The 273781-nt window shown below is 51.9% G+C and overlaps 14 protein-coding genes across 30 annotated transcripts; 6 read left to right on the forward strand and 8 right to left on the reverse strand.

Annotated features, from left to right (window-relative positions):
• Positions 1 to 456: 456 nt before the first annotated feature.
• On the reverse strand, positions 457 to 4110 carry CRYBB2 (crystallin beta B2). Of its 2 annotated transcripts, XM_066331088.1 has the most exons (6): positions 3960 to 4110; positions 3171 to 3246; positions 2365 to 2483; positions 1417 to 1591; positions 894 to 1036; positions 457 to 766 (listed from the first exon to the last, which is right to left on the reverse strand). In XM_066331088.1, the coding sequence occupies exons 2-6, from the start codon at positions 3225 to 3227 to the stop codon at positions 598 to 600; spliced, it is 663 nt and encodes a 220-aa protein (XP_066187185.1). In that variant the 5' UTR covers positions 3228 to 3246; positions 3960 to 4110; the 3' UTR covers positions 457 to 597. The 2 variants fall into 2 exon arrangements, with proteins under 2 accessions (XP_066187185.1, XP_066187184.1); XM_066331087.1 differs by lacking the exon at positions 3960 to 4110 and having other exon boundaries at positions 1459 to 1591; positions 3171 to 3726.
• A 2187-nt stretch (positions 4111 to 6297) lies between these two features.
• CRYBB3 (crystallin beta B3) lies at positions 6298 to 12556 on the reverse strand. Of its 3 annotated transcripts, XM_066331532.1 has the most exons (6): positions 10763 to 12549; positions 8841 to 8920; positions 7488 to 7606; positions 7276 to 7408; positions 7046 to 7188; positions 6298 to 6564 (listed from the first exon to the last, which is right to left on the reverse strand). In XM_066331532.1, the coding sequence occupies exons 2-6, from the start codon at positions 8913 to 8915 to the stop codon at positions 6399 to 6401; spliced, it is 636 nt and encodes a 211-aa protein (XP_066187629.1). In that variant the 5' UTR covers positions 8916 to 8920; positions 10763 to 12549; the 3' UTR covers positions 6298 to 6398. The 3 variants fall into 3 exon arrangements, with proteins under 3 accessions (XP_066187629.1, XP_066187628.1, XP_066187627.1); XM_066331531.1 differs by having other exon boundaries at positions 7046 to 7408; positions 12424 to 12556; XM_066331530.1 differs by having other exon boundaries at positions 7046 to 7408.
• Positions 12557 to 14754: 2198 nt separating this feature from the next.
• Positions 14755 to 56503, reverse strand: KIAA1671 (KIAA1671 ortholog). 4 transcript variants are annotated; one of them, XM_066331525.1, is made up of 11 exons: positions 54903 to 56503; positions 54306 to 54399; positions 49696 to 52896; positions 48807 to 48929; positions 22101 to 22219; positions 18089 to 18341; positions 16427 to 16601; positions 16094 to 16221; positions 15771 to 15904; positions 15534 to 15616; positions 14755 to 15156 (listed from the first exon to the last, which is right to left on the reverse strand). In XM_066331525.1, exons 1-10 carry the CDS (start codon positions 56486 to 56488, stop codon positions 15538 to 15540), a joined length of 5892 nt encoding a protein of 1963 aa, XP_066187622.1. In that variant the 5' UTR covers positions 56489 to 56503; the 3' UTR covers positions 14755 to 15156; positions 15534 to 15537. The 4 variants fall into 4 exon arrangements, with proteins under 4 accessions (XP_066187622.1, XP_066187623.1, XP_066187624.1 ...); XM_066331526.1 differs by lacking the exons at positions 48807 to 48929; positions 49696 to 52896; positions 54306 to 54399; positions 54903 to 56503 and adding an exon at positions 44333 to 44555; XM_066331527.1 differs by lacking the exons at positions 48807 to 48929; positions 49696 to 52896; positions 54306 to 54399; positions 54903 to 56503 and adding an exon at positions 26476 to 26655.
• A 32954-nt stretch (positions 56504 to 89457) lies between these two features.
• Positions 89458 to 121650, reverse strand: SGSM1 (small G protein signaling modulator 1). The gene is made up of 26 exons (XM_066331790.1): positions 121632 to 121650; positions 121477 to 121520; positions 111772 to 111847; positions 108204 to 108366; positions 107301 to 107453; positions 106733 to 106800; positions 106462 to 106607; positions 105900 to 106031; positions 105269 to 105393; positions 103812 to 103879; positions 103285 to 103448; positions 102794 to 102923; positions 101390 to 101560; positions 100407 to 100545; positions 100086 to 100150; positions 99102 to 99247; positions 98472 to 98600; positions 97848 to 98030; positions 96059 to 96130; positions 94983 to 95564; positions 94155 to 94279; positions 92939 to 93021; positions 92582 to 92691; positions 92254 to 92350; positions 91736 to 91903; positions 89458 to 91380 (listed from the first exon to the last, which is right to left on the reverse strand). Exons 1-26 carry the CDS (start codon positions 121648 to 121650, stop codon positions 91292 to 91294), a joined length of 3447 nt encoding a protein of 1148 aa, XP_066187887.1. The 3' UTR covers positions 89458 to 91291.
• Positions 121651 to 126630: 4980 nt separating this feature from the next.
• Positions 126631 to 133515, forward strand: LOC136368730 (sodium-dependent serotonin transporter-like). Its single transcript, XM_066331089.1, has 13 exons — positions 126631 to 126805; positions 128501 to 128635; positions 128721 to 128940; positions 129091 to 129229; positions 129420 to 129554; positions 130232 to 130335; positions 130580 to 130707; positions 130801 to 130913; positions 131091 to 131222; positions 131317 to 131416; positions 131604 to 131704; positions 133050 to 133217; positions 133435 to 133515. Exons 1-13 carry the CDS (start codon positions 126631 to 126633, stop codon positions 133513 to 133515), a joined length of 1731 nt encoding a protein of 576 aa, XP_066187186.1.
• A 1068-nt stretch (positions 133516 to 134583) lies between these two features.
• Positions 134584 to 136492, forward strand: C17H12orf76 (chromosome 17 C12orf76 homolog). Its single transcript, XM_066331534.1, has 2 exons — positions 134584 to 134701; positions 134798 to 136492. The coding sequence occupies exons 1-2, from the start codon at positions 134602 to 134604 to the stop codon at positions 134881 to 134883; spliced, it is 186 nt and encodes a 61-aa protein (XP_066187631.1). The 5' UTR covers positions 134584 to 134601; the 3' UTR covers positions 134884 to 136492.
• Positions 136493 to 137197: 705 nt separating this feature from the next.
• Positions 137198 to 149021, reverse strand: ANKRD13A (ankyrin repeat domain 13A). Of its 2 annotated transcripts, XM_066331547.1 has the most exons (16): positions 148815 to 149021; positions 148426 to 148533; positions 146156 to 146288; positions 145911 to 146035; positions 145416 to 145461; positions 144650 to 144793; positions 144054 to 144249; positions 143417 to 143483; positions 143189 to 143270; positions 142688 to 142746; positions 141942 to 142078; positions 141492 to 141649; positions 140991 to 141095; positions 140631 to 140782; positions 140373 to 140437; positions 137198 to 139580 (listed from the first exon to the last, which is right to left on the reverse strand). In XM_066331547.1, exons 2-16 carry the CDS (start codon positions 148519 to 148521, stop codon positions 139382 to 139384), a joined length of 1764 nt encoding a protein of 587 aa, XP_066187644.1. In that variant the 5' UTR covers positions 148522 to 148533; positions 148815 to 149021; the 3' UTR covers positions 137198 to 139381. The 2 variants fall into 2 exon arrangements, with proteins under 2 accessions (XP_066187644.1, XP_066187643.1); XM_066331546.1 differs by lacking the exon at positions 148815 to 149021 and having other exon boundaries at positions 148426 to 148544.
• A 263-nt stretch (positions 149022 to 149284) lies between these two features.
• GIT2 (GIT ArfGAP 2) lies at positions 149285 to 173703 on the forward strand. Of its 8 annotated transcripts, none has more exons than XM_066331537.1 (21): positions 149285 to 149435; positions 153646 to 153779; positions 154274 to 154386; positions 155060 to 155165; positions 155453 to 155539; positions 155685 to 155815; positions 156263 to 156357; positions 157004 to 157049; positions 157847 to 157895; positions 158395 to 158467; positions 158791 to 158888; positions 159191 to 159302; positions 159754 to 159896; positions 160624 to 160773; positions 162398 to 162646; positions 164012 to 164101; positions 166492 to 166574; positions 166662 to 166844; positions 168332 to 168448; positions 170622 to 170685; positions 171452 to 173703. In XM_066331537.1, exons 1-21 carry the CDS (start codon positions 149312 to 149314, stop codon positions 171662 to 171664), a joined length of 2460 nt encoding a protein of 819 aa, XP_066187634.1. In that variant the 5' UTR covers positions 149285 to 149311; the 3' UTR covers positions 171665 to 173703. The 8 variants fall into 8 exon arrangements, with proteins under 8 accessions (XP_066187634.1, XP_066187636.1, XP_066187639.1 ...); XM_066331544.1 differs by having other exon boundaries at positions 149286 to 149435; positions 157844 to 157895; XM_066331539.1 differs by lacking the exon at positions 164012 to 164101 and having other exon boundaries at positions 157844 to 157895.
• A 256-nt stretch (positions 173704 to 173959) lies between these two features.
• On the reverse strand, positions 173960 to 178723 carry TCHP (trichoplein keratin filament binding). The gene is given in 13 exon segments (XM_066331548.1): positions 173960 to 174552; positions 175025 to 175132; positions 175202 to 175387; positions 175562 to 175643; positions 175870 to 176042; positions 176305 to 176371; positions 176654 to 176766; positions 176981 to 177148; positions 177364 to 177432; positions 178030 to 178086; positions 178284 to 178406; positions 178408 to 178545; positions 178547 to 178723. Coding segments are annotated over 13 exon segments (1479 nt in total). The 5' UTR covers positions 178709 to 178723; the 3' UTR covers positions 173960 to 174519.
• Positions 178724 to 179821: 1098 nt separating this feature from the next.
• On the forward strand, positions 179822 to 182817 carry GLTP (glycolipid transfer protein). The gene is made up of 5 exons (XM_066331549.1): positions 179822 to 180059; positions 180751 to 180812; positions 181008 to 181141; positions 181746 to 181896; positions 182059 to 182817. Exons 1-5 carry the CDS (start codon positions 179957 to 179959, stop codon positions 182239 to 182241), a joined length of 633 nt encoding a protein of 210 aa, XP_066187646.1. The 5' UTR covers positions 179822 to 179956; the 3' UTR covers positions 182242 to 182817.
• A 2767-nt stretch (positions 182818 to 185584) lies between these two features.
• On the forward strand, positions 185585 to 191496 carry TRPV4 (transient receptor potential cation channel subfamily V member 4). 2 transcript variants are annotated; one of them, XM_066331535.1, is made up of 15 exons: positions 185585 to 186169; positions 187099 to 187271; positions 187428 to 187580; positions 187720 to 187860; positions 187952 to 188250; positions 188696 to 188875; positions 188961 to 189119; positions 189233 to 189325; positions 189488 to 189561; positions 189645 to 189810; positions 190010 to 190076; positions 190307 to 190620; positions 190755 to 190882; positions 191090 to 191211; positions 191344 to 191496. In XM_066331535.1, the coding sequence occupies exons 1-15, from the start codon at positions 185700 to 185702 to the stop codon at positions 191484 to 191486; spliced, it is 2682 nt and encodes an 893-aa protein (XP_066187632.1). In that variant the 5' UTR covers positions 185585 to 185699; the 3' UTR covers positions 191487 to 191496. The 2 variants fall into 2 exon arrangements, with proteins under 2 accessions (XP_066187632.1, XP_066187633.1); XM_066331536.1 differs by lacking the exon at positions 191344 to 191496 and having other exon boundaries at positions 190755 to 190888; positions 191090 to 191171.
• A 4394-nt stretch (positions 191497 to 195890) lies between these two features.
• Positions 195891 to 224059, reverse strand: FAM222A (family with sequence similarity 222 member A). Its single transcript, XM_066331550.1, has 3 exons — positions 223998 to 224059; positions 208416 to 208534; positions 195891 to 198054 (listed from the first exon to the last, which is right to left on the reverse strand). The coding sequence occupies exons 2-3, from the start codon at positions 208495 to 208497 to the stop codon at positions 196844 to 196846; spliced, it is 1293 nt and encodes a 430-aa protein (XP_066187647.1). The 5' UTR covers positions 208498 to 208534; positions 223998 to 224059; the 3' UTR covers positions 195891 to 196843.
• A 32849-nt stretch (positions 224060 to 256908) lies between these two features.
• MVK (mevalonate kinase) lies at positions 256909 to 268167 on the reverse strand. Its single transcript, XM_066331552.1, has 10 exons — positions 268066 to 268167; positions 267844 to 267991; positions 266872 to 267019; positions 265737 to 265892; positions 263810 to 263913; positions 262934 to 262979; positions 262024 to 262114; positions 261506 to 261622; positions 258672 to 258825; positions 256909 to 258370 (listed from the first exon to the last, which is right to left on the reverse strand). The coding sequence occupies exons 1-10, from the start codon at positions 268141 to 268143 to the stop codon at positions 258219 to 258221; spliced, it is 1194 nt and encodes a 397-aa protein (XP_066187649.1). The 5' UTR covers positions 268144 to 268167; the 3' UTR covers positions 256909 to 258218.
• Positions 268168 to 268345: 178 nt separating this feature from the next.
• MMAB (metabolism of cobalamin associated B) lies at positions 268346 to 271548 on the forward strand. Of its 2 annotated transcripts, XM_066331553.1 has the most exons (9): positions 268346 to 268460; positions 268579 to 268637; positions 268714 to 268807; positions 268919 to 268976; positions 269428 to 269500; positions 269681 to 269778; positions 270059 to 270123; positions 270758 to 270817; positions 270958 to 271548. In XM_066331553.1, the coding sequence occupies exons 1-9, from the start codon at positions 268375 to 268377 to the stop codon at positions 271043 to 271045; spliced, it is 681 nt and encodes a 226-aa protein (XP_066187650.1). In that variant the 5' UTR covers positions 268346 to 268374; the 3' UTR covers positions 271046 to 271548. The 2 variants fall into 2 exon arrangements, with proteins under 2 accessions (XP_066187650.1, XP_066187651.1); XM_066331554.1 differs by lacking the exon at positions 270758 to 270817.
• Positions 271549 to 273781: the final 2233 nt, after the last annotated feature.

Here is a 273781-nt window from a genome sequence, read left to right on the forward strand (position 1 = left end):
CGGAGGGCACCGAGCCCAGCCGCCCCTGCCACCACCTCTGTCACCGCCACCACCTCTGTCACCGCCACCCCTTTGCCACCACACGGAGCCCCCGGCCAAGCAGGTGCGGCTGCGTTCCTCCACTTCCTTTGCCCGATTTATGACACGATCATAAAAGCACCCTCCAGCACCGTGACTGCTAAATTAAAGCATTATTACTAATTAAAGCTTTCAGAGCCTAATAGCTAATGCCATTATTCAGCTTGGAGGTGGCCTGACCGAGAGGGCAATCCCCTCCTCCCCCGCCCTCCTCCCAGCATTTGTAGCATCCTCCCCGGTGCTCTGGGGACATCTTTTGTCCCCGCAGCAGGGTGTGACCCACCTGTGCACCCCAAGACAGGACTGAGCTCCCAGCCAGGAGCACGGAGGGCGCAGGGTTGGCATCCCGACAAGGGAATGAAAAGGCAGAGCTGGGACTTTGAAACTCCAAGCTTTATTGAGTAGCTTCGGCAGCGCGTGCATCACACGGGGGGAGGCGGGAGGCGAGGCCGCGGGGGCTCAGCGGCGGCCGGGGGAACGCTTGCTCCGCTCCCCGCGCCCCGGCACGGGCCGGGGGCTTTAGTTGGTGGGGTGGTAGGCACCGCGCTGGTGCCACTGCATGTCCCGGATGCGCCTGACCGACTGGATCTGGGGGTGCTGAGCGCCGAAGTCTGAGCTGTCCTTGTAGTCCCCCTTTTCAAACAGGTACTGGTAGCCCCGGTAGCCAGGGTACTGGTATCCCACCCACCTGCCAAGGCAAGCCGGGGGTGGGGTGGGTCATCACGCAACGCACATCACCCGGCAGAGCGCAGCCCGGCCCCGCGGGGACGCTCCGGCAGCGCCCGGGACCCTCCCGGCCGCCCCCCGGGACTCACGTGCCGCTCTGCACCCGCACGGATGAGACCTTCTCCTGGTAGCCGTGTGCGTGGAAGCTGGGCACATCGTCGTCTATGATTTCGATCTTCTTGCCGGTGAAGCTGGGGTTTTCGTACAGCACGATCTTGTGCTCCTGGCTGTCCTGCAGCCGGGAGAGCAGAGACGGGCGTCGGCGGCTGCCGGCCCCGCGGGGCTGGGCAGGGGGGGCAGAGCCCAGGGCTATGGGGAAACCGAGGCCAGGGCCGGCACTTTGTGCCGCCGCTCCCACCGATGCCGGGGCTGCTCCGCATCCCTCCATCCGGCTCCGAGAGCCGCTGCCTGCGCGGGCACTGCCAGACTTACCAGCAGACGTCCTCCGCTCTGGGGTCACCTGCCACTGTCCCCGTCCCCGCGCCCCCTCCGACCCCCCCACGGCTCCCCGGGCCCCGAGGGCTGGGGCGAGGGTGCGCAGGAGGGGCTGCCCCTCCGCCCGCGGGGCTGGGGAGGGCGGGGGAAGGCTGGGGAAGACTTCTGGCTGCAGACCTTGGTCTGGCGGGTGGGTAGTGGCTGTCTGGGTGCTCTCACCACTTTGATGGGTCTCAGGGAAGTGATGCTGTCGCTTCTCCGGCTGTTGGTCCAGGAGTCCCAGCGGGGGTACTCCCCCTTCTCAAACACAAACTGCTCCCCTTTGCAGCTTGCCTGCTCGTAGCCCACCCAGCTGGAAGAGAGCAGGGGACGCGCTTCAGAGGGGGCAGCGGAGCGGGGATCGGCCCCTGGCACCGCCCCCGGCGAGCGCCCGGGCTGAGCCCCAGCCGTGTCCCCTGCTCCCTGCCGGGGACAGAGAGGTGCCAGGGAGGTGCCAGCGAGGAGCTGCGGAGCCTCCGGCCAGCGGTGACACCGCAGGGCTTCCCACTGGGGATGCTCCGACGTGGTGGCCACAAATCCTTAGTCCCTGGGGACTCACAGGATCCCTCAAAAGTCCCAGCTGGGGTTGTGCTCCGACCAGGGCGCTCTGCAGCTGCCCCGTTGTTCCGGGAGCAGCACTGCTGGGAACATTCCTGGAGCTGTTCAGAGGCTCTCCCTTCCCCAGAGCCTGTGGCTTGGAGAGCACACACAGGGCCAGCAGGTCGGGGGGTGGGCACCAAGAGGGTCCCAGCCTTACCTGTCCCTGCGCCCAAAGGGAAAGAAACCGAACTGGGGGTACCGCTGTGATCTGTGCCCGTGCCCACACTCCTCCACTCTCCCTGCCACTGAGCGGGGCTATCAGCCTGTCCGGGTGACAATGCCACCCTCTGCTCACACACTGTGTCCCCCTGCTCACCTGCTGGCAACCCTTGGCACCGGGCACTCACTGGGGCGAGGTGGGCGAGCAGCTCAGCGGTGTTGGCCACACGAAATCCGGGCTGCGGTGCGGGTGTGGCAGCGGGGGGAGCCCTCCTCCCCAGCCCTCTCCCTCCCAGCCCCGCCCGGCCCCCAGCCCCTCGCACGTACGGTCCGGAGTGCACCAGGATGGAGCCCACTTTGTCCACGCCGGCTTCCTTCAGGTTGGGGCAGGCCCCGCTGAGCTCATGGCAGCGGCCCTGGAAGTTCTCCTGCTCGAAGATGGCAATCTGCAAGAGAGCAGGAGCTCAGCGAGGGCATCACCCCACCCCTGCAGCCACTTCGGGGGCCACACGCTGTCCCCGGCCACTGGGGCAGCACATCTGCAGCAGCGAGACCTCTCGCTCTCCCAAAACTGCGCTCCAGAGGCTTTTAAGGAGCCTGCAAGTGCAAGCTGACATCCCTCTGAGGATGCAGGTGTCCCTCACGGGTGCCCTGCCAGCACTGCCCCAGTGCCCCTGGCAGAGGGATGCTCACAGCGGACATCAAACAGCTGAGGGGCTCGCGTTGTGGCTGGAGCACCGCAGCCACCAGAGGGACACGGCCACCCAGACACCCGGGCACAGCTCGGGGACAGCCCCGGGGCCGCCAGCTCAGCACGGATCTCAGGACTCAGCGGGTGGTGGGGACAGATCTGCTGTGTCTGCAGCGGAGGTGGGAGATCAGCTCTTGATCTGCTCCCAAACGCTCCATCTGAGGCTGCGGGATGCCGAAACATCCCCATTCCCCATCCCTTCCCCATCCCTTCGTCCTGCTGCAAACAGCTCAGCAGCACAGCCAGCCGTGCTTGGCACCAGCCGGGAGTGCTGGGGGTGCTGGCAAGGGGAGCTCAGCCACTCCCAGCATATCTCCGGGTATGATTTGGGCACCCAGAGAGGCCGAGGGTGCCCTGCAGGGCTGGGCAGCGTCCCACTGACCTTGGAGCTGGCTTGCTGCTGCTTGGAGGCTGGCATTTGGTGCTCGGAAGCCATCATCAGCTGGGTTGTCTGCTGCCTTGGGAGGGAAACTGAGCACGTTAAAATCTGCCACTGAGGACACACAGGGGACCGTGCTCACAGCCCCGTGCCCTGTGTCCATGTCCCCATCTGTACCCTGCAGTTTGCACGGGGAAGAGGCTGTTGGGACCAGGGTGGGCTCAGGCTGGGCTTGCCAGGGACAAACTCTGCTGAGGGCTGCTCAGCACCCCAAACCTGCCCAGGCTCAGAGCACAGGCAATAGTCCTTGGGACCTGCCCGGGGTCTCCAGTGAGCCCAGGGAATTCCTAAATCATTCCCAGCGGAGCCCAGGCCCTGTGCTCGAGGATTTCCTGCTGTCCCTATTCAGCAAGGAACATCTGAGCATCCCAGTCCCACGCGGTGCTTGAAGAGGTGATGGAGAGAAGCACCGGGGCTGCCCCCGCCTGCCCCAGCCCCGAGGAGCCCTCCCGGCCCGGCCTGGCACCGCCACTCCTTGGCAGGAGCCGCATCCTCAAGCCCAGAGGGACCCTCAGTATCTGAGCAGCTCCAAAAACAGGTGAAAACTCATTCCTGACAAAACAGGAAGGGAGCCGTGGCCGGGTGGCGATACCCTGCTTTGGGCTGCGGGGACGGGGCTGTCCCCGGCTCGGCCGCTGAGTGCCCACACCCCGCTGGCACCGAGGGACCCCGGCCCCGGGGCTCGGGAGGAGGCTACGGCAAAAGACAGGACAATAAATAGCAAAGTCTTACCAGTTATACCAGTACCCGCTTGAGCCAGTGACGGGCTGGGGCCGGGAGGTGGAATTTATACCGAGCTGCAGCAGAGAGGTGCCAAAACTATTTACAAAATAGTTAAAGCCCGATTCAAAGCGAGAATGCTGGATTAAACCCCAATGAAAACCAGGGTCAGCTGATCCGCCGCAGCCTTTGTCTGCCCGAGCACCAAGCCCGAGTTATTTCATTACCTGTCACATTCGAGTCACCCGCTTTGTCGGGTTGGTGGCGAGGAGATTTGGAGTTTGCAAGCATCAGCCGAACGCGTGCCAAGAGCCGGGGCGGCCCTGGCCAACAAAGCCCCGCCAGCCCCGCTTCAGGCGTTTCGGGGCCAGAGACTTGATCCCCCCGGCAGCCGCCGCCGGAGCTGCTGAGCTCGGCTCTTTCCATGCGCGATAAAACGCCTCCGAGCGCTGGTGAACCGTCTGGCTTTGCCCGTCTGCAGCCCGGCCGTGCCAGCGCCGGGGGGAACCGCGGGAGCCCCTTCCCGACAGCGGCTTCGGGCAGGGCCCGGGGCTGCCTGCGGCTGCAGCACCCTGGCTCTCAGCATGGGGCACTCAGGTGGTGGGTGTGGGGGCTCCTCCCGGGGTATTCCCACCCTTTTGGGGTCCCTGAGAGGCACCCCAGCCCCGCGGGGCAGTAGGAGCAGCAGCACAGGGTGACACTTGTGACGCCAGGACAAAGCTGAGGTCACAAGGGGCTCAGCCTGGGACGTGTCCCGTGGTGGGGATGTGCCTGGATGGGCAGCACAGCCCGGGCTGAGCTGGGGGTCCTGGGCAGCAGCAGAGGGGACCCTTTGCTGGCATTGTCCCACCAGCTGAGCCAGGAGGCTGCATAGAGCTGGGGGCTGCTGATGGCTGCAGTAAAAGAGGTTTCACAGAGGGGAGGAACACTGTCAGGCTCCCTGTGCAGCACCCACAGCCCCATTCACCCCACAGAGCAGCTGGAGTCCCCCTGCCACCCCAGCAAGTGTCACCCAGCATGAGCAGACCCCAGACCTGCTCCTTCCTGCATACAGCACCTCCCGAGGGTCCCACAGCTGGTGATGGGCTGCAGCCCCCCTCCAGGGTCACCTCTGCCCCATCCCCTGCCCCAGGGTGGCTGCAGACAGGGTGTTGTCACCAGAGCCTACCCTGGTAGGGACATGTGGGGGTGTGAGGTCAATCCCTGGGGTCTGCAGCTGCCCCAGCTCCAGGTGATGGGGTTTCCAGGGCCAGAGGGGCCAAAGTGACCGTACAGCTCTGCAAGGAGCCCATCATGCCATGGACAGGCCAGGGTGTGATCAAGAGTTTCCAGCATTCCCAGCTCTGGAGTCCTCCTTTCTTGCCTGTGCCTCCCGTTGTAGCCCCAGAGACAGACCCAGTATTGCCCTTCCCATCTCCTGGGTTAATCCATTCGGATCCTGAGCTCTGGACCCTCATGGACCTGTCCCAGTGCAGGGTCCTGCAGCCACATCCCACCCCCTCAGCACTTCAGCAAGGGGCTCAGCATGGCTCCTGTGATTCCCTGCCTTGGCTCTGCAGGATTTAGCTCATCCCAGCCCCGGGCAGTGATGGTGCTGCAGCCTCCCGGCTGTGGCAGCCCCATGGATTGTTCTGGAAGCAGCTTTTGACGCTTGGGGCTGAGCACTCCTGAGCTTTTCACAGCCACCAGCCTCTCCCGAAAGGGAAAAGCTCTGGAGGGGTTGCTCAAAGACCTGCACAAAGCCCTCAGGTGGACTCAAGCCCATCGCCCATCTCCCATCTCTGTCCCAGCCCAGTGTGTCCCCAAGCGTGGCCCCTGAGGAAGGGCAGTGCCAGGGCAGCTCAGTGTCCCACCAGCACTCTGTGACACTCCTCAATCCCCACCTGCACCCCCAGAACAGCCCCTTCCCCCATGTCAGAGCTCATCCCCCAGGCCAAACCACCCCAGGACTGTGGGAAACTTCCCTGGGGACATGCTGGGGACCCTGCAGGAGGCTGGGGTTGGGCACAGCCATCCCGCCACGGGATGAGCCCTGCTGAGAGCGCACAGGACCTGGCACAACCCAGGGCTGGCCGCTGTGCACATCCCCCCGGCCCCCTCCCTGCCCTGGGCCTGGCACCGGCCCTGGGAGCGGGCAGGAGATGCTGCGGAAAGGGACAGAGGCACTGGAAAAACCTTGACTCGGCAGCACCGAGGGGGGTTATTTTTTTGGGAAGCCGCAGCCTTTATGTAACACCGCTAACCCAGGCACTCGCCCCTCTGCCCTGTGCGCTGGGCACGGCCCCTTCCCCATCCCCTGTGCCCCCTGCCCGCCCTCCCCCAGCCCAGGACCAGGCAGGCCCCGGCAGCCTCCAGCTCAGAGCTTTATTGAGGTTTTTGCACAAAAAACACCACGGTCACGGCAGCAGCGGGGGGACCCCGCGGGCGGCCCCGGCGGGGGCGGGGGGTCCCTCAGCTGTTCTCGAAGCAGCCCCGCTGGTGCCACTGCTGGTCCCGCACTCGGCGCACCGACTGGATCAGGGGCTGGTTGGCGTCCCACTCGTTCCAGTGCCGGTACTCGCCCTTCTCGAAGACGTGCTGGCGGCCCCGGTAGCCGGGGTACTCGTAGCCCACCCACCTGCGGGGAGTGAGGCAGCGCTCAGCAGTGCCCACAGCACACCCTCACATCCCCTGGGGCAGTGTCCCCATCCCCATCCTCATCTCCATCCCAGTGCCCGTGTCTCTGCGTGCCACAGCCAGGCGATGCTGCCCAGGGCCACTCCCGTGTCACCAGGCTGCAGCCACGGCGCCCAGGTGGGAAAATCCGTGTGGCAGGAGGGGATGGAGAGTCCGTGGAGAAGAGGCCACAGCTCCACTGCTGGGGTGGTGGGTTAGGGCAAGCAGCCATCATCCAGCCCCAGGGACACTGCCACGGTCCCAATTACTCCCTGTGGGCCAGGGGAAAAGGTGACAGCAGGGAGGGAACAAAGGACACGATGGGCATGAGCAGCACCACGCAGCGGCTGCGCCAGGTGTCCCTGCCACCACCCTGGGGGGGACAAAACCACAGTGCCACGGACAGGAGCCTGGTGGGGTGTCCCCTGTGTGCCCATCCTTACGTTCCGTTCAGGGCCTTGACGCTGGCCACGCGGTCCTGGAAGCCGTGGGCCCACAGGCTGGGGACATCATCGTCCACGATCTCCATCTTCCGCCCGGCGTACCCCGCGTTCTCAAACAGGTGGATCTTGTGGTCGGCGCTGTCCTGGGGGAAAGGGCGGCTCAGGGGCTGTCCCCAAACCCCTGTGGTTCCTCCCCGGCGCTGTGGCCACCCCAGCACAGCCCTACTCACAATCTGGAGGGGCCGGATGGACATCAGGCTGTCGCTGCTGTGGCTGTTGGACCAGGAGTCCCAGCGGGGGTAGTCGCCCTTCTCCAGCACAAACTGCTCCCCGGCATAGGCCTGGCGTTCAAAGCCCAGCCACCTGCAGGAGCCCAGTGTCAGGGGGATGCTCTCCCTGCCACCCCCTGGGGCTGCTCCATCTCCCCCCACCCCGGACTTACGGGCCAGACTCCACCTGGATGGAGCCCACCTTCTCCATCTCCTTCTCGGTGATGTTGGGGAGCTCCTCTGTCAGCTCACACCTTTTCCCTTGGAAATTCTCCAGCTCATAGATCGTGATCTAAGGTGGGGAGGGAGAGATGCTGTCAGCCAGCACAGCAGGGGAACACCGCAGGGAATGGGGGCAGCAGTGGATCAAAGGGCTCTGGCCGTGTCCCTCCATCCCGTGTCGATGTCACTCCTCACCCTGACAGAGCTCTGGGCCGAGCTCCGGCCAAGGCGGTTGGTTTGGTAAAGCACAAGCTGGAATTTTGTCCGTGACAGGCTGAAAACCAGCTCAAACACAGCACTGCAAACACAGAAGGTTCGGGCTAAGAGAATTCCTGAACTCTGGGCTGCCTCTCCTACCCCAGCGTGGTCATTGCCCATCCTTTCCTTCTTATCACTGCCTCCCCCAGATCCAACCATTCACTTGTCCTGGCCCGGCACAAGCTCTTTATTCAGTGTTTCCTTCTAAGCCCTGCCAGGTGCCGAGACCCCAGAGACCCCGGCAGGCTGCTCTGCTCTCAGCAGAGCCTTGGGGCTGAGCTGCAGGGTAGGCTGGAGCCAGCTGGAGTGTGGCACAGAGCAGGGCCCAGGGTGTCCAGCACCATTCAGGGACCAGGAGGGTCAGTGGGGTGACCAGACACCCCCTGGCACTGTCCCCAAGGGGTCCCAGCTGCAACACCTGAGCCTGGGACAAGGGCAGAGCTTCCTGCATACACCATAATCGGGGGCTCAAGGGACAGAGGCTACACCCAAGTTGCTCAGGAGCCTCTGTGCATCCCACAGCAATAAACAGCCCCAGCTCCTGGCATCCCCTTCTCCCACTGGCAGGATCTGCTCCCACCTCCAGCCTTCCCTGTCCAGGAGCAGCTTTGTGGGAAGCTCTACACCTACCACATCCTCTCCAGCTGATTCACCTTCAACCAACCTACGAGCTGAATCCAACCTACAAACACACTCAGGGAGGTCTCAGTGCCTGGGCCCACAGCTGATCCCGCTGTGCTGGGATGCTTCATCTCCTGGATTAAATCCTTGGGCAGCTGCACACCAGCCTGGCCAGCCAATGTCCCTGGCAGCCAAGGGAGCAGTGTCCCTCCTGCCAGGCTGCAGCAGCAGATCCCCAGCCCCAGCTGCTTCCCAACCTGCAGCACCCCAGGGCCACCACCCACTGCTGCTGTGGGGGAGCTGGAGGCCACTCCTGTCCCCAGCATCACCTGCAGTGCTGGCACTGGCTCCAGCCTGGTGCCACATCCCACGGCTCCACCCAGCATCCAGCTGTCCCCAGTACAGCCCAGTATAGCCCAGTATACCTTGTAGTTGCCACCTCGCTCGCCAGCACCCTCCCCAGTCGCCATCTGCTCGGGGGGACTTTGCTGCTCGGTCATTGTGCCTGGAAAACCCAAATGGCAGGAGGTTAAGGCGGGAGGCACCGGGATCTACAGCCGGTGGTGAAAACACAAAGGATGAAGCTGGCACGGGAAGAGGCAGCACGGGTTAGCACAGACCCCGATGCAGCAGCTGGAAATCCCCGGGGATGTCGAGGCTAGGAGCAAGCTCCTTTATCCATGCTCCTCTCCCTCCTGCACACGGGCCCCAAATCCTCACCCCAGGCACCCGCAGGACTGAACCGAACCACGTCCCAAGTGGCACGGAGCCCTCTGCCCCGGGGCAGCTCGCCCAGTTGTCACTAAACTCCCATCTCACAGCCCGGCCTTTGTTCCCAGCAGGAATTTGTCAGCTTCCAGCTGCTGACATCCTTCCCCAGAACATAAACCCGACACCTCTCCCTCGCTCCAGCAGCATCCCGGGGGACACCAAACCCGGCAGCTGGAGCTGCTGCCGCCTCCTTGGCCAGAGGAGGAGGAGGACGGTGGTGAGATCCTCCTCCTCGCTCTCCAGGAACATCCACGAAACTCAACCATTGGAACACGCCACGCCGACCAGGGGGCTTTAAGAGACCGAAAAAGGAGTTGGATCAACATCCTCGACTCAAACCCCGCGGTTTCACTCCTCGCCAAACCCTTCGCGGGGGGGGGAACACCTCCACTCGGGCACACCAAAATTCACTGTGAGAAGAAGCCCCTTGCGCTGCGGTGCCGCCGCTACCTCTGCGTGTGGTTCCGCTGTGCCGGGGCGCCGCGGGCGGCCCCGCTATTTATGGGGCTCTTCTGAACAGAGCAGCAGAATTCCCCGAGCGCTGATACAGCAGCTGCGTCCACGGAATTCCAGCCATGAGATTTCATCTCAATAGCGCGGGCGCGCTGCGAGCTATTGGAAACGTCATGCACATTGCTCCCGGCCGGCCCTCGGCCACGGGCCACTCGATTTACAGAAGATTAACGTCGAAATTCACATCAGCACGTTCACGCTGCTTCTTGCCAGGTTCTCTGGAAAACTCTGCCATCAGCAGTTCGCGGCAGGGTTGAGCCTGGAAACGGAGCGCAGCGCGAAGCAAAAAACCGGGCAAAATGTCCCCGTTTGTTCGCGCTCCCGAGCGAGGTGAGACGCGGCGCCGGGGTCGGCTCCGGGAGCTCGGCGGGATGCTGGAGCAGCTCAGGAGTTTCAGACTGGCCTCTTTGCTTGAATTCTGGCCCCAAGCAGGTTCTCTCCATCGAGTGGCTTTTGTTTCTCTGCTCCCAGTGTGGCTCCCTCCCCGGAATTTCCCAGGAACATGCTGGGAACACATCCTGGGGCGTGTCACGAGGGGTTTCTGGAGCTTGGCACGAAGGTTTGTGCATCTTCACAGGCACAGGATGATGTCGGGGGGAGAGCAGCCCTTCCACACCAGGCACCAAACTGGGGGCATTGCACTCTGCTGGTGGCAGGCCTGACTCCCTCTTGACCTCTGAGAGTCCCTCCAGACCCAAACCACCCTGATTCTTCAGGGAACATTTTATTCATGCACAAATCTCCATTCACTACGGCCCTTAAAAGTTTTTCTACCAGCTCTGAGTGCGGCTCATCTTCAAACCAAGAACTACCCATGAAACCTTTACTGAAATTGCTGGAGAAGTGAATCCCCTGGGCCAGGCTGGACAAACTGAATGGGAGAGGGATGGAAACCGTGTTGGAATGAGGCCCTTCACCCCATCTCATCCCTGGCCCAGTGTGACAGGGATGACCCAGGAGGTGTCTCCACCTGACTCTTCCTCACTGCCCATCCATCCTGTGGTTCCTGATGAAGATTTGCTGTCCTACAGGCTGAGGAGGAATGGATTCATTTCTATCTTACCAAACACAACATCATCTGTCCTCAACAAATTAGAAACACAGAATTCCTCGTGCCAGTCCTTTCCTTCCCAGCATTTTCACACTGAGCTCTGCCACGGCTGCAGGGCCTGGATCTGCCTGTCCCAGCTCTCCACACTGACAAGGCAATTCCAACAACATGACAGAAGGGGTACTGGATGTCCTGGCTGCCTCTCCCAAACAGACCTCAATTTCCTCTTGCTGTCAGCCTCTTAAATCCCTTTGAAAAATGACCGTTAGAAAATAGGTATTTTTTGTTAATACCTGGCAAAGCTGAACTGGAACTGTAATGGTACAGAACAAAATACAGCAGCCAGAATATCCTTATTCCCTAGGAAACTGTGTAATACAAAATGCAGGATTTCTATCACACAATGTATTTATTGTGACCCAGACTGACAGACTCTAAGGCTATGTGGAGCAATATAAAAGCTTAATCTCCACAAGAGCTCCTTCAAAACCAGATTTGATCCCATTTTGTTTAATATGGAATGAGAAAAACGCATAAAACCGCCAGACCCTGGCTCTCCTCCTCTTCCAATCCCACCAGAAGCAGCAGAAGTTATGTATTTTTGCAATACATTTATACTTGCATGAACAGGAGAGCCACGGAACAGAGCCCACCACCAGCTCAGGAAGGATTCCCACCCTCTCCACCCCCAGGGTGAGCAGAACTAGGCCTGGACTCAGCAGCCCCTGCTACAACACTCCAAATCCCACTAAAGCTCCATGGAGGAGGTCTCATAGAATCACAAGATGGTTTGGGTGGAAGGGATTTTAAAGCTCATCTCATTCTGGCCCCCTGCTCCCCCAGCCTTCCACTAGAGCAGGTCGCTCCAAGCCCTGTCCAGCCTGGCCCCAAAAGCATTCACCTCCTAAAGTCCATCTTCCAAAGGAATTAAAGCAAATGCCTGTTTTTCCTTCCCAGCACTGGGCTGAAGGGATGGATCCAACACATCCCTCACTCTTGCAGCAGTGTCCGTCAGGGAGGAGCAGACAGTGACCTCGGTGTGACAGGGAGCACAGTTATGGTGACAGCTCTGCATTTCACTGCAATAGTTTGTTTTACCCCCAGAGCTGGCTCGGGGACAGCAGTGACAGCACTGGGAACTCACCCCAGAGGTTCTGTACCTGGATACACCTTGTGAGGCAGAGCTCCAGAACTGCCCATCTTCCCTGAAACACACAATCCCTGCAAGAAATCAGGGATTTGTGTTCCAAACCTTTTACAGGTCACACTTTGTATTCCCAAATCTGCCCCGCCTGCATTTCAGTTTGCAAATAATTTGTTTGCAAACAAGGAATAGGGTGAAACAAACTTCTGTGGGAGCGAAAAGGGGATGGTGTGTGGGGGTGAGTCCTATGGAAAGTCTTGGAATGTCAAAGGTTGGAGAACCAAACACTGCTTCTTTCTCTGCAGGAAGTGAAAGGCTCTGGCGGATGAGGACCAAACCAAAGATTCACAGATGTGAAAAAGGTGAAGTTGCTGACAGAAAAATAAAAAGGAAGAAATCCACCATTGGGAATTCCAATAAAAAGCAAGGGAACAGCCGTGCAAGTCCCTGACACGGCACCTGGAGCAGGGATCATGAGAGGAGGGCAGTCAGAAAGTGCTCCTGAATTCCACAAAACACAACATCCCACCTTTAAACCCCAATATTGATGTGGTTTTTTAAGCAAGGAGAAACAGCTGAGGAGCTGCGAGGGGAGAGACAAAGGAACTCCATCGCCTTCAGCATCACTTTTTGGACAAGGGCTGAACCTGACTCCAGGGCAGGATCCAGGAGTGAAGGAAGCAGCACATCTGAAGGAATCTTAAAGCTCACTTCCATCTCCAATAAACAGCAGGAAAAAGCACATGGCAACGAAAGTGAAAGCATAAAAAAAATTCCAAGAAGCATCATTTGGAATTAAAATAGAATTATATAAAGTGTATTACAGTCTGTTCTATCATTTCAGAAGTAATAACATATTTATATATCTTTTATTACAGAGTGGTAACCCGAAGAGAAGGAAGTCGATATTTAATCCATGTACAATATAAAGAAATAACAGAGCAGAAAAAAACACTTTCCCATTCAACAACATTCTAAAGATGCTCTTTAATTAGACATTTAAGCATTAAACATTTCTCAGTAGTAGGTTAAACTACTCAATACAGTAATTTCAGTGCATTGTCCAAGCAGACGTGGAAATGCAAACACATTCAAGGGCTTTGTGGAAACCTCGTGTCAATCCCCTCAGTTTCCTCAACACAAACAGTTATGGAATTTCTGGCCTAGACCGAGAACCAGTAAATCCTCCAACTGTTGGGAACGCAGCGCTGTCACCTGTGGAAGTGGAAAACCCAGCCTGTGTGAATGTTCCTGTGAGCAGGGACTTGCCTGATTGCCACTTGATGTGAGTGGGAACAGCCACCGTCGTCCTCCTCACCTGCACGTGCTGCTCAGGCTGGCCCAGGTGAGGACACACCCATGGAACCCTCGGGTGCTGCCACAGGAATAGACCCCAAAAAACAAGCCAAGAGTCACCTTTTCCACCATCATCTAAAGGAGAGGGAAGGGAATCTGTGCAAGGTTTTACAAGGAGCTGGTCAATGGCGGCGGCTGCGCTGACACGGCCCATCCCCAAATTCCATCGGAATCCTGGGGATCTCTGCTCCACGGGGAGCAGAGGGGCTGCCAAAATAACAGTGGCAACAGCTCCCCTGAGAAACAGGGCAAAGCAACAGGGAACAGACTTTTACATCAGACAGACGTCTCCATCTCATCTCCAGGGAGCACTGGGAGCTGCCACGGGAATAAAATCCGGGAGCGAGAGATGTGCAGATGGGACTTGTCTCCCTCCTGCCATCCTGCTGCTATTTCCTGCAGACTGGGGCTGCAAATCTCCTCCCACTGTGACTCCTCCAGGAGGTGAATTGGCACATGGTTTTGGCAGCTCCAAGCCTGACAGACAGCGGCGGGCAGGCCCCACGGGAGCCGCGCTCCCGAAACGCCGATTGGGAAAAAAAGACAAAAGGAAAAGGAGCTGAAGTGCTGGTGCTTTATGGTTTGTATCCAGAGGAGCCCCTCAGCAGGACGTGGGGAGTGCAGCCCAAGGAGCTGTGCCAGGTGAGGAGAGCTCTCCACTCTCCTTTTCCCTCTTCCTGGTGGAACACCTGGGATCACCTCGCTCCCTGGGCTACACAATCAAAGGTTACTGAAAGAGCACTTATCTGGGGCAAGAATTGAGTTTGTCTTCCATGGCCATGGTGGTTGGGGTTTCAGAATGAGTGTCCAGAGACAGGGAATATCTGAGAATTAGGGATACCCAAACACCCGTGTGGTCCAGGAGATCTGTACTCCGCTATCAGCACACCTCGCCAAAGGAAAGACAGGAAATCATCTGAGAAACTGAAGATCACATTTAGGTTATCCCACAAAAATCAGCATAAAAATAAAAACTTAAACCTGGTATTTACAGATTAACAAATAAAAATATGAAGTGGGACTATCTGAACTGCTATTAAAGTGACATTCAACAATTAACTGGAACCCTGATATGAGTGTAACATCCTCCCTCTTCCCTTCCTTTTTTTGTTATAAAAACAGTATTTACATATTTTTACTTTTTTTCTTTAAAGAGAACTGATTGACATTATTGCTTGATCCTTTTTAGGAAAGACATTCCAATGAAGCAATTATTCCACATGCTGACAAAACACAGAATATACCACTTCAAGAGTGACAAAAGTTAACATTTTGTTCATCTAAAAATTATCGCCATCTGCCAGGTCAGCAGATCACATGTAAATACAAGCCAATCAAAAATACATTTTACAAAAAATAATCAAGTTTCCTTTTTCAATATGGCAGTAAACATGATTTGTTCTTCCACTCTCACCTTCCACAAATTTCATTCTAAATAGGAGCTTACTATTTGTTCACAAAAAAAAAAAAAAAAGAAAAGAAAAAAAAAAGAAAAAAACCCAGATAAATTTGATTAAAATTATTATTTTCATAAACAAACACAAAGCCCAGCCAGACACATCTCCCAGAGGTGAACACCTACAGAGTCTGTTCCACAGAGACGGGAGTTCCCTGGATCACAGCACTCCCAAATCTGTTTTCCAAGACTTTCTGAAGTGCTAATGGTGACCCAGGGGGGTTCTCCTGGCAGGCAGGTCTGAAGTGCCACTGTCCCCCACAGCCTGACAGACACAGCTTTGTATTTGACTATGAATTGAAGCAGCTTTTCTCCACAAAACAGGAAGGCACCATGCACAGAGCAGTTGAGGCAGGAAGCAAACAGCAGCAACATGACATGGGGGTTTAGGTTCAGATGAGTTAAGGCTTCTGTTAAACTTCTTTATCTTCTCCTTGTTAGAATCACTGTCTGGAAAGGAAAACAGAAGGAAGGGTGTGATAAGGTCAGGCAGCTGGAAGAGGAACCCCTGAAAATGTGTTTTCTGTTGTAGTGCCACCTGGGTCTCTGCTGTTTAATGCAATAAATGTTTAAGAGCCACCCATAATTGTGGTGAAATCACACAAAGTTTTCAAACTTGGGGAAATCCCAGCCCAAACAGAGTGAGGGTTACAAAAAGCAAATTATGTGCAGAGAATCAGTGGAACTGTGACTGGGAGTGGAGGGGCACTGACACCCCTGGTGCACAGGGCAGGGTAAGGGCAGTGGTGACACCAACACATCGAAGGAAAGGAGAGTTTGTCACTGCACACCTGCACCCAGCAAACCCCCCCTTCCTACCCAAGTACCTTTTCAAACCTGATTCTCATAATGGCTCTGTCTCTTCTTTGATTTCAGCTCTTTCAGCCACTGAGGAGACTTTTCTTCTGACCTAAAATATATTAAAAAAATTACTCTTTATTCCTTTAATAGGAAAACTCCTGACAGAAACAAAAAAAAAAAAAAGGAAGGTACAGCTTGTGGCATTATTTTTTCCTGCCACCAAGAAGAGCATTAGCCTTTTCCTGACGCCGGGATTCTCTCACCTGTCCTCCTTTTCCACACTGGAGGGCAGCACTCTGCTGCCGGGAGTGCCGAGCTGTGCCTTGGGGGATTTGAAGAGCGGAGCAGAGCCGATGTCACCAGTGCTCTCAGACTCCTGTCTTTTCCGCAGTTGGGCCTAAATATAAAAATAAAGGGGTCCTTTTAAGCCAGCATCCAGGCTTTTTTTTTTTTTTAATGCAGAATGGATCACTCCAGATTTATAAAAACAAAAAAATTCCCTGAAATGACTGAGGAATTCCTTATAAAGCACCTGCAGCTACTGAACTGGTTTATCTCTCACTTACTGGGCTCTGCCTAAGCTCACCTTGAGAACAGAGTGATCCATCCCTGGGAACACAGGCAGTCTCTGGGCTTGCACAGAAGATGACCTCGGAGTGTGTTGGATCTTGTCTTCCTCCTCAGAATCTTCCTGTTGCATAGTTTTCTTCTCTTCTAATTAATTGTTTAAAGAAAAAAAAAAAAGAAAAAGCAGAGGGGGAAACCATGAGCCAGCTTTTCAATCTCTGCCTTGTTCGAGATCTCCTCCTGCACTCAAGCAGCAACGAAGGGCAGTATTTCAAAAACGCCTTTTTACAAACACCGGCCCTTCCACCCAGCCTGATCACAACCAACTCTCCCAGGCAGCTGAGGGGTTTACCTGTGGAATCTTTGAACATCCAGCCATTATCTTGCTCTTCTGTCAAGGAAAACCTGTTCTCCAGGTCTGGCCCTCTGCTCCTGCGCAGCGAGTGCGAGGCGGGCGCCCGGCACCGGCGCTTCTTGCTCAGCTGCACCCGAGTCTTGAGAGCACTGGAGTCCAGGACAGCAGTGTGCTGGAGAAACACACACCTGGCAATGAGCCCCACCTCCTCCACAGTGAAAGCCCAGCCCACTTGATTGCATCCACCAATTAAAAGATGTATTTGGATGATTATTATTATTATTGTAGTCACTTAAAATTATACTGAAGAGGGTGTATGATGAGGACGTGGTACTTCGTGGCTAACTGGGTGTAAGCCTTTGATTTCTCTAGGCTGTGGATACCCGAGTTGCATGAATAATTTGCATTAAATAAATATAAAAAATAACTGCAGTAACCAGGAGTTTGGTTCTTAAGAGTGTTTATGAATATAGGCTTGTCTAGCCAGTGGCAGCTGAAGGCAAATCTCGAGACTGGGATCTAAAAGAGCAACTACACAAAATTGCCTTGGAGTGCCGAGCTGCAACTTTCCTGTCAGCCACAAACACTTGAAGCCACTCACCAGGAACAAGGATGCTCCAAGTTTAGTGTCACAGCATTCAGAAAACTTCTGTGATCAGTCATTTCCAACACATCCCATAAGCAGTAACGTTTACAGAGCAAATCAAGGAGCTGTAATTTATTTACTTGCTTAAAGCAATTTGCTGTTACAGATTTGCCTGTAACCACCAAATATCCCTGAGTCTCCCCTTCTCCAGAAGATGTGGGTTTGCTCTTTTTTCCAAAAGATTTCAGGTCAGGAATAAACTACTAATCCCACAGTGTTTTCCAGCTGCACTTGGAACTAATAATGTTTTACAGAGACATCTTTAGTGGCCCAGGGACAAAACAGAACCTTCTGGAAGCATTCAAACACTGTGTGCATGTGGCACTTGGGGACATGTTAGTGGTGGCCTTGGCAGTGCTGGGGGAACAGTTGGACTCAATATCTTAAAGGGCTTTTCCAAACTAAACAAAGTTCTTGCAGCACTAGACCTCATTAACTGTCTGTGGCCTGAAACTCCTGGTCTTACACCGAGAGCAAGATTCTTCACTATTAAAAAATTCCTTTAAAATGTAACTGTGAGTTACTACAGGAAGAAACCAACTGTAAATAAGAAAAGCATTAGTGAAGGTCTTTACAGCCTTAAATCTGCACGGCTGACAGCACAGCAGTCACTGGCTGTTTGTTTGTGTTGTTTAATTATGCTTCCAATATTCATCCCTGGAAGTGTCCAAGGCCAGGCTGGATGGGGCTTGGAGAAATCTGGTCGAGTGGAAAGTGTCCCTGCCCCATGGCAGGGGGTGGAACTGAATGAGCTTTAAGATCCCTTCCAACCCAAACCAATCTGGGATTCCATGATTAATTATCCAAGGCCAGCAGCTTTATGGAATCTCTCAGAATCTGAACACTATAGACACTTAGAAGAACTCTGCAGTTTTGATCTTAAACTTCCCAGGCAGAAAAGCAGCTGAGAAAATTCAGTGTGGGAAAGGATGGGCAAAACTGGCTGTAAAGTTTCCAGAAGGAACTGCTTTGCAGGGATTAATTAACTCAGGGAACACACGATGGCAACTCACATCGATGAAGGAGAAATAACCCTTGTCCTCAGAGAGTGTGTCCCCTGGAGGAGGCAAATCAACCCCATCAGTGGAGTCCATGTCCGTGCTGGACCGGTCCAGGCTGGTGCTCCTTTGGTCTTTGGAGAAGTCATGGTGCTCAGCCAGGGAGGGTGGCTCTGTCTGAGAGGACAGTGAGGATGGGTGGCTGCCCGCGGGCTGCTTCCGTCCTGACACAACCTCATTGTCCAGGGAAGGAGATTCTCCCACAAAGCTGCAAAAGGAGCAGATGGAATCTGTGAGGCTTGGAGGCAAACGAAGACCTGCAAGGCCAGGCCGGGTCACACGTGGTCAGCAGGAGTTAAACAGAAGTGGCACAGAAAGTTTGAGTACCAGCAGCAGGGTGTGGATCCCTTCCACTGGCACAGCCTTCACCCCTTGGATTCAGTGTGTTGGGGATTGGGGTGTATTCCAGCCAGTCAGAGGATTTTTTTTCTTCAGGAATGCTGGAGCTGAAGAGATTTGGGCACCAGGTGGCACCCTAAGGCAGGGCTCCATGGGCAGAGCTCCTCCTGCCTCAGGAAGGAGGGCAGCAGCATCTGCTCCCCACTGCTGGGATGCTCCCAGTGTATTCCTACACTCCTCCCGTGGCCTGGACTGACAGGAATGAGCTACAGGGTCAGGAGAGAAAACTGGACACAATCGTGTCTGTCACAAAGGCTGGAGGATTCCTTGAAACAGGAAGACTCTATCATCAATAAAAACTGGGGTGTCTTGCTTCTAATTCCCATTTTGGAAAAAAACCAAACCTAAAGGCTTTAGTTCTGATTTTTTTTTTCCCTCTTCATATTAGTCTTTTGTCACTGAGCGCTATTTCTTGGGCACATATCTAGGAAAACTGTTCTAAATCTAAAAAACCCATGTATATATCAATATATGCACATATTTTAAGCAATAAACCTTAGTATTTGGCACAGCAATCCCAGGAGAACACCACTCACGAGTTTACTGCTGGATAACAGCATTCCATCAGCACCAGCACATGGTACAATGTCCAGTCTGGCAGAGAACACTGCCCAGAGAGTTTCTAGCACACGAGCAGAGGGAATGCTGCTTCCCTCCTTCACCAGTGGGCCCCAGGATAATTAAGAATGGCACTAATGAGCTCTGGGGGAAAGTCTTTGTCTAGGATTTTTGCTTCAAATGACATTTGGTATTGCAGCATTAGGCTTTAGAGGCACTGCAATATGGAAGAAATGAGAGAGGAGGGGAAAAAAAACTGCAGGACCTTTCATGGAAATTAAAGCCTGTGTTGAAAGGATCCTGTTGGATTTGCACGTCTCCAAAAAGTCTCTTCCCTGCTACATCCCAGGACTGCAGCTGATACAATGCACTGAGGTTTTAAAAAACTGAAATATCTGAAAGCAAGATGTGACAGAAATCCAGCTGACCTAGCACTGGTTGGTGGTTCCTCATTGCCAAACCTTCCCAATGGATTTTCCTTTGGAGTTCTTGCACAATTACAGCCCCAAACACCAATCCCTGTGGCACAGCTCGTCCCCAAACACGAGAAGGATGCCTAGAGTCCAAACCCTGTTATGTGCAGTGGATTCTTTCAGTGAACAGCAAATTAGGGGGAAAATTCCCTTCAGGAAAATGAAACTGAAAATGTATTTTCAGTTCTCATTACTGAGATAAATCATGCACCTCTTTCTATTACTTCATTAAGGTTTCAGGGTTTGTGAGCACATCCAGGAGCTGCCCCCAGTGTTCCACAGGTGCATTTATAGACAGTTCTCTGAGAAATCATCCCTCACGTGGAGCACACAAACCAGCAGGATGGTTATCACAATGGGCAATAAACTGACAGCAATCCTCACTTTCAGCTGCAATTAAATTTAATTAGTTTTAGCAAGACAGTGTATAGAGGGCATAAAGAAGGTGTTGCTTCAGCCTGTGAAATGAGGAGTCGGAGCTGTATGGATCCACCACCTAAAACCAATTCCTTTCCTGTAAAAAACAATTATTTTCCTTATGAAGACTGTTCTAACCTAGAAGGGTTTTCTACAGTGCCAACTTGGAAACGCTTATTAAAGCACTTGAGAAAACATTTACATAAAATCTTTTAAATAAACTAAGAAAAATCCAATTAACACCTCCAAATTGGAGGAAATGGTTTCAACTCTGTCCATCCCAAGGAGTTACTGGCCAAAGCCTCCTGGAACCTCCCAGAGGAGCTCCTTATACTAACTCAGCAGTTACTCAGTTCTAGAGATAATTACTCCTTCCTCCACCTTCCAAAAGCTCATCTAGAAAAAGAACCATGTTCATCCTGTTGCCATGAAGTTAGAGCTTTTGATTTCAAAACTCCCTTCCTCTCCCAGAGCAGCAGTGGAGTCCCCATCCCTGGAAGTGCTCGAATGCCAAGCAGAGGTGGCACTGCTTGCTTTAATGGCCACAGTGAGATTCAGGTGAAGGCTGGACTCTGATCTCAGAGGGATTTTCCAACCTTAAGGACTCTGTGGTTCCATGCAGATGAGGTCATTCACAGAAGCACTAATGGAACACTCCTAAAATAATCCCTCAGTGGCTCCAATACTGGGAAATGCCCCAGCCTGGAGGTTCCCCCAGCACAGCAGGAGCTGTGACACCGTTTGGTCCCTGCGGGGATGTGACACCGTGGGGCTGGCAGAGGAAATGCTCCGAGGGAAGCCAGCCAGGCCAAACAGGAAAAGTGAACCATCGACATCTCCTGTGAGTTCCTGCCTCCAGCTGAGGTGAGGAGGAGGCACCAAAGGCAGAGCCCTGCTCACAGCACCCACAGCAACATGAGGAGAACGTCTGCACTGCTCCCGGCAGGGACTTCATCCAAAATAAACTGCAGACAAAATGCACGTTCAATATATTCCAGGAAGACTTTCATTATTTAAAAGTACATTAATCTCATTTCTCTTCAAGTGCCTGAATTAATACAGCAGTAATTCCTCTGCCATGAGCGGTAAGTCAAAATAAAGCAGAGCAATGGGGTGGCAAAATGCTGGAGTCTCTACACTGTCACCATTATACTGTAAAAAAGGCAAAACCTAAACACTTCTTGCAGTGCAAACAAAATTCCAGCACATGGGATTGAGTTCAACCCTTCAGTGAACCGGAATGTTTAGGTGGAGCTGTTCTAATCAGGATGGATGGATTGAAATAACTCTCCAGTGCTGTCTGCTCTGAAGCTGAGACAAGCACCTTTGTTAAGAAACTGATCTCAGAAATGTCTGTACCATCCTGTAACCCAAGTTAATTTTACAGCAGCCTGGCTGTCACTGTTGGCAGTCACTCGGCTGCTGAACCTCAGAGCTGGTCGTTACCCTGATTTCATAAGCAATAAAATATTTATAACACACAGTTCTCAAGTGCAGAACAAACCAAACGTAATTGACATTAATGTCTGCTGTAAGATCCCAACAAGTATAGCATTAAAAACTAGATAAAATGCTATTTTCATACCACACCGAGCAGACGGGACACGAGTTCAGGGTAGATCAAGCTGTAATTTACACAACAGGTGTGAACTATAAAAAACCCTCACACTTTGCTGCTCAAGGTTTATTTCACTAAATCATTCTAAGAACAGAAAAAGCATCAGCAATACTCAGTGATATTCCATTTCATCCTCCACTTCACCACCAATAAAACACTTGTGAGTCTGAGATGTGGGCGTGGAGAGATGTACCCTGTGTCACCCCACCTGAGGCCCAGGATCCCTGTTCCAGAGGCATTTTGCCACTCTGCTATTCCAGAGAGATTTTTACCATTCAGCCCACCTGGTAGTACTGCTAAAGGAATGGCAATGACAGAAAAATCAGATTTAAAAGCAAAGACAACAAATAGAACTAAGAACAGGGCTTGGAGCACCCTGCCCTAGCGGAAGGTGTCCCACGGCCGAGGGCTGGAATGAGATTATCTTTCAGGGCCCTTCCAGCACGAAACCATTGTGGAATTCCAGCATTTCCCCTCTCCTTGGGCTGAGGAAAGGCCTCACCTGTCACCACTGTGCCTCTGCTCGTTCCAGGTGCCATACTGGCTGTCGGGCTCCTGCACCAGCGTGTCCGTGTCCTTCGCCCCCGGCGGCTGCCTGGAGAAGCATTGCCTCAGCTGGTCCTGCAACAAAACCTTCAGTCAGTGCTCCAGCCCCTGGCTGAGGGATTAACAGGTTTTATTGGCAATAAAAGGGTTGGAATCTGGCAATTAAACTTGGCCGACTGGGAAGGAACTGAAACACGAAGAACTGCTGTGAAGTCGGAGCGAACATTCTCTGTACAATAATTGCAATAATTGTTTTCCTGGGCAAATAATGGATTCCAGAGGTTGGAGCTGACTCCCTGGTTTCAGGAACTCCATGCTGCTTTAATATTGCTCATATCTCAGGTTGCACAGAACTTCTCAAAGCACCTATGCAAGCAGAAGGAATTCTGCTGGGAATGACATTTCATCTCCTCAAGCACAGCAGGCAAACATTGACTTCACTGCTCTTTTCCTGGGTTTAATAAAATGGTCCCTTTTTTTTTCCCTAAGCTTTCTTTGGAAGACATTCAAAATAAAATGCATAAATAAATAAATAAGCACAAGGCTAGACACAAAAAGCCTTCCACAAACTGATGTAATATCCAAACTCAATGCAGCACAGACCACGGCGATTTTGCTTTGTTTTACTCTGACCTCTCCTTTCCTGTTTTTATTCCATGGATCTGCTGCTTTCCTAAGAAAGACTGAGTGGATCCCAGGCCCCCACCTTTCCAGGGAGAGAAGTGGGTCAGTGCTGGCACCCCAGATTTGCAGCACACCAATGTCAACCCAGCCCTGCAGTTGTGCTCAGTTATTCAGGGAGCTTCAAGAGTTCCTGAAATCCTACACTGAGAGCAGACAATTAACTGTTGGTGCCTTTCACCTTCATTACCCTGAACAAATACAAACATGGCTTTCAGCTCCAGATCAGTTTTGCTTATCAAGATTTTATCTGACAGCAAATTACATGGTTTTCCACCTGCCCTTGGAAAAATCCAAGGATTTTTCTCTCTCTGTAAGTACCCCTTGCCTCTGACCCACTGAGCAGAACATATTGCTGGGACTAGAACACATCTCTCTCTCTTCAGGCAGCACACACAAAGTAGCAATAATTAAGAAATCCCGTATTTAATATGTAGAATTCCTTCATATTACTGGGGGGAGAAAAGAGAAGATCACATGTTTACTTGTTACATTAATTTTGTACAGCTAAAAAATGCTGCCTTAAGACTTCAAAACCATTAAGGATAATTCAGCAGTGCTGACACCTGGCTACTGAAGAAGTCCCACAACACTTCCAGCTCTCATAACCAGTTCTTATTTCCCAGTGGCCACAGCCACTCTCCAGCCCTGTCATGCTCTTTGCTGCTGACAAAGTGTGTTTTAATATAAAGAAAATACAAAAGGCTCCACTATTGACTCCAACTATCACCATGTACCTCAAAGCTAAAGACCAAGTTAAATTCTGTTTGCAACAGTCAAGTAAAAGGGGCTCAGTTTGTGAGTTACACGGAACAGACGTTTCCTGCTTTTCACACTCCAGATGTTCCTGCAGCCCCAGAATTCACTGGTTCTTACCATTTATACAATCATAGGATCTTTAAGGCTGGAAAAAAGCCTCAAAAAGATGGAGTCCAACCTATCCCACACAGATATCTAAAGAGAGATATGTACATGAATGCCTGGAGGCAAGTTAAGCTCTTACATTTCCCATGCCAGGTACAAGATTCCAAATGCAAGCCAGGCACACGCTGCTTCCAACACAGGAGATAGTCTGGTATTTCCTAGAAACCACAGGGCATCTCCTCCTGCTTGGCTTGGCTGTATGTTTTGCCTTCCACAAATTCCCTTTGCAGCTTCCCAATCCCGTTATTTGCTCCAGGGACTCCTGGGCTCAGCTCTCACCCAGTGGCTGCCCTTCTAGGAAAGGCACTAAGAAATACCAGTGGCTCTTCTCATTTTCCTCCCAACTGTCCACGCTTATTCACAGCTGGTTTTTTACTTTTTCCCACCTTAATGGTTATTATGAATTTTTTCAATGCCAATCCCACTCTTATAATCAATTTGTACAGTATTGTCCACTGGTTACGACTAAAGCCCATTGGCTCTACACGTGGCACCATTTTATTTGCAATCACTCACGCTGTTTTTACCCGGAATTAGACTAAAAAGCTTGGAAACAGGAGCAGGAGGAGGAGCAGCTTTTGTCGTGTTGCAGTGGGGAGCCCTTGTTGACACAGCACTGAGTTATCAGGGCTGTGGGGGCTGGACAGGAGGGGTGTGGACAGCCCAGATAAAAACGCCTCAGCAGCCACAGGGGTCAAGTTTAAGATGTAAAGACATCACTCCTGTGAAGGCTCAGTAATACCTAACAACATTTTGCAATGCTGGCCACAGAATGACACCATTAGGAGAGTTATTTCTCTGTGCTAAACCCAAAACAAGCCTGGAAAAGAAATAAAATTACTGCTTCTGAAGACACTGTGAAGTTCAGTTCAATACAACAAACCAAGTCTAAATGTCAGGAATCAAACGCTCCAAACTCTAGGAAATCTAGAGTTCTCTGCATTCTAAAGGTTTTGTTATATTCAGAATCACTATTTCATTTTGCTCCTGGAGGAAGCTGCTTATTTCAGGATGACTGTGTCCTTCCCCGACAGGCCCTTTCAACACGTACGTTTTAAGGTGCCAAATGATTAATTGGGAAAAAAAAAAAAAAAACAAAAAACAAAAAACAAAAAACAAAAAACCAAACCATTCTCTAAGTATCAAGCACAAAAATAAGGAGTGGGAAGAGGAGCTGATCCTCTCCTTGGCTGGTGGAGGAGGTGTTGGCTGGGGGCACTGAAGGTGGTGCAGAAAAGCAATTTATAGCCTGTGCAGCAGCTCGGAGGAGAGGGGTGCTGAGGAAGGAAATGACAACAAGCCAGGAAGATTTTCCTTGCCAGAAGGATTATTAGCAAGAATGAAGAGTTTTAGTTTTTATTTTTAAGATCTCTTTTCTATCATTGTCACCACACTCCTGAAAGACTCAAAGCAGTCAACAAAAGAAGGCAGGCAAGGTACAGACATTTCCTCCATAAACAGAACATTCAGGAAACTGGAAAACCAATCATTCCAAAGGAAAAAGCAGTAATGAGGGGTCTGGTGTGTTTTTAGCACACAAGATAAACCCAAATTAGAACTTTTCTCATTTATGATGACAGAAAAATCTCCCAAGTCAAATAAACGCCTGATCCAGGTTTCAAGTGCTGTAATTCTCCAATTCTTTGATCTTTAACTTCCCAATTCTCACACCAGCAGCCGGGGGAAAAAAAAATCTACTTAATTTTTCTATAAAATAAAGCAGCTGAGCTGTGTCCTGCTTTGCCTCTGGTTCTTCTTCTAAAATGAGCCATGATGATTATGCCTCTTTCAGTCCTCCCTTGGAATTAAGTTGGGCTTGGCTACAGTCCAGGGCTGATTACTCCTGCAATTTCCCGTTCCTGAAAACGATGCACACACAACATTGGTCCCAGCAGCCCCAGAATTACCCCTAACTCTGGGTCAATGCAGACATTTATGTGCAAAACCTTCCTGCACTGACGGGAAATGAAGACCTGGCACAGGAGGAGCACCAGCTCCGAGAGATCTCCTGAGTCAGAAGCTGCACAGACAGTTTCAAAAATATCTTTGTTTGTCAAGGAGCCCGAGACATCAGCCAGCCAAAGTGACAGCCCACAGCTTGAGTGTGAATGTTCAGAGCTAAATTCCACTGGCATGGATTGGGTATGAAGAGGAACTGCACAATGGAAGGAAGTTTTGACCATCTGCCTTGTTAATATACAAGTCAGAGAAAAAATGGTGCTGATTTCTTGAAAAGGGCTTCTTTTTCTTTTTTATTTTTCATTTTCCCCTCTCCTTATTTTAATTAAAGAAGTGAAAAATGTCATCAAATTGCCCTTTAAGTGTGACCTGCATTTCAGCAGAGCTCACAACTCCTTACAAATCCCAAAAAGTATTCCAGCTGCTTCCCTACAGCATCACAGGAAGACAGCCATAGACCCCCACCTATTCATATTTTAGGACATTATTTTGTAGTTGACTCTGCTTTGAATGGGATACTGAGTTCCAGAGGTCCTTTATAACCTAAATTATTTTACAATTATTCTAAGGACTAAGACGTGAACTATACGTTTTGGAGCACTAACAGAATTATCAGAACATAGCATCAGATTAAAACCAATCGAAACTGAAAACCCCAACACAATAACAGGGTCTATGGGTCACGGCCCCTGGATTTTAATTTGAAAGTACCCAAATGCCAAGACATCAAGTGGGAAGAGGATCCCAGGATTTCCATCTGTACTTACTATCCATCCAATGAATGCTGCCCATACGGAGTAAGTCATGGCTCCAGCTCCTCTTAATTCCCAGCAATCAGGTGGATTCAGACTGGTGAGATCTGCCAACTTGGTGCTTTTATTAATTGCTGAATGGAGTCAGTGCCTGGGGGAACGTTCCAGGCTGAGGCAGCACCTTCTGCCCCCACCCTCCCTGCTGCAGCCCCAGATAAAGAGTTCCAGGAACTGCCCAGCTGAGCTCAGGGATGATTTGCAGACCTCCAGCATGAGGGAGGGCTCCCCAGCCCTCCCCAACACCCCAGCCAGCACAACAGCCTCAAACAGGACAGCACTGCCCCATCCCTGCAGAGCTGCCCCAAGAGCAGGGACAGAATTAATGCAATTACCATCTCCAGGTACTCTACACCCCGACACAGTCACCTCCAGGGTGGTCAGCAGGTAAGGAGATGGCAGTGAGTGGCCAATGCTCAAGTGGAGCATTCCTCTGTGGCGTGTCCAGCTCTGGGGTCTCAGCACAGGGAGGACATGGAGATGTTGGAGTGAGTCCAGAGGAGGCCATGAAGATGACCAGAGGGATGGAGCAGCTCTCCCATAAGGAAAGGCTGAGAATTGGGGTTGTTCAGCCTGGAGAAGAGAAAGCTCCAGGGAGATCTTATTATGGCCTTTCGGTATCCAAAGAGCGCTGGGGAGGAACTTTGGACAAGGGGGAATGGCTTCCCACTGACAGACAGAAGGTTCAGAATGATGTCAGGAAAAAATGTTTCCCTGTGAACGTGGTGAGGCCTTGGCAGAGGTTGTCCAGAGCAGCCGTGGCTGCCCCATCCCTGGAAGTGTCCAAGGCCAGGTTGGATGGGGCTTGGAGCAACCTGGGATAGTAGAAAGTGTTCCTGCCCATGGCAGGGGCTGGAATAGGATGAGCTTTAAGGTCCCTCCCAACCCAGACCATTCCATGATCCCGCTGGCCCTGGTGCATCCTGGGCTGGGCAGGACAAGCTGGTTTTATGTGAAAAACTGGAGCTGCTGCTGCTGCTGAATGCACAAGCAACGCCTGGAGAAACACACGTGTGCCCCATGTGACTGCAAGCACTCACACACCACATTTAGCTCTCTTAGATCCTAAGGAGCTCCACTGCTCTGCTCAAAAATCCTTTAAATAATGGATGCTTCTCTCTCCCATGGGCAGTGGAGTACGTTCCAGTCCCACAGTACCGAGCATCTCATAAATGCCATCAGCCCTGACAGCCTCCCTGTTGCTATGCAACCCTGGGCTGCCTCTCCATATGAGTTTTCCCTGCCTCTTCCACAGGGATACGATACCCAACCACCAATTACATCCCTGATGCCAAAGCCTCACAGCGCTTCCCTTACGAAACAGGAGTTGTTTTTAGAGGGTGACTGGTCTAATTCTCCACCTTTCCACTGCTTCCCCATTGATGCACTGGACTGAATTCTAACCCTTTCTCCCCAAAAAGGCACAGAAAAAATTGCAGCAAGGCAGATGTACTAAAGGAGCTCCAAGAGAGCTAGAGAGGGACTTTGGACAAGGATGTGGAGGGGAATGGTTTTAAACTGGCATAGGGCAGGTTTAGATCAGATATTAGGATGAAATTCTTGCCTGTGAGGGTGGTAAAGCCCTGGCACAGGCTGCAGCACCAAAGAGAGACCCCAAGTCTACCCTGCATCGATTCTGGCCACAACAGAGAATGTGGTCAAATTAATGCAGATGAAGTTGGTTTTGCCAGGGATCTGGTTACGATCTTGCAGTGACATCAGCTCCCTGCTCCTGCAGTGACTCCTGGTGCTGTTAGCGTCCTCATTCCACAGAGGATTTTAAAGACATTTGAGAGTTTTTCATTTTTTTCTACCCTGCAAACTGAGCTGCTCTGCCCCGCTGTGAACACTCACCACACACACGTCAGGTGGTTCAGGGCAAGGCTGAAGGTGGAGCAGAGGTTGACTCAATGTGCAAAAAGCAGACGAAAATCTAATTCTAAATATAAGCCCTGCTAGGGCTGAGTGAGCCACAACAGCACTTCCTCTGAGAGGTGGGAATATACAACACAGCAGAGCAGAGGAACTAGTCTTTAAAACCTCTCCTATATCATCAGATTAAATTTCCTCTTCAGCCTCAGGCAGCCAGGCTGATAAGGAATGAACCCCTAAGAAAGCCAAGGCAGCAGGAAGGAGCCAGAGGCTCCACCAGGAAAATCCTGAGCAGTGACAGGGAATCCAGGCTCTCCCCAGGGCACGTGTAACTCCCATCAGCGTTAATAAAACCTGGCACCGAGCGTGGAACAGGATCCCTCGACTTCAACACTGCAGGAGGCAGAAGCCAGAACAAGGCAACTTCATACTGGGATGCCAAGGAGGGAATAGATTTGATTTTTTTTTTTTTTTGAAAAGCTGCATAGTTGAAATCAACACCTCCTACTTGAAAGGCTGCATTTCACAGCTCTTCTGCACAGTTATCGTCTCTCCACATGAGACACAAGCTAAACTTCAAACAAACATTCCTGGGGAAAAAAAAAAGCGCTCGTTAGCTTAAAGCCTGGAATTAAAGATGTACAGAAAGTGATAGAATTTCCTGACAACAAGTGAATAACTAACATGCTCGTTTCAACACACAGCTCAGATGTTTTAGGAGACAGCAGACAAAACACGCACACAGTCACCCCCCCAGTGAACGCCAGGAGTGTTTCCCAAAACTTTCACAATATTACCAATTTCAGTAAAAATGGATTGCTGGGATAGGGAGGCTGTGAGGCTGGGCACAAGTTGGCCAGAGAAGCTGTGGCTGCCTCTGGATCCCTGCAAGTTTCCAAAGCCAGGTTAGAGCAACCTGCAATCAAAATACCAGCTCTAAATTTATTTATGCTATTTTCTTCTTGTTTAAGAGCACGGTAAAAATCAACTCCTTGCAGTCAGCCTAAGTGAAATCACTGAGTAAAATCGTTTAAATAATTATTCCTGTCAAAATAACGAGAGAACAACAAAGGCAGCTACCAAATGCCCATCACTATGGGTTTCTGGCCCAGATTTATCTGCCAGCTACGTTCATGGCCTGTTAAACCAAAGAGAAGTTATTAAGAATGAAAAAGCAGGAACTCTTTCAGCACTGGCCCTTGTATCTTCATTAATTAAACTGAACAGCTTCACTCCTCCCCCCAGCTCCAAACAAGACAAACAACTCATTTTTAAAGCCTGCTTGCTGCAAACTTGCTTCCCCCTACCTTAAGAGCTCCCTGGGAAGTTAAAAGATGAAATTTCAAGATTAAAATTCCATTTACTGATAGTACCAAAGTATTATTTTTTGAGAACAATGCATTGTGTTCTCGGTGAATATTAGGGCAGCACAATTCAGCAACTATTCACCATAGGGCCTGTACCTATTCCAAGTTCAGAATCAAAGTGCCAACTTGTAGTAATTCCTCTTTACAAATCGTTTGTTGAAGGATGTTCACCACAAAGGACAAACATTTTGCAGACAGACTTGGGTACAACATAACAGGCACTGCAGATCAAAGCTCTTTTATAAGCAGGGACACAGTCCCAGGTGAATGCAGGTGTGGAACTCAAACCAGGACCCTCACCTGCTCCAGAAAAGGATCCTGTTCGATGGGAAAAGGCAGAGTCCACCAGTTTTCCCCAGCAACAAACTGTACAAGCGTAGAACAAAACACTTGGGAAGATTAATAAAAACTAGGGTGAGAATTTCAGCCTCTAGCAGGGAAAGGGCTGTAGGATGCAACAAAAACCCTAAAAGGATTAAGTGCCCTCCCAGCACACCTGGGACACATGCATCAAACAAATCACTCCACTTCCACCTTTATTTTGGAATTAAAAACTGAATCCAAACTAACGGTGATGATGCCAGCTGAATTTTGAATGAAAACACCATTTACTCTGACTGCCCAGCAGACCAAAAGCAAACCACTACTAAATGCATTGTGGTGTAATTTTTAGCATGTATGGGAGCAATTTAGGTAAAACACATCGACCACTCTCAGCCCCAGAATTCATCTTTCCTGTCCTGTGTGAAACACCTCTGAGGTTTTTCCATGACTTTTTTTAGCAGTGTAAGTGGAGCCAAGGGACTCAAACAGCCTGCCCTGGTTTTATTGTATGGCAACAAACCTCGAGACCTAGAACAGTGCTGGCTGTGAAACCAGATCTCACACCTATAATAGAACCATGACCGATAGACCCTGATTAAATCAGAGGCCATGTTTAATGCATGTATCTCTGCTCCTCTTACAAAGACACCAAGCTGATGACATGAGATGAAAACAGACAATTAACTCCATCAAAATACCTGAAAGAAAAAATCAGCTTCTATTTAAAAGGTCCCACTGCAAAGTAAAAAACTTCTGCAAGCTCAGCTATGGAGTCGCAGATGTGAGGCTGAAGAAGTTTACTCATACTGCCTTAAATTGTGCTGCCCGAGTTGAATTTGGACAGCTTTCTGTGCTTTGTATGTGCCAAGTTCTCCATCAGTAGCCACCAGTAGCAGCAGGGAAGGGAGCTGGAAGCCCCTGGCTGTGTCAGGCTGGAGTTCATGAGCATGGCTGCTCCTTGTTTAAAAACTCATCAGCCCCAAGTGATTGCTCTACACTACAGCCCTAAGGCAGCACAGAAGTCAAGTTTACATGAATAACACACTTTTTACTCATTCCATGATTTTTTGTAGCACAACGTCAGTAGTTCCAAGGACTAAGACAGGACCCCTGTTGCAATCAGGTAAAAAAGTACCAGCTTTGGGTCTGTATTCACCAGTCATTTGCCACAGACACAATGGCACCAACCACAAACTTCTTGGAGCGCTCAGACCTTAAGTTTGAGCCCAAGTGAAACCAAATTCACACATAAAGCCAAGCACAAGCAAAATTCCTGCTGAAACAGAGGAACAGCAGCTCCAGCACTGTCACCAGTGACTTAAGTGAAAAGGTCACCCCGTGTCTCCCAATTTCTGCTCTGTAAGCAGTGCTGTGTAGGACAGCAGAACACTTATCCTCTGCAGGTTTCACATTCCCATTTTTCAACCTTCTTCTACACAAGTCGTTCATTCAGATGATCCCAATAAATCTAAACCAGCAGCTTAAAAAAGAAGCCAAGAGAACTTCACCATGCTAACACTGTAACAGTGGTTACCAAATATTTTCTTCTTCATTCTTTTGTGCTTACTTGACGCTATTTTCTTTCCCAGTCTGTCCAAACAGGACATGGATAGCAAGCTGGGACAGAAATGCTCTCCCCAGTGCTGATAGAGAGCCCTGGAAAGGGCTGTATTCAAACACCACACCTGCCCAAGGAATGCAGCGTCACCTGCACTCATTCCCTGAGCAAACCCAGCCAGGCCACAGCAGAGCTGCTTGTGTTTACACTTCACAGTGAGTAACTGTTTTGTTTAATAATAAATAAAAAAAAAAAAAAAAAAAAGAAACCAAAACATTTTAGCCACTTCAGAGAGTTTGGATTTACCCACATGCTGGCACCAAGGTTTGGGGCCCCTTTCTTAACTCAGCTCAACCACAGTCACTGGTCAAACACTGAGCTTTAAATCACCAGTTTCAGGTACAACTCAAACCACTGGTTTCAGCTCCTCTCCATAAAATAAAACAGAATAAACCAGATTTGCTTCCCTTTCACTCCCTATCACCCCAGACCTTTGCTGCTTTGCAGGATGTGCTAAAACTAGAATTGGGGGTGTCAGTAATGTACAGGAGGATCGTGGCAGCAGCAGCCCTCAGGAAACCAGCCTTTCCTCCACCTCTCTGCCATGCCATGGCACACAGACACCTTCCTGAAAACAACCTGGAGACTAATGGAAAAGGGAGGGGAAAGGGCTCTGTCTGGAACAGAGCAACGGAGAACCAAGAGCTCTTCACCTTTCCTTTGCTGCCAAGAATTGCACCTTGGCTCTGCCACACCACAGCTTCCACAAGTCACACTGACCCTACTGCTGCTGTGGCATGACAAAGTAGGAAGCATTCTGAGAAAAAAACCACCTATTTTCCAATAAAAGAAGGAAATAATGATCATTTACGTTGCCTGCACAGTGACAGCACTTCGCTCTTATTCTCACAAATTTAGTTCCAGGCATTTTTTACTGGAAAAACACAAATACTGAAGCACACCCAAAGCCATGCTGGCCTGTGCAGGGGAACTGATCAATACCAGCCCAGTTTCAATTTAACTTTCTAATTTCAGACCCATACATGCCCTACCCTACTGCTTTACTTCAAAATCAACCACATTTTTCCCATTCCCCAAACCTTGATTCCCTGGCAAATGAAAACATCCACCTGCGCTGCAGGAAGAAAGCAGCTGGGAGCAGACAGACAGACAGCACTATCTGGAGGTGTTTTGGGGGCTGTTTTTAGACAGAAAAGCAGACAGCAGGGAGGTTTGGTTAGGAGATAAAAACGCTGCAACAAACCCGAGGGTTTGCACTGAATTCTCTCCCTTGAGGGTCTCAAAAAGGTGCATCGCTTACGAGCTCGGGTGGCTCTGAGCTGGGCTGCCTCTTCCTCAAAGAGGAAAACCTCTGCTGACTCCGCACTGAAAACCTTCGGAAGGACTCTCTGCTCCGGGATGCAAAGTGCCTGAAGGAAGAGGTTCTCTTGAAGGGAGTCCTGGTGCCACCTTCCCCTCCACTCCGCTCATGAGCCACCGCAGTAGTGACTAAATTTAGTGCTTCCTGCAAGGATCTCCGCACTGTGCCCATCCACTGGGTCATGTGAGTTTGTGCCACTGTCAGTTTGTCTCCAAGGTAATCCATTTTTTTTTTTTTCCTCCAGCAGAGATGAAATATCAATATTCAGTAGCAATTAAAATATATTCTCCTTAACAACCCTGATTTATTTTGTGGAAAGTGATTCCGTGTATAAAATATTTCCAGCTAAGGTAAACAGCATTGCACTATCAATCTCAGCATATTCCTAGAATTAAATAACCAAAGATGTGAGGTGGGAGATTGGTATTTGTCAAGTAGGAAAAAATAAAAGACTTTTCCTACTTACAATCGGCTTTGCAGAGTTCCATCAAATTATGTTTAATTCAGCCATGTTAAAGAGATAAATCAATGCTTAAATCCTGACACAGTCACTTGAAACGAGTCCATTTGCAAGCAGAGAATTAGGCTCTTACTCTCTCATTTCAGAGCAGGAAAAGCAACTCCGGTTTTAAGCCAAGTTTTTGTTTTGCTGTAAATATCAGAAGGATAAAACAAATCTTATTCTCCTGGCTCGGCCACTCGTCAGGTGAGAGTACATTGACCAAAGTTCTGGCGCTCCTATACAATCCATTTAGCAGCAAATCGATTAGATCTTCCAAACAATAAATCCAGATTCTCCTCAAAAAAAAAACAAACCCTCAGCAGAAGGGTGTCAGCAGCAGATTGCCCTCCTCAGCAGCCTCGCTGCCTTCAGGAACCATCCTGGAGCTCTCCCGTGGCAGAACTGCGGAGCGAAGCCGGGGAAGGGAAAAGCGTGTCCAGCCTTCCCCGCGGGACTCTGCCTGCTCACAGCCTGCCAAAAGAGCTGCTGGATGACATCAGCTCCTCCGCTTCCAGGGGGGCTCCCAGCCCAGGGACAACCGCAGGGACTGTCCCCACGCCTCCTCTCGTCCTCGCAGGGCCCCGGAGCAGCTGGGGATGCACAGCTGTCTGTAACCCAGGCGGGCTCTGCCGCGCTCCCGGCTAAGGCACCACGAGGTTACCAGCAGGAGAACGCTGCTGCTGCCTCTGGAATGCCGATCCCTCCTCTCCTTGCCTGCCTCGCCTGTGCTCCGGGGAGGAAACAATGAGGAGGTGACCAGCCGCAGAGGTCTGCCCAAGGAAGGATCTGGGCTGGGCTTTATTATAGTACAGGCAGGGTTCCCATGGCAACGCAGGGAACAGCATCTGCTGGCTCCGGAGCAGGCAGGAGTTGCACAGATCTATTGGAATGATTCATAGTTTGCACATGTCACGTGGACTCAGTGATTTTAACCCTTCCTGCGGAACGCGGCTTTGCCAGGGAACGTCTCACACCCACACCGGGAGATTCCCACCGGGATGGGGCCACAGCTACACCTCTGGACAACCCCCCTCGTGCTGCTGGATGGCACCTGAGCAGTGCCAGCACCCCCACCTGGATCACTGTGCCATTCGTGGCCTCAAACACGACACGTCCCAATCAGTGACTGCGCTATCAGCACAGGATAATGATTAAACCAGAGGCTCAAACCAAAGCTGAACAGGTCTGACCATCGGAAAGCCGTTTTTTATCACTTTTCTACACCGCTCCCTGTTGTGAGGAAGGGCTCCATGTGCTTCCCCAGCTCTGCTCTCTCTCTCTCTGGCTGCTGGGAGAACACGGGGTTGGTACCAGAAACCCAAAATGATTGAGGGGAATGAGAGGACCCCAGGTGTCACCAGCCATGGTCTGGGAACAGCCCACTTGGGAGGACAGCAGGAGTAAAAGCTATGGGTTTAATCAATAAATCTAAAATCATGACGTAAGTTTGGACTTAGAAGTCCAAAGTCAAGCTGTGACTAGTTCAGGACCAAGGGAAAAGAGGCAAGATAGGCAAGTTGGAAGTTGCTTGCTCTTTTGTTTGTTCAAGGGGATTTGTAGATGTTGCTTAATTTGCCATACAAAGTACCATGAACTTGCATCACCCTCTGCTCCTCTGAACTATCCAGGAAGAGATTCGATAGAACAAAGAATTTCTAGATAACATTTGATGCAACGGTTCTTGCGCAAGGTTTATCCTATCAGAAATGTGCCCTGCAGACACGCAGGAACCCAAGGTGCCCTGAGGAAACGGGGTGTCTTCCCTTTTAATCCCTGTTTTTAAGAGCTTAGCTCCACCAACCTGTAACTTATCTCCAGGAAAAACTTCAGTGATAACTATGTAGCATTTCCTAAACTTATTCTCATTTCTGAATGTTTTGAACATTCGCAAATTAGCAGCGTTATAAAAACCCCTCAGTAATCAAAGAAAATGCAGCCAACAGAGAAAATCCTTTTTCTTCCCCCCCTCACACAGCTCTTCTCCTAAAGAGCTGCAGGGTTATTTTTGTACAAAAATGGAAAGAGATAGTTTTGACCAGATTCCCCAAGAACAGAGTGTTTCTTAGATTTGTAAAGAAATAGGGAAAAAAATTAAATTTATCTACCAGAGTTATGGATAGCGCTTCACAAACGATGGAGGTCTTGCACCCAAAGCCTGGATTTTAAGACTTACTGCACATTTTTAGGCTGTTAAATTTAAGTGTGATATTTCAAACATCTGTGCCTTTGCAAGTGCAGCTCTGTGCCTGCTGCAGTGTGGGGACTCTGCACGGGGGCACTCTGCCATTCCAGAGGGTTTCAGGCTCCATCTGATGCAGGAGCCCTTGAAATAGCAGCCCAAGAGCTCTGCCTGGAGCTGCCATGTGAGTTAGTCAGCAGTTCCTTCACCTCACCAGGACAGGCAAAGCAGAACCCAAATTTAACTCCCCTTCTGGAATATCACCTGGGGCAAACAGGGGGAGAGGCACAGCCAGATGTCACCCAGGATGCACAGAGCGAGGCCTTCCTACAGCTCGCTGCAAGGACTCCTCACATGTGCATGGAACTTGAAGGATCTGAAAATGCTCTACAGAATATATTCACTTTTTTTTGGACCTCCCCTTAAAAAAATGTTATACCAAATATACCATTTTTGTCCTCAGAAGATTGGAAAACTGCTGATTTCAATCTTTCTGCAATACTAAATTTAGGATCTTCTGGCACCACGTGAACATACTGCTGGGTATTGAAGCATCTAAATTACTGCTTAGATTTACACCTCAATTAACATCAGGGCAAAACACTTTAGAGAACAATCCAGATCCACCTTCACCATCAAATTCAAATAGTTGGAGATTTTTCCAGCACTTCAGCTGAACTTCCAAGGGAGTGGAACAAGATAAGCTTTAAGCCCCTTCACTTGGAGGTCATGGGCACCTTCCACTAGACCAGCTCCAAGCCTCATCCAACCTGGCCTTGGACACTTCCAGGGATACAGGGGCAGCCACAGCTTCTCTGGACAACCTTTGCCAGGGCCTCACCACCCTCAAACTGGCCCCCAGCCCAGCAGTCCTGGCAGAGTGAGGGTTTGTTCCTGAACAAGAACAGCACAAGATGATCTTCTGCCCTCAACAAATCCGAGTGATTATCTCACCCTGGGTCTGTCAGGATCTGCGGCTCCAGAAAACAGAGCAAACACACACACAGCTACCCAAACTGCATGACTAATTACCTCGGTATAAATGGGACCTCGTTATTTAAACATCGCTGGATACTTCCATTATTAACATCTATTCCACCTACAGCTCAAAAACACAACCCTGCACAAAGACCTAACAACCCTTGTTTCTCCCCTTATTCAGTAGAAAACAAAATTCCATGGTTACATTATATTTTCCAAAAGCCTCTTCCAGCTCATTTGGAGCTCCACCTGCTCTCAAATACATGTAATTATGTTATAATGACTCTGTGGGATTGCAAGGTCAATTTAAAGAAGGCCTGCAAGCAGCAGAGCACAGAACACACAGCCCAGGAGGGGCAGATGGGACTTGCAGCCTCTCTATGGGGGTGAGTCCTTCCAGCCCATGGGGTTCCCCTGCCATCAGCTCCATCCCAGCACCATGGAACTGGGAAGGAAATCCAGCCGAAGACCCACCAAGACATCTGGGATTAGTTTTCACCTCAAGTGGGTCTCCTGAAGGATCCTTTGCCAGCAAGGACAATGGGACAGAAGGATGGGCAACCCTAGTCTGGACTAACTGTGACATTTTCTGATCTTCCCTTTTGGGAACCTCCATCAGGAATTCACTCTCTGATGGGTTCATCCTATCACCCCCTCTTTCCAATCACTCCACTCCAATTAGCAATTAGCATTAATTCAAGCATTTCCAAAGGGTTTCCTGTGAGGCATCATCCCATCTACAAGCAGCAGGACCCAGAACTTGTGAGGACCACGGGCAGCTCCACTCTGTGACACCCCCAGGAGCAGAGCCTGCCCTTGTAAGGCTGTCCTGGCCCTGCATTCCACACCAACTACCCTTCTGCTTCATTAGTAAGAGGACTTAATTTAACCTCTTGTGTTTGACATGATGGACTATTTAAAGATGCAGCACTGGGCTGGGCTCAGTTGCTCTTGGGCTTCTCAGACACGACAAACAACTCTCTGTTTTATGGTCTCCTTATTTTTGCCTCTGCATTCTCTGTTTTGCCAACTGAATTGTCACATTCCAAGTAGGAGCAGCGAACATTCCGAGCCTGAATTTCTCAAGTGCAACAACTCATCATGATTTTACCATGGGACCTTCAAATTCTCATTTAAAGTAAAAAAGAAATGTTTGGCTGCACCTCTGGCAGAGAGAGACCAAAGCTCAACAGCTGGAGCAGAGGATCTGCTCCATGGCAGATACCCAACTTGCCCACCATTCCAGTCCAGGAATTCCCATGACACTTAACACAGCCAAAGACAAAAGGCCTTGGTGGTTTTATCTGTTCTGTTTTGTGGGGTTTTGAAAATTTTCAAGGTGATGTAATAATGCAATTCACTGAGATGCCCAAACGGCCTCACCTGTAGACAGGCACTCTACAGTCAAAAGAAAAAAGGGAAAAAACCAAGAGAGAGAGAAAAGAGTGGAATGGATGAAAAGTAGTAACACAAGGACTTTGGACAGAGTCCATACTTAGAAATCTCTTTTGCAACCTGAAAGTCCAGGTATCTCAATATTTACACCAAATATTTGGTTTTGATTCCTACTTTCATTTTCTACTGAAAAGAAGCAAGTTACACTCACAGCCACAGCTCTAATTAGTGGTTATTCACGATCTTGGACACTTTGCAGAGACACCTTGGCATTAAAGGTGTTCCCCTTGCACACACCATCTACAAAAGGCTGAAATTCCATTTCCATACTTTTTTGTCCTATTAGGTAATTTTGAAAGCCCCCAGAGGCCTCACAAACCAGTGAACAAGGAGGGAAGCTGCAGAAGCAACAGGCTCTGTATCAATATTGGTGAAGTTTACACAAACACACGATGATACGAGAGGCTTTTAAAGAAAGGTGCAAAAGCATTTCAGAAAAGATCCCTTCAATGTAGAAGTAGTAGTACATGACTTCTTTAAAAAATCTTTATTTTAAACAGAACTGGTAAAAAGTCATAAAAACTATATAAATCTGCATTCCTTGTTTTCCTAATAGAAGCACCCTTGTGATCAAAAAAGCACATTAATAGTTTTCATGACTGAATGAATGCTCTACATACTTGTTTCTATCTGCCAGAGTAATTTTTCCATTCTACTGCCATGGTGATCCTTGATGGGATCAGTGAAAAACTGTATTTTCCCATTTTATTAATAATCAAAAGGTCAGCCATCTTTTCTCTGATTCTGGGCACTTCTGCAGTAGCACATCATTAAATCAAGATTAATAAAAATTGGTAAATAAAGGTAACTGTGAAATATAATTTTTACTCTAAGTTTTTAAACAATTTAAATACAACTACCAGTAATAATTGCAACAACTAAAGCACAAGAGTATTTCAGAAAATGCCAATTCTTTTGGTCCCCAAACTTCATTTCTCCTGAACCCAAGCAAGGCCCAGTTAAACATCCTGAACATACACAGCTTTTGTGCCTTGAATTGTTTCTGCCTAAAACAAAGCTATCAATGTTGAAGCTGAGGAAACCAGCTAAAAATATACGAGGTTGTTTGCATGCCCATGTCCATAATCCTGCAGCACTTCCCCTCCAGCTCAATGGAGGAGGAAAAACTGAAAAAACAGAAACAGGAAATTCCTACAACCCAAATACGCTGGAAAGGACTAAAACAATTTTCTTTACATTTGTTTACGTCTAAGAGATCAAGCCAAGCAGAAGATGGATGTTGTTACAGGTTGTTTTTAATTTGTACAAACAAAAGCCCAGGATGAAGATCTCTGCAATGGATCTCCCTGTACCAGATGGGAAAATAAAGTAATGCCACAGCCAGAACTCTCCTGGGAAGTCCAACACAGAACAGTGGCTGCTCCCTCACTTGACCCAATGGACATGTTAAGCACAGATAACCACAAAACATCTTCAAAAGAAACTTGTCGAGCGCAGAATACGGCCTAAAATACCTTCACCTGCTGAACTTTTCTCCCAGGGCACACAGGGTGAGTGGAGTGCACAGAAACAGGCAGGAGAACATGCTGATCCTGCTCCACACCACCTGCCTGAGATGTCAGAGCATTTGTTCTCCTCACTGAGGGTGCTCAGATCTGACTCACAAAATTCAGAGAACACTGAAGGAAGAGCTTTTTTTTTCATGCAAGGGATTTCCTTCTTCAAAGATCAGTAAAAAGGAGCTGCCTCTGAACCCATTCCAGGTGTTCCCAGTGTGATCACACACTGCCCAAGGCCTGTCTGAACACTGCTCTTCCACCTTCTCCCTAAAAAACACCATGCCACGTGTCTTCCACTCACATCAGGCACTGCTTGATGGCTCTAAATTGACCAAACAGCAGCTGTGAGTTAATACAGTAATTCCTTCACCCATTTTAAGTTTTACTGGATTTATTTGCAATGGCTGTATAACCTAAGTGCACTCACTTTCCTTTATTTCCAGGTCTCTCTGCTCTTACTGCCTTCTCCTCCTCCTGCCAGACGCAGCACAACAGCCCCATGCTCCCACATTCCCCAGGACATGGACAGCACAGAGTCCATCCCACCTTCCCTTAGGTGCCAGGGATTTATTAGTGTCCATCATGAGTCACTAAACCAAACACTACATTTTTCCAAGCTTCCAGCTATACCTGAAGTTACATTTTAAGAGCACCGGTGCCCTGCAGTATGAGTGCTGTGGTATCCTGAGGAAAGTCCTCTACAAAGAGCTACTTTCCCCAGGCTCAAGTCGCTCCCTAAAAATGCTGTTTCCTTTCAGCACAGTAAACACTGGCTGCATGTACAACTCACCACCGCTGAAAGGACAGGAACAATAGTGGGAACTTGGCTGTCTCCCAGCATCAGCAACACTGACAACAGCTTGGGAAAGCAGGAACTGAGTCAAAACAACTTTAGATCAAAATATTAGAAGGGAGGCAGTGAAGTTACCTCTGCTTTGCGTGTAAAAATGAAGTTTAACAATCCTCTTTAGTCTCATGTCACAGAATGGTTTGGGTTGGAAAGGACATTAAAGATCATCCAGTTCCAACCCTGTCATGGGCAGGGACACCTTCCACTATCCCAGGTTGCTCCAAGACCCCTCCAGCCTGCCCTTGGACACTTCCAGGGATGGGGAAGCCACAGCTTCTCTGGGCAACCTGTGGCAGGCTTCACCACCCTCACAGGCAAGAACTTTTTCAGAAGCATATTTACAATTCCAGACTTCAAATAAGGGGAAGGAGGGCAGGCACAGAGAGCCCCTACTTCCAGCTGCTCTGAGCCTGGAACAACACAGTCACTACAAAAAAATTACCAGGTCTATAAACGATTACATCTTACTCAATGAAACCCTTATTGCGACAAGTTAACCTAGAATGTGCCATTCCATGTGAGCATTTTATGGTAAATTAAACTTAATACCACACCTCATTAGAACAAAGTGCCTTGCACTGAGCACGTGTCCTTGGGCTGGGAGCTGGGATGTGGCTGTGGGCCAGCAGCACTGCGTGGTGGAACAGCACTCCCTCGTGTTCCCGCTGGGAATGGGGCTCCTCAGCCAGGCTGACCCTGCTTTCAGCAATGCCACAGACACCACAGTTCCTCTTCTACAGCAGCACCTGGGAACTGGGGAAATGCCTTTCCAGATTTTCCTGTGCAAGGGCGTCATTTACCCAGGTTATCCGAGAGGTAACCCAGGTTATCTGCTCCTGCTGACACCAGGAGAGCAGACAACCTGAGTGGGGAAGGGTTTTTAACTCTTTGGAAGAAACACCCCCACCACCAAAAATAAATCCCACAAGGGAAGAGCAGCACAGTCCAGAGGGACTTTCCAGATGTGCAGAGAGAGGGAAGGCACAGCACACCTGCACAGAGCCCCTTCCCTCCCTCAGAGCAGAGATAACCCCCTCAGAGCAGGATGACCATCACCCGTGGCTCCTGACTGATGATTTCAGTTTCCTTCCATCACCAGCCCCCTTCCTCTGGCAGTGACACGTCAGGACAGTGGTTATTAACCAGCTGCCGCTTCCTTCAGTCTCCTGACAAAACATATCAAAACTACTCTTTAAAGGTAGCAATCAAAATCTTGTCAAAACAAACTCTAAGTCTTACTCCTTCCTTAAACACCCCAATTTTCTTTTGATTTTGCAATTATTCAACTCATGACTATCAATAAAGAATAAGGTCTTTTTAAACCATCACAATGCTGCAGAGGAACGTTTTATTTCAAACAAGCCATTTGCTTTGAGTGCTTTCAGGATGTAGCATGCCTTTGCTGTTTGAAAAATTAAAAGTGCCAGACTGGGAAAAAACAACTCATCAGGACTGGTACCAGCATGGGCAGGAGACTCACCACTACATCCATTCCAGAAAGCCAAAGCTGAGCAGTGACCCAGAGCAAGAATTGCTGACAGCTGAGAAGGCCAAGGGCAGGAACAGAACTGCCAGAGCAGTCTAGTAGAGCCTGTGTCCACCAGAAAGCAAAAAAATCTAGTTCTTGGACAAAGGGCATTGAAACAGGAAATCCCAGTGCTGTGGCTGCACACCTGGTATGACCAGTCTGACCCTGTGACTGGTGAAAGACCATGGAGCTGCACCTACAGGACTTCCTGTGCCAGCCAGACCTGCAGATGTCTTGTACCAACTGCAGCAGAGCTCCTCACCAGCTGGAAAAGGTGATGGATACCCCATGCACAGCGGAAAATACTCAAATATATAGAAGCTGTAGAAAAAAAAAAACATTTCACTGGACACAAAGACACTTCTCAGAAACCCAGAGCTGTCACCTACCCACAGGACGTGTGGTGGTCACACTGTGGCATGTGGACTGGGGCAGACCACAGACCCAGCAGAGTCAGAAAATGCTGTTTGTCACAGTCAGATACATCCTGCCCAGAGATCAAGAGAGCAATCAGCAAGGAAATAGCTGAGAGCTGGCACTGAGTGGGTCCAGTGATATCTCACAACTGCATCACTGTAGGAGTAAAGCAAATACACAGCAGAGAAGATGCAACTCAACACTAACTTCACAGAGTAGCTTTAAAAGCAGATTTTAGTCCTAATATTTTTTAATTAAGAGTTGTAGCTTCTTCAGATATGTCTGCCTAATGAATAAAGCATCCTAGCTCCCCAAGACAGATTAAATAGCACTTGACAGTCAACCCAAACATCTCTGGTTACTCCTGACTGTAAGTAGAGAGAACAGATAAGTATCTCTTTAGTAGCCTCCAGCTGCAACAGCAGCACAGAAAGTGACAGAAGGCACAATTGTATATGTCCCTTAAATCTCTTTCCTTAAAAACATGAATATCAGAACTGTCATTCTGATATTTTCTTGCAGTAAATCAGGAAGTGTGCATGAATGAAAGTGCCTAAGGAATGCTCCAGGGCCTCTAAAAGGGAATGTACACCCAGGAAAGACAACATTCTGTTCTGTTATACCCTAGAACTACACAATACTGGAGCCCATCACTCAGGCACCTTCTGGACTGAACCAAAGTTTGGGTTGATTTGGGATTTTTCCCCATGCCTTATGGAAAATCCCATGTCAAAGCAAGAGCAGGGAGAGAGCTCTTTCTCACTTCTCACTCTGACAAACCATGAAGAACAACCACCCCCTTGTCACACTAATGACTAATTTTTTTAGTTTGCAATTTAAAGGAAGTTTGTCTCTTAAAAATACAGCTGGTCAAATAAAAAAAACTTAATTAATGTCCAAACACTTCCATGTTTTACACTACTACAGTCTCCAGCAGGAAAAGTTTTTTAATAAAATACCCAGTTCTTCAAGTACAGTTTTCTCGTCCAGCAGCAAGAAATTTGCAGGGACATTCTCACCTCACAACTGATCAAAGGAAATGATTGCAAAATTAAACTCAAAATGAGGGAAGGAAACTCTTTGCTACAGTTTTAAAACATAGTAGCAAACAGCTAACATGAAAAAGCTTGGTGTCAGTGCTGATTAATTACTGAATTGATAGCTGAAAAAATGAAGATCAATGCAAACTACAACAAGCAAATGAAAACTGAACTTTGATGAGTACAGGAGAAATTAAAACATTAAGTGATTAGATCAAAGCAACACAGTATTTATTTATAAATGCTTTTCAGCTCAAATACGTATTTTATAAATGCGAAAGTTCCAGACACACAGGAATCCCTGTGCAAAGCTGGCAGGGCAGCACAGCCAGAGACTGCTAAAAAGAGCTTTTCATGACAGACAGCCCTGAGGAGTGCTGGAAGAGGAAGTGCTCACCGAGACATCGAAACCCATGAAGAGTCAAATTAAAAAACAAGTGAGGAACTGTCAAATGACACACTCCTAAAGCCAGGAGCACGGCTGTTTTCCTGGAATAGCAGGCAGTGGCTGTAGGGTTCTGGGGCAGCAGCTCCAGAGCCAGGGAGAGCTTTTACACAAAGAGGGAAGAATATTCCTAACACACACTAAACTAAACCACAACTCCCATGGTTCTGCATAAACACAGAAGAAATGTTGATTCCTAAAGGAGTTTTCCAAGCCACATGCCGATAATCTACAGTTTTAAGTATTAGAGATAAAGCAGCTTTTCTCACCCAAAATAAATCCCAAGTTTAACGTTACTACTCAAAAAGGAACTGCTGAGGAAAGCCTCCAGCACATATGAACACTCCCAGGATTCCTGAAAAGAGCGGAAACAGCCAGCTCTGGGAGCACACTTACCCACAGATACTGCAGGAACTTCAGCAGACGTGGACAGTAATAATACTCCATTTTCCACAGCTCCGAGTTAACGCCAACCCATCTCCCTGTTCCAGGCAGCTCCCGGCTCTCCCCGCCTCCAGCACCAGTTAAAAGCAGAGTGGAGCAATTAAAAGCACCATGAATAATGTACTGAGTGTGCCTGGTCCCACGTCACCGAGCCGGGTGCCTTCACCACGGGCTCCTCAGGAGCAGTCGCTGAGCTACCGGCAGCACGTGACATAACCACTTGTTATTGAGCAGCCCACTGCTCCCAGCTCTGTAATCTGGAGTGGGTCAGGCTGGAATTAATGACAGTTTTAATACTGTTTGGCAGTAAAGGCCCTCCAGAAGGAAAGGGAAGCTCTAAACCCCCTCAGTTATGAAATGTTCTGAACACCGGCGGGGTCGCTCGCTGACCTTGTTTTGGGTGATGTACAGGAAAAGACAAAAAAACGCACACATGGAACAAGAGGAGCTGCTGTTTTTTATGTTCTTTGAATATAAAAATGTCTTTTGTGAAAGAAAAGAAATAGACATAACCGAGTGGCTTTTTATACACTCCTGGAATGTTCCCAGGGAATGAAAACTGCCAAAAAAGGAAGAAAGCCCAGGCAGAGTTTTACCCACCCCCGGGTCGTCCTCCTCGGGCTGGGTCTAAAATAGAGAGTGGTGGAGCTGCTGGACATCAGCAGTGGGTGGTTTGTGAAGAGCAAAAATGGGAATTGTAACACTGTTTTTTTGGTTGTTTTTTTTTTGACTTACGTCCTTTTTTTGATAGGAAAAGGAAAGATAAGTGGCAGAAGCCCATCCAAAGAGGGTCCCTGCAGCCTGTCCCCTCCCAGCATTGCTCTCACCCTTCCCAGGGAGGGACAAGGTTGAGGTGACACAAAACAACTTCCAGGATGCTGCAGCCTCTTTGCCTTGAAATTTTGGTACTTCAAGGGAACTACCCCTCACTTTTCTAATCATCACCTATGAATTCCTGTAGAGTTGACAAAGTATTTTGATTTTCTTCCAGGTTGAGTCAGTATTTGGGGTAACAGAATAACTCAAGATGGGTTTCAGAAGGAACAAAGCTCCAGTATTAGAGGCTTTACACAATCTAGAAAAAGAGAAGGTGTGGTTTTTAGTGGGTAGGAGACAGACCTGTCATGGGCAGAACTGAATACAACTGGTGAACTGTGACAAGCCAAACCATAAATTCATCTGCACATGTTTATAAAATATTTATCTTCTCTCCCTTGCACTTCATTTCCAAGATATTTTAGGAGTCAGCTCATGATTTTCTTCAATAAACCCTTCTCCACCCACACATCGCAGTCTCATATAAATGCATCTTTCTGTGGAGACCACTAGAGAGAGTTTCCTCCCTAAATGACAAAAAACCCCCAGAGTTTAATATAAAATAAATAAATAAATATGTTGAGAGGCTTCAAAATAATTCCTGCTTACACCAATTCTAGTAGCAGTGCTCTGCTCTAACTCCCCAAAGCAGCAGTTTGGGTTATAACCCACAGCTGCACTAAAGCTGCTCCATTTCCAACCAAAGCTGCAAATCCTCCAGCCCCACAGCACAACCACAGCTCCTTTTTTTGGAGGATGAGTCCCAGCACACATTCCTCAGGTTTTAATTCCTAACACTCTTATCAGGCTGGATGACTCAATCAGGAATCCAGGCTTGTGACCCAACGTCAGCTCTGATGGCATCACACAATTTATGGAAACACCTCCCGAGCTCCGTGGTTGCCCCTGGATGTGCAGGTGCAGCCCCACATCCAACCACAGCTACCAGCCCAGAGAGGGTTTGATTGCTCACTGCTCACACCTCTCCCTCCACCTGCATTCCAGGGCTAAAGGAAAAAATCCCTGCAAGAGCCCAAGGCCCTGAGCCTGCTGCAGGCTCTGAGATTTGCAGCTGAGTTGGTTAGGGAAACCCCTTCAAAGCACAAAACTTTGTTTTTATACCTACTTTTGTGCTGCAGCAGGGCTAAAAGAGAGGGAAGTACCAGCCATGGTAAAACCACAGATGATGACAGTCCAGCAGTGATGCTGGAATCTTCATAAAAGCCTTACTGCTTTTTAATCAATACAAACTCAAAATAGCTGAACACTGTGACCTAGATGAGCCTTAAATCTCCAAAGTATCATCCTTTGCAATTTCAAGCACCAATCCCATATTGCCACTTGTATTTTGCAACAGTTAATTTCAAAGCCATCCTATGTAATGTTCTAAAAGCCTAATTACAAGCAGATTCTCTGGAATATAATCACAAAGAAATGACTTCTCCAGAGGTAAAATGATAATACTGCACCTTGTTTCTACTTGGAATTGTGTTTACCCGTAAGAAACTAGCTCATCAGCTAGGAAACTATCCATAAGAACCTAGCTCATCATGGAAATGCCTTTCAAGCAGTTGGTTAGTATCACAGAAAGATGTGGAATAATTCAACAAATGGATATTCTTGTAAACTCGTTTGGCAAATATTTAACAGGGTATCAATATCAGTTCTTCACTACTCTAGTGGTGAATGTAAATCAAAAGAAACTGTTTCTTCTACAACAAGACTTGTCACTTGTCACTTGAGCACTCAGTCTCACTAGAATGATACCAATACCCTCACTGACCAGCAATATGGACTGGAGAATACATTTTGCCACTAAGCCACAAGGAAAAATAAGTAATTCCCAACTACACAGACCAGAAACTGCTCCAAGCAAACAGCAGCATGATGCTACTTTTCTATCTAATTCCCTGTCACAGCTGCACCATGGGAAATACAGACTGCACTTGGATTCCAGGGAAATAGGGGATTTAACTGTGACTCCCGTGGCTCTTTCCTGACCCCTCGTGTCTGTCCACCTCACACAGCTCACAAGTGTCTCCAGCAGAGGGGAGTGTTGGAACATGCTGATGGAGCTGCGACTCCGCACCCAAAATCTGTGTTTTCTCCAAAGAAAACAAAGGCATAACCTTGGTGCAGAAAAGAAATGGTTTGGTTTTACATCATCTTCTGCAGTACTTCTGTGGGGCTTTGGAAAACATCAGTGTGGTGAGTTTTCCAGCTCCCAAAAGCAAGTCAAAGCCCCTTTCCATGCACTCCCTTGCTCTTTACACCAGGAGGACCAGGCTGCCCTTTGGCTCTCATGGCACTGCACAACAAACACCCTGAGGAGCCTTTCCAAAGCAACACAAAGGAGCAAAGAACTCAGATCCTGCTGAATTCCAGAGGTGAGTTTCCCCTTTTCATGGAGCTGAGTCTCTCTTTCTCACTTTCCCTTCCTGTCTCAGGCTCCACTTGGTAAAGCTGAAGTATTCTGAGTAACCTCCCAATCAACAATGAAGCTGGAGAACAACTGTTTTATTTACCCGAGTACAGCACCTGAACAGTTCAGATATCCCAGCACTACTTCCACCAGCCCTTCTGTCCCACATGCTAAGAATGGGGGAAAAAAAGCGTTTAAGCTAAAGGCTAAAACATTAGCCATTGGATACCTTGCATGAAGCTTAAAGACTAGAACTGAAGAACAATCTGAGCCTATTTCCAAAAGTCCAATTAGGAAACTTGTTTATAAAATCCTTACAGGTTTAGGTGTTCTCTTATTCCTTGCTAGAAGGAAAGAAACCACTGAGTTTCTTCTCTTTTTTATATTTTTGTGTGCTCTCTGCTAAAGAGCTGCAAACAGCAGAGTAAGCCATGACAGAACAGATCAGTGCGGCACCTCACTGCAGTGTGCTGGCAGAGACATGGCAGGGGAGGTGTGACCATGGGACAACATCCTTCAGTCTCCACTTTCCAAATCCTTTACATTCCTCAGAAAAACGTTGATATTTCATTTACTGTACATCTTTTGGAATATCCAGACCTTTGTTTCATATTTCAGAACAACAGCTGGATGTAGGATGCTATTTCACAATGTAACATTTCTCTCAGGGCTAAAGTCAGGACATCCTTTCGAAACTGAGGAGAACAGCACTCAACAACATCAAGCAGGAATTCCCTCCAAGTTTGTGTGTTAGAGACAAATCAAACTGTTAGAGACAAACCACCCAAAATATCAGCCTTGATCCTTCACAGAAACACTTCCCTGTGTGTTGCCAACAGAAAGAAAATTAAACCATTATTTCTCAGGCTGGGACACGGTTCTATTTGTCTGCACAAGCTGAGAAAACAACAAAAACCATAATGCTCTAGAGCCATCTTGAGTTCAGGAGGAGAATTCTTCACACAGAAAACAAACTGAACAAGCTGCAAGGCTGAGGCTTCGTGCTGGAAGCTTTGGCAGGGAGCCGTGGGGTGGGATCCCAGGGAGGGGCAGCCTCACCAGTTCAACTCCTCCAGCAAATGCTTCCCTGCTTGGCAGCACATTCTTCTACCACAGTCCTTTGAAAAAAGGAAAACAGAGCTGCAGCTCCCTGATCCCACCCTAAACCCGTCCTCCAGGGTCACCTACCATCCCAAAATCTGCTCTTCTCTCCTTGTAGAAACTGTGGTGGCTCCTCTGTGCAGACACTGAGCAGAAGTCTGTTCCCTCTGTTTTCTCTGAGCTCTGTTTGCTCCACTCTTTCCTGGGAGCCTGTAAAATACAGTTATGAATGTAAATAAATATACATGCATATGCACATACATATATATACACGTTTTATATATATAAAAAAATGCCTTTTGGAAAAGAAAAAACCAAAACAGAGGAAACTCAAAGCTGAAAATGCAAAATGGAAAAACATGATAGCCATAAACACTCTACACTTTAATCACAGAATTATAGGACCATGAAGGTGTTTTCCATCCAAATCCAATCTCTGGATTTCATTCACATGTCACTGTGTGAAGAGAATCTCTTGCCTCTCACCAAAGTCAGGAAAGCAGTGGAATTTCACAGACAAATGAAGGCCATCCACCCAGCAAAAACAAAAATAAATTTTGCTTCCTTCAGATAAAGACAAAAAACAATGAGAGGTCCAAAAAGATCACTGCTGACAACTTGTAAAATAAACCCAAATTACTTCTTTTCAAGTAAATACAAAATTGCAGAGTTAACAATTTAACCTCCCAGGTTCACAGCATTACAAAAATAACAAGCACACGTTTAAAGCTTTTTCAAGCTCTCCACAGAAACATCAATAAGTATTTCTATACTTGAAGCAAAAAATGAGGTCATCTAGTGCAACAGCCGTTGCTTAAGAGAAGACAACCCAAAAAGAAATGGACTCCAGTGAAAAGTATGGATCTGCTACCTTGCTGCAGAGCGCTGAAAAGTGCTACAAGGACACAATAAAACCCTTAATAAAGAAAAGCTCAGTTACAGTTACATCAAACACTTGGCTACTATTTGAAAATACCTTTTTATCCTCATGGAAGAATGGTTCTGACTGAGCTGACACCTTGTGTTTCCAGGAGTTATCCACACTTTCCAAGGGGAAGCTTGGCCTGGATCGATGCAGGTCCTTCCTTGCCCTCATCTCCTGCATGAGGGGCAGGCTGTCCCTTCCCTGGCGGCATTTTTCCGAGTAGGATCGTCTGAGATCTGCAGGGACAGTCCCAAACCCAGACATGCAGCTCTTCCAGTCACCCTTACTTTTGAAAGAGTCACCCTCACACGTTTTATTTGTGCTGTCTTTGCTTCTCAGTGTAGAGCTCCTCACTACGTTTTTGCTCCAACTGGCCTCTGGAGACACCTCCAAGAACTGTTCTTTTGTCACCAACTTCTTCTGTGAGAGCCCATCATCAGCCTTTACAGACAACTTGGAGGCCAGATTGACTTCCAGCCTCTGCTCTGTGCTCACTACATTTATGGGCTGTACCTTCTCAATTACAAATTTTGCACCCTGATTTCTGGAGGTCAAGTTCACTTCCTCATCCTCATCAACAATGAAAGTTTTCTTCCTAGCAAACTCCACAGGTGAATTTACAAAGTTCTCTGGAAAAATGCTGCTGGGGTTTCCCCAGTAAGGAGGGCTGACCTTTCTGTCTTTGGACTTTTGCTTATCGAATTCAGGGCTCCGTAATTCCAGCTTCTCTTTGCTCTTTTCATTTATGATTAGTTTCTCTGGCCTGTGCTGCTCTTCTGCACGTTCACCTGGTTTGTTATTAACTGAATGGTGGTCTGATCCACTCTTCCACTCATTCCAACTGTAGGTAAAAGTCATTCTATCTGACACATTCCTTTTGTTCTTTGATTTCTCCCTACTCAGCGAGCCAAGATCTTCAGAGAGCTTCTCTTGAATTTTACTGGCCTTTGCTGATTCCTCTTTATATTCTGCCATAAGCGCATCAATATCCAGAATTTGGGATCTGTACCCATCCTCAGCCTTCCTTCCAGGAAAATCAGAATTATTGTCATTCCTTTTCTGGGGCCCCAGTTCACTGTCCTTACGCACCTGTGCGGAACGCGGCGGGGACCAGGGCTCATGGTAAGAGGACACTTTCCTCCTGCCACTCTTGAGATCAGCTTGAGCTGTATTTTCCTGATCTTGTTTTAACAGGAAAGCATCAACATCTATAATTTTCTCTTTAGAATGATCCAGACCTTTTTTGTGATGCTGTTGGTTATCTTTCCTAGACATATGAAAATTACCAAATGCAACATTTTTGGAGAAAACCGCATCTTTTTCATCTTCTTTGACCCAATCCTTGCTAATATTCGCTTCCCAGGAGTCTTCTCTACAAGTTGAACTTGTCACATTTTTATTTGGTTGCTGCAACAAAGGTTTGGACCTTCCAGGAAAAACAGGGTCCAGATTAATTGCTGCTCCCTCACTTGAACCAGAAACCGTATTAATTTCACTTGCACTGGGAGCACCAACAAAGCTTTTCTCTTTTTTCATACCAGGAATCTGATAAGTCACTGCAAAGTAAGTTGCCTTTGGCTCAAAGACAGAACTCTGATGTTTCATGTAATCATCAGGACTGCCAAGAACAGCTTGGTTTGCCTCACTCCCTTCCACCCCATCTTTGATTTTTTTGCTTCTCTTTTTAAGTGAACTTTCATTCAATTGCAATGAATCTGTCCGGCTCAGCTTCTTGATATTTTCGGGAGTGAGCCACACAACTTCTTCCACCTTGAGTGACTCCTGAGGCAATGTCCTCCTCCTCCACCTTTCAGAAAGCTTCAAGTCAGAAACGCTACTTTTGCTTCTCCTGACTTTCTCTTCTGGATCTGCTCCTCGGAGTTTCTCACTGTTTTCAGGAGCTGTAGAAGCCAAGTTAAAGTCTTGCTCTTTGCAACTGAAGTCCAGATTTTTTCTCAACCCAAAGGTCCCAGAGTCCTCTTTAGTGACGTTCAGTCCCTTTGTATCAGGGGGGTGGCTACTGGAAGATTTAAAATATTGCCCACCTGCAAGCACTGAAGCCTGAGCCCCGTGTTTACTGACACTTGTGGAAATCACTTCACGATCCAAGTTGGTTCGGAATTCCTGGATGTCTGTCCCACCTGCCCTGAAACTCCTTTTCTCAGAAGAGCATTTCACAACATGAATCCTCTCTGATTTCTCTACAGAAGGGACTTCACTCTTATCACCTTCAATTTCAGCATGTAGCTTGTTGACTTTTTCACTCATTCCCAAACCTTTATTTTTGTTTGTGGAATAAGGTATTTTCTCAGTTATGAACAGTGGCTCAGGATCAGTTTTATCAGAGTCTCTTTTCTGTTCAGGTAAAGTGCCTTCACTGGAGAGAAAACCAGCAGGTTCTCTCAACACAGCCTTGCTTGTGAGAACCTTTGTCTCTCTGGCTTCTGAAGTAACATTTTCTTCTTTCAAGTAAAGAGTATGACTACTTGCCTTAACTAACTGCCCTGTGGGTACAACGTCCTCATCAGTTTTATTCTCTTTCACAGATGATTTTCTAGCTCTGAGTGTCATGGCCTTTTTCTCAGGAGCCATTGTGATGGCTTCACTAAGAGCCCTTTCACCACACGTCTGAAAGATTTCATACCTGGGCTCTATTCTTTGGTAAATTTGAGAATCTTCTGTGCTTTTGGGAGCAGGTTTTTCACTTCTCTCAACCAAAGATTTTTCTAAGACAATTCCTGGACTCATTTTCTTGTCTTCACTTGAACAAGCTGGTTTTGGACTTTTCTCTACATGTGCTGGATGTTTTGATGGATCAGGCTGCTTGTGATGCTCCTTTGCAGTAGCGGCTTCCTCCCCTTCTCCCATCCACGAGCGTCTCCTGTGTCCCAAAACCACCAGATCCTGCTTTGCCTCAGGCTCCTGGTTCCTTTTTGGTGCAGGATCAGCCCCAGAATGCTCAGCAACAACGCTGTGTTTCTGGACATTGTGCTCAAACAGCGTGGCCCGGACAGTTTTAATGAAGGGCTTTTCCAGAAGTGCTGGGTTTAATTTCTTCTCAATGTTGCTTGTGAATGAGACAGAACTCTCAGTCTGCTGTGAGAAATGCTGACCATCTCCCAGGAAGCTTGCTTTCCTCTCCAGCTGATCAGGTTTGTTGGTTATCTTTAAAACCTGCCGGGATTTCCAAGGCTTCCCAGGAGCAAATGCCTCGGTGAAATCTGTGCCATGGGTGAGCTTCAGCTCCTTGCTCTGGAACAACAAAATCCAACAGTTATCTGAGTTTATTTTAAAAATGTGTAATAAAATTTGTTTTAAAACTTACTTGCATCTACTTTGTGCAACAGAGCCCGTACAAGTCAAACACATCCACGTTCCCTGAACACAAACTCCACTGAGACCAAGGTAACCTAAGGGAATGTGCAGTGCCAGCTCCTGAACCTTTATTTTAACAGAATTATCTCACTAATAACCATTTACATGGTCAAACTGCAAAAAACAGGAAGATCTGAGTAAATATCACAGCTGGAGCTGCTCAGCTACGTGAAACATTAAGCTGAGCAGAAGTAAAAAAGGAAAGATGGAAATTAATATTTATTACCAATGCTTCACTGTTATCTACTCACAGGAAATACAAACAGCATCCTAAAGAGGGTATTTTTAATAGCACTTGCTGAAAAAGCACAGCATGCAAATAATAAAAGGGAGTCAAAGAATACTAGAGGTCTTACAGGAATTCAATCTTTTATTCAAGTTTCAAAATTTAAAACTCAGAATTGACTTAAGATTGTCTTTAAAAAAAGCTAAAGAACATCAGAAAATTAACACTTAAGGCATTCATAAATAAATATTTTTAAGTCTGAGCTATATTCTTCAAGGAATTTCTTTACTTCTATTTTATTGTCAGATTCTGCAAACAGCACTTCCATTAATGAAAGATTTTCTTCTTAAAACAAATTGCTCTCCTTGAGAATAACACTGCACTACAGAAACTTTGCACCTGTAGCTTTTCCTTACCACATATTCCTATCTTGGACAGGAAAAAAAGCCATGAGAACTCACTACAAACATCCTTAAACTCCATTAAATCTCCTCTAGTAAGAACTGTCACCAGAGAAGTTCTGTTTTGCAACACTAAAGTGTTGCTTAGAAACAGAGCCTAAAGCTTCTACAGCAAATCCCCATTTTCCCTGGAACACTTTGTTGTCTAAACTGCTCAGGTAAATGTTCTTGAGGAGCCTGACAAAGGTCCAGGCTGGGATTTATCAGGAGCTGGGATGCAGGAAAGCACAATCCTAATGCTCTGCTTGGAGAAAAGAAAGAATAATCACTGCACAAACCCACCACAGCCCCAAGCGATTCACTGGGGTTTCATGCATTAGAAATCCCTTAAAAACAGTACATAAAATATTCTTCCCTCTCTACCACTCCTACACTGAACAGTGTGCACACCAAGCTTGACAAACTCAGCAGACACAACACTCCTGAACTCTTCCCTGCACATCCTAAAGACAAACTCACACCAGCAAATCCACTGGGACTGTGCCAGCCCTAATACTCCCCATACCCATTAAAAAGTCAATGATTGATAAAGCCACACACAGCAGCACCTTCTCCTTGCAAAGCCAGCTAGAGCCCACCAGCTGCTGCCAGTTCCTTACTTTTGGATTTTCCTGCAGGTCATGGATCGAGTCAGCTCCAGCCTCTCCAGGTTTCTCAGGCTTTGCCTCACCACCTGATGTTGGACTTGAAAACCTAAAAAAAAAGGACTGGAGTTAATTCTTTAGTCCAGCTGGTCAGTGAGCAGGGTTGCTTCCTACCAAAGTAGCCTGGGAGAAGTTATCCATCAAATTACACTTCCTAAAGGAGAAATATCATTATTTCATAGTAAATTACTGTATTTGGTGGTTAAATTGTATCTAGACCAAAGGAATTCCCAAAGAATTGTTAATTATGCATCTTATTTGATAATAGAGGATTTAGAGATGCATAACAAACTATAATAAACTCATTGACAGTTACATGCATAGGTCACAATATTGACAGCTTTATAATTTTTTTTAGCTGTTGTCAGACTATATTTAATTTTCTCTTTTTTGGATTAAAAAAAGGCAGGAAAGGAGCTTAAGGATAACAGTAAAAAAACCCCACATTAAGTGGAAGCAAAATGATCAAGCTTTTTTTACTGGACTGAGAGAACAAGTTTTACTGAACAACATGAAGCCAAGAGGATTAAGCAGAATTTCTCTGTAACCTACATCTTGGTTAAGTCTGCAGAGAGCGGCCGTGACTGCAGTGACCGGCGCAGATTTCCTCCCTTAACGTCAGGATTCTCTGTTGTCAGCTCCTTGATCCTCTGCTGGATGGTCACACACCTGTTCTCCTTCTCAGCAGCTGCTGGGAGAAGATCTGGATCCACTGTGGCACTGGGATTTTCTGAAGTAAACAAACTAATGTGTTTTTTAACACTACCTCTTAATATATTACTCTCTTTTTCCGAGGAAGCTGCAGGACTTTCACAGCCCAGGAACGGGTACGTATCCTTCTGATCTGGTCTTTTCCCCCCCTTATTAGTTCTGCTTTCACTGGTTGTTTCAGGGCTTCTTTCAGGACCATGCAAGTTAATTATTATCTCTGGTTTTGTCTCAGTTTGTTCACTTTTAGATTTAAGTTTTGTTTCCCAGGTGTATTTCCCATTATTCAGGACGCCGATGTCCTGACTACTGCATTTCAGATTTGTTTTAGAAGAACTGCTTTTATTAAATTCAGTTTCTTCATGTTTTGGCCCCGTTTCAGACTGATCACGAGTACCCACATCAGTATAAGCAATTATGGATACATTCTCCTTGCTTTCATGGGATGAACCAGCCTTCTTGCAAGAAGAAAGATCTTTATGTTCAAACTTAGCCGTCAGATCCATGGACAAAGGCCTTGGTTTTCTAACCCCGGATTTCTCTGTAGGAGATTTTTCCTCAGAAGCTTCCACATTGTGATGCTTTTGATCCCGCAATGATTCCAGAAAAATAGCAGACACTGGTCTATGTTTTGCCCTTTGCTGGACATCTACAGAGAAATCAATTTTATTGTTGAGATTATTTGCATCATCGTTGTTTTTCTCCCCCAGATGAACTTCACGAGCATCTTTCTTTTCACCGGTTTTGAGGGAGTTCCAAGAGTCTGGCCTGAGGCTGGAGGAAAACGACATCTGCCTATGGAGAGAGCCATCAGGATTCCTGGGGGTGTCTGCAGGTTTCACAGAGCCCTGGAGGTCCTTGGTTTGCAGAGCAGTAAATCCCCTGCGCTCCTGAGCCCTTTTCTCCTGGGCCAGGCTGACCTTGGTCTGCTCGGAGCCCGCTGGCTCGAACAGAATGACCGTGTTGGCACTGGGCCCCGTGTAGAAAGTCACGTTTGTCACCATGTCACTGTCAGCCTGGTTTTCAGCATCAATGGCTTTCTGATCCACTAAGGGAGGGACACTGCCACTCAACACCTTCACAGAGGACGTCTCCTCAGTGGTCTTTCTCACCATGCTGCTGGATCTGAGCGCTGGGATGGGCGGTTTGACATTTGCAAAAGTATCCGAGGGTTTCTCTTTACAAAAAGGCTTTGGGAAAAGCCTCGGCCTCGATCCCAGCGAAGGCATCGTTGCAGATCTCAAGGAATTCCCAAATTTCTTGTTCTCTTCGAGAGTCAGAGATGCTGAGGCCTCCTTTGCCTTGTTGCTGGCTTCTGAAAGCACACTGACATACACACGCTGTGCCTTCTCCTCAGCCCTGAGCTCAGCTAGGTCAGGGACTGTCGTCAAAGACGCCAAAGTAGAATTTATTTCTACTCTTGTTGCCATAGTTGGAATTACACACTCAACAGAACTGAAAAACTCCAGCGAGGAAAAAGAATCTGGAAAAAAAAAAAAAAAAAGAAGAGAAAAATGCAAGTATTGATGTAGAGTCAGCACGAACATCAAATAACATCATTCTCACATAAATTCACAAGGAAGCAAACTCAGATTAAGGTGCCTTTCAGATATGCTGATCCCAGAGTTTATCCCACTGAAAGACATAGTGTTCCTTTTCTAAAACACACCATTATTTACTGACTTGGCCCAACAACCAAATACAATGGAAATAAATATATCCTACAAACTTCCACACTCCTACTTACCATAATTTGCTGCTGCAACCAATCCATAGGGTCTGAATCTTTTCTCATAGCGACAAGAGCTTGGTCACCAAGGGCACATTAAGGACAGGGAATGTGATCACTACAGAGACACTGCCCAGACCTCACCTGCAAATAAACAAAATATTTCGATTCAGGTGTGGCACATACCCAGACTTACACCAGCAATGCCATGTGAGACAAAAATCCAGAGCATTCTAAAGAGAAGAAGCTGGTTTCCAAGCAAAAGGGACTTCACATAACTGTAAAAAGCAGAAGAATGTTTATTTTTCAAACAGCCATTAAAGAATCAACAAGAAATTACCACTTAAAGGTGCAACTGAAAGGTGACCAGGGAAGAACTCGGGACTGCAGGGACACACCAAATCTGAACAGTTAAAACCACATTTAGGTAAGACTGTTGACATACTCAAGTGCTGTCAATCACTGGGTTAAACACAGAGCTCTGCATTACTGTAATCTCAATTACTGTAATTTACTTTCTATTGTAAAGCTCTTTTCTGGGGCAGCAGTCTGTGAAGTGCTACCTGAGCAGCTGACCTGCAAAAGGCTGATTTTCCATCAAAACAGGACTTTTACCATGACAAAGCAGTTTTGTATTTCGCTAGCAAAGGCAGGAGAAGAGCTTTGGCTTTAATTATATTCTTACTGCAGAGAAGTGGGAAAACCAGCAGTAATTAGAATTTCAGCTACAAGAAGTAACCTGAATTTTCTCCTAACAGAAGTATATTTAAACTCGTAGCAGATGCAGGCAGCTATGTAAGGTTAGATGATTTTTTCTTTCAAAAGCTGTCATATTCTTCATTTTTAGAAAACTCAGATTGTACTTCATAACCAGGGGCCAAATTTGTGTTGCCACCCTCTTGTCTCTTTTGGGCAGCCTTTGAAGGGACAGTTTTGAACTCCTCTCCTATACTGGTGTGAATTTATCGTGCAAATAAACTTATTTGTAGATTCGGTGGAATATGGAGCTTCTTGTTCGTGATTATTAAAAAAATCCAACCAGGATCTTGCCTTCCTGAGTCTGCAGTCTGGAGAAGTGGTTATTTCTTTCACCTTCAGCTTCCCTTGACCAGACTTAGCCCACACTGGCACTGAAATTGCAGGGATTTATTTTTGTCCCTGCTTGAGCTCCCTCTCTCAGGCAGGAGAATGAACTCCACTCACCTTGTCAGTTCCCTTTCATCTTCCAATCCACTTGGAGTTCTGTCTCAACCACTTATCCCTGACGCCATTCCGTCCCTCCCAAGTCCGTGACCTCGTCTTTCCAAAATAGCCACTAACCCAATCAGCTTATCCACATCAATCTGCCCCTTCCACCATCTCACAGATCTCCATGAAATCTTCCTCCCTCTCCCACTGCTGGTTCTAAGAAACACCATCAAAATCCGATTAAAATGCTCTCACATTCCAAGGATGCAAAGGTTTGGGAGGTGCTCTAAAAGGAAACTTGCAGGAATGAGGCTGATGCTCACAGGCAACATTGCAAAGGGAAAAATTCAGCTGTGAAAACAGCACTAGTCTTGCAGTAGCTGAGAATAAATTCTCTCCTATCATTCTGTACTCTCGGTTTCTCTGGAAAAGAAGAAGGGGGCACAGAGCTTCTTAAACGGACTAAAACTTGATCCTCAATGGAACGCAGCGCAGTGAATTTACAGTGTGGGACCTAATCCCTGGTAACAGAGTACAACTGGCTTCTCCAGCCAATATTCCTAACACAAAATTTATGCCCTCTTTAGTTTGACTGCACTCTCCCTTTACATGACCCCATTTTCTCCTACATTAACTTTCAAAGTCAGTTTTTGTGTTCTAAATTCAGCTGCCCTACAACAAATATGTGGCCCCAAACAGACAAGTATTTAAAAAAGAGCAAAATATTTAGGAGAAAAAATAATCACTCAACTTTAAAAATGATAAAGCTCCTTGATACAAGTACACTTGATAAAGAGGAATCATGTAATCAATGCCAAGTGTAACATACACTAGACACTGTGTCTCAAGTTTTGAAACACATATCTTGGTTTAGATAAACCTGTTTCTTTCTTAATAAAATATTTCTAGTCCAGTTGGCAACGTACAAAATTTGGGGCAATTTATAAAGATCACTGTAAATTAAACTGCGGGAGGATTTCAGATGCTATTAATATTTAATAATACTACTGTAATCGTACTACTACAGTTGTAAATCCCTCACCATCAGCTACATCATGTTATTCCCTCCCTGACCTCCACTGCCCAGGGACAGTCAGCTGAGCTGCCCGTGCTGCCCCTGGATGTCCCCATCCTGTGTGGCAGAGTCTCAAAGCCACCTTGTCCCCATTTCTGGGCATTTTTGTCCCTAGTTCTGGGCACTGTACCTCTCTGTGCCTCCCAAGCAGTGCCCACACTCCCCTCGGCTGTGGCGGGTGCGTTCCGCACACAAATAAAATCATAAACGGCACTGAAGTGTCTCTTGAAATCCCTCCTGCTTTTATCAGAAAGGCTGGCACATGCTGCTCCTCTTCCTCAGCTTCCAAACACCTGCCACTGGGATTTTTATTTTTCCTGGGCCAAGCTGAGCCACCGCAGGGTGTCACAGAGATGCGCATGCCAACACCGCTCCAAGGTTCCTTCAAATCTTAATGCCCTCAGGTATTGCTTGCAATTTTAATTAAAGATCTATCATTACAAACACTGCTTATAAGAAATCAAAATGGGTTATTCACCTCACAGGGTTACTTTTGCAGAAAATCATTTGGGAAGGGCTTCACCCCAAACACGCCCTCGCTTTGGCACTTGCCCACCCACCACACACACAACTATTATTTACACCACTGCTAATTCCTTTAAGCCTATTAAGGCAACAGCCTGCAGATAATTTTTCCACCATGAATCACGTGACTATCGCCAACTTCCTTGCTCAGAAACAAGAATGTTTTAAAATGACACAAAGCAAAATCATCTATAATCTGGCCCTGAACCTCGCAGCAGATAAACAAGTCCATCTGTCTTCTCTAAGGGTGGAAAGCATAAAAATTCCACTAAGAAAAATCTCTCTGCTATTAAAAAAAAAAACCAAACAAAAAAAAAAAAAAAACCAAGCATGTTTATGACATGGAGATCAAGCAAAAAAGCCTGGCCCCAGCAGTGAACACCCACAAAAAATACACCATAGAAAATCATCTAATAAACATGAAGTTTTTCTTCTTTATATACAACTTTATCAGCAAATCTGCTTCCAGTATAAAAAAATAACTTCCTTATTGTGTAGATACAGGAAGAAGTTTGTATAACAACATATATTAGCAGCTTCTGAAAACATGGCTTTGTTTATCATTGTGGTTGGGAGGTTGGGACTGGATGATCTCTAAGAACTCTTCCAACCCAAACCAGTCTGGGATTCCATGATTCTGTACATTCCCCTGGCCTGCAGCTTTTCCCTGGTCCAACAAGCCACAGGAGCTACTGGGAACAGATGACCATAAACCAAGATTTATGTCATCCCTCCTAGAAAACATTGTCCCACTGTCTAAAATGATTCAGTCTTTACAAACATTTTTCTTCTCTCCTTTCTTCTTCCTGTCCTCACTGACCGAACACTGGGGTCAGTCTGCAGCAATCCCTGTCCCTTCTCCCCAGAAATCCTGTTTCTGCTGCTTCCTGCACTTGGAGAGGTGCTGATGAGATTAAATAAGAATTAACAGAGCAGATCCTATCACTTACTATGCACGTACCAGTGTGAGTGCTAACGAGAACACGACTTACTACAGCACAACAAAAATAACACAAAGAAGGAAAAAAAAAATCCCTATTCTGAAACTTTCATAACCAAGTAGATCACAAAACTAATTCAGTAAAAAGCAAGCTTTTTCTATTTTTGGGTTTAAGCCTGATTCGTGTTACTATTCACTGCAGTGGGATCCATCAGTTGTATTTAAGAGGACATTCAGGGCCTCTTAAAGGGAAAGGTTATCAAAAATACTTTCATAATGGCTCTAATTTTTAATTTGCCAGGACACGTTTATGCAGAAAGTAGAGACAGCTAATAAAATGCATTTAAATTATCTTTTCCCAGATTCACAGTTAATAAAAACTAGAAGGCTGAGAATTGAAACGACATATTTCAAATCTCACAAGCCAAATCATTAATATTAAAATTCCAAAGTATTGCAAATTTCAAAATATCCTTCCTCCATTTCTCATGTCCAAGTCTCTTGGAAACCTCTAGTTCTTTTCTTTTACAAAAAGAACTATGTGCTGTTCTTTTGGACACTAACTAGTCCAGGCCCAACCAAAGATGAAACACTTCACTCTGACCTTTCTTCCCGCTGCAGAAAAGATTAGCATTTTGTTAAATAAAGTGTCCATTCTATAAATAGCAGCATTTACAAGCACTTGTAAATCTCTAATTACTCCTGCCAGTACAATTGCATAACAATCATCACCTGCCAGAGCTTCACCCCCATGCAGCTGCACTAAAGAACTGCAATATTTTCAACCACCCTTTCCATTAAGTGCTGCCATCTCAGCACCATGGTGAGAACTTTACACCTTGTATTTTGATCTCCGTGCTGCAAAGATTGGGTAGTTAAAATGGTAACAAGTCATAGAGCAGCAGCTTCAGTAATTCAAGCTGGAGGCCATAACATTTATTTATTAAAGCAAAAATTCAGTGCTAAATACACTGGCATGATCAGCATGAATTTAAGATCACACCCCTGATGTAGCAGGACAATCAGCTGAGAGAGGGATTCAGGAAAACACCAAGAAGATGGTGAGGCCTTGGCACAGGGTGCCCAGAGAAGTTGTGGCTGCCCCTGGATCCCTGGAAGTGTCCAAGGCCAGGTTGGACAGGGCTTGGAGCAAACCTGGGACAGTGGAAGGTGCTCCCTGCCCACGGCAAGGGTGGCACTGGATGAGCTTTAAGGGCCCTCCCAACACAAACCAGTCTGAGATTCTATGATTAATCTATGGTAGAGTAGGATTCGACAGAAAAATTTTACTGTGTGTAACCAGGGAAGAATGCACTGCGATGGCTGTGGGGCACAGGGAGTCATCCCCTAAACCTCCTTGAATTTATGAGACAGAGATATGCCTGGAGAGAATGATTTGGGTAAAAAATTACATGTACTAATCTGCTTCCACAGCTGTCGATCCTAGTTGTCAGACCACTGCTATATTCATAACAATGTCTGTGTCACATATAAAACATAACCCAATAGGATTAATGTACAAAAGGGGCAGATTACCCCAGTTATTTCTAGAAAACAGCTTCAGAATATCACCCTTTAGAAAGGTCCAGTTTGTGACCATAGATTTACTATCAAGTACCCATTTTTTGAGTATTAAGCTCCAAAAAAATTCTGCACTGGGTTTTGGGGGTAATGACCACTGTTCCACAAACAATTCAGGCCAATTCTTTCACTGTCAAGATCCACTGTGGCCAAGCCAGGTCTTGGTTGGAAATTTTCCTCTTTGAACATCATGTTCTACTCAAGAGATCCCTCAAGAGCACAGGGACTGAGAGAGCATGCTTGGCATTTCCTCTGACCTGTACAACAGCCTCATTACACCCCAACCTTCCACAATTTCCTTCTCCCCAACCCTCTCATTGACAGTTTCAGAGGAAACTCTCTTCCCTTCCCAGTTTCACAGAAGGTGATTTGTTTTGGAACTCTCTTGAGTCTCAGGTAGAAAAAAAAAACGCAACCGCAGGAAAATTACATTAAATGTTGGTGAATCACCGTTTTTTGGTACCAGAAGTTGCATATCCTCACCCTCCTGGGTGAATCATCTTTTACTTCCAGCATTCCACATGAGAGATTCCACCCAGCTCATCAGTGGGTGGGTATTTTCAGAAAGTCCAATTCTTTTGGCAGTTTAGATAGGGAATGAAAGCAAAATCCTGATTTCTGCCAACTGAGGATGACATTCTGCAGAACAACATTAATTATGGGATAAGGCTAAAGTGAGGCTAAAAGTGTGTTTGTGCAGAAGGTGGGTATTCCCAGCAGGCCTCAGAGTGCTCTTCTGTTTGCTTCTCTCATCAAACCTTTGCTTTTGTGGTCAGCTTCAACTCCTGCTAATGTTCTTTCAGGTTTCATCCTTGCAAATGCTTTTAAACCACAAACAAGACCTGCAAATAACCTCCCCATGCAGTTTAGCAGCGAAAAAAGACATTCCAGAAACAACTGCATTGCGTGCCAGATGAAATATTAATGATCAGGTTTGGCTACAAGCAAGAAAAACGGACTGTGGAAATGAAAAAAGAAAAAAGAAGTCAAATTAAGGCTCTTCCAGGGTGATGTTTGGTTGTTTCAGGGAGGACTTTATTCATATCTGCTCCCAAAGGTCAACAGGGTCACGTCCTGGCCACAGCAGAGTATTTGAGTACTTGGGTACTTGAATTTGCAGCTTGGCAAATCTCTCCTCAAACCTTCTCAGAATTATCATGAAACTTCCTGCTGGTTAATTTTAACACAGTCTTTTTGCTGAAGGAAGCTTAACTTCACTTCTAACTATATTTAAAATACATTTTGGCTAGAGTTAAGTTTTTCTGCTCAGATTCTGAAGGAACGGGTTACATCTATGACCATCTTTTTCGTATCTTATGCTCCACGTCCTGAATATGATGGAATTAATCAAAAGCTAATTTATTTGTGTGTCCTTTGAGTGTATAATCTCCATGACCTTGCTTTAAAAAGGTGAAATTCGGCTCATTATAGTTTCAGAAATACATCAAGCAGCTACTGATCCCTCTGACCTCGAGCAGGCAGTGCTTTCCAAAACCCCCAGAACCGAGGCAGGGCTGTGTTTCTCCAGAGGCTCCAGCTTTGGGTGGGAATGCTCTCATTTGGCAGGCAAACCATGGACACAGCTGAAGGAGTGTAAGGAGATGGATGAGCCAGCTGCAGCATAGACAGAAATATGGGATTGAAAAACAACTTTGGCATTCTTCCATTTGATACTCCCCTACACGACACCACGCTCGGTACCATGTTTCAGCAGCAAAAGAGACCACCCACACCTGGAAATATTTACTGTAACTGTGCATATTTCTTGTCCTCCTGGCAGCAAGGGAAGACAAAGGACAATTGTCTGATCTCAGAGCTGACAGGACCTAGATACCACCACTGGATTTTGTTTTATTTGCTGCCTTCAGAGCCACCAGCTGCTCTGAATGCTTTAAAAGCATCAATGCTATAATTGGGACAGTTTCCTCCCAAAACAATGGTGGAAGCCACTTGGACACTGACATTGGAACATTCTTGATGGGCAAGGTACAATTAAAATAAGCCTGGCCACCAGTGTGGGGACACCAAAGCTCATGTGAAGCCCAGGAGATGCAGCACTCCCGTGGGAGATGGAGCTTGGCTGACCTGCTGAAGAATTCAAGTCAAAGGATTGAGAGAAGCAGATCCGTGGGCTTTGGTTTATTGAAAAAATCCACCTACTTGTTACAAAAATAGGCAAGTGCCTCCACAACACTTTGAAGCCTTCAGAAATAAAGCTGACCCATGGCCCTGTGCCCCCAGGCAGGAATCGGGGGACGGATCTTTTCACACAAACCCAGCCTCTGAAGGTCACTGTAACACAGAAATAGCACGAGGTGAGAAGACATTTCCTGCTTGCCTTCATGCACAGCAGGTGCTTTTGTGTCAGAAGGACAAAGCCCCTAATCCTCTGATCTGCCTCCTCAAATTCTAACAGGATTTCCAGCGCTGGAAAAGGCATTTGTGGCCTGGCACAGTAAACCACCTTCAGAAAGTACAACCAGCTCGAGCTGTCCTGTGATTGACATGGGGTCACCAGGACGAGTTTATAAATACTGAGCCTTTATACATTTATCAGAGTGCTGAAAAATTAATTAAGGTATTGCCATATGGAGAGAAAAAAAAAGTGGTTTCATCCAGACTTTCAGAAAACTTGAGGCTACTGGCGTTGGAGCACGACCTTGAACACGCTGAGAGATCACTTCAACAGTTTAACCATCTGCAGAAAAACTGAACCCACAAAACTGAAGGACAAGGGAAAAAGAGACGGGAGAGAAGACCAAAATCATGACATTAAAAATTATATATGTGTATACATAGCTATGGTGACTAATGTGTACCCGAGGGCTAAGAATTAACATTCCCTCGCTTCCGCAAAAACAAGAAAGCAGGTTTACAGCGCATTATTTTTATACCTGTACTTTTCCTGACAGACACATTTGGAAGCTGCAAAGACTCATTCACAAAGAGCACGTGGCAGATACTGATAAAACACCCAGAGAAGAGATGCTGCAATAGATTACTCTGCTCCTAAGCTTTCACCTGGACAAAAAAAGAAATCACACGATCACAGACTGGCTCAGGCTGGAAGGGACCACAGAGGGTCATCTGGCCCCATCTTCCTGCTCAAGCAGGGTCATCCCAGAGCACATGGCACAATTCTGGAATAACTCCACTGAGGGAGACACCACAACCTCTCTGGGTGATCTGGGGAAAACTGTCATTGCACATTTTTGATACCAATATTTATGTACTGCTTCAGCTCTCACAGCTCTGCCATCTGAAGTCTCTCTCACATGGCTGGTTTGCCACTTGTGATCTTAAAAAATCATATACAAAAAGCTCTGTGTTCAACAGCTTTTGATTTGGCTGCTAATGACACATTTTCTGTCAAAACAGAGAGACAATACTGTGTTGCAGCAATTTCTCCATTCACTCCATCATTTCACCTTTCAGATATTTGATTAGTCAGAGCATAAGCATGTAATCGAGTTCAGTCAACAAGCAAATACACTCGAGCCCAAAATACTCGTACCAGGCACTTCTCTAGAAATGAACTGCAGCTTCATGGGAGAAAGGCACTGATAAACTGGGGCTGGACCAGGTGGCTCCCAGGAACAAATGATTCTGTTCCATGTACAGAAATGAACAATTTCAAAGCCTGCTCCTCTGAGTCATAGCAACCTCTGCCCTGGAGATGAAGCCTGCAAAGCCACAGCATGGTGGTACCGAGCTGGAGATAAGATGTCCCTGGTACTGCTGCAAGAGTGACAAAACTGTGACAAAAGACTGGCAGAGCTGGCATCAAGAAACAACATAACTCCATCTCCCAGGCAGCACCTCCATCCCAAGCTCTACTGCACCAATTCAGGCACTTCACAGAAAGGATGATCCAACTTCGAACAGAAAATTATTAACGCTATTAAGCTGGATTAATTTTACTCCAGTTATGCCTTTCAGTATACAGATGGAGCCATTAAAACTCATTCAGATCAAATGGACATGACCCTGACTTCCAATCCCATCTCATAAATAGTGAAAAAAGCATTGGACTAAGGGGAGATGAGTGGATCTATTCTGAGTCAAATAAAATACTGTTATAAAAGTCAAATACTTGGTGGCATTTATCATTCCCTGGGCCAAAATCTCTTATGTCACCTTCTGCTCTACAACACACTGACATACTGAAACATGAATCTTTTTGCCTCTCCGGCTGTTCCCAGTGTTCCAACAGCTCTTTGATCTCTTCCTTGTGTACTAGCATTAAGTCAGTTAGGACACGGTGCTGCAGCAGGGTGCTGCCTCCTGCCAGCCATCAATAAACTGCTCTGAGCTGCACACCCAGAACAAACCTGCTCTGTCAACAACGTCTGACGTTGTGCCAGAGGAGCTGCTGCTGCTGCCTTGATGATAAGGCTCCTCTTTTTCCTTCGGTGGGCACATCTGGCTTCTCACATATGCAGGAAATGAGTTTTCTCCCCCCATTAATGCAAATGCCCACCTCAGCACCACTGGCTGGGTATTGCCAGCTTGTACAAGTGTTCCTTTGGTTGCCCTGTGAGCAGGGCATTGTTACCATAATCCACAAAGGAGCTTCCTCTTCCCCCAAAGCCCCACGAATGGAACAGAGCACAGAGGGGTTGTGTGTGACTGTGAGGAGCCAGAGCAGTGACACTGCATTTCTCCCCACTCCTGAACAAAAGGATGTTTAAGCCAAGAACTCTGACAGCAACAAGCCTGCACATGCATTGTACACTGCCTTGTTCTTCAGAAACACAACATTATTCAGCAAAATCAAGGCCTGTAATGAATTATTGATAACACGTACACTATCTAGAAGCTTTGTGAGTACAAAATCTCCTTCACCTCTCTACATGCTTGAGAAAGCACAGAAAGGGAAAAAATGCCTATTAATTGAAAGACAACAGTTCAGCCACAAAAAACATTAACATATTTATTGAGAGGGGTAAAAAAAAAAAAAAAAAAGGAAATAGCTGAAGTGGGAAAAACCAGCTCTGAAATCCCAAGGGTGGCAGTGGGGACCTGGCAGTGCCTGGATGTGCACAAGCACTTTTGTGTAACATCCCCACATCCAGCACATGGACAGAAAGGCACAGGGAACCCCAGGGGCTGCTCAAACCACATTTACAGCTTTGGCACAGAAGAGAGTTTTAACCATAAGTGAACCCCGGGGGCTTTTTAACTGTTTGGGAAGCTTTAAGCACAGAGAGCAGAGAGGCATTTTAACACATCAAAATAGAAGAGTAACATGAAAGCACTTGAAACTCATGGTCCAATGTAGAGATCACCTACATTTTAAGGCAGAGTAATAATAAATAGATGACACAGGCATATATTTTGCAGCTCACACAAAATCAGGAGGAGTGAAAGATCACAGGTTTGTTCTCACCAGACCTGAGCACCTCAGCACGAGCACTCACTTGCCCATGAGCAGCCAGACCATGAAGCTTCCCTCAAATCACCCCCAGCCAGCCATACTCACACCACAATTACAGCAGCCCTGGCACCCGATCCCAGTTTCTCAGGGCATTTCCAAGGGGTTTAGTAACCTGAGAATGATCTCACAGTGAAATTAGAAACACCTTTCCAAAGTTATTACAAAGAAGGATGCTTGGACTGAACTCTGACTCAAAACCAGCATACGCAGCGTTCTCCCAGCTCCCCACCTCTGTTCATGCCTGTTCCCCACAGTGAAACACAACCCACTGATCCCACTGTGATCACTGTTAGCCCCACTGGAGGCCTCTGGAAGGCATGAGACATTCATCAGCCTCAAGAGGCACAGCAAGTCCTGCAGCTACTGAGGAATCTGCTGAGCCAACTCCCTCGCTGGACTTTTGGTTACAGATCTGCGAGTTCAAAGGGTGGCAGAAAGTTGCCATAAAAACAGATAGCTGGCACTGCATCCAGAATTTCTGCAGGAGGAATCCCACCTGAGCCAAATCAGTTACAGAACAGGAGCAACGCCAAGCCAAGCAACTGAATGTGAAGTGGCAAAATGGGAAAGGAAATTAAAGATCCACATGTCCAAACATCTTTCATGAATCAGCAGCTGGTGCAGGATGCTTCAGAAGTGACTTAGGCACAAAATCTAATTTCTTTTCATTTTCTAGTAATCTGCACCTTTGAGATCTGATGAACCAACAGGAGACACCTGCCCAGTGAAGAAGATTGGGCAACTTTTTAATTTTGTTTCACCACATATGAATCAACGGGCAAACCACGGATAAAAGGTGGTTTGGACAGAGACACAAACTCTGCCCAGGAACTGCTCCGGTCAGCCTGATGAGTTCTCCTCCCCAAAATCATCAGATTTAAGGGCCAAAGTGATCAAAAATCAGGATTATCAAAAAGCAGACAGGCAGGATGGAAGAGCTGTGCCTGACCAAACCTGCCCAGTGCTCAGGCAACGTGTGGCCTCTTTGCTCTGTAGCAAAGTGATAAACGCCACAGATTCTGAAGTCTAATAAAAGCCAGTCCAACCTACTACAAACACTGTCTTGCACATTGGTTAAACAGTTATAAACAACCTTCTGTTAATTATATATTTTAAAATACACACTCATGCCTTAACAAGTTTTTCACTCCAGCCTTCTGTCCAGATGTGAGTGGGAGCAGAAGCATTGGATCAGCCAGAGGCACTGTCTGCAGACGAGCTGTGGTGCTGACTCTGTGAGCAGCTCCAACCCCAGGCTCTGGGATTTCACTTTTCCAGGATTATTAGACAAGACATGACAGAGAAGAGAGCACAACCACTTCTAGAGTCAAGGTGAACAAAGACGGAAAAAGCTTTAACCTTCAAGTAACCATTTTCAGCATTTTTGAAGTGTGCAAATCTGGCATAAAAGCTGTTAAATCAAAATTAAAATTAACTCAATGGAACTGAAACAAGAATTTTGGAGACCATTTGAAAAATACATGAACCTGCTCCCTACAGAGCCAAGCTTGTGAAAATACCATCTTAGCCAGCCAAAAATCTACAGTACAAAAAACCTGGATTTCAGATTAATTGCTTTCTACACTCTGTGCAACAGTCCAATATCAACAAAGACAATGCTCTGTGTGATCATAACTTTATATCACACACAGCACAAATAATCTCTGAAGATTCTACACGTGCTGGTGTGGGAGCAATACTAAAATACATTCCCAGAATTTAAGAACAAGTAAGAGAGAAAAAGCTCAATATTATTCATCAAACATGTCAGTACTGGAGCCTAAGTTATACAGGTGCTTCAGTAAAGTACCTTTGGGAGAGGAAAATACGTATTTCATCTTAAGGCTTCAGCCTCTCCATCATCCTCTTTGATTTCCTCCTCATGCATGAGCACCAACACAACAGTGACACCATTCAAGGAAATATGTCACACGAAGAACACACTGACACGGAGATCTACAGACACATTTCCTGTGTGTGACTACAACAACACAGGCTACAAGAAAACCCCTCCCTGCCCAAAACTAACCCTCTGCACTCCCAGCTCAGGGAAAAGGCTCCCATGGAATCTGCATGCGCTGCAGAAGCAAAAGGAAGCACAATTCCAATATGTTTAACGACTGAATTAGCATAATGCTCACGAGGCAAAAAGCAGCCTCCCTGACCTTCTTGAAATGCTGACCTGGAACTATTGATGAGCGTTTCCGATGGGCGCAGTGATTCACCCACTTGAGGAAGGAGGCAAGGAAACATCACTGCCCTGTCAACTGAGAGCAGGTCACACACGTGGAGACCTCTCCAGCAGCCTCACACATCTTCACAGGAACAGTGACTAAAACTGTACTTAGGAGAGAAATAAAGACCTGAAGTTGTACTGGAAACTCTGCTGTAATCAGAGTGATTCATTTAATTCATTCGCAGACAGCAGCCACAGAGCTGCAGCGATTTAATTATTTTTTTAAAATATTCCTTTTGTGAAGAAGATTAACTGAACATTTTGATGACTTGTAAGAATTACAATACATCCATAGGTTTTAGAAATACTTAATACTACTTGGATAAATGAATATATCTATTATAGAAGAACAGAAGTGTTAGAAGGGACCTTAAAACTCATCTCATTCCACCCCTTGCCACGGGCAGGGGCACAAGCCAAGGCTGCTCCAAGCCCTGTCCAACCTGGCCCTGAACACTTCCAAGGATGCGGCAGCCACAGCTTCTCTTGGACATAACTGTTACTGCTGCTCAAATGTGCAAAAACCTGCATCGTGTTTCCAGCAGGAACAGGATGGTATTTAGATAACTCTGCAGCCATCATGTTGCTGAAAACATTCTAATGACAGATTACACTAATATTTGACATTCAATAGTGCCAATACAGTAAGACACTGTTTGACAACAATAACAACAGTGACATTTCTGTAAGGTCCCTCAGTTAGGGAGCGAGCCAACCTTGCTGCTCAGCTTCAGCAGAAAGGCCTGTTGTGCTCGTTTGGGTCAATTTAGAATTCCCAGTGTTCTCATGAAATATCAAACAGCGACAGTGGCCAGGAATTCCAACTCTGTTTAAAACACATCCTGGCTTTGCTGGGCTCGTTACGGACGAGGCAGCTTTGTCCATGGAAAGCCTTGTATGGTTGAACATACTCCCAGCAGATAAACATCCCTCCTAAATGTTGGCACAACTCCCTCCCTGCGAGGAGCCGCCGGTGCTAGGGCTGCACTGAGACAGCCAAGCCTAGCATGGGCTGAAGGCTGAGCTCATTAAAGGAGTAAAATAAAGACAAACTTAAAATTCTGCTCCTGTTCATGCCTTTCAAGGTCTCACCAACACTGTAAAATAATGATGGTCCTCATTTTATGACACCAGGAATAACCTGCTTTAGAAGTTGACATTTATTAACATCACTTGTTGAAAGGCACTGAAAGCACATATTTAACCAATATTGTGATCACAAAAACAGTCACTACGAAAATATAAACAGAAGAGGCTGCTGTGTACGGCAACAATGTTGCAGCACTAAAAGCTCACACAAATCCTCCTGATTTCATGCATTTCACTAAAACACTGGCAGCTTCCTATCCATGGAAACTACAAAGGATAAAATATAACTACCAGAATCAAAGAAAAACTAAGAAGTACAGGTCAAGCATCATCTCTTCTTCACCTCCTCTTCAATGCACGTAGTTTAGATTCAAACAGAATGCAGTTAACTTTTTTCTCTCCTGTCTTTGCCATCCATCTCCTCGGTATCCGAGCTGGAATTGCCCCTTTGGAGCACAGGCGCTTCCCGGAGCTCTGCGCAGGAACTGGGTCAAGCCCGGAGCTGGAGCTCACAGCCCACTCGGCTCCTGGCAATTCCCAGCCCCCAGCCAAATGAAAGGGGTGTTCTGACCTGGAAACAAGGCTCAGATCTCCTCTCTCCCCACATTAAAACCCATTTAACCGCGTACTCCAAAGCTGCCCGTGCTGCGGCATCGCTGTTTGGAGGAGCTGCTGGAGCACACACGCCTCTTCTCTCCAAGGGAAAACTGGGGAGATACCAAACCTCCTGCAATGAATTGTTATCTTTTCCTGCTCATTACACCAGCCTAATGACCATCCTGGCTCGTGATTATTACAATAGTAAGAAGCTTTCAGTTCTCACACTGCTCCAAGACCAACACTATCTCCTTTCAGGCAAGCAGAGGCTTTACTCTAGCACGAAACTGGAAGGTTTGGCACTTAATTCTGATAAGAACTTTTAATGAACAGCTCTGTAAATCGCTTAAGAGGAGCCCAGATACCCCCACCCCCAGCGTTTAAGTATGTGCTCATTGGACATGACTCAACCACAAACAAGCAGTGTTTTGGATAATAACCCTCTGTGCCCTGCACTGCTCAAACTGCATCACCACAATCACACAACCCCCAGAAAACATTCATTTCCTCTCTTCAAGTGTGTTTTGTAGAGATGAACAGCATAAAAAGAAAACTCAACTCCCATTGTCTCAATGTAAGGCATTCAGGAACTGCAAAAATATGTATTAGTGATCTCTTATCTACACAGATGCACAGAAAAATATCCCCGAGCTGTTTAAAAGCTTCTTTGTTTGCAGAAGTTCCAGCATTACATATTCCCAGAACAAACCAAAGACAACAGGAACCAAGAAAATAAATCTCCTTGATTTGAGAAAAGAACCTAAAGATAAAGTATGCTCCCATAAACAGCTTAATTTTAAGAGTCTGAATTCTTTAAGCCTAGGCCTGAGGAAAATCATCACCCAGTAGACTTAAATATCCTTTTGTCATCAGATGTTCAGGTCATACCAATCACAAGAATAAAAGTGAAATATTACGGAGGGTGTTTTTTAAGCAATAGCTGCACATAGATAAAAGAGTCACCACACTAAATTTAGTGTGTTTTGGCAACGCTCAATATCCAGGTTTTCGTAAGAATTTGTTTTTCCTGCAAGTTAACAGAACCCAAGACATGGAAAGTCCACCTCACCCACAAAAGTCCTTTCAAGGCAAAGAGCAATTGACTTGCTCTGGCTTCGTTAGATGTTAATTTTTTAATTATTCCTGGAACACAGCTTGAAAAGAATGGCCTGAGAGGTCAGAAGTTCACATATGTCCTTCAATCTCACTTAGAGTCAATGGAGGGCAAGAGAACAGAGAACCAACTTCACTTCTTCTAACCCAGCAAGAAGAGCATCTCCTCAGAATCAGCAGTCACATCTCACTGGAAGCACATATCCAGGCAACCCAATAGCCAAGTCCTGGACATTTTTAGGAAAAGCCTGCACATCCAGCTGCCCAGGGCAGGTGCATCTCAAGTCTGTCAAGCACGAAGTGTTCCAGTTAAGCTGTTAAACCTACCAAGCCTGTGGTCACTCTGAGGACGGTGATTAGGATTCAAGGCTGGTTGCTGTGGAGAGAATTCCACAGCTCTCCTGATTATTCCAGTCTCTTTGGCTGCGAGCTCAAGACAACCACGCAGTGGTTTACACTGCAAAGCCTACTACCACAACCAGGGACTCTTCATTAAAAGAGATTTCTGAAGCAAAAGCAAAAAATCCGTGGCTTTTGCCCTACAATGCCTTTGGGCAATTCCTACACACAAAACTGAAAACACACCTAAAAAACATTGCAACATTCTCGGGTTCCAGTCACCCCTGTGCACCAAACACAGTGATACAGACTGGGCTCACAGCATCACCACAAGCCTCATGCCTGGGCTTGCAGGATTGAACATTTATTTCAGTCTCGCTTTTCCAAGCAGCCGACGGCACACAGCAGGATCTCCTGCTCCATAAACGATTCACTGGAACGGTCCTTTCCTCTCCAAATGCTGCCTGCTACTTGAGAATTGAGCAAGCTGCTTCTAGCCTAAGAAATGAATTTATAAAAATCAACGAGTAGAAAGGCTGCAGCACTGCTCACCTCCCTATGATCAACAGCATCATGGACATTCACCCAGCTCGGGAAGTGAAAGACTTCAAACCTCATGCAAGAAAATATCTCATTAAAAGAAACAGCTTGAGACTAAGGAAAGAACAGCAACATTGCACATAAATGCATGCAGAACACTCCAACCTGCATTTAGACACACCCTTCTACTAGGCAGATTTTTCACTAAGTACCCGGCACACAAGTCAGCATGACCAATGCACTGCCAAAGGACACTTCCCCTGGAGAGGGAACAGTGCCAAGTTATCAACTTCTGTGGAGTATCAATTTGAGAAAACACACCATGGCTTAGAGAAATATCTTGATCCGTGAAAGTCCCTGATAAGAAACCAGCACAATTTTTAAACACACGAGCAGCCAGCAGAGGAAGTCACAACTGTAAGGTGTCCCTAACTGACACACTCAGGGAAATCCTCTTTGACATGATCCCAAGTCCTTCCCTGATCTGCACAGCACTCCCCACAAGCAACAATACACTGGAATTTTCTCTCAGGACTATGGGAAGTTTCCTTATCTCTGTTTACAAACTCAAGGATAGACAAATCATATCAATTTGATTCTCGTGTTACTTGGAAAACCTGCCAGAAGGGAGGAAGCTCCACGAGCAACAATCAAACACGGAGTAACTCCAGGGCAAGGAGCAGGGAGTAAAGAACAACACATTCCTCACCACGGAGACTGAGCTCCTTTCTTACGCTGCAGTAACCAAACACGTGCCAAAGAGAGGGCAGGTGACAGGACTGGTTTCAAAATTATCTAATAGCCAGAGAAACATGAGTGCTGAATGGAGCAGAGTCCAGGGCAACACCCAAGCAAAATCACAGAGCTGTGCAAAGAATCCCAGGAGAGGGAATAGCTGAGCTCTCCATCCACCTGGGACCTGCTGGTCAGGACTTGCTTCTTTCCTATGTGGTCTGAATGTCACCTTGAGCACATGGGGCAGGAAGGGCTGGTAAACTTATGAAACACAAAGTCTGAAATTCCTGCTTTCAGCAAAGCCTATTTTCAAGTTGTAACTGTTGTTTTTTTTTCCCCTTTGGTAAAAACCAAGCATTTGGGAAGCCTCTTGCCACCGCCAGAGGAGTTCTGCACACACGAGGGGCTCAATTAACACCCAAAGTGATGGTGCTGCGCATGGCTGAAAATGGAATTAAAATAAAAAAAAAAAAAAAGAAAAACCATAAAACACCAAACCCAAAAAAAAAAATCCTGCAGCTACACAAAGCCTCAGTATGGCAGAGGGGAAAAAACTGCTTCATCATCAGCCATGGAAATTTTCCGAATCCCTGGTTATCTTTCAGGCCAGAGCCGCGTGAGGAGGAGCACAGATGGGTACTGTGCCCTTTCTCCTGCCATAAGAGCAGCAGCTCCAGAACTGCAGCGTGAGCACAACCCTGGGGCTGGGGCCGTGCACGTCCTTTACTGCCACATATAAAATGAGACAGCAAAAAAAAAAATGACAAACCAAAGTATTCCAGTTGGAAACAGTCCTAGACTTTGCCTCCTTTTAGGGACTTTCCATACTGTGGCACTCCAGAGTGACTTGGTTCTGTGTCTTCTATACGTTGGGAAGGAAACATTTAGCTTAGAATTAGCCCAGGGCATTGTCTGAAACAGAGGAAAAGTTTACACACCCATTTTCAATAAACTCTACACCTATCAAAAGGGAATTACAGGCTACAACATCTATTTAAATAGGATTCCAGCCTCCTTAACTACTCTGAAGCACAAAGGCTTTATAGCTTTACTTACTAACAAAAATGCCTGATAATTTTTACAGGAAAAGGCAGAGCACACTGTGAAGAAATTCCTAAAAAAAAAAAAAAAAAAAAAAAAAAACAACAACAAAAAAAAAACCAAGAGGGGGAAAGTTTATAAATTCTTAAAAGATTTTTTATTTTTCTCGAGAAAGTCTTTACCTGGATTAAGCTGCCAGGCAACTTTATTAGCATTTCTGCCACAGAACTGTCTGCTTCCCTACCACACCCTGCAAACGTCACAGGAAAACAAAGAAAACTCCCATTTTCATGTGGTCGTTAGAAAGATGCAAATCCTTCTGGTTTGTGGAGGAGAGACAAGGAAAAGAAAATGCCAACAACCTTCAGCTCTGGCAAAAAAAGTACCTCAGAAGCAGCTGAACAACTTCCCAGTTACCCTGGAAACAGAGTTTACCCCTCAGCAGACAGGGAAAATTGCCTGCAATTATCACCCTGGAGCAAAGCACCAGTTTGGACAAAACATCAATTTCTGTTTGCTGCAGCTCCTTTAATGCGATCCCGGTAATTTAACATGAGCAATATTTGATCTTGAATGGAATTCTTTTACCAAAACCTCGAAGAGCCTGAGCTCTATTAGCAGAGCTGCAGGTATAATCAAAGGTTACACTATCTCCTAATGGCACAGAGGAGCTCCGCCATCTGCCAAGTGTGATTTCCCTTAATCCCATTCCCCGCGCACAAATCACAATCACCCGGATTACGGCACAGAAATAGAAGTCAAGTCAATACCTGAATCCAGGGGATTAATCTCCCACCTCCAGACGGGAGAAAGGCAAGAACAGCAACAATGCTGCAGGAAGGAGAAGCTTTCCACCCGGCTCCGCGCAGCACCACACAGGAAATTCTGGGATTTCACTGATTAGCTTCACCCCGTCCAGAATCCCAGCGCTGCTCCCTCCCAAAGCCGAGCGCGGAACTCCGTGCACATTCAGGGAACTGATCTCCACGTGATTTTTGGGAGCAGCTATTTCCACCCAGAAGCAGCGCTCCGCGTCTCTCCGTGCGCGTATAAACCGCTTGGGTTTGGAGTTAGGAGGAAAAATTAAACGAATGAGCTGCGTTATCACCAGAGCAACACAAATCTGTCCACCCAAGTGGTTCCAAAACAAAAATATATATATACCCCTAGCAGGTGGGCTGGAATGAGATGAGCTTTAAGATGCTTTCCAGCCCAAACTATCCTGAGATTCTACGTACACACGATGCCAACAAACAAAGCGATGTGCACCTCCAATTAAAATGAAGCAGCATGATGACTTTAAACTGGCACTTCAAAGTAATTTGAACGAGCAGATAATATATTTCCTGAAAGCCAAGGCATTAAGGAGTCACATACCACCCTTGGGAATGCCTGAGTCCCTCCTGCTCTGCCCAAGGAGCCATCGCCCGGCTGTAAACCAGGGCGAGAAAGGGGGAGCATCTTTATTTGTCCATTTAAGACCTCCAAGCACATTACCATCCCTAATCCAGCGAGGAACAGATAATTGCAGCCCTCGTGGATTACAAAATTACGCTCTAATCCTCAGAACCACCAGCAAACAACACCATCCATCAAAAACCACCTACAAGCCCTCCCCACCTCCAGCAGCCGAACGAGAACCACGGCACGGGGTGGGTTTTTTGGAGAGGGGCTTTTCCCCTCTATCCAACACACGAGGACACGACCCCTCGGCTCTGACGCAGCGAGAACGAAGCAGCGAGCAGGTCCGGCAGCACGGCGAGGGAGCGCCGAGCACACCCTCGGTTCCCCCGGAGCCGGCCAGGAGGGCGAGGCAGCCCCGGGGAACCGGGGAAAGGGCTCTCCGTGCCGGCCCTAAGGGTGAGCGAGCACCGACCGCTTTTGTCCCCCTGCCTCGCCCCTCACCGTGGCCTCGCCGGCGGCACTCACCCAGCCAAACCACCGGCCGCTCTCTCCGCAAAAACGGGCGCCGGCTCCGCCGCAACCGGGGAAGTTGCTTGAAGTGAAGTTGGGCGCGCAGCGGCCTTTCCCTCGAGGCGGCGGCGAGCGGCGGCCGGGCACGGCCGGAGGCGGGGCGGGCAGGGGGCCGTCCCTCGGCGCTTCCCCGGAGCGAGGGGCTGCGGGAAGGCGGCGGGAGGGCGGCGGGAGGGCGGCGAGAGGCGGGAATGTCCCGCCCCGGTGCCGGTCCGGCCCCTTCGCCCCGGCGGCCGCGGGGCCCCGCGGGAAGCGCCGCTGTTGCCATGGTGACGGCGCGGTGCGGCCCGTGGGCGGGGCTTCCCCCGCGCAGCGCGGCCGCCATTGGCTCCGCCCCGCTCCACCTGCTCCTCCGGGGCCGCGGGTTCGAGTCCCGGCCCCTCCCGCGGGACAGCGGTTGGGTGCGGGTAGTGTTGGAAAATGTGGGATGTGTCAAGGTTATCTGATTGTGTCCAGTTGTGGATAAGGACAAGTAAAAAAGGGAGCTACCGAGCAGGGTCCAGTAGAAGCCCCAGGGATAATGAGGGGTCTGGAGCGTCTCTGTGATGAGGAGAGACTGCGGGAGCTGGGCCTGGTCAGTCTGGAGGGAATCTCATCAATCCATACAAACATCTCAAACCGTGTGCCAAGAGGATGGTGCCAGGCTCTGTTCAGTGGTGCCCGGTGACAAGGAGCACTAAACACGAGTTCCACCTTGATATGAGGAAGAAGCTCTTTCCATGGAGGCTGGCCGAGCACTGGGACAGCTGCCCAGGGAAGGAGTTTCCCTTTCCCGACACATTCCAAAGCCACCTGGATGCAATCCTGTGTCACCTGCTCCAGGTGACCCGCCTTGACGGAGGGGTTGGACTGGATCATCTCCAGAGGGCCCTTCCCACCACAACTGCTCTGGGATTCCATGATTCTTATCAGTGGAACAGCAACAACTGCATCCCTTAGTCAAGGACACCCTAAAACTAACAGGCTTTAAGGACCTGAATTCAGATGTTAATGTATGTTGGTGTAAATATTGGTAACTTTCAAAGCCGGTACATTCTATAGCTGAACTATGTTTGTTTTAACAATAAAAATCACACCGAAGTTAGAAAAACCCTGCCCAGGTAAAGACCCTTCCCTGGGCATGTGGAGAAGCATCCTGTATGGAAATTACTGACAAATCCTGATAAAGGGTAGTGCTTGGAAAGTTACTCACTCTGACTTTCTGTGTATAAATAATAGCAGGAAAATCCGGTGGGGTGGGCTGGATTTGTGGAATACACTGAGCACCCAGGCTGCACAACCCCCAAAGAAATAATGTCTCTCTCAAGTGTGTCATTATTGGCTTGTCGCACACCAGGTAAATATCCAATTTTGAGACGGCCAGTGGCAGCCCCTTGGCCACCACTGTCCTTCTGTCACCCTCAGGGCAGCCCAGTGCAGGGAACATTGCCTCAGAGCAGAGAGAATCAGAAAGGGAACATTGCTCTTCAGACCAGGGAGTGTTCCTCCTCAGTGCCCTCCCCAGGAATGGCACCGGAGTCATGGGATCTGCCCACTGGCACCCTCTCCATGCCACAGCTGTCACAGTTCAAAAGCTCCAAATGCTGCTTTTTGTCATTACCAAAGGTGTGGTTCCTGCCGAGGAGGCCAAAGTCGGCTCCTAGACGAGGCCATGACTCACGGCAGGAGGAAGGAGACTGTGAATGATGATGGGCTGGCCACGGGCCAGGGTGATGCCATGGCACAAGGAAAATGCATCTCCATGTCCTCATACCAGCTCTTGGCAGGAGAAGGGAAGACCAGGCAGCACAGGAAAGTCCTGTGTCCCTGCCCTCCATGGGGAACTCATGAATATCTGCTTTTAACCAGCCCAAATCTCCTCCTGTGGCAGGCACAGGGGTCCCAAGGATCTCTCCGTGATCCATTCCAAGAGAGCCATACAGAGTCACTGTAACCGCCTCCTGGCAGGTGGATGGATGGGAGCAAGAGGAAAAGTTTCAGCAGCAAAACCATCCAGCCCTGTAACAGCAGCAGGAATATGGAGCTTGCCTCGCCTCCTCTGTTCCCACCCACATCCCATTTAAATTAAGATCGCTTTCCCACAGCTTCCCCCCTTGCTCCCAAACCAGGATAATATAGGTGTTTTCCCCACCTTAGCAACCCTTTTATCTTCACCACACAAAGGGATCCCAATTCCATGACTCATTTGCCTTTTCCCTTTTCCAGAAGCCAAGCCATAACCCATCCCCTCAGCCACCTTTCCCTGCCAGCATCCTCCCTGCAGCTCCGTCGTGGATGAAGGCCATCCATGGTTTGGATCAGTGCCTCTGCAAGGAGGGTGTTCCTGCCTCTCACACCTCTTTGAAGCAGTTCTTGTCCCACCCATGGCTGAGAACCCCTGCTGCAGCACACGGGGCTCTCAGCAAGTCATGGGGAACGAGGAAAGCTCCTGATAGTTATTCAGGAGCCGCTTAATGGCAGCTCCCTCCACAAAAACACCTTCACAGCACAGAGCCAGAGAGAACTGGGCACGCCAGGAGGCTCCATAGCCCTGGGAGCTGCATTCAAATGGAGACACTTCAAGAGAGCAGAGCCCTGTTCCCAAGGAGCTGCTGCCTTGTTTCCCACTGTGCAAGGAGGAGCCTCAGCCCGGTGCCTTTGTGAATGCCTGGGGAGATGAGACCTGGGAGCTTCAAAGTGGCCACAGAAACTCGGGCTGGTTCAAGCTGCAGCAGGCCTGGGGCAGGAGCTGATCCGGAGGGATGGCAGCACTGCAGTGCCAGGCATGGAGCAGGCCTGGGACCAACCTGTGTGGGGTTACAGGGGCCAGATCCTCACCCTCTCCCAGCCCTTCTTACCCCAAACCTGTGGGAAAGGGAATGGCTGTAGTGTGCGCAGGGCAGGGAACTGTGGAACCAGCAGTGGAACCCCCTGGGCCATCACAGCCAGCCCTGGTACCCCAGCTCTGGCACCTCACTGCCACCCCAGTGACACCCCACAGCTGCCCTCTAAAACCATCGAGTCCAACCCCAGCACTGCCCAAGCCACCCATGTCCCCAGGCTCCACACTGACACATCCATTAAATCCCTTCAGGGATGGAACTCCAAACCTCCCTGGGCAGTCTGTTCCAATCCTTTCTATGAAGAAATTTCCACAATATCCAACCCTGGCACAGCCTGAAGCCATTTCCTCTGGTTTTGTCCCTTGTTCTCTGGGAGCAGAGCTACTGACCCCCACCTGGCTGCACCCTCCTGTCAGGGAGTGGTGCAGAGCCAGAAGGTTCCCTCTGAGCCTCCTTTTCTCCAGGCTGAGCCCCTTTCCCAGCTCCCTCAGCCTCTCCTGGGGCTCCAGACCCTTTCCCAGCTCTGTTCCCTTCCCTGGACATGCTCCAACACCACAGTCCTGCAGCGTGTCCTGCAGTGAGCAGAGGACAAGGGCAGGACCTGGCATGTGGCACAGCCCTGGCTGCTGGAAAGGTTCTTTGCCTGTGCTCTGTCCCCACCTGAAACCCTGAGTGAATCTTTCTCCCACAGCGTTTATCAGCCCTCAGCAGAGCAGAGGTGACTCCAATAGGGGCAGAGTTAAATGCAGAGCCCTGGCCTCTCACCCCATGTATATGAATTAGGGCTGTAATTCCACCCTGTGGTGTGGATGGCAATAGTGAACAGACACTGCCAGACCCACCTCGCAGACATCTGAGCTTTGACCCTCTGTTTTATGACTTCACTGGAGCCGTCAGAGGGGTGACAAGCAGCAATACACACTGGAGGAGTGCCTGCACTCAGAAAAGAATGACAGGTCCCTTTATCTATGAAGTTTCCATTCTTCAGACACAGTTTTCAAACAAAGGGTTCCACTCCTCAGATGAGTAATGCCACTGTTTCTCCTCTCCACCGTACAATTAACTTCCAGGCTGCGATCTCTTCAGAACTGAGCTAAGAATGGCATAAACCAGGGAATACCAGTGAATGTTCCCTGCACCAGCCGGGCTGCTCGGGTGATTTAGCTCCTCTCACACAGTCTGTCAGTGCCCTGCAGTGGAGAAATGGGTTAATTGCAAATGGCACATGGACACTGCCCATGACACAGCCGCACACCTGAGGGCAGGGATAAACACCGGAGGGGCCCAGACAGCCCCCAGCTCCTGCCCTGTCCCACTCCTGCCTCACTCCTGCTTGGCTTCGGCGAGTGCGACAAAATCCCCTCCTTTGTTCCAGCCAGGAACAGTCTCCATCTCTCTTCCTGCTGAGCCAGTTGCTCCTGTTATGTGAAGAGGTGGAGGTGTATGCAAAAACAGCCCGTCTGGGTCAGGGGAACACTGATCTTCCAGAATTCCCTTGCCACCTTTCCCAGGCCCATGTGGCATTGAAATGCTCTGGCCTTCAGCAGGGAAGCTCTTCAGTGTCCTGCCGTGCAACCTTCCACCAGGTAACTGCTCCCACAAAAGCCAGAAGTATTGGTGACAGCTCAGGAAAGAGGCAGGAGGAGCTCCCCACACTCCTCAGGCACTGAGCCCTGCAGGAAGGTGCTCCACTGCCCACTACATAGAATCTGCGTAAAGGAAAGCAGGAAATCCTCCCACTCGCCATCACCACCACGGCAGCTGTCCTTAAAAGCTCCTTTCCCACCTCTTCTTGCTCATCCACCATGGAAATCAGTGCAGAGCTCCACAGAGAGCAAGTGCCTGGCTCAGAGCACAGGGAGGGCACAGCCCTGCCACTGCCTTCCCAATCCCACTGGCCATGGAGCCCTGTTGTTGCCTCTCCCATCCTCAAGTTTGACTTGAGAACAGGTCTGGGAGAAGGAAGGCAGGAGTCAGAGTCCTGTTTTAAACGGAATAGTTGGTTAAACACACAATCCAATGTTCTTGTGAAGGCTGAGCTCTGCCAGGCCCTAGAAAGGACATCACCCGTCCAAGGGGACGTGGGGACCTGTGGGATTACACTGTGGGGTCCACACAATATTTCTTCCTCCAGAAAGGAGAGGTTTTGGGAAGACAGAAACTGTCAAACCTCAGCTGCTGAAAGCAGCCATAGCCAAGAAATCCTTGACTAAAAAACAAGGATAATTGAGCGTCAAATCTGTATGTATAATGCTCTCCAGTAGGAAGGAGTTGTTAGATTGCACCGTCACGGAGGTTTCAGTGCAACAGAGGGAAGAACCGGTGGGTGTGGGATTGTTGCCAGTTACATAATCCCTGGTGGTTTTGCCTGCACTGGTTTGGGTGAGGACATGGCCCCATCCTGATCCCTGGTGCTATCAGCCAACAGCACATGGCCAGACTTGAGGGGCTGTGGGGAGAACAAAGGGATGCAGATTTCCTGGGAGTCTGCTTTTGTTTTCCCAAGCAGAGGAGTGACTCAGATTTCAGCGCACTCCTGTAACTCAGCCAACAACAACACGTCCTTAGTCACGGCGATAAAGCCGAGGATCTGTGTTCCATTTGTTGAACTAAAAAAAGCTCAAACTCATCCACCCAAGGGCCAGGTCAGTCACTAAACCAGAGAGTGAACCCCGAGGTGTGCACAGTGACAGCAGCATCTTCCTCCCCAACAACCTCTCTGAACTCCTGGAAACCACTCAGAAAATCCACTGGACCAGCACAGACAATCTTGGTGCTGTGCTATCACCGAGCTCTCTGATAACTCCTAAGCACTCACATGCCATTCCAACACGGCTGCCAAAGCCCTGCAGAAACGCTTTCACTTCCTGAGAAATGCTCCAGGAAAAAGCACCATACTTCCTTTTGCTTAAGGACTGGCTTAACACATCCCTGTGCTGTTGTCTGCTGGATCTGAGCTGGTTTTTCATGGCTGTGAGGTACATCCACAACTCATTGGAAATGCCAGAGCATGGATTGCTCCACCTCAGTCCTTGCACTCAAAGCAAGCAAAAGGAGAACTTGAACTGACAAAGGGGAGGTTTAGATTTGAGTTTAGAAAGAAATCCTTCCCTGTGAGGGTGCTGAGGCCCTGGCACAGGTTGCCCAGAGAAGCTGTGGCTGCCCCCGGATCCCTGGAAGTGTCCAAGGACAAGTTGGCTACGGCTTCGAGCAACCTGGGCTAGTGGAAGGTGTCCCTGTGAACGAGATGGGCTTTAAGGTTCCTTCCATCCCAACCCCCTCTGTGTTCCCCTGAGACTCCCAATCCCAGAAAAATCCCTGTTGTACCATCCTCCAGCCCCCAGTGCTGCTGGGCTGGGACCCAAGGCTGTCATCCCTTACCCTGCATCAGTCAGGTGATGGTACCTGTACAAACTGTGCCTCACTCCAGGATTTGCCCAGGGACTGCTACAGCTGTGGATCAGCCTTTGGATTTTCAGCTTCGTTTTCCTTTGGAAAAGGCCTCTCTGAAACAGGTGCTGGAGCACCTTAAGGCAGCAGAGGGAGCCAGGACAGGGCCCACCTGGGCAGATGTTTGTGCCAGGACTCAGCGTGTCCATTCATGCATGTTAACGAGGGCTATAAATACTCCAGGTCCTTCCTGGCTTCAGTGCCACGTGTCTGAGGTGGCAGGAGAGTGTGTGAGGACGAGCAGTCATAGCTGGGCTCACCAGCACAGCCCCCAGTGTCCCCATCACACCCAGCCCTGTGCCACAGCCGAACTGGTTCATCTGCCACGGCCACCCAAAGGACTGGGCTTGTGCAGCAGAGGATGAAAAGATGGCATGGAAAGTCCTGGGGCTGCCACCACCCCTCAGAGGAGCTCCAAGCCCAGGTGATGGTGAGCATCTCCTGAAGAGCCTCTGTTGGCAAGGGGTTGGAATGGTTTCTCTTCCTGCACAGGACAGAGCTGCCACCTCTCCGGAGCTGCTGCACCAGCTGCTGTCTCCTGCACTGCGCAGAGGTGGCAACTGACGGAATTTTCCATGCACTTCAAAGCACAACCTCAGGATAGCTGCTTTTGTGAGAAACTATCCCAAGTTAAAAATTAATGACATTCACTTTTAGGATCATTTACTTTTCTCCATCCGAACGGTAGGATTTTTGCCAGCCTCTTTGCACCAGAACACAGAGCATTCCTGCCTTGGCACCTTGGGAATGTGGCCTCTGGTGGTTAGGTTGCCAATTAATATCAGGTAATTAACACATTTGCAAGGGCTGGTTGAATCCCACCCTGACATTTTGCAAACTCTGTGTGTTCGGGGAGTGTCTTCAGCAGCTTTTGAAGTTCTGAGCTGTGAGCTCCCTGCAAACCTCAGCCTGCACTGGAAACTGGGGCTGCGCCATTAGAGCAAACATGCCTCAAGAAGCAAACATATTAAGGATTAATTAAATACCAGGATTTATTTAATTAAGCCTCTTCTCATAAGTAGGTAGAGGCAGGAATCTGGAGTGAGCATCCAGCCTTCCGTGCATTCCCATTTTTAGAAATGCAGTTAAATTCTGTGCTGCTTAAAACACGACTTTGGGGTGATGTGGACCCTGCTCCTGCCTCCAACAGCAGTGCAGGACCTGACACCCCAAAAAGGAGCTTGGGGCACCTTTTCCCTGTTCCCACACACGGCATCCCCCCATGGAACAGCTGGAAGACCCACAGGCACATAAGGATTTGTGGAGTCCAGAGGGGTGACAAGTGCCAGCTCTTGGCAGGGAACACAGGCAGCTTGTCCTCCTCACGTTTTTGACAAAAATCCTGCCCCTCCTTCTCCCTGCAAGAAAGGCACCGCAGCCCATCCCATCACTGGGGGTTTAAAGGTCTGGAGACTGATCCAGGAAATATGGAGGCGAGCAAACGAGATCAAGTCCAAGGTCGTTTTGAGCAGCGCTGCAGAATGCACTCCCTCACCTCCCGCACAGCTCAGCTGGCGGCACAGGATCACACACAGGTACAAACCATCAGCACACTGCCCAGCTCTGGGCTGCCACCACGCCAGGGCCCTGTGTCACCTCCCCATCTGCTCCGACTGGGGCAGCTCACTCCAAGCAGCACCAAGGACTTGGCCCAGCCCTTCCCTGGTGCTTTCCCTCCTCTTCAACTTCACCATCAGTTTAAATCCTCCACTTTACAGGGGAGGGTCCAGCAAGAGAAAGGACAGAGGTGACAGTGCCACACATCTGCCCAGAGGGACAGGGTCAGCAAAGCCGGATTGAGCAGGCAAAGGGATGGGGATGGGGAAATCGAGGACTATGAGGGCAAGGGGGTGCAAAAAGGAGCCCAGGTGACAGCAGGGCCCCCAGCACAGGGGACACTCACCATGAGCAACAGGAGGGCTCTGGAATCTGGGAGCAGTGTGGAAATACAGAACATTTGGGGCACTCCCAGCTCAGGGTATCCCCCCACTCGCTGCCTCCCCACGCAGCCAGAAAGAACCACCAGGATCTGATTGATTTGAAAATACATTAACCATAGAGAATAGAGCTTTAATTTTTCTTTCTCAACAACAATAAGAGGAACGGTTTACATTTAAAAAAAAAAACCAACCAAAAGCATGAATAAAATAATATAAAACAGATTATTATACCACAGTGTGGAATTCAGATAATCGAAGAACATTAGCAGCACTTCTACAAATAGATTAAAAGCTGTTAAGTGCTCGTTAAGCTCGAGCAACTCCCAGAGACCAAAATGGCATCCAACAGAGAAAAGCAGCAATTCTGTGTAGGGCAACAGAAAAGTCTAACGCCAGGACACCAGATACATTCAAATCCCTGTGCTGAGGGGTAATTCCCTGTCCCACAGAGCCCCCACGATGGCTGTCACATCCTGTCACCCTGCCCGGCTCTCCAGAACACTCCTGGAAACAAGGGAAGTGACAATCGTGGGTCTGAGGTTACATCCACGTTGCATTTTCAAAGCTTTTCATTTAATTCTGTTTGGGAAAACAATTTCTTCCCTGGCTTCTGGGAATGACTCTCCAGAGAGAATGAATTTCTGAGAATTTAAGTCAATCTTACATAGTCAAAACAATGACATTTTTAGGCTCTCGGTATCCAGGATCAGGATTTTCAGTTTTTTATGGTCCTTAGCAGCAAAACCATACTCGTTCCTAAAACTTCCACGTATTTAAGATCTTGTGCATAGTTTAATCTTTAGCATTATTTTGTAAAAAAAAAAAAAAAAAAAAAAAAAAAAAAAAGGAAGTTTTAAAAAAAGGATAAATGCTGTTTTTTCCTCCTCATCCAAGCACTGATGCAAAGTGCCCTTGCTCCTGGTCATGTCCCACTGCCAGTGGCTCAGGAGCCACCGTGGAGAAGGGACTGTCCCCTGCAGCCCCATCCATGGGCCCTGCTCAGCCCCCACGTGCAAAATCCATCTACAAAAGGAAGCTATTAAACTACTGAACAGGAATTTGAGGTGGAATATGCTTATCACCAATCTAAAATTAAATTAGAATTCAGATTAGATTAGACACATTAAAAGGCTTCCACAGCTATTCCGACTGTGGGAAGTTCTCCAGGAAGTTCAGGATTTGGGCAAAATTGGGAAGGAATCCACACAATGAGCTGTGTGAATGTGTGACTGTGGCACCAAATGGCCCCAGCCGTGGCTCACGTGGCCACCAGAGGACAGAAATGTGGTCCCACTGAGGACCACAATTGTTTAGATGCCTTAATCAATGAAACATTGCTTATCTGGGGCAATGAGGATGCTGAGCTTGAGTGGAAAAGCAGGACACAATCAGTGGCATTTGATCTACTTGAGGGTAGAAAAAACATTTATAGGAATTTCTGACACAAGTTCTGGTGAGTTCCAACCTTTCCATAGTGCTTGGCAGGGTTGGAACTCCATCTCTACATTGTGCTCTATCAATTTGTGCTCACACAAGAGTAAAATGGTGAAGACAAGCCCAGAACTGCTCAGGACTCGGGGAAATTCTCAAATGGGATGAGAAATAAGACAGAAGTTTTGATGACGTGACCATCACTTTGGTCCTACTGATCAAAGGCTCAGAGGCTCCCACTGTGCCTCTAGAGAAAAGTGGTTTAGATGTTGTAAGATATTTCAAAAGCAAACTTAGGGGATGAGAATCCCAAAACTGGTCCCATCCCTGGTCAGAGGTCCAGTGGCTCCCAGTGCAGGGGACCAACCTCAGGATAATCCAGGAAAGAGATGGGAGAATAGTCAGGCAAAGTAAGTAATAAATAAATAAAGAACAAAGAATAAGAAGAACTTCATCCCATAAACTGCTCTTGGCCACAAGACTTGTGTGTCCAGGGATTTTGGGACCCCAACCCACCTCTTCAATAGCTCCTCAGCCTTTTTTTCACCTGTCAGTGACAAGGGCTGACACCTGCAGTCCCATTGCTGGCTCACCTCGCACTTGGATGAGTTCAGGGATGTTCCCCATGCCAGGGGTTGGATGAGAGCAGGACAGGGAGGCAGCAGGAAGTTCCCACACAAAAAAAAAAACCCTCTCAGTCTTCATAAAAAATGTTCACAGCAAAGCGATTCAGGGATTCAACACGGCAAGAGGAAAAACTCCTAGAAAAATCACACATTTAGGAACAAACACAACTTCTAAAGGGTCTGCACACCGAAAGAGATGAGTACCAGGAGCTCGTTGGAAGGTTGCATGAGCAGAAAGCTCAATTGCAAGGAAAGAGAATCCATTTGTCACTCCCTCAGGGGAACACAGGACACAAACACTCAGTGGATTTACAGACGCCGAGATTATCTGAGCTCAGCAGCTCGAGAATAAGACAAACCCCACAGCAATGTGGGTGCTCAGGGAGGGTGTGATGGGAGCTGAACTCAGCCCACGGAGCCCATCCCTCCTCAGGCTCAGCTCTGGAGTGCCTGGAGCAGAGAACACGGGCTGGCAGCTCATGCAGCCCTTGCTGCACCCAGGGGAGAAGGCAGCAGTCTCTCAGAAAGTGTGGAGTCATGGAATGATTGGGGCTGGAAGGAAACTTAGAGATCACCTCACTCCAACCCCTGCCATGGGCAGGGACACCTTCAACTATCCCAGGTTGCTCCAAGCCCCATCCAAACTGGCCTTGGACACTTCCAGGGATGGGGTAGCCACAGCTCCTCTGGGCAACCTGTGCTGGGGCCTTATAGTGAGGAATTTCTCCCTAAAATCCAATCTGACCCTGCCCACTGTCAGCTTAAGGCACAGAGCTCCAGTCCCTGTTCCCACAGAGCAAACAACAGGCTAAAATAATCCTGGGCTGGCAGTGCCATTGTGGGGGGGATTTCAGCTGCACAGAGCAGCTGGGATGAGACATTCCTCTTCCCCAAGGGGCCAGACAAGATTACTGTATATGGACAAGGCTGGTGACAGGCCTCTCCTGCGTGGCAAACAGGCCATCCTTGGCTGCACAGCTGGGAGAGATCCCTGCTGGCCTCCAGGGCCACGATTTCCCCCGTCAGAATTCCAGAAAAAGGCTTTATCTCATGGGGATGCAGCAGGGGGGACAGAGCCAGGCAGGAGTGGCTGAGGCCAGAGAAGACCTACAAACAGCTGCACAGCAAAACTTTTTCTTTTCAGCTTCTCAGCAGCTTTTCACCATCAGAGAGAGCCCCAGGGCCCTGGTGAGGTCTCACTGTGGGTCCTCACAAGCACAAGACCTTGCCTAGCAACACAGCTGAAACAAAGCTTTTTAACATTATTTTTCCCTCCTTTATTTTTTTTTTCCTCTTGCCCAGTCTTAAAGTCAGACCCAAGATGAAGCCAAACTGAGGTTGTGATGGTGGCTGTGCTCAGAGCTTCCTGTTGCCCCACCAGAACAACTCTCCCAGCACAGGGACAGTGACAGATTGGCACATCATGGAATAGGTGCTATAGAAACCACACAGTTCTTAGAAGCAAAAAGATTTCTCACCCCCCCCACAACCCTTTCAAAAAATAACCCACTTAGTTCACATATTTTCTCTCTATACTGTATATATATTATATATAGACACAATTCTCTGGTAAACATTTACAAGATATGGTAAATAACATTGAAAATTTCTATCTCCATTTGCACAACAGCGCGCACTCACGCCAGCACACAAGGACACACAGTCAGGTAAAATCAATAAATAAATACTTTTTTTTTCCCTTTCCCCAGAAATTATTCAAAAAAACACTGCTATTGAGCGGCCCAAAGACACTCTCAGTTAATACAGACAGCAAATATTGTGCAGAATTTCTTGGCTGTTTTTGTTTAAAAACCAAGGAAAGCTTGAAAAGTTTAGTGTCAGCAACGTTGCTTGGTCAGGTGACATTTCAGGTGACCTGTGGGTCCCTGTCCCTCAGGAAGGGGAAAACAGAGCACATCCCTTTCCCTCCAGACAGGTGACAGATCTGTCCTAGAATCAGATCAACAGGACAAATCTGTCCTGTTCCTTGAGGGAACAGGAGCAGCCTGGGAAGGAGGGAGGAGGACACATCTTTCCATTTGCCTGGTGGAAAGATGAAAGGTTCTCACAGGAACTGGCAGATCTCAAGCTCTTTCTTTCCTGTGTTACTGCAGCCCGGGATTCTTTGGGATTTTACTGCTCCAGGGGATTTCCCAGATTGTTGTACACTGCTGGGATTGTGAGGAGTGAAGGGATGGCCACTTCTCTCCCCACTGCCCCTTCCCCAAAAGAGTTCAGGATGTGTCACTGCCTTTCCCAGCTGCGACCTCCACCTCCCAGAATACAGAAATTGCTGATTTGCTCAGAAACAGCAAACCACTCTATCAGGCTCCTCACTCCTTCCCTGAAGCAGCAGATTTCTCTGGTGCAGACTGACAACCACCTTTTTTTTCTGCCAGCCACATCTGACACACGCCACAAGCCAAACACAAACCAGCACAGACAGATGTTCCATGGGAGGAGGAAGGGCCCCTTTCCCTCCCGTGGGAGCACTCCAGCAGCAAGGCAGGAGCAGGGCCAGAGGAGAGCACACACACAACACACTTTGCACCAGGGGAGAAACACAAATTTTTGCAGCAAAACTTGAGAGAAAGTACCCTCAGAGAGAGCTCCAGCCCAGCAGCCCCAGCACTGCCCTCTCCAGCTGGGCTGGACCCTCCAGCCACCCACCCCTCTCCTTTTCCTGTATTGTTTTTTTACCTGAGTTGAAAAATGACTCCCAAGCCTCTGCAGGGCAGCCTGTGTGGGACACAGCAGCTGGAGAGGCACTTCATGCACTGGGCTCCAGGCTGTGCAGGAAAAGTGGCCACACAAGTGCATCTTCCCAAAGAAAAGACCACTCAGGGACCCTGGGCTGTTTTCCTCTCACAGGCCTGTGGGAGAAGCCCACCAAGACCTAACTGGAGATGCTCAGTGGGTTTAGGGGACTCGACAGCCAGCCCTGAAGCTGTCAGAGGAAAAGTCAGGATAATCAGGAGCTCTGACTTGCCTTCTGAGGAGCCCTTCCCTCACAAGAGCTCAGAGGAACAACAAGGAGACCAGAGTCCTACCACAAGCAGCTAAAGTAAGGCAGGTAAGAAAACCTCCAGCCTGGAGCTCCCAGAGGAGGCCAGGACCAGATTTCCCAGCGTTCAGAGAACATTACAGAGGCTGGATTTTGAAAAATAACCCCAATGCTGAATTTGGAGCTGTTCTGAAAATCCATCCAGACACGAACCTCTACGTGTGCTCAGATATTGTAGGAACAATGTAAAATCCCAGGGAGAAAACAGAGCCCTGAAAAAAGAAAATACTGAAGGGAAAGCAATGCATTGAGAGACAGGATCAAAGGAAGAATTTCTGCGATCAAAGTCCCCCCCATTACTGGCAGAACCTCATTGTGTTGGTGAGGAGCTGAGGACTGGCAGCATCCCTGTGCTGCCTGGGCTCGCAGGGCTGGCTGCTTTCCCACAGCACAGGGAAGGGCTGCCCAAGGAAGCAGCTTTCCCTCTGTGCCACCAAGCTCTGCTCCCCCAGCCCCTGAGCTCCACCCTGGGATGAGGCAATGCCTGGGCAGTTTTGGTGGCCACGGGCAGCTGCTGCCCCTCCAAGGCTCTGCCTGGTCCTGCTCCCGGCACAGGAACACACCTGGAGGGATCTTTGGTTGAGTCACTGCAGAAGGTCTGAGCCAGGGCCCGTGCTGAGCCCAAGGGACTCCCAGCTCACATGGCAGCACGTGTCCCACCACCTGAGTCCCACAGGTGTGGCACTTGGAGAGACAGGAGAAGGGAGGAAGCATCCGAGGGGAGTCCTGGCTCTTTGGGTGCCTGGTCTGCCCCGGGTCCTTCATTTGTTCTCGATCAGAGTCTGCACTTTATAGACCAGGTCCCGAGCCAGCTTCAGGATCTGTTTGGTGTTGTGGCGCTCGGCCATTTCTGCAAAGAGACAGAGGGACAGGTCAGGCCTGAGCAGTCCCACCCCACAGCTCTGCTGCCCACATCCCCACCCTCCCCTCACAGGGACTCCTGGCTCTGCAGAGCCATCCTTAACCACCCCCTCGGGATGGGGAAAGCAGCAGGCAGCACAGCCCAAACCTCCACTCCCTTCAACACGTCCATTTGGGCACTGCTGAGGAGAGCAGGTGGATTCCAGTCCCACCAGACCCCTCAGAGCTCCGGGTGTGTTAAACACATCCAGCATTCCCCAGATGTGACTGTCCAGAGCCAGCCACGTGCTGCCCACACCTGAGCAGCTGCCCCAAACTCAGCCCAACACGAGCACGGGCTGTACCATTGAAAAACTTGATGATGTCTGTAAAATCCATGTTGTTCTCCAGGATGATGTCCCGGTACATCTCCACCAGGGCCAGGGCTATGAAGAGCACGTAGTGAGCAGAGGAGACGTGAGCAGCAGCCCAGATGGTCTCCCAGACAGCGAAGACGTCGTCGTACACCAGCTCTGTGAGCAGAGAACAACAGTCACCACCCCACACTCAGCCCACCCTGGCTCACAGCAGCTCTGGGGAGATGCTCTGGGTGCTTCTTTCCCACAGCAACCTGCTCCAGCTGGGAGCAGTAAGTCAGTCATCTGTAGGGAGAAACATTCTGCCCAGCAGCAGGTGACAGGCCCCAGGACACGCTTGTGGAGAGGCTCAGCAGCAGCTCTGGAACAACAGGTTCTGTATCTAGACAGAGCAATCAGCCAGACATAAACCAGGGAAAAGTGCAAAGGAATTAAAAGTAAGTTTAAGCCTGCTGGGAAGCCTGGAGGCAGACCCTGCCCCACCCTTGGGTGGTCTCAGCACACACCTCTCTTGAAGTCCAGGAGAAACCATCGGTAGCAGAAGTAGAAATGAGTGTAATCCCCATTCTGGTGCATCAGCTCAAAGAGCTCAGAGTCCAGAATCTGCCAAGAGAAGCAAAAGGAAGCTCAGGAATGAACACACAAGGCACCAGCCATCCCTCTGCCTATTCCCTCCATCCCACTGCTCTCCTGCTGCACCAGCTCCCACCAGCTCCTCCCTCCCTTTCCTGCTCCAGGTTGTCCTTAGAGCCCCTGCTGTCCCTCCTGCTTCCTCAGGACCAGCTTTCCCCCTTGGAAGTGAGGAGCTGCCATCCCTGTGCCAGGAACTCTCACCTGGATCAGCGACCTCATGTTGGCAAAGTGGGTGTCCATGGCTCCTCCGTGGGGGAAGTTCTGGTTCATCCTCTTCATCAGCTCGGTGAAGCAGCTGAAAGCCAGAGCCTCTGTGCAGGGAGGAGAGACATCACTGCTGCTGCAAGGGCTTCAAGTGCTGCTCCTGCAGCAGCAACCTCCCTCCAGAAAGGTCACCCTGGTCCCAGGGTGGGCTCCTGGGAGCCAGGCAGCATCAAATGGGACAAATGGGATCCTGCTCCACACCTCCAGGCACTCCACTGCAAAGGGCCACCACCCACTTGGCACTTCCCCCACAGATCCCCACACAGGGAAAGCAGAGCAAAGCCACCCACTCACCATCATCCAGGATGACAAGGAGAGGGGCCAGCAGGTCACACATCCCCTGCACGTAGCCAATCTCAATGTGCTGCCAGATGTAGCTGTGTGAGAGAGCAGGAGAGGTGACCCGGGGCTTGAATGCCACCACCTGCCACCTCCCTTGCCCATGCCCTGTCTCCCTTCCAAGGATGCTGGGGTGAATCACACCTGTTCATTCTGTTATCCCTGTGCTGCAAATGATCAAATTCTTGTGGTGTCTCCCAGATAAGGCACGTATGGCACAGTCCTGGATCAACACCCTGCCATGGCCACATCCAGGGTCAATCCAGGGCTGTGCCATGGCCACTGCAGGGAAAATCAGCGCAGGGAAAAGCAAAATGGGAGAGCACAACACAGAGGGGTTACTGATTACAGGGCAGAGGCTGATAGAATTTGTTCATCTCTCATTCTCAGCCTCCTCCCTCCATCCATCCCGTTGGCTCTCTCTGCAGACACTGCCTGCCTCGCCTGCCCATTCCCAGTGTCCCGGGAAGTACCCAGCCCTGCAGGGATATCTTCCCTTTTTTGGTAGCAAAAGGCAAAATGTGCTCGGAGAGGACTCAGATCTGCTGCTGGCACAAGGGAAGGATCTTTTCCATCCTGCCCACTGGTTTTCCAAAATGAAGGTCTAATCTGAGCAGAGATCTCCAGCTCTGGCTGTCGGGTGAAGTGACAGCACCGATGGAACTGCAGCTTCTCCTCATGTTTGCAAGATGAGTAATAATATTTTATCCTTCACTGCCTGTGAAGCAGCAGCTGAGCTGGAGCTGGTCTGAGTCTGTGAGTGTCACTAGGCAAGCTCTGAGTCACAGGGACTCAGAAATGCAACCAGCTTTGGCTCTCTCCTGGGATTTTGGGCAGGCACAAACCATTCCGGTGCTTCAGGCACTTTCTCATTAAGCACTACGGCTCTGTGGGCTGATCCTCATTAAAACATTTCCCAGGCATGCTCCAGGAAGCAGGTGGGCTTCACAAGGCCCAGGGAACCTCTGCCTTGGCCCAAACCCCAGGACACAGCAGTGATGAGGAGGGACAGCCGGACACCTCAATCTGGGAACCGCCACATACTTGGAGCTGTGACCCCAGTGCCGGGATGATGTGGGGAGCAAGGCAAGGAGCAAAACTCCATAACCACAGCAAAGATTGAGCCTCCAGCCTGCAGGTGAATCCCAGGAAGCCCTCCCACAGCCCCCACCTGCACATGACGTTGCGGAGCTTCTCCAGGTTGGCGGGGGTGAAGTACCAGTAGTTGCGGTCGCAGCGCTGCACGTCCTTCTCGATGCGATGCAGGTTCACCGTGTACATGTCCAGCAGCTCTGGCTGCCCAAAACAAGAGCAGAGTTTGATTTTTTTTTTCCAGTAGAAAAATCAGGAAGAGAGTTGTAAAGCCAGTGGGGAGACAGGGCAGAGTTTGGGGGGAAGGTGGGAGCTCCTCTCTGCCCAACTGCGGGATCAACACTGGGCAAATACAGGTAAATCCCCAGTGAGGCACATCTGGAGTGTGTGCTTCAATTCTGGGCTCCACAGCTCAAGAAAGACAAGGAGCTGCCAGAGAGGGTCAAGCAGAGGCCAGAGAGATTATTTGGGGTCTGAAGCATCTCTCTGATGAGGAGAGACTGCAGGAGCTGGGCCTGGTCAGTCTGGAGAAGAAAAGACTGAGAGGAAATCTCATCAATCCATACAAACATCTCAAATCATGTGCCAAAAGGAGAGTCCCAGACTCTTTTCAGTGGTGCTGAGGGACAGGACAAGGAGCCATGGCCATAAACTGAAACACAAGTTCCACCTCAACATGAGGAAAAACTTCTTGCCATGCAGGGCGGCAGAGCCCTGGAACAGCTGCCCAAGGGAGAGCATGGAATCCCCGTCTCTGGAGACATCCCAAACCCACCTGGACATGTCCCACCTACCCCAGGTGAGCCTCCCTTGGCAGGAGGGCCCTTCCCATCCCAGCTGTTCTGGGATTCTGTGGTCCTGTGAGGCAGCCAGGAAGGAAGCCCACCTGGGCCAGGTGTGTACTTACAGAGTAGGTGACACCCGTGGAGGAGAGAGCAGCTGGTTCACTGCTGGTCAGATCGGTCACAGTCAGAGAGGCCAGCTGTGGGTACAGACTCTCCATCTCTGGCTCCTCAGAGAGGTTGTCCTCACTCTCCACCAGGCTCTGCTTCTCAGCCTCGCTGTCTGCCCAGCTCTCCACCACAGTCAGGGCCACAGTGTCACTGTCACGAAGGAGCCTCGCCGAGCCCTCACCCATGGGGACAAAGTCCACGCTCCCACCAGTGGGAAATTCACTTTCCAGGCTGTCTTGGCCTTCCAGCTTCTCCTGCTGAGCACCTTCTGTGTCCGGTGGGGCTGGCACATCCCCAGGGGCAGCCTTTCCCTGGGAGCTGGATGAGGATTTGGTGGTTTCCAGGGCACTGTCCTCGTTGCTGAAGCTGCGCTCCGAGAACCCCGAGGTGATGGAGAAGTTTTGGGAAGAGGGGTGCCCAGAATCAGGGGAACACGTGCCGTTGGGGACTGTCCCATTGGGGATCTTGCTTTGTTTGCCATCTTCCAACTGAGAATCGACCTCAGTCTGTTCCACCTCATCCACAGATTCAAACACCTGCAAAGTGGGAAGACATCCCAGGCATTCAGCCAGTGTTGGGAACAGACACTACGTCCCCAAGAGGTGTGTACTCATAGTGCCCATGTTCCCAGCAGTGGAGAGGGAGGAAAATCCCCCCTTTAGCTTCTTCTCCCTGGATTTGAGTCAGCACTCGGTCGTTTGCACAACTCCAAGCCCACAAATCCCTTCTCCAAAGGATTGTGCTTTGCTTGGCATTATATACTGGGCAGAAATTTCAACAGGTGTTAAAAACCTGGCCATGAACAGAGGGAGCAGCCATGGGCCCTTCAGGTGTGAGTCCACAGGGCAGAGCTGGGAGTGGAACATTGAACACCACAAGCAGAGCACAGTTCTGACATCCAAAGCAGGTTTGGGGGCTCATTTACCTCTTCCAACCCTGGTTCTGTTTGCCAGAAATCATTGTGGTTGTGGTGAAGGGTCGGCCCAAGCCAAGGCAGAGGGGACAGGGGCTGGAGGGACAAGGTGCTCACCTGGGTGCTGGAGCTGGAGTCACTCTGCAGCCGGGCGTGGTTCTGCCGGCCGGAGCTGCAGCTCTGCGAGGACTGCAGGGGACAGGGAAAAGGGCAGTGAGAAGGAAAAGAAAAAAGGGTCAGGGTGAGGGAGTCCAAGCAGAGGTGACACTTCTGCAGGTGAAGAACAAGCAGAAAGTGCATCCAGTAAATATCTGACCCGCAGAGGACGCTCCTGTCACATCAATGCTGCCGTGTCACCCAGCACAGTGCCCTGCCTCAGCCCCTGGCACTGCTGGGAAGGTGACAAAGCCACAGCCCCGGGTCAGTGCACTTGTTCAAGTGCTGTGTGTTGGGTCTGAAGGAGCTGCTCCCCTCTGGCCTGCACGGAGGTCACGCTGCCTCCCTGGAGTGCAAATTTCTACAAATCTCTGTCCTAATTTGGCAGCAGTGCAGCTCAGCCCAGCTCAGTTTACATAAACGATGAAGTCAGGCTATAAAACAGTCCCTCCAAGCATATTCATGCCTTTTTTCCTTTTCTTCAAGGACAAATATTGATGTTTTAAGCCAGACTCAGTGGAAGCAGCTCCCCTCAAAGTCACGAGCACTCTGTTCTGGCTTCCAGCTGAAGCACAGAGGGAAGGGCTGGGCTTTGGAGACACCAGCTCCATGCTCAGCTCTGTGGAGTCCCTCTGAGCAACCAGCCCTCAATGAGAGCAAGCCCTCCCCATCAGCTGAGCAGAGGTGCAGAGCATGGCCATGACATCACACACAAACAATAGGATTTTAAGAAAATACAGCACATTCAGAACAGCACTTGTCCCCACCCTGGTATTGTGGGTGTTTGCTGGGCAGGGCTCTGGTGGGGAGAGGAAGGGCGACAGTTTTCCTCCATCACCATGGGAGCACTTAAAACAGGAAGTTTCAGGTTGAGATGGGAAAATTGGGAAACTTTGCGTGTGTTCACTCTGTCAGGTCCCTTCGCAGTGCCTGTTCCCAGAACAGAGACACGTGGCCACAGAGGAAGAGCCACGGTGGAGATGCTGAGGGGATGGGAATGATTCCCAGGGCTTCAGCCAATGGAGCAGCACCTCTGCTCCCCCTGAGAGCTGGATCATTCAGTCCCACCCTGCCCCTGGCTCAGACCTGCCTCTCTCCCTCTCTGGGCACACACGTAGTCTGCAGGACTGGGGCTGAGCTCATCTCCTTCCCAAAGCACCCACACAAACTTCCCGGAGGAAAGCAGATCAAGTCTCCAGCACTCACCTCCCCTTGCCTCTGGGCCAGCAGCCTGAGGTCAGGGAAGGCTCTGCCATGCTGGGCTCTTCTCTTTCAAGGACAAAACCCTCATGGAAACACTCCCTGGACTCTGTTCCCAGGGCTGCCTTTCCTGTCACAGGCTTTTCCCTCCACACCCTTTGATTTGGGCAGTGGATCTCATTCCTCACTGCACTGCTAAAAGCCAGTCCCAAGGTTCTGGGTACCCCCTCGGATGACACAGTTTACTGAGGGTGTGCTGAGGCTTCTTCTCCCACGTTGGAAAAGGGAGCCATGAAACCCAGTGCCCTGCTTCACAGCCCCTTAGTGCCAGGAGCATGCTCTTCCTCCTCACCCCCACTTCAAACCATCTTCCATGGAGCTAATCCTGATGTGTCCCAGGAGTGCATCAGGCAATGAGTATTTCACTTCCACAGAATACAGCAAGACACACAAGTGGGCACAGGTCAGGGGAGGAGGGTGGGCAGGACCTGTGTCCTCACTCCACGGGACTCTGGGTGGGCACTGCCCAAGCCCTGTACACGCCCCTCACCTCATTGCTGATGGTGGAGTCCCTGTGCATCATCCTCTGGATGTGTGAGTCCAGGCTGGCCCCCGAGGAGCACTTGGCCAGGGCTGCGGCGTGGGACTCCTTCTCGCGCTGCCGGACGATGGCCTCGCAGCCCAGCCACTCTGCCATGGTGTGCTCGTAGCACGCCCTGGTCTGCTCATCAGCCTGGGACACAGGGGGACACAGGGGCTGGGAAGGGCTGTGCCTGGAGAGCCCCAAACCAGCCCCTCCTGAGCCCCACACAGGGGGCTGCGCATTGGTGTCAAGTGTGGCTCACGGGACACGGCCACCCTCACCCTGCACGGTGCCTGAGCCACAAAACGTGGCCAAAATTTGGCTGGAAAAATGCCCACCCATCTCCTCCCTGCCCTCCCAAGGTGCACAAGGCACTGAACAGGAGGAGCTGCACGGGCCAGTGGCAAGCTTGGCCCTGCCAATTCCTGCTGATCCAAGTGTTTGTCCCAGTCCCACATCCCAGCCCAGACTGGGCACGAGGCCCAGTGGGCACACAGGGTGGGCTCTGCTGACAGACCCTCCCACTGGGCAGGACCAGGGCACAGCAGTGAGCACAGCAGGCTGCTGAGCTGGCAGCACACCCTCACCGACCTCCTTCCTCTCTGCTTCTGTCATCCCAAACTGGTAATGGCCCAGCAGGAAGGGCCACACAGCCTTCCTGATCTCGTGCTGGATCCCGCCGTAGTAGATCAGCCGCAGCAGCTCCTGGTCCTCGTAGCTCTGTGGGAAGAGCCTGGGTCAGGGCACAGCCACAGCCAGGACATCGGCTGTGTGGGTGTCCCCAGCCTGGCTGTGCCACCCTTCAGCACCCAGAGCACTCCCAGAGCCCGACCCCAGCCCCGCTGCCATCTGCTGCAGATGATCCCTCAGAACCCTGCTGAGGCTGCTGTGGCTGGAGACATTTTGGCTCTCCACACCAACGAGTGGCCCACCGAAGTCACCAAGGGCCACTGCTGTGCCTCTGACCTGCCAGCACATCAGGACCCCAGTCAGGACAGCAGTGACAGACACTGCTGCAGGCAGGCTCTGAGCAGAAGCACTTTAAGAAGAGCACTGTTCACTCCCCAACTCCAACACAGTGGTTAGGAGCCTCAGGTTCTGTCCAGCTTGGTTGACTTCCCTCCTTGAGGAACTCCTTGATGCTTTTCACCACCTTCCCCAGGCTACACCCACCGCCCTGGGCTTCAGCAGAGCTGGCTGTGTCCCCAGGCGTGGCCCTACCGAGCTGTCCTGCAGGTATCTGTGCCAGATGTCCACGGTGAGCCCCGCGGTGGCGCTGCAGGGGACATCGGGGGACACGATGCTGTGGTTCACCAGCGCTGACAGGTGGGTCCTCACCGTGGACAGGTGTCTGCAGTAGGCCAGCCCTGCAGCAGGAATGCGAGGAATGGCATTGGTAGAGAATCCTTACGGGTTTCGAATGATGACCTCGCAAATAGACTAGATACTTTAGAGAAATAGAATTACAGAAGAATGTGTTGTGGTAGAAGCCATGAGGGGTTATTTTGAGGTGATTGGCTTAAAAACTGGCTTGCAAATAGACTAGGTATTTTAGTGAAATAGAACTACGAAAAATAGACTTGTGAAAAATGTATTATAGTAGGATTCACGAGGCGTATTTTTAGATGATTGTCTTAAAGGCATTAGCAGCATTGTGTAGCAAAAGCTGACAGGGCAAAAAAAAAAGCTTATAATGTACTGTAATTAAGAAATAGTTTAGCTTCTGATTTTGGTGGTGTGAATTGTAACACCTGTACCATCTCACCCTTCACATGAGACTGAAAATGGAATAAAAATCCTTAAAACGCCTCTCAAGAGCTCCGTCTCTAGGTCAAAAAAAAAAAAGGATAATCTGACACAGGAACACCACACCTCAGCTGGGGAACTCTGGGAAACACGAGGATGAAGAGCAGGAGAAGGCTCTGGTCAGGCTGGGCCCTGGGGCAGACCCTCTGCAGGTACACCCAGCCCTCAGAGCAGGGATTCTGCTGGGACAGGTCCCTTATACCCCTTGTCCCTTGTCATCTTGTACCCCAGTGCTGCTGCTCAGGGGCTCCAGGCTGAGAGGCAGAGTCCAGCTGTTTGTTCCCCTCCCTGAGCACATGCAGCAGGCTGATCCCAGCTCCTGCAGCCACTGGCAGCTGCCCCAGCCCAGAGCCCAGGATCACCCCTCACACATCCCAAGGCAGCCTGATGAGTACTCACATCCATAGAAAGCCCGGGACAGGATCTGGTACTTCATGTTGTCACACAGCAGCTTCAGAGGAGCTCTGCCAACAAAACCACACGGGATGTGAGGGGAGAAAACGCTCCTGTTTATCCCCCTTCAGCCTGGCTTTGATCTCACTGATCCAGCTTGGTCAGGGATGCTGCCCGGGCTCAGAGCAGCAATTCCTGCTGCCAGGCTGTGGAGCAGCTGAGACGTGCCAGATGCAGGGACGAGGCTGAACTCAACCACATCCCATGAGCCTGCCATGGCTCCTGGGCACTGAGCCCTGGCCCTGCTGTCCCCCCGTGTCCCTGTACCTCTCGTGGCTGCAGCCATTGGCCGGGCCCCCGTCGGAGGAGCCGCTCTGGGAGCAGGAGGAGCAGGAGGATTTTCGGGTGCTGGGCTGCCACATGGGGGGCAGGACGGCCCCTGGAGCATCCATCAGGTCCTGGGGCACTGCAGGAGGGCAGAGAGGAGCATCAGCTACAGCCTGGCACTGCCCTGGGGTCAGGGAGCTACAGGGGCCCAACAGAGAGAGAGAGAGAGCTTTCATTGGCAAATGCAGCATCCCACTCTTCCCAAGCAGGACCCACCACAGGGAATCACTGGTGAGCTCAGGAGAAAGGAAAGAGCACTGATGAGAGAGAACCATCACTAATTAACCAGTTAATTCAGAAAGCTGATCTTAAACTGCTCCGTGCTGACCAAGGCAGAAACCCAACACCCAGAGAAGGGGCTGCAGAGAGAAAACTGAAATCAGCTGCTGTCCCAGCAAGAGTGGATTACTGGAAAAGAAAAGGCCCATCCCTCAAAAGATCCCATCCAAAGTTCAGGGAAAGAAGGGAGCACCCAAATCACAAGAGAGGAGGTGAAGACTTGGATGAAGAGGTGGAGAGGGACAGCAGGAGCTCTGCATGCTGTCACTTGTTAATCCCTGCTTAAACTCAAAGTGCTACTGCAAAGGCCTCGGGTCCTGCTCAGGTACCACCCACACACAGCCCAGGCCACGGGAATAATCATTTTTACTCCTCCTTGGGCATTTAATTGTGGTAGAAATTTCATCTTCTGGCTGGGCAAAGGTGTCCTCGCTCTCCCTTGGTCTTACTGACTTCTCCCTGCTTGTGATAAGGAATAAATGACATTGGCAGGAAAAATACTGAATTATTCCCACAAAAGTCCCTTCCCCTCCCACTGAACTGATGGGGCAGTGACAGTCAGTGGTGACAGGGACAGCTCTGCAGGGCCTCTCAAGTGACAACACAGGCGAGCTGAGCACCAGACCCAACCAAGAGCTCATTACACTGATGCCAAGAGGTGCCCAGAGCAGCATGGAGAGCTCGGGATGTGCCAGGGAGACTCAGACACCATTTAGGGATCACCACCATCCTGCTTCCAGCTGGAATCTTCATCATCTTCCCTCTCCCAGCAGTCACAGGTGCAAGGAATGGGTGAAAAGCACCATTAATGGCAACTGGAGACACAGAGAGAGGACAAAGGCACCAGTGAAAGGGGAGAAAGGAAGAATCTGTGGAGAAGAGAGAATGATGAGGTTCCACCCCTGGCTGGGGAGGTGCAGAGGAACAGCACAGGCTCTGATGATGCCAGCTGAGGAGATGGCAGCAATTCACTTCCCAGAAAATGTGGCCCCCAGCATGGAATTTTAAAGGGGTAGATCAAAAGGCAGCCACAGAAAGGCACATCTCTATCTGCTGGTTTAGCTTCAATCAGGTTTTTATCTGACTCACTGAATGATGTTAGTCAGCTGAAGGCAGGGAGGACCAGGTACAATCTCAACTGACGTTATGGAGGAGTCACAGCAGATGTAATTTCTCCCTCACAGCCTCCAAAATGCAGGAAAAAGGTTTCCATCAGATTTCAGAGCTTTTTTTTTTTTAAAAAAAAACACTCCACAAGCCTTCTACCTAAAACTGATGCTTTTCCCCTTATGAAATCAGCTCTGATGCCCCCAGAGGTCAGAAAACAGCTCTTGGCATCTCACAGAAGAGCGAGGACAAATGTACAGACATTTCAGCCAGACATTAAGAGGCATTTCTGGTTTGGAAAATCCAGCAGCATCCCGTCCCTCGAGTCAGGGACTGAAGACAGGTGGGTGCAGCCTGGCAGCACCCAGAGCAGGGTGCTGTGACCTTTGTGCTGCAGGAGCCACACTGAAGGAACATCACTGGATTTAGTGCAGCCTGGGGGCAGCAAAGGAACAATCAGCCCTGGAGGCTTGTGATGACAGAAGGTGGCCCCCAAGACACCAAAGTGAATCTTTTCACTGAAATTATGTGTAAGAGGGTTTTTTTATGACCATTAACACTGTTGTGCAGCTGCAGAAACAAAAGATTCAGTAGCAAGTGGAAGGTTAAAACAAAACAAAACACCAAACCATGGAATCATGGAAAGATTTGGGTTGGAAGTGAATTTAGAGACCATTTAATTCTGCCCCCTGCCATGAGCAGAGGCACATTCCATGATCCCAGATTGCTCCAAACCCCATCCAGCTTGGCCTTGGACCCTTTCAGGGATGGGGCAGCCACCATTTCTCTGTGCCAGCACCTCCCACCCTCCCAGGGAGGAATGATGACATTTAAGAGCAGACAGCACTGGCACAACCAGAGCTCCTGCCCTGGAGCCACCTCCTGGTTTGCCCCGTGCCCATCAGCTCCTACAACCCTCCCAAAGCCTGCCCTGCACTCACCAAACTCTGCCTGTGTCCCGGGGTAGATGATCCTGAAGACATAATCCGTGGCTTCATCATCTTCCTTGTCGGAGGCGGACTCGGAGGAGCCCTGGGGGCTTCTTTTCCTCAGTTTGGGAAACACCTTTCCCTGGGGGAGCAGAACATACACCTCATGAGCCACCCACTCCCTTCCCGAGCTCGTGCCCCACATGCTTTGCCATGTCTGCACATTCCCTGGGCTGCAGCAGCCCCTGGATGGAGTTTCCAGCTGCAGTTCAATCCATAACCCTGCTGGGCACAGGGTAAGCACAGCCCAGAGAACCAAACCCTCATGGGCAGCCCTCCCACTGCCACCACCCCAGAGCTTTCCAGAAGGGTCTGTCCAGCATGAGCTAAACCCAACCACCACATTTTAAGCCCCACCTTCCTTATAAATGTTGGGAGGGGATCGTTTAAAACACAGCAGCCACTAATGGCAGGCAGAGGGTCCAGCAGGAGCAGACACCCACCTTTCCCCGCTGTGACCAGAGGGGTGGATCCAGCTGCCCGTGGGGCAGGAGGCCGTTCTCCAGGCAGGACAGGAACTGCAGCAAGTGTCCCCCACGGGGGAAGCGCAGAGGTGGCCTCTGGATGCCATCCTGGCTCACCAGGACAACCGTGCCACCGCTGTCCACTGTTGGTGACAGACACGGCCATCAGGGAGGGAAACGGCACAGGCAGAAAGGCAGAGGGCAGGAAAGCTCAGGGGATGGAAAATAAGGACTTTCTCCCTTGTGTGGATTCTTCTCTAAGTCCATGATGAGACTCAGAAGGTCCTGGAAAAGGCTTGCTGGGATGGCCCCCTTGGAAATCAGAGCCCTGCTCTGCAGGGAGCACTCCCAGCCAAGCACCACAGCCAGGAGCTGGGGAAAGACTTTCCCAAAGTACTGAAATCACAGTGACCACCCAGAGCTCTGGAGCCAAAGCAGAACCACATCCCAGAGGCAGGATCAAGTGCAGGGTGACACAGCCCCCGGCAGCCAAGCTCTGGCCTTACCTTGCTGGTGACAGTGCAGATACACGATCTCCTCCAGGCGAATGGTCATGGCATAGTCCCAGTACACGCTGGAACAGAGGGACAAGGGAAGCTGTGAGCCTCAAGGGTGTGAGAGGCTCCCAATCCTGCTCCAGATCCCCTGGCACCAGGCAAAGCCACAGAAAGGATGAGATCCCAGAGCAGTGATGCCAGCCTGATGAGTGACAACATCCCTCCAGGACCAGGAACTGTCCCTGCCACCTCAGCTCAGCCTCAGTCCTGACCCTCCTGCCCTGTGTGGTTTCTCTGCCCTCACTGATCCCAGACACAGGAAATGTGTCCATGGATCCTGGCAACTGCAGGGAGGGACTGGAGCCCTGCAGAGCTGAGCACTCTCCTGTGAGCACCCCAAGAATCTCTCAGGAGCAGCCCTGGAGCCCCAAGACAATGTGCAGTGAGGTCCAAGCCTGGGCTGCTGCTCTACCCCAGGGAGGGGAAAAAAACCCTCACAATTGGTGGGGTTTTCTCAGAGCTCACAACAGATTTGGTCTCAGCTGCTCCTGTTCAAGAACAGTCTCAGCACAGGCACCTCGAGGTGTCTGAGCAGATCTAGAACACACTGGAGAGCTGGTGGCCAGCAGACAGAGAAGAGAGGCAGGGTTTCATTCCAGTGGAGAGTCCAGCACTGCTGTCCAAGGGTGTCAGCACTCAATCACATCCCACTTCTATGCAACAAATTGAATTTCCAGATTCTGAGCAGCAGCAGCATCTGCCACTTCACAAAAATAGTGCTTAAATAACATTAAAAACAGCTCGTGAAGGACAGGAAGGTGTGCAAGAGTCACTCCTTGTACAGTCATACTTACTGTGCCATCTGCCTCCACTCTTCCTTGGTCACGTCTTGACACTGGGAATTTTTAGAGCTTAGGCTGATGCCCAAGGCAAGAACTCAGAAAAGGGGTGTAGAGATGAAAACAGATTTTAGGGGAGGGTACCAGGCACAACTGAACAGCCCAGGGGCCAAGAAGAAAGGGGAGATGAAAAGAACACAAGTAAACAAAACCCAAAATACTACATCTGACAATGAATGAAACTGAGATCAAGTTTTGCTGAAGAAGATCCCTACTCCAGGTCATCAGCGTCCTAAAAACACTCCCACTTTCCTGGAGCCAGGAGAAACCCAGGAGCACAGTGCTCCTGGAGGGAGAGGAGGGCATTCCCGTCAGAAAATCCCCCAGGGCAACAAATGAAACCACTTTGTTTTGGAACAAGCCCCGTTCCTTCACTGAGCCCCTCCCAGCAGAGACACACCTCACCCCACCTCCTGCCACCCTCTCCCTGCCTCCTTCCCATGACGGGCTCAAGGACGATGGTTCTGCTCTGGGAAAACAGTGATGCCTTTTTGCATCCCAGATCCAAACTCTGACCCAGGGGAACATTTCCCCCCACCCTGTTTTGGCACACTCAGAGCCAGTCACCTCTTCTCATAGTCCAGGTCCCCCACGGAGCCATTCATCAGTTGGTTGGGGGTCCACTTCAGGGCCATGATGTCAGCAGTCTGGTGAAGGGACAGATATCCTGGGATTGCCTCCATGTCATCTCGCTTGGGAAGAGAAACACAGCGACACAGTGAGCTGGAAGATGTCAGAAGCACACAGCCCTGGAGCCCCAGTTGTGGCCCCTCACACGGCCCTGCCAGTCACAAACAGGGAGAAACTCTCTGTGTCCATGGAAAACCTCCCAGCAGAGACTCCAGGACACCTCGAGGCCTTGGAAAAGGGCTGAGAGCAACTGCCCAGCAAGGAAAACTTAATAGCTCCACCTAAAAGCAGTTTGCACTTCATTTATTTGACTGCAAGAAGCAGGAGAAGGAGTTTTGTGGTCAAGAATGGGCAGGGAGAGGAGCCTGTGTTTCTGCCCAGACTGGAGCAGAGCTCTTCCATCCCACTGGCAGGATCCCTATCACCAAGACCTCCACAGTCACATTCCATTCACTGTCTTCCCAGACAAAAAATGTGGTTTTCTCCACCCAAGAGCAATTTGAGATAGAAGAAGGTGCTGAGGAGCAGGGCAGTGTTTCAAAGCCCAGCTTTCCCAGCAGGAACTCACCGGCTGCACCAGGACGTTGTTCTTGCCATACAGGAGTGTGGCTCGGGAATTCTGGTGCAGGGACTCCACATAGTCCCTGGCAGACAGGGATGGCCTGTCATCCATGCTGCCACTGGAATGTCTTTTCTGGATCTGCAAGAGACATGCCCACAAACGTCAGGTGAGCACAGACACCCTCTGGCTTCCCAAAAGTTTATCTTGAACCTCATTCCCTCATCACTTATACGCTTATGAGAGTCGCTACTAGAAATCTTTCCCTCAGGGTCCTCTAAGGGGATTCCTGACTCTGTCCAAGCTCAGAGAAGCGCCAGGAGTGAGCTTTGTTTGCAATGCACAGAGCACATTCAGCTTTCTGCTCATCCATGATGGTCCCAAGGGACACAGACCCCGGGACGCATTGCCAGGAGGAGCTGGCATGCCAATGCCCTCCATGAGCCAAGTCCCCAGCACCTCTGCCTCAAAGACTTCCCTCATCAGAGGGCTCCACAGGCCTTTCCAAGCAAAAGGGAGCCCAGACCCTGTGGATGTGGGAGGAGCAGAGAGAGGCTTATCCCCCACTCACGCAGAGCGCCGGGCGCTTGGTGGGCGAGTCCTGGCGGCAGTGGGAGCTGTGGATCCTGTGCCTCTGCACCAGCTCATCTGCTGAGGGGTCTGTCCAGAAGTGGTCAGCAGTCTTCATCTTGGTGTATTCCAGCGCACAGGGCCCCACTGTGGAGAGAACATCCCAAATGTAAGGCAGCCAACCTTGATCCCACCGCCACAGTTCACCGCCTGGATCTGCAGATCGCAGCTTTGGGATCATGGGTTTGGAAAGCAAGGAGAGAAAGTGTTACCCAATAAAGATGCAAGAATTGGCCCATCCACAGGATCCATCAGGAGAGCTTCCTTCTCATAGTACTTACTAGAAGAAATAAAGGACAGCAGAATGCTGGAGCACTGCAAAGTTACAGACAGTGGTTTAAATCCCTGCCATGCCCTTCTCTTTCTGTATCTCCCCTTGATGGGAAGAGGGCAAGAAGCCCTCAACAGGCTGTTTCTGCCAGCTGAGAAATTCCTGGGGAACAACAACCCTCCTGCAGCACACTGCAAGCACCACCATCTCCTAACTAACCTGTCCCAGGACAGGACACCTCAGCCCGCAGATCCCAGAAGACAAGGACAGTGCAGCCCTAACAATCCAGCCATCACCAGGACCAGTGTGGCCTGTCAGTATCTTAGGGAGTGCACAGGGGTCACCAGCAGCAGGCCATCCATCCGAATCCCCAGGATGGGCACTCAGTGACACACCTGGCCTGTGCCATGCAGGGATTTTCCCTGGCCCGTGTGGACACTAGTGTGTTCTCAGCCAGCAACACCCCAGTGCCATGGACAGGGACATGGGTGGCCTGTGCCAGGGCTCACCTGCTGTTCTCCACCAGGTAGTGCACGATTTTATCCAGGACCTTTTCGAAGAGGGCTGTGCGGATCCAGAGGTGCCTGATGGCCTGAGGGGACAGGTTGGGCAGCTTCGGCACCTTGCGCACGTTCTCCGGGACCCCCTGGGCTTGGTTTCGCCTTCAGAGGTACAAGACAAGAGACAACAACAGCACAGGCTCATCCCTGAACTCTGAGGGAGCCCAGGGTGCTCCTGCCACCAGGAGTTTGGGGGTGTTGGCTGGGGGATCCCAGGGAATTGCATGGAACACAGCTCTGGAGGTGTTCCCTGTCCCCATCCCATCCCCTGCTGCAGAGGGGCCACACCTGCATTTGAAACCAGAGGTCACTAAATCAGTTCCCCACTGCAAAGACACCCCAGAACTCTCCTCTCCCTCAGCAGAATCCTCCAGCCCACACATCTTCCCACGGCTGAGCTCACAAGCAAAGCAGCTCATCTTAGGACAGCTTAAAATTCCTGCCCCCAGGTAACTGCTCCATCCATCTCCCTCCTAATTGTCCAAGGATGAGTAATCCTCTCCCAGACAGCAGCTGAATTACTGCAGGTTCAAGCCCTGCACACTGAGACACGCCAAACGTGGTTCCAGCTGGCTTGGTGAACTGGTCCATAAAGTGTGACAGCTCAGGAGCAACGTGCTCAGCTGTCCCTGAAGCACCCAGAGCAGGGGCAGAGAGAGCTAGAACTTGTCCACCCCTGCTTAAACCACAACCACAACTCAGTCTCCTAGAACCAAGTTTGGTCAAGAGATAAAAAACCCTGGAGAAGACCGAGCAATTCCTCCTGTCGAGGCTCAAGCTGGACCCAAACCCCACTTCCCACCCCAAAACCCGAGTGAGCAGAGAGGACTGGCAGCCAGGCCGGTGCCTTACGCGTTCTCAATGAGCTGCTCCAGGTCCTGCACCTTCCTGCAGAGCTCCTCTGCCAGGGGGAAGCTCTTGCCCACCTTCATGAAGAGCGCTGCGATCTTGTTGCTGCGCAGGAAGCCGGCCGCCCTCCGCTTCAGCCCGAACAGCACACAGCATTCCACGGCGGCTGCAGAGAGCACAGGCCTCAGGGTCAGGATATTCCCAGCTGGAAGGACCCACAGGGATCAATCCAACCCTTCCAGTGGCTCCATCACTGGAGCACACAGTTGTTAGCACCAGGCAATCTTGGCTTTATCAGCACCGTGCTCCATCCAGTCGAGCCGACCCCAGAGCTGCTGGAGCACCTTCCCCATGGAGTCAGGCTGAGAGAGCTGGGAATGTTCAGCCTGGGGAAGAGGAGGTTGTGTGAAGACCTCACAGCACCTCCCAGGATCTGAGGGGACTACAAGGAATCCAGAAAGGGACTGTTCATCAGGACCCCTCTTACTAGACCAGGTTGCTCTAAGCCCCATCCAACCTATCCGTGAACACTTCCATGGATGGAAGCTCCTAAAACTCCTCAGACAGTAAATCTGAAGGCAGAGACATCCCCACCTTGGCTTCAGGAAATTGTAATCCCATCCCACGTGGGAATTAACAACAAGCACCAGAGCTTCTCCAAGTAGGGCAATTAGGCTGACATTTTCCCTGTGGGTTTCTTGTGGATTGTAGAGAAACCAGCATCTCCCTGATGTTTTCCCTTCGGCCCAGTCTGAAGGGATAGGCACAGCTGGAACAGGAAGTTTCACTCCCTGTGCTGGGATGGTGTGAGTCAGGAGGAGAAAGCTCAGGAGCAAGGACAGGCACACTGAGGGTTTCTAAAGCAGCACAGGAAATGGGGCAATTTTCCTCCAAAAATCTCAGTGTTCATACAAACATTTTTCTGAAAAGCTGAAAGGAACAAAGAACCTGGGGATGAACCACAGGCAATGCCAGCAGCTCAGTGTGGCTTTGGGGACTCTGTTGGCACTCAGGGATACAAGCACTCATTAAGCCACTGTGGAAGGCTGTGCCTGACTCCATGTGCTGGACACTGCCCAGAGGCACTCACCAAACCCCAGTGAGTGCCCACACAGCCCCAGACACCTTCCCTGTCCCACCGTGGTGAGCAGGGATCTCGGGAGCCAGCGATGACTCCACAGAAAGACGTGCACAGGCACAGGCTCCGCCAGCAGCACGTTCCCAAAGTCCCCTGGGAGGGCTCAGGATGGATCTCTAGTGCCAATCCCAGACTGATTAAACAGCCTGATCAAAGCACTGGAAAATCACAAGGACCCACAGTCCTCAGGCCCTTGATCCAGGGGTGACAAGGAGTTCTGCTCCCTCCTCCCCGGGAAGCTGCTGAGCCGAACCCACTGGATGCTGCTTCACCTCGTGCCTGGAAAGGCACACTTCCCTCCAGCTGAACAACTCCATGGAGACAGGAAAAAGGCATTCCATGGAGCCCCATCAGCAGCTCCCAGGCTGGGAGAGGCTCATTATCCTGCCCTGCTCTGTGCTCTGCCTGAGCTCAGTGCTGAGCAGCAGCATCCGAGACACAGCCTGTGCTGGCAGAACAACAACAGGTTTGGGCCAGCCCAGCCCTGCTGACCCCCAGCAGCCAGGCAGAGGCACTGCATGGACGTGTGGCTTTGAAATCAGGCTCTGCACAAGCCCTCTCAAAGCCCAGAGGGCTTTGCCTGCCCCAGGATTATTTTTATAAATAAAATAAAACCCGTACTGCTCCACGGCTTTGCCAGAAAAGTCAACATCTCCCTCATTTGTCCTATGCTTCAAAGCTAAAATAGAAGTGACAAACAGCCCCACCTGCCTGGGACTGCACCCAGAGGTGCCCATTTGGAGTGCCCAGCCCAGGCCAGTGCTGAAAGCTCAGGTGCCCACAGTGGGTGAGCAGCCAGGGCTGCTCCTGCCCAGCTGCACTCCCAGGAGACTGAACTCCCAGTGCCACCAGTTGTGTTCCAAATTCCCAGCAGATAAATGGGACCAGTGGTGCTCCTGCTGTGCTCAGGTCATGGGCAGCACATCCCAGCTCCTGTGAGGAAGGGAGAAATCTCAGCTCCTGAAAGGCCTCTGGCACAGAGCATCAAGACAGAGCTGTCAGCAGCATCTGTTCCCAATGCCACATCTCAACCTGTGCACAGCACCACTCCTGCTGGCAAAACTACAGGGAAATGTGCAGCTTCCACAGGAAAAAACTCTCCTTGTGCTCTACTAAATCCAGGGGCCATGGCAGGATTTTTAAATCAGATGACTTTTGGAGCTCAGTTGTGTCACCACTGCAAAGAGATTCTCCTCATCCCTCAGGATATAACTTAGAGCAGAGCCAGGATATACAGGAAACGATCTACAGCAGACACACATGGTGCAGGGACCCTGCTCAGCTACACCCAGGTGAGGGGGGAGCCTAAAGACTGAAGCTATTGCTGAGCTGCCCAGAGCTCTGATCCAAACCCCTGGGGCTGAGCATCCTTGGCTGACGTGGCCACCAAAGCCTGGGCTCCCAGGGCCCCGCCGCCGGCTCCCCATCATCCTCCCAGGGCAGCCTGGACGTGACACATGCCAGCTCCTGTTTGTCTGCTCCAAATCCCCCCTCACAGCACCACGAGGGGGGCCAAGGGCTGCTGCCCTCCCCTGGCAGACCCCTGGCTCCATCCCGAGGGGTTTGTGCTACGCTGGCTGAGTGGAGGGCGTGAGCAGGGCTCTGCTGGGAAGGCAGCTCCTCTCTCTCTCTCTCTCTCTCTCTCTCTCCAGGGAAAAGGGCAGCTCTGGCAGCCAGATCCAGGCTTGCAGCACGCTCTGCTTGGCAGGGAAAGAGGTTATTTATGAGCTCGCCCAGCTCCTGGAGAGACACAACACCGGGGATGGTGAAGGAACCATTCCGGTGAGGGGAACAGCAGACGGAGCAGGAGGGGGACACCAGGAACCACGGAAAGGGCAGCAGCATCTTAAGAGGCCAGAAGGAGCCAAGGAGCCCTTCCAGCCTGGATGCTTCAGCTCCTTGTCTGAGGAGCCTATAAATAATCCCAGGCTGAGAAGCCTCGTGCTGCACAGAAAAGCAGGGAATGAGTCACACCTGGAAGTCTGCTCTGCTTTTTCGATGCCACTCAGGGGCCACGGGCTGGGAACAGGCTCCTGAGTGCCTCTGATGTGAGGGCCCAGCAGGTAAGGAGAAAGCCCAGCCCCCTTCCCTTCAACTCCTATTCTGCAACAGCAAAGGAAAGATTTGGACTCGACAGACTTGCAGCTGAATCGATTCTCAAGGGAATTTAAAAATAAAATATTATTTCTAGTCCTTCCTCAATGGCTGCACACACTGCCAGCACCCCTCCCTCTTTTGACACGTCCCTGTGTATTTTAAACACAAAGACCTCAGGGAACTCCAGCCTCTGCCAGAACAATCCATGCTCTGGCACTCTTCACTTCCCCATCCTGAGGTCCTGGAGCTGGAATTCCTGTTCCCAGGAATGGCACAGCCCAGGCAGGGAATGCACAGCACCAAAAGCCCCAGTCCAGGGCAGCATGGGAGACTCACCACAAAAGGAGATGATGTGGCTGCTGTCCTCATGCACAAATTTCCTTGTCACAGCCTCCTCCATGATCTGCTTCACCTGCAGGACAGAGGCAGTTAGGGAAAACATGGAATTTCAGCCATGGACCAGAGCCCTGCAGTGTGGTGGGTGCACAGGAATCTCCTCTGCTCCAAGGTTTTCCCAGTGGCACAGGAGATCTCACGGAGGATTGGTGCAGCTCTGCCTGCTGAGCATCACCAGCTACTTCCAAAAGTCAGGTATAAAAAGGGGATTGTTTCATTTCTGAGAAACTTCACAGGAGGAAAACAATGGGCCGAGAATTAACTGAGGGAACTGAGCATCACTTAGATAAAAGTCATCTAATAAAGGTACCCAAACCTCATATTTAAGGTTTTTACAGCATTGTTCTGCTCTCTCATTTTGCTTGACAAATTTCCTGTGACAGAGCTGTCCCAAATGACTGCAACTCTCCATCAGTGCCCAATTCAGTGATCACCTGGCACCAGCTGTGCCCAGGAATTCCATTTGCACAGCAGCGCCAGCAGCTCTGCCCTCTCTGACTCACAACTGGCACTCAGCTGATGCAGAGGAAGCTGTCACTTAGTGCTCATCAGGGGCACCATTAGGGGACAAAAACAGATAGGACCCCACACAAATTATGAGGGTAATTTTTGCAGGGAGCAGACAGGAGGTCAGCCCCACCAGGTCAGGTCTGGCAGCAGAGTGGTGACTTCCATCCCCAGCTGTCACTCTCCCTAATCCTGCTGCAACCAGCCCGAGCTCAGCTGAATCTTTATTCAGTTCCCAACCCCTTTTCCTTTCAAACACAGCTGCCAGCATGCCTGGTTCTCATCTTCCAGTGCCTCCATAACATCTTGGGTTTGGAAAACACAGGAGAAAGTGTTCCCAGCACAGAGCTGAGGGTGTGAAGGAAGCTCTGCTTAGCAAGGTGTTCTCCCTTAGGGCACAGGGAGGAGGGAAATACAGCAGGGCAAGGCTTGGCCAAGCAACCCTTGCATGAATGAGAGACCTTAAATAGCATCATTTGGGGAATTAACCTCCTCTGAAAGGTGTAATCAAGGTCAGTTATTCACCGCTGACAGCTCCATAAAGGAAATTCTGAGTATGGATTAAGAGCAGAGCCCTCTCTGGGCCAAGAGCTGCTCCTGTCAGGTGAGATCCCTGATCCCTGCTCGGTGACTAACAGAGCCCTGAGACTTCCCTGGGTGCCAGCAGCTTGGATGAGCTGGTACTGAGTCAGGAAGTCACAGCAAGGAATGTCACCAAGATGTGGAGCTCGGGACTGGAGGTGGCTCAGGGCGCTGGGAAATTCCTCTTGGCACAGCAGGGTCCAGCTCCTGCGCCTCCCACATCTCCCACATCCCAGAGCAGAGCACTCAGAGCAGGGACCCCACCTGCAGGAACACCCCAGGGACCAGGATAAAGCTCCATCTTCCACCTCAGTGCTTTATTGTGTCCTAAAACTGCAGCTGCATTCCTGATCTCCCACCTACAGTTTTCCCCTTGTCCCAGTGCCCCAGGGAAGGGGCAGCTGCAATCCTCACTGAGGGCTCTTTGCTCCAGCAAGGTTTTGTTTGACACTTCAGCAACAGAAATGGGGACAGAGCAAGTCCCAGCAAGAGGAGAGGAGCCTCTGTCTCCCACACATCCCCTGGCCTTGGCTGCAGGAGGGGATCAGGGAGGGGAAGCAGGACACACCTCGTGTCCACCAGTGCCCAGGTGCCTGCCCTTTTCCTCCACCTGGAATTCCACGTGTCTTCTGGCAGCCTGTCCCAGCCCAGGAGCCATCCCTGAGCACCCCTGCTAGGGACCTTCACATCCTCAGGGATTCCCTGAAATCTGGCTCTCCCAGCTGGCTGAGCCACCCTTGTCCAGATGGCTCCTGACCCTCACCCAGGCAGGCTGAGCTTCCTCTGTCAGCAGGACACAGCTCTTCTCTCTCACACACCCAACTGATCTCCCAGAAAATGATGGCACACATACTAAATGTACACTCGTGGCAGCACTGGTGGTATCAGGATTTTAACCATCCCTCACCCCCCAAAAATACACCTGAAAATGAATGTGTAGAGGTCTGTGTAAGCAATATATTGAGATATTTGTCATAAATTTCAATACACTGACACGATGCCTGCAGTGCCTCAGGCCACGGGGCCTTCCCCAGGGCAGTGACCATCTGTCTGTCCATCCAGGACAGCAGGACACGGCTCTGACTGGGCATTTCAGTGCCAACACTGCACAAACCACCTGCACGCTCGAGGCACAAACAAAACACCTTCCAAGAGACACGGTTTAGTGGAAAATTACTCATTAAAAGTAAAAAAAAAAAATTTTTTTTGCATTGCGTCGGCTGAGGTTGTAAGGCTAAAAATAAGTCGAGGAAGTCTAAAGGACTGGAAGTGGGAAGGGCACTGCAACAAGGGAACTCATCCTGGGGTGTGAAAAACACAAACAGCCCCAGAAGGTTGAGGCCAGACAGACAGACAGACAGACATGGTAACACAAAACAAAAGATATCTTGGAATCCTGGAATGGTTTGGGTGGGAAAGGACCTTAAAGATCATCCAGTTCCACCCCCTGCCATGGGCAGGGACATTTTCCATTATCTCAGGTTTCTCCAAGCTCCATCCAACCTGGTATTGGACACTTCCAGGGAACAGAATCAACACTTCCAGGGAATAGAACCAAGAGATTCCCAACTCTCTCTATGTACCAAGAAAATTTTCCAACAAAACTGCCTCACATTTGCCCAAACAAACAGACACAGCTGGCATCTGTAGGACAGCTCAGAGCCAGAGAACCCCAAAACTCCTGACAAATCTCCCATGCTGTTGTCTGCAGACCCCAAAGGACTGTCCCTCTCTGAGCAGCTCCCCACAGCCAGCTGGGATCACCACCACCACAGCTGGGACCTGCCACGTGCTCCCGGATCCACCAGGAATTTGTGACATCCCAGGGAGGGGAGGGAACATCAGGAGGGAACATGGGCTCAGCCACACTTGGCTCCCTCCACAGGGAAGACTTGAACAGCCTCTGAATGTGCTGCACTCCAGCATTTTAATGCTAATTCTCAGATTGTGGCCAGAACAATCCCAACAGATGAAGCTGCCCACTCCGGATCTCATGCCAGCCTTGGAAAATGAGATGTTTGCTCTTCTTTTGTTAGAAAGGAAATTAAAACAGCAACTAATAATTTAGCTGTAGGTAAACTCCAGAGGAATATCATCCAGTGTTCCACAACAGCACAAACAAACCCCCTGGCTCCAGCTGAGAGCACAGGACAAGTCCCCCCAGAAAGTGAAATCAAACCCTCATGTGTCCAACATCCCCAGGCTGGGATAGAGGCTTAGACCTCTCTGCTACAAAATTCCCAGGGATATGCACCATTCAACGCCCAGCTTTGCTGTCACTCAGCCCTGTTGTCATTTGCACTGCTGGAACAAGACAAATGTTATCACAGCCACAGCCACCACCGAGGTGCAGGGACCAGGAGCAAGCCAAGAACTCCACATTTAGATAGTCCAAGGCAATATTGACTCACAACTGTTCTGCCTGGTCAGACTTTTCCCTATAGAACCTGTACTCTGGATCATTCAGGGATGCTTGCAGTCTATTTTCCTGCCTCTTCACTGGTTATTATGGCGTTTCTGTGGAAGCACAGCACCTCCTGTCCATTTGGCCATGCTCATAACTCTGTGAAATCGTTTACAGCAAGCCAGATGCAAACAGAGTCCCCAGGGAGATCCTTTTCCCAGTCCTGTTCCAGGGCCAAGCTTGCTCACATTGCCACAGCCTGAGAGCAGCTGTGGGGATACTCCTGGTCTCCAGATCCAGGAATGGGCCTGGCTGCCATATCCAGCACCAAAAAAAAAAATGCCTGGATGAGCAAAAAATGAGCCACACACTGGAGCCAAAGCAGTGGGAGAGCATCTTATCCCAAACCCAAAGGATTTCGAGCCAAAAATGGAGAGAGAGATGGGAGTGATGATAATGGGGATAGATGATGGAGATGTCTCCTGCTCCCAGTGAACACCCACCTCAACACAGGGTGTCTGATGAGGTGGATGAGATGCTGCAAGACCAGGGCCAGGAAGCTGCACTGCCTGTACCCCCTCAGAGTCACAGAATTCACCACAGAATCACGGAATTGTTTAGGTTGGATCAGACCTCCACTGAGCCCAACCATTTACCCAGCACTTCCAGGTTCATTGCTCCTGTTCTATCCACCTGGCCCAGGAGAACCATCAAGCCCTCAAAAGACATCAAAGAGCAAAATAATTAAAAAGAAAACGAACCCCAAACCCCCCAAACAAATTATGAAAGAGGCTTTAAACGTGATTTGCTTTTGTACATTTGCTTTTCAAATTCTTTTCTAAGCTGGAGCTTTCTCGTTCTCATCACTGCTTTGATTATGTGTTTGAAGTGAATTCTTACAATTCTTTTAAAAAAATTCCCATTTTCCATATCAGTTTTGGTGCAATGAGGCATTCATTTGCTGTAGTCTGAGCTCTCCTGTAGCTGCTTCTCCCAACCAAGGTCTCTTTCCACGAAAAAGCTCCCCAGGAAGCAGCTCCCCCTGCTCCAGAGCTGTGTCCCAGGCAGGGCTGTATCTGCAAGGACAGATCCCCTGCACTGCAGGGGAATATTTCTCAGCAGGAATGTAAACCTGGTTTTGCTGCATGTACCAAAGGTGTCCAGGGCAAAGCAGGTGCAGGATCTCTGCTCAGCTCCAGGACACAAGGACATTATTCCAAACCCCAAGTCCTTCTGGTGCCCACAGGAGTGTCTGTGTGCAGGGAATGCTGGAAGGAAATCCTGGGATGTTTCATCACACTGCCCATGCTGGAGCTAAAGCCACTTTTTTCAGCTAAAGCAGAACTTCTCAGACTGAAACCTCTCAATAACCAGATTTATCTTTTCATTTGGAAATGAAATGTCTGCCTGTTGCCTGCCTTGTTGCTACAACACCCTTTTTTAGCAGCCTTGTGGATGAAATTCCCATTTTCAAACTGGGTGCTGCAGGATTCCCTGTTTCTCCTGTACTACCACGTTCCTCATCTCTCCAGCACCAAACACCCTGATTATCCCAAAAACAGGTCCAAACAGACTGTCCAGCACCACCACGAGCTGCAGCCACACTCTGACACTTCCCTAAGAGACCACTAAAAAAAAAAAGAAAAATCCCAATGAATTGTGCTCAGATCAGTTAAAACACTCCCAGCTGCAGGGCACAGGCACCATTTATACCCAGAGACATTCTGGTGGCCCCTGGCACGAGGGGACAGCACAGGGACAGCTCTGATGGCACCAGGCACTTGCCTTGAGAGCCATTTGGCAGCTCCCCTGTTCTGGCTGCCTCAGAAACATCGATCACCCTCCAGCCCACGGAGACCTTTCGGCTTTTCTAAAAGTCTTATTTAATTATTGATGGCCTCTTGCTGAATAAAACATGGCACCTCCTGCAGCTGAGGGATCCTCCATGTGACACACAGGAGGGAATTCCAGGCCAGCCCTTTCCCAGGAACCAGGGGTGTTTCCCAGCTGAGGAATGGGATGTGGCTCCTTGGGGGATCAGGGAGGAGAAAAACTCCGAATATTTGTGTGCAGTTTGCTGGAAAATGAATTTAAGACCTGTTAATGGAAGGAGCCGTAATGCAACATTGCACCCTGGGGGACACAGGGGTGATCCCAGCCACGTGGACTTGCTGATGGTGTTTCCCACCAGGATTTCTTCAGAGAGCACCAACTCTTGGCCAAAAATCCGTGCTTACAACACTAATTTAGGCTGCCTGAGACCACGTTATAGCTGGTTCTATTCCCGTGGTGCTTGTCAAACGCACATTTCCACGCCATCTGTGGGCACCGCTCGCTGTAAATGCTCAATACAGACATTTAAGGAAACATTTAAGGCAAACTTTAGTCATTTCTGTGTTTCCAGCACACTCAGCCTCGAAGCTGGGTGCTGTTCTCACCACGTCCCAAAGCTCCTGTTTTTCCACCCTGACGAGGCGGATCCACTGAAACGTGGCAAAGGGTGATGCTGAAACCAAGGGCAACTTCCAAAGCTCCAAACTGCCCTGAGTATGTGCAAAGCCAGGTATTTCCATGGCAACAGCCAGGATGCTGGGAGGGAGGAGGGCAGGATATTTTGGCAGCAGAGGACAGAGGGTGGTCCCCTGGCCCAGGGGAGGTGTGAGGAAGGGGAAAAGCATCACAAAACCTGCTCTGGGGATGAAGGCTCAAGCCAGGGGTTTCTGGAGCTCGAGAGCCCTGGTGCAAAGCCCTGCTTTTATCTTGAAAAGGGGAGGAAATGGTCCCCAGTGATCAGTGCTGCTCTTCAGAGCAGATCGATGCAGGCAATCGAGAAATGCTGCATTAAGGGCCCTCTGTTCTCTCTTGGTACAGAAACATCTGAGAAAAGGATGCTCTGGGTGCTTGAGAGACATCAGAGGGTCCCCCTGCCAACAGCAGCTTTCATTACCAACCTGCAGCTCATCATCCTCATCCTTATCTTGCCTGAACACTTCTGACAGCTACACAAAGGCCTTTTGCCTTTTTTTTTTTTTTTAATAAACTGGCCTTGAGAACACTTAAAGCTCTCAACATTAATTTTTCAAATCCTAGTAACATTAAATTAATTTACAATTTTCCACCCATCCAGAATGAAATAGCTGGCACTGACGCCTGCAATCTGATATTTAGGGATGGCAGGCACACAGAAAAACAAACCCAAGCTGCAAAAACATTGCTCTTACCAGTCATTTGTGTTATTTAGCCACAAAGCAGGCAACATGGCTGGGGCTTCTCTGAAAGGGTGGGAGGAAGAGACTGACTGTTGTTCCCATGACACATGATGGAAGAATTAGTCAACATCTACCCAGTGACAACCACTCCAGCTACTGAAAAATAAACAATATTTCTGGTAGAAGACAAGCAGGCTGTGGTCAGCTCCCATTTTTTTGGAAAGAATTCTAAGAACAGGCAGCAAAATGTTCGATGCAGGTTCAACAGCTCCTGAGGAGTAAAGACTCAGAGCTGCTTCCCGAGTGGCAAGTTAAACATAAACTAAGTTTTTGCAGAAGAACAACCAAGATGACTGTTTGCTTTCATACAGCTTTTCACTCAGCTCACATTCCAGGGACACGTGTGCAGGTGGATTGCACCTGCTTCTCTTCCTCTCAAAAACACACCTCAGGACTCTCCTCTATTCAAAACACTTGTAAAAGAAGGGGAAGCAGAGGGTGCAAAGGGGAATACTTTTAGTTGAAAACTCACACCCCTCCAAACCTGGGTATTTCAGGCTCGTTCCACCTGAAAAACGCTCTAAAAAATAAATCAGAGAATGTTGGTCATGCTGCTTATCCTGCACAACAGGGCACGGGATGCCTCACAAAGTCAGATTTCACTCCTTCCCTTGCAGCCTGCTGACAAACAGTCAATTCTGCAGCTTCCAGGGCTGGTTTGATTTATTATGACCATATGGGGATGGGTGGGGGGGAGGGAGGAAGAAGATGGTGACAGATAACAGAGCTCATCTCAACATCCACTGCAGCACAGGACTTCTCCAGAATCCTTAACCATGGCAACAGCCAAATACTGAGGGCTGTTCAGTGCCCTGGGTGATTCCAGTTTATTGTTTCTGTCCCTGCTTGGATCAGACCTTCTTCCCAGTGTTTGCCTCACTCAGTCATGGCCCTGGGGTGACAGATGTGGCACAGCTCCCCAAGGACAGCCCTGCCTGCCCCTGTTCTCAGCTGGGCTCACCTGCACTGAGAGCCCTGGCCCGAGCAAAACCAGGCGTGGCCTCGTGAAATGAGAATAACACAGGTTTGAGAAAGGTTAAAATTCTGAAAGTGGGGGAAAAAAAAACACCCAAATTTCTGCAACTGGCCCTTCCTCCTGCTCCTTGGAGTCTGCACAAGCTCCTGACTTAACCTGAGGCCAGCCTAGAAGAGGGAGGAAAACCAAAAGCATGAGCAAGGAGCAACAGGCACAAGAATGCCCCACCTGCTCCCGGATTCAGAGATGGTGCTGAATAATTAACTCCATGAGCTACAGGATCGTGTTTCCCCAGGTTTGTAAATCCTAGCAGAGCAAAGCCCAGGTGGAGAGCACAGGTCTTCCATGGACTTCCCCCCCCTGTGTGGCTGTGCACCCACAGCCCCCACTGCTGGACCCAGCCCCTGGCCAAGCGCAGCACTTCCAGCAGCAGTGGAAGGCAAATCCCAAGGGAATGGCAACAACCTGCACAGGCAGGGAGGCCACATCCACATCAACACCCTGGACAACGGGATCACCAGGAAAAAGCCTCTGCTCCATGTCAGCACGAAGGGGCTGCTGGAGAGAGCCCAGAGCATGCCAAAACCCCAGGTCACGGCACCACGGTGGCACTTCACAGGGCAGGAGGGTTTTCCCTTTCCCTCCCTCAGGATTTACCGGCATTCACCAAACCCACGTTATCTCCTCAAAAGCCAGCAGGAGGGCACGGGCCAAGCCCAGCTCTGCTCCCTGAGGTACCAGCTCCACTTTCCCCCAGCACAGGGCGCTGGGAAGGGGCAAAGCTGGGCTCTGCAGGCCACCACTGGAGAGGCTCTGGGGGAAGGCAGGAGCAGCCACCCTGCAGCAGCTGTCTCTGCACTCAGGAGCTGCCACAGACAGTAAAGTAATGAGATGGCAGCTCTATCCACAACGCTAAATAAATGTCATACCCTTTTTCCTGGTTTAATAGCCGTTGCTGAGGCAACCGGTAGTATTCCTTTAGCACCACACCCGGCACAGGATTAAAGGTGGGAAGAGGTCTGGATGGGCAGCTGCCACCCTCCCCAGACCCACCACCCACGGGGCTGCTTCTCCCGACTCCAAGCAGCGCCTTCCACTCCCCGGGAGCCTGAAAACCGGAGAACGAGATGCTCGTAACACCAGAAACAAAACACCACACACATATTCCCTCCAACTCCGGCATCCCGGGAGGTGACCTGCAGGGACAGAACGTGGGCAGGACATGACAGCAGCTCCCGGTGACCCAGCACCGGGCAGGACTCGGCTCCGTGGCTCGATGGACCGTGGGCTCAGGTGTAACACACGGGATAAACACGGGGCTCGAGGCAGCTGAGCACGAAACAACGCGCAAACTAACAGAGTTAAAGATGCCTGAGAAGAGGGAGCACGGCGAGATGAGAAACGCCATCACCCTGCACTGGGCACACATTTTTGGGCAACCCCCTCCCTTTTCCTGGCCGGGGTCCCCAGCACCCGCTGCCCCCCGCCCTGCCAAGGAGCGCCGTGCCGCGGGAGGGCTCGTCCCATCCCCGCTCCCAAGGGAAGGATGCAGCAGCGGGAGTCGCCTTTTTTCCCTGCGGAAAAATCCCAAGTTGTGGCGTTCTCTGCCCCCGGCTAGAGGCGATTTCCCAAGGATGCGGGGCTCTGGGATGCGGGGCACTGACGCTGCAGGGATGCTCCTCAACCCCCCCGGGACCCGCAACCACTCCCGGGTGGGCTCTCGGCCGGGTGGGCTCTGGCCCTGGCTCCCGGCTGGTTTTTTGGGGGGCTCTCAAACCCGCGGTAGCAGCAGCCGGAGCCGGCGGATGCCGCGGGCGGGCACGGAGCTGCCCCCGGGCAGGAGCCGCCGCAGCCGCCGCTCCCCGCGGGCACCGGGCCGGGGCTGCTCCCGGGAGTCCCGCACCCACCTCCTTCTTGACGGTGCGCAGCAGCCGCTGCCGGGTCTCCGCCTCTGCGGGGAGAAATGAGGAGAAGACACCCATTAGTGCGGCCCTGCCCTGCCCTGCCCCGCCACCCCCGGTCCCGGTGCCGGTGCCCGGTGCGCGGTCCCCGCCCGCCGTACCCGCCGGGGCCGCCGCCATGGCCGCGCTCGCTCCGCAGCGCCCGCAGACTGCCGGGCACCGGGCCGGGCCCGCCGGGCCGCACCGCCCCCCGCCCCGCCGGGGAGGGGCCGCGGCCGCCGCCAATCCGCGACTGGCACCGGCACCCCGGTACCCCCGGCACCGGTACCCCCGGCACCGGCACCCCAGTACCCCCGGCACCGGCACCTCGGTACCCCCGGGCACCGGTATCCCGGTAGTCCCGGCACCCGCAGCCCCCCGGCACTCCCAGAACCCCCCGCACCCCCGGCACCCCCGGCAGCGGCAGCCCGAGGGGCGACCGGGTCCGGGCCGGTTCTGTCGCGGGTGTCTCAACCGGGAGCGGTCCCATGGTGCGATCACAGCCGTCCCCCGGCTCCCGGGGTCGCCACCAGCTGACCCCCGTCACCGCAGGCAGGTCCCCGCAGCCCCGAGGTGTCCGGGGATGGCGGAGCTGGGTGACACGGGACGGGGACAGCCCTGGGGGTGTCCCCACACATGGGGATTGCTGGGGCTGTGTCTGGGAACCTCGGGCAGTGGGGTTCGGGGCTCTGGGGGTCTCTGGCAGGGGCGAAACAACCACGTTCTTTTCAGTCATGAGCCATGCAGGTGAGCTCCAGCACAGAGGGAAGGTGACAATGACCAGAGACCTCCAATGCCTCCTCTCAAAATCACACCACCACAGCCCCTCGGAGAGTGTGCCCTGCCTGCAGCTCCATTAACATCTCTTCTTGTTTTCCACTTCCCTCGTTTACTGTTCCAGGACATTTCCATAGAAACGGCATCCTGGCTCCTCCGCAGTCCAGTTTCCAATAACTACAGACCGCGTTCGTGCGAGGGCAGCGGCGGCCGGCCCTGCTGCACGGCGGCCACCGGCACGGCCCGCTGCCACCGCCACTCAACCCCGGCACGGACGGCAGGGACACGGTGTCACCCCCGCCAGCCCCCCCAGAATGACCCCAGAGCTGCCTCGGAGCTTTTCCTCCCGTGTTCCTCCTGGTAATGACAGCAGGGACCACAATCCCGATGTTCCCTCCACTGCCCAGGCTGTCGGGAGAACAGGAGCGAGCTCTGACCTCGGGATTAATCCGAATTCGGTCCCTTCTGTACCTCCCAGGGGCCAGGAGGAAGCCCGCCCCGTATCCGTGTTTCCGTGAACTCTGTTTGCTTTTCGCTGTTTATTTGCTTGTTAAATACCCGTTAGCAGAGGTGGTGGCAGCACAAATGTTACCGAGCTGCAGCTCGAGGGAATGTGATCGCTGCACCAGACAGGTCCCAGAATCTTCGGGAGAAAATCGTTTGAAAAAAGGAAAGGGACAAACTCCCCCCAAACCTTGCTGGTTCCTTTTCCTTGAAAAATTCTTCTTTAATCCCCGTATTAAAGACAGGTGGGAGTCTATCGGCCCCTGTTTTCTGGAGCTTGGAGAGCTTAAATGTGAGCACGTTGATCTATACTTAATGTGATTAAGTTATATCTCTGAGTATCATGCTAATTAAATTAAACTTCCCACTGCTGCCTCTGAGGCTTAAGCAGGATAGTTGTTTTAAGATCACAATTCACTCCCCTGCATTTCCCTGCACGGATGAGCAGATGGGACAAAAGCATTCTGCTGATCAAGCCGTCGTGGTGTTTAGAAACAATTTCTAAAGCAATGGATAGTCATATTTAAATCTGATTGGAGTAGGATTTAAACTCTGCATTTTCAATCTGAAGCGATTTGTGCTCTGAATAAGGAAAATAACAGGGGAAAAGCAGAAAGTAAGCGGATGAGGCAGCGCACAGACTGCCTGACCGCGATGTCTCAGGTGTACAAACAGGGTATTGGGAAGGAATTCTTCCCTCTGAGGGTGCTGAGGCCTTGGCACAGGGTGCCCAGAGAAGCTGTGGCTGCCCCCGGATCCCTGGAAGAGTCCAAGGCCAGGCTGGACAGGGCTTGGAGCAGCCTGGGACAGTGGAAAATGTCCCTGCCCATGGCACGGGGTGGCCTTGGATGATCTTTAAAGTCCCTTCCAACCCAAACCATGACCTCCAAGGTTCCATGACCTCCCCAAGACACCTCTCCCCATGCCCTCCTCCCATCTCCAGCAGCTCTTTCCACCTTGCAGCTTCCAAAACCCCGCGGGGATTTCAAAGCTCTGCCCTGATCGATGTGACAGCGCGGCCCTGCCCCGCTGCCGGAGGAGCCGCAGCCGCATGAGCGGAGGGGCAGCGGCGAGAGGAGGCGGCGGGACCGGAGCACCGGCAGCGTTCACGGCTCATTCATTCTCCAGAGACCCCCCGGGGGGATCTGTCAGGGATGGAGGGACTGAACCGACGGCTCGGCTGGAGCAGTGCCCGGGAAACGGAGCCCCGTCCGTGCCGGAGCACAGGGAGCTCGCAGACAGCAACGTGAGCATCTCTGCGCCGCAAAAGCTGCACGGCTCCGGCTGGGAGCGGCTGTGGGGATTGCTCCGGCCATGGACGTTCCTGCAGACCCAGCTCTGCCCGCCCCGGCTGTGATTTCATCCCTCGGTGTGAGGGAAACGAGGGATTCTTCAGGAGAGAAAGGAGCTTAGGTTTAAACAGACGCCGGAGTTTGAACAGCCGCTACTTCACACTAGGAAAAGGGTCTCTGTCCAGTGCTCGAGGGATGCTGGGGGCTGTCCCTGCTTCCTGCAGACCCCTGAGACCCCTGGCAGTGCCTGGGCCCATCTGCTGAGCCCTCCATGGGTACAGGGGGGTCTCCCGATTGTCACACCGAGCCATTCCATGAAAACTACCCGGAGAAAAGCACTGTCAGCAGCAGAGAAAGAACCATTACTTATTATCTATTATTATCTATTCTTTTTCAAAGTTGCTACGGCACCAGCCGCCTCAGTTCTGTTATTTATGCCTCGCGATGGTCTTTGGTCGGGGGTTAAGGCACGCTCTGCAGGCAGGGGACATTTCTCCCCTTCACCCCAAAGCCCGGGACAAGGACGGCCCCTCTGGCAGCCCCCACAGCCTCGGCTTTCATCTCCACTCCCGCGGTGAAGGATTGGGACCCACGGCTCTGGAAAGTCCCAGGAGGGACACAAATCCCACATAAGCCGCAGCAGATGAGCTGTCCCTAACCTGTGTGCTGGCGCTGGGCTCGGGGGGAGCCACACCAGGCTCAGGAGCTGATGGAAGGGTTGTGCCGAGACCCCCCCAATCTCTGCTCCCTCTCCTCCAGCCCAGGGATCACCCTGAGCCCCCCAACCCAACCCCTTCACTCGGGGAAAATCCTCATTGCTCCACGTAACCCCACCAGTGGAAAACTGCTGCATTTCACAGGAGAGGTGTTCAAAGAACAATGACTTCGTCTTTAAACAACACTAATCTCAGGTTCCACAGTGGAGAGGGAGAAGCCCGTGGAGTGCAGCCCACCCTGTGTAGGGAATGACAGGACTGGACCCACTTTTAGGCTTTTCCAACCTACACAATTCCACGATTCTGTGATTCCGTCCTATGACAGCCCGAGCAGCCAGGGCCAGACACACACACACACATACACAAAAAAAAAATTATAAATGTGCTTTTAACTGGAGGTTTCTAACGGGTCTCCGTGCATGTGCCTGAGGGATTAACAGTGTCCAGAGGCTTCCCGTGCCGGGCAGCTGCGTCACGTCGTCACAGCAACCCACTCACCATGGCCCTGGAGCCGCAGCTCCCACTCCATCTCTCCTGTAGTTTCTTTTCATTACAGACGGGAAAGGCTGTGAAAGCCGGGGCTGGAGGCCCCCAGAGCCCCGGGAGAACCCAGTGACCCCGGGTCTGTGGAAGCCCTGCACAGACATGTTTCATTGCAATGAATGTTGCTGTGAAACTGTCACGGGGCAGAGCGGTGGCTTTGAGGACGCTGCCATGCCCTCCTGGTCACAGCTCAGCTGCCAAAGTTATCTGGCTTTTGTGTGGCTTTTTCCCAGCAACTCACACCCCAGAGAGGCCCGTCGAGCCCAGATGAATGACATGACCTTTAAAGGTCCCTTCCAACCCAAACCGCTCCACGATTCCCGAATTTCCCCTGCAAGAATCAGTGTCACCTCCTTAGCAAAACACACCACGGAGAGAGAAATGGGGATTTCTCAGGAGGGAGGAGGAAACACTGTCCCATTTTACCACCTCAGCCCCAAAACTGAGCTGGAATCCCCTCCCCTGGGTGGGACCCACGGGGTGATGTTTATTCACACAAAGTGAGGCTGGTCCCTGTGGGATGATGCCGGTCCCTGCAGGGTCAGGCTGGTCCCTGTGGGATGATGCTGGTCCCTGCAGGGTCAGGCTTGTCCCTGTGGGATGATGCTGGTCCCTGCAGGGTCAGGCTGCTCTCTCCGGGATAATGCCGGTCCCTGTAGGATCAGGCTGGTCCCTGTGGGATGATACCGGTCCCTGTAGGATCAGGCTGGTCCCTGTGGGATGATGCTGGTCCCTGTAGGATCAGGCTGGTCCCTGTGGGATGATGCCGGTCCCTGCAGGATCAGGCTGCTCTCTCCGGGATAATGCCGGTCCCTGCAGGGTCAGGCTGGTCCCTGTGGGATAATGCCGGTCCCTGCAGGGTCAGGCTGCTCTCTCCGGGATAATGCCGGTCCCTGCAGGGTCAGGCTGGTCCCTGCGGGATAATGCCGGTCCCTGTAGGATCAGGCTGGTCCCTGTGGGATGATGCCGGTCCCTGCAGGATCAGGCTGGTCCCTGTGGGATGATACCGGTCCCTGTAGGATCAGGCTGGTCCCTGCGGGATAATGCCGGTCCCTGTAGGATCAGGCTGGTCCCCACGCTCCGGGGCTGCTCTCCCCTGCTGCCTTTGATCAGAGCGTGGCTCTGGTTTCCCTGCCGGCTGCTCTCCGTGCCGTGGGTTTCCAGCGGGAGGTGGGGAAGCGCAGTCAGCCTGACCCTCCCCTCCTCGGATCTGTCATCAGCAACACAGAAATCCTTCCCGGCCCCAAGTTACTCAGCCTGAATCCTGCAGGATTTGCCGGGCTGGCAGGATGGCAGAGCAGCCCTGCCTGGGTCCCCCTGCCAGTCCCACACCCCCAAACCCCCACAGCCACCCCAGGGACAAGTGGAGCAAAAAGATGGATTTCCTCCTCTCCGTCGTCGGATTCGCCGTCGATCTGGGCAACGTCTGGAGGTTCCCTTACATCTGCTACCAGAACGGAGGGGGTAAGGACACCACCGGCTAATTTAAGTCTTCTTTTGGAGAAAAGGTGCCTTTTCCCTCATTTTACATCTTTCCCACCCTGAAAAATCCACTCTTTCCTTTCCTTCTTTGTTTCCAGCTGCTCCACTTCAGACAGGGTGGTTTAGAGACCGACCCAACTTCTCCTGACATCTGTCTCTTTTCTGTTTGTGTCTTTCTTCATTCAGAATCCTCCTCCACTCCCTCCATCCTCCTTCCCTGGGGTCCTTTCCTCCTTTCCTGGTCTTTCCCTCCTTTCCCAGTGGGATTAGAGGTGCGTTAGCAGCTCTAGGATCACAAAAGGGAAAATTAGCACGGTCCAAACGGCAAAAAAGGATTAAGATCCGTAAATTTGGGCTGGGAGGTTCACACACTTCGTGATCTCGGGACTCTGGGAAGCTGCCCTTTGGGATGGCTCCTGGTTTGAAATCATCCTCCTGAGCATCCCACCCTCCTGCTGTGGACCTCACGAGCAGCCCCAGCTTTGAGGGATCAACGGGAAGCGAAGACACAGAAACACCACAAAGGGGAAAACCTTCAGTAAATGACGACAAAATAAATTGCTTGGAATGGAGCAGGGTAGAAACCCCCCTCACATGGAAATGCAAAAAGAGGGATAAGAATTTCTGTGCTGTTTGGGAAAGCGCAGTGAATTTAATTGCCAAAGTCGGCTTTCGGGGAACATCCTCTACTGCTTGGGAAAATTAGAAAGAGGTAATTAGTTCCATACTCAAGGCAAAACTGTGGATCCCAGGTGCCCACGTTGAAACAGAGTTATTTGCAAGCTGCTCCTGCGGGATTGGGAGCAGAGCTGAGCCCCTCTGCGTGCCTGTGGTTCAGGTGGGTGGTTTCCACCTGCCCCACACACGGGAGGGTGAGGAGTTCAGGGAGCAGCTCTGGGGGAGCACAGCCCCATGGAGGGGGGACAATGGGATGGGCAGCACTGGACTCACCCAAAACCCGGGCTCTGCCTGGAAGGAAAACACTGAAAACACTTGGTCCTGCCCAGGCAGACAGCAAGGCTGCAGGAGGGTGCTGGGGATTTTTGGGATATTGGAGGTGATAGGGATATTTGGGATACTGGGACTGCTGGGCAGGATACCCCCTTGCTGGGATTTTTGGGGATACTGGGAATGTTGGGGTGATGGGGATGCCTCACCACACACACATCTGTCAGAGGGAGGAGCCGTGGGGGTTAAATTAACTAATCCCAGCAGAACTCAGAGAGCAGTTCCACTTCCAAAAGCTCCATGGGGTACAAGTGTAGCCCCAGTAAAAACGAGGATGTTATGAATAATGCAGATTACAGCGTTAATTATGTGTCTTGGGGTGGCTGTGCATATTCAAGTCAGATTTTCCTCCGAAACTTTTCCAGACCTGAGGGGTGCTGGGTGTCCCCTCCCCTGCACCTCCAGTGGTTTGTGTGGTTCTTTGTTCCATCCTGGCCAAATGGTTCCTCCTCAACAAAGGCTGGGACTCCAGCAGCGCTGTCCTGGGAGCCCAGGAAGCTGGAACACAAAGCAGGCTCTCACATCTCTGAGCTCCTCAGACCAGATCACTTCCAAATCTTCTCACAACACATCCAAACCTGCTGGGGCAGCGCTGGGAGGGAGGGAGGTGACAATGCTGTGGTCCCCCAGCAGCCTGGTGGTCATCCTACTGTGCTCCCCACCCTGCAGGAGCTTTCCTCATCCCCTACACGCTGATGGCTGTTTTCGGGGGGGTGCCCCTCTTCTACATGGAGCTGGCCCTGGGGCAGTTCCACAGGACAGGTGCCATCCCCATCTGGAAGCGCATCTGCCCCATCTTTAAAGGTGAGAGACGCCCAGGTGACTCTGTGACCCCCAGCTGGTCCCCAAAGCCGTGTCCCAGGGCTGAGCCCCATCCTGCTTTTCCCAGGCATCGGCTTTGCCATCTGCATCATCGGCCTCTACGTCTCCTTCTACTACAACACCATCATTGCCTGGACTCTCTACTACTTCTACTCGTCCTTCTCGGGCACCCTGCCCTGGGCCAGCTGTGACAACCCCTGGAACACCCCTGACTGCACCAACTACTTTGGGAAGAGCAACGTGACCTGGACCAACTTCTCCAGGTCCCCCGCCGAGGAGTTTTACACGTAAGGGCACAGGATGTGGATGCTGTGATCTGGGCACGCCCCTGAGAGGGCTCGGGGAGCAGGCTCTGAGGTGGGAATGCTCCTGAGGAGCTCACAGACTGCGTGCCTCGGGCTGAGCCTGCTCCCAGCCCTGGGGATGCCTGCCTGCAGGAGGAAGGTCCTGGAGATTCAGGAATCCGGGGGTCTGCATGACATCGGGGGGATCCGCTGGCAGCTGCTCCTCTGCCTCTTCCTCATCTTCACCATCGTCTACTTCAGCCTGTGGAAAGGGGTGAAAACCTCTGGGAAGGTGAGCAGAGCTCCAGCACTGCCCTGCCAGGGCAGGAGGGACCCATCATGGGTCTTGCCACCCACCTGACTGTGGAAGAGGGAATGTCACCTCCTCCTCAGCCCCCTGCCCCTAAAGCCACCTGGAGTGAGCCCAGCACAGGGGTTTGGGTGCTCTGTGGTGCCATGGGGTGACAGCTGCCTCCCCCCAGGTGGTGTGGGTGACAGCCACGCTGCCCTACGTTGTCCTGTTCATCCTGCTCATCCGAGGGGCCACCCTGCCTGGAGCCTGGAGAGGGGTTGTCTTCTACCTGCGCCCAGACTGGGGCAAGCTCCTGAGCACCGCGGTGAGTGCATGGTGGGACACCCTGCCCGGGGTATGGCAGCATCCAGAGCCCCCCAGAGAACATCCACCCACCCACCTGGACATGGCAGCACCCAGAACCCCTCCCCAGGACACCCACCCAGGGGTCTGGCCCCACCACAGGGCAATGGGGCCCTTGTTCCCACAGAAACGAGGTGCCCTGGACAGGCTCTTGGAAATGTAAATCCATAATTGAATCACCCATCTCATTCTGGCTGGTTTTGTTTGTGCTGTGCTCCCCCTTGGGCTGACAATGGGCTTCCTGTGGGTAATTACCAGGCAGCACTTGAGAATTCTCATTAAAGGTAATGAGGGCCGTGCTGCCAGCACTGAACGTGCCGGGCAGGAGTGGGCACGGCCGGCTCGGGGCTCCCCTGCATCCATCCCTGCTCCGAGCATGGCTGGGCACAGGTGACACTGCTGAGCTCTGCTGCTGCATGACCCCGGGGTGGAAACGAGCTCACTCCATGCCACAGCAGCTCCTCAGCTCCCAGCACATCTCCTGGGGGCACAGGGCAGGCAGGAGAGGAGCTCTGGGCACACATGCCAGCACAGCCCCACCCCTGTGCCATGGGGTGTCCATGCCATCGGTACTGTGGGGCACCTCCCAGCCCCAAGGAACCCCTGCCCTGCCCATCCTCCTGTTGTTTCTCCCTCCAGGTTTGGGTGGATGCTGCTGCACAGATCTTCTTCTCCTTGGGCCCTGGATTTGGAGTCCTCCTTGCTCTGGCCAGTTACAACCATTTCCACAACAACTGCTACCGGTGAGGGTCCATCCCAGTGGGCACAGCTGCAGTGGAGGCACGTTCTGGCAGCTCCAGGTCCCCACTGTCACATCCCAACAGCTCCTGGTCCCCGTGGCTGCAGGCTGGGCATCTTTCCCCATTTCACTGATGGTTTTGGTGTGAGGGGTCAGGAGAGGGAACTGCAGTGGGTGAGGGCCAGGGCAGCTGGAGCGAGCTGAGGGCTGACCTGGAGTGGGGTCTCTCCCTCTTTTCTGCCTTCCAGGGATGCACTTGTCACCAGTGCTGTGAACTGCCTCACCAGCTTCCTCTCAGGCTTTGTCATCTTCACCGTGCTGGGCTACATGGCTGAAATGAGGGACGTGGAGGTGGAGGACGTCGCCAGAGATAAAGGTTCTCTGCCCTCCAGCAGCCTCTTCCCCAAGAGAATCCCCACCTCCAAGGCTGTGCCAAGGAACAGCCAACCAAGCCAGTGTCCCCTCCTAGGGCCCAGCCTCCTCTTCATCACCTACCCTGAAGCAATTGCCAACATGGTGGGATCCACCTTCTTCGCCATCATTTTCTTCCTGATGATGATCACCCTGGGGCTGGACAGCACGGTAGGAGTGGGACAGCCCAGTGTCCCACGGCTGGGAGTGGGGTGGCAAGGGGAGTTATGGCCTTAGGAAGGGATGGGATGGGACATCCACGCTCTGCCATGCAGATTTTCTTGGAGAACAGGACCGTTCTGTCCCCACATCCCATCTCCCCACCCCATGCCAGCCTTTCCTTTGCAGTTTGGAGGCTTGGAGGCCGTGATCACGGCCGTGCTGGATGAGTACCCCCAGGTCCTGGCAGGGCGACGGGAGCTCTTCGTCCTCGGCCTCATCACAGTCTGTTTCCTGGGCTCCCTCAGCACCCTCACCTACGTGAGTTCCATTGGCACCACCCTGCCCTGGCCCCCCACATCCCCTCCTTCACCCCTGTGGGGTCTGCAGCCTCCCCCTCCTGATGCTGCTCCAGGGGGGTGCCTACGTGGTGAAGCTGCTGGAGGAGTTTGGTGCTGGCTGCTCCATCCTGGCAGTGGTGCTCCTGGAAACCATTGCTGTCTCCTGGTTTTACGGTAAGAAACTGCCTCTGTCATGGAAAACACCCCGTGGGCACCTACACGGGTGTGTGACCCCGCACAGGTGAGTAAATCCCAGGCACTGGATCCCGTGTGTGGCTCCTGGTGTTATGTCCACGTGGATATCCCTGACCCCACGTCCCCAGCAGGATCCTGGGGCTGTGAGGGCTCTTTCCTCTGGCAGGGATCCAGAGGTTCTCCCACGATGTCAAAGCCATGCTGGGCTTCACCCCGGGGCTTTTCTGGAAGCTGTGCTGGGTCGCCATCAGCCCGGCCTTGCTGGCAGTGAGTATCCATGGACAAGGAATTATGGACAAGGTCATTGCTGTCCCTCTGGACACCCTGCAAGACAGCCACTCCCCTCTGCTGCCCAGCTCCCCATGCCATGGATAACTCCCCTCTCACTCACACGAGGTGACCAAGCTGCCAGGAGAGTGGAGAGGGCTTTGGTTCATCATCTCACCCCTCCCTGTGCTGCTGCCACAGTGCCCACAGCCCCAGGACCTCACCGAGAAAGGGAGCTGAAAGTTCATTTTCCAGCCTTTTCCACAGCTCCAGGGCAAAGCTGGGTGCCCACATGGGTGCAAGCTCAGCTTTGTCTCATCCTCCCAGCACGCAGCATCCCTGGCAGGGCTGGCCACAGGTCCATCTCCCACGTGCTGGGCTGGATCCATCCCTTTGAAATGCCAGCTCCCACGGCACTTCAAAGGCTGCTGTCGGCAGAGGGGTCTAATCTCGCCGGATCTGCAGGAGAAGAGGCCTTGTGAGGATTAATTACGCCTCTAAGCGCTTTGCCCTGGTTATTAAGAGAGGAGTGTTACCATCAAAGCACACAGCAAAATGGTTTTGTTTCAGCACGGGGCTGAGCAGCCCTTGCAGGGCACTGCCTCACGGGGCTTGTTAGACAGAGGCACCAGCCCTCACCCAGCCAGGGGTGGCAGCCTGGGACATGTCCCTGTGGCACCCATGCTGGATTTGGGAACCACAGGGGGAGCAGCAGGATGTGGATGGTGTTCACAGAATCGTGGAATCACACAATGGTTTGGGTTGGAAGGGACCTTAAGGGTCATCTTGTTCCATGTACCCTGATAACCTATGGGGTGAGCTGGCACCAGTGCCAGGGCTGGGGAGATCAGGGGATTATTTAGTTTGGAAAAGTCCTCTAAGATCAAAGAGTTCAAGCATTACCCAGCACTGCCAAGGCCACCACCCATGTCCCAAGGCTCACATCTACACATCTGTTAAATCCCTCCAGGGATGGGGACTCCTCCACTGCCCTGGGCAGCTATGCCAGGGCCAGACAGCCTTTTTGGTGAGGAAATTTTCTCTGATGTCTAACGTAATCTGGCACAACTTGAGGCCATTTCCTCTGGTTCTGTCTCTTGTTCCCTGGGAGCAGAGTCCAACCCCGACCTGGCTGCACCCTCCTGTCAGGGAATTGTGGGGGGATAGAAGATCCCCCCTGAGCCTCCTCTGCTCCAGGCTGAGCCCCTCCAGCTCCCTCAGCTGCTCCTGGTGCTCCAGCCCCTTCCCCAGCTCTGTTCCCTTCCCGGGACACGCTCCAACCCCTCAATGCCTGATGTGAAGTGCCCAAACTGCTCACAGGCCCCTGTGGCTCTACTCATTACAGTTCATAGTCATCAGCTCCCTCCTGGACCAGCCACCCCTGACCCTCTTTGACTACCAGTACCCCGAGTGGAGCATCTCAGTGGGATTCCTCATCGGAGCATCCTCCTTCATCTGCATCCCCCTCTACATGGTGTACAAGCTGGTCTGGACACCGGGGTCCCTCAAGCAGGTCAGGAGCAGCTCGGACAATCTCACGGCTCCTGGGTGGGCTGGGGTGGGCAAGTGGGCAACCCACTCGGGGTTATCAACCAGGCGGGTGGTTGATGCCGTCCTCAACATCTCTGTAAATTAAATCCCACCGGGAGAGCTGCCTGGGAAGGGCCGGGAGGAGCGTGGCTCCAAGGCAGGGAGGAAACTCTCTCCCTGTGTTTTGGTGTCTCGTTCAGCGCCTCGCCGTCTGCGTTCGGCCCGAGAAGATCACGAGAGCCCCCCAGGCAGAGGGGGTGGGCATGGCCCCCATCCTGTAGCCGGGGGACACGGGGACTGCTCTGGCTCCTTCCTTGGCACAGCCACGGATGGGGCAGCTGCCATCGCCTTCCTCATCCTCACCACGGACCGGATCCGGCATCTCCGCGAGGTGGAAGCGGCACCGGCGGCACGTCCTGGCGGAGCAGAGCCCGTTCTCGCTGCTGGCAGGAAAACCTGCGATCCAGAGCAGGGAGAACGGGACCCATCGCTGCGGCCCGTGCGGCCGAACACCCCGGGGGAGGTGGAGAAGCCCAACTCCCGGCTCAGAGGGAGGAATCACCTCGCTCGGAGGTGCCCCTGTGCATGTCTGTAGTGTTTGGAAAATAAAGTCGATGCCGATGCTCGGAGATGAGGGAAAGGAGCTGGAGCTGGCCGTGCTGTGTTCCTGGAGCGCCGTGCGTGGCTCAGAGCTCGGGTCGGGCTGCGGGACACGGCGGGGCTGTCGCTGGCCAGACACGCCTTGTCCTGCTCCAAAGATCCAAAGTCCGGCGGAGGAACCCCGAGCCCGAGGCTGGGTCCCAGGTGCTGCTGAAGCCGGGCAGGTCTGTGCCTCCTGCCGCCCCATCCCGGGGGATCAAGGGAATACGCATTTGAAGAGGGAAAGACCGTAACAGATCTCATTTTAAACCCAAATCCTGGCTCGGGGTGATGCATCCCTGGCCCGGTGTGAATCTGCCGTGGCTTCCCAGTCCAGTGCAGCATCACCACTGAAAGTTCCTCGGTGATAAAACACCTGAAAGAACCCACGTTGATGACAGCCTGGGGGAACACACAGGGCTTGAGGGGACACCCCGGGGCTGGGGAGGGGAGGAGATGCCCACGGGGGCGCAGGGACGCGCGGGGTGGACGCGGGGCTGTCCCCGGCCGGGCTCGGGCTGGGGCCGCTCCCGGTGCCGCTCCGTGGCCCCGCTCCCGATGCCGCTCCCGGGGCCGCTCCCGGTGCCGCTCCCGGGGCCGCTCCCGGTGCCGCTCCGTGGCCCCGCTCCCCCGGAAGGCCGCTCCCGGGGCGGGGCGGAGGCAGGAAGGGGCAGGCCCGGGCCCGGCGCACAAAGCCCGGAGGCCGGCGGCGTTTGTGCCGTGTCGCCATGGGGCTGGCGGCGGCGCGGGGCTGGGCGCTGTCCCCGCTGTCCCCGGGCCCGGCGGAGCGCAGCCGGCCCTACGCTGTGCTGCAGCACCAGAATCTGGGTGAGGAGCTTGGGACGACCCCGCCACAAGCCGGCTGGGAGCTCGGGAGTTAAGTCAGGGAGTGTTTAATGAATGTTCTTTCTCTTCCCGCCGCAGTGCTGCTGGGCAGCATCCTCAGCGCTCTGCTGCTCACCATCATCCTCATGGCCATCTGTGTCTACCGGCCCGTCCGCCGGCGGTAGCGGAGCGGGACCCGCCGGGGCACCGAGAGAATGCTGCGTTCCGCCTGGTTCTTCCACCTGCAGTCCACCATCCCAGCACCGCTTCAGTGCTGCCGGTTCTCCCGTCCGGCACACGGCATCCCGGCACTGCTCCGGACCCGCCAGGTTCTCCCTCCGCTCCCTGCTGGTTGTCCCCTCCTGTCCCCGCCGTCCCGTCAGCTGCTGGGGATGCCCTGAGGATGCGAGTGTGGCTTTTCACCCCTCTCTGCCCGTGCTGTATCACATGGCTCCATCGTGATGTGGCTTCCAACAGCGGTGCTGGAAATCATCTCCTCCCTCAGCAAACAGACTGTGTGCAGCAGCAAACCCGTCTGCCTCGGAGCAGGGGCTGGAGCAACGTGCCTGCCTCCCAAATCCCAGCGTTTTGGCGAGGCTGATCCGACACCGAGTGCTCGGGAGCATCCCCGAGGCGTGCAGGTTGTCACAAGAACAGGGCGAGACTGGGGACATTGTCCGAGGAGCAGCCCCACGTGCTCAGTCACACCACGTCTACTTTTTGCCGTCTGATTAATTCAGGTCCTTGTTTGAACGCTGAGTGCTGGTGGTTGGACCGGGCTTGGAGCAACCTGGGGCAGTGGGAGGTGTCCCTGTCAGGGCAGGATGAGCTTTAAGGTCCTATTCGAAAATATTCCAAAGGCAAAAGCTCAGTGACCCACCCAGCAGTGGGTGAGGGGGGGGTCTGGTCCGTTCTGGTCCGTTCTTGCCTCTGAGCAGAAACACTGATGCATGACCCGATCCTGGTGTAGTTTTCCCGAGCCAGGCTTCTCATTCCCAATGTTATTTGCTTTAACTCCTGGCTAAAAAGCCCCTAATAGCCTCCCATCAAACCAGCCCTGCTGAACCTATTGGGAACTGGGGTGCAAGTGGGGGTTTCCAGCATGTGCTGGTCACTGTTCTCCTGGAAAAAGGAGCAGCCAAAGGTCTGCAAGCCAGGCAGATGCTCTGGGAGTGTTTGAGCTCCAGCCAGATCCATTTTATGCAGTTTCAGTAACAAGTGTTTACACTGAATCCCACTTCCATACGAATGCTGCTATTTTGTTTTGCACTGCTACAAGTAGTAACTGGATTTTACTAATTATTACTTTGATATTTAACATAGGGATGTTTTGCTTAGTAATTTATTTAGAGTTTTAAAATGTAACTCCCAGAACAATTGTTGTTGGCCTGTTCTTGAGCCCTTGTGCTGCGTCTGAGGTGTTTTCCTTTCTGTTTGAAGGACACCAAGTGCTGGCATTGAACAGAGATTTTCTTCCTGTTTTGTGAAATGACAGTGAGCCTGGCCTCGAACAGATGGAGCTGTTAATCCAAGAGTGAGGCAGCAAGGCAGCACTGTTCCATTGCTTTCTGCTCTTCCTTTTGCTTGCTGATTCTCCCGTGTTGCTGATTTTTCTCGGTCTTTCATCGCTGTGAAGCCTGGCCTGAAGCCTGTGCTGCTCGTGGGGGTGGATGGTGAAGCTCCCAGCCTCAGCTCTGCATTCCCAGGAGCAGAATTCCTGTTTGCTCTCATTCCTCACTCCCTGCTATGCCTCTTTGTACAAATAAAATGCTCAGTAAACAATCCAGGCTCTTATTTATTCACGGCTGTGCTGTTTGTAATGAACTGGGCTGGAGCTCCACAAAGGGGTGAGGCTGTCCTGATTCCCACCTCTGGTCCCCTCCTGGCTCCTACCTTGTTTTCAGTGGGATGGCAGTGCTGGGGGAACGTTTCCATGGATGTTTTGTCAGCAAGGAGCCATTTAACAGCACAGTGGAAGCACATCCTACAATGGCTGTGCAGTTTCCAGCAGTTCAGCTATGAATCAAAACTCAGCCAAAGCAGTGTAAGAAGGGCTTCCAAATAAAGAAAATCATGGGTTGCTGCTGTAAAAAGCCTTGAAATTGGGTAAAGAGGACTAAAAAAGCACATAGACTTGCTTTCAGGAACTTACAGCATCAACTTAAAGGACTTTTGAAGCTGGTTATAGTTTTAAAGAAGATACAGGTGTTTGGAATTCTGAGCTTCTTTCCTACATCAGCCTCAAGCTGCCTCAGAGAGAGGTTGGACTTTGTTGTTACACAACAGTCTTGGTCCTAATATTAAACATAATCACAACCCTCTGCTCCTCTCTTACAAGAAGGTGCAGAGAGAAATTAATAGGGTTTCCTTCCTTTCACTGTCTTAATGTCTGTGTTGTACTGATTCCCTCTTTTCAAGACAGGGAGACTCAAAACGTGACTGAAAATGTCCAAAAAGTGGTTTTGGGGATTATGTGTCTGATTCACGCTAAGCCAGAAGTACCTTGGAGAATTTAATAGATGATAATGTCACTTTAATGTACAAAAAGACAACAAAAAGATAATTAGTAAAAAACCCACTCCAAATACAATGTTAGGAAAAATACCTGTGTGTGGTGTAATGTGCAGTACCTTTGGTTTTTCCTCCAGCACACAGAGCATGTCCATCTTACACTGAAAGGGTTAAGTCAGGCTTTAAGAGAAGTAGCACCTGGCTGAGGGAAGCAGGGCCTTTAGTTTTAGCTGGAATTATACAAATGTCAAAGAAGGAAAAAAAAAAACCAAACCCAAAAGCAAATCCAATTTATTTTACAGTCCCAGACTAAGAAGCAGGAGCGTAACAAAACTTCAGCTGAAAGTGCTCAATGTTCTTTAGTTTAAATATAAAACCAGAACGAGTCAGCTTGAAAAATGCTATTTTTACCCCTCTTGTAACCTTTGAAATGCTTAGCAGAAGACAGGCAATGCCAGGCAGACGGGTTTGTAAAGGCAACAGCACTCTTTATTCCCTCTGGAGGAATGCCCACGGCTCCATCTCTTACCTCCCACCCTGTCAGGAGCTCACCACGAGTCCTGTTCCCTTCTCCCAACTGTGACAGTCACAGGAATCCCCTTTGCAAAGAAAGAAATTCCAACCCAGCCCACTGTCCCTGTGCAGGACAGTTTTCCCATTCCTGCAGCACTCAGGAAGGTGTTTTTAGAGATGGAAGTTGTCCCAGGGAACACCAGCAGCGTGGAGAGGACAGTCCTAGTGTACACTGAAGGGACTTGTAATAATTTCCTATGTAAAACAATGGATTATTTGTTTAAAACAGGGTTCCAAGTTGCCAACTGCCCCACTGGTTATGATCAAGTCCATTTTATAGTGATTTTACATTGGTTAATTAATAGTTGGTCACCCAGAATCACCCAGTTTAGCCTGAGGAACAGGAGCAGTGTTAGGAGCAAGCTCAGAGCAGCTGTACCAAAGGTTCCTCCAGCCCTGCCAGCCAGAGCAGAGGGATATTGCTCACATTTAACAACTGTAAGGCTTTCCTGTGGCTATTCATCGTGTACCTGTGGAGTGCACTTGAGAGTCACAGTGTGAGTACTGTAAACACCGAGAGAAGTGCAGATAAAAGAGCTACAAAGATCCTGTGTGGCCAAAAACCTGAGGAAAGCTGGTTAAAACAGACCTAGGAATCGTTACAAGACCAGTTCTGATGTGTGTAGGTCTAGTGGCTTGGTTTAAAATCAATAAAAATATTCAGGTAAAAAAATAGATGTATTCACATGAAGGACAAGCGCTGGGGTTTTAAAAAGCAACACACGTTTCCCTTGCAGAATTACAACTTCTCTTCCAATAAGGACACACAAAAATCTCACCTGAATTCTTTTCCTGGCTTCGTTTAGCACCCACACTCAGCCATGCACACTAAGAGTTCCCAAAGAAGCACCTGTATCTATCCCTTAATTTCTTGCTGCCCTCTGAGCAGGGGAACGAGCTGGTTTGGAATCACTGCAGAAACTGCTGCTGTATTGGACAGATGGTCCCATTTCAGCATCTAAAATTTCACTGGCTACTTGTTTTGTCCTTTTTCAGAAAGCACTGGTTTAATCTGGAGCTTGGATGAGCTGTTCAAGTATAAAATTATCCCTCTTGAGCCAAAAATCTCAGTAACTAGAGGAGAGATAACCACATCTAAACAAAACTAACAGAAAACATCTGTCAGCATGAAAAACTACCGTGTGTGTTGTACAGGCAGGGAGATGCTCTTCCATGAAACAGCTGGAAAAACAGGCAATGGCTTTGAATTATTGAGAAATAATGAAGCAGATGAGTATTTCTTTGGTAAGTAATGAAGTTTCCCTCCTGAACTCCCCATCAATCAGGCTTTCAAGCTTTACTGCAATCCTACATCCTGATGCAAAGCAAAATTTCCATCTGCTCTTCAATAAATAAGTTTAGATAAAAACGTTTCCTTCAAAGCTAAGACTGCATGGTTGGGGATCCAAATGTGGAGTTCTGGGATCTAGAACTCCCTTCAAACAAAAATAAATCAGGTTTTTGCAGCTGATGCCAACTTAGAAGGCAGGTGAAATGTTTCCTTAATCAATCCAGGAAATGGTCTTCAGACTGACAGCTCTGAAAACCTCCAGTTTTACACAGATTTGGTCATCCCTGCTTCAGGAGGTCACTTAGGAGCTATTTTTCCACAAGAGAGAGCTGTAGAACTTGCTGAAGCTCTGCATCTTCCTTTTCCTTACGTTGCTTCTCCTGTTCCTCCTGCTCCCTCACAGACAACTCCATGGCAAGCTGCAAGTCTCTCTCAAAGCTGGAAGTTTCACTGGAACTGCTGCTGTGGGAGTTCCCTGTTCTTGTCAGAAAGCTCTCCTGCAGTGCCCTGATGGAAAAGAACAACTCTGAGAAGTAAAAGAGACAGAGCCTGTCTCATATTCGTAGCAATAATCCTTCCTGGCAATTGTTTTAGACAAACATGAAAATCTCTCCCAGAGGGGAGAGAACAGTTTGAGGATATGAGGGCAAGCTGTTCCAACACCTGTAAAATTCCCAATGTCAAACCTGGATTCCTTTGAATCTTTCATAGATACCAACAGTTATATTTTCAACGGGCCTCTAAAAGCATCCTTGCCTGGTTTAAAGGACTTTCCATCTACAGAAGAACCCAGAAGATTCAGTTCTTGGTTTCTTTGCACTTAACAGCAGAAAGACTCCACAGACACCAGAGCCCATTTTTTAAGTGTTCATTAAACCTATGTTTTTAAGGATTACATAAGGATTTTTGAAAAGAAAGAGCTGCCTTGAAGTGTGCACCCTCTAATAACCAAACACACAATGCAGAGGGATCAAATTCAGAGTTTTAAGAGCAAAAGAGAAAGACTGGGTTTGTACATTGGGTAAAGAATCTGTTGTGTGCACAGATGAGCCCAACATCTGGAAAGAACTACACAACATAAACCAGGGAGGCCTAGTTTGGAGTTCTTGTTCCTTGGAAAAGTTGGAAGAAGCACAAGAAGAAATCTCAAGTTTTGTGCATTTGCTACTCGTATACACCAAAAAAAAAAAAAAAAAAAAAAAAGAGCCTAATTGCTTCATGCTACTGCTGGGGGTATTTTTGCTCCTGTGGGGGTATTTTGCTTTTTCACAGGGTTTGATGTTAAAAAAAGGTACTTACCTCTGATACTGCATATTGAAGTCTGAGGAATATGCAACTTCTCCATTGGAATGCACCCCCAATTCCTAGAGATGGGGAGAGAGAATTTATCAGATCTGCAGAGTAACTCACTTAAAGCAACCCACCTTTATTTCTTCTTTGAAATCCAATATTTTTATCTTCTAAAGGTCTTAGAAATACTGATCCTACATAGGTTTCCTTCAGCTCTTGCTGCACAGTCCTTGCCCAAGCTGCCACTGCACAGAGCCCAGCACTCACTTTATTTGCCCCAGTCTCCAACAAGCTCTGCTGGATGGCAAACTGCATGATCTCATTATCCTCATCCTGCACATGGATGTTCCTGCCATCATCCTGGATGTTGTAGGATTTGGGGATCTCAAACACCGACTGGTCAACCTCGAAATTAGCACCTACAGAAGCCAAGTAAAAGTTAAAAAAAAAAAAAAATACACTGTGGCCTGTTTGTAACAAGTTGTAACTGAAAAGATTCTGATGAATGTTTTTGCAATGACGCATGGCAGCTCCCACTGTTCCAATCCCTGCAGTTCAGCTTCTCTCTCCTCATTCCAGGGACAGAGATGTAAAAAGGTGGGATCCCTTCACCTTCCCACCCCTTACCTGCATCACTCTGTGCACCTCCAGGAGAGGCTCCCTCAGCTGTCCTGCAGCTGTTCACATTTTCAAAAGTAATTCGGGCATTCAGCACGTGAAACAGGGGAACTTCTGCAAGGGTACAAGATTTTTGTCAAAATGAAACCTCTGCTCACTTCCACACCCACATCAAACCCTTACATGTTTATGGGATATATTCCACAACAGCTTCCTATAATGAGACAGCACAGAGGAACTCACTTCACCAAGAAGGTGGCTTTAGTTATTCTCAATCTCTCTCAAAGTTTTGCCAAATTTAAGGCACTGAAGCTAAGAGGAAAGGGGCCCACAGAAATGACATTGTCTTTAAAATGGTATTTCTGGATTGACTCCAGATGTACAAAACAACGTTCAGGTAGCAGTGAGACAAGTAAAAAGCCAATGTGAGGGTTTTTTCGTAAATAATATATTGCAAAAACAAAGAAAAAAAATGGACAAGACGCTACAACAAAAAATGCTAAATATTACCGATTTTGACAGGAAATCCTGGTGGAAATTCCAGAGTGATGAAATCCCTAAGTCTGGCAAAATGAGCACTGGTTCTGGCCATCAGGTCAATGATTGGAGTGACTTGTTCCATAAGAGACAAGGGGAACTCTTCACTCATCCACAGGGTTGCTTTAAATCTTAAAGACAAAGTAGGATAAAACCATCCTAAATTCACAGTTTAGGAACAGATGCAAAGCAAAACAGGCAGTTGGGCAGTGACAGGAGGTTACTAACAAGTAACAGCACCAGCCCAAATATTTGCTTTGACTCAGTGGAATTAAAAATAGATTATAGCTGAACACTTCAAGATCTCTCTTCTGATTAATTGAGAAAACCAGGGAGGAAAACCACACTGGATATTTGCAAATATGGTTTCCAGAGATAGCTGGAAAGAGACAAACTAGAAACAGATGAAATGGTATTTCTCACTTCTGTGTCCTAACAGTGACTTCCTTTGGTCTTCCTATGTCTCTGCCATTCAAATCAAATTCTGGGTTGAAGTATTCCTCCAGAGTGATATCAGTGGGATTGTTGATTGCAGCATACTCTGTTGTCCTGGACGTACTCTAGAAAGAGAGAGAGGAAAAAAATAACCTGAAAAGTACTGAACAGACAGTGGCTACCACAAGGAACTCTTCATTTATCCTTTGAGAAGTAACTCCTTCCCTATTTCAGACACAGTGACAGAGCCATAAACACCAGCTGTTATTTGACTGGTTTTACTGAGGTTAGAAATCTCCAAGCTTGTTAGAGACAGGAAAAATCTACTCAAGATACTTAGAGCTGGAAACCAACCAAAAATACACACGAGCCACACCATGTCCAGGCTCCAAATTCTTTAGTAAAAGTCAAAGCTTTGATGGAGAATTTGAACCCAAAATCTCTAAATCCCTGTAAATGTGCAATGCCATCCTGACAGAGAACCAGCAAATCCATTATTCACTGTTCTTTTGCAGCTTAGAAGCAAGGGAGCTTCTAAAGCCATGTGGAATCATGGAATGGTTTGGGTTGGAAGGGATCTTAAAGTTCACCTCTTTCCAACCAAATAAAAACATCCTCAGGGGAAATAATAACTTCATAATCAAAACTGCTGCCAAACTAAGGGAACAAGAGGTGACTCCACACACCAGGAATTCCAACTGGCACAGTGACCTGTGCTGACATCAGGCACCCACCTGAGCACCACATTCATGCTCCACTGTCCCCAGGAATGATTCCAGAGGGTTCCTGTCAGCTTCAGGTAACAGGAAGGAAAACAAAAACAGCCATTAGTATTAATTAGCAGTAAAACTGGCACTCAGGCCAGACTTCCAACCCAAAGGGAAGTTGTTCAGATCTCCTGTTAGTGTTACCAGGCAGGTCCAGGACCTACAGCTGATGGTATAAAATAGGTACAACACACAGAATAGAGCAAAGCTTTTCAGTGATTTCTATGATTAGTAGACCACAACAAAAATTCCAAGCAAACAAAGCCTCTGTGAATCTTGTATCCATGGCCAAAGTGAAGTAAGGGCAGGAACAAATTCCAGAGCAGAAAGTGCAGCCTTTTGAAACTGTCAGTAAACTTTCAGTAGAAGAGAATTTCTTTGTTTGTCTGCCCAGTTCTTCAGACACAGAGGAGGTGTCAGAGAGCCAAAGGGTTCTGTTTATTCCAGATTTTCCTATGGGGAAGATACCTTTATATCTCCTCTTCTCCTCTTCTGTTAAATGTTCTGTTCTGATCCGTGTGATCACGTTCACGTTGTTTGCCATGTAGACCTTAAAAAAAATACAGGGACAAAAACCAAGCAGCATCACAGGTTAAAAAAAAGAGTTCCCCAGTAAAACATCATGTACACAACACTAACTGAATCAACCTCAACACCAGACAGATATTCCCAAGAGATTTTAAGAACAGGCTTTACCTTGGCTTCATAACCATTGACACCTTCTGATTTTTCTGTCCTCCATACCCAGAATCCAGACGTGGTTCTGACAAAAAGGGAACACCACAAGTGTCTACACAGCTGCATTTCTACACAATCCCCCAGTTGGTTCTTCTAAGCCTCATTTTATATCACATCTGACAGATTATTAATGTCAGATACCTGGATAAATAGGTGGAGTCATGAAGAATGTCAAATGTGTCTGTTAAGACATACTGTGCACATTTACTCTAAGTATTCATGTGAGAATTCACTTATTTGTTACCAAATCTGAGTTCTTGTCCATCAGTTCCAGCATGTGGATTTGGGTGAAATGCAAACTAGCAGTGAGCAATTGACTAAATCTTAGAGGCTTTTTCCAACCTTAATGATTCTAACCTGCTAATATGATAAACTCTAACTTCTCTGTCAATGATTTCTTTCAACTGGGAACTTTTTGCCAAGCAACAGTGGCAATTTGACCAACCCATATGTCCTTATCTAGCAATTTGTGAAGCTCAAAAGTATTTTCAGACCTAGCCCTGAAAGTTTTAATTACCAAACCTTTCGCGAGTTTGTCGTTAAAACAAACATAACATCAAAATGTTTACTTGCTAAGAGAAACTCTCAGTCTCACCTTTCAAAAGCAATGTTTTTGGTATCAAGGCACGTGCTGATGATTGGAGATGTGAGGCGCCTCTCCACATCTTTCCTCTTGGGCGTCATCGATCCCAGCGTCAAACGCTTCATGTGCTGGGAGATCTCAAACCTCTCTGTCGTGACAAACTTCTCATCGTGGTTGATCTCGATGAGCTCTGCCCAGCCACCAGTGTCTGGTGGAGAAAAAGGTAACATATCAGGTTAAAAAAAACTCAGCAAGTGTTTCAGGGTGAAAAGCTGGGGGTGTATTGTGTATCAAACCCAGGTCTTTCCGCACTCAGCTGGGATCAAATTTGGAGATGGAACTAAAATTATTTTTTATATGTAGGGCAGCAGGAATGGAGGAGGGAAACAGAAAAATACTGGAATTTTAGCCCTATCACCAAATTTTTACCTCAGATTTACTCAAAGCAAAGAAGTCAAGCCATCATAAAACACTATCTCTACGGGACACAACGATGTAAGCATAAAACCTTCATAAACACCAGAGGCCTTTTGTGTGTAAAATCAGGATTTCTCACTGTGCCCAGACAGTATCTGGGGATCCGTGGTGCAGACAGGTGAACTCTTTACCTTCCCCCTTGAAGATGACAGTCCTCCTGCCCCTCTCCCAGCTCATGTTCTCGAAGCCCAGCAGGGTGATGTCGACGCGCAGCTTTGCCCGGCTCTTCCAGATGCGGCACACGTCGCTCGGGCACACCCTGGAAACCAGGGGCACTGGGAGAAACGGGAGAAATGGAAAGGGAAAACGTGCAAAACAGAGCAAATGAACTCAAGCACAGGGATTGTTCACTCCTGGGAATGTCATTCCAGAGGAGGTGAAATACTGAGCCTCTTTGGCTTAAAGAACAACCAGCTTGGGGCAAAAGTGGCCTAATTTAAAGATGAATATGGAAAGGAAGAAGATATTTGTTCAGACTGAAAGGTGTGAAATGGCATAAATCCCATGCCTGATAATCTAATAGTTTGATATTTGAAATATTTAGTCAGCTGTGAGGCCTGACATTCCTTTCAGGCAAGAGCAGGTACTTCCCAAACAGCCAGTGCATCCACAGATGACACACGATCACTTCAGTTGTGGGTGGCCAGTGATGGGTAAAAAACCCCAAGAAAAGTCATCAGCAATTGCAACAACAGCTAAATTCTCCACTACCAAAACCCAACCAACCAAAAAAAAAAACAGGAAACAAAGAATAATTGTGCAACAAAAGCACAAGAGGTTGTTTTGAGATGGAGGAGAGGAGGATTCCGGGGAGTGGATATTTCCCTGCCTGTGTTGTGGGATATTTGTAACTCATTTTTACAGCTTGGAACTGGTAATAAGGAGCAGGATTCTTACCCCAGCTAGTGAACTCCCATTTCATTTCCACATAAAAGTCAGGAGTCTGCAGAAGGAAAACACCTGATGAATACCTCATGAAATAGTTTGACACTCAGTGCAGCACTTCCTGTGAGCATTTCAGATAAAGGAGAGAAAAAAAAAAAAAAAGGCAAGCAGAACTGGAGAAATGATAAGCAAATGCTAAAACTGAAATTGGAAGTAGCAAACAGAGGCACTGCCCTGCCCCTGATGCTTTCTGGGGAGCTGTTCTTCCTTGTTTCACTGGAGGGGCAGTAACGCCTTCAAGATTCAGCCTCCAATGTTGGAGTACATGACAAAGGATTTAAATAAAGTCAAGGAAAACATGCCTCTCAGCACCATGGAATATGCAGGTTGGAACAAAATACAATTACCCAGCTGACTGCAGTAGTTCACTTAACTGAACTACTTGAATGAGAATTCAAGCAGTGATTTCAGTCTGGAGTGAGAGCTGACACTTCAATAAGTCATTACCTCGTTAATCTTCTGCAGTAACTCAGGAACTCCTCCGAGGGTCATGGAGGTCTGCTGGTAGTCCCGGTGCTGCAGGATCAGCTGGACCATCTCTGGATCGCCTGTGCTGACAGCCTCGTGCAAAACTGAAAGAAACACAGCCACAGCCTCGTGTCACTTTGCTTGCTGACCAAAACTCCACAAACAAAGAAGATCTGCTACTGAAAGAATCACAGCCCACAGGCTGCTCTCCAGGCTGCCCTTACCTGTCCATCCCTGCGCATTCTCCTTGGTCACATCTGCCTTGTGCTGCAGCAGGACCTTGACAGATTCGATGTAACCCAAGGAAACAGCCAAGTGCAGCAAGGTCCGGCCCCGTGGATCCCGCTGGTCAACATCCTGTCAGTGTCCAAGAGGGACAAATAATGCAGCTCATCAGAGCTTGCATGAACAGAGGGCTAATCCAGGAGTCAAGATTTCCCTGCCATTCCCACGGATCCGCTCCCAAACTCTACTGCGCCGCCCTTCTGCGGGGCTCTCGCTTCTCCGTGTGAATAAAAGGAGAAGCAGAACGGGGCCTGTGAAATGACCCAAAAGACTGTAGGGCAGGAGTTCTCCTTGATGCCTCTGAATTCTTTTTCTGTCATTATTTCCCCTCTGTCTCCCCCCAGAAGGCTCAGGAAGAGATGGGAGTTCCCGTCCGTGTGCGTCACCCCACGGACAGCCGAGAGCCTGAGACCCCACAGAGGGTTTAAACTGTACAACAAAAAGGGGGGGAAAGGGGGAAAAAAAAGGAAACAGGGCACACAGCACGGATTTTGGACAGCACTTTTGGAAAGGACAGAAGCAGATGGTGTTTCACAAAGCACACACGGCACAATGAGGAGTGAGGGCATTCTCTACACGTCACTAAAATAAAAAAATAAAACTACACAGGTACAAATATCCAAAACATGCAGGCACAACATACTCATACCTTACACATTTTTCACTATTAGCTTAGAGATTTGAAACAGAAGAGCATCTATAACTAAAGGAAAAGGGGAAAGTCAATAGCAGAATGAGAAAGGAAGGTTATTATGCACGTTAACAGCGTTATCTGACAGCTTCAAGTCAGAATATCTCACACAGAGTGGGAAAGCTTCGCTTTAAAGCATCTTCACTTCTGAGGTGGAACATTAATTAATTTGCTTCCCCACCTCCTGCAGCTCCAACACTGCAGCACAGACAGGTAAAGGGCTCCAAGGGTCCCTCCCCAGTGTCTTTGTGGCTGTTCCCTGGTCCCCACATGCCCGACCCCCTTTGCCACTCCAGCTGCAGCTGGGAACTGGCTTCAGTCCCTTCACACATCCCTCTGGCAGCAGGAAGCTCATCCCAAAGCAGCAGAGGGAAAGATATCTTTGGAATACTCCAAGAAAACAAAAAAACCAAGTGTTTAAAAGCAGGTAAAGGAAGTAAGAGAGTCCATCTTTACACGATGCTGGTTTCCAAAGGGAATGGAGGTTGAAATCAGCATTCCACGGGTGGGTGCTCCTGAGTGATCCCTGTTTAACCACAAACTCTCACAGGTGTCAGAAATAAACACACAGGAGCGACGTGCCAGTGAGGTTAAAGATTTTGTTAATGCAATAAGGTGACACAAATTTGATAAAAAGTGACTGCATTCCAAAGATTTTCCCAAACCAGGGCAGGAACATGCTCTACGCAGGAATTAGTAAGTCAGGTGCACTGTTAGAGCTGCAGGTGACAGTCAGGAGGTGGCACAGCTGGTCTTGGGCTCATGAACTTGCGGTGTCAGACATAATTAATTAATCAGCTCTGCTTATTAACTGTACCTCACTCTAGCCCCTGTCAGAGTTTTTCCACAGCAGCTCAGCCAGAAGGATTTTCTGCTGCTCGAGCTCTGCTGCAGCTTTCAGGCTGTTTCCTTACGTCATCATGTCCCAGAGAGGGGACAGCTTTGTGTTTTCTACTCTCCAGCATGGAACAATGATCCATTTTTATTGTTATTACCAGAGATACTGAAGACATTCCAAGCAATATAAAAACTCTGCCCCCGATCTTGGGCAGTGACAATTCTTTGGGAACTGATAGTGCTCCGCAAGGTGGGGGCTGGTTTGATGTCCAGCAGCAACAACCACCTTTGCTGCACATTGACTTCCCATTAAGATAAACTCTATTTATTGCTTTAATAAATAAATTAATGTCCATCACAGCTGCTCTCCTTGAGCGACTCCTGGCTAAAGAACTACTCTGCAGCTGCACTGGACTGCTCAGAGCAAAGCTTTACAGATGGGAAGCCAGCGTTTAGCGTCTAACGTTAAAAGTATATTCCTACATCTCCTTACATCACTCCCACACCACAAATAAACAGGTAACGAAGCGCAGGGATCCCTCAAGCCCAGCGCAGTACCACCAGGGTGCTTCTCCCTGGTACAGCAGCGAGCGAGGACCACCAAGCCCCGCACTGTGGCACAAGCTCTTTTGGGGCCACCAGGCCCCCAGCAGCCCCCTGAGGGCCCGAGTCCCCCGTTACCTGGTCCTGCAGCTCCTCGTCCAGCCGCCTGTAGTCGTTATTCCAGACCAGGACGTGCAGGGGGAAGGCGCTGCTGGCCTCGCCTGGGGAGCTCATCCCGGCACACACCTGCGGAGGGGCAGCCAGAGCCCCTCACTCTTCCCTCTCTAGATGCTGGAGATCCCAAGTTACTCAAGCCCTGACCCCTTCAGCTTCTCGTCTCTCCTAGCACCCACCTGACCCAGGTGTGTGTATGCGAGCCCGGGCCACGACCCCCTATGAATCCTTCACCCCTCTCCAAGGGCAGCCCCATGCAAAACCTCACCGTGGGGGTCTCCCCTGCTCCTGGTGCCCCTCGTAGCCCCCCGGTGTCCCCTCAGCCCCGCTCCCGGGGGTCTCCCCTCTCTCACCCCCTCAGCCGTCCCCGGCCCTCTTCCCTGTTCCTCCAGGGACGGCTAGGACGAACCACAGCGCGGCCGGAGCAGGGGGATTCCTCGCGATCCCCTGCGCTCCGCCGTCACGGACAACCGCACGGAAAACGGAAGCTGCTCCCCCTCCCCCTCTGCGGGTGGACAGATGGAACGTCCCGGCCGCGGCCGTCCCATTGCGTTCCGCGCGGGGGGAGCGCTCGGCGCTCACCCCGCCTTCGCCCGGCCTTGGTTTGGCTTGCCCGCCCGCCATGGCGGGTGAGGGCAGGGCTTGCTGCACCGCGGCCTGTCCCACCAGGCTTCCGAAGCCCCGTCTGTCCCGTTACCGGGGCGCAGCGGGCGGCTGGGCGCGGCCCCAGGCGAGAGCGCTCGGTGCTGCGCCGCCGAAGCAGAGCTCAATATAAGGCAGGCCCCCCGTGCCCAGAGTAAAGATGGCATCACGGGCGACATGCGGAGCGGCACAGGGTGGCTCGGCGCGCATGCGCGGGGCCGGCCCGGGGCTGGCGGGGCCCGTTACCGGCCCCGCTGCTGCCGCCGCCGCCGGTCCCGCGATGGCGAAGCGCCTGAGGAGCAGCGAGGTCTGCGCCGACTGCAGCGCTCAGGGTAGGCACGGCACCGCCACCGGCACCGCGCGGCCTCGTCCTGCCGATCCCTCTCGGGCCGGGGGCCGCGGGGGCGCCGCTGGCCCCGGGGTGTCACCGCCCCAGAGCGGCCGCCGCTGCACCTGTGATGGGCCGGGATGGTTTGGGTGGGAAGGGACCTTAAAGCTTCTCCCGTTCACCGCCTTCCATGGGCAGGACACCTTCCAGGAGCGCGGGTTGCTCCAAGCCCCGTCCAGCCCGGCCTGGGACACTTCCAGGGCTGGGATTTAACTCCGTGTCCGAGTGTCCGGGTCCCGCTGGCACCGCCGCCCCTCCCGAGCCCCGGGGGAGGCCGAGTCTGCGAATATCCTGCACACCGCCAACGGCATGGAAGGAAGCGTGGAGCTCCTCAGTTTCGGAAGGAGGAAAGCTGACAGAAATCCACCTTCCAGTCACGGGGCGGAAAGATGGGAGGAGGGCGGAGGTTGGGAATGTGTCACTGGAAGGGACCGTGTTTGTCCTGGGGGAGTCGGGAAGGAGAGAGCGGGGCTGGTTCGGAGCCGTTCGTCCATTCCCCTATTCCCAGGGTCGGCGAGGAGTTCAGCTGGGAGGTGTCCCACGGCCGGGGTCGCGTGTAGGTGTCCCAGACTTCCAAAGAAAGTTGTGCTAAGGTGTCTGGAGATGCAGACACGCTCAGAGAGCAGCGTCTGCTCTGGGCTGACACATATCCTGCTGCAGATCGGTTTGGGAGCTTATGGAAATATCTTGCCTTTAAAAAGGCTGTTGCGTCTCCTGACCATCTGTAGTTCTGCTACTCTTGTAGCTAAAACTGTCCTGCTTTATTTTATCAGCTCTGTGTGTTTGTTCTGTCTGCGTCTTTTCTGTCTCTCTAGTTTTTGCTGTTTGTATTCTGGGCGGGTTCTTCCAGTATAATTAATGAATTACGCACGTACCGAAATGAATCAAAACACTGTAACACAGATAACACTTGAATTGGCAGAAGATGGGACGTGGGAGAGGGGAGAACAACTTTTATTAAATCTGAATTATGTTTAGAAAATTACAAAAATTCCAAATTAACTTCCAGGAAGTCGCTTTTTTTTACAGAAGGAATTCTTCCCTGTGAGGGTAGTGAGGCCCTGGCGCAGGTTGCCCAGAGAAGGTTGTCCCATCCCTGGAAGTGTCCAGGGCCAGGTTGGATAGGGTTTGGAGCAGCCTGGGACAGTTGATAGTGTCCCTGCCCATGGCGGGGATTGGAACTGGGTGAGCTCCAACCCAAACCACTCTGGGATTCTACTCAAATCCCTGTAGAAATTTGATTTTACAATAAATGGAGCTGACATCTCTCAGGCAGTCCCTATCACGCAAGGTGGCCTATCTATGCTTCCACACATCAGGGGCGTTCTGACTCAGAGATAAAGCTGTGTGAACTGTGTTCCTTAAGCTCCTGGTGGTATCAGAATCACTGTCGGGGTAATCCTGTAACCTGGCCTTTATCATGACATTAGAGCACTGCCAGATCTTTACTTATTTACTAGAAATCCGCTGGCTTATCCACATATATGAAGAAATCTTAATTTAATCTTTCTGTAAACAAAACGAATCCACCCCTTCCTTGAATTAAGAGGGTTTGCCAGCGGGTGCAGAGGGGCTGTGTCAGGAGACCTGAGCGCTGCAGTGTCTAATGCCTGACACCTGCATTAATTAGCGCTTCCCCTGGAACCTCATCAATGCCCCCTTTGTCTCTGCTGGGAGCGTGGAGGGTTCTCCTTGACACGGGCTGATCTTACAGGAGCTCTTGTGCTGCACTTCCTATCCTGAGGCAGGAGCTCACTTCTCAAACCCACAGCCGGGCTTGTCTCCATCTCACGCTTCCTGTTTTGAACCACCCTGCAGGTTCCTGAAAGCGCCCAGCCGGCCCTGCAGAATTGTCTCCCTGATTGTCTTTTGTATCCAAACCAGCGTGGGCAGCAGGGCCAGGCTGTGACCGCCCCTGTGCTGGACACTGAGGCCCCTCAATTGCTGTGTCCAGCTCTGGGCCCCTCTCTCCAGGACTGACATGGAGGGGCTGGAGCTCCAGGAGCAGCTGAAGGAGTTGGGAAAGGGGCTCAGCCTGGAGAAGAGGAGGCTCACGGGGGACCTTGAGATCTGCACAACTCTGGCAGGAGAGATGCAGTCTCCTCTCATCCTGTCCCTGCTCTGCTCCCAGGGAACAGGGACAGGATGAGAGGAAACGGCATCAAACTCTGCCAGGGGAGGGTCAGGTTGGACATCAGAAGGAATTTCCTCGTGGAAAGGGTGGTCAGGGCTTGAAAGGGGCTGTCCAGAGAGGTTTGGATTCCCCATCCCTGGAGGTGTCTAGGGAAGGACTGGACGTGGCACTCAGTGCTCTGGGCTGGGGACAAGGGGATGATCAATCACAGGTTGGACTCAATGGTCTCGGAGGTCTTTTCCAACCTCAGTGATTCTAGGATTCTGTGTATTTTGGTACTGGCTTAAACATATTCTAATCGAGTCCATAATTAGGTCTCTCTTAAAAACTATTCAAATTCCAGAACAGACACTTCATTGCATTAAATTTAAACGTGAAATATCCAGGCGCATTGGGTGTTGAGATGGAGGTAAAGAAAACCCCCAGTGCTGACTGTTGATAATGCAGAGCAATGCTCACAAGCAGCCTGGGAATGGGCAAGGGAAAGGATCCCTAAGGATCCCATCCGTGTGTGATGAGGTTTTCTCTAACGAGAAGGGACCAGGCTCATTAATCTGGAAGGCTGCCTCAGTTTGGGTCATTTGGTTGCCGTGAGTGCATCTCAGTCCATTGCTATTCTTTTTCTTCTTAGAAGCCAAAGTTGTTAAACAATGGAATGATTTAACAAAGAGTCCGATGTGCTTGTTGTAATTTGTTTTTCAACAAATCGATTATTTCTTTGTCTCACCTGATTTAATTTGGCTCTGGATTGGGCTGGTTCTGGTGGGTCAGGAGATGCTCCTGTCCCTCCTGGCTCTGACAGGTTTGCCTGCAGCACACCCAGATCATCAGCTCTGCTCAGAAACCACAGCTGTGATCACATCTCATTTGCAGGGATTCGGTCCATTTGTTGCGTGGGTCAGAGGAGACTTTTCCATATGATGCACCAGTGCTCAGATGTGTTCTGACAGGACTCAGAATTTCTCTCATCAGATACCAGGCTCGCCTTGCACTCGCTTATTTAGCCTCAGTCTGATCTCTGCATTTGAAATTAAGGTTTTTCCAAAATAAAAGAGAACTTGATTTCCTTTTTTGTTCTCCTGGGATGTGCTAGGTCTGAAGCTCTGGCTGCTCAGTTGCCTGTCTCTGCAGGGTTCTGGCACATTGAATTTCACGTGTCACTGACAGAAATTGGAATTTCTTCTGGAGACTGAGCTCTGAGCAGCCGAGGGACCTGTTTGGTGTCCTGTGGGGATTTATTGTTTCAGCCTAATGTACCATTCCTACTTGATTTTATGGCTTTTGATGTTTGAAACTACATAATAGCTCATATATATTATTTACTACTTCACTTCCCATCAGTTTTCTTTCTGGGCTGCTTATAAGGTGGCTCAGTTTGGATCTGGTGAGAGATGAAGTTATTTTGCTCAAGAATTTTGGATTTTATTGAGCCTTTGACTTGGCACATATGTATCCTTCTTTATTATGACACTCCAGTGTGTTTTTATTATTTAAAGGGAAATTTAAAAGACATTGTTGTACTATAGAACTGAAAACTGAGTAGTAGGGGGAAAAGCCTGAGTGCTGTGGCAACTTTGTGTGTAGATTTGGTGTTTTGAAAAAAGATTTTTTGACAAAAAAAACCCAGAGTTTTTTCAACGAGCAGGTAGGCACTGTTATTAGGAATACTTTTGTGGGAGTCCTCAAAATAACAAGTAAAACACTTCAAGATGGGGATAAATTCAATGTCCTGTTATGTTTAGAAAGGAAAGTATTTTCCCAAGAAGAACTGCAAGCAATCGGGCTTTTTCCCAAATTTCTACTGCAGATCTTCTCACTGTCCTTGGAATCCCACATCCCCCATGAGTGCCAGGAGTGGTGTTCCCCATTTTCCCAGCATCCAGAGCCCCTGTAACATTCCCAGGCTCACCCAGTGGCTGAGCAGAGAAGGTTAACAGGCAGAGCTGCTCGTTTTAGACTCTGCTTTTGCAATCCAAGGTCGTGTTGTTTCCTGTGTTATAATGGATGGCTTCTTTTGCAGATCCTTGCTGGGCATCCATAAACAGGGGGATCCTGATCTGTGACGAGTGCTGCAGTGTGCACAGGAGCCTGGGCCGTCACATCTCCCAAGTGAGGCATCTCAAACACACCCCGTGGCCCCCAACACTGCTGCAGGTACAGAGGAAGACTCTTTGCCTCCATTAAAACCAGAAATGGTGATCTTTTAATATAAATTAAATCACTACACTTTTTTTTTTTTTTTAGAGGGCTGGCCCTTTTAAGTTTTTAAGCTTTGTTTTGCTAAGTTATTCTCATTTTGTTTCTCTTGTTGTGGTAGGCCACTCAAGTCAGAATTATCTTTGCCTTTTGAATTTGATCCCTTTGCTTCGGAAGGTCACTTCAACTTTTCTTTCACAATTCTGCAGTACATCTGCTTCAACCTGAATTTTCTTTTCACTGCTGTTGGGAGGAGCAGAGAATTTTAAGGGGGTTCTCACTACATTCCACATCATAACATCCTAAGCACGTGCCCAGTTATGATATCCCAGCAGGTTACAGATGCTGGCACACGGAATGGGGATCTGTTGGCTTGATACCTGCTTGAAAATAATTACAGATAGTTGCTTAGTGCAGCCAGCAGCCAAATGTCTGTGTGTTCTGGCTTTCAGATGGTGGAAACTCTGTACAACAATGGTGCTAATTCCATCTGGGAACACTCCCTGCTGGACCCTGCCTCTGTGATGAGCGGGCGGCGCAAGGCCAGCCCTCAGGATAAAGTGCAGTAAGTGGGAAATGCAGGATTGTTACCTTAAACAAGTGGGATTATTTTATTCAGCAGTGACAGGGTAGCAGGGAATCTATAGGAACCTGTGTGTAGTTATTTTTTTCTTTTATTTCTAAGTATTAATTTTTTTAAAAAAAATATTGCAGAAATAGAAATACAGTGTTTGAGTTCTCTGAATTATTGATTCCTTTTGAATAGTGAGTACCTTTGCTTGCGCTTCAGTCAAAGGACTTTTCTTTGTCACATGCTTTGGTTAACTGAATGCTGCCAACAAAATGGAGTTTGGTTGAGGAATTAAATAAAACTTCAGAGATTTTTGTCCCTGACTTTGGTGCCTCATTTAAAAATGTAAATAACTGTGTAGAGTTAGTATAGCTCTTAAGTTGGCATGATTTTAAAGCCTGTATTTCTTTTAAGAAACAGACACCACATGCTACAGTCTGCGGATATTTGATGGTTGTAACAGGCATTTTCTCTGTATGGTCAGACAATCTGCACTGGCTTGTTTTTTAATGAAAATATTTTTCCATGCCTAACTTTGTCTCCAGCAACACGCAAAGCTCTTGATTCAGTCTTCACTTGTGAAATTTTTCTTCTTCTGGAGCATTACTTATGAAAGCACTGATATTTCTCTCCTTTCCCTTCTTGTTGCCTGGATTTCTCTTTGCAGTCCCAACAAAGCAGAGTTCATCAGAGCTAAATATCAAATGTTAGCGTTTGTGCATCGCCTGCCGTGCCGAGAGGACGACAGTGTCACTGCCAAGGATCTCAGCAAGGTCAGTGGCTCCTGGGACAGCACAGGCAAATCTCACTCACTTCCCTTGGTTGCTTTTGGCTTAAATAAATAAAGCTTGACTTCAACTTGAAGCCCCTTTTTCGTGGTTGTCGCCGAAGGTGATGATTAAGAGGCATTAATTGAGGTGAACTTGGAGAAAACCCTTTACACACAAAAGAGCTGTAGGCAGAACTCTGCATGCTCTTGTTTCTCAAAGCGTGGCTGAAAAACAACTGCTGAATCACAGTTGTTGCTGCTGTGTTAAATATAATTCTGCTTCTTTTTCAGCAACTCCACTCCAGTGTGAGGACAGGGAATCTGGAGACCTGTTTGCGACTGCTCTCCTTAGGAGCTCAAGCCAACTTCTTTCATCCTGTAGGAGCACTTCTTTTTCATTATTTTGATATAAAATCAATTCCAGTTCGTATTATTTATACTCATTTCAGCTGATTCACGTTATATTTCAGTCTTCTGCTCAGACTTATTGGTTAAGTAGATATTTTTCCTTCATCTCTTGCAGGAGAAAGGAAACACCCCACTGCATGTTGCTGCTAAGGCAGGACAGACTTTGCAAGCAGAACTATTGGCAGTTTATGGTGCTGATCCTGGCACACAAGATTCCAATGGGAAAACTCCAGTTGATTATGCAAGGTAGGAGTCTTTGATGTCCATAAATCACACAGTGGACCTGCTAAGATACATTTCTGTCCTGAAATAATTTGTCTGTTAAATGCTAATAACACTTCTTCTAGAAAGTGAATGAATAAATATTTTCATCAGATCCCAGCCTGTGTTCTGGGTGCCTGAGACATCAGCTATGATGCCAGTGACACAGGCTGTGCCAATCTAGAGGCTCACAGGAAATAAATTAGAGAAGATTTTGTGCAAGTTCAGGCTGCAGGGGTGAGGGTCAGCTCGGGAGCTGCTGTAGGAATGTCCCAGACTGCACAGATGGGTCGGGGCACACGGGGTGGAACCAGGCTGTGGGTCTGTGATGGGTTAATGCATCAAACACGTGCAGTGTTGGCTTGTACCAAATCTGTTTCTCTGACCATTTCTGTGTGTCACTGACTGTCCCCTGTCCCTGTGTGTGAGCAGGCAAGGGGGACACCACGAGCTGGCAGAGAGGCTGGTGGAGATCCAGTATGAGCTCACAGACAGGTTGGCTTTCTACCTCTGTGGCAGGAAACCAGGTGAGCGCAACATCTGCACCCTCAGACCTGTCACTGTCAGGAACAGGACATTCAGACTGTTTTTTGTATCCCTTCCAATTATTCTGATGTTATATAAACGTTATATAACATTAGAATATTATATAACATAAACATTCTGTTATATTACAGAACAAAAAAAATAGTGTAAGATGGAAGATTAGGGATGAGGCATGTAAAATTGGGATAAAACTGCATGGTTTTAAACAGACATAAATAAAAAACAAAATTCCTTCCTTATTTTCCACAAATACACGTTCTTTATATACTGTAAGAAACTCTTCCAAGTAGTTCTTATTGAAATGCAACAACAGGGGAGTGTTGTGTTAAGTGGGTACCTTTTGAACACAAGGACACTTACGGATTTGTAACTATAAAGGTACCTGTATTAGAACTTAATTTTTTTTTAATGGAATTTCAATACAACTGATATGCCTTAATTGGAATCTTTGATAACACCTGGAAATCATGGCATCAACCTTCTTTTATAACTTGCCTAGTTGCTTGTAATTGGAAATTGAGTAATTAATTACATGCAAAATAAGTTATTTAGTGTTGCCTGATGCTTATTATTGAAATCTGTAGGCCAGTACCAACCTAGTAAAGTGCAATTTGTTTTCAACTCTAGAGCACAAAAATGGGCAGCACTTTGTTATACCTCAGATGGCAGACAGGTAAGTGGCTGATTCCATCACATGTCTGAAAACACCAGAGTGAAAAAAAACCCCTAATAATTAAGTTTTCTTTCCTTTCTGAAACATCTTTTAAGCTTGTTGCCATTTGAACTTTTTTAGGTGTGCCTTTATTAGTCTTGAAGGCTTTTTTCATAGAAAGAATATTGGGCTATCAACAAAATCAGAAAATTATAGGAGCTGATTGTATTTATCAAAATGCAGGGAGAAGGTGAGACATTTCTGGGAACACAGATGGGGAAGTCCTAGGAAACAGATTGTGGAAATAATTTAAGTACCAATTAAGTATTTTTTTTAAATTTCATAATGATTTTAACTTTTGGTTGTGATCAATGAACTCATATTTGTATAAGAAGTATCAAGTACTAATTTTAAGTTCCTGTTCCTCTTTTATTGCTGTGCAATTGGAAATAAGACGGCTGTAAGTAAACCACTGTCCAACCTCCTGCTTGCAAAATTTCTGTGAAAAACTTCAGTAGCTTAAAAACTGTGTGGGTAAAAACCTGGGGGGGTTCATATTCCAAGGGATTTTTGGTATTATTTAATTTTAAATTAAAAAATTGTTGTGAAAGAAAGCTTAATGATATGCTAATTGTAATATTATTGTAGCAATATCAGTAACATCAGTGTGTTAGAAACAATGCTAAAAGTACTGAAATATTTGGGGGGTTAAGGCAAAAGTGACATTTTAATCACTGAGTTACCAAATTGTAGGGTTTTGATATGTAGAACCCACGAAATATTGTGGATGTAATGATCACATCTTGTTTTCATAGCAGTCTGGATGTATCAGAACTGGCAAAAGCAGCCAAGAAGAAGCTTCAGTCTGTAAGTAAAACTCTTTTCCTAGATGTTGCAAGCTCTGCACTTCCTCTCTCAGGCTCCCTAGTACAAGTATCTCTTGACCTATCTGCTGTAGGAGCAGCTTGAAACACACAAATGTTTTGTGAGCCTTCACTGTTCATTGAAGTCCACGGTCTCCAGTGGCATTTGGAACCCCATTTGCACAGTGCCTCTGCCTCACCCCAAACACAAAAGGTCTTTTTGTGGTCAGGTGGGGGATGAAAAAAAATCCATTGACCAGGAAAGGAGGTGTGTAGACCAGGGTGGTTGTGTGTAGAACAGGGTGGTTGTCTCTGCACCTAGAAATGAGGTGGCCATATATGTCTGCTTCTCGTGCAGACTGAGAAAGGAGCACTTCTGTGGATTATGGAGGCTGGAGGAAAGAGCAGAGTTGTGCTCTTATTTTTTCTCTGTTATTTTCTGTTACCAGAGACCTTACTGGGTTTCATTTCTTCTCAAACTAATTACTCTCCTCTACCCTCAGCTAAGCAACCACTTATTTGAAGAACTTGCCATGGATGTGTATGATGAAGTTGACAGAAGGGAAACAGATGCAGGTGAATGAGACTTTCTGGAATGAAATAAAACAAATCTGGATTGTCACTTTACATACAAGATGCCAGTCCAAGCACATGTTCTGTTCAAGTGCTTCTGTATTCAGCAATTACTGCTGAGGGGAGTTTCTTTGTCTTGCTTTGCCTGAAGGGGATGTTAATTGAAAAAAACCTTGTGTTTTTCACACAGTAGAGAACTCTCTGGGGAAAAGCTTTCCTCTGAATTGATTGTGTTTGTGTTTGAAATTGCAGTCTTTTATTTGACAAAGAAATACTGTACAGGAAGGTTATTCCTTTTTTTTTTTTTTTTTTCTCCTCTGGAGCAGTTTGGCTTGCTACTCAGAACCACAGCACACTCGTGACAGAGACCACTGTGGTCCCTTTTCTTCCTGTAAATCCTGAATATTCCTCAACCAGGAATCAGGTATGAAATCTTAATACTGTAAAAATAATTTAATAGCCCAGGGAATTAAGTAGGCTGAAATAATATTGTTTAACTGCATTTTCTTATTGTACAAGAGTTGCATCTACTTGGAAAGAGGTTAAAATAATTTTACATTTCCCCTTTAAACCACACTTCTTGCAATAAATGTAACTGAATCACACTTCTTGTAATAAATGTAACTGAACAGCCAACTCCAAGTGTACAGTCTTAGTTTTTCCTGGAAACTCTGCTCTTCTTCTGATACAGGATGTACTTCTCTTTCTGCATTATTCTGTATTTAGGGAAGGCAGAAACTGGCTCGATTTAATGCCCACGAGTTTGCTACACTGGTTATAGACATTTTAAGTGATGCCAAACGAAGACAGCAGGGAAATTCTCTCACTGGTTCCAAAGGTGAGTGAGCTTTTCTTGTAAGCTCCTTTGCAGGCAATTTTTCAGTAGTCTAATCACTCCCAGAGCTCCTCAGCAGAGCTGAATTATAAGAGAGATCTGTGTATTATTTTCATTTTTTTCCCCTCCGGAGAGAAAATACCAAAACAATCTTTTCTAGCTCTTAGTATTTCCCTGTATTTTTTGCATGCTGACATCCATTTGTCCAGGTAGTCTGTTGAGTTTTTTAAATTTGTATGAATTTTATTAAGCTGCTAAACAAGTCTCACCACTTATTTTAACTTGCCTAAACACTTAGAAGAAATAAAAAGACAAAACCATAAAACTTTGAAGTTTTGGACACTAATCATTCATTCCTCCTAGGTGGATCTAAATGAATTTTTTTTTTCAAAGTATAAACTTCCATTTCTTCTCCAGACTTATACTAGTATGTATTTCATGTGTTGTTGTGCAGAAAATGTGGAGCTGATACTCAAATCCATCAGCAATCAGCACAGCAGTGAAAGTCAGGACAATGACCAGCCTGATTATGACAGTGTTGCTTCAGATGAAGATACAGATCTGGAAACAAATGCAGCTAAATCAAACAGGCAGAAGGTAGGACTGAACTAGTGATGCACCCCCAAGTGTTATTCATGAAGGTAATTTGCATAATTTATCAGAAAATTAATATTTAATGAATTGATTTTGTGATCATGCCTCAGTCTATGAGCTTTCTAAAATGAAGTGTTGTTTCTTAAGGAATTTTTGTTTTTAAAAAAAGCTTCTCCAGAAAATGTGTATGGCTGGAGATAAGATATAGATTTAATTGCATAGATGAAATAATTGGATCTGCCAAAAAGCTCTAAATCAGTGATTCTATGGTATTTCACAAATATTTACTGCCTCCTACTGAAGAAATACTGACAGAAGACTAATAGTGTGCAAGTGAGTTAAACCTGGAGTAGTGCAGAATGGCATCAAAGGGCAGTAAAAACCTGGTGTTTTTATTTTAATCTTCCCTGGGATATGCACACTGGATATTAAGCAGTCTGTCTTTTATAATTTTGCAATTCTTTATTGCATTTTTTTAAAAAAATCCTTATAAAACAGTATTTTATCACTGAAATGCTGATGCAAATGTTTTTTAGAGGAGCTAAGAGCTAATTTACATCAGATTGCCTTTCTAGAAGATTTCAAATGATTTTGCTTAATGGATCTTACTAATTTAAACTTCATTTGAGCTGTGATGCCTTTAAAGTAAGTACATGAAAAGCTGTTGAAATCTCTTGGTCTTCTTTCTTTCTTCTTAATGGTGTAAGTATTTTTCTCTTCCTTTTCCTAGAGCTTGGATTCAGACTTGTCAGATGGACCAGTGACAGCCCAGGAGTATTTGCAGGTTAAAAATGCTTTGGTGGCTTCTGAGGTGAAGATTCAGCAGCTAATGAAAGTGAACATCAACCTGAGTGATGAGCTGAGGATTATGCAGAAAAAGGTAACAGAGGAACTCCTCCCTCCAGCTCTTGGTGTCTGAAGTTGTCAGAATAAAACTGTTGGAACTGAGGAGGAAATAATCCAGTATTAGGATAGTGAGAAAACTAATTTTAAAGTGGAGCTGCTTTGGGATCAGACATGAGACTATAAATATTTATGTGCAGCACATGCTTTGAATGTTGTTTTTTTTCATGGTGCTGGTGGTGATCCAATGATCTGCAAATCATGAGGATGATTTGACTTAATGTCACAACTTTTGACATCAGTTTTCCAAGTGACAGGACAGTTGTTGCAAGTCTTTGATTGTTTCTGCTGTCTTGCTTCAATATAAGCAGATTTAAACAATGAGGAATCAAGTGCCAGCACATCTTACGTGTGTGCATTTTATTTATACTTTTGTGGAGTAAAGGACAATTTATATCTGAGTTCACTGTCCTGGCTGGCTAGAAAGGGCTGGCTGCTTATCCTCAGATTAATCCCTTTAACTAGTGTTTAAAATCTTGTTTTCCAAATAATGACAATCCAGCAAGAGTCACTTGTAGAGAAAGTTGTTCAGGCTGTAGGGTGGACCTGCTGTTCTGGGGCAGAGCAGGGCTTTTGGAGAGTGATGGAACTGTTTGCACCTGAGGCTGAGCTAATTCAGCAGATTGGAGTATCCTTGTCTGTTAAGTGCCAACGTTCTCTTCTCTTCTGTTGGAATGGTGACCACTGGGAGGTCTCAGGATGTTTCCTTGGTCTTTCAATAGTTTGTACTGGTTTCAGCATTTCTCTTGCATCAGTTGAATTAACTTTTCACTTACACTGGGTTTCTTTAGACAGATATAATCATTTAGAGTAAAAAAAAAAAAAAAAAAAACCACCTTTGGGGCCTAAGAATTAATGAGGCTTTAGAATATTTTCATCATGTAACAGAAGGGATATTCTTGCTGTCCTGCAGTTTTTCTTCACTGCATCTTTTCTTTCTGATGTGTTAATATAGCAAACTTACTCCAAGTCCACAAAATAATCAGAATTGGTGCATTTTTACTATCAAATAAATACATAATAATAAAAAGCTTTAAAATGCTTTCTTGCTGGCTTCTTAGATAGCAGTAGCTGATGCCTAATTTTCAGAAGCTAAACTCTTTCCTTGCTTTGCAGAGCAAGCTCAAGTGCTGCCTCTGGTGTCTGTGCTGCAGTTCTGGCATTGTCAGATTTCACTGGCCTTATCTTAAAGTCTTCTAAGTCCTTGTATTGGCTGCTGCAATGGATCCCTTTGCTTGGAAAACTGTTGTGTTGGCAGTCCTTCCCCCACAGCCTCGTTCTGTCCCAGGATTGCTGTGCCAGTAGAGCAGGCTGGAGGGAATGGCTCGTGTGTTTTGAGCTACAGCAGCCAATTTTAACACCTAACTTAGATGATATCCCAGCAGCCGCTGGAAATCAGCACCTAAATATTTCCAGATTTGGAACAAAGGTGTTTCTGTGCTTATACCAAGCAAGTCAAGTAGATTTTGAAAAACAAATGAACCCCCAGCCAGCAGTACCTGGATTTTCCAGCACGGCTGACAAGCGAGTGTCGCGTGGTCACTTTGCTCTTGGCACTTGCTCTTAGGAAACCAAATCCCACTGCTAAACATTTCTTTCAGCTCCAAACGCTGCAGAGTGAAAATACCAACCTCAGAAGACAGGCCACAACCAATATCTATCAGGTGCAAAGTGGTTCTGAGTACCCAGACCCCAGCAGCAATTCCTCCCTAAAGCGGCGCCCGTCGGCCCGGGGCAGCAGGCCCATGTCCATGTACGAGACTGGCTCGGGGCAGAAGCCCTACCTGCCCATGGGGGAGGTCACCTACCCAGAAGAAAACATCACCAGGCTGCAGCCCTTCCCTCCACACGTGAGTAAAAGTGCTGCTGCTTCTGCATCGCCTCTCATGTTCGGCTTTGCTGTCTCTTCCAGCTCTGCTCGTTCACTCAGCTTCTGCCTCAGAGGGAAAATAAAACAGCTGGGGGAATAAGAGCTGTGAGAGTTGTTCATGTTTGCTGTATTAACATGTCTGCAGGAGCCTGATGGTTTGAAAAGCAGAAGCTGTAGCAGGTCTGGAATATGTAAACTGGAGCTTTTGGCTTCTGCTCAGCTGAAGCCAAATGATATATATTAACCACACTATATATATATATAAAATATCAATATATAAATGTCTGAAAATCAGGAAGAGAGGGAATATAGTCAAGAAGGTAGGTAAAGTTTATGTATTTCTGGAGATAAACACGCAGGTATCAATTTCTGGAACTTCATAACCACTTTACAAAATTCAATTAAATTGAAAATTTTTCCCCAGACAAGCAGTTTCTTATTCTGAGTTTGAAACTGGAGGTTGAAGATGGTTTAGATCTGCCTGTCAAGCAGATTCTTCTGGTTTAGTATTTTCCTGTGTGATGTGGAGAGGGAATTCTCTGTTGGCCAGAGGGATTTTGCACTGAGGTGTTCACACTTTACAAGAAGTGACCCAACACTCATTACTGCATTTAATTAACAAGTGCATTTAATTAATTAGCACTATTAATTTTTTGTTACACCTTAGATTGCCCCGTGGGCTGGAATACAGGACAGTATCTTTTAGACACACATTTAAAGTGTATGAATTTTGGCAGTATCTTTCCCTCTTGGAAGCAATGTCTTGTATTTCCTTCCAGTTAAATCATTAAAATGTATTTTGAAGTTACCTTTGGCATGAGGGAGGGCAAATATTCCATGCACATTCCACAGAAGACAGATGCACCAAGGGAATCGGTCCCCACCTTCAATTAAATTAATTCAAGCTATGAAATCTGGATCATTTTAAATTATATTGTCATGTTGATTTGATGGCAGTTCTGGCAGCAAGAAATGTCACAATTCATTTGTGTGTGACTGTTTGTAAAATGTGGCAGTGCTCTGTATAGGTCCTTTGGTTGTTTGGGTGGAGGGCAGTAGCAGTTCTGAAACATTGATTTGTTTTGTGGAGGTAGTTAATTTGCTATGTGGTGAATTTTTTTTTATTCTCCACGGAATTTGGCACTTCCAGAATCTCAGTGTTAGAATGAGTGTGAATTCAATTGTATTTTGAAAGAAATACAATTTAGGCTGACGTCCCCTCAGCCTAAACCAGATTCTCAACATCATTCTTGCTTTATGTCATCTCCATGGTTTTAAGAATGTTCCTTTAATTTCGGTTAAGAGTTTGTGTTTTGGTTTTGGTTTTTGTCTTTCCCATTTTTAGATCGGGAGGAGTGCGTTTGTGACCTCCTCTTCATCTCTACCTTCCTTCCCCTCCACGCTTTCCTGGTCGAGGGATGAGAGCACACGAAGGGTTAAGTACCTTCCCAATCGGTCTTTTCCCTGGAGGAGGTGCCAATCTCCCCCAGAACCACATCCTCTCTCTTCCCCCACTCACTGCCTGGCCTTCCAGCCTGCATGGAGCAGAACTTCCTCCCTTCCATTCCTGCTGCCACGAGCTCTGGGCTCCTGCCTCTTTCTAACTTCACATCTTCAGCATTTAACACCACCCACAGTTCTCCAGGTCACTTGTTCAGCTGCACAACAGCCCCAAGACAAGCTGGCTGCTGTTTGGACAGTGATTTTTCCAGGCTCTCACTGATATTTCTAAGCCAATGTACAACTCTCCTGCTGACTAAAAGCACTGCATGAGGCCCAGCTTCAAAGCTGCTTTCCTTGGGGGCCGGTGGCTTGCACCAATCGAGGTGGTCCTGATTGACTGTTTGCCTTACAGATAACAAATTTGGGGGGTTAAATGTTTATCTGGTCTCTCCCTGCCAGGACACAGAACCTTCTTTTTAAATCCTTCCATCACCATTTTATTTTGACTATTCAGTGTTTGGACATATTAGTCCAGAAAGTAGTAGATTTGCAAGTAGGGATAGAAGAAAAAACTTTCAAGGGAATATCCTGCTTGGCCAAATGGAAATCTGGGTTTGGCTGTTGTCTGGTACTGGAAACTTGTAGAGGGTTTGGTTGATTGTTTTTATTCTACACTGATTCTATATCAGTGATTCCATAGTATCCTCTTGTAATTAATCACTGTTGTTTGTATTTCTGACCAGATGGTAGAGCTTTGTCACTATTAGAGTTGTTGTTTCTGTACACCTGGGAGATGGGAAAGGTCAGACTCTAGATAAAGTATCTTCAAAATAAATGTCCCTTTTACAACTGATCTTTACCAGCTGTCCTGAGAGAGGAGTGTACAAAAAAATGCTGGTTTTTCTTTCAGTGCAGAGTAACTTTAAAATTGAAAAGGGTTCCAGGTGCTTCACTTAAGAATTGTTAGGTTTAACATCAGATGAGTGCTTAACAAATGCAGTGCTTAACAAATCTCAGCCAGTGAAAACTAGTTCCTAGTCACATTTTTGGTCTGTCCTTCAGGCAGAAATATTATTTGGTAAGCAGATTTCTAAATGTTTGGGTTAGGGATTGAGATTGGAGGTGTCCCTTAGAGTTTAACCCTGGAGACTCCCTCATGGTGACTTCAGGGTTTCTGTAAGAGCCCCAGGGCTGGTTGTTGGGGCTGGAAAGGACCCTGAGCTGCTGCTCTGTGATCACAGTGACACCAGCGTGGTGTGTTTGATCCAGACACTCTGCTGGGCTCCTGGGTGAAACTTTGCAGTTTTTAGAAGACTTGAGGAAGCAGATGTGTGATGATCCTGGGGCCTGCCTGAGGATTTGACCTCCAAACTCACTTTGGTATCCCTGTCTTCATTCAGCCCTTGCTCTGGGATCAGCCTCCCACTTTGCAGTGGGGCTACAGACCTCAATCCAGCCTCTGCTTCCCTGCATTCCTCCTGCTCTCATTTCAGCTTCCACTTTGAAATTAGCCCCTATTCTCCTTTTGACACTATTCTTCTGTGGCCCTCTACTCTGATGGCTGGGCCTCCTGCCCTTGTTGCATCCTGTGCTCTGAGGCACAACTCTCACTTCTTTGATCTCCCAACTCTGTACCAGTATTAAGCATTCAGTGGGCCTCAGTTCCTCACATTTTGGCCTCTCACCGTGTTGGACTTCACTTTGCAGTGGACTTTAGCCACTCTTGTGTTGGCCCCTAAATTGTGGTGAGCTCCAGGTCTCATCGGTTCCATACGTGTCCTTGGTCTTCCAACAACAGTTTGGGTTCCCCCATCTCTGTCTGCCCTCTTTATTTTGGCTTTCCCATTGCCACAGTCTTCAGCCCTTCTTTTGGGCTCCCATTCTGCAGTGACCTTCCCAGGGCCAGCTTCCCACCAGCTGGTTTCCATTCTGCATTCAACCTCCCCACCGTGGTCTCTGGCTTCTGCTCTGCTCTCTTGGTCTGGCCTCTTTTTCTCTGGGGTTCTCTCCCTCTCCAGTGGTTCTTACTCACTGTTCAGGCCCCTGTTTTATAGTGCTGCTTCTCCATCTGGCCTCTGCCCCTCATGGCCTCTCAGAGTGTGTCCTTGGGGCAGTTTCAGTGGCAGGGGAGGACACTGTGCTCTGTCTGTCTGTCTGTCCTGCCATGCTGGGTGTTCAGGGGCTGGTGGGGCTGTGCTGGCAGTGCCCAGGGTACAAGCTGAGCAGCAGCCTGGCACAGGGAGAGGGGCACAGCAGCTCCAGGGTAGCAGCTGCTGCAGGAGCTGTTGTGCAAGGAGCAAATCCACGTGCACAGGACGTGGCTCTGGCACAGCCCAGGGCTGCCCTTCCCTGCACAGGCTGAAGTCAACCTGTTCCTTGCAGGGCTCAAAGCTGGAGAAGCAGAGCAGCGTGTCTGAGAGCGACTACGACAACCCCACCACCCCCGTGGAGCTGGAGGAGCCCGGGTAGGTGCTGTGACAGAGCTGACACAGCTTGGGGGTGACAGGAGAGGGCTCTGTCCCCGGGCCAAGCCCTGCTTTGCTCCCCTGCAGGTCGGGCAGGAAGGGCCGGCAGCGCAGCGTCATTTGGCAGGGGGAGGGCTCCATCCCTGAGGACACAGACTCAGCCCCCAGCTCCAGTTTGCCCAGCACAGAGGATGTGATTCGGAAAACTGAGCAGATCACCAAGAACATCCAGGAGCTGCTGCGAGCGGCACAGGAGAACAAACATGACAGGTGAGCAGGGAGTGCTGGAAAAGCTGGAAAATTGGTGAGAAAGGAAGTTCTTCTGGTGTAGCAGGGGTGAAAGTGAGAGACAGCTCTGCTATTTCACACTGTAAAAGGTGTAGGTCGTGTTCCCTGGTGTCCTTAGTGCCATAGGGCAAGCTGGGGACGAGTGACCAGCCCCTTGTGAGTGGGTTGTGACTGCCCTGCCCTTAACTCATGAGTCCTGCTGCACAATATTGTATTGGGCACAAATCAAATGTGTTGTAGAGAATCACTGCAAGTTTTTCTTGGGTCTTCACCTCTCTATGTCCATAGGTAATTACACCCTGCAGAATGTGATATGCTTGCCTTGCTTTAGGAGCAAATTGTGAAAGAGGGAGAAATTTGCTTTCCTGCTGAGGTGTTAGTACAAATTATATACCGGCAAAAGTATTTTGACCTGTTGGTTTTAGATACACACCCAGCTGAGTAAGCAGAACACTGAGTGAGCACATCAGGCTGCAACAGCTTCAGCTCTCTCAGGGAAATTCTGGCCCACCTGAACAATTTCCAGAATAGCTGTGGGTGACTAAAAGTGATACTGCCCTTGCTCATCATCAGGTGGTGCTCCCCACACAGCTCTTCTAGAAGGCTGTAAATCAAAGTTACATATTCCCATGTGTGACATTTTGGGGCTGGAACACTCTGGGCTCCAGCAGACCTGGCCCTGCAGGCTGGCAGGTCTGGCTCTGCTGTAGCCCAGCCTGGTGCCCTCCGTGCCTGGGAGAAGCAGCAGCGATTTTGTGTTGAGCCCTCGCTTCCTGTCTTACTCAGAGAAGTGCACAACAATGGGGCCACTTCTGTTCTGTGTGTTTTCCTTCTTGTACTTTGCTATTTTTAGCAGGGCCGGCGTGGCCTCTCCTTCTCACACCGAGTGACAACTTCTGCCGTGTTTGTGCTGAGCTCATTGCCCTTGGAGTAACCTTTTCCAGTGCAATCCCTTGTTGCTTGTTTCACACAGAGAAGCTTTAAATGAGTGTAGTTTTTATGTGTATCACACTATGCAGTACGTTACTTTTTTTCTATATCGTTGAAGGAAACAATGCAGCATACCTGGCATCTGCTGCTGAATTGATCAGGTTTTTAAAAAGCCTGTTATGCTGCATTTTTTTTTTCTGTACCACACGTGGAGTGGGGTGTTTGCCTGTGCTTAGATGAGTGTTATCTTGCAAAACACTGAACTAGGAAGCTGCTGTTCTTTGTTTTCCTCTTCCCTGGCTTCCTTAACACAGAGGAATGCTTCCTTACCAAAAATGAGACACTTGAGGATGTAATAACACATCCTCCAAGCTCGTGCTGGGAACGCTGTAGAGAAAAATCACGTGCTGCATAGATAACTGGAGAGCAAAAAAAAAAAAAAAATATGATGCAAGAGTACCATCTATTAATGAAACCCCTTCTTCCTTTTGTTTCTCACTCTCTCCCATCCCTTTCCCCGTGCTCCATGGGCTGAGCAGGCCCTTGGAGCGTGGGGGCACATCCCAGCTCAGACACAGCCTCGGCACGCGGGTCCCTGGGGCTGAGCGAGCGCCCCTGCAGCCTCTGAGCAGCCAGCAGCCCGGCCCTGCCTCCTGGTACTCTGGCCTCTGTCCCTGCCTCCCAGGCACAGTGTCCTTTCTCCTTCTCTCTGCTGCCTCTTTCCCTCCCACTCCAGCCACACGGGGTCATGGAAGGCGATGCATGAAATGTTCCAGGGGATGAGGGAGCTGCAGGCAGCCCCTTGAGGCCAGGGATGTGGCACAGCCCCTTCAGCTCCCAGTAGTTATCAGTGGGGTACAGAATCACAGCCTAGAGCTGGCTCTGGTATATTCTCCTCTGTTTCGGTTTTTATTGCCTGTTAGGATAAGTTAAATTACAAATTGGTTGGTTCATGGAATCACAGAATAGTTGGGGTTAGAAGGGATCTTAGAGCCCACCTGGTTCCACCCCCTGCCATGGGCTGGGACACCTTCAACCAGCTCAGGTTGCTTCAAGCCCCATCTGGCCTGGCCTTGGACACTTCCAGAGATCCAGGGGCAGACACAGCTTTCCTGGTCAACCTCTGCCAGGGCCTCAGCACCCCTCACAAGGAAGAATTTCTTCCCTTAGGAAGAAATCTTTGAGTTTTGAAGGTCCCTCCCAACCCAAACCATTCTGTGATTTTATGAACAAAACACGTGGTTGCGGCTTCTTTGCACCACTGCAAAAGTAGTAGGAGTTTCACATTCCCAAGGTGGAGGATTCATACCTGACAGCTGAGGCCCCTCAAGTGTTTATACAGCTGGGGGTCAAATGAGATCATTTGTAGCCCAAATCCATGGAAAAAAAAAGTGTTTATGTGGTATCTTCCAACCTGACCAAAATACTGTTTGTTAATGCCTAAAATAAAAGTGACATTTGCGTGAGAGGCTCTTTAAAACAGAACTGCCTGGGTTCAAACCCTGGCCAGCAAATGTCAGGATTGGAGAAAGAGATTAACACAATTTACTGCTAATGAGGGATTTCTTTTCCAAGCTGTCACTACTTGAATATCTTCCTGATGTCTCACTGGAATGTGTATAAACCCAACACAGTGTCAGAGCATCTCACAAGCTCACAGTGAGTGTTTAGACATTAAACTAAAGCCACTCCTCCAGGCCACACTGGAAACTTTGCAGCTGACCTGGAGAATATACAATAAAACACATGTTGTTCACCTGAGTGTCTCATTCAGGTTATTCTCAGGGCTTTCTCTGCCTTGTTAGTGAAGAGTTTAATGAGTAAATTGACTTTTTAATGAGGTAGGGTGCTGGTCACAGTGGCTGCAGAGAGCAGATTAATCATTAACTCCACAGCAGAAGGGGAATTGTGGTGAACTTGAAAGACCTCTCTCCACTTAAAGTTTATTTGGAAGATCTCATGTGACTCGAGGCACATGGAAATACTCCTTTTAAAGCAACTTTCCTGCATTGCCAAAATGACCCCAGTGTGTTGCTTCTCTCTCACTGCATTTGCAAGTGACTGATTTTTTTGCACCTTTGGTCTTGCAAGAAGATCAAATAAATAATGACTGAGGGGGTGGGTTTGGGGGCTCTTTTTGCTTGAAAGGGCACTGACCTACCATAACCCACACATGCTGAATAGTTTTCTTGAATGCTTTGTGATTTTTGAGATTCTCTTGCTGAAGGTTGGATCATGTGAACTAACTAACACTAAAATTGAATCTTTGAAGCATAAAAAGGAGTCTTTTGAAATGAGACTTGTGAGTGAGCACACTAACACTTCACCATTCACAGCAGTTTATGGTAAATAGTTCTATTTTGAACAGATCAGTTTTCATTTGGTATATAAATCAGAAGTGCAATTTATGAGGATTTGTGGAATCTGCCTGTGTTTTATGAACTAGCTCATCAGAATTAGTGAATATTTAGCATAGAACTCTCAGACTGCGAATTTAGTTGGTAGTTTGGGGGCTGCATGTGTGTGAGAATTCTGCCTTGTCTGTTCACTGGGTATTAATTAATCCAAGAAGGCATCTTGGTGTTCTGAAGTTGCACACAAATGGAGACTTTCCTGACAACATTTTACATAATAAGTATGGACAGTTATTCCTTCGAAGCAACTCTGAAGAACAGTAAAAATCTAAGAAAAAAAATTTGATCTGTTGGTTAAGTTCTTGCTTTTTCTGAAGTCACGTGGTTGTTTTTAGAATAAGTCACTGAGCAGTGAAGTGAAAGAGGGAAGGGACTCTGTACACAATTAATAATAACCCAGAGCATCTTTCTGCAGCTATATACCGTGCTCCGAGAGAATACATGTGGCAGTGACAGAAATGGCAGCCTTGTTCCCAAAAGTAAGTACCTGCCACCATCAGAATGGTTTTGACCTCGTTCCTGGTGTGTAATTCCCCTTCGGAATGAAAATTAAAATTTATTTCCCTTCAAAATGAAAATGGCAGGGAGAAATGATGGGGTTATGATGCACCCTTGTGTTTAGTAGCATGGCAACTGAGAAGGGCTAAAGTGTGAGTCCAGGCCTTTAGCTGTCCTCTTGAACTTAAAACTTGTAAAACTTGCACAAATCTGGAGGTAGTTGGATCTGGCACGAAGAATTGTGTGGTTATATGGGATTTCACCAGACTCATCACCCCCTTTTCCATCTGAGTGCCATTGCCTGGATATTTTTCCTGCAGCCACGTTTAGATCTGTTATCCATCCAAGTGATCTGTTAGCTCACAGCAAATTTAGAGAGTGAAATCCCCATGACTGACTTCTTATAAAGTCTTACCCACCCTCTCCAAAACTGCGAGGGAAGAGCCAAGGCTGTTGTCCCTCCTGGACACGCTGTCCCCTCCTGCCAGCCAGGACGTGGGCTGGGACAGTAAACAGACACCAGAATGTGCATGAGGAACTTGCTAAGGGAGGGCATGGAGCAATATTCCCTGCCTGGCAGCCGTTTGGAACCTCCCTGAGAGGAGAAATTCCGCCTGCTGCCACGAGAGGGGAAAGCAGCGCTTGGCCGCAGCCGCCCCGCATCAAAAGAACCCTTGTGAGCGCTGCCGGGGTAATTAAAAGGTTGTGTTGTTCTGCCTGTTGCAGCGTCTGTTTTTCCCTTCCCAGAAGCCCAAGTCGGAGCTGGTGAGGACTTCCCTGCGCCTGCTGACATCCAGTGCCTACAGACTGCAGTCGGAGTGCAGGAAAGCGCTGCCCGCCGAGCCCAGCCCCGCGCCCGACATCCAGCTGGTGACCCAGCAGGTCATCCAGTGCGCCTACGACATCGCCAAGGCCGCCAAGCAGCTGGTCACCATCACAACCAAAGAGAACAACAACTGAGGCACTCGGGGCTTTTTACTCTGGGGTTTTTTAAAGGTTGGATTTCAACGCCTAGGTGTGGAACTATGCGCATTTTTACGAGGAAAAAAAAAAACTTCTTCAAGGGGCAAGAACTTTTTTCTTTTTTTTTTTTTTAAACTCAGTATTATTTTTTGCATGTTTTCTAACAATTTTATGATTAATTTAACCCACTGCCTTATTTTGTGCCTGTGTTGCCAGTGTAGTTATGGATAATAGCATGTTGCAAGTAGCTGTCGAGCCACTCTCGTGTCCCAGCGCTGTACCAAGCTCTTGTAGATGTTTCCTTGGGGCCACGTTCTGCTTTCAGATCCTGCTGGTGGAACTGCTCTGACACCACTGCACGGATGGGAGGGCAGCATCTCCATCCCTCCAGAGCTTCCCCTGCTGGGATCCCGCTGGCTGAGGCTCCCCTGGCTCCGGGACTGCTCCCAGCAGGAAGAAGGTTTGTCCTGGTAACGGGGTACAAACCCGACGTTCTCTGTTCCCGTGTCAACTGTTGTGCAATATGTTTCTTTAGTCTGCTAAAACCAGTAGTAGTTGTGGGCATCCAAGCTTGTTACGTGTAACTCTACAAGGTCTTTGTCACTTTATCTGTTTTGGAAGGAATTTGAAACTTAATAGTTATTTCTTTTAGTTGTCACTATGCCATTAATATATATGTTTGATGTTACTTTAGGGCATTAGTGGTTAAAATATTATCCTTTGTTTTCTGAGTTAGTAATTCATTGTTAAGTTTCCTGCAGAATTTTCCTGTCATCTTTGAGGCACCGTCTTGTTTGCAGCAGCATTTCTCAGTAACTCCAGATGCAATTTCACTGAAGATTTCTTTGCTCATTAACAAAGAAAAAGGAAGTTAGAAACGTGCCAGTGCAAAAGCAGCTGTGTCTGCCACAGCACATAACCTCTGTACCTCAACATATCCAAGTGTGAAAACATTTCTCATATCTCCAAAGTTTTTTATGCAAACCTTTCAAAATTGGACAACTTGCTGAGTAACCCCTGCCAGGCTGCCTGGCCCCAGTGGCCATGTGTGCTCCAGGTTTCTTCATCCATAACAGTTCACAAAAGTGTATCAGTCCATAATTTCAAAAAGGAGAATATTTTTGAGAGTCTGAATTTCAGGTGGTGCAGGAAATCACTGATTTTTGCCTCTGCCTGTGTCCCATTTCAAAGTGTTGTCACTGCCCAGGAGCCAGCCATGGTGTGTTTCTGTGGATATATCTGAGCACAAGTGCCATAGCACTGCTGGATTCTTGGTGCTGTCTGGCTCCCAGAGTCTGAGGGAGGGAAGGAATGGAGAGAGGAGATGACAGCCCAGTAAATTAATGTTCTTCATTGTGGAGTTTTATTTCCTTTCTGCCCTTCTGAACCCCAGAAGCAGCTCTAGCCTGACAACACAGGGATTAAAACTGCAAATGACCTTCGTGAAACCTACTTCAAAATCATGTAACTGGCAATTAATTAAATTCACTGAGAATCTTCTAGGAACTTCTCCTTAAATTGGCATGGCTGAAAGGCAGCAGATGGTATTTTTCAGTCTCTCAGGACACTGCTGTGTGCTGTTCTTTAACATATCTCGCCTGCTTTCCAAAGCAGGGTGACACTGAGCTATGGTGTTATTTTATCACTTATTTAAACCTGCCTTTGATCCAAAACCAAGGGACACTTTAGTAACTGCCAGCCCCTGCTCCAGCTACACTGAAATCAGAGTGGTCACACCCCACAGGAACCCCCAGCAGCAAGTTCATGAACCCTCCACTCACAGCACTGCAGTCACTGCAGATGAGAGTTTGTAGCACCTCAAGTAACAAAGGTGTGTTTTTCTTTTAGGACTAGATCTCCTCTTGTTCCCCTGTAAACAAACTTGCTCTTCCTTTACAAAATGCTGCAGAGGAAAGGAAAAGCTTTTTTTTGCCTTTTTCCAAACCTTGTATTTATCAGTGTCATTCTGTCTGTACAATATTTTGACTTTTAATCTTTTGTTTACAGTATTACTATAAAATGCTAAAACCCTTTCAGTGTGTGAAATAATGTGGGCTTATTTGACTGCTGGTTCTCTGAAGATCTTTGGAAAGGTTTCTACTCTTGAGTGAAGTGCCAGTCTTTGTCACAGCCCTGTAACAGCTCCTTGTGCACTGTGACAGGACTGATGTCAAGCTGCAGTAGTGGATGTTAACTGCAAGGAATGAACTGCAACAATCAACTCAAGCTCCTCTGCTGTTGCTGCAGTAGCTTGCTCATGTGAAAAAAAAACCAACAAAACCAAACAACACATCCTTGTTCAATTATTCATTATTTATGAAACAAGTGAAAAGCAACATTTAATGAAGTCTCCAGCACCTTCTGGAGCAGAACTGGACAAGCACTGCTGCCACAGCACACATGATCTGACTGATTTACAATGTGCATTATGAATTAACTCCTCAAAGTCCAGTGGGAACCCAGGCACAGCCTGATTCCCCAAGGTGGGAGTCTGACAGAGCCTGGGGTGTTTCACAGCTCCTCTTCCTGGGGAGACACAGATTCTTTTGTGGCTCAGGGCCCTTGTATTTGCTGGGTTGCTTCAGCCTCTCACGTACTAAAATACATGAGCACAACTCCAGAATGCAGAGTGGAGCAGTTCACTTCTCTGGAGGTGCTCAGTCCTCCACATTCCTGAAGACAGTAGAACTTTTCTCCTCTTCAGCTTGGCCACAACTAAATGTTTTCAGAAATCTACTTAGCCAAGTCTTGATCTTACTGTAGGCTATTCCAGAGGCACCATTATTTCAGGAGTTCCTTGAGTCCTCGCAGTTTTCTTCCTGTAGTCTGGAGCCGCATCTCGTGCTCATTCCTCAGGTCCAAGCTGCTTTTGGGTAACTGTAGAACTAATGGGGTCAAAACAAAGACCAGCACAGGTTTATGGGCTCTGGAATTAATCCACACATGCTGTTCAGCATGCACAGGAGCTAAGGGGCTTTAGGTAGGGTTATTCAAAATTTTTTTCAGAGCCAGTCAAAGCAGGACAGTCAAAGACTTTGAGCAGGGGTGTTGCCCTGTACCAAACTCCCTTTGAGGCATTAGCAACACACCTGCCTCAAAAATTCTTTACAAGTTAGGGCCTAATATCTCAATATCAGCAAAAAAGAAAAGAGAGAACTGTAAAGCTCTGTGAGGGAAAGGAACCTCACAGAAGGCAGTGTTGTGGCCTGGCACTGTGATGACTAAAGTGCAGATCAGAGACAGTGATGCTCTCACCCTCCATGATGGGCTCGTGTGTCGAGGTGACCCCAGTGCCAGGGTGACCTGGGTGTGACCTTACCCTGCTGTGGCAGCGAGGTGACCCAGGTGTGACCTTACCCTGCTGTGGCAGCCCTCCTTGCCCTCCTGCTGCTCCAGCTCCTCGAGGTGCTGCCGGGCCCATCCCTGCTGCTGTTCCTCCTCCTCTCTCAGGCTGTGCTCTGTCCCCTGTGCAGGGGAAACGGGGTGAGATGGGCCAGCCTCAGCAGGCAGGTGTGTATTGGGAGCTCAGCCTACCTGTGCCTGCAGCTCCCTCCTGCGGCCTCTCTGCTGCTCCTCCTCCTGCTCCTTCTCCCGGCGAGTCCCTTCCTTCGCCTCCTCGAGCTCTTTGATCAGCTGCTCTCGATACTTAATGGACTCTTCTTGGGCCCGTCTGTTTAACTCCATCTTCTCTTGGATCTGGCGCTGTCTGCCTGCAAGGACCTGTGCAAAGGGAGGGCATGGAGGGAGAAGATGGTTCAACAGTTCTCAGGAAACACAACAGACAAGCAAAAAAATCCACCCTGGTATTTGGAAGGCTCCAGAGGGTGGTGGGTTACAAGTGGAGTGATGGCTCCATTGAGCCGAGGAAGACACATCATCAACAGAGATCATCACCTCATTCATCAGGCGATCTCTGGCCACCTTCTCTCTTTCCCATTCTTCTTCCCTCTTCTCCCACATTTTTTTCGCTTCTTCCCTAAAGGAGAGAGGAAGAATTACCTCTGAGGTTAACCCCCCTGTGAACTCCACAGGCACAGACAAGCTATCCTGTGCTTTAGAGGAGCACTCGGGTTTCTCTTCAGGTTTGTTCCCTGCCAGTTGGTGTGTCCAGCCCAGCTGTGCTTCTCAGTGACCCCCTGACTTGGAACATTCAGCACACATTCAGGACTCTCCCAGTGAGGCTCAGAGGTGGGCAGACTCACCTGAACATAGTCTCGAGCTCTGCTTCCCTCTCCTTTTCCAGCTGGAGCTGTTCCTCGATGACCCTCTTCATCCAGGCCACGTCTGGCACCGCCCGTTCCCGCCGCGCGATCTGCCGGCGCTGATCCTCGCCTTCCCTCTCCAGGAGGGCTGATAAGATTTGCCTGTCTGTCTCCTGGGGAAAAACCAGAAGATTAGCAACTATCCAACAGCCTCCCAACCTGTGTGCAGGGCTCCTCTAGGCATTACTGCTGACAGTGTCAAGGGTGTGCTCAGCAAGATGCTGCAGCTGCTGCTTCCCCCTGAGATCTGTGCTCCAGCCCTGTGCACAAGCTGGAAGGGGCCTCCTGATCTGTAGGAATCAGAGGCAGACACAAACCACACACAACAAGTTTTTTCACCACACAGCATCTATAAAGTACAAATGAATTTCCTACCAGCTCCTCCTGTATCTGCTGAGCTCGTCTCCTTAACTGGACATCACACTGATGCCTCAAAAAGCGACTGAAAGAGGAAAAAAGCAAAATTTAAAAAAAAACAACCACACCGACTCTAAAGCACCACATCATTGTACAACAGCAGTCAGGGAGGTACATGTGTGCCAATGAGGAACAAAAGGCAGTAACAGCACCAGTGCCTCTGCTCCTTGGCTGCTGTGGGTGAGTCCACCAAAACCCAGATATTTACATCCTATCACCGTGACCTGGGATTTCTTCTTGTGCCCCACGTACTGCTGTGGGCACAGGAACAGATTCTATCCAAAACAAGCTCCACTTGGTGTCCTACCCGAGGTCTTTCTTCCTCCGGTGCTCTTCCATTTGTTTCCTTTCTTCTTCCAAGTTCTGCAGCTCCCACTGCTGCTTTAATAAATTCTCTTGTTCCTTCTTCAGCTTTGTTGCCTAAAAAGGAAAACACAAGCACTGGGAGTATATCAGAGAGATACAACATCCCAGAGAGCATGCTTGACCAGTTTGTACCCTGTTCTGCTCCTCCGCAGGCAGGGAGAACCCTCCCTGCAGTGCAAACATGGAGAGAAAAGGTCAGGTCAGCCTTGCTCTACTTCCAAGTGAAGCAACAAATTCCTTTCTCAAATGAGGAGAAAGTCAAGATTACCTTTGTCTCCTGCAATTTCAGTTCTTCTATCTGCTGAAGCAATGTCTCTGTTCGCTGCTTCTCCAGCTGACGCTTCTCTTCCTCTTGTCTTGTTCTTTCCAGCGTTTCCCCTCGTGCTGCTTCGTACTCATTGTCATGTTTCTTTTCTTCAAGGTTGGTCACCTCTTCCTTTACCAAAGAAAAGAAAACAGCATTTCAGGTTAGCTTGACAAAGAAACAACTTCTGGCTCAGAAAATCCACAGAGCAGACTCCTGCAAGCTGGATGGCTTTGTTAACAGTGCTCTTCCTGGCAGCAGCCCCCGTGGCACAAGTATCACCCCTCTACCTGCACACGCATTTCAGAGTCCCCCCAGTGACCAGAACACCAGGGCCACCCCCATACCTTGTTTTGTTGCCTCAGCTGATCACTCCACGCCTCTCTCATGTGCTTCCTGTGCAGCTCTGACTCTGCCTGGAAACACAACAGATGCAGCAGGGCCATCAGTGCCAGAGGTTCTGTCCCCCAGGATCGTCTGGACTCTCCAGAGCACCACTTGGCCCTGAAATCCCAGCAGGATCTGTCTCTGCAGAGGTGGGCTCAGCCGAGTGTCTGAGGTGCCCACCAGGTCCTGAGCTGAGGGTCATTGTCACATGGGAAACACACAGTGACAGTGACACAAGACTGACACTGTCACACAGTGACACAAGATGTTGGAGCAAAACGTGAGTGGAATAAAGAATGAGGAAGCATCACAGCATGGCAGGTACAGCTGAGATATTAAGATTTTTATACTATTTATATTTTATGCACCTGAGATATTTACATTGCAAGCTCTGAAAATCTGCTCAGAGTCTGAACAGATTTCTGTCTTTTCAAAACAGCTTTGAGAAGGCTTTTAAAAACTATTTATACTTAAACCCTTTCACTTCTTTGCTTTTTGTTCATCAGAACTTGGTGCAGTTGCTGTGATGCGAGATGAGTGACAACAGTAGAGATACGATGACTTTCAAATTAAAAACCGGTTTAATAAATACAAGGCAGCAGGGACTCAAGAGAAAGCAACATCACCTCTCGGGGCTCCGCGTTGTTTTTGTTCCAGTGCTCGGGAAGCCGCGGCTCAGCAAACTGGGAACACAGAGCTGGGTCAGGTCAGGATACTGGAGCGTTCAGCATCCCAAATCCGGCCGAGGCTGACAGGGGTTCAGGCCACCAAGCGGTGGCAACTCCAGCATGTCCCGCTGGTTACAGCTGAACCACGGGAGCGGCCCTTCACCGGACGAGCCCCGGGATGCGGGATAAGCACGGCCGGGCCGCTCCCTCACCTTCCTCCCGCACTCTCCGGGGCCGTCCCGCAGCTCCCGGCTCCGCATCCCGCCCCGCTGCCGCTCCCGCAGCTCCGCCGCCAGCGCCTCCCGCTCCTGGCCCAGCAGCCGCTGCAGCCGCTCCCCGCCGCAGCTCCAGCCGCGCCGCCGCCTCCTCCGCGTCCCGCCGCGCCGCCGCCGCGCTGCCGCACACACCGGCGGTCAGGGGGATCCCGGCACGGCCCCGGGACCCCGCCGGACCGCGGCCGTACCTGGGCGGGGGGGACGCGGGGCTCGCTCCACCGCGCCTGCAAGGAGCAGCGGGCGGCGGCGCGGGCGAAGGCGCGGCTGGTGCTCTCCCACTGCTGCCGGCGCCGCGCCTCCAGCTCCCGCCGCTCGGCCGCCCAGCGCTCCGCGCCGCGGCCCCACCGCGGCCACAGCGACATCGCTCCGCGCCCGCCGCCGACGGCTCCCGCCGAGGGACACGGCGAGACGGGCTCCGCGAACACGGAGGGAGGCGGGCGCCGAAGGAGGGAGGCGGGGAGAGAGGGAGGAGAACAGCGAGGGACGGGAGATGGAGCGGTGTCGGGGAATCGGTTCGCTCCGAGCCGGCCCGCCGGTACCGCCGCGCCCCGAGCGCTCGCAGATGTGCGGATCCGGCCCGAGCCGGGTGCGGTGTCGCTGTGTCGGCTCGGAGCGCGCAGCAACCGCGGGGTTTGTGGCGCTGTAAATATTTCAGGGGTTAAAGGTTTCTGTTTCTGCCCGCCTTGGCAAGGCACCAGCGCGGCGCCGCCCGCAGCGAACCCAACCGGACCGGCCGCTGCGTGACCCGGCACAGGCCGGGCACCGCCGGAGGGGCTGCGGGCACCACGGGAGGGGCTCCGGGCATCCCGAGAGACCCTCCTGTCCTCCCGAAGGGAGCTCTGGACATCCCAGGACGGGCTCCGAGCACCCTGGGCTGGGCTCAGGGCACCGCAGGCACCACGGAAGTGGTTCGTGGCACACCGAGAGGGGCTTCAGGCGTCCCGGGAGGGGATACGGGCGTCTCTCAGGGCGGGCTCCGGGCTCCACGGGAGGCTGGCTGCGGGGACGGAGGTTGTCACCCGCCTTGTATCCGCACCCGCCCTGCCAGCCACCGATCGCTATCGCCCCACGACCTGTTCTTCCAGAATAACCGGTAAAAACACCGTATTTGGGGCCCTGTCACCGGCAAGTCCGCTCCCCACGCAGCGAACGGGCTGAGCCCCCCTCCGCTCCCACCCCTTCTTCACCTCTCTGTGTCCCCGCTCGGTGTCATTTTCCCACCCAACCCCTCACTGAGGTGTTTCATCACTCCCGCGCGTTGAGGTTTGTTTTCCATCTGTTCCCTATAAAATATTTATCACCCGTGAATAATTCACGCCGGCCCGCCCGGCGCTCGGAACGCGGCCGGGGCAGCGCGGGGTCCCGGGAACAGCCAGGCCCCGAGTCTGAGGGGGCGATGGGGGCGTGGCCTCCTCATTGGGATGCGAGTCCCGCCCCCCGCCGCTCTGACCAATGGCTGCGCATCGGCCGTACGGGAGTTGCGCAGCCATTGGTCGGAGCGGCGGGAGGCGGAGCGTAGCGTGGGCGCGCTGCCGGGTCGGCCCCCGCTGCCCTCAGAGCCCCCTCAGCCGGGGAGCGGTGAGGGGGAGAGCGGGCAGGGAGTGCCGGTCATGGCGCTGCTGCTGGAACACGAGTTCAAGCCGCTGCCGGCTGATAAGCAGATCGAGACTTTGCCCTTCCTGGAGGCCGTGGCGCACCTGCCGCCGTTCTTCGGTGAGACTGGGGTGGCCGGGGCTGGGAGATGCGGGCTGGGACCAGGCCTGCTGCGGGCTCAGCCTCTCCGGGGTGCCCCCTCCTCAGTTCTGCGTGGTGACCCCCCTACCTGATCCAGGGCTCACGCCGGGTTTGGCTGCTCTGCCGGGGCCGGGGTTGCATCACGATCCTGTCAAACCTGCCGAGCAGCCCCGTTGGGAAGCGTCCTACCGTCCCCTGGAGCGCCCCATCCAGAGGCATCGCCCGCAGCTGCCATCCCACCCATGGATCCCACCCCGTGTCGGGACATGGGTGGGTGTCGGCGTGGCCGCCCTCGTGGCACAATGTGCGGGCTCCCCTCCACAATGTCAGCTATTGTGTGGAGGCTCGGTGGCAGCCCCGGAAGGGCAGGACGTGGGGCTCTCTGCCTGCGGACGGGCAGTGTCCGGTGCCGGTCAGGCTGTTCCAGGACGTTCTGCCAGGGCTGTGTCCCGGAGACAGGGGGATTGGAGGTCACTTGTGGGGCTGCAGTAGGTGGCAGGGCTGTCCCAAGGGCCAGCAGCCATGTATGTAGCTCAGAGATCCTTTCCTAGTCTCACTGGCGTCTCTCAGTGCCCGAGCTGTGCTTAAAGTGAAACCTGTTGGTAAGGGGAAGTCTGTGGTGTTCCCCGTGTCACCAATGTCTACCTGTCCTCCCTCCCTGTCTCCACAGATTGCCTGGGGACTCCCATCGTCTACTCGCCGGTCAAAGCAGACCTGACTGGAAATATCAAGGTAGGAGGAGACTCAGGAGGGCTCAGAAAGGAGAATCCCTGGGGAGAGATGCTGTGGGACTGGAGGTGTTTCAAAAGGCTTTTATTCCCACGGGGACTTTGAGCTCAGCACTGGCTCATCCGGCCGCAGGTTTATTCCCAGGGCTCCTGCTCAAAGTCCCTGCTCCTGGGAGCCAACCCTCTTTTCTACCCTCAGAAAATCCGGGCGGTTTATGACTCCAACCCTGCCAAGTTCAAAACGCTGCAGAACATCCTGGAGGTGGAGAAGGAGTTGCACGGCTCGGCCTGGCCCAAGACAGGCGCAACGCTGGCGCTGATGTGGTTGAAAAGGTGACTCACGGCGTCAGGAGCTGCTCCAGCTGTGTCCCGACATGTGGGGAGCTGGAGGATGCCAAATGGAGGCTGTTTGGGCTGGGCTGGTCCCTGTGGGCTGGGGCTGGGCGGTGTGGGCTGCTGTGTTTGGGGAGTATAGCTGTTGGGAAGCCCCTCCTCAGATCTCCCCCCTGGGAATGCACTGGGAACTCAGCCTTAGAGTGTGAGCCCACAGATTGGACAGGTCAGGACCCCACAGTGCCTGGAGGATCCATGGGGCTACACCTGACCCTGCCCTCTCAGCCTTCAGCCCTGGCCTCACCTGGGGATTCCATCCAGCACTGGCACAGAGTGTGATAAATAACTTGTGATGGGTGTTACCTATGCCTTCATCACTGGGGCAGCTCACTGGGGCAGCTCCCAGCTCTCTGGTGACATGCCTTGGGAGCTCCATCCAGCCCTTCTCTCTCTCTCTTTCCTGGATGGGCACAGAGGGACAAGCACCAGCTCTCCGAGAGGGATGCACTGCCAGGACTGTGGGTTTTTGGGATACTTGGAAACACTGGAAGCTGGGAAGCAGCACCCACTTCCCCTGAGCCCAACATCTCTGCTCTTCTCCCAGGGGTCTGAAATTCATTCTGGTGTTGCTGCAGAGCATCTCCGACGGCGAGAGGGATGAGGAGCATCCCAACCTCATCCGAGTGAATGCCTTGAAGGCTTATGAGATTGCACTGAAGAAATACCACGGCTGGATGCTGCAGAAGCTCTTCACGGTGAGCATTCCCTCCCTCTCCAAGCATCCAACCATCATCCCTAAGGCTGTTCCCTGCACTGACAAGTGTCTGGAGACGCCACGGTGCTGGTGCATGGGAACAACCCAACCCATGGTCTCTGTTGGGTTTGTGAGACTCAAACACCCTCTCCCTGTTTTATAGGGCTCAGTCTACGCTCTTCCCTACAAATCCGATTTGCTGAAGGCCTTGGAGAAGGGTAAAGAAGTCAAGGAAGAGGAAAGCATAGAAAAAATCCACCAGTTCCTCACGAGAGTCACTCCAATCCTGGATGCAATTTACGAGATGTACACGAAGATGAATGCTGAGCTGAGCTATAAAGCCTGAAGCTGGCACAGGATTGGCACAGATTAAATAACGTGTGATGGGTGTTACCTATGTCTTCATCACTGAGGCAGCTCACTGGGGCAGCTCCCAGCTCTCTGGTGACTTTGATTCCTGTCTGGATCTGCAGTGGATAACGTCTTTTCTAACAACAACAACAACAAAAAAATAACAGTAATTAACTTTCTATTAAGAATATGGCAATAAAACAATTGTGGGTGTCACCCTCGGATTTCCCAAGAGGAAGAACAAGTTCCTAGTCCCAACTCTCGGATTCCTGTCTGCAGTGGGGCAGGGAATGAAGTGTCCTGCTGATGAACGAAGTGGCACTCGGACTGTGCCTGGAACCCACCCACGGGCACCTCGTGTTGATTGACACTGGATTGTCCAGAATGGTGGTGGAGGAGCTGATGACTTTCCTGGCTGACCCCAACTCCTCCAGTGCTGGCCTGGGATCAAACCCCTCCGGGATTTGGGAAACCTGGGACTGTCCCCGTGGTGTTTGTGGTGCCTTACGAGCCCCCCTCACCTCCCGAGCCCGGCGGGAGCAGCAATTAATAAAAACTGACAGTACCCGTGGCCTGGGAGCCTCATTTGGGGCTGTTCTTGTGGGCTGTGTCAGGAAGGGTGTCTGGGGAGACTGTTTCAGGGAAGGTGGTTTGGGTCTGTTCCTGGCAGGGCTGTTTTGGATGGAGAGATTTCTGGGTTTTTTTTTCCTAGGGAGGGCTTTGAAGAGGGTGTTTTGGAGACTGTTTTGAAGCTGTGTCCTGGGAGGGATGTTTTTGGGAGGACTTTTGGGGCTGTTCTTTGGGAGGGCTGTGTCTGGGAGGGCTTTTGGGGCTGTTCATTGGGAGGGCTGTGCCTGGGAAGACTTTTGGGGCTGTTCATTGGGAGGGCTGTGTCTGGGAGGGCTTTTGGGGCTGTTCATTGGGAGGGCTGTGTCTGGGAGGGCTTTTGGGGCTGTTCTTTGGGAGGGCTGTGTCAGAGACGTTTTTCCTTGGGAGAGGCTTATTTTTTGAAGGACTATTTTGGGGCTGTGCCTCGGGAGCTGTTTTGTGCCCGGTGTTCCCGAGGGACTGCCCGGGGCCGCAGGGGCGGAGGCCGATCCCGAGGGCGGGTCCCGGTGCTGACTCCGCCGCTGGAGCCGGGGCCGGGGCGGGGAGGGGCCGCTCTGGGGACCGGCCCCGGGCGACTCAGAGGCGCCGAGCTTACGGGACTTTCCACGGGACGTTTCGCGGTACGGAGCCGGGGGAGCGGGTAACGGCGGGGCACGACCGGGAGTGGGACGGGCCGGGACACGGGGACCGGGGCTGGATGAGCCTCCAGTGCGGGGACATGGAAACTGGGGCAGGATGGAGCTCTCCGGGCAGCACACGGGGATCGAGGCAGGATGGAGACCCCAGGTGAGGCCGGGGTCGAGGGCTGGGCTGAGCAGGGTCAGGTGGACCCTAACGGATGCCTCGGGATGTCTGGACAACCTGGGGACTCACGATCTGAGATTGAGGTGCCGGGTGGGTTCCCGGGCTTTGAGGAGGGGGCTCCCACGGGCTCCGAGCCCCTCAAGCTGCCCACACCGAGCTCCTGGCTGTTGCCGAGGTGAGCACGGGTCCAGCAGTGAGGGTGGTTTGGGGAAGCAGTTGCATCGCTCCCGACGGGCATTTCCGATTAGAACCCGTCGTGGTTTCAGTGATTCACTCCCACCGGATCACCCTTTAATGTCATGGGACATCCTCTCTGGCGCCCACCCAGAGATGTCCCTGCACCTCCCGGTGTTGGTGACAGCGTCCGTGCTCCCGCGGTGGGCTGGAGTGGGCACTGACTGGGGACACTGGTCCAGCTGGGAGGTACCTTGGTGCAAGCTGGGAAGAGGTGGGAAGCACAGGTGGGGTTTGTGTTGGATGCGAGAGCTGTGCCTTGACTCAGTTATTCCATGAGGTGAGGAAGCTTGAAGAATCCAAACCCAAATAACTAATGGGCCAAATCAAACCCCTGTGACAGCACCTTTCCTGGCAGCGCCCGGGCTGACGGCACCAGCCCCGAGTCCCTCATTTCCCACACAAGCTTCGGTGACAGCAGGTGTGTGACAGCCCGTGCCGTGTCCGGGTTTTCCCTAAAGCTGCACTTTTCCGGGTCCTTGGACAGTTTGGAGAGGTCAGGTGCTCCGTCCCCATTCCCAGCCCGCAGGGTCCGTGTGCTTGGCAGTTCTCCGTTGTCCAAGGTCAAACCGGCTGTGAGAGGGCCCCTGTTTGCATGAGGCTGGGATGTGGGACCTGCGGGCTTTGGCAGGTGCTTGTGGAATTTCTTGCAGAGACGGGGATGACAGGAAGGTCAGCAAAGAGGAGAAACTGTCCCCCAGGGCTGCACTGTCCTTTCTGGGTGTCCCCCAGGGCTGCACCATCCCCACTGGGTGTCCCTCAGGGTAGCAGGGAGAAGGGGCCACTGCCTGAACCGCCTCCCTGTCACTGCAGGGTTTGGGAGCTGTTTTCCACCTTTATCCTCCGTGCCCAGGGGAGCACCACATGGCTACCAGGACCTGCTGCCTCATTCGAGCCCTTTCCCCGGCTGGGCTGCTCTCCCGACACAGCCCAACCAGCCACTGTGGCTTGTCGCACAGAGCTTCAGCCCAGCACTAAATGACACGTTTCCCGCTGCTTTTTCTGTCCCGGGAAGGCTGAGCTCCCCACAGGCGGGAGCTGCGCTGAGCCCTAACGCTGCTGGGTTTCCCGGAGGGGTTTTGGTGGAAAGGGAATCTGGGGGAATGCCTGAGGTCAGTCACCTGTCCGTGTCCCGGACGTGGCGGGTAGGACACGGTGACACGGTACAGTGCTCTGCTGGCCGCGCTCATAGCACGTCTCTCCTTCATCTCCACGTCCCTCTGGGCAACATAAACCCGTAATTTCTTGTCCCAGCGCTGCTCCTGCCCTCCCGCGGGCTGCAGCCCCACCCCGTGCCGCTCCCGTTCCCTCCCGGTGCCCAGATCCGGCTCCCACCGAGCCCCCCTGGGCTGTGGAGCATCAGGAGCAGCCCTGGCCTCGCTCCCCGCCCTGCTGCGGTGACAGCTCCTGTTGCTTCTGGGCGCTTCCCTGGACGTTTCCTTGGATGTGGGGAGTATCCCGAGGAATGTTTTCTTTCCTTGGGCGGCAGATCGCAGCGCACAGGGTCTGCTCTGTGCCCTGTCCTGGGCTGCACCCCGGCTGACCGCAGCGGGGCCGGGCTCGCCCTCTCCCAGCACGGCAGCGCCGCGGCCGGAGGGGCCACCGCAGACGTCAGGGGTCCCCGCAGAGGTTAGGTGGGTGCCGAGGAGAGCCGGGACAAGGCAGGATTCGGGAGAACCTCAGAACCGGCAGATTCTGAGCTACAAGGGGGTCCCGCCGGCCCCATCCTCTGCCAGGGTGGGTGTGGGACCTGTCCCGCCGCGGGGCTCGGCGCCCCGGGGAGAGGATGGGAAGGGACTTTTGGGAATGACACGGGGTTTTCCTCCGCCAGGTCTCCTGCTCTCGTGGAAGGAGCCGGGGGTCACAGCCGGGCAGGGGGGTCAGTCGTGCCCGTCCCTCCGGGCAGGGACCATGGCAGACACCGAAGACGCCCCGCGCGATGCCGGGGATGGCGCGGGGGAGGACGGCTCCCTCCAGAACGAATCCTTCCCGCTCTCCTCTCTGGCCAACCTGTTCGAGAGCGAGGACACCCCGAGCCCCGCCGAGGCAGCCCGGGGTCCCCCCGGCGCCGGGGATGGAAAGCAAAACCTCCGCATGAAATTCCACGGGGCCTTTCGGAAAGGCGCCCCGAAACCCATGGAGCTGCTGGAAGCCACCATCTACGAGTCGCCCGTGGTCCCCGCGCCCAAGAAAGCCCCCATGGACTCCCTCTTCGACTACGGCACCTACCGCCACCACCCCAGCGAGAACAAGCGCTGGCGTAGGAGGATCGTGGAGTGAGTACGGGACCCCGCGCCCCCCGGTGCGGCGGAAGGTGCTGGGGTGGGGGCACCCGGTGGGGATGGGGATGTTCAGTAGCAGGGATGTGGGCAGACCTTCGAGCGGCACTTTGGGGTGCTTTGTGCGGAGGTGCCGCGCACAGGGAGCAGCTCCCCGCGGCAGCGCTGGGCTGTGCCATGCCCTGGTGGGGGTCCGCAGCCCCCGGTACCGCGGGGCCGGGAGCGGGCTCCCCTTCCCCCTTACGGGCGCCATGAAAGAGGCTCTGTGCGCCCGGCCGCTCCCCTGGCCGGTGCGACCGTCTGGCTGAGGCATGAAAAGGCTTTTCAGGAGGGCCTCCGCCCTGCCAGCGCCAGGAAACCGGAGCCGGGGGGGGGCAGCCCGCGGCCGGACACACAATGCCCCTCTGTGCCGGGCACCTGGGGCGGCCCGCCAGTGTCCCCACCCAGGGGTGTGCAACCGGCTTAGGAGAGCGGGATGTTCCCCCGCGGAGGTGGGTGGAGGGGGCCGGGATGCCCCATGAGCCCGCAGAATGAACATCTCCGGCCGTCCCTCCTGCCTCCTTTCCCGGTGTGCCCCCATTCCCGGTGCCCGGAGCTCTGCTCGGTCCATCCCCCGCTGCTGCCGACTGCTCCGACCGGTCTGGCTTCACCCGTGGTGCCGGAGCGTGACCAAGCCCTCGGCCCGTCCCTCCTGGGGGGCACAGCTGGGGGCCCCAAGCGCTGCAGCACCCAGGTTGGAGCTGGCAAGAGACTGGGAGCACTGGGCTGCTGTCCTTGGGGAGGCTGCCCTGGCCTCACAGGTGACCCCAGCCGGGAGGTGTCCCCAGCTGCCTGTCCCCAGTGGCTGAGCACTCTCAAGCTCGTTGCACAGATGGGGGAAGCCGAGGCAGCGGCTCCTGTTCCCAGCGCTGCAGTTTCTCCCTCAGGAAGCAGCCGCCGGCCGCGAAGGGGCCGGCTCCAGACCCGCCCCCCGTCCTCAAGGTCTTCAACAGACCCATCCTCTTCGACATCGTCTCCCGGGGGTCCCCGGCTGGCCTGGATGGGCTCCTCTCCTTCCTGCTCACCCACAAGAAGCGCCTCACAGACGAGGATTTCCGAGGTGAGGACCTGGGTGTTCCTTGCCCTGGTGCCGGGGCTGTGCCGCGACCACTGGAGATCCCCGTATCCTGTGGGATGGAGATGCACAGCTCTGGCATGGGGAGCCAGGGGCCTGAGGGGGTTTGCCCTGGCCCCCCTCAGCATCCTCCACTCGCAGAGCCCTCCACGGGAAAGACCTGCCTGCCCAAAGCCCTGCTCAACCTGAGCGGGGGCAAGAACGACACCATCCCCGTCCTGCTGGACATCGCCGAGAAGACGGGAAACATGCGGGAGTTTATCAACTCGCCCTTCAGGGACGTCTACTACCGAGGTGGGGGGCTTGGGGACGCTGCTGGAGGACCCATGGGGGACATTGGGGTGGTTGAGGGAGCAGAGAAGGGACCTGGGAGGGCTGGGACGCGGGGGACATCCCTGGGCAAGGCGGTGGCTGACGGGCGGTGGTGTCACAGGTCAGACGGCGCTGCACATCGCCATCGAGCGCCGCTGCAAGCACTACGTGGAGCTGCTGGTGGAGAAGGGCGCGGATGTCCATGCCCAGGCCCGCGGCCGCTTCTTCCAGCCCAAGAGCGAGGGCGGCTACTTCTACTTCGGTGAGCAGGGAGAGGGAGCCCAGGGGCTGCATCCCAAGATGTCCCCGCGGCGGGGAAGGGGGTGACAGGAGCCTCGCTGTGGTCCCCGCAGGTGAGCTGCCCCTCTCGCTGGCCGCCTGCACCAACCAGCCGCACATCGTGCACTACCTGACGGAGAACGGGCACAAGCAGGCCGACCTGCGGCGCCAGGACTCCCGCGGCAACACCGTGCTGCACGCCCTGGTGGCCATCGCCGACAACACCCGCGAGAACACCAAGTTTGTCACTAAGATGTACGATCTGCTCCTGGTCAAGTGCGCCAAGCTCTTCCCCGACACCAACCTGGAGGCCCTGCTCAACAACGACGGCCTCTCCCCGCTCATGATGGCAGCCAAGACTGGCAAGATCGGGGTACGGTGTCCCCCCCGGTGTTGGGGGACATCTCCCTGCTGTCCCTGCTGAGTCCTGTCACACTCAGTGCATGCACGGCTTCTGTCTGCAGATACTGCTGGAAACCTGGATGTTCAGCCTATTAACCTCGCTAATTAACACCCCTTTGCACTCTGTCCCTTTCCTAATTAACTCCAGACCCTCACCCAGCCCATCCTCTCCCCCTGACCTGCCCTTGGCCTCTGGTGGGGTGGGCAGGGGAGTCATCAAAAATACAAAAGCTGCAGCATCCCGGAAGGCTGCAACGGTGTCTTTGCATCAGCCCAGGAGCACCCTGAGCCCACTGGGGTGCAGGGAGTGGGTTGGGGGATGCACCCAGGGTTGGGTGAGAGGAGGGCAGGGTGCCCCAAGCAGGTGGGGCCAGGTCAGTGGATAGCAGTCTTCCCTCTCTCCCTCCCTCTGGCAGATCTTCCAGCACATCATCCGGCGGGAGATCACGGACGAGGACGTCCGGCACCTCTCCCGGAAATTCAAGGATTGGGCGTACGGCCCCGTCTACTCCTCCCTGTACGACCTCTCCTCGCTGGACACCTGTGGGGAGGAGGTGTCTGTGCTGGAGATCCTCGTCTACAACAGCAAGATCGAGGTGTGCAGGGGCTGGGGGGGACTGGGAAGGGCCTGCAGGGGACCCAGTGGCCCTGTCCCCTCTGTCAGCACCCGTGTCCCACCAGAACCGCCACGAGATGCTGGCTGTGGAGCCCATCAATGAGCTGCTGAGGGACAAGTGGCGCAAGTTTGGGGCTGTCTCCTTCTACATCAGCGTGGTCTCCTACCTCAGCGCCATGATCATCTTCACCCTCGTCGCCTACTACCGCCCCATGGAAGGCCCCGTGAGTCCCCACGCTGGCACTGCCCCATGTGGCAGCTCTGCCTTGCAGGGGGGTCTGCCAGGGCTCTGTCCCAGGGGATGGGGGAGCAGCTCAGCTCTGTCCTCTCCCCGCAGCCGCCCTATCCCTACACCAGCACCGCCGACTACCTGCGCCTGGCCGGGGAGATCATCACCCTCCTCACTGGAATCCTCTTCTTCTGCACAAACGTCAGTGTGGCAAGGCAGGGGGTCCTCCCGTGGGACCACTGAACTCTTTGGGGTCTCCAAGGGTGACAGTCCCATCCTCTGATGCATCTGTTGCTGCTACAATGGCCCCACTTACGGGGACCCTGCAACCCAGACCCTCCAACCTCTGCCTCTCTCCCACAGATCAAAGACTTGTTCATGAAGAAGTGCCCGGGTGTGAACTCCTTCTTCATAGATGGCTCCTTCCAGCTGCTCTAGTACGTGGGGAATCCCCAGGCCACCACGAGCCACTGAACCCCCGGGGTTGTGGGTGCAGAGTCTGACCCCAACTCTCCTCCAGCTTCATCTACTCAGTGCTGGTGATTGTCACAGCGGGGCTGTACCTGGGTGGCATCGAGGCATACCTGGCTGTCATGGTCTTTGCACTGGTCCTGGGCTGGATGAACGCCCTGTACTTCACCCGCGGGCTCAAGCTGACAGGGACCTACAGCATCATGATCCAGAAGGTCTGCTGGGGTCATGGGTCTTGTCCTTCTCCAGGGGTGATCCTCCTGTGGAAATGCAGCCTGAAGAGGTTCCCCCAGGCTTTGTGAAGGGTTCCTGTGGCTCTCCACTGCCCTGCTCCCAGCCCAGCCATACCAGCGGCACAGCTTGGTGATGATGCTGTGGTCCAGCACACCTCACCCTGCTCTCCATCACTTTCAGATCCTCTTCAAAGACTTGTTCCGCTTCCTCCTGGTCTACCTGCTCTTCATGATTGGCTACGCGTCAGGTAACCATCCAGGTCCCCTGGCTGGGGGAAGGACAAGCCCTGTGGCTCAGCATGGCTGGGCAGGGGGTTGCAAACCCCCAGCTCCATCCCACCTGCCCACAGGCTCAGCCTTTGCCTCCTCCCGTGGTGGAGAAGGTCTCAGCCAGCATGGAGCCACACTGGGGCCCATTGTGGATCCTGTCCTTGCCATTGCCCCTGCAGACTCGTTGTCCCTGTCGCTTCTCCCCTAGCCCTGGTGTCCCTCCTCAACCCGTGTCCCAGCAGTGAGTCCTGCAGCGAGAAGTCCAACTGCACCGTGCCCACCTACCCATCCTGCCGGGACAGCCAGACCTTCAGCACCTTCCTGCTCGACCTCTTCAAGCTCACCATCGGCATGGGCGACCTGGAGATGCTCGAGAGCGCCAAGTACCCCGGCGTCTTCATCATCCTCCTTGTCACCTACATCATCCTCACCTTTGTGCTCCTCCTCAACATGCTCATTGCCCTCATGGGCGAGACCGTGGGCCAAGTCTCCAAGGAGAGCAAACACATCTGGAAGCTGCAGGTACCACCCTGGGGGCAGCAGGACAGAGGGTCTCCAGGGGCTGCCTGTGCCTGGGGGGGTTGCAGCATCAAGGCATCCCGAGCTCCATGGGCAAGGCACCTCCATGCTCAAGCAGTCCCTGGTGTCCCTGGCAGTGGGCCACCACCATCCTGGACATCGAGCGCTCCTTCCCGGTGTTCCTGCGGAAAGCTTTCCGCTCGGGGGAGATGGTCACTGTGGGGAAGGGCACAGACGGGACCCCCGACCGCCGCTGGTGCTTCAGGTAAAGGTGGGCACCCTGGGAGGCTGGGGAGCAGCTGAACCTGTCCCACCAGAGCCAGCAGCATTTTGGGGGGCTGGCACTGGGCACTCGTTTTGTGGATGCTTTGTACTGATCTGGAGGCAGCTGGCATTGCTGGTGGGTTCCGGAGCTCCTACCCTGGCTCCTGGGCACTCCGTGCAGCCCCTGCGGGTCTGACCTTCCCCACAGGGTGGACGAGGTGAACTGGTCCCACTGGAACCAGAATCTGGGCATCATCAGTGAGGACCCGGGCAAGAGTGACACATACCAGTACTACGGCTTCTCCCACACCGTGGGCCGGCTGCGAAGAGGTGAGCGCCGTGCTGTGGGCTTCCCTCAGGATGCTGCTTACAGCCTCTGATGAGCTCCAGGAGCAGATCTGGGAGCCTGGGGAGCAGCCACAGTCTCCTTCCGGCTCTACCCATCTCCCACCCTCTCCACAGATCGGTGGTCGACGGTGGTGCCACGCGTGGTGGAGCTGAACAAGAGCTGCCCGCCCGAGGAGGTGGTGGTGCCCCTGGGCACCGTGGGCACAGCGGAGCCGCGGGAGCGGCGGCACGGCCATGCCCCGAGCTCCCCGCTCTAGCACGGGCAGCACCGGCAGCCGATGGACTCCGAGCGGCTCCGGAATCACGGCTGAGCTGGATGGTGCTTGTCTGCTCCTCAGGGATTCGCGCAGCCTCTGTCCCTCCGGCAGCCGCTGTCCCGGCGGGTGTCCAGCCCGGATCGGGGGGGTTCTGGCCGTACCCCAGCGCTGCCGGCGGTCTCGGCTCTCACCGGCGAGCTCCAGTGCCACCGCTTCGCTTTGCTGTGCCGGGGCCGCGGCTGTGCCGTGCCGGGAGCCTCGGCCCGGGCCGGGGGTGGGGAGCGCGGCTTTCCGCCCGCCGAGGCCGATGGTTTCGCCACAGAGTTTTGCACAAGATTTATACGATTATTTATTTAGTAATAAAGACTGACCCGCCACCGCCGCCTCCTCCCGGCGCTGAGTGATTCCGGGTGGGAGAGCCAGGCTGCCGCCAGGGCCCGGGGAGGGATGGAGGAGCTGCCTGCTCCCTGGCCGTGCCGAGCCAAACCGTGCCAAGCCATGCCGTGCCTTTGGGCATGCTCACCCATCGTGCGGAGCTCAGGTGGGGTGCAGGGGCGTGCTGTACGGGTGTGGTACGGGGATGTGATGCACAGGTGTGGTACGGGGATGTGATGCACAGGTGTGGTACGGGGATGTGATGCACAGGTGCGGTGCGCTGTTGCGATGCACAGGTGCGGTGCAGGGATGCGGCGCACGGTCGCAGTGCGAGGCCGCTCCACGGGAGGGCAGCACACACCGCTCAATGCGGGACCGGCCCCGGCGGGCGCGGGGAGCCCGGGCCGGGCCTGACCCCGCACCCCGAGCGCAGGGTTGGGGCAGCTACCGGACCGGGGACAAACCAGTGCTTCTCATCCATCTCGATCTCACCCGTACCCCATCCCTTCCCGTCTCTAGCTCATCCCCATGGATCCTCATCCCATTTCCATCCTCACCCCATCCCATCCAGCATCTCTCTGTAACTCCTTTCCTCCTTATCCTCCCAGCCACGTGCAGTGGCGAGCGTTCCTTTAACAGCTGGACGTTGTGCAGGTGTGAAGGAGCGCTTTGGGTGGGCACCAGTGGCATGGTGACACGGTGACACTGACAGAGACCCTGGCCAGGGCCCTGGGGACAGTCCAGCTCTCTCAGCAAAAGCTTTAGCAGCAGAGGGGACACTTCATCTTCCAACTTGATGAGTCGCCGTCAGCGTTAACAGCATCGTCTCCGTTTAAATGTGATTTACATACATCTCTCATATTGTGGTTTAAGTATTTCCCCAGGGTGAGGGATGAATATGTTTCATTATCACTCCTTGGGAGAGGCAGAGGTGGTGGCTCCTGATTCATAATCAAATGAAAAGCTGATCTGCCCCACTTCTAGGCTGGTTTTTGGGTGAAAACAATAAACTTGGCTTTCACCGGTCTGGGTGGCCACAGCTCCACAGTGGCCAGTCCTGGCTGGGCCATGTGTGGTGCCTGGGGTGCCCTGGAACAGGACTCATCCCCACAATGTGCCGGAGATAGCCTCAGCACCGTGGCTGCCCTCAGCTGCAGCTCCTGAGATAGGATTTTCCAGTAAAACGAGATATAAACCAATTTTCTCCCCTCCCATGCAGACTTTGATGCCCCAAAGCCAAGAGGCCACATGTCAGTGGGCTTTGAAAATACTTGGGGTGTGGGAAACGCAGCGGTCACCAAGCCCCTGCATCATCCCTCTGCACCCCACGGTGACTCTGTGAGCACATGGTGACATCCCAGCACAGGAGGCCTCTGCCACTTTCAGGGATTGACATTGGCCCTTTTACACCCTGCCCCACCAAGCCTTGAGCTGTTTCACCCTCAGCTGTGGTGACTGGAGCACCCGGGGGCCGCTGAATGGGGAGTGCTCAGCCCTGGCCCCCTCCCTGCGCCGCCCTGCCAGCGATGACAAACCCAACAAAGGGAAGAGAAAAGCACTTGTCATCCAGAATGCGGAGCGTGGAAGCAAATTTATTTTTAGATAAATCTAAAGCTTAATTTGTGAAGCTAATATCAATCAAAATGAGAGATGGGTTTTTTTAAGTCCTTTTGCAGCCGTGCAATTTATACTTGCCTGTCTCTCCTCCTCGCTCCCAAACAGCTCAGGCGGCCGCTAAGTTTAATATCAGCCTCATGCACACCTGCCTTAGAAATTTGTATTATTGTTGGTGTTATTATTGGTATTATTTGAGTAGGAAGATATTTGTAGGCCAGAAGCAGCGTAATTTCCTTCGGTGTGTTCCCACAGCACTCGTGGGTGCTGTGGCCCATGGAATGCGAGGGCAGTGGGTTGTGGTGTCTTCATCCTCAGTGCTGGGATGTGGCTCAGGCGTCCCTGCCCCATCTCCCACTGGTGTCTGTGCACATTTTGGGTCCCCACGTGCTCAGCTGCACCTGCCAGAGCTGGCACTGCAGCAGCCCTGGCTGGAGGCAGGTGCCCACCAAGGAGAGACCCATTTGTTTTGCATTCCACAGCTGAAGCCTCCCCGCTGCCCGGCGAAATCCTCCTCCCGAGGAGCGATCCGAGGGGAGAATTAACCTGCTAAATAATAAAAACCCCCGCACACCTCCTAATGAAATGTAATGACTTGGAGACCTGCAAGATGGATCGCGCCGTCGCTCCCAGCCACTCGCCCTGATTTATGGCGAGCCGGGAAATCTGATGGAGGCAGAGCTAATGAATCCTCCTCCCACGGGCACCGCGGACGGAGCAAAGTTTCTCCCGGAGCCCCCAGCACGGCTCCGTGCACCCCAGCCTTTGTAGAGTCCCCCCTTTGGTGTGAGGGTGTCCCCAAGGAAGGGCTGCCCTGCACAGAGGGACCCCCCAGCAGCCCTGCTGAGCTCCAGCCTCATATTCCTTTGATGTGGCATCTTTTTAATGACAAAGATCTGAGCGAAGATCTTCCTCCAGACGGACTAGTTTTAACGCTCAGGCAGGCAGTGGCCCCCCCACTCCCCCCCAAATCAGTAACATTAACGTCTGTGAAAATTTCCTTTTGTCCCAATTTCTCTTTGTTCCCTGCATGGGCTGTCATGCTCCTCGCTGCCGGTGACAGAGCGGTCCCCTCCCGGTGTGACACAAATACCGGTGGAGCCACACTCCCCGTTGTGGTGAGTGAGGAAACCAGACAAATAGAGCTGCCAGTCCTGCCACGGGCACAGGAGAGCTGATGTTCCCATCCCATCCCATCCCATCCCATCCCAATCCCATCCCAATCCCATCCCATCCCAATCCCATCCCAATCCCATCCCAATCCCATCCCATCCCATCCCATCCCATCCCATCCCAATCCCATCCCATCCCATCCCAATCCCATCCCATCCCAATCCCATCCCAATCCCATCCCAATCCCATCCCATCCCAATCCCATCCCAATCCCATCCCATCCCATCCCAATCCCATCCCAATCCCATCCCAATCCCATCCCATCCCATCCCATCCCTTGGATCAAACCCTTCCCAGGGATCAAACCTTTCCCAGGGATCAAACCCTTCCCTTGGATCAAACCTTTCCCTTGGATCAAACCTAGAGCAGGGGGGTTGGATTTCAGAGTGACAGGGCTGCCCTCATCCCACCTGGGCACCAGGAATGCCCCTGCCATGGGGAAACCCTGTGGGGAACTGGCCGTGGGTGATGGCTGGCAGCAGGGATGCCACCCCTCTGTGCCGGTGATGGGATGGGGACACGGTTCCTGACCCTGGCACCCATTGCCCTGCAAGGGACAGGCGTCCCACGGGTGCACGTGAGGCCACAGCCCTAATCCCAGGGATTTGTCCCATGTGCTGCCCCTTGGGTGTGAGGCAGAGACTGGTGCCGGCAGGATTAATGGCTCAGCATCGTTAACAGGTTATTTATGGGTGCTCCTCTGTGCCCTAAAAATCTCCCGGAGCAAGGGGAGGGGGGTGTTTCGGCTCTGGGGGAGCCCAGGGGAGGCCACAGCAAAGCAAAGAGACTCCAGAGCACACATCCAGCGAGATCCTGGTTTTACTTTGGGAAAAACACCATCCGGACACACGGCTTGCGGGTTTTGTGTTGGTTTTTTTTTTTCTTTTTTTTTTTTCTTTTTTTTTTTTTCATTTTGTTTTCTCATTTTTAAAACAATATAGTGCAGCCAGCACTTCTCACAGTAGAATATAATGGTCAATTTTAGTATAAAAAAAAAACATTCTCAGAGATTTGTAAATGCACTTAGTGCTTGAACAGGCTTTCAGGGATACAGTACCTCTTTTCCGAGCACAATCACCTTGGGTTTCATCGGGATATCACTCTTCTTTTACCTTTAAACATCAAAACACTTTGTATTTCGTGGTGAGGAGCCTTTTGTAAATGAACAAATCTATTAAACACAGGATTACACAGAGTGAGTAACGGACCATAATGAGCATTTTGGAATTGTTTGGGTTTAAAAAAAAAAAAAAGAGAAAAAAAAAGGAGGTATGTGAGCGCCCCGGTACCGTGACCCAGAACCAAGGTAGAACTGACAGTAAGGGGGGAAATAAAACAGCCTGGAAGTGTGAGAGCTGGGGGGTTCCTGGGAGTGAGTGGCTAAAGGGGTCCCAAACCTCCTGGTTGAGTGGGAAAAGGAGCCATGGCCACTGTGGGGCCAGGTGAGAGGAAGAGGATGAGGAGGAAGAGGGGTGGGAGGAGACTCTGTAGCAGCCAACACGTAGATGTACAGCCTAGTCAACTAAAAAAAAAAAGAAAAATTAAAAAAAAATCTATTCAAGTTTTCAAGTGTTTTTCTTAAATAGCCTCCAGACTGTCCCCAGTTATTAGCTTTAATCAAAGCAGTGCAAGTTACGGACTTCAGCTACAGGTCAGGCGCCAGCTCCCTGCGGCCACACGCCGGGCTGGGACCGGCCACCACTGGGCTGGCACTGGCCACCATGGAGCCTCCCGGCCACTGCTGTACCAGGACTGGCCACTGTGGAGCCTCCTGGACAGCTGCCAGGTCAGCACCGGCCACCACGGAGCCTCCCAGCCACACACCGGGCTGAGACCCACCCTGGAGCCTCCCGGCCGGCCCCGACACCGGGCTCTGCCCCGCCCTGGGCACTGCCAGCGCAGCAGAGCCTCCCCTCCCCTGGATAGCAGCAACTCGTAGCAATTCCCTGTTCACATTCGTGGAGATAAAATGATTTCTGAGCTATATAGACAAGTGGTCCTTCGGCCTCGGCTTCCAGCTGGTCGCGAGTGTGTCCAGTCTGGGGACCCCGGTGCAACGCCAGTGTCCCGGGAGCCCTTTCGTCAGCCGACCCCGCGTCCCCCTCCCTGTCCCCCTGCCCTCGCTGCCGCGGTCCGGGGCCGGCAGCTCGCGCCAAAGTCCTTGCCCTGGGTTTGGGAAGAGCAGCATCGGTCCCTTATCTGTAGACGGGCAGGCGGATGTGGGCGTGCTGGTGGTCCAAGAGCCTTGGCACAGACACGGTCTCGTAGCCCTTGCCCAGCATCTGCTCCTTGATGCAGGGCGGGTGGATGTCGTTGATGAGATACTCCAGGGACTGGAGGCTGCTGCTGAGGATGGAGGTATTGCAGAGGGTCTTGCTGGGCAGCCCCTCGGCCGGGGGCACCCCCAGCTCGCGGGGCCCGGCCCCCAGCTCCGGCGGGTTGTAACAGTCGCTGTTGGGGGTCACCAGGATGCTGTTCCAGGGGGGAGCGAAGTACTGCCCCACCGCGAAGTTGCCGTGCATGCAGTTCAAGGGGGACGAGCTCACCTTGCCGTCGGCCGCGCCGCCCAGGCCGTAGGGCCGCGAGGCGCCCGCGCACGTCTCGGGGGACTTGCTGAGGGCCCCCCCGCCGCCGCTGCCCCCGCTGTACATTCGCAGGTGCTGCTGCTGCTGCTTCTGCTGCCACACCAGGTAGTCCATGCCCTCGGGGTAAACGCCCGCCTTGGGTCCCAGGGCGGCGGCCGGGTTGGAGCCCAGCGCCAGCTCGGCGCCCTTGCGGCACTCGGGCAGGACGGTGCCGCCGTAGCCGGGGCCGAAGGCGCCGTGCTTGGCCGGGCTGGGGTGGGCAGCCACGACAGCCGGGCAGCCGGGCTGGGCACCCTGCGCCTGGCACTGCTGATTGATCTGGTAGATGATGCTCTGGATGGAGGGCAGGTTGGAGGGCGGCAGGGCCAGGCTCCTGCCCGCCAGCGGCAGCACCGAGGCCGCCACCGTCACGTTGGGGGGCACGGGACCCTCCAGCTGCTTCTGGCCGCCGTGGTAGCTCAGCTGCCCGGCGCAGGAGGGACCTTGAGCTAAAGTGCTTGAGGCGGGGTAGGGAGCGACGCCCACCTGGGCGGGCGAGAGCTTAGTCCGCTTCCCCTCCGAGTTCTTCACCACGCTTTTGCCGGAGGCTTTGACGATGGCCAGCAGCCCCTGGTAGCCGCCGGCGTGCAGGGGGTAGGGGCTGTACCGCTGCCCCGTGGTGTCGTAGCCGTTCACCGTCCGGTTAAGGTGCTTGTGCTGGGGGACCCTGATGTTGGTGGGGAAGATCTTGATGGTCAGCGGGCTGTTGGCCACCTTCTGTGCGTAGGCGTCCAGCTCGGCGGGGCTGGGGTAGCGCGGGGAATGCATGGGGGCCGTCTCGCCTGCGGGAGCAAAGCCTGGGGTGAATCCAGTGCCACAGGGATGAGGGGACACAGCAGCCCTGCACCATCCTCCCCTCCAGCCAGATCCCACCCGCTCCCGGGCAGAAACCAGGTCACGGCACCGAGCTGTCCCCTCCCGCTGACGGGAGCCACTTGTAAGTGGCCTAAAATAAACTCGGTGTGGAGAATGGAAATGTCACTTTACCCAACGGGGGAATCTTTCTCTGAGATTGGATTTAAACTACATTATACAAGCAATTTCATGGGTGCTTTGCGCTGCTACGAGAACCTCACCAAAAATGGAAAAGCATTGCATTTACCAGCCATAAATCAGCAGTTCCTATAATGAGCACAAAAATGTCACTTTTATGCAATTTTACAGATGAACAAAACTGGTGAAATTAACTGTGGTAACCTACTGGAGTCAGCAAAAGCCACTGCAGAAAAAAAAAATTATATATGTATATAGTTTTGTTCCTTTCAAACTCTTTCCCGAGCAAGTTTCTGCCATTCTGGTGTGAAAACTCATTTGTCGTTCCCATTATACTTTCATTTGGAGTTTATCTTGAGTATCCAATGAGCCACCAACTGTGAAAATGATTAAATCTACAAAATCTATCTAATAGATGGAATAAATTAGGTGTTTAAAATCTCCACACACACTCACACGCAGGCACATGCAGGTACACGCCGGCACATGGGAACGATGGTTGGTTCCCAGCTGGTTCCCAAAATTCCCAGCCCTGTCAAGGGATGCCTGTGGCACACTGGGAATGCCAGACCTGGTGCCTGCCCAGAGGAAAGCATTGCAAGGGACAGATGGTAAAATTGGGGGGTTTGGGGAGGCCAGCCTCTGGATCACTCTGCTCCGGATGCCACCAGGATCAGCAACCTCTGATACCACCACGCCCCAGGCAGCAAAATCACCATGGAAGAGCTGCACCTCTGGGTACATTCCATATTCCCTAAGAAGGGATTGTCAGTCCCAATCTCGCTCTGAGTGACATTTCCATGGCTGTGACATGCCTGGATGAACCAGCATTGGCTAAAACCAAGATTCAGCAGGAGGGATGCACTGGAATCTGTGACTGCCCACATCAGCGCCCCTCCCAGCAGCAGAGGGGGGACACAGCAGGGGGCTGTGGCTGCTCTCCATGCTCTCCATCCATGGCTGCTCTCCATGCTTTCCATCCATGGGTGCTCTCCATCCATGGGTGCTCTCCAAGCTCTCCATCAGTGCAGTAATTGCCCAGGCAGGACGCAGTGCCTGCGCCAGCCATTGCTGCCATTAAGCTGATGTTATGGGCTCTTTACAGGTGTCTTTAAATAGACATTGTTATTAACGAGTGTATTAAGCCAATTAAAACCAGTGCCTTTGAGGAGGATTTAATGGAGCTGCCGGAACGCAGGAGGAACAGCACCAGCAGCTCCCTCTGGCAGGACACGTGAGGACATGTGGCACCAGGACATCCCAGGCACTGCCCCTGCAGCCTCTGGGAAGCTCTGGTGCTCCTGCAGAGACAGCAGGGCAGGGAGGCCACACTGAGGGGGCGTGCTGGGCTCTGCTGGGCATGGGCATCCCCCAGCCACAGGGTGCAGGGGGCTGCGAATGGGACCCCTCTGCCCAAAGGCACGGCATGGAATGGCACAGCATGGAATGGCACAGCATGGAATGGCACAGCACGCACATCTGCATTCCCCTTCATGCCAGCACCACTGTCCTTGGAGGTGGCAGCATCGTGAATACTCAATTAACATGACACTAATTAGCTGGTGACATTTGCAGAATCCCTAATGAGCCCGTCCCGTGGAAATGCTCCTTTCCCAGGAAAAAAATATTTAAAAGCCAAGGGGTTGTTGCAGGAGCGAGGGAAGGAGGTGGTGACACCAGCGAGCACTTCGGTCCCCTCACTGGGGATAACCACAACCCTGTCCCCAAGCACTGGGGCTACAGGTGACACTTTAGGGGTGGCCCTGTGCCGTGGGACACAGCATCCCACCCGCCAACCCCGTCGTGTGCCCGGAGCAGCCTTTGTCACCTCTCTGCTCCAGCTGGGTCGGATGTGACAAGGCACCAATTGGGTGTGTTGTCACATCTCAGGGTGACGCACCACACCCCCGCCGGGAAAATTACAGAGCGGCCGCTTTCCCCGGCGGCTCCCGGCACGCCGGCGGCTGCGGCGCCGCCGCTCTCCGCAGTAATTACTGCTTTTCCAGCGGGCTCTAATTGCTGCGAGATGCAAACTCGCCCGAGCCACCGCGGCACCGGCGGCAGCAGCCGGCCCTGACACTGTTTGTCCATCGCTGTTTGTCCTCCGTGTCCAGCTCCTCCCGAGCCCGGAGCCGCCCCGCGGGGCCGGGAATGCACGGCGGATCCCGATACACAAAATCCCCCTGCTGCCGGCACAGCCATCACCACCATCCCTAAACCCATCGCTTGCCATCCTTAAACCCAGCCCAGCCACTGCCAGCCCCTTCTCCCAGATGTTTCCCTGCCTCCCGGCTCCCTCCCTCGCTTGCATTCCCATGGGATGCGTTCGGTACCCCCTCAGCTCCCCCCTCTCTCCCTGACCTGCTCTATTTTTCCAGCCTGCACTCAATAACAGCTAAATAATTGAATCTGCTCAGCAGCCAAAGATTTGGTTTGAATTTTATTGGAATTTTAAATTGTTTTGTTTCTTCGGTATTTTATTACTGTAAATGGAAAATGCATCGCCCGCAGTAATAATCCGATGGCTTTTTATATTACTCTGAGCTTCTGCTTGGAGCATTATTGGAAAGCCAGGCAGAGAGGAGACCCTGGCTAATGGCAGCACGGGCTTATGAGATTACGCCTCCAGCTAAACAACTTTTTACTTTAGCAAATTGGCCACCAAACCCAGTCCCAGACACAGATGTAAATCCCAGACCCCGCCGGGGCTGCGGTCCGGAATAAATCTCAGTTTATGGAGCAGGAAGCTCTGGCCCTGCTGTGCCCAGAGCAGCAGGATGAGGCAAAATGTCTGACAGGGACCAGGGATGGCTGCAGGAAAGGTGGGAGAGGTGGGAGAAACCCCTCCCAAAAGCCTCCTCAAACGTGCCCACCTTCTGCCAGCATCACTCACATCCCCCTCACACCCAGCATTCCCTGCATCTCCCAAATCCCACACATTTGCAGTATTCCTTGCATCCCCTGCATTCCTCCAATCTCTGGTGTCCCCAGGGACCCCCATACCATGCCTGGCTGCAGCCACAGCCCACAGAGTCTAGGAAAAAAAACCAAGAAAGATGGGAGGAAAGGAGGGAAGGGAAGCTAACCAGGGTCTGCTTGGTTAAAGCAGTGGTGGGATCGAAATGGCACCAGGAAGGATGGCCAGGACAAGGAAGGAGAGGAATGACGCTCAGGACCAGGAAGGATGCTCAGTACTGGGAAGGATGTTCAGGATCAGGAAGAATGTTTAGAACCAGGAAGGACAGAATGGATCCTCACTATTATGAAGGATGCTCAGTACTGGGAAGGCTGCTCTGGAGCAGGAAGGACAGGATGGACACTCAAGCACACAGAAGGAAGCTCCACTCTGCTCCCACAGCCCTGAGTGTCCCCCAGGCTGGTGCTGGAAGAACATCCCTGGCTGGGCTCCCCCTTCTCTGAAGGAGGATGAGCATGGGCACCAGCAATTTGTGCCTTTATTTCCAGCCCATGAGACTGCACTGCCTGGCAGCTGGAAGGGGATGGGGAGCAGGATGTTTGGGTGCACAATGAACAATTTGGGGATCAGCATCAGCAGCGCCACAGCCCTGAGCAAAGACTCTTCAGGGAGAAGCCAAGTGGGAATGTGGCAGGACACAGCACCTCAATGGTTAACAGCAGCACGGGAGAAACGTGCTGCTCCCTCCCTCCTCCCCCCCATTCCTTCCGAGATAAGATGGGACAATCCTTATTTTTACACATCGAAGGCGCTACAATATTTTGCAATAAATGAAAGAAGTAATCTCAGCAGGGAATCTTTATAAAGCCGCCGAAGGCGACGTGTGGCTGGAAGCTTCCCAGGGATGGGCCTCGCCTTCCCGTGGTCCCAAAGGAAAATGCTTTTCACCCTTTTTTCAGATGCGTGAAAAAAAAAAAAAAAAAGAAGAAGCTGCAATGGAGGGCTCGGCCCCAAAAAGCAGCTCAAGGAAAGCATCTGTCTTCACGTGGTCCCCACATTCCACATTCACCCAGGGAAGGGGCATTTTCCTGGAGCCCTGAGCATCCTACCCAACCTCACCCTCCCTGCTCATCCTCACCCTCCATCCCTGTCCTGCCTTTGCTCTTTTCCAGAATAGCACTGGCATTTCCAGCTCTGAGCTCCTGGTTTGTTCCTGCCCAGCCTCTCGGAGCTGGCAGGGCAGAAGGGCAGCAATTAGGCAGGATTTTTAATTGGCAGAGGGGCAGGAGGGGTGGGAAGGGGAGAGATGCTGGGTGGAGGCAGGAGCACACTGGGGACATGAGCAGCAGTGCCAATGGCTCTTATTAAAAAATAATACTGCTGCAGCCTCCAAATGAATTAAATTCTGCGAGAGCAGAGAGCTTGTCCCCAGCTTTGGGACCAGGATCCCTGTTCCCCTTGCAGCAAGGCAATCCCGATGCCTTCAAAGCTTCAAAAAGCATTAAAAATCCCCTTTTTCTCTGCCTGCCACACTGGGAACAGATTTTGTAAGAGCTAAACCCTAAATATTTGCAAAACACTTGGAAGAAACCTCAATATTTGGAAAACACTTGGAAGAAAACAAACAAAAGCTGCTACATTTAACAAATCAAGGCAGTCCTTCAAGTTTTGGGTCTGTGCCCCAAGCAGCGAAGCTGCCTGGCAGGATCTGGCTGTCCTGGAGGACAGAGCCTGGCACAGCTGGCACATGGAGCTGGTGACCCCCAGATAAGGGCAGGGCAGATTCCAGCGGGTCCCAGATGGAGCTGGAGGGTGGCTGGGGGATGCTGCCCTGCCCAGCCTGGGGTGACCAATGGGTGGGCACGGGGAGGGTGTGTGGGGGTCACCTGTGGTTTTTGGGGGGTGCAGGGCAGGGTGGGCACTGTGCCGGGCGGGTTGGGCAGCTGCCACATCCCACGGCCCTCCCACCCCGTGCCAGCGGCAGTTTCCATGGTGACAGTGTCCCCAGGATGGGTGGCTCAGAGGCCACCACACTGCAGGGGATGCTGTGGGGATCCTTGTCCCCATAACTGAAGGGACAGCACCACCCGTGACCACCACCTTGTGCTGTCCCCAAAATCTCTGCGTCCTCCACTGTGGGACCCCCCGGCCCCGGCGTGGAGCATCCCCCGGTGCCAGGAGCAGAGACAAACACACCCCGGCTCCGGGGGCTTAAATTAAACCAACTACAGCAATAATAGAGGGAGAAATCCATCTGAATAAAAACGTAGGTGGCAAACCCCGCGTGGCGGCAGCGCCGGAATCTGCAAAGACAACAAAATTCATGACAAAGCACAAAGGGAAGCGCCGGGCTCGCCGTCCCCAGATATTCATCCGTTAACACGTTCCCTTTTTAGGCTGACATGTCATTTCAGACGGGCCTTTCTTCCTCCCCTTTCTTCTCCCCCTCGTCGCGCGCCGGCTCTGCCGAGGCGGCTGCTGAATTGGATCACCTCGGGGCGAGCACTTTATTATCTGCAGTCAAAGCGTCACCACAAATACCCGTCTACACACACACGTGTCACTTCCCATTTGTCTCCTCCACGAGGTATTAGCGAGGCACCGGCGCCGTGCTCTGTGCCATGCAGGCCACCGTGCCACCACAGCCACTGTGCCACCACAGCCACCGTGCCACCACAGCCACCATGGCCTGGTGCCACCCCAAAGCCATCCTGATACTGCCCCAATGTCAGCCCAGTGCCACCCCAATGCCATCCTGATGCTGCCCTGGTGCCAGCCTCATGAAACTCAAGTGCCACCTCAGCACCACCATGATGCTGCCACAATACTGCCCTAATGTCACTTACGTGTCACCCAAGACTGCCCAAGCATAGTCTGAGGTAACCCCAGCTGCCACCTCAGTGCCACCCAAATGAAACCAGGAGACCCCTAAGTCCACCCCAAAGGCACCCTGAGGCCACCCCAACACAGCCACCAGCCCAATGCCATCCCAGTGCTGTCCCAGTGCCACTTTCCAGAAGCCCTGATGCCATCCTGATGCCACTTCACCACAGACCCTCTGAAGGATCCCAGCACCAGGACGGGACCCCACCACCTCTGTTGCTCATCCCAGCTGCCCGTGGCCCCTCTGCTCACTCATCCACAGCCAATTCATATTTGAATTCATTTAAGACACAGGTTCTGTACCTGCTGAGGGGAGCAGGGTGGGCACCCCCAAAGCAAGGTGCCTCATCCTGGTGTCTGCCAGTGCCCAGGAGCCTGCTCTGTGGCCAATGGACCATGCCAATGCTGGGAAGTTTGCTCACAAACCCAACCTTCTTGTGTGCTGCACCAGCCAAGCCCACCCCAAATCCAGGGCTCTGACCTGGCAGGAGATGGGCACTGAGCAGCCCCACCTCACCCTCCATCCCCACACGTGACCGAGGGAAAAGTGTTTTTGCAGCAATTCCTGGCAGGGAAAGTGCAAGTCAACAGCACATTTTGGGCCCAGCAGTTAATTGAACTCCTTTTTATGGCACGTATATAAATACACAGAACCATCATTAACCGATCCCTTCCAGAAACTGAAAATGAAAGAATTAATCTTACTTCACTCATGTGTAACCCCTCATGAAATTAAAATGATATTTTATGGGTGTGTACAAAAGCAAAGCCTCGCTGCAGCCACTCTAATGAAAATGCCCTTGGAACAAGCAGAATTGGGTAACGAGAAGCCATTAAATAGGGCCTCATCCCATGTGCAATTAAGGGGTTTATCACTGATGAGAGTCCCCACAGGTGCAGGGAGAGCTGTGGGTGACCCTGGAGCTGATTCCCTGGCACAGAGCCCTGGCCATCACCTCCCATTAGGGCCATCCCCTCGTTAGTGTTTTAACACTGAGATGGGCCCGGTGAGGGTTTGTGTCACCCCCAAAGAGCCATTTATCACATTGTCCCAGCGGGGCCAAGGTGACATCTCCCATGGGACCCCCAGCATGGAGGATGTGACTGGTGAAAGAATCCTCAGACTGGTTTGAGTTGGGAGAGACCTTAAAGCTCATCCAGTGCCACCCCTTGCCACAGGCAGGGACACCTTCCACTATCTCAGGTTGCTCCAAGCCCTGTCCAACCTGACCTTGGACATCACTAGGGACAGGACAGCCACAGCTTCTCTGGGCAATTTGTGCCAGGGCCTCACCTCCCTTGCAAGGAAAAATTTTTTTCCCAAAATCCCATCCATCCCTGCCCTCTGGCAGTGTGAGGCCATTCCCACCCATCCTGCCATTCCACAGTCTTGTAAAGAATCCCTTCTCCATCTTTCCTGTAGGCCGTGGAGAATGCTCATGAGGTTCACCTCTGTGAACTCCCCATGGCTCCTTTTAGAGGGACACACATCCTGCTCCCTGCCACACTCCCAGCCCCAGGCTGGCTGGAGGAGGGCACATGGAAAGTAACATTTCATTAAATAACATCCACTGCTCCGTGACTGCTGAGAATGGGAGCAGCAAAGAGTTTGGCCAAGCTGAGAGGGGCATTATTTGATTTATAATTTAAATAAAGCTCAGGATTCCTGTAATGCACCCAGGATAAAATCAAAAGGGACCAGGCTGCTGGAGTTAATTGGATGTGATATTTTCCTGAGGACGCTGCTTCTCCACAGGCTCCTGCTCCTCTGCTGGAGGCGGGAGGCACAGGCAGGGCTGGAAGGGCTCTGGCACCTTCCTGCATCCTCCTCAAGGCATGCCAGGCTGGTTCCTATGGAGCAGCCTTGGGAATACCGCTGGCAACAGCAGCAAAGTCATCTCCAGCTTTATCAAGATGAGTTTTGTGGGATGCTCTGGGACGCAGCCACACCAACGTGGGGAGCACGGAGATGTGGGGACAACAATCAGCAGGAAAGGCCAGGGGCAGAACCAGGGGGGTGAATGCACCAGCAGCTCCCTGCATGGGCAGGAAAATGAGTCAGCTCACCTTTTACGTGAAATTAATACCAAAATTAATCAGCGGCGCGGGCAGGATAATAGGATTTCACAGTGGTGCCGGGCCAGACGGCCAATGTGCCGAGAGCCAGACTCATTTAATATCGACAGAAACAATGCCAGAGGACAGAAATAAGACCCATAAAGATAATTACTGAGATACTCAGGAGCAAATTAAGTAATCAGAGGCACTTCTAAATTGCGCCTGGTTTGAGGAGCGCGCTCTCCGCGCCGATTCCCCGCGCGGGCGTTCCGGTGGCGGCGGGAGCTCAGCCCCACGCCAGCTCCCCGGCCCCTCTGCTGTGCTTCCCACAGGTGCCATAAATAAGGAAGGGAAAATTGTATTCCAAGCCAGATGCGTGGCCCTGGGTGTCACCTGCAATTTAATTTGCGCTGGCAGGAGGGAGAGAGGAGCGAGCCGCGCCGCGTTTGCCCATAATGAGCGGAAACGTAAGGGCACAGCTAAACTTTGATTAAGGTGACCTGGCTGGTGGCAGCCGGTGGCAGGCACAGCGTGGGGGTCTGGGCAGGAGCTTGGCTGCTGCCACCCGTCCCGGGGGACACAAGTGTCTTGGAGATCTCAGGTGAGCACGGTCCTACTCAAGGGATGGCGTGAGAGCAGGCAGAAACTGTCTCCTGGGTACCTCACACCTGCCAGGGTCTGGGGTGAGGTCAAACCTCTGCCCTCATGCTGTTGGCACAATTCCAGGACCACTGGGGCTGGGACCCTCCCACAACACAGGCAGCTGTATCCAGGAGCATCTCTCACACCCATGACACTACATAAGGTCTCCTGCCCAAACCTCCTTATTTCAGCACCTATGGCAGGGTGGGAAATGCTAGAAAACATCAACCCTCCCAAGCAGAAAGGTGCCTCTGAGCTTTGTTCCATGAGCTGAGACAGCCCTTAGCCCTGAGCTGCGCTCAGGGAATGCTGTGGGGACCAGCAGGTGTATCCTGACCTTGGGATCACAATGAGCTCACACAGAGATCCTTGGTGCCAAACATCTCCAGCCTCCAGAAAACCCTGTCAGGTTCATCCTGCCCATGGGGCTCAGACCATGTGGGCATAGCTGAGCTCTCTATTCCATGGCAGTGAGGTGCTCCAGGAGCTGGGCACCTCTTGCCAGCCCTGTGCTGCCACGATGCTCAGGCGTCAGATTACAAATAATTTTACAAGAGCAGCACCCTTTACCCTTCCAGACACCAACAAGGAGGAGACCTGGGAGGCACTGCATGCTCCAGTGCAGTGCAAGCTGCACTGTGACACCTGGGTGCCCAAAACCCCACCTCTGGCCTGGGTGTCCTATTCCCTGTGCTGGCCATTGGGGAGCTGCACGCAAAAAACATGGAATCCAGAATGGTTTGTGTTGGAATTGACCTTAAAGACCACCTGTTTCCTCTGTTTCCTCCCCTATACCTGCTCCAAGCCCTGTCCAACCCGGCCATGAACATTTCCAGGGATAAAATAACTTCCCAGGATAAATAACCCTCCTGACTGGCAGTGCAACACTGAAGCAATGCTGGGGAGGCTGAGCATCGTCCAAAATCCATGGCCAGCTTGCCCAAAGCCCATGCCCAGCTCTCCTGGCTCCTCAGGGTGCCCAGGTAGAGGGAAAAAAAAAAGTCTACAGGAAAATCCAGCTCATTAAACAAACACCCGGGGGCTGTCACAGCCTAACAAGCAGAGCTTTAGCAGCTGATTTGTCTTCAGCCGGCAATGTTTAAAAATCCAACTGAGACCAGCAGAAAAATATCCACTCCCCTCTTTAAAACACACATTCATCACTTGAGAATCTTAATGCGCCTTTCCCAGCCGGGGAGGTCAAACACGCCTGCCTAAAGCAGGCTCATTAAATATACATTTAATCACGGTTTGGATTGAGAGACAAAGGCTGGGAGAGACAGGTGCTTTGCCGGAGTGACCTTTTGGATCCCATTTTAATGTAACTAGTTTACAGCTTATCTGAAAGGCCAGCTCCTGGGGAAGGCGAGCTGCAGCAAAATGGGGAAAGTAATTAGGGGGGGAAGGGCCGGGGAGGTTTGGGGGGCCGACTGCACCATCCTCTGCCGCCACCACGCTTCCCAGGCAGCTCTGCAACATTTGCTGAAGTTGGACTTATCAACCACAGAACCCAATTTAATTTGCTTATCTTGGCTCCTTCCTCCCTCTCTCCTCCCCACTTCTCCTGCTCTTTTTAATTATCGGTTAAATAAATGTCTTTTTCAATAAGGGAAACAGCATCAAAGCGGGCGCCCGCCCCCGGGCACTTACACTTGCGTGGCTCCAGCGCCTTGTTGGGGCAGGGGAGGTGCTGGGCTGGGGGGTTCTGGGTCCTCTGCAGGCAGGCCAGCATGGTCCGGGCTTCCCTGCGGGCGCTGCCGCCCCGCACCCTGTGAGAGAGGAGACACAAGGTGAGTCAGGGACCTGCCACCACCCCCTGTCACCACCCCCTGTCACCACCCCCTGCCACCACCCCGGCAGGAGCTCCCCAGCACTCAGTGCCTTTGCTCCTCTGGAGATAAACAACTAGCTCTGAAAGCCTGAAATGAATAGGGATGTATATAAAATAAAAATGAAGGTCTCAGCGGGTGATCTGCGCCTCCTGCAGAGCTTTCCTCTGCCCTTCCCACCGGGAATGTGGCAGAGCCGGGGCATCCCGGCAGTGCCAGACCGCTCTGCTGGCGTGCCAGCCGGTGCCTCCCGGCACGGAGTGACCCCGGCCAAGGCTGGGGAAAGACAGTGTTAATATCACACCCGGGGTCCTGCGATCTGTCGCCAGCTCCCAGCTGGCATCAAAATCTGCTCGACAAAAGCTGGAGGGGTCAGGCCAAAGTCGTCGTCACCACGGTGCTGCTCATTGTACATCCTTCCCCAGCCGCTGCCGGGCCCCTGAGTTATAACCAGTTGCTGCTGACACCCTCCCACTGCTCCAGCTGGCACAGGGAGTGATATTCCCACTCGGAGAGGGCACGGAGATGTGGGCAGGAGCAGCAGAAGAGCAGGCATGGTGCCCATCCACCAGCATTTCAGTTCCTGCATTGCTGCTCTCTGGCTGAACGTGTATGGGTGGCTGAGGGTCACAACTGGACATCGTGGATGGGTGTCACTGCTGGGTACATCACTCCATCTTCTCCTTTGTGGGAATTGTGTCCTCCTGCAGCCATCTGGGATGTTTCCTGCATGTCCCAGTGCTGGCACCAGCGTGCAGGGGAGTGATGTGGTGGCCTCGGGCAGGCACTGGCAGAGCCTGTGACCACCAGCACCAGGAAACAAAGCACGGATGGATGCTCCTCGAGATGTGCCCAGGGCTCTCCAAGCACTGCTGGTTTAAATGTCACCCTTCAAAACACCTTCGCAGCCACCACGGGCACAGACAATAGCACCTGAGCTGCTCACTCCTGCTCTGTGCCCTCCAACAGGCAGGGGCTCCAGGCTCTGGGATAATCCCCAGGATGGGATCCACGCAGGGTGTCCATGCCTTAGCTGGGCTCATCAGGATCAGGGTGTCACCCTGACTCCCCCAGCAAACCAGGGACAAGGAGAGACTCGTCGGCTAAAGGTGTGAGGAAGAGGAGGAGGAGGAAGAGGAGGAGGAGGGGAGGAAGTCATCTAATACCGAGCAGGTGTCTGGAGAACCCAAATTGTGCTGTTTTCTCCTAATAATGAAGTATTCATGAGTAAAAGCCTTTTTCACTACTTTCTTAAGATACTAATTTCACAACAAGCGCCTTGTTACCATGCAATTATTCCAATCGTGCATTTCTCCCAGATTCCATCTGTCCTCGCGCTCTCTAAATGAAAGACAATCATGTAACCACCTTTCATTATTCACTATTTTACTTTCAGCAAAGGTACCCTGAAAGAAATGATTTCCTCTGAAAGGGACTTTTATTCAGTTTCAAAACCAATTTTCTCCTATTACTGTCTTTAAAAAAAAAAGGAGGGGGGCAGGGAGGTGTTTTTATTTCATGCATTACATATCCTTTGTTAACGCAGCTCGCAGTAAAAGCAGCCGTATCCATTTTCTGGCTTCGATTTCTGGTAATTTTAAAATATGCCATTACAATCAGGCAGAAATTATACAGTTTGAAAAGAGAATGAAGTGCTTCTTATTCAGAGCCTGAGCGCACTTGACTGCCAGGAGTTCTCCTCTCCCCGCCGGGACTCGGGGTTCATTACGCAGCCCCGGCGCCTCAGCTCCCCTGGCACGTGCCCAGCGCCCGGATTTTCCATGACGGGAGCTGCCACCCTGACCTTGTCCCCATTCCTGTCCCTGATGGGTGGCCCCGTACGTGGCACCCACAGCAGAGTAGGGGATGGATGACGGCACCAGCTCCCGCCGTACCTGAGCCTGAGCTCCGCGGTGACCTCAGGGCTGGCGTCCCGCCGGGTGTCACCATCTGGCTGATTAGCGGCGCACGTCACCCGCTCCCTGCGCCGGGGCAGCTCCTCGCGGGGACACTGACCCGTGTCCCTGCAGGACACGGGCGGCGTGGGCGGCTCGTGCCACTGCCGGATGCGGATCAGGCCCCTGGTGGTCCCTGGGGCACGCGGGGATGAGAGCGAGGAGGAAGCACCCAAAGGGTCACCGAATCCATGTGCTGGCACAGGGAGGGTGTGGATGCAGCCTGACACACGAGCTGAGGGCATCCTGAGGGACAACAGATCCCTGGGGACACCCCCAGGCTGGGCTGTCCCCACCACTGCTCTCTGCGCCCTGCCACGCACAGCTCAGCTCCCTCCTGGAGCCATCTCGACCCTGGGCACGGATCATCATCGGCAGCAGGCGGGAGAGGCGCGGGAGCCACACGCCAAACTGAATAAAGCCACCGATTAATTCAGACCCTGCTGCTGCCCCCGTCTCCCGGGCGTCTCGCAGCCGAGATGATTTTTCCGACAGCTACGCTGCGCCTCACCCCACCTTCAGAGGCACTCTCAGAATAGGGAAGGCTCCGGTGCCACAACCCCGGAACAGCATCCATCTGTCCACCCCAGCACCCTGCAGGGAGCCCCAGAAGGGCCGTGGGCGAGCGGGTGGGCGCCTGGCACAATGGGCATCTGTGCCATGGTGGCATTTCGCTAATGCCGCTCCGAAAAGCCCCTGAATCAGCTGATGGGAATTGGGCGCTGGGCTGTCCAACGCTTAGCGCCGGCTTAGTTAGCTCCATCTGCATTTGAACTAATTCCAATCAGCAGGATCCGATTTAGTTCAAGCTGCTCTGGCTCTTTCGTGGCAGGAAAGGCAACACTCAGCAGTTTTGCTGGAATGCCCCGAGTCCGCATGGCCTCTGCTCAGGCTGTGCCCATGGACCCACCATCATCCAGCGTTGGGGCACAGGGTGAGTCCCACCAACAGTGGGGTCCTTTGGGGACATCTGGAGCAAGATCCCCCAGGAGCCCCAACCCCACACCCCACAACTGTGGCCATCACAGAATCAATCACAGAATGTTTTGGGTTGGAAGGGACATTAAAGTCCATTCTGTTCCACTCCCTGCCATGCACAGGGATGTCTTCCACTATCCCAGGTTGCTCCAAGCCCTGTCCAACCTGGCCTTGAACACTTCCAGGGACGGGAGAGCCACAACTCCACCCTTCCCTTCTCCCACCACTCCATCCTGCCCCACACCCAGCTAATCCATCTCGACATCGCACTATTTATAAGCCCAAGGTCTTTGTGACTTTAATAAAAAACACCACCCTCTATGTCTAAAGCCCCAGTGATGGGAGGGTTTGGCACCTCCTCTGACATCAGCAGCTGATAAGTCAGGCTTATCTCCTCCGAGAGCCCTGCGAAGGTCCCTCCGGCGAGATAAGGCCAGCGCAGCTGTCGATAGAGGCTTTCGCAGGCGAGGATTTAGATAAAAGAAAATGTGACGGGAGGGGGGAAAGAAGAAAAAAGGAACTTTTAAAGTCTCAGCCTGAAGTGGGTCTGTGCAGCTGCTGAGCTGTGGCAGGGCAGGGACGGTGAGGGACAAGGTCTTGGTCGCCATCCAGGCTGTGGTGGAACAAGTCTAGGTCCTTCCATGAGTGTTATTAGGGTGCAATCCCATAAAAAGGGAGCTTTTGGGGTTAGGAGAGGAAAGTGGGGCAGGATCAGGGATGCCGCAAAAGCTGTTTGAGTCGCACCATGGCCTTGTAACCCCCGTCTATTAAAAGTCAGCAGTGGGTTTGGCACAAGGACAGGAGGTGACAGGTCACCCCAGCTGGGAGAGGCACAGGAGGCTCCTGACAGTGCCAGACAGACACACAGACAGCACAGGGTGAGGATAAGGTTGGCAGCAAACAGAGAAACAAAATAAAACCCTTGCTGGCCCCTGGTGTGCAGAGTACACCCAAAGTACAACTGGGAACACCCTCGTGCCTCCAGGGACAGAGGAGAATCCAACCACATCAGCAGGGAACTCCTCTTCCTCACACCCCTGGGGACATTGGAGCTCACTCTCACCACCCACCACCACTGCTCCCACGGACACTGATTTCCCATCTGATGGCGAGGGTGAGGAGGTGCCAGAAGAGGAAGGATTCCCCTCTGCACACAGTGTATGCACACCCCATCACAGGGCAAGCGGGATTTTGGTTGGTGCTGCTGCCTGGCACTGCATCTCCCATCCAGATTTAGGGTGGAGAGGATGCAGGGATGCCACAGCTCAGCCCTACAAGGGGTGAGCACAGAAAAGTCCCCCCATTTCTCCACCACGGGGAGCATCAGGTAAAATAAAACCCAAAGTTTGTCACCGCCGGTCACCTCGCGACCTTCCCTCGCCCGACCTTCCCTCATCCCGCCCGGCTAATCCGCTCCCCTCCGCGTGCTCCAGCCCCGGGCCTTTCAGGGGGCCCTGTTAATAATTAAATGTTAATCTAAAAAGCAATTTTAGCTGCAGTGCTGCAGATCTGGTTAGAGATTACATTAGCATGTAAGAGTCAAGGGTAATTTTCTCTAACCCCTCTTGTGATCTTTAAAACCCGCAGATCTTAAAGCAACACCAGCTCCTCTGATTAAAATTGGAAGCTGGGGTTTGCGACGGATAATGATGCTGGAAGTGATTATTTTGCTGCTCGGGGTCTCGCTGGGATGTGGGGACTGTGGGGGGCAGGGGGAGAGACCCAGAGCAGCCAAGTGGCTTCTCCCAGCCCATGCTCTGTGGAAATGCTGGGAAGCTGCTGGGGCAAGCCTCAGAGCCGGCACTGAGTAGAGCTGTGACACCCTGAGCATTCCCATTTCCCACTTTTTTTGGCTGCTGTGACATCAGGATGGCACAGAGCCCACCACCCGTGGCACAGTGCCAGAGAGAGACTCGCCAGGACCCTCACTGCTGGCATCCTACAGCAGCATCTCATGTCTCTCCCACCCCACCCAGAGATGAGGTTTCTGCTCTCGTGGCAGCTCCAAGGAGAAACCCCTTGGACTGTTCAAGGAAGTCAACATCAAAAAAAACCCCAAAATAACCTTTTGGTCACAAGCAAGGCCAAAGGAACTGGGACAGGGAAGGGCAAATCACCTCCTGAGCAGTTCCAAGGACCCTATGGAAGAAATACGGTATCAGATGTGTCTGTAAGGATGGAATTTAAAAAAACCCCAACAATTCGAGTGCTGTTGAGCATTTGCAGACGTCCCCGTGCAGGGCTCGGGCGGCCTGGTTAAATTTATGTGTCAGCTTTAAGGAGGCCTCTCATCAAATGAGCTATTTTGGGCAGAGATTAAAGATCTATTTTCGCTGCGAGCGGGAACAGCTCTCGAACAGGTTAATAATGATTCTGGAAAGCCAAGCGCCTCCAGCAGCCCGGGGCAGGAACCCAAAGCCCTGGGAGCTGTTGGGGGGGCTCCTGAGGCTCCCTAGGACAGGAGGATGGGGGATCACAGTGCAGCATCCCCCCGCCCCGCTGCCATCCTGCCGGGGAGGGAGGAACCCCACGTGCTGCGGCGGGTGCCGAGCAGCCGTGGGTAATTGGAAGTGGCAGACGCTGGCACGGCGCTGCCGAGAAGGTCATTACGTGGCACTGGGAACAAAATGCCAGGAGCGAGGCGGGAGAGGCCCCGTTAGCAAAGGTCAGGGCCCCGCTCGGGTGCCGTCGGTGTTTTTGGCAGGGCTCAGCCCCGGCTGTGCGCACCGAGGTCCCGGCAGGGCCAGCGCGCAGCGGGAGGGCAGGATCTGCCAGGTCCTGCCAGACATGTATGGACGTGTCCCCTTGATGTGGCACCAGCTCCTCAAAGCAAAACCTCACTGATCCGACACGGTCGTGCCGTGCCTTCCTCCTGCACACGGGTGGGGAACAGGGAGTGGGGGGAGCTGTCCGTCATGGATGCTCAGGATGCTCATGGGCTTTAGTCCCAGCCCCAGCACAGACCTGGGGTCAGCCAGCAGAAAAGCCAAGTGGCTCCAGAGAGCAGCAACTAAAAACACTCCAGACCCCAACGAGCCAGGAGCCAACCCCAGCATGGGCAACCACACCATGGGCATTTGCAGCATCTGCAACTGAGATGCAACAAACTCAGCGGTGCAGAGACCACAGCTCCCCATCACAACTCCTGTCGCTTCCCTGGTTGACTCCTGCCTCATCCCAGGGGTTTGATTGTCCTCTGCAGTGACAGTCCTTGTGCTCCCATGGCCATGGTGCCCCATCCAGCTGCCCCACACTCGGCAGCCGGGCGCGCTCCACTCCGTAATTACAGCCCCAAGTGCCGGAGCTGTGAAAGAATCTGACGAAGGAATCCAGGGTAGATCACGCTGCTGAAATTACTATAATCAAAGGCTTTCACAAAGGCTTCAAATGCAACCAATTACCCTGAAAGGCGAGGCAAGAAAGAAAACAAATTAACATGTTTGCACAGAGCCTCTGCGCAGCGCACACATCGCCCTGCACCGCCCTCGACCCCGGCCGGCCGCTGCTCTCCGTCCTCAGTCCCACTCCCCATCCTTGGCTACCCTTTCATCCTCCCTGGCTACCAGCTCTCCATCCCTATGGCTGGGCTTTATCCCACATCCTGCTCTGCTCGCAGCTGCACACAAAGGGGCTCTGTGCCTGTCCCTCACCCCGCAGCCGCCCACTGCCCCGCCGGCACACAAAAGCCCTGCCTGTGCCACGGCCGGCTCCAGCGCAGGCTCAGGGGCTTGCCAGGGTGGCCTGGGGAAACCTTCCTCGCTCCCTTCCTCCTCCCTCAGAGCTGGAGGGGTCCCCAGGCCAAGGGAGGGGAGGGGGGTCCTCAAAGGCACCCATTGAGCACAGCCCTGCATTGCCCACCGACAGCTGGGGAAGCTTCTCACAGCGGGGACCCCCCACCCTCCCCTCCTTCCACTTTGTGCTGCCGGTCTGGGTGGGAAAAAGAAAGGAGAAAAAAATAAAAACCAACTTCTTCCTTTTAATATTTAACGCAAGTCCATCACCCTCAGTCTATTTGGTAACACAAAGCTCTGGAGATTTAAACCCTTCTCACCCGGAGAGATGGAAATGAATGGTGCTCTTTAATGAGCTGGTTCAGCAGAAAAGATAGATTTCCAAGATTACTGTAGGAATTCTTATAATTGATGTGTACTTTTGTAACAAGGATTATACCACCATCCGGTCAAGTAATTCCAGCTCTTCCCCCCCTTCTCCCAAGCTCACCCTGCTTTTGGGGTTCCCTGGGGAGAGGGACCAGGCTGGGTCCTTGTGGGGAGAAAGCAACTCAGGAGGGAGGAAGAAGAAAAAGACAAAGAAAAAAATTAAAGAGGTTTTTCTTATTTAGCCATCCACAACCTAACCGCCAGCCACTGAACGGGAAAAGAAGGCATCTCTCCAGTTTTCTCTATTTGTTTTACAAATCCCTACTTTCCCCACCGATCACCGAGGCCGGATGAGCCGCTGAATGCCGAGTAATTAAAAGGAACAGAGAACAATACTCAGCGCTGCCGAAGAACACGGAGTTTCCCTCAGATGTTTATAGCAATTGTATGAAAATGTACCAGGCGGGATGGGGAGAGCTGACAGCCGGGATTGGGAGCAGCCGGGATCGGAGCTGGCTGCCTCCCCCGCCTGATTGGCATTAATTGTGCGCGTTTGCAAAGCAGAACGGAAAGTCTGACACGAGCTGCGAGCCAACATTTCTTTCTAATAGTCTTAATGATTACACGAGAGCTGATGATCATCGCGGGGTGTTAATAGCCCGGAGAGCGGCTCCGCGGCTGCTCCCGGTGGGGACAAGCGGGGATGTCCCAGCCCAGCTCCTCCGGGGTGGGATGAGCTCAAGTGGTCCCATGCAGCCACACCACTGCCTGTGGGGCTGGAAAACTCTGACAAGGGGACAAGAAGGACACGGAGGGGACAGGAAGGACACGGAGGGGACAGCAGCCTCCTGCTCCATCACCAGGCTCTACCCCATCGGTGGGGTAGCAACATCAGGAGGGAGAACGCTGCCAACACCGAGCCAGCTGTGCAGCAGGAGGGTCCCCAGGCTGAGGGAAGCACGGGGCCACCCTGCTCCTACAGGTGCCCCAAACCAGCTAGCACAGCCCCATCCCCAGCAGGTACCACCGGAGGGGCTGGGGCTGCTGCCCTGGGGAGCGAGGAGAGAGACTGCAAACACCCCATGGAACAGCAGAGCCTGTCATTAACAGCCGATTAATGAAACACGAGTTTTCGCGACTCTTTACAAAGCTGTTTTTCCGGATGCCCTTGAGTTTCGCTGCCGCAGAGGCGAGGGGGAGCCGGGTGGGCTCACCGACCACGGCACAGACAGAGCCAGACGTGCACAAAAACCCCGCACAGCCCCGGCCCGGCCAGGTTTACACGGGAGGAAAAATCGATGGCCATCGATCTGCAATACAAAGGGACAGCGGAGCTGGCAGACGGCAGGCGGCTGCCATCTGACCGGGGCTGTGCAGGGGACACGGCCAGGGTCACCTCGCTGGGGACTGCGCTGACACAGGGGACACATTTGGGGTCACCTTGCTGGGGACCCACCAGGAGCATGGCCAGCAGCACCGATGGCCACTCCACCTGCACCAGGTCCCTGCGGGCAGCACGGCCAGGCCACGTGCCACAAAGCCTGGTGGCATCAGCCAGGGCACATCCACGGTGTGTGGGTGGCCCTTGGCCGTGTCCTTGCTGGGACACGGCTGTCACCTGCTCAGCCTCCCCCAGCTGGATGGAGAGACGGCCTCAGCCCAGCTCCGAGCTGTTTGATTTGTTTTATCATCTGCACTGGCCAACAGATCACTCAGCTTTGAGCTTTCTGAGCTCACTAATAATTGTTCCCTGATGAAAAGAAATCGAGACTTGGTCCCTTTCTTCTTTCTCCCCCTCTTTCAAAAAAAAAAAAGTCCGTAAAGAAGAGCTATAAAAATGGCTTGTTATCTCACCTAGCGAGGCTTGGGCTGTATGTTATTGCTAATTGGGTATAACATCCTTGTCTTGTTCTGCTCTCTGAAGCTAAATCAAGAAAGCACCACTGCTGCGAACTAATTATATCTCTGGACTGCAGACTCCAGCTTGTCTTCCCCTTTATTGAGTTAAAAAATGGTCACTAACCTTAATCTCTCATATTCCCAAGAATTAGGGCTGCTGGAAACCCACCACTTCCACCTACATCCTGCTCTGTGCTGGGAAAGACAGAGCACATGGGCTGATGAAGGGTTTGTGCTGCTCTGGGACACAGCCCTGAGCCAGATCCCAGAGCTGCCCACCCCTGTGGCATCCCATGACAACCACAGACACTGCTCAGGGTCCCTGTGCCATAGAGACTTTCTCCCACACAGCTCAGAGCCTTCCTGTGCCACACACACTCAAATCCTGCCTGTCTCTCCTCCTTATAGACCTTAAGCATCTTTCACTGGGATGTTTTTAAAATCTGTCCCCTCCCCAGCATTCCCAGGCTTGGCAGATGTGGGCAGATGGGAACACGGTGGTCACAAGTGCAGAAACTGAGGGGAGTGGATGCTGCTCCAGTTCATCCCCATCAGCTCACAGTCCCAGCCCAGCACGGACCCCCACGAACCTCTTAAAGCTGCTGCTCACCCCTGGGTCCCCCACGGGAGCAGGGACACTGCAGCCACCCAGCTGTGCCACTACAGGTGGCTATGGATGAATCTCTCTGGTTACTGGCACAGTTGCACCCTCTGGACTGCAGCTGTGGCACAGACCCCAGGAGAGAGGACAACCAGAGCCACAAAGGACATTGAGATGAGCAGTGGAGCCTGGGCCACACAGGACAGCCCTATCTACCCCTCCCCATCCCAGTGACTCCCTCAGCACCAGCAACCTGGGGGCAGAAATACCAGCAGCGATGTGAGCCTGTGGGACAGGAACCGGAGCAGTGACACCAAGCTCAGTGTCCTGTCTGGCTCCATCCCCCTGCCCGTGGGTGCCCACCCGTGCAGATGGTGTTACTTTCCAAAGGCAAAGTCAAACTCCAGTTCTCCCCGCCAGCCAAGAGCATCCCTTAAAAAAAAAAAAAAAAAAAATTGATACTTCCCTGACTATTAATTAACCTGAACCACTTAAAACTGCCTTCAATTTGTCAGGTTTAACTGCCAGCTCTTCTCGGTAAATCAAGCGTCGCGTGCAGATGGAAGCTGCGCGTGCGAGGCAGCGAAGGAGGAGGCGGGGAGCACAGGGAGAAGGGGCACCCTGTGCCATGCTCCCCATCCTGTCTCCTGAGAGCCCTGGGGGGGATGATATTCACACCCCACAATTAGCCAGGGCACGGTATTAAACACACCAGGAGGCAGGCAGGAGCAGGCAGGGCAGCCAGCGGGGCTGGGAGCACCCCACACCGCAGCCCTTCCCGTCTCCCCCCACGGCGCCCTTGTCGTGCAGCCAAGGCTGAATTGGAAAGCAATATGAATATTTATCTCTGACAGTGAAATCTCCCCGCTGCAGGGTATTAAGGCTTTATTAGTGTGTGGTTACCAGCCACGCTAAGCCAGCCCCCGCTCTTGCCCGGAGCGCAGAGAGATGACCTACAAGAGGCAGATGGCAAAGCCTTGGAGGGCCCCAAACGCCGGGACGTGCCTCCTGAAAAGGGGACTGTGCACCCCAGTCCCACGGAGGGAGACACAGAGTCAAGGTCCCCCTACCAAAGCCCCCTCCCAACCCAGCACCAGCCCCTCCGAAACGCCTCCCCAGGCTGGGGCCGTCCCCCCGCCCCCGCAGCGCTCGGCTCTCGCCGTTTTGGGTTAAAACGCTGATGTATTCTCTCTTTAGCAAAAGGAGTCCCAGGGGCTATAAAAACTCCCAGCAGGCTCCTGTCAGTCTCAGGTCATTAACTTTCTTTCATTGGGAGTTTGTTTACAGCCAGCCATAAATAGCGGCGCCCGCGCCGCTCGCTCGCCAGCGGGACAGGCTGGGATGGGATGGGATGGGATGGGATGGGATGGGGCTGCCTTTGCATGGGGGCCCAGCACCCCGGGCTCCAAGGTGTGGGGTCCAGCACACACCTCTGTCAACTTTCCCGGTGCCCCGCGTTTCCCTGCACTCCATCCTGCTCAGCACAGCGCTGCCCAAGGCACCGTGTGCCACGGAGCCACCTCGGCCCTGCAAATTGATGGGGTCACCTTGTGCGCAGCCTGAGGGAGCCGGAACGTGCCTGCGGCTCAGTCCTGGCCTTTCCTGGAGGAGGAGGAAGGAGGCAGCTGGCTGGAGCTGTCCCCGTGGGTGACCTGCCCCGAGTCCTGCCCCACACTCTCACTCAGCCCAGCCCCTGAGCCTGTCACAAGTGCCAGCCTCAATTCAGGACCTCCGTGTGTTTGAGGTGACCAAGTCTCAGCGCACAGAGCCCTGGGGGGACCCAAAGACCCCTCATCTCACCACAGCCTGCACCTCAAAGAGCTCTGCTTTTCCAATAGCACAGATAGAAGCACAACATCGAGGGTGCCACTGGCACGGCTAGCCTGGTGTTCCTGCCAGGATGTTTCCTACACGTGGCTCCTCTGCACCCAGGCACACACGGGACAATCTCAGAGCACCCACATCCTGCTGTCCACCCAGGACAGGCACCCACAGCCCTGCCAATGCCCCTAACACAAGGAGTTCACCCTGGACCCTGCTGATGCCTCGGGCAGCTCCAGAGAACCACCCAGCTGGGATCCTGCTGGATGCAGGTGTCCACGGCTGGCACAGGAGCTCGGGAGCTTTATTTGCCATGGCTGTGAGAACCCATCCCATGTGAACCCAGCTGGGACTTCAATGGTTCCACAGGTACCCCCAGACACCATTTCCACAGGTACTCCCAGCAAAGCCTCCAGCACTCCCGGCAGAGGGGGCTGAACAAGAACCTCAGGCTGTCCCCCCGCTGGCGCAGCCAGCTCTGTGTGTCACCCCCACGCCGGCACAGACAGCTGGAGTGGGGACTCGGTGACACAGTCCCCCCATGGCTGCAGAGGGGGGTCCTGGGGGTCCAGCCGACTCTGGCAGCAGCCAGGAGCCCACTTCGTGTTGTATTTCACGGGATGGCTGCAGTACGCCAGTCTGTGCACTGGGCTGAGGGATTAAACCCCCAAACTCACACGCAGTGACTTGTGCTCCTCTGTCCATCCCTAGGCGAGCAGGGACTTGCCAAAAATCCCAGTCTCATCCCTGCCGGTGCCCCGCATCTATGAAAATATCTGTATTTTAACCCATGTATTCGCCCAACCTGTAATCAGAGCAACACAAATAGCCCCTGCTTCCCATGTAAATTAAAAACACCCATTAGGCAGATTTCAAAAGATGTCAGTAGGCTTATAATTATACACGACATCCTTCCGAGATAAAAGCGATTACCGGGGATGCAAATCACTTAGCAACCAATCAGTGCCCCCAGAGTGCGGAGCACTGACCAGCCATCCATTTTCGCCTCGTCCTTTTATTCCCTGCATCGAGCAAATACAAACACAGATAAAGAGAGGCACAATAGCTCTTGACACGCAAATAGGTTAACATAATAAAGCCAGCTTTAGCCGGCTCACTCGAGGGAGAAAAGCAATTCTCAGGCAAGCAGGAGGTAATAAAACAGGGCTTTTGTGTTCCTGGCTCCCATTCTCACCCCTGCGCCAGCTTTGCTGCATTAGCTGATAGGCATCGTGGTTTGATTGAATTACCTTTCATGAATATTAGCTTTTTGAGGAATGCGCAGGCAGAAGAGAAAGAAGAAATGTCTTATTTTTGCATGCAAGCGCCTGCTGCAGACGGACATGCGGCGGCACAGATGCCGGCGGGGGCCGGGAGAGGGGTCCCGGCAGGTGCAGCCCCCGGCCCACCCCGCCAGCTGCAGCATCCCCAGCCTTGGGGGGGGTCACACACACACTCCCTCCATCCCAGGATGAGACACCACCAGCAAAGGACCTTACCCAGGGACACATATCCTGCTGTCCCCACATGGAGCCGTGGGACTTCTGCCATCACCCACCACACTCAGGACCCCGCATCCCTGCCCGTGGTACCCCGACAGCCGGAGGGGACTGGGGTGGGCTGGTTCCCACCACACATTCCCGAGCCCAGCGCTCCCTGTGCCGCAGGATCACGCCGGAGAGGGAGCGGGGCTGCCCGGCTCCACCGCAGATTTTCCCACACAAGTTGAGGCCACGCAAGAAACCCGCTCCAGGCAAAAAAATTAACTCGGCCGCCTGGCAGGGATGCAAACCGGCCGGCACTAACGCCGCACGCACGGCGGGGACAGCAGGGGCAGCTCGGGGATGGCGGCGGGCACGGGGCACCCGGCTTGGGGACATCATCCCCGCGGGGTCCTGGGACCGCGAGACCCTCTGTCTCAGAGGCAGAGCCCTTCCCCGGGCAGGGCAGCACCCTGCAATTAAAAACCATCCCCAGGAGGGAAGGGGCTCCTCCACAGCCTGCTCAGGGATGGATGAATTTCAGGCTCGAATAAAACAGACAACCAGAGGGGCTAAAAAAACTAAGGTGATGTGGCCTCAGCAGCTTGGCAGCAGCCACTCATGTCCTCCTTCCATGGGCTTCCCTGCTCCAGCCTGAGGGTAAATATTCACACCGAGATATTCCAATTTTTAACGACACGCTTGGCTGAAACAGGGCCCAGCTCACAGCCGGTGCTGCTCCGGCATCAAGAACGTGCCCTACTGGTACTGACCCTCAATCCAGCAGGAAAGCCGTTCCTGAAGCTGGGAAAACAAGCCAGGGAATGGCTTTCCTTTCCCCTGCTCTACGCACAAGGTCAGCAGAAGGCACCGCAGCAAGAGCTTCCCTCTCCTTCCACCGCGGCTTCGAGGCCGCCTGACCCGACCGCACCCGGCTCCTCGGCACCACCAATCCACTCCTCAAAGTTTTGTGGATCCTTCATAAGAAAAACACCTCGCAGGATGCCAGACGCCCTCTGCCAGGGACATTTCCCACCTCACCCCTCAGCACCACAGCCTGGGTGTGAGAGCTTTTCAGCCGGGGTCCCACCAGAGCGATGTCCACGTGTGCGACCACCGACCAGCGACATGTGCCCGGCACACCGGGCAGCCAAATCCCACCACAGGGGCATGAGAAGGTGTAAAACTGCCAAATTGCACTAAATTATCTCAAGAACCACGCTGGACGCTCCTTGTTGAGAGAGGGGCCACGTGGCTCTGTCCCCATGCCTGCAGAGCCCCACGGCCACTCTGCCCTCCATGAAAGCTCATCGCCCACCCGGGCAAGCTGCCTGCAGCCTCTGGACATGAGCAGGAGTATGCACGTATAAATATATATATGACAATACATATATACACACACATATAAATACGTATCAAAAACCTCCCTACGGAGATCCCGACAACCAGAGCCGGGCAAACCACCACTGCCCAACGCCAATGAATGCGAACACCAAGCACGGCTGGAAAACTTTGCCACTGCCTCTCCTCGGAAATACCCCGCAGGGCCGGAGCCGAGCCCCGTTGCAGCCGTGCCCTGCAGCGAGCTGTGCCGTGCCGCCGCCGGCTCGCTGCGTCCAGGCCCTGCCTCTCCAGCCATTAAATCTCCACGATGTGACGGCTCTCCCCGGAGCTGGATTGGGACGCTGGGGCTGAGCTGCTGGCACCGGCAACACCTCATTTCTGCCGGGGACCGAGGCGGAGAGGCGGCACAGCCCGCTCGTCCCCGGCTGGAGCCGGTGGCCGCCCCGGTGGATACCCAGCCGTGCAGCCCAGGAGCTCTCGGGGACCACGATGCCTCGTCCCCGGCGAATGGTATTCCCAGCGCCGATAGTCCAGATGATGCCACAGGGACGCTGCCTCCGCAGCGGAGCTTTTTCCAGAGGGGATTTTCCCCGGCAGAGCCTCCTGACCCGGCGGAGGCAGCCAGGGAGACGGGTGTTAAATAAACCATCGCTGGGTGGGTCCTTCTTCCCTCTCCTTTGTGACCGGCGGGATCCACACCAGGCGCCGGGTCCATGGCGGGGTCCTGCTCTGCCACCACCCGCTCCGGTATCGCGGTGGGATCGGGCGCTTTCCTGCCCGGGATGGAGGAGAAAAAAAATAACCCTTTTTTTTTTTTTTTTTTTTTTCCAGGCGAAAAGGGGCAGAAAAGGGTCGTAGCAAAGGCAGCAGCTCCCGGTCGGCTCCCGGTGGAAGTGTCTCAGCTTTCCTCCTGGAGGCACCCGTGGATATTTTATTTCCACTCATGAGTCAGGCGACCCAAAAAGCCATGAAAAAAAATCAAAAATCGGATAAAAAAAAAAAAAAAACCACCAAAAAACAACCCAAAAAAAACCAAAGTTGTTCCCATTCCTCTCCGGTAACGACGGGCAAGCCGGGCCCCGGCGGCTCCGCGGGCACCACCGGGCACAGCGCTGCGGCGGCACCGCCTCCGCTGCGCTCCGGGATCCGGTGGAGCCCCCTGGTCCCCGCGCCCCCCGCCCCGTAACCCCCTCCCGACCTCCCCGGTGCCCGGACCCCCGTTACCGTCAGAGCTGGATCCGGGCCGGCTGCGGGCGCTGCGTTGCGGGGCGCGCCGGGCCGCCCCCCCCGGGCCGCGCAGCAGCAGCGGCGGCGCCCGCCCGGCCCCGCGCCCCGCCGGCGGCCCGCCCCGCCCCGTGCGCGGCCAGCGTGCGGGTCCCGGCGCTCGGCCCCGGGGGGGGACGGCGGGGTGGGCAACGCGGGGAAAGCGGAGGTGACCGGGAGGGGAGTGATGGGGGGGGTAAGGTAATAAGGAAGAGCAAAAAAAATCCGGGGGAAGAAAAAAAATAATAATAAATTAAACCCAAATCCACCCGGCGCGGCTGAGCTGGGGCGGCGCGGCGACCCCGGGAGGCATCACACCGCGGCTGCCCCGGTTCCCTTTGTGCGGCGGCGGCGGTCGGTGGCCGGCGGGGCGGGGCGGGGGGTGGGGGGGATAGGGTGTCGCGGGGGGCAGCGGCGGCGGCTCAGCGCTCCATGGCGGCGGCGGGCGGGGGTCGCGGCGGGGCGGGGCGGGGCGGGGGGCGCTGGCGGGGCGGCCCCGGCTGGCGGCTCCTGCCCGGCGCGCGGCTGCGGCGGCTCTGAGCGCCCCGCGCGGGGCCCGGCGGCCGCACGCGGCTCCGCCCCGCCCCCGGCGCGTTGCCATGGTCACGGCGCCGCGTCCTGCGCGCGCGGGGCGGGGCCAGGGGGAGAAAGGGGGAGGAGCGTCCGCGCCGGACGTGCGCCCCACCTCCCGCCCGTCCTCCCCGAGACGGGTTCGCGGGAAAATCCGAAGGGCGGGACTGCGCTTCCCGGCGTGCCCCGCGCGCCGCCGCCGCGCCGCGGGGCTGCGGGCAGCCGCGAGGCCTCATGGGAGTTGTGGTCCTGCGGGGGTGAGGGGAATGCGGGGACCGCACGGGGTCAGCGAGGTGACAAGTCCGGAGCTAACGGGGGATGAGAGCCGGGCTGGAGTTCAGCTGGGGACGCCAGCGGCCATGACCACAAGCGCCCCTTGAACGCGGTGCACTTTGAGGTCCGAGCGAGCGCCGCTGTGGCTGAGGCTGCCCCTGTTAGCGCAAGTCCTGGAATCCATTATTGCTTGCCAAAAATCCCTGCCGCAGCTTCTTTTTGCACTGTGCGAGGGTCTGTGGGAAGGGGGCAGCCCGGTGGCTGTTGTCCGTGATGGTCCCGGGTGGGCATGTGCCGGTCCAGAGCACCCCCTGAGCCGTCCAGGGTGAGCCTCCAGGGCTCATCACCTCCCTGCATCCCTCCTCCCTGGCTCCTGCCTCGCAGCACTGAGCTTTGGCCAGTTTCGGGGAGATCTGGCTTCTTACTGAGTTTTGTGGAGTTTTGAGTGGATCTGGCTTATTCCTGGGGCCTCTCCACCTCCTCCATCCACGGATGCACCAGCGGCTTTCCCAGGCGTCCATAGTCAGGGGTGGCCAGGGGAGAGCTGACACCCAGGGCCCATTTTCCAAACACATGAGGCTGCTCCAGTCACCACTCCTGATCCAGTAAATGCTGAAGGCTGGGAAATTAAAATAATAGCTGGATCTGCTTTCAGGAGAGCGACTCCTCTGTGCAATTATAACACGTATTATCCTCCCTGTGAAAATACATTATATTGAATAAATTCCCTCTCAGAGCAGGGCTATTCATACTGCTCATTTGTTTCAGTTCAAACATTTTTAGCTCATCTCTCTGGCAGGTTCTGGTGTAGTTTTATACCTTCTCTGCAGCTTATTTATCTGCTTCCCCGTGTTGCAATAGAGGCTGGTGATAAGAATAAAACCATTACAGATTTGTGAACAGCACTTAGATTTTTCAGAGATAATTTAATCAAAGCTATTAAGAAGGCAGGAAGAAAGATCAGTCTTTATTCAGGAGGGAAAAAGAAGATATAAAAAGGAGCCTTCATTCTTCTCAGAAAATGTTTTAGCCACCTGAACTCACTCACAAGGACTTGAAAGGTTGATGGCGTCTTTGCCAGGGAAGAGATCTGTCCCGGAATAGCAAACTTCAAAAGGTGGGTGTTTTGGCACTGCCTTCAAGGAGATATTATTAAGCAGTTCTGACCTCCCCATTTCCATCCTTTTTCTCTTTTTTTTTTTTTTTTTTTAGGACTTTACAGAGGAGAAACACTTTTGTGATTCAGGGAACCCGTGAATACTTTGCCGGAACATAAATTTCCCCCAGCGATGTTGGGAACACAAGGGGAGCCTTAATCTGCTAATGAATGAGCTCTGCAAAGTGAGACCGGCTCCGCTGCCACTTCCAGAGGGATTGAATTGCAGAGAGGAAGCTGGAGGAGAGAGATTTTTAAAAGTCTTTCTGCTTTAGCACAAATAAATAATGCATCAGCACGTCTGGGGTGGCAGTGGGTGAGTGCCTCCCCTGAGGCACTGGGGAGCCCACCCAAAGTTTTCTATGCTCCCAAAAAAGGAATAACACAGGACCATAGTGACAGGACAATGGGAACGGTTTTGAACTGACAGTGAGTGGGTTTAGATTAAATGTGAGGAATAAACTCTTATCTGTGAGGTGCTGAGACCCTGGCAGAAGTTGCCCAGAGAAACTGCCCCTGGAGGTGCCCGGGGCCAGGTTGGATGTGGCTTGGAGCAACCTGGGATAGTGGAAGGTGTCCCTGCTCATGGCAGAGAGTGGAACAAGATGAGCTTTAATGTCCCTCCCAACTCCAGCCATTCATTGATTCTCTTCTCTGATTCTGTGCTCTTTCAGATAACGATATCCCTTTAATTTAATATCATTATTTTTGACCGGCACCGGCAATTTGGAGCATGGAGCATCTCCATCTCTCATCCTGACAAATGCACACTGTAATTCTTTGCCCAAAATGTCACTCTGCCCTGGCAATGCCTGGCCCTCGGAAAGAGAAAGATTTCCTGGGGATTAAAAACCGGGCCATTACTCTCTGCTTTAAATGCATTCAAGGTTCTGAAAGCTGTATCTGCTCTGGCTCTTTTTGTACGAAAAGTTATTGACTTATCAAGGTTAAAATCCATTCTGTATGGCCCAATAAAACAGGGATATCTCCGCATCCGTGCTGTCATTTGCAGGTCCGTTTTCATGGCAACAGGGCTCTTTTCTGCACATTAAACGGTTCAGTTGTGCAAAGTTCAGACATTACATAAACACAGAGGTAACAACAACAAAAAAAAAAAAATCAATGAGCTCATAGGCATGGAAAGAGGAGATAGCATTGATTGGGGCCGCCGTCGATATTTGGGATCGCTGCCTCCTGCCCCGTGTGCAGCCCTCCCGTGCTGGCAGCGGGGACACAAGGGGATGATGAAGGACACGGAGGGGGAAATGGCACCTTCACCTCCCTGCCAGCTCCTGCCTGTATTTAATGTCACCAGGGCACAGCAAGGGACTCAGGGATGCCCACCCACCCCGCTGAGGTTTGTCGGTGCTGTCGTCACTCCAGTGGGTCCTTCCCACGGCTGGTTTTGGTTCACAACCCCACTTCCCATTCCCTTTCAATCCTTAGAGGTTTCCCCCAGCTGTTTCCTAATGCAGCACTCTAGGGCATGGGGGGGTCTAAGAGGTGGCTTTAGGCAGAGACAGGACACATAGGGGACACAAACACTGCCCCAGCAGCACCACACTGGGGACACGGACCACTGCTGGGGTGCAAGGTGTTGGGGTGAGGCACTTTGATGCTGATGGGAGACGTCAAGCTTTTTGCTTCCCAGTCAGAGGGGAGAGAGAGAGATTCCTGCGTTAAAATGCTCATTAGAGGAGAGACACCAACATCTGTTGGGAAAGCAAATGAAGAGCAGAGTGAGATGGCCAGGGGCAGCCAGGCATGAAGAGGAGGAGGAGGAGGAGGAAGGAAGGCAGGAGTGGGGGGTCTCTCCAAGCTGCTGCTGTGGCACAGAGGATCTGCTACCCCTCGCCCTGTGCCAGTGCATGAGCTCATTCCTGGATCCCAAATCTCACTAGAGTGAGAAGAGAATTTGCCCACAGGGAATGAATAATTGATCCCTTACAGCTCCTTGCTGGGGTCCTCAGGGCCAGAAGCTCCCCCAGTGCTGGGGCCAGGCTGGGAGAGCTGGATACAGAGGGCACAGAGGGCACAAATGGCAGGTGGTTGATCCAGGCTCAGAAGGCTCCTGTTTGGGCAAGGAGCTGTGTCCAGCAGCATCCTCCCTGCTGTCCCCCCAGGTGCCACTGCCCTGGGTGGGCACAGAGGTGGAGCTGGCAGCATTCAGGAGCAGCTGCCTCGGGTGCTGCAGGGTCAGCAAGGCAGAAACTCCCGTGCTCTGCGCTTGCCTCCCCCCGGTTTATTTATAGATTCAGCAAGTTATTCAGCTGAAACAAATCCCCATTCCAGCCGGGTCCCACGGCCAGCGGCGCCTGCATCCTCTCCCAGTGCATCAGGCAGCATTTTCTGGGGGGCACTGGCAGCCCCACAACACCACCCTGGCATCTGCAGGGCCAGAGGGTGGCCTGGGCAGGGTGACAGTCCCCAGGGTGCAGGTGGCGATACAAAGGCCACCCCAAGAGCAAGCCAGGATGGACCATCCATGGTGGGGGGATCAGGATGTGGGGTGAAGGGTGGGCTGGATGAGGTGGGGGACTGGGGTCCACCCTACTCCCCCTCCCAGCCCCCAGCCCCCTTGACAGTGATGCCGAAAGCGAGTGCTCGCTGCCAGCCCGAGTCTATTTTTATTCCCTGCTTAAAAATATCCCCGTCCGGGTCACTGGCACATGATGGATCATCGTTCCTGTGACTCCCCTCAGGGTCTTCCCAGCTCCAACACAAGGAGCAGAGTTCAACATCCTGCAAGAGCACCCCACACCCTTCCCATCGTGTAAAAGCACTGAGGGGACACCACAGCCCCCATACTGTGGGGGTGCAGAAATATCCACGTGCTCTTGAGGCTGGAGTGTGATGAACAGCAGCCCCAGCCCTGCTCCAGCGTGGCTCTGTGCCAGCTCTGCATCCTGGCAGTGACCAGGAGCATCCTGAGGTCACTGTGTCCTCGCTCTCTGCTGTCACTGCTCTGCCAGTGGTCAAGCAGATTCTGTGCCTTTTCCTTCCCTTCTGATGGTATTTTGTGAAAAATTCAACCTTATTTCACCAAAATCTTGGGTGATAGACCTTGTGAGGGGTCCAGGAGCATAAGGAGGAGCCAATTCCAGCCTGTGGAGCATTTTCTATCTCTATTAGTCCTGAGGCTCTGATACCACCTGAGATATGGCACTGACTGACAGGTGATTTGGTTTTATCTCACCTGAGGATGTTTCATACCCAGCACGGGGCTGTCCCACAGCTCAAAAGCATCACTGGGTGGAGGCAAGGCCAAGAGGCTTCAGGGGTGTTCCCAGGCTCCAGCTGCAGAAGGGACCCTCTGTGGACAAAGCAAAGTCATCCCCCCCCAGGGGCAGCTTGGTGGGCACAGCTGGGTCTTGTCCTTCACTGCTGTGGGCATCACCTCCTCCCTGCTGGTCCCCACGGCTCCAGGGCCTCAGAGCCCATCACAGGGAATGCACCAGCTCCTTGGAAAAAACCTTTTGGCTCTGTGAGTGACCAGTTCCTGGAAGAGAACACGACCAAGGCCAGGCCTGATAGTGCTGCTGGGCTTGTTCCTGCTGCATGTGGTGTCCCCTACGTCCCCCCGCCCACCATATTTTATTTCCCTCCCATTGCTCTCTAATATGTTTCCTTCTGCCCCAAAAGTCTCAGCTGTGGGGTCTACCTGCATTTATGGAGCAGGGGTGGGATTTGCTGCCAGCCTGGATTACAGGGTGGTCCCTGCCAAGGGGGGCAGCCCCAGGAAGCTGAGCTACAAGAAGGAAAGCAGAGCAAGCTGGAGATTCCCCGGAGACCTTCACCTTTAACTTATTTGCTTCTTTCCCCTCCAAATCTGCTGACATTTGGAAAAGGGGAATCGTTGCAATTTGCTTGTTTCAGCAGGTTCCCCCTCTCCCCTGCACTGCTCCCAGCTCTGCTGGGCTGTCAGTGGCCCCAGCACCGTGGAAGGCACCGACTGTGGTGGGAGAAGGAAGGTGAATGATCCCTGAACCTTCCACAGTGGGACAGAGCAGTGCCAGGGCACCAAGCAATGCCCAGAGGCTCCAAGCAATGCCATACAGTGGGACCAGAACCCCTGTGCCAGGAGAACTGGCACAGCCCCTCGGCCTTTCAGCCAGGGAAGCACCCGATTCAACCCTCCTGACAGTCAGGAATTTCAAATGATTTATTAAAAATGTATAGAGGCGGGTTGTCGCTGTCGCTGCTCTGATAAGAGCGTCGTCTCTCGTGGCAGCTGCTGGGTTTGTGTTCCCCTCACTCAACCTGCTCCAGGGGGAAGGATCCTTCCACTTGGATATTAATTTTTGGCACACTGCTGCAAGCAAACTCATCCAGGTTCCATGGGGTGCTACAGCTGAGCCATGACCTCTGCAAGGCGTCGTTGAGTCCCCTGCCCACACCTCTGCCTGTCCCCTGTCCAGCCTGGCTGTGGCACAGGGGCCAGGACAGCACCAGGCTCGGCTCATCCTGCCCTCAGGATCTGGGTGACCCACAGCACCCAGAGAAGGTTAATGGAGATGTGGAGAGCACAAGGAGCTCCATTCCCACCCAGTGTATTCCAGAGAAGGAGAAACAGCATGTCGTGGCAGCTCTGCCATCCATCCGTGCCACCCCTGTCCCTGTTACCTGGCACTGGGACCTGCCCATGTCCTCAGCAGGCTGTGCCCAAGCCCATTGCCTCCACAGCAGATGATCAATTTAAATCAGGATTTTCTCCTGTTTTGTTCAAAAATCACTTTCTCTGCAGCACCCTGGTTTTCCCTGGAAGCCCAGTTGGCAGCACTGGACATCCCCAGCGCTGCTTGGGCTGTGATTGTTCCGTGGGACCATCCTCACCATCCTTAATTTGGGGCTGGGGATGAGTCAGCTGGGTCTCAGTGACTGAGCCAGAACATCCGTCACCATCAGCACAGCTCCGCCTTTGTGTGACACCAGGACCGTGCAAATCAGGCTCTGTGTCCCCCTGAGCCGGGCCCTGCATGGAGCCAGCCCTGAAATCCCTCCTGGAAAAGACACAGCACTTTTGGGCAAGAGCTTGTTGTTCCAGGATAACAGGAGCCTGGCAGGGCTCACACATGAGGGCTGCCAAGCCGGGTGGATTGGCAGGACCACCCCACCTCCTGTGGTATCTTGCTCCCAGATCCCACTCCCAGAACCCTGCTCCCAATATCCCTCTTCTGGAAGTCAGCTCCCAGCACCCAGCTCGCAGCACCCTGTCGCCAGGAACGTGCTCCCAACATCCCACTCCCAGCATCCTGCTGCTCACAGCCCAGCCTTGCCACTCCCTCTCCCAGTTTTGAGGCCAATTATGGCTCAGAAACTAGCACGGTGCCCAGGTGTACAATCCTCATTAGGCTTTGCTAAAAACCAATTAACTACCCTTGTAAGTTTTCCATTTCGGAGCAAGTTTCCATGGGACAGCCGCTCTCCTGCCAGGCAGCTCGGAGCTGGGCACCAGCGGAGTGGGGCTGCCCTTGTTTGGGAGAAACACTCCTGACCCCACCTCATCACCCCGGGGTGGATTCCCAGCCCTGAGTCGCTGTGGATGATGCTGAGCACCGGGGTGGGCCCTGTCCCATCCCTGGGGACACACAGGGGACACCCACATTGGGTGATGGCCACGACAGGCTGCTGGAGGCCTTGGCTCCTGCTGCATCCCACAGCGGTGGGGATCCCATGGGAACGGGGAGGAGGTGGCAGCTCTGGATGGTGCCGGGTATCTCCGGGCTCTGGGGGCTGGGGGCCCCAAGCATGGCTGAGCTTTCCGTGCGCCGCCGGTGCCCTGCCGCTGCCGCCTTTGATCCGCACCATCCAAAGAGCAAAGGCAGCGCCTTTGTGCGCCGGGAGGCTTTGAAGTCTCCCAAAATGGGGCACAGGGGGGTGACTGGCCCCTCTCTGCCGGCCCAGCCCCACTTTCACTCCTGTTTTATTTCCTTCTTCCCAATTAGGAGCCACCTCCGGCGATAAAACCTGTAAACTTTCCCTGGCCGGGGTTGGGGGCCGTGACACCTCACAGAACCTGCTGGGGGTCCCAGGATGCTCCCTCCCACCCTCTGTGGGCACACCGACGTGTTCCCCCACCACACTGACTTCTCCAGGGACGTTGCCCCCACTCTGGGTGACAACAGGCAGGTCCTGCCCAGCGGGTGACACTAATTATCTCTGTCCTTAATTCTCATCCAGTTTTTAATTTCCTATTCCAAAATCAAGGCGCAAAGAGCGACTCTTTTCCAACCCCCTCCCGCCCCTTTCCCTTTCGGTGGCTCCGCTGAGCCCCGGGAGGTTGAGCGGAGCCCGGTGGGGACGTGTGAGCCTGGCTTTTTCTGTGAGAAAAATGCGCATTGATCATTTCTGGGAATCAGGCTGTGTTTTTTACTCTGAAGCATCCATTATACACAGCTGCTTAATTGACGAGCGCTGCCGAGTCACCTCGGCTGCTGGAGTAAAACAGCCTAAAAGCTCCAGCGCAGAGGAAGTCCGCGCTTTATAAATTGATTCAGTGGGGGAGAGAGAGAGCGAGTGAAAAAAAAACATTAATTACAGATGCTTCTGTGGGCACTGTTTTATGGCAGCGAGACCAGGATGTGGGCAATTCTCCTAAATGTGCTGATTAGACAGCACTTCATGTCTGGGAGCACATTAAATAGGCTCTGTAAAGCTATTAAAGATGCAGCGCCATAAAGAATTGACAAGAGCGAGCAGCAGCGGTGCAGTCCCGGGCTCTTGCCGGGCTCCAGCCCAGCTCCTGCCCCATTCCTGTCCCAGGCTTCTCCCCATTTCTGCTCCGGGCTCTTTCCCAGCTCCTGCCCCGCTCCTGTCCCGGGTTCCTGCCCAGCTTCTGGAAACTCCTGCTGTCCAGAGGACAGACACCCTGAGATCAAACAGGTTGACAGTCAGAGGGCTTTGGGTGCTGCTCTGGCTTCACCCACAGTCTTTGCCCACCCTGGGGCAGGCAGGGCCCAGGGAGGATGGAGCCATCCGTGCCGTGGCTCCGGGATGTGCTCCCGGCAGGCCGGAGTGACCCCAGCGCGGTGGGCGCGGGGCCGTGCCATGTTAACACAGCGCAAATCAATTTGTCAGGACACAGCTCACCAATTAGCGCTGCTGGGATTATTACTCATTTGCGCACTGCGGGTTTCAGGGAATTAATCAGGGGCTCACGGGTAGCCGGGACAGCCGGGGTGGGAAGGGTGATGCTGACACCCGGCACAGCCTGGAGCCGTGCTGGAGGCATCCGGTGTTTCCCTGGGCCCAAGGGGATTTGGCCCTTGGAGGACGCCCCAATATGACAACCATCCCCTTCCCTGGAGCTCCACATCCCCACCCACACCCCAGCTGCGCCAAATCCAGGCTGCAGTGGGACATGGAGCGGAAAGAAGTGAGCCCGAGGCAAAGTGACACTTCCCACATCATCCCAGGGAGGTGACACTGGACGGTGTCACCCAGCTGCACCTGGCTTGGGGAGCAAGCAGGGCCCTGGTCCTGGCACGGCAGTGGAGGCACTCAGGGAAGCAAGTGCTGGTGCCAGGGGTTTTCAGCACCGAATGGGTCACCCAGGCAGGACTGTGAGCAGGAACGGAGTCACAACATGTGAGCCAAGAGGACGGGAATTCACAATCCGGGCTATCAACTAATACAGTGCTGGGCTGTTCACTGCCGTGGGGATGGGAGCACCCCGGGATCCTACTCTCCAGCACACGGACACCCACCTTCCCTGGGACCCTGTCCCTGCCCTGCTCAGGGGTACACTGGATCCAGGTGCCCAGGGCTGCCTGGCTGTGGATGCCGATGGGAGCTGGGAGATGTGTGCAGTGCCAGCCCCAGCCCGCTGTCCCTCTGATGGATAATCGATCCCTCCGAGCCGGGGAGAGACACCCTGTCCAAATGCATCAGGCTTGAAATGCCAACCTCCCTAATGCGATTTTACAATCTCCTATAATCGAGTGGCAGCGAAACTTCCCCTTCCCCAGGCTCCCCTCCCGTTGCAGGGCACGTGGATTGTGGCTGCATCCCCTCCCAAAGTCGTGCTCTCTGGGGGTCGACCCTCCTCTGGGATGAGACGTGACCTCAGGGTGCCCTGGGGTGCCAGAGGCAACCTTCTGCCAGCCCCAGGACAGATAAACGTCTGTCCCTAAATATGACCGTGCTGATGTACAGCCATCCCAAACCCACCTCCCTGGGGTCCCTGCAGCTGGGTGAGCACCTCTGGCCTCCCCAGCCCCCCCAAATTGCAAATGAAGCCCCGAGCAGTGCCATGGGTATTTGGGAGTCTTGTACCTCACCAGGGGCTCCACAGCCTCTCCCAGGGCCCAGGGGAAGGTGCAGAGCTGTCACTGACTGAATGCTGAGATCCCAAGAGCGTTTTTTGTGGGAACAAAGCCACAGCAGCCCCCTGACCCCGTGTAAACCCCAAAGTCAGGCTGGGGGCTGCAGGGGGGGTCTGGCAGGGCCATGAGGCTGAGCCTGCTGGGAACCCCAGCCCTGCTCAAGGTTAGTGCTAGTAATTAAAGGCTGGGATTTGCATGCAGCAAATGACTCCAGCTAATTACAGGTTTAAAAGGAAAATGATCGGAGAGAGGATTGTTTGCAAAATTGGGGCACGGCGGAGGAAGGGAGGCGGAGGAAGGGATGCTCTGCTCGGCTCTGGAGGTCACCAGGCTGCCTGAGCCACCACCCTGCACATCTGGGGACAGCACACCTGGGTGGCCGTGGCAGGAGCTGGCAGTGCTGCAGGGTTGGGCTATCAGCTCAATGAGCTTTGAGGGACACAGAGTGACCCCCAGCTCTAGGGGTGCTCCTTTCAGGGTCCCCCAGTCCAGGCTCCCAGACCCCCCCAACATGGGCAGAGCTTGGCCCTGTAGCTGCTGGGCCACTTCCAACTTATACCCCACCCCCCAACAAAAAAAAACAGTTACAAATGCCAAGGTGCTGAATTGATTCATTTAATTTTCCCTTCTCATTTGATCAAGAGCAGGGTGACATTTGGCAAAAGTTGCTGATGAGGGATTGAATGATTAATTGTCATGACAACCATTCCTGGTTAATGACAGGGATGAGATTGTGCCGGCATAAAAGCCGGAGAGTGGCCTTGAGTGCCGCGGTGCTAAATTACCAGGCATGTCACTGTTTGTGCTTTTGGTAAAACGTGGCCATGCGTTTCTAATGAGAGGTTAACTGTGTCCCCAAAGTAATTACAACTGATTGAAGAGGTAGTTAGTAATTAGAGGATTAACTGTAATGAGTCTCACCTGCAGCTGTTGCCATAGTTACAGTATTTTAGATGATCGGAGTTAAAATAGGACGAGGTGCTGGCAGAGGTGGTTCTGCCCCTTGGGGCATCCCGAGGGCTTGGGTGGGCTGGTGTCCCCTGCACCCACCACCCCACGGGGTGTCCCGTGGGCATGGAACTGCCGGGGAATCCCATCCCAAAGCCCCGGGAATGCTGGAGCAGAGCATTCCCCAAGGCCCTGGCAGCCCTGGGCGCCGGGGTGGAGCAGCAGGTGGGAGCCCCAGGGCTGGCTCTACCAGCAGGAGATTTCCAAAGGCAGGAAAGTCACAGAAAAAGCTTAAATCCTCAAATTTTACAGCCAGGATTGGCTTTCTCTGGCAGCTGGAAGAGGGGGAGTACAAGCAGGGACAGGGATGTCCCCAGAGCATCGTTGGCATCCTCCAGGGTCCCCCGAGCTCTGACTGCACCAAGGTCCCACCTCCACTGCCCAACCTGAGCTTGTTCCAACTCTCCTGATCCTCTGCTTTCACGGCTGACAATTTACAGGCCCGTGTAAAACCTCCAAGTACAGTATCTTTAATTATTCCATCCATAAATGATAAGAGCCATTCATTTCAGGGCTCTCATTACGAATTTATACCCCTGTTTAATGTGCTCACTAACAGCAGACATCCCACAGCTCGCGGAGAAATATTGAACAATCCTTTCTGGAAGAGCCGAGCGGATACCGCCGGAGCTATTTTGGACTCGGGAAGAGAGATGGGCAAAGCAGGGAGGATTTGGCTTCAAAATTAAGAGTGAACCCCTTGCCTCAGGGAGGTTTGGGGGGCTCCAAGGGCAGGTGGATCAAAGCATTTCATCCAGGTGCTTCCCAAGTGGAATTCTGAAGCTGGTTGTTTTTTTTTTTTTTTTTCCTGGGTGTGCTGGTGGTTGAAAGCAAGCTCCATTTTGATAGAAGTATAAAAATAGAACTTCATATTTATATATATATATATGACTATAACTATGGGAAGGCTTTTGCAAAGGCTGAACTTGATATAAAAATAAATAAATGAATAAATAATCAAACGAGAAATCCCAAATATTCACATTTCCAAGCAAACACCCTGAGTTGGTTTGACCTTTTGCATTTTTTTTTTTCCTGGATTATTTTCCAATACAAAACCTGCGTGCTCCCAAGTTGGAATCAACCCCTCCCACGCTGTTTGCCTTTGGGAGTTGCTACGTCTGTGGTTTCTTTTCCTGGGGACAGGGTGCATTTGCCCAGTTCTCAGTCTCCCAGGAATTCAAGGCTTTTCTCCTCCTGCTTTGTCCTGCTGGTGATGTCCTGAGTCCCACAGGCGATGGGGAAAAGGAGTGGGCATCATCCAGCCCCCAATAGCACACCCATCAGCCACGCTGGTGTTTCCCAGCCATCAGTGATGGAATCATGGAATCCCAGACTGGTTTGGATGGGAAGGGATCTTAAAGCTCATCCAGTTCCACCCCCTGCCATGGGCTGGAACAACTTCCACTATCCCAGTTTGCTCCAAGCTTCTCCCCAGACTTTGTGCCAGGACATGTTTTTACAGAGACTTTCAAACCACTGCTGCTGAGCCTGGAGGGAAAACACACCATGTCTGCTGTAAATTGGCAAAAACCCCCGAAATGTAACATAATTAATGGAAATATTGGCTCTCAGGTCTTGGGGTTTTTTTAGCAAATCTTAAATTTAGAAGCTGCCAGGGCTCCTCTAAAGAGGAATTAATCGGAGGTGCTGTAATTGCCCGCGAGGAGTAGCCTCTGTGAGAGATAAGCTCATAATGAGCTGTCACTGCCGGGTGGCTTTGGAGTATGAACACCCAAATTAATAAACAGGGATAATTGGCTGTCCCCTCCCTCGGGAGGCTTTGCTGGTCCCTGCAATCCCTGCTGGAGCTGGAGCTCGCTGGGTGCTGTTCTCACATGGATGGATGGATGGATGGATGGATGGATGGATGGATGGATGGATGGATGGATGGATGGATGGATGGATGGAGGGATGAATAAATGGACGGACGGACGGACAGATGGATGGATGGATGGATGGATGGATGGATGGAGAGCTCTCCAGGTGGGGTGTTCCCTGGAGGGGATGGTGCCTGGCTGTGTGTGGTGCTTGGTTGGTGGGACACAGCCCAGATGCAAAGCCTGATGTTCGGGATGCTCAGTGGATGGGATGCCCAACAGGTGGGACATCCATGGGACTGGATGCTCCTTGAAAGGGACGCTCACTAGGCAGGATACGATTCTCTCTGGACACGATGGGATGCAGCAAGCCCTGCTCTGCTCCGCTTCCCAGCCCAGCTCCCTCCTCTGCCCCGGGCTGCTCCATCTCAGCATCCAGCGCCCAGAGCATCCCAGCCACGCCGCCTCCACTTTCCACTGAAATTAAAAATATAATTCATGGCAGCCCCTCCACTTGTGTTGGGCTCGGAAAACACCAGGCTCCCTCCCCCTCCTTTTTAATAACATCCAAACTGTGGAGCTAAACTACTTGACAGAGGCCTTTAAATATGTGCAAATATATATTTGCAGTCGGTTGGCTGGTTTTTTTTCTTTTTTTTTTTTCCTTTTTCCCGGAGGCTCTTCCATTAGGTAATATTTGTTGCCAACATTAATTTCATTAGATTTTCATGGCATTTTAATAGGAGCCCCGGTGGTTTTTTGCATATATTAGCATGCGGGAGGAAGGAGAGTCACCAAATTAGAGTAAAAAAAAAAAAAATCTGGTGTAGAGGCAGCAAAGGGAAATTCCTGGGAGTGGGGGAGAAAGGGGAGCCGTGGCCTGGGGCATTCCAGGTCTGGCATTCCAGGTCTGGCGTTTTCCCGTCGTCTCCGGAACCTGCCAGCCCTTAATGAAGATATTTCCACCCTGATTGTCAGCGGCGCGCGGAGCCTGATTAGAGCCCGAACCCGCGTGGAAAAGCTCGCAAATTAAATACGTGTTGATTATGCAAACTCGATCCCGGGTTTATCCCTCATAAATAAGGCATGAGCCGGGCTCGGCTCTCCGAGGGCGATATTTATTGTATGCAAATCGGGCACGGGGCTGGGAGGAGAAGTAATCAACTGTTTATCAGGCGGGAACTGCCGGAAGGTTGGGAATAATCACTCGGGAAGAGCTGGGAATGGGTGGAGGAGGAGATTTGGATGGAGGGTGGACAGTGGTGACACCGGCAGGTGACCGAAATGCCCGCGGGCACCTGCCTGGCACCGAGCCCGAGGGCTGCAGGGGGAGGATTTTAAGATGGACAAGGGTATTTTGATGTCTAAAGGGATATTTTGATGTCTAAAGGGATATTTTGGGGTGTATAGGGATATTTTGGGGTGTATAGAGATATTTTGGGGTGTATAGAGGTATTTTGGGGTGTATAACCCGGCACCGAGTGCGAGGGCTGCAGGGAGGGATTTTAGGGTGGACATGATTATTTTGGTGCCTAAAGGGATATTTTTGGGTGCACCAAAGTATTTTACTCCGCATGGGGGTATTTTAATGTCTGCAGTGGTATTTTGGGGTGCACGGGAGTGTTTTAGGGTGTACAGCAATATTTTGGGGTGTATTTTACTGTGCTCAGGAGCACTTTAGGGTGCATAGAGGTATTTTAGGGTGCCTAAGGATCTTTTGGGGTGCAGAGGAATATCTTGGTGCGTATAGGAATATTTTGCTCTGCACAGGATTATTTTGGCGGACATAGGTATATTTTAGGATACAAATAGGTATTTTAGAGAGCACACGGGGTTTTTAATGAGCACGGGGATATTTCAGAGTGTTAGAACTGTATTTCAGGGTGCTTAGGGGTATTTTATCACCCCCAGGTGCCTGTTCCTGTGCACAGCTGTGCTCCACGCAATTCCCAGGAGCCAGGCTCCGAAATGTCCAGCACCTCCGGAGCTCCCATGGGCTCCCAGCAGAGTGAAAAATGGCATTTAAAGTTTTTAGAAAAACCAGCCCTGGCAGCCTGTGTGGTCCTGCCCTGCGGTGCCCCTTCGGGGAGCTCTGGCAAGGAACCTGTGATGATGATAAATGCATCCAGGGCGGGTTTTTCTTTCTTTTTTTTTTTTTCTTTTTTTTTTTTTTCTTTTTTTTTTTTTTTTTTTTTTTCCCTTTCCCCCCACATCATTTTATAGGAAATACATGTTGGAAATGAAATTGAAATGAAAATGAATAAATATTTCATAGAATACAATTACCGTGGCTCAGGACCAAGACAACTGCGGCAGCTCCCGCTGCACACAGCGCGTCTGCAATTCAGTGTCAAAGAATTGCTCTCTGGGCTTTTTAATCTGCTTTTTTGCCAACACAAATAATCCCCCCGGCCCTCAGCAGGGAGATGCCCCTGGGCAAGGCCTGGATCCAGGCATTCCCCATCACTCCTGGGCCACTGTGGGTGCACGCTGGATTTGCCACCCCATTAAAAAAAAATAATAAAATCAAGTTAAATTAAATTCTTTGCCATAAAAGTGAGAAAGAGTGGAAAAACCAGCAGGGAACAGCCTGGAAAGGCTCAGCTTCAATAAAAGGTGACTCGGTGTCTGCCCTCTCCCTGCTGCTGCAGCTCCCGCGGAGCCAGGGACAAACATCCCGAGCGCTGGGACACGGCGTGGTTTCCAGCCACCACCAGTCAATGGAGAAGAAAAAGAGCTTTTTCCGGAGCGCAGCGGGAAGCGGAGGATTTATGGGAAACAATTTGGTGGCGAGAGTTGGGTTTGTTTGTTTGCTTTGGGCTCTGACAGCAGCTGGGGCTGGGCCGGGCGCAGGAGCCTCGTCCCGAGGGATCTTTGGTGGGAAATCCAAACTTGTCCCGCTCGGGGGATGCAGTGGGTGCCCGAGCCAGGGCTGCTGGTGATTCCTCCATCCCCACGGAGCATCCTCCTCCTTCTCCCTGTCACCCACGGGGACACACGCTGCTGTCACCCAGAGGGGCCGCCTCACTCTGGGAATTCTCCCCATCCTCGCCATCCCCGGCCTTCAAATGCAAGGAGAAGCACACGACACCCGTTCCCCAGTGCAGCCCCCCCGTGTTCCCGGTGGGCCTTTGATGCCGGCGGCGGCGGGAGGCGGGCGGGGAGCGCGGGGCCGCGGCGCCGCTTTGAACAGGAATTACAGGGAAAACTCAACAAAATGGCACAGCCGCGGCGGCGGCGGCAGCGTCGTGTTCTCCCAAAGCAGGAATAAAACAGACGCGCAGACGGTGCTTTGCAAACAATTTAATTTGCCTGATGCTTTGATATAGATGAGGATGCGGCGAGGCGGGCGCGGGGAGAGATGAAACGCGCTGTCGGAGGCGGAGGGGGGCTGCGCCGTGTGAGATGTGCCGAGCGCCGTGAGAGATGGGGCTGTGAGAGATGTGCCCGTGAGAGATGTGCCCCTGAGAGATGTGCCCATGAAAGGTGTGCCCATATAAGATGTGCCCATGAGAGAAGTGCCCGTGAGAGATGTGCCCATGAAAGGTGTGCCCATGAGAGAAGTGCCCGTGAGAGATGTGCCCATGAAAGTTGTGCCCATGTGAGATGTGCCCACGAGAGATGTGCCTGTGAGGGATGTGCCCATGAGAGATGTGCCCTGCACGGTGTGAGAGGTGCCAGTGGTGGCCAAAAGTGACTCTGCCCATCTCCAGCCTGGTGAAGGGACCACAAGCTCCTACAGGACCAGGACTGCATCATAGGGTGCAGGGGCACCACTCCAGTGCCACTCAGGGACATCCAGTGCCACTCAGGGTCACTCTCTGTGGCCAGGCCAATGTGAGACTCCAGGCTGTGACAGCAGCTGAGGTGGGGGCAGATGCAAAGACCTTATCCCAAGGGATCCTTTTGGGATATCCAAATATCCCCAGCTCTGAGGACACACGGGCTGGTGTCACCCAGCCCTGCCCAATGCCCACAGCGGGCTGGGTCTGTGAGAAACCTCCACCCTCCACCTCCAGCCTCCGACCCGACCCTGGCACTGGTGCCAGAGTGACTCCAAGCTCTTGCAGGACCAGAACTGCACCGTGAACATCACGTGCTGGGACACAGGTGCCACTCAGGGACACCCTCGGTGCCACCCAGCCCTGCCCGACGCCCACGCCTGGGCTGGGGCTGTGGGAAACCTCCACCCCCAGCAGCTAAAGAGACAGGGCTGGGAGCGTGTGAGGAGCGCTGCTGTCAGATATGGGGCACGCTGAAATATTAATGGAACTAACATTTCAATTACCTTTTATCTGTACAGGCTCAGGCTGCGGCGAGGGGGTTGGGGCGGGCCCCCCCCCGCGCGCTGTCACCCAGACATTCATGCTGTGCTGGTTCTTTTTATTGGTTTTCATCACTTTTGACATTGCCAACAATGAACCTTGAAGTAAATTTTCAGTAGTGACTGTGTCAGTGGAAAACCGTCTCCCTGTCATTTTTCTAAATTAGGCAATGATTCGAGTCCTTGGGGCTGGGGCGGGAGGGGGAGTGATGGGGCTGAGCAGGAGGAAGGGGCGGCTGTGGGGAGCCTCCTCCGGGCCCCCCCAGCCCAAGTGCCAAGACCTCAGCAGGACAGGGGACTGTCACCTCCTGCAGACGCCCCTCACCTCCCTCCTGACACTGCAAAACCTGCCCTGAGCCGCTCCCAGATGTGCCCCCAGCACCAGATGTGCCCTGAGCAGTGCCCAGATGTGCCCTGAGCAGTGCCCACATGTGCCTTGAGCTCCTGATGCTGCAAAACCTGCCCTGACCAGCCCCAGCTGTGCCCCAGATGTGCCCCAGTGGCAGTGCGAGCAGTAGAGCCACGGTCCAGTCACCCACCCCTGACCTCCCCATGGCACTTGTCACTCCCTCCCCCTGTGCCATCGGTCACCCCATAGCGTGGCACTGCCAGCCCCGTGTGACATCTGCTCCTCAATCCGGGGCTGGCTCCCTGCTCCCAGCATTTCCCTGCGTTTGCTGGTGCTGGCAGCTCTCAGGGCCACAACGCCTCCTCTCCACCGCCACCGCTGCCCACCCCAGTCCCCTCGGTGATGCCGGGATCATCCTCCCAGCGTGGCAGAGCCGCTCCAGCTCCCGGCACGTGGGCACACCTCACCTCTGCTGCTCCGCGGCCCCTCCTCGCCCCGGGGCCAGGGGACTGAGCAGAACTTTAATTTTAATGTTCATTGAGCATGTAAAGGGGAAAAAAAAATCAATTTAATAGCCTCTCTTCACAAACAGTGCCTGGAGGCTGCTCGGCACACGCGGCTCCGGGAACTTCACAAAGTCTTTTGTGCCTTTATTTATCCCGAGGAGGAAACGGAGCCGGGAGTGGGAGCAGCTCCCGGTGTTCCCGAGTGGAGCTGGGAGTGCTCCAGCCCCACATCGGCAGCACGAGGTCCTGGAGATGAAGCCAAGAGGGAGTAGAGGGGGGTGAGGGCTAATATCTGTCACCAGGAAAAACTCCTCCCTTGGCTTTTCCAAAGGGAATGCTGCTCCTCCACCACCCACTCCCCAAAAGCATCATCAGGGGACCCTGAGGATGGGGCAGGACTGGGGGGGATCTGGCTGGACACCCAAGGAAGGATTTATTGCTGAGCTCAATGTGATTCCTGGAGAAATTATTCAGCAAATGCTGCTCGAGGCAGGGCAGGAGCTCCGGTGCTGTGGTGGGAGCAGTTTGCTTCCCAAAATCCAGCCCCAGAGCCGTGGTGGAGTGATGGGCGCCATCTCCATCCCTGCAGCACCACCCCCACCTGCACAGAAACAACTGTTTGCCATCAGCTTTTGATTACAACCTTCTTGTCTGCAAGTTTCAGCATGGTTACAAATCCCAGTGTTATTCAAATTGCATCAATTATTCAATTCCTGCTGCTGGGAGGGTGATGGGAAAGTGGCTGGTTCTGTGCAGCACCCACCAAACCCCATTGGAGGGATTTCCGATTCCCATGGGATCTCTTTGATCCTGTTAACCTGTGCCTTTGGCTCCTGTGGAATCAGTGAATCGCTCCAGAACCACTTATAAGTTCATTTCCAGAGGCAATTTGCAGTGGGAATGATTTGAAGAAACTTTCTGTTGACTTCGCGAGCAATTTTTCCTGCAATTTTTCCAGCCCAGCACCTGGCATCCACCTTGTTTTGGGGCTTCAACAGTGAGGGCAAACGATGCTCGAGGTCCTGTCCCCACCTCATCCCATCCCCATTCCAGCCCCAGGGCAGGGCGATGCTCCAGAGCTTCTCCATCACTTCCAGAGGGAAAATCTCGTTCCTGGGGTCGGCTCTGGGGACACGGGGCCTGTCCCCGTGGGGGCGGTGGGGACAGTGGGTGCTGCCAGCTCTTCCCGCGGGGTGCTGGCGCCAGTGTGGGGGGAAATAAATCACATTTCTGGGAGCGCTAAAAAGGGGGCTCAGGGCTCACCCCCAGTTCCTCTTGGGGGCTGCTTTGGGGTGAGCTCGCTGCAGAATTTCCGGGAGAAGAACAATCCCAGATTCTGTGCATCCCCTCTGCCTCACTGCCTCCATTCTCAAGGCTGAGATTCCCGGTAGGATTGAGAAGGAATAGGCGGGAATGCTCCGGGGATCTGCCTGCACCAGCCTTCACCCAAAGGAGCCACCGAGGCTGAAATATCCCCTTGATGCTCCAGATTCTGCTCTCCACACCCCCTCACTTTATTTCATTCTTCTGGAGGAAACCAGAGGCAGGTTTTGCCCGAGATCTCCAATATCGATTCTTTCCCACTGGGAAATTGTATGAAATTCCAGAGAAACGACGCAGCCGGCGCTGGAAGCCACAGACCCAGAGCTGCTCAGAAATTGCCTCAGTTAAATGAAATCGAAATAAAATCAGGGACGTGGATGACATGCAAAGGGGGGTGATGGCACACGGGTCCTCATCCACCCCCTCCCGCCCTGCTCCATCCCACCCCACCATCCCAAGCCTGCTCCTGCCATCCCTGTGTCGCTGCCTTCCCTCAAATGGGGGCCCAGATTTCTTTGCTTTCGGTGACTTTTTCCAGGCACGAGGATGATTAACACATCAAAAGGCTGTTTTGCTTTGCTTAACAATATTATCTGCTTAACTGCCCCGTTAATTGAATCAGGCAGCGTTTGTTTGTGCAGGGGGAGTCACCCCAACAAGTCTATTTTATTTTGATGACTTTTGTGTCCTATTAGCGGTTTTAAATGCTGGCTGTGCTTCGCAGCAGAGCTGGGCAAGGAAAGCAGGATGGACGTGGAGCGGTCCCGATGTTTTATCCATGAAATCCTGGCTCCTGGATCCTCTCCAGCACCTGAGGGCGAGGCTGGCACCAAGGGCAGGGATGGGACCCTCGGTGGGGCAGAGCCATCCCTGCTGCCCTGCAAGTGCCAGGTGAGTGTTCCGTGTGCCCTCAGTGTCCCTGAGTGTCCCCAGTCCCTCAGGGGACCGTCTGGGCACATTCAGCCCCTGTGCCAGGAGCCAACATCCCTCCTGCCTCCACAGCCGGCAGATCCCCCTCCAGGCCTGGGAGCAGGGACAGGGACAGTCACTCCCGGGGATGTGCTGGTTGGGGTCCCTCAGTGGGACACGGGTGGGCTGTGGGGACCACAGGGACGGCTGGGGATGGGGTGGGCGCACCGCAACCCCAGTTGGTGTCCCAGTTTTCCCAGTCCCTCTGCAACCCCTCCATCGCAGCGTGGAAACTCAACCAGACTGGGAGAACGGCGCCGGGGGTCCCTCCCAAAGCACCCACGGAGGTTCCCCCCTCCGGGCGCTGCAGCGGGGCCTCTGAGACCCCCCTCGAGCCCCCCCGGCTCGCTCGCCCCATCCCCTCCCAGGGCTCCTACGCCTGAACTGCACGAAATCAGATTAAGGGCAGCAGACAAAGCCCCGCGCAGGAATAAACACCGCGGAGCGGGATGGGGCCGCTGGAAGCGGAATGGCCCCGGGAATGCGGCGGCTGAGCCCCGTGTCCCCCACAGGGTCCCTGTGCCGCAGCGGGCAATGTTGGGGACGCAAGGATGTCGCCCAGATGGACGCAGAGTCTCCCTCTCACGCCGTGCCGGGAGGGTTTCCAGGCCCTGCCGCCAACAGGAGGAGATGCAGGGATGTCTCAGGGGTGATGGGGACACGTGAGGGCAGCTGGGGACGCTGCGTGGGGACAGTGAGCCCGGGACACGACACGGCCAGCAGGTTCAGGTGCTCAGGGCTCTGCACACCCGGGGCTTTATCCTTCCACTGCAACCGGAGCCGCCACATCCCTGCTCCCGTTTTCCTCCGGTTCCCGGGGTTCCAGCCGGGCTGGCTGGGGACAGGCTGGGGACAGGCTGGGGACAGGCTGGGGACAGGCTGGGTAATGCTGGGAGCGGAGGAGACGGGATCGCTGGAGAATCCAGACAGCAAATAATCTGGCTCTGAAAAGAGCTGCTGATGCCTCATTAGCAACTTTGAAAAGCATCCGGTGAAAAAGCCTCTGCCCTTGTGCTGGGGGGTTTCTGCTCATTCCTCCTGTTGTCCTTGATTAATAAGGACATTTGCATGTAAATTGGCTCCTGGATCCTTCCCAGCGGTGCCGGCTCGGGTCTGGCCCCACCTGAGGCTCTCCCAGTCTGCCCCGGCTGCCCTGGAAGGTCTGTGTGCCCCCGGCACGGCCTGGCACGGCTCGGCATTGTCCCGGATGGCACATGGAGCTGGGACACGAATCTCTCCTCTGCTCTGCAGTGACTGGCTTGAGTCACTAATGTCTGCAGAGCTGGGGCACAGGACAGGGACACAGGACAGGGACATGGGACAGGGATGTAGGGCAGGAACATGCAGCTGGGGCACGGGTTTGGGACATGGAGCTGGGACACAGGACAAGAGCTGGGATGTGGAATGGGGACATAGAACAGTGAGAGGGAGCAGGGACAAGGAGCTGGGACAGAGTGTGGGGACACTGGGTCCCCTGGGGGAGCCGCCAGCCCAGCAGTGCCGGGATTCCTGGTGCTGCTGCCCAGCCGTGTGAGCGGCTCTGCTGTGCATCCTACAAAGGGTTTTCCTTTGGAACGTGCTCCCGCTCCCGCCCGCACTCCCCTGGGATGGCATTTTCTAAAACAAATGCATTTGCTGGATGCATATGGGGAAGCGCCTCTCCGCCGGGTGATCCGTCTGCCTGTTTGATGTCTGTTCCCACATCGTGTCATTTTAAAAGGCAACATTTTGTTAATGGCAAACACTGCCTGGCTCTTCCCTCTGCTCTCTGCCAGTTTCGTCGGATGTGGAGCGGGACAGGGGACAGGGGACAGGCCATGTGCCACCAGCTTTGCTACTTTCAGAGCAGCGGTATGAGGAGGAGAAACGACGCTGACTGTGGGTAGGTAGCACAGGGAGTAAAGCTCAGCCCCTCAGCCATGGCAAAGGGGACAGGGGTGGCAGCCAGGCGACAGGAATGTCACCTGCACCCTCCCGTTGGGTGCAGCCAGACCACCATGGCAGGGAGCTGCTCCTCCAGGCTCCTGCAGAGCTGGAGAGGTCCCACACTGGCTGCACCCCCAGAATCCACATCCAGGCTCCATCTTGCACCCCGACCCAGCCTTGGGGACCCCGACACCCCTCAGGGCAAAGCCAAGTCGGCAAAGGGGCAGTGGAGCCACCGAGAGTGTGACAGCAGTGCCAGCAGGGACTGGAGGGAAATCTCCAGGAGAAGGGGACTATTTCTAGCTGGGCACAGTGTGCCACCGCCGCCGCCGTCACTGTCACCGCCTGGCAGCCCGTCGGCGGCGGAGGGGCCGGCTCCAGGCGCCGCGGGGATGGCCGGGGGCCAGCGCTGCCACCGCTCCTCGGGTGACGCCGATTTCCCAAACACGCCGCGAAGGGCGACGCTCCCCCGGCACGGAGCGAATTCCCCGGCCCCCGCTAATCAACAGCCAGCGCTTAATTGGCACATTTCTGCCCGCTTGGGGTCTCTGCCAAGGAGGGAACCTCGGCGCTGCTGGCAGCCGTGGCCTCCCGTGCCCTCGGTTGGGGACAGAGCAGGGACAGGCTGTAGGGGCCACCCACAGCGCTTAGGCTTGACCACATCCCTCAGCCTTGGGTGTTCCCATGCCGGGTGCCACCACCGTGTCCCCCACAGCGGCCGTCCCGTGACACTGGTGACACGGATGACGCCGGCGGGGCCGCGGGGGTGACGCTGGTGCGAGCCCCCGGTTGTGTCGCTCCCCAACCTGCCAGCGCGAATCAAAGGAGCTGCCACGCACGCCGCAGCCCTTTCTTCTCATATCACTCACACCACTGCCACGCTGCATTGTGACAATGGGGTGTAATTAAGGTGTCAGCATATCATTTAGCCTTTTCAATATAAAAAAAAAAAAAAAAAAAAAAAAAGCCGGGAGACAGGCTGGGAAATCTGTAGTCTTCTCTTTAATGAGGAATGTAGCGGGGGAAAGAGGAGAAGCGGAGGTAGTGGCTTGGCAAGGGTGGGACAAAAGGCACCTCTGTTGGTGTGGAGGTCTGGAGGATGCAGGGAACTCGGCTGGCACACTGCTGGGGGTAGTTGTGCTCCTCTGGGACCACCAAATCCAGGAGGAAGAGGAGACCCTGCTGGGGCCTGGCACTCCCAAGGCTCTGGGAGCATCCCTGCGGGGCTGCAGGAGCCACCATCACCTGGAGAAAGCGACTGGCAGTGCCATGCGGGGCATTCCAGGTGTGTCCCACCTGGAAGTCGTGCTCAGATGCCGCCCCGTGGGGGCCTTGCAGAGCTGCGTGGGACACACACCGAGCTCATGGCACGACCAGTGACAAGGGATGGTGCCACATGTGCCACGAGCTCACTCTGGTGCCACAGCAGCACCAAGTTTGATCAGTGCTGTGTCCACCACGTTGCTCTTGGGGCCATCCCAGCCCTGTTAATATTTTTCCCAATTCCTGGCAGTTCTCACACAGGGAGACCCTGGGTAAGAAAAGCAGCATGTTCCTGTTCCCCCCAGCATCCCGTGGGCACCGCAGCGCTCCGGGGCCGGCTGCAATCCAGAGGGCAGCGAGCGAGTTCAACACCATCAATAATCCCTGATGGCTACAGAAAGCGCTTTCCCGAGGAATAAATTCTTGCTGCATCAAAAGGAAGCTGCAAATCAATGCAGGAATCGCTCATTCTGAACGATGGGAACCCGTCTCGCTACAGTGGGAAGCATTAGCTGGGAACGGGGGGGACACGGGGCCGGGAACACCAGTCCCCTCCATAAACCAGGAACCAAAATTCATGATGGGCTGGAACGGGAGCAGGATGATCCATCCCGGTGTCCCTGCTCATCCCGCCGCTGTGCCAGCCCTCAGAGCGCGGCTGCAAACTCCTGACCCTGCTGCCTACTGGAGCAAATTTCAAATTCCATTCGGATTTTTTTTTTCTTTTGTTTTTTTGATCCCTGACAACTTTTCCGTGCTGCGCATCCCGCTCGGGCCGGGCGGTTCAAAGCCTCAGCGGTGGTCCCGGAGCTGCCTCCGCCTCCATCCCCGCCTTTGTCTGCGCCGGCTCCGGCTCTCAGGGCACTTTGGGAGAGATGGATGTGCGGCCCCGCCGAGGCAGACATGTTCCAGGCGAGATCCTGGGAAGAGGTTTCCTTAGCAACAATAATGAAGTGTGAGCGAGAGAAAAAGCTCTCCCGGCTCTGCTCCCTTCTCTGGGGACTCCCAGCAGGTTCGGGGACCCCAAGAGGAGGCATTCCAAGTGGCCGGGATGAGTGCTGGAGCAGGAGTGGAGCTGCTGCGGATCCTGGCATCGGGATCAGCCGGGAGAAGGAGAATGCCAGCGCTGAGTGTGTTGAGAAGCCAAACCACAGCAGGAGTGGTGACCCCGGCACTGCCCGAGCATCGCATGGAGCAGCCTCACCTCCCAAATCCCTGAGCTGCCTCTGCTCAGGAGGATGGAGATGTGCCAGGGAAGCAGCCTCTGAATCCCAGCTCCAGAGGGAAAACCCTGAGATGTGTGACCCCATCTCTGGCAGTACCAGGAGACATGAACCTGCCTGGCAGCTCCCGCTGGGATCCTTGGGAAGCGGGATGTGGTGTCCATACTCCAGGAAACATCTGCAGGAGCACAGCACAGGGGTGGCACAGGACAGCCCCTGCTCCGTGCCCCAGGTCTGGCAGGACCCCCCAGACCCCTCAGGGAGCTCCAGCTCCTCCACTGGATCCGTGCTCCAGCCCCAGCTCCACGCCCCCTCCTACCGGCCCCGCTGGCCGGGGATGGCACTGTGCCTCGAATCACAATTACAGTAAATAAATCCTATTAGAAGGACTTTTACTACCGCATGCTCCTCATTACAATCTGCCCAAACCCCCCGGCTCCTGGGATCGCCCTGGTAATGAGGCCGGGATGGATGGATGCGGGAAAATTAACGCTGCTACAAGTTAATTTGTTTTTATTAGCAGGCGGCGGCTGGCAGGGGGTGGAGGGTGGGTGCCATCCCGCTGGAGCTGTGCAGGGATGAGGATCCCTCGTGGCACCTGGATCACTGCGTGTCACCGTCCCCTCAGCCACTGCCTGGCTGCTCCTGGCCTTGGGGACAGCACTGTCCCACCCCAGGGCAGGAGGGGCAGATGGCAGTGAGGAACCAGCTCGCTGGACGAGGTCACATCTCATTAATAAAGGCTAATTAAGAGTAAATCATCAAAAAGAGGGGCTGGAGTTCTCTGAATAACCCATGCAGGTGCTGCTGGTAATTATCTGAGGGCTGTGACAGCTCCTGTGGCACCAAGGGGTCACCAGGAGCATCTCTGTCCCCATCTTCTGCCCTGTGGCCACCGAGTGTCCCCTCATGCCCCTCATGGCACCAAGAGCCATTCCTGTGGGAATAGCTGGGCCTTCCTTGGGCTTGGAAAATATAGATCCCACCGTTAATAATACATACATTTATTAAAATTAAACCACCGGCAGATATTACATCCAGCGGCACTGAATTATGGATAGACCTCAGCCCAACCTTTGTTTTTAATTAAAAAGCCCCTTTCAGTAATTCCATTAAAGCAGCAGCTTATGTTTTCCTCCTCTTCCCCCCTTTCAAGCGCAATCCGGCAGCGTTCGGGTTGCGCTGATGAAAACGGCTTTGAAGTTTCATGAATTGCTGATGTAATTGAATAAAAATAATATTAAGGGGAGAGAAGGGGCGGGAGGGGAGGGGTGGGGGGAGAGAGAGAGAGAGAGAGAGAGAGAGAGAGAGACTTTTCTCTAAACCTAAATCCTAATGAAATCACCTTAGTGTGCCGAGCGGAGTGACAGCGAGCCGCTGGATTTGTGCATATTCCCGTAATCCTAAACCCATTAGCCAGGAGACTCCGTGAGAACCACATGTTGCGGATTACAGCCGGGAAAAAGGCTCCCACAAAACCCCAAAACCTCTGTTTAATTGCCAGGGGGAGGTGCAGAGACCCCCCCGAGGGCGGGAGGTGCAGCTCAGACCGCCCCTTGCCAGCAGCTCATTGATGCTTTTTTTAGGGAATTAAGGTGGAGAGCTTTCCAATTATTTTGCTGTGTGCTGTCATTAATGAAAATAGGAAATTTTGCCATCCCTCACCTGCTTTTGGAAGAGTGGCTGCCCCTGGGATGCCCAGCTGGATCCAGAGGATGTTTGGGATGAGCTTTGGTGGCTGCTGGTGCCTCCAGAGCCCAAGTGGTTGTGCTGGGAAGGGGACCATGATCTCTGGGATTGGGAAGGGAAAGAAGCCGTCCCTGTCCATGGGAGAGGAACCTGCTCTAGTGGAGGGTGTCACTGTCCATGGCATGGGGTTGGAACAAGATGATCCTTGAGGATCCAAACCATTCCAGGATTCCGTGATCCAACAAACTCGCCTTTCCTTTCTTCTCTCTCTCCTAATTCCTTCCTTCCCAATTTAAGCTCCTCTCCAGGATAATGCAATAAAGACATGAAGCACCTAATTTTAGGTGGGGGACAACAGACGCGACGGTGTATTTACCCAGTCAAACCATTATGAAATCCTACAATTAAGGCTTCAATCAGATAAATGCAATTACATAATACGATCTTATACGATATAATTAAAAACATCTGCAATCAAACCGGAGCCGATGGTACAGTAATCCTTAATCAGAAATTACCCAGCTCCAGAGGAGAGGTTCCGTCTCAGAATTCAGCAGGCCACGGTGGTGGCAGTGCCATCCCCCACTGAGGGAGGATGATGGTGGCCATGGGGAGCTGGAGGGAGCTCTGGGCCAGCCCGTCTGGTCCCTGCCTTGCTGTGCCCCCAAATCCATGCCCACCTCCCCGGGACATGGGCTCAGCAGCACGATGGCACACAGAGGTGGTGCCACAGACAAACAAGGACGGTGTCCCCAGCCCTGCTGGGGTCTCAGGCTGGCAGTCCCTGCCTGCAAAGCGACCAGGGATTCTGGAAATGGGAACAGACATCACCATCCACTTTTGGTTGTGCTGGCCATGCCAGTCCCCCATCCTGCTGCTGGGCCAGGCTCTGGCTCCAGGGCGTTGTGCCCAGCCCTGGCACGTCCCCACAGCCGCCGGCTGGCACCAAATGAAGACAAATGGGCTGGGTGACACATCAGCATCCATTAACGGCAGCGCTGTGTTGGGAGTACTGGGGACATGCCAGCACTGGCAGGAGGAGCAGCAGCACTGGGGCCCCACCCAGGAGCCCAGGGGTCACAGGGGGTCAGCAGGGTCAGCCTTGGGCTTCCACACCCCAGCTCAGCTCTGCCCAGAGTCCACCCAGAGCTGTTGGCAAGAGAAGGAGCTGGAAGGGATCGAGCCCTACCAGCACAGCCCTGCCACGTCCCCATCACTCTGAGCCACTCACGCCTGCAGCCCCAGCTCCTGCCTCACAGGGAGTTTTGGGGGTGCACACAAGAACCCCCCTTGCTGGTGCTGACTCATCTCTCAGATGGCTCAGGCATCCCAGAACCACACGTGGCATTCCCAGCACTGGAAGGGATCTCCCAGCACTGGAAGGGATGTTCAGCCCATGCAGTGCTTGTGCCACAACTGTCCAGGGGGGTCAGAAGCAGCCTCGGGACGAGGCAGAGCACTGACCCTGCCAACCTTTTCCACCCCCTGACCTTTCCCCAGCCCTTCTCGGAAATGCCACAGAGCTCCTCGCCCGGCCAGACGAAATGTCAGGGAAGGTGGATGGAATATTTCCAGCTGCTGTGCCAGATGCTGCAGGGGCTTTTCCCCAGCGCTGAGTGGCTCCAGAGGAAGCACGGGCTGTGCTCCAGGCTGTCCCCATCCTTGTCCCCATCCTCATCCCTGTGCCACCCCGGCGCGGGGCCCAGCCGCGCTCGGCTGGCTGCGAGCGTTTAAGCAGAATTGAGTGTGTGTTCAGGCACTTTCAAACACAAGTAATCTTCATCTGGGAGACGGGAAGTGAAATATGTTATTGCCGAGCACAGTAAATTACCCGTGCCAGCCCCAGCGGATAAAACATCGCCGTCGCCGGCTGGCGCAGTCACTCACCCGCGCTGGGCCGCCACTGCCCCATCAATTACAAAACAAATGGCTGCTGGTCAGTCCAGATATGGGACTGGGACTTGTGTGGCCACGGTGGCACTGGGATCCACCCCAGCACTAGGCAGGCACCTGGTGTCAGCGAATGGATTCCTCTGGGAAAGCACCAGAATATCAGCAAGAGCTGGAGACGGACCGGCACTTCCAGCAGCTCCTCCAAGCAGCTTGTTGTGCCGGCTGGTTCAGCTCCTGCTCCTCGGGAGTGACCCCAGTGGGGTGTCCTTGTCACGGTGGTGATGCTGCCTCATCAGGGCTAACGAGCTGCCGCAGAGGCAGAAGCACCTGGGGAAGGCGGGAGGCGAGCACGCAGCTCCAGCCCTTTTATTTCCCTGGGAAAGACCTTTGGAAAGCCAACCCCGAGCCCACAAAATAAATAAAATAAATCCCTGCAACTTTAACAATCATTGTGTTGGATTTGGGAGATGTTATTCCTCGTGACAGACAAGGGCAATTATCTGCTATCCACCAGCAGTTTTAGCCTAATTTCATTACTGCTGTGCAATTCTTCCCGAGCCGCCAGTCTATCACTGTCTCCCAGAAAGGATTAGCCGGCACTTTCTTCATCTTCAAATGAATTTTAGCTGTCATGCCCTTGATGAATAGAAGAGGGAGGATGGTGAACCCACGCCAGCGAGTGTGGCAGCCCGGCTGTGCCACAGCATCAGCACCAGGACTGTGCCAGAGCATCACCAGAGCTGCTGGGATGTGCCCTGGAATTTCCTGCCATGCAGGATGAATCGGCCCCGGGGTTTTCTTGGAGAGCACCCTGAAAGCGGGCAGGGCTCGAAGCCGGTGCCCGGCATCCAGGAAGGATTAAAATGACAGGATCTGTAATACAAGGAAATAATGAACACGCCATCCTTCCCCCTCGCTAGGAGATGCTTATCTGTCAGCCCGGGCCACGGAGGGATAGAGAAAAGCAATTTCAACTTCAGAGCTGAAACTGTAGAGGATGCTGCAGGGAGTGTCCAGGAGATGGTGTCCCGGGAGGATCCACTGATGGGAGAATTGAGGCTTTGTTTTCCTGGCCAAGCTGGAATAAGGCACACAGATCCCAGCTCAATGTGTGGGTGTCTTCTCCCCATGGCCTCAAGCTGTGTCAGGGGAGAGTCAGGAGGATGTCAGGAGGAATTTCCTCATGGAAAAGGTGGTCAGGCCTTGGCAGGGGCTGCCCAGGGAAGTCTGGCGTCCCCATCCCTGGAGGTGGCCAAGGAAGGCCTGGATGTGACACTCAGTGCTCTGGGCTGGGTGGGAAAGTGGGGATCGGTCACAGGTTGGACTTGATGACCTCAAAAAGCATTCCCAACCTGAATGATCCTGGGATTCTGTGAAATACCAGAGCCCACCAGTGAGGAGGGCACCCAGAGGGGGTGCAGAGCCCATCCCAGGTCCCCCCAGGACGTGGGACGTCACCTTGCGTAAACAGAAGCTCCGGAGCCAGGGGCTGGCACTGGCCCAGGTCTCTGTTATTTTTGTAAACGTTCATTCTCACCCGCCACAGCATCCTGGCAGAATATTTTAGCACCTTTAATGCAATTTCCTTCTCCCTCTGAAATATCATTTTAATAGAAGCCAGCCACACCGTGTACCTGCTCCCTAATAAACCTCTGCGACTTTAATGAACTAAATAGCAAATTACTTTTTTATTCAAGAATGAAATTTCATCATATTCATAATTCATATTTTATTTCAGACATCTGCTGCTGATTACATTACATTTAACTAAAATTAGATGATGCTCAGAATGTAATTAAGCCCCTGCCAAATTCTCTGGCCCACCAATACCAGCCTCGCTCAGCGGGGGCCGCTTGGAACCTAATATGTAATTAGGAGCTATTTTCTAGCTGTTTTTAAAGTCTGAAAATTAGCTGCCTTTATTAATCACACAGACAAATATAAAGCAGAGCCAACGCTTGCTGAAATTTCTAAAAAGGATTTTTTTTTAATTATACACCACATAGCGCTGAGACTCATTTTGAATGTTGATTTGTTGTGCGCTGACATTTTGACAACTAGTTCTCAATTTGTCTGTCGTAGTTAGGCAACAACAAAGCAGACGGTAATACTTAACTTTCAAAACCTTCAGCGTGCTGGGAGGGGAGAGGGATGGGGGGGACAGGGGGGACGGGCTCTCCATGAGCTCTGGGAATGGGGGAGCCCCGAAATCCCTGGGGATGGGAAGGAGAAGGGATAAGGGAGGTGCCAGATGCACAAATCGCCCTTTAACTGGCACGGGGGGGTCCCTACTCACCCCAGAGGAGCCCTACACACCCACCAAACCCTCCAGGTGTGTCTGAGGACATGGCACTGACCCTGCAGGCCACGCAGGGGGTCCCAGTGCCACCTCCTGTCCCCAGGAGCGACCCCTGGAGCAGCAGGAGCCCCCGGGGCGTGAGCAGCCCCCAGCCCCGCGTGACTGCGCGCTGACATTTCCTCTCTCTCCCTGACCCTGTTCCTGCTCTCTCCGTGATCTCCAATAATGTCACTGCCTCCTCAGCATCTACCCAGCGGAGCAGAAAGAAGGCACTGCTGACACCGAGTGCAAACAAACAATAATACCATCTGTGCCTGCCGGGGCCGGGCGGGGAGCGCTGGGGTCCCGGCTCAGGGGAGGAGGATGTGCCGGGGGAGGGCAGGAGCCCTCCGGGGCACCGGGACATTCCCCAGCGATGGGGGGACACAGCCCGGCAGCGATGCTGCCCCGGGCACTGGCTGTAAAGGACAAGGAAGATTTTAAAAGGTATATTGAAACGAAGTGTTTTCCTTTTTGTTGTCACTTAACGCCAGTGACCCCCAGCTCTCACCGGACCCCAACACTCAGCAGTTCCTCAATCCCTCCTTTAGGCTAGAGCACAGCCTCCCCTCCCCGTCCCTGTGCTGGCTATTAGAGCCAAAGCCAGGCTCGTTAGTCTTGCTGCAGAGCTCGTAATGTGAAAAATGAAGCTCAAGAAAAATTAGCCAAATTACCAGGCTAATCCTTCAGCAGCAATCACTGCCCTGCCGCACATCCGTCCCGCGGGGCGCCTGGGAGAGGAGGGGCTGACCCGCGGGGAGAACACGCTCCACAGGCTTCAGTTTTGCTTCCAAAGCAGCAAAACACAAGGGAGACAGGGCTGTGCCTCGTTCTGCCCCATTCCGTGTCCCTGTGGAGCATCACTCCCAAGGCAGCAGGCCAGGAGGGGCAGGGATGGTTCCTGTGTGTCCCAGGGCTGAGTTGTAAGTGAAGGGGTGATTCCCGTGTGGAAGGTGGGCTCAGGAACATTCCAGCCACCCCTCGGGTTATCCCGCTGGGTGTAGCAAAGCCCCTGCAAAGCGTTTGATGGAGCTGGTGAAGGAGGAGTTTGGAAAGGACGGAATGGGCACTCCCGTGCTCACAGATGGATGTGAAATCTGTGCTCACTCCAGACTGGGACTGGCTCCAGCTGCTGACTTCGGCAGATCTGTGGCACAGGGAAGGCAGATCCCAGCAGTGCCTGTGTCACCCTGGACCCCTCCTGCAGACCCCAGAATGTCACCCTCCTGCCACCACACTGTCACCACCCTCCCTGCCCTGGAATGTCACCTCTTCCACCCTGCCACGGAGCAGAGCAGGATGAGCACTGCTGGAGGAACCCTGCAGAGGTGACTGGTTCAGCTTGGACATCAGGAGAAATTTCCTCATGGAAAAGGTGGTCAGGCCTTGGCAGGGACTGCCCAGGGAGGTTTGGAGTCCCCATCCCTGGAGGTGGCCAAGAAAGGCCTGGATGTGACACTCAGTGCTCTGGGCTGGGTGGGAAAGCGGGGATCGGTCACAGGTTGGACTTGATAACCTTGGAAAGCATTCCCAACCTGAATGATCCTGGGATCCTGTGAATTTCCCCTCAGTTCTAGTCCCCAGCCCTCAGAGCCAACAAGGCTCAGCCCCAGACGTGCTGTTTTGAAGAGAAGTTCCCCGTGCTGGATCTGGCATCTCTTTGTGCCAACATCACAAAGTCGACACATGTAAGTGGTTAAAGTCAACACGCTCCCAGATCCTCACATTGATTACACTGTATTAGAAAATGGTAAATTATTTATCAGCCTTTCTGACTTGTGATTAGTGTAAAGCCGCTCTCAGATGCAAATTGGAATTGTAATTAGACATGTAGAAAGGCAGCATCTGAGACCTGCTTTCCTGAAGCAGTGTAAGGTGCTTTTTTCCTTTTGTATCCAGGATAATTATCAAAGAACACTTTGCACATAAAAAACCCATGGATTTATTAAAACCAGAGACAGTTTTACATGGGATCAGGGAACTAAAGCTGGTCACCACGATGCTGGGAGTTTAGAGCTAGAACATCTCAGCTTCTTACACTTGATTTTTTTATCCTTGGGCTGGAAGGGGAAGGCAAATTCCCCACCTCTGCCAATTCATTACTCAGCTTTGAGTGAAGTGATTCTTGAACACAGCTACACTTAAAAACCCACTTAAAAAACCCACCCCAGACAAACAGAGCAATGATAAAACCTCTTTGGCAGGTACAGCAGAGACCACAGGCCCTCAGAGTCAGCTCATGACTCCCAGAGATTCTTCCCTCAGCCACTTCCCTTTCATTCTGTGGCACAGCTCATTAAAATTTCAAGAGTAAAAAAAAAATGCATTTACATTTGTGTAATAAGTCTAAATGCATTTAGGTTTTAGAGTTTGCCAACTGCAACTTATGGTGAGCTTTTGAGGACGTGGTTTGGGTTTCTTTCCCCTACTTAATTACACCAAACTAAATCCAACATCAGGCAGGGTCAGAGATGTGCTGGTTCAAGACTGAAGTGTGAGAGAACAGCTTTTACAAGGAGGAATTTTAAGCCTGCCCTTGGCCTGGAGCTGCCCTCCTTGCAGGTGCTGTTTGAGCCAGACCTTGCACGTGTGAATAAAAACCAGAGCCTGACTACAGGACTCTGCTTACCAGCCCAGGCAGAGATTATGGAAAAGAGCAAAACCCAGTAATTTCACTAGAATTGTGCTTTATCTTGCATTTTAATTACTCAACACTTAATAGCAGGGAAGAGCTGTATTAAAGGTTTCCTCTTCACTGGGAATGTAGTCCAGAAGAAACAGAGACCCGAGCACCAAGCCCTGAGCTGCCAAAGATGCTCTTCACCCAAAAATGTCAAAGCACCATGCACATCCACCTTGCCAGCCCCCACAGGACTCCAGGGATGAGGGAAGAGACACCACATGCATCTGAAGCAGCAAAGTGTCATTATCCACCCTGGAATCCAGCCAAGCCCCTCTCCTCCTGCCCCATGGGATTAGCACAGCAGTTGAGGAAGGAAATTCAAACCAGGATTTTGAGAGCTTTGCTCAACCACCTCTGAGTGGGTGCTCCCAGGTCCCTTATCGCAGCCCCAAATCCCAGTGACACCAGCCCCCAAACTGGCTCCATTCTCATGTCTGGAGGCTCTGAGCCACACAGGGGAGGGGGACAAGAAGTTTCCAGGCATCTGGGCACACAAAGCGCGGAGGACGTGGTGCCAAGAGCTCAGTGCTGCCAGAGGCAGCCGCTCAGCTCTGGGCGAGCGCGTGCAGCACTTGGGCACTCAGAGAGGAGCAGGAGTGCAGGGTCACCCCGGGGGCCCCGATCTTGGTCTCCCAGCATTCAAATCCACAGGCACACAAGTCTTGCTTGGCTGCTTCCACGGCCGCCGGGGAGGTGTCTGCCAAGAGCAAGGCAAGAGCAGCCAGCGAGTCAGCTCGGCCACTGCAGGGAGAGGGAAAGGGCCATGGCTCCTCCAAACACAGCCCCTGGCACAGGGCCAGCGCCCTCAGGGGCTGACACACATAAATGAACACTCTGAATCGGCCCTGGATCACACACTGCAACCCACAGTGCCAGGCAGTGCTGGGACACATCCCACCCATCCCTCCAGAGCCAGACCAGGGCTGGCAGTGATTCCTCTGCTCCCAGACCTGACCCTCCCAAGGCTGTGAGGAAGAGGCCCAAGGGGCTGTACTGACCTGGTGGCAGAAGAGTGATGCCACAGCCACCCCCACCAGCCCCGGTGAGTTTGCTGTGCAGGCTGTGGGATGCTGTCACCTGGCACAGCCTGTCCAGGGACGGGTGGCCCACTCCGAGCACATTTAAGTGGTGTTGGTTTATGTCAAAGAATTCCTAAAAGCAACCACAAAGAGAGGAGATGAGCACACATCAAGACAGAGGCTCTTCATATCAGTGGCAGCTCTGCCTCCCCAGCCACCCCTTCACAACCACTTCATTTCTGCAGAAATTTGGCCACCAGCACCAGCAACAAGGTCAGCCAGAGTCTGAGCTCAGGGTGCCCCTGTCCCCCATCATGACTTGCACAGTGACAGGGGTACAGCAGCTCCTGCACCTTCCAAGAAAATCCTGATCACTGCAAGCTGCCAGCAGGAATTTACTCCAGAGCTCTCCAATGCCTCCCGACTGCTTCTCCTCTGCCCTGTCACTCGAGTGCTGAGGAGGAGGCTCTGCAAGGCCCCTCGCTGGCCATGGCAAGGGCACTGAGCCAGCAGCTCTCATTCCTGGCTGTCACCCTGCTCTGCAATCCATCCAGCAAAGCCAAACCCAGAGACTCCTGACATGGCTGAGGCATCGCTGGAGAGGTGACACAGAGGGACATCCCCTTGTTTCATCTGTGCAGCACTTCTTCCTTCTCACAGGCAGGGCTCAGGCTGGGAGCCAAGGAGCCTCTCTGCAGCACCACGCTGGGAATCTGGCACCCAGCTCAAGTGGAGTTGAGAGGGTCCTTCCCTCTGGGAGCAGCACAGGCCCCTCTCTGAGCGAGCCAAGCATCCCTGCCACGCTTCCCAGCCAGCCAGACCCGCTGTTCTTGGAGAAAGCTGCCCCAGCAGCAAGGTCCAAATGGCCCAAGGTATGGACAACACCACACAGAAGTGGAAGTCACAGCTTCTCCCCTCCCAGCAGGACAAGTGAGGAATTCAGCAGCAGAGGGAAGGGCTTGGCCTGTGCTTGGAGTAAGTCTGGAGCAGGGCCAGGAGCAGACACCAGCTCCCTGAGTACCACAGGGCCCTCCCAGCCCATCATCACCAGCCCTGGGAGGAAGGCTGTCCTCACTGGTCTGACTCCATCACCTCCAAAGCCTGTGGTAGCTCTTCCCAGAGGGTGTCACAAGCCAGGAGCCAGCAAGGACAGGACCAGTCCCAATCCCAGAGAGGCCCCCTAACAGCAGCCCTGTGCTCCCTCCCCCAGCAAACAGCACTGAGCTCTTCCCAGCCTGCAGCTCCTGGTGAGCCAGGAGGGGCTCTGAGCACAGGGAGCAGCAGGGCAGGTGTCAGCCACATCCCCCTCCCTCAGCTCCACCCAGGAATCCTGCAACCCATGCAGCAGGGGACACTGCAGAAAGAATCCCTCTCTCCCCTCCAGAGCATTTGTGCCCAGTGTTTAAGGAACTGTGGGAAGAGAAGGAGTGGGCAGCAGCCAGAGCTCAGCCACCACCCATTTCAGGCTGGGCAGGACACACATCCATCCAGAGACCTCTTTATATGCCTGAGTGAGGACATAGCACTGCCTGTGATGATCCAAGACACCTGTCATCCCCTGATCCAAAATCTGCCAGGAATCTGATGACAGCTTATGACACACTAGACTAGTTCCATGGTGCAAATACAGCGCTGGCCAGAGCTGCACATTTCAGAAACAGCCCAGAAGATGTATTTATAAATCTATGTGCTGCATCTAATCAGCTCTGTGGGCTCTCCAAGCACAAGGCAAAACAACAAGATTCAAGACAGGAACCTGCTCACTGCAGTGCTGCTTCCTGGGTGTGGAACACAAGGATGCTTTGGCATTTTCCATGCGAGGATCTCAAAGCACAACTCAAATTATCCCCCCTCTTCCCTGTCCCCTGACACTTCTGACAGCCTGAGGATGTGAAATTAAGATGAGGAGTTGTGTGAAGTTGTGCTGTGAACAGACTGCAGACCTCCCTCAGCTGATAGCAGCTCAACCCAGCCTGGGGGATCCAGAATCCCACCAAACCCCCAGTGCAAAGGGAGCAGGACTCTGCTATGAATCCCACGGGAACAACCTGGAGCAAGAGCAAAGGACAAGCAGAGCTCCTCCTGAGAGCCAAGGGGAGGCATCCAGATGCCAAAAAGGACTGGTACCAAATGGTTCCTGAGTGTCCAAGTTGGCTCCCAGGGCCAGGCCAGGTTTGCCTCAGCTGGGACACGGCCACACATCCCTCCCCCACGGTGCTGTGGAGCAGCATTACAGCACTCTCAGCACTTCTTCCACTCGGAAGCCTGTTCCTCCCCCCTTCCCCAGCCTCTGCTCTTTGAGCAAAGCCAAGACAAACAGATCTTTGTGTGCACCTCGTGCATCAATGTCAGGTCAGCTCTGGGCACAGCTCTGTCTGTGGCTCTCTGGAGCCAGGATCAGCGTGGAGCACCAGGAGCTGGCTGGGAACCAGTCAGTCCATCACAAACCAGTGGCTCTGGGCTCTCCTCACTCCAGCCCTGGCAGTGACAGAGCAGCTGCTTCACAGGCAGCGACAGCCAGAGCCGTGGCACTCAATGTAAGAGAAACAAACCCTCCAGAGCCACAGGTCCCCAGAGCCCAGGCCTGTCCCCTCCCTGCACACAGCTGGGAAGAGGCACCAGCAGCAGCTTCTGTCTCCTGGCTCCAGGAAGGGCATTAAAAGCAGCACACCCAGACCACGGTTTCGCTTAGAACTGAACATTTCCTGCTATCACTTTTTTTTTTTTTTTTCCCCAGACCTAATGTTCTTTAAATGACATTTTGATGTTCAACAGTAACAGTGGCTAAAAATACTGGCAAGCAAGCCCCTTACCTCCAGCACAGGGTAATGCTCTGGTGATGGATTTGCAGGCATTGCCTCCAGAACACTTTGGCACTCCTGAGAAATGGCATCGATGGAGTCCAGCACCGGGTTCATTATGGCAGGGAACTGGAAAGGGGGAAGGAGGGATGTGAGGTGCCTGCTTGCTGCTTTTCCAATTCCACTGGGAGGAAACTGATCCCAGTCTCTTTGAGCTGGGCAATTCCTCACTCATTCCCAGGGCAGGGTGATGGTAACCTGCTCCTGACTGCAGAAAAGGGAGGAAGAGAAGGAAACAGGCCAGAGGAAGGATCTGCTCTTTTCATGATTGCAAATTGGTGAATTTAACTCCTGTTAAACTGGAGGAAGGGAGGAGATGAGCTGAAACCTCATTCCCAAGCAGCTGGGAGACAGGAATACAGTGGCTACAGGAGAAATGTCCCAAAAGATCCCAGTGGCACCTGCAGTCCCACATGAAGGCTCTCTCCCAAAGGTTATCCCCCACATCTCCACCCTACAACAACCTGCACCTTCAGGATCTTCTCCTTTACACCAGCCACCAGGACCTTGGTGCTCCGAGGGACTTTTGTGTTGGTCAGCAAGATCCTCAGTGTGGGCACCCTGGAAGCAAGAGGAGACAGAGAATCCCAGAGCACTTTGGATTGGAAGGGACCTTAAAGCTCATCTCATTCCAACCCCTTGCCATGGGCAGGGAACAGCTCCTGGCCTCTTTCCTTCACGGTCCCCAAGGTTACAGCTTATTCTGCCTCAAAAGGCTTCTTTGAGCAGGAAGCCAAGATAAGGAGCCTCATTCATTTTACAAAACTTCAGCAGGTGTTTCAGTGCTGGCTGAGTTCAGGCTTGTTCCTCCTGGATACAAGGAACAAGTGTATAGAGCTATAAATAGGACTGTAATGTATTTACTAAAATCCATGTTTTTCAAGCAAATTTTTTCCTTTGAAATACTCTCTACAAGAGTAGCCAGCAGTGGCCATTAACAGCTAATAGAGCAATTTCATGCACTGTGGAAGATTTTAATGGAGTCAGATTATACTTCTCTGGCAGGAGGCAGAGGGAACACACAGGACCCAGATTTCTCTCTGCCAATGGGTTCTTCCCACCACCAGGTAAACACAAAGTTCCCCCCCCCCACAATGTCATTTGCTGCCAGGAGCAGATCCATTCCTGCTGCCCATAATGCCATGAAATTAATATTGATCCTTTGTGCTGTGTTCATCTAATGTCAGATAATGACCAAACGTTTTATTGTCCCCATCCACCCCAACAGCTGAGGCTGTCCACACCCAAAATGGGGCTGCAGAGCCCTTCCCACACTCCAGCCATCTCCCATCATCCTCATACCCTCCAACACCCACTCAGAGCCTCTCTGACATGTTCCACCCACCGTGTGTGAGGGTTATTTTTAAACTCCAATATTACCTCTTTAATGGTGTGATTTTTCCTGCTTGGTATCTCAGGGCTCCACCTAAAGTAAAATATATGTATTGTCTCAGTACAGAGCGAGCAGAAAGATAACACAGAAGGTCTTTCATCTTCAGAACCTCACCCAGAGCCTGTGACAGTAATTGCAAGAAACACCAGCTAAATGAACCATGTTCTCCAGCAGCACGGCCCTGCCTCACCCTGCTGCTTTAATGAGAGGGTCTGGCTGGACTTGCTTAACCCAAGGCCTTTCCCTTTGCTCTCCTCTCCTCCAGGATCACATCAAATAATTTCTGCAAAGGCAAAGAGTTCGGCCAGCATGAAACCTCTCCTGAGAAAACAGAACCCAGCAGTGATTCCCCGTGGCAGAGCCAAGCGCACGGGATTCCACGGACTGAACGTGTGCACTGGTGTCAGCAGCCATCCTGCAGCATGGAATTACATTGTCCAGGAGGAATGTCTCACTTGGCTCCTACTCTCACAGAGGCGCTGCCATTAGGTCTCATTAGAAAGATTATTAACAGTCTCCCAGGGACACTTTCAAAACACTGGGAAGTCTCTGCTAATTGAAACTAAATGACAGCTGTCCAACTGCATTTTCCCCTGCATTATCCCTGGGACAGGATTAGGTTTCTTTGTTCACTGCAGAATGTTTAAATACCAGTTATTTGCAGTGAGGGCTCTGCCCCATGGCACCTGCCTGGGGGGGACAGAACTCTGGTGTTCCTGCAGCCAGTTCCCAACATTCCAGCTGGCTCCAGGCCCAGCTCACAGATGGGGCAAACTGAGACAGGGGAAGGATTCCTTGTGCTCAGGCCAAAACAGGGACCTGAATTTGGGAGTTTCTGCCTGGGAAGCAGCAAACACACCTACCCCAGGTGCCAACAGCATTATCCACACCCGACGGATTGCCATGGATCACCTGCTCCCCTCGGAAGGCCCAGCTGTTTAGCAGTGTCAGCTCTTCTTCTGTCCACCTGGAAGGCAAGGAAGTAACTCCAACACAAACCACTCCAAACCAGTAGATAGGGAGGGATCAGGTTCAGGGGGAAGATCCCAGCCTTGGCCTGGTGAAGACTAGATTTAATGGAATTCAAGTCCAGACTGAACCCCATCTCACCAAACAGGGTGTGTTACCACACAAACTGGAAAGGCTGAGGGAGTTGGGATTGCTCAGCCTGGAGAGGAGAAGCTTTGGGTCACCTAATTCCAGTTAGGGGCTACAAGAAAGATGGAGAGAGGCTATATACAAGGGCCTGGAATGATAGGATAAGGGGGAGTGGCTTTATGTTGACAGAGATTGACAGGTTTAGAATGCATACTAGGAAAAAATTCTTCCCTGTGAGGGTGGTGAGGCCCTGGTTGGCCAGGGACACCTTCCACTCTGCCAGGTTGCTCCAAGCCCTGTCCAGCCTGGCCTTGGACACTTCCAGGAATCCAGGGGCAGCCACAGCTTCTCTGGGCAGCCTGTGCCAGGGTCTCCTCACCACCCTCACAGTGAGGAATTCCCAGCATCCCATCTAACCCTGCTCTCAGTATGAGCAAAAAAACACACTTCTGACCCTCCCTGCACACCACAAGTCCACTCAACAGGTATTCCATGCTGGAGCAGAGGTACAAATCCACATTTTGGAAAAGCCTTGCAGCATTTTGCAAGGCAAAGCAGAAATTCCAAGAGCCACCTGCTATCCTGAAACCATTCCCTTTCACTCCTGCTTCCCTGGGCCTCGGCTGAATGTCTTTATCCATGTCCACACACCTTGCATTCCACCTGCCAGGATTTAATCTGGGAACACTCAGCAAACAGCTCACACCAGCAGGCTCAGGAACAGGAGTAAAACCACTTGTTTTTAATCCTCTTTGAGAGGCTGTGATTCCTCCCGACACGGGAGCCTTTCTATCCCGCTGTTCTTTTCTTGCCAAGGGAAGCAAAACCCTTCTGAAGTCTGACACCCCCAGCTCTCTGCACACCAGCTGGAAGGCAGGAATTATGCTGGATCCATGCTGAAGCCACGGAGGGCGAGCAGGGAATGAAGACATCCTCGCTGCACCGCTTGGAGCTGCCCTTTTATTTGCCAATTTGGGAGATTTGCTCGAGCACAGGGGACAAAGCGCTCCCCACAAAAACCTGTTTCTGGGTCAGGCTGCAAATTCTGCTCCAGAAGCAGAACACAGAACCAGCCTCCTTACTGTCTCACTCCCAGCCCCACAAAAAAATCCCACACAACAGAGGTTCTGCCCCTCCAGCTTTGATTTTTAACAGATTCAATCAGAGCTCCCTCTCACAGGGGCACAGCACTCCAGGCTTCCAAAGGGGAACTCCAAGGGCAGAAGGAAAGAAACCCTCTTTTGCCAGGTGCTGATAAAAGGGAAAGACAGGCAGGAGATCAGGAGGAAATGTAGCACATGCAGAAAAGAATTCATGGGAAATGCAAAAAAAAAAAAAAACAAACCCCAGAATGAGTCCTCAAGGATCCTAATCAAAACCTGGAAGATGCCCAGAGACAGAAGAAACTGAGGTTGAAAATTTTCAGTGTGTTTTATTTGACTGAAAAAAATAAAGCTTTTTTCCCCCTTTTTAGGTACATTTATCTGACCCTAAACAAGGGAAACGGGGAGTTTTACAAAGCCTGGGACAAGGCTGGGAACACTGGGCAGGGACAGGAGACAGGCTCAGGGTGTCACTTGTGCTGACAGCCAGGAGAGCCCAGCAAAGGTGGCAGTGCCAGAATTCACGCAGGTTAAAGGAAAGGTGGGGCACAGGGAGCAGAGCTGTGCATCCCAGGCTGGAATTCCTTACCTGGCTGTGGATTCTCCCTCCTGGAGTGGGCAGGAGATGGCTCCACACACCATGAGCAGGGCTGCAGCCAGGCACACAGCATAGGCAGCACTGGATCCCAGCCCTGCTCCCGTGGGCAGCTCCGACCACACCAGGATATCCACGCTGGGAACATCCCTGGAACACAGACACACAGGGACTGACACAACCGCCCTGAATTCCACCTCCAGACAAAATCAAAAAGGCAAAGGAGGCTGATTAGGACCGATCACAGGGAAAGCTGGTTGAGAACTGGCAACATCAGCACATACATCTAACACACAGGGGCTTCAGGAGGGCTCATTCCTGAAAGGAGCAGCCTGGCCAAGCCATTGTGCTGGAATTAAGCCTTTCTGAGCTGGATCCATGACTAGCACAGCTTGGCAGGCTGCTAGCAGGGGCACTTGGTAACTAAATACCTGAGCAGCACCATAAAGAGCCTCAACCAGAGATTGTTGTAAACTAGATTTTAAAGGTATTTCTAAATAAAGTGTAAACATCCCAAACCTGTAATTGCACAGTGACATCCCACTGGAGCAAGAGGCTGGTGGGGAAGATGGAACATGGATATATCCACCTCCCTTTGCTCTACTCAACACACCTGGGTTGTGTTACAGACCCTAAAATCAAGCCCAGGAGCTTTTCAGTGCTGCTGAGTGACAGTCCCAGTGCCACCCTGAGATTACAGGGAAACCACAATGCAGCTGCACATCCCCGTTCTCTACCCCTGGATTTCCTGGATGAGAATATGGAAGTTGGGCTCTGCTTTGGTTTCTGACACTGCCCTGAGCACCCATCCAGTCACACTAAGACCATCAATGGTGCTGGGCAAGGCTGGGAACTGGAACAGCCTCAAGTTCTCAGAGTTTTAGGGAGATTCAGCCCATAATAAGATCAGACATAGTTCAGACAACAGATTCACAGTTTATTTCTGTTTTTCCAGCCTAAGCCAGGATGACAGGAGCTGCCTGCTGGAGGGAGGGGTGTCTGTGTTGTGACTGTGGCATGAACTGCTCTGGTTTCAGCCCTCAAAACAAAATGAGAGCAGAGATTCCCAGCTCACCTGCCTGAGGCACCCACCCACCACCAAAATATTGGGGCAGGAGCAGAGCCTTACCCATACTTAGCAGAAATAGCCAGGCACATATACAGGAAGGCAAGAGTAGCAAGGCTGTCTGGAGCTGAGGCTCCAGCAGCAATTCCAGCAAACTCCCTCAGTGCATCCAGCTGTTCTACGCTGGGGGGCTTGGACTCATCACAGTCAGCTATGGAAGCAAGCAGGGGAGAGTTTAAACACTTAAAAACCAGGGAATTGTTACACTGAGAGCAGTATTTATAAGAAAACCTTCTGTTACAGTAGGCAGCAACAGCTGGGGCCAATTTCAGGTTCTACCTGAGGATCTGTGATTAAATAAAAGCAAAATCTCCACCAGCCACTCCAAAATCCCAGTGATTCCACACTCCACACCTCCAACTGTTTCTACACCTCCCAGTGCATCCATCAATAATCACTATGGAAAACATAGTCACAAAGTCACAAACTCTTCACTGGAGAATGTGGATTTTGGAACTGGGATATCCTGGGGCTCCAGCCAAGTACAAGGTGCTGCAGAAATTGCCGTGAGGGTTGGTGTGGGACAGACAAGCAGGGAAACAGGCCCTGTATCCCTGATTTCTCCACCTCTGAGCAGCTTCAGAGAGGCTCCCGTTCATCCCCCACCAGTAACAAAGCAGTGGGATGTGGATCCAGGCCGGCTCCTGCCTGTGTCACAGCATGGCCCGAGCTACAACAGCACCGGAACAAGTCCCTGGAACCCAAAACAGGAGGGGACAGGGCCACGCACGGACACCTGAGCATCAGCGGGGTCACAAGGGGAATGTAAGTAACTGAGAGGTGCAAAGACAGGTCAGTGAGCGGAGTCAGAGACAGCGAGGCCCTGAAACACTGCAGAGCGGACAAATAACCTCACGGGGGTCCCTGCAGAGTCACCCCACGGGGGTCACCTCATGAGGGGTCCCAGCACGGTCACCGAACAGTACCGAGAGCCCCTCACTGCCCCGGGGCAGCGGCTCCTCCCCCGGCCCTTGCCTGCGATCCGCTCCCGCAGGGCCCGGAGGCCGGGGGTGTCCCAGCTCCTCCGGACGCCGACGCCGGGCAGCGAGACGCTCAGCCGGCCCTCAGCGCCGGGCCGCAGGCGGAGAAACGTCCGCAGGTCCAGCGCCACGGCCAGGGCCACCTGCGGGCGGAGAACGAGGGTCAGCGGGGCCGGACAGCTCTTAGCACCCCTTACTTTGCCCGTCGTGCCCTCACCTTGCCCAGCACCACGGCGTGCTCCCCGTGCAGGATCACTTTCCCCGGCGCCGACACCGCCAGCTCCCGTGCCCACATCGCCGCTGCCTCCCGGCCGACTGACAGCCCCCCTCACCAATCGGGGCCGCCTCCCTGCCCCGCCTCCCTGCAGCCAGCCAATAGCCGGGCGTTCTGCGGGGGCGGGACTTGAGGGCGGCCAATGGGAAGGGGGCGCTGCGGGGTGGCGCGGCGCTGGGGTGACGGCGTGGGCTGAGGGCGGGACGGTGGCCGCGCGGGGTCACGGCGCGGCGGCGACGGCGGCCGGGAGGGATGTGGCGGCGGGCGGTGGCGGCGGGCCGGGGAGTGCAGGGCCCGCTGGGGATGGCGGGGCGGCGGTGGCGGAGCGGGGCGGGCAGGTGAGCGTGGGAGGGCCGGGACCCCATCACGGTGTCGTTCCCTCCTTCACGGTGTCGTTCCTCCCCTCACGGTGCGTCCACCCCTCACAGTGTCCCCTCACGGTTTGTGCCTCCACAGCCCCGACCGCGCCGCTCCCGAGCGGGCCCCGAAGATCTACACGAGAACGGGAGACGCAGGTAGACCCCGAGGGGCGCCGGGGGCCGCGGGCAGAGCTTCCCCCGGAGCCCTGAGCGCCTTCCGCCTTTCCCAAAGGATTCTCCAGCACCTTCACCGGGGAGCGGCGGCCGAAGGGCGACCCGATCTTCGAGGCCTTGGGAGCCACGGACGAGCTGAGCTCGGCCATCGGGTGAGGACCAGCTGGGAGTATCCAAATCACATGGAAAATCATGTTTGTTATGATTTCTTCATTCCCAGCTAATTCTGTTTTGGGTTGGTTTTTTTTTTTTCTCTAACCAAGGCTGGCTGGTGAATTCAGCAGTGAAAAGGGCCACACATTTGTTGATCAACTTCATAAAGTGAGTATTAATGATAATCTTCATCCAGTGCAGTCTTTTACCTGTGCTATTAAAACACGAACTCCTTAATTTTAGCCACGGTGCTTCCATGGACACACAGGAATTCAACCCATTTAATATTTCAATATATAAATCTTCAAGACTCCCTTGATTGCTCTCTAAGAAGTAAATTTCTTTAACTAAGAAGGAAGCTGGTAGATCAAGTTATTAGTTATGGGCAGACAGATTAATCTCTAGGTTTATTCTAAGTCAGATTCTCATAATGAACTAGAGTTTTGTTGTAACAGAACTCCAGGTTTGAAACTGGGGCAGAAACCACCCACGAGGGCACAGCAGTGACACAGGTCCTGCCTGGGCAGCCTGTGAGTTGGGCTGATCAGCTCTGCTGAGCACAGGAATGCTAAAAGCCGTGGCTGGGAGTGACAGCAGGTGTGGTTTTTGTTTCTGTCAGATCCAGTGCATGCTGCAGGATGTGGGCTCCAACCTGGCCACGCCGCTCTCCTCGGCCAGGGAGGCTCACCGCAGTAAGTCTTGCCTTTCCTGGGATGGCAGGTCTGGGGCACAGCCTGGCATGGGTGGTGCTGGGATGCTGAGGGATGTATTAGGTGTCTTAGGACTTGCTGATCCAAGAAAGCAATATTAAGAGTTCAGCTTGTTGTCTGAATCGCTTTTTTTCCCAGCCGATTCTTCTTTCCCCTTTGCAGAACGAACATCGTTCAGTGAGAAACCCGTCCTGGAGCTGGAGCAGTGGATTGACAGTTACTCAGAGCAGCTCCCACCCCTCAGAGCCTTCATCCTGCCCGTAGGTGCTGCCTGTGCCCTTCACTTCCTTGGGGTAGCCCTGTTCCACTTCTTACCATGGGAAAACAGCCTGGGAGGCTGCTATTTCCATAGAGAAAATTGCCAAGAGAAAAGCAGCGACAAGGAGCTGGGAGTTACATTTCCCCACCCTGCTGCCCTGGATATCCCTCCCTTGCCTGGCCATGGCACAGGGATCAGTTCCATGTGTGTGAGAGGAGGGAAGGGAGGGGGTGCTGTCCCTGCTGGTGCAGGCACTGAGTGCTGTTTCCTTGCTGTTGCAGTCTGGAGGCAGGAGCAGCGCTGCTCTCCACTTCTCCCGAGCCGTGTGCCGCAGGGCTGAGAGGTGGTGAGTGCTGTGCTGGCATCACCCTGGGGAAAGGGCGTGGGGACAACCCCAGTGACAGCAAACCAGGGCTGGGCTGGGGGCTCAAGCCAGGCTTTGGTTTGTTTAGTCCAATTCCAGGAGTGCAGGAGGCACAAAGCCAGGCTCTGTTCTTCCTTCCCGTGAGCTGGGTCATCCATCCCAAACCTTTTGGGATTCTGCAGCCCCATCCAGCTTGGCCTTGGACACTTGCAGGGGTCCAGGGGCAGCCACAGCTTCTCTGGGCAGCCTGTACCAGGGACTACCCACTCTCCCAGGGAAGAAATTCTTCCCAGTATCCCATCTAACCCTGCCCTCTGGCAGTGGAAAGCCATTCCCTCTGTCCTGTCACTGCAGCCTCTTGTAAATAGTCTCTCCCTTTTCAGTGATTCCTGTGGATGAGTATCCTTGAAGGAATAGAGCTGCGGGCTGCTGGGACTGACACAAACATTTCTGGCCTCATTTACCCCTCCCAGATCCCTCTGGGAAGCAAAGATTCTTCATTTCTGGAGGATTCAAATTTGGGACCCAAGGGAGGTTTGGGGAGGGAAGAGGCTCCAGCCTTTGTGCACTCAGAGCTGGAAAATTAAACACCAGCATCTCCCTTTGCTTTTCCCAGTGTGGTCCCTTTAGTCCAAGCAGGGGAAGCAGATCCAAACGTGGCCAAGTATTTAAACAGGTAAAAAATCAAAATCCCAATCCCTGTCCTACTGAAGCATTCCCTTAATTCTGGGGATAAAACTGAGGGGTTTTGCTTCTCAAGAAGCTTCTCTTCTGGAATAAGATCACTGGTTTTCCTGCTTTTCCCTTGCTTTCCAGGCTCAGTGATTATCTCTTTGTCCTGGCACGTTATGCTGCAATGAAGGAAGGGAAGGAAGAGAAAATCTACATAAAACCTGAGCCATAGCTGGGAGCTGGAATGTTTTTTTCCTTGATCATGGAAACCTAAATCAGGTTGACTGCTTTTGTCCATCAAGGAAGGGAGAGAGAACAAGCCTGGGCTGGAAATGGGAGCTGCCAAGGATTTCCATGTGAAATAAGCAGGACCTTGTTGCTAAATCCTGAGAGGAACAGAATCATGGAATATCCTGAGTTGGAAGGGACCCAAACACACCTGTTCTGTTCTGGGCCTGGACCACACATCCCATGTGGGGATGGCTCTGGAGTCACTGCTTCTCCCACGTGGGAGTTGAGGCAGGAGAATTCCAGTAACATTTTGGAGATGCCTTCATTTCCCTGGGCAGCAGCAGGTGCTGTGGGAAGGCTCTGACAGGACTCTGAGGGATGATGAAGGGAAAACAATCAGCTCCTCCTTTGAAGTCACAGTGCTCGTATGGAGCAGCAGCTGGAGGCGTTTGGGAATTGTGTCTGCAGCTCTGAAATAATAAATGTGTATTTCCTTGTACCAAAGGGCCACAAACTGTCACGTTTTAGCACCAAGCCCTGTGTGCTTTGCTGCTCCAAGTCCCTTCTGATCCATCAGCTCTGGCTGGAGCTGAGCTGTACAGATTTACAGGAATGCACCAAGAATTCCTTGGCTCTGGCTGCCTCTTGTTGTGCATGTGGGGAATGTCTCTGTGCTGACAATCCAGTGCCTCCTCTGCCAGGAGCAGGGCTCACAGGATGGAGGGGATGAAGCAGGAAAGGCCAAATCTCAGGGTCTGTGTGCTTGGGTTGTCTCCATGTGGAGCTGTCCCTTGCAATGGTGGGACCAGCTGCTCCTCCAGCTGCAGGAACAGCTGGAGGAGCAGAGCCCAGGGTTTGGGAGCACCCAGGGCACTGAGGTTGCAGGAAAAGGGGTTGGGAGGAGGAGCAGGAGCTGGGTGAGAGGGCAAACACCCCAAGAGTTCCTCCCAGGGTGTCCCCTGCTGCCCCTGAACATTGCTCCTCTTGGCAGAGCAGGCTGGAGCGAGCTCACACCCACATCACACAGACAATTGCAGCCTTGCACCCAAGTCCAAGCTGCTTCCGGCTTGGAAATACAACTGGGAAGAATCCACATGAACTCTGGTTGTTTTAATATTTCCCCCTAGGAATGCTGTGGGCTGCAAGGTGCTGTTGCCCATCCAGGGCTTGTCCTGCTTTTTGTGGGGCAGCTTTTAAATCCATCCTGCCCCTTCCCCCATTCAATTGAGTAGAGCCAGCCTTAAACTTGTTCTCCAAAGAATCTCTGGCTCCGTGTCCCTTTTTGGCCAGTGAAGAATGCTCAGCACTAACAGATCCCCCGTCTCATCACTCACCTGGGTTTGAGGCAGATATTTCATGGCTCTTGTTAATGCACATTTTTCATGGAGTAATTTTCCAAGCCTCAGCCTGGAACACATCCCAGTGACAAATGCTCTGGATTTGGATTGTCCCATCAGCTGCAGTGTCACCTCAGCCATTCCCTCTGCCTGCTCCATCCAGTTTTATGAGAGCTCTGGCTCTGAGACTGAACCTCAGGAATCAAGAGCCTTTTCAAGTTTAATTTAATAAAATCTTTTGCAATATAAATTCTTCATGAATGCTCCATAAATCAGCTTGGGGAGGGATTTATAGTATTTCCTTTTTTTCCAGCTGGGGGGAAGAAATCTCACTACTGTTTTGGGACCAAAGCTGGCATTGTTTGGATTGCAAGGAGAAATAAATCAAACTACTACACTAAACATGATGGAGAGATTAAATTTACTGGGGTGCTGCCACTGCCCCCTCCCTCTCTACCCACAGCAGTTCTTTCTGGAGGGCTGAGGCAGAGGAAGGTGCTGGGGTCACCCTCTTGTGTCACTAAGCAGGACGTGACTTCAGGAGGGAGTTGAGACAAGGCTGCAGCTCAGCAGGACTGGGCCAGGGCCAGGACATTCTGCCATGAGAGTTGTCCCCAAGGTCACAGGACAGCCGTGGGCTCTTGGGCTGGAGAAAAGGAGGGACCTGGCTTTGCACAACTCCCTGACAGGAGGGGGCAGCCGGGGTAGGATTGGGCTCTGCTCCCAAGGAACAGGGACAAGAGGAGAGGAAACTGCATCAAACTCTGACAGGAGAGGGTCAGGAGGATATCAGGAGGAATTGCCTCATGGAAAGAGTGGTCAGGCCTTGGGAGGGGCTGCCCAGGGAGGTTTGAAGTCTCTGTCCCTGGAGGTGTCCATGGAATTCCTGGATGTGGCACTCAGAGCTGTGGGCTGGTGACAAGGTGGGGATCAGGCACAGTCTGGACTCGCTGATCTTGGACGTCTTTCCCAACCTGGACAATCCTGGGATTCTGTGACTTCTCAGGCTCTGGTGCACCCTCCTCAGCAGGCTGGAGCACAGGCACAGGGCAGCTGAGCTGCTCCTGCTCCCTGACCCCACAAGGTCTCAGCCAGGCAGCAGCAGTAGAGTGCCCGAAACAAAACCCAGCCTTTAAATCCAAATAAAGCTCCCTTGCTCTGGGCTGGCAGTTGTTTTTCCAAGCTCTTTGTCTCTTCCCACCCCTCCCAGCCTTACAGCATAGGGATTCCAGTGCCTGCACCTCATTAATATCACAGGGGAAGGCAGATGCTTTGTCCGGGCTGCCCGGCTCCAGCGCCCAGCAACATTCCTGCCTCGCAGGGTGCCTGATCTGGGATCACTCCGGAGCTGCCAGCACAGCCATATGTTGCTAAGGGTCGTTTATTCTTGTTTGTAAAAT

Source organism: Sylvia atricapilla, chromosome 17 (assembly GCF_009819655.1).
Source record: "Sylvia atricapilla isolate bSylAtr1 chromosome 17, bSylAtr1.pri, whole genome shotgun sequence".
NCBI lineage: Eukaryota > Metazoa > Chordata > Aves > Passeriformes > Sylviidae > Sylvia > Sylvia atricapilla.

What these genes read in the sequence shown, in the direction of transcription:
- MVK (XM_066331552.1), bottom strand. Translation starts at nt 268,143, where the DNA reads ATGTGGGCACGGGAGCTGGCGGTGTCGGCGCCGGGGAAAGTGATCCTG. An exon ending in TAAAGGAGAAGATCCTGAAG is followed by an intron (nt 261,623 to 262,023) that starts GTGCAGGTTGTT and finishes CCCCCTTTCCAG; the next exon opens with TTCCCTGCCATAATGAACCC. An exon ending in CATCACTCTTCTGCCACCAG is followed by an intron (nt 258,371 to 258,671) that starts GTCAGTACAGCC and finishes TGCTCTTGGCAG; the next exon opens with ACACCTCCCCGGCGGCCGTG.
- CRYBB2 (XM_066331088.1), bottom strand. Translation starts at nt 3,227, where the DNA reads ATGATGGCTTCCGAGCACCAAATGCCAGCCTCCAAGCAGCAGCAAGCC. An exon ending in AGCAGCAAGCCAGCTCCAAG is followed by an intron (nt 2,484 to 3,170) that starts GTCAGTGGGACG and finishes GCTCTCTTGCAG; the next exon opens with ATTGCCATCTTCGAGCAGGA. An exon ending in ATCCTGGTGCACTCCGGACC is followed by an intron (nt 1,592 to 2,364) that starts GTACGTGCGAGG and finishes GCTCTCTTCCAG; the next exon opens with CTGGGTGGGCTACGAGCAGG.
- ANKRD13A (XM_066331547.1), bottom strand. Translation starts at nt 148,521, where the DNA reads ATGAGCTCCCCAGGCGAGGCCAGCAGCGCCTTCCCCCTGCACGTCCTG. An exon ending in ACGAGGAGCTGCAGGACCAG is followed by an intron (nt 146,289 to 148,425) that starts GTAACGGGGGAC and finishes GGACACTGACAG; the next exon opens with GATGTTGACCAGCGGGATCC. An exon ending in GTCACTGTTAGGACACAGAA is followed by an intron (nt 141,650 to 141,941) that starts GTGAGAAATACC and finishes TTTGTCTTTAAG; the next exon opens with ATTTAAAGCAACCCTGTGGA.
- KIAA1671 (XM_066331525.1), bottom strand. Translation starts at nt 56,488, where the DNA reads ATGGCAACAAGAGTAGAAATAAATTCTACTTTGGCGTCTTTGACGACA. An exon ending in ACCTGCAGGAAAATCCAAAA is followed by an intron (nt 52,897 to 54,305) that starts GTAAGGAACTGG and finishes TTGTTGTTCCAG; the next exon opens with AGCAAGGAGCTGAAGCTCAC. An exon ending in GATGTTCAAAGATTCCACAG is followed by an intron (nt 16,222 to 16,426) that starts GTAAACCCCTCA and finishes ACAATTAATTAG; the next exon opens with AAGAGAAGAAAACTATGCAA.
- MMAB (XM_066331553.1), top strand. Translation starts at nt 268,375, where the DNA reads ATGTGGCGGCGGGCGGTGGCGGCGGGCCGGGGAGTGCAGGGCCCGCTG. An exon ending in CACGAGAACGGGAGACGCAG is followed by an intron (nt 268,638 to 268,713) that starts GTAGACCCCGAG and finishes CCTTTCCCAAAG; the next exon opens with GATTCTCCAGCACCTTCACC. An exon ending in GTGGCCAAGTATTTAAACAG is followed by an intron (nt 270,818 to 270,957) that starts GTAAAAAATCAA and finishes CTTGCTTTCCAG; the next exon opens with GCTCAGTGATTATCTCTTTG.
- CRYBB3 (XM_066331531.1), bottom strand. Translation starts at nt 8,915, where the DNA reads ATGACCGAGCAGCAAAGTCCCCCCGAGCAGATGGCGACTGGGGAGGGT. An exon ending in AGCGAGGTGGCAACTACAAG is followed by an intron (nt 7,607 to 8,840) that starts GTATACTGGGCT and finishes TCCCCACCTTAG; the next exon opens with ATCACGATCTATGAGCTGGA. An exon ending in ATCCAGGTGGAGTCTGGCCC is followed by an intron (nt 7,409 to 7,487) that starts GTAAGTCCGGGG and finishes GGGCTCCTGCAG; the next exon opens with GTGGCTGGGCTTTGAACGCC.
- FAM222A (XM_066331550.1), bottom strand. Translation starts at nt 208,497, where the DNA reads ATGCTGGCCTGCCTGCAGAGGACCCAGAACCCCCCAGCCCAGCACCTC. An exon ending in GGCGCTGGAGCCACGCAAGT is followed by an intron (nt 198,055 to 208,415) that starts GTAAGTGCCCGG and finishes TTGCTCCCGCAG; the next exon opens with GCGAGACGGCCCCCATGCAT.
- GLTP (XM_066331549.1), top strand. Translation starts at nt 179,957, where the DNA reads ATGGCGCTGCTGCTGGAACACGAGTTCAAGCCGCTGCCGGCTGATAAG. An exon ending in ACCTGACTGGAAATATCAAG is followed by an intron (nt 180,813 to 181,007) that starts GTAGGAGGAGAC and finishes TTCTACCCTCAG; the next exon opens with AAAATCCGGGCGGTTTATGA. An exon ending in TGCTGCAGAAGCTCTTCACG is followed by an intron (nt 181,897 to 182,058) that starts GTGAGCATTCCC and finishes CCTGTTTTATAG; the next exon opens with GGCTCAGTCTACGCTCTTCC.
- GIT2 (XM_066331544.1), top strand. Translation starts at nt 149,312, where the DNA reads ATGCGCGGGGCCGGCCCGGGGCTGGCGGGGCCCGTTACCGGCCCCGCT. An exon ending in CTAAATCAAACAGGCAGAAG is followed by an intron (nt 159,897 to 160,623) that starts GTAGGACTGAAC and finishes TCCTTTTCCTAG; the next exon opens with AGCTTGGATTCAGACTTGTC. An exon ending in TGCAGCCCTTCCCTCCACAC is followed by an intron (nt 162,647 to 164,011) that starts GTGAGTAAAAGT and finishes TCCCATTTTTAG; the next exon opens with ATCGGGAGGAGTGCGTTTGT.
- LOC136368730 (XM_066331089.1), top strand. Translation starts at nt 126,631, where the DNA reads ATGGCAGAGCAGCCCTGCCTGGGTCCCCCTGCCAGTCCCACACCCCCA. An exon ending in GCAAGCTCCTGAGCACCGCG is followed by an intron (nt 129,555 to 130,231) that starts GTGAGTGCATGG and finishes TTCTCCCTCCAG; the next exon opens with GTTTGGGTGGATGCTGCTGC. An exon ending in TGCTGTCTCCTGGTTTTACG is followed by an intron (nt 131,417 to 131,603) that starts GTAAGAAACTGC and finishes TTCCTCTGGCAG; the next exon opens with GGATCCAGAGGTTCTCCCAC.
- C17H12orf76 (XM_066331534.1), top strand. Translation starts at nt 134,602, where the DNA reads ATGGGGCTGGCGGCGGCGCGGGGCTGGGCGCTGTCCCCGCTGTCCCCG. An exon ending in GCTGCAGCACCAGAATCTGG is followed by an intron (nt 134,702 to 134,797) that starts GTGAGGAGCTTG and finishes TTCCCGCCGCAG; the next exon opens with TGCTGCTGGGCAGCATCCTC.
- TRPV4 (XM_066331535.1), top strand. Translation starts at nt 185,700, where the DNA reads ATGACACGGGGTTTTCCTCCGCCAGGTCTCCTGCTCTCGTGGAAGGAG. An exon ending in ACAGCATCATGATCCAGAAG is followed by an intron (nt 189,811 to 190,009) that starts GTCTGCTGGGGT and finishes CATCACTTTCAG; the next exon opens with ATCCTCTTCAAAGACTTGTT. An exon ending in CGTGGGCCGGCTGCGAAGAG is followed by an intron (nt 191,212 to 191,343) that starts GTGAGCGCCGTG and finishes CCCTCTCCACAG; the next exon opens with ATCGGTGGTCGACGGTGGTG.
- SGSM1 (XM_066331790.1), bottom strand. An exon ending in TACCTGGTGGAGAACAGCAG is followed by an intron (nt 106,801 to 107,300) that starts GTGAGCCCTGGC and finishes TATTTCTTCTAG; the next exon opens with TAAGTACTATGAGAAGGAAG. An exon ending in GACCTGGACTATGAGAAGAG is followed by an intron (nt 103,880 to 105,268) that starts GTGACTGGCTCT and finishes CCTCTGTTCCAG; the next exon opens with CGTGTACTGGGACTATGCCA.